The sequence below is a fragment of the Cryptomeria japonica genome, chromosome 6 (genome assembly GCF_030272615.1).
Source record: "Cryptomeria japonica chromosome 6, Sugi_1.0, whole genome shotgun sequence".
In the NCBI taxonomy this organism is placed as follows: domain Eukaryota; kingdom Viridiplantae; phylum Streptophyta; class Pinopsida; order Cupressales; family Cupressaceae; genus Cryptomeria; species Cryptomeria japonica.
In genome coordinates this window covers 474,847,032-475,135,389 of record NC_081410.1, presented here as the reverse complement: position 1 = coordinate 475,135,389, position 288,358 = coordinate 474,847,032, and the positions used below count along the sequence as shown (strand labels likewise).

The following is a 288,358-nucleotide window of genomic DNA, read 5'->3' as shown; positions in this document are numbered from 1 at the left end:
GTCATTCATGATATGATCATTGATAGACGTGTCTTTGCATGGGGACAATGTTTGCTTACCATGCTATATTATCAGATGCATGGGATTGTGTACTTGACATATAGATCTATTAGTTGTGGTGTGACTCTGCTCCAAGTCTAGGCTTGGTAGCACATTGCAATATTCAAGCCAATTGTACATGTGCAACTTCAAGCTGAGAAGCCTTATGCTTACATGCAGTGCCTCTCCCTAGGCCATCTAGCTCTTTTAAATATTAATAGATCTCTTTAATATAGAATAGTCTACTTAATGATGATTTGATAGTATTTTATTATGTACTAACCCTATCTATGATGATGATGACAATGTTAATGCTTGTTGATTGCAAGTGTCTTCTACTATGTTCGTGATAAGGGACGATGTCATATCACTCATTCGTGAGCATGATATGATGTTGCGATTTCCTTTTACTTGTCTATTTATTTCATGATATAGTATTTAATATGCTGTTGTATATATGTTGGTGGTGACAGGTTTGCAGGTACCAGACACCGACTCCACCTGGCTTCACAGGTCTAAGCGTGTCTTATCCCAATGGCAAGTTGATCGGAGTTGACATGAGAACCACCCTATACTCTAGGTTTAAGTTGATTACCCTTGTCAGTTTAGAGTCTTGGAGTGAGTTATTGTTTGGAATCTAGTGATTCCTTAGGTTATCCTATGTTGGATTGCTTATGTAGTGTTGTGTCTATTGATTGGTTTAATTATTAATTAATCATTTCATATAGATTAATAATATTAAATTAAATTAATAGGTTAATATAGTTTATAACAATAAAATAAATAATTAGTTGGTATAAATATTTAAATATTAATGTGAGATTATTATTGTTATTGTTATTTATTCTTGGTTTATCAAGGATTAATTATTATTTATTAATTATTTGTGGTATTTATTTATACCCCTTGATTATTTATTATTGGGCTTTTATAATTATTTGTGCCCATGATTTTATTAATTGTTTATATTATTATTCTCTTGTTACTCTTTTGGGTTAATTAGTAGATTCTTTCTACCTACCCTATTATTCTATTGGTTATTCTTTTGGGTAAGTTAATTAAATAATATTTTATTATTCTAACCTTGGTTTATGTGTAAGGTTGGTAAGAAATTTATTATTTTGCATTATTTTGATTGGCCGATATTTTCTATAGTTTTGGTTTGATTTTCTATTTATTTAGGGCAGCTGTGATTTTTGTTGGGTTACCATCCAGATTTTCTTCTACAAGTTTTGGGTTTGAAGTTTGAAGATTTATTGGCTTGGATTGTGGATTGCACTTCTTCGAATTCCTTCCATTACTTCTATTATCCAGGTTGGAGGAATTTTCTTCCAGTGTATTTTATTTTCAGAGAAGGATTGTATTCTACGCAATTGCTCAAAAAGGTTATTTTCGGGAGCTTGGGGTAGAGAAATATATTTATTTGTGAAGTTATAGATTTGATTTATGTTATATAAATTTTAACCTATAGTTTTACTATAGTTTGGGGGAAATTATATTTTCTGTGTTTTTTGGTTTGTCGTGAATGACCGGCACTATGTATGCTTTGTCTATGTATTTGATTCCTTGGATGTAGATCCTGCTTGAGTTTGTAAGCTTGGTTTTGTTTGTTGGAAGCTAGTCGGTTTCCTAGTTTGTTGGGAGTTTTGTCATTTGTTTTCATGTGAGTTTTTATGGCTGGGTTTTGCTGGGAGTTATTATTTTTGAGTTGAATCTTGTCCTTAAGAGTTCATTTTGGGTTTGGATTTCATATCCCTTAGATTCTCAATGGATTTGCATCTCTTTTGATTATATTTTTTGGGATTTTATTTCATGCCTTTGATTTTATATCACTGTCATAAGTTTATCATTTTTGCCTATTTTGTTTGAGTAAATGCGCTATTTTAACATATGCACTAAAACTATTGGCATATGCGAGATTTTATTTAGCAAATGCGTGAAACTGTTCTGCATATGCGCTATTATTTTATAAAGGCAATGTAACTTGTTCTAAATGCACTTCAGAGTTTTATATATATGCTACAGGGTTCTGTATAAGCATCGTAGGATTGTGTAAATGCATTGTTCTACGGAATAACGCGCTAAACTGTCATTCTGAGTCAGTTTCATAATTTTGACTTTTTTCTGAGTTTTCTGTCTTTGATTTTTTACTTTCAGAGGCTATGATCAGATGCCTGAGTTATGCCAAGAAGGTTGTATGAGCCGATTGATGCATTACTTGGTTTATTTGGCATATTTGTGAGATTCTTGTAAGTCGGTTTCTTGATTGAATTATTTATGTTGGTTCTTGATTGTGCATTGGTTAAGCCCATGGTCTTGTTGAGATATTTTCATGATGTGTATTTTATACTGGGGTCTAGGTGCATGCAAGGGGGAGAGTGGGCTTCTTAGTGAGTGACTGGGATCACATGGAGTGGGCTGCTAGGTGTACGTGGGGTCTAGATCATTGGGTATCTCATGAGAAGTTTTCCTCATAAACAAGTGATAACCTAATTAAAATACCTAGGTTGGGTAGATTAGTTAATCTTAATAAGATAATAAAATAAGTTGGCCCCTTTGCCTTGCCCCATGGTAGAGGAATAGGATAGGACTGCGAAGGCCTTGGCAATCTAGGTAAGCTAATCTTCCTCACTCCACAAAGGGAGATGGCTCCACATGTGCTTTGGGATAACTGGGACCAGTGCCCAGGTACCCACATGTTGCATGTGATGACACTCTTTTTCCCTATATGTAGGTCCTAGTGCCTTGAGCTTATTTGATGTGTCGCTTATGGGGTCTTGTGTTGTGGTTTTCGTATTTAGTTTCTATGTTTGGTTCTCTTGTTGTTGTATCGATATTTCCTCTGGTTGTTAGGTGTCAGCCTAGATCTAGAGTGTGAGTGGGATTTTGTGTCATCTCCTAGCACGGGGGGTGGTTCCTTTGGTTCCACATGGTCGAGTGGTTTGATGTCTTCTTCCATTGGGATGTTCTTCATTGGATGCTCTTGTGTTGATGTGGATACCTTATCTCTTCAATTTGGATGGATTCTTATAGCAGATTGATGTAAATGATTATATGGCAATGAATGTATTAATTCATAATGTAATTATAATGTAAATAAAGCTAAGTTCCTTGTTGTGAAGGACATTGTATCCATGTAATGGCATGTTAGGAGAGTAAATGATGTAACTTGTGATATTGGTTTATTAATGGAAATAGTTTTATGGATATGCATATAGTCTCATATAATATTGGAAATATGACATATTATCTTGTGATTAGTTTACGATGATAGAAATGTGTGAGCGTTTGGAAGTGGGAACATTTGGTATTGGTGTTTTAAAGTGAACTTAAAAGGGGTTGGTTAATGTATGCTTTGTAGATGGATACAACCATGTTATAGAATAGTGATTGATCATGTATGCATGGAAAGAATAAATAAAGCTAGGAAATTAGTATTTATTGGACTATGGTGGTAATTTGTGTTATCATGCTTATGATGTTATGTCGTGTTATTGATCTGGTTAGTTTAAGTAATGGCGTTGAGATGTCCTAGAGGATGCTTAGATATGTTGTGTTTATTTTTGCTTGCGTAATGTTCCTATATGAATATGATCGTGATGGTTAAATGTTATTTAGTTAATGGATGTTCATTGCACATGAGTTGGTATTTGTGTTAGGTGAATTAGTAGATGTTTTAAAAAAAACATCTCTATTTGCTTGTTAGTTAGTGCTTTTCTCTAGGGTATTTTGGCGGGCATTAAATTACAGGTATACTTCGGGTATTAGACACAGGGGTATAGGGAACATCTTGTACTGGAGACAACAAATTGATATACTTCAACATTTCATTTGGAGACCATATCTAGATTGCCCTAGTTGGGAAAATGATGGACAACATTTACCATTTTGTAAGCAATAGAGATACCTAATAGGTAGGAAAGTGGACACACAAAGGATTATTGAGTTGCACCTCCTTGGGAGAGTTCCTAGGCAGTTCAACGAGCTTCAGGGCATGTTGAACGTCATTGCTTATTTTTCTTGGGTTGCACATGAGACCTCTGACTAGGGAGTGTGCATTTAGCCACATGTGGTTTTCACGAAGTTTGATTCACTTAGGGAAGTTCAATGGGGGTTGGGCTACAAAATTAGCAGATCTAGGGACTACATATCAGTATGACGCATTGTGGGCTAGACATAGGCCTATTCCTCTAACAGATCTGATCATTTCGATCACACCGTAATAGATTCGACAGTGAAGACGACAAAGAGGGGATGATGGAGGGGGTGGTGGAGATGGAGAAGATGGAGACAAGGGTGGTGATGAGGAGGAGGGTGATGAGGAGATAGACATTGGTGGAGAGATTTATTCTAGTAGCAGTAGGGATGAGGATGATTCTTCATCAAGATCATCTCGTAGTGATGGCAGTGTCTGTGTGAAAAGTGGATTTGTATATGTATCTATATCTGAATACACAACACTTGAATTAAGTCATTAGATGCATGGTTAGTAAATCAATAATCAGTGAATAATGAAACCATTACAAAGCAAACTATTGCCTTCTAGTATATGTGAGTTTAGTTTTGCTCTTAGATTTCTTTATGCAACACCAATGACTAGACGACACCTAGATGAAGGATTTAATCTATATGAGTATGAAATTGAGGTAAATGGATGCAAGATATGCAATATTTAAACTAACATTATTTAAGCAATTTATCCATCTATATGATTTTAATCAAATTAAAATGATTCAAGCAATATGATTAAGACAATGTAATATTCTCAATAGACCTAGAGCAAAAACAACATAATAACAATAATCTCCAGGGTCTTTTTATGAGAGATGAGGGCCTGAATTTATAGAAAATCCAAAGAGAGACCAACGGTCAAGATTGATCAATGATGAATGGCAGAGATTCTCCAAGAGGAAGCACAATCTAGGTGCATTGATGTGATTGGCTGCTTTTCTCAGCTTTAAATGAAATTGAACTAATTTTAAGATAAAATCAGAAAAACTGATTTATTCCATATTTTTATATTTCTATTCAATTTCGACATTTAATTGATTTAATTCATTTAATTGCTTTTCTAAGATTTTTCAATTTAATTCCATGTTGATTTATTTTTGCAATTTTAATTTTTTTCAAATTAATTCCTTTTTTTTAATGACTTAATGGAAAATTGATTTATTAATTAAATATACTAGGATATTTAATTAGATAAATAGGATAATTGATTAAAATAATTTACTTGGAATGGTTAATTAATTAAATAATTAATTAATTAATATAGAATGATTTATTTGCCATGTGACATTGATGACTGAGAATTAATTAATTAGGTGTTCTGGATTGATTTAATTTGCCTTTGGTTAGGACCTTGGTGATGTAGTTGATATTAGGGGCCCATGGTTTAGATGACCATTTTTAGGGTATTACATTTGTCCCTCTTTGAATTGATGTACGCGCAGCATATTGATTCAAATAAAATTTAATGTCAAATAGATTATCAGTTCTGAACTTGATGGATCACAAACCAATGAAGAGCAAGATGTTCAGCTTGATTTGAAGTGATGAAGTTGAATAGATTGATTAAAGTGACATCGGTCCTGAACTTGATTTAACTAGGACTGATGAAGAGAGAGAGATACCATTCTTGAACTTGATGGATCAAGAAATGCGTATCGATCTAGAACTTGATTGAACTAGATTGAACAAAGAGATGAAACCGATTCTGAACTTGATTGAACTAGAATCGATTGAGCAAAGAGAATGTCTAGCTTGATTTGATGCGATGAAACTAACCACTGACTTGAATTAAGCGTGATTCAGACGAAGACAATATCAACTTGATTTGATGCGATGAAACTGATATGCCCCTAGAGATTGATTCGATTTTGAAGAAAAATGAGGTTTTGTTTGATTAATCTTTGACTAAAAAGATTTTCTGCTCGACTTTCGATGAAGATTTGAAAAAAAATTGACTTTTGATGATGCAATCATTGATAATGATGATGTAATGATCATGCTCCCTCGAGAGTGAAATCGAAAGATGGCGAGGTTACAATGATTTTAGGCAATTGAAAGAATTAAACGATTTAATGATGATAATCTAAGCACGAAGATGTATTGGAGATTTAAGTTGAAATCAGAATTGATTTGAGCGAAAAATGATGAGAAAAAGTGATCTGAAGATGAAAGTATCAAGTGGTCAATGTTGTGAGATTTTGACTAGAAAAATGATCTCAGATTTGGATTTTGATCCCGAAAATGGAGTCAAGATGGTCGATTGAGTCAAGGATATAATTTTCATGTCCATCGGAGCAAGTTGAAAAATTAGGGTTTTCTATATAAGGGTTGAAAAGGGTCATTTCATTTCATTTTCACTTTTCAAAGTTTAAAAATTCAAAAACCTTCTCTAGAGCAAAATGGAAATTCTTGAGCATACCCACCGATTCGAGCTGCAAAGACAACATAATCGACCTAAGAATTATCCCCCTGTGGTAAGTGATCGATCTTGAGCTTCTTAATTTCCAAATTTGTAAACTTTTTATGAATTTCTCATTTTAATTTCATTTTAGCTCGTGCCTTGTCATTTTATCATACTGCCAAGTAGGGTTTGTCGTACGAGTAACTGTTAAATAATGTTTACTCGTATAAAGTCATTTATTTTGTCATTTTGTAGATACCCTTAGGTCGTACGAGACATTTCATCAGTGTCTGTTTATTCGTACTATTTGCGATAGTTACTCATATCATAGAGTTTACTCGTATTGTTCGAAATCTTTACTCGTACGAGTTGCTACCTCTCTGTGTTTACTCATTTAAAAAACAGTGAGCATTTTTTAGCATCAAAACTTGAAATTTTGATTTCCATGATTGATTAGTTGGATTCATGGGCACTTTTGACAGCTTTCTAACTAAATTTGTATTGTGTACTGATGAGTTTATGTTTTAATTTTGCAAGCTAGCTTTTCGGATATACAGTTTCAGTGTACCTATCCGCCTTCCATCAGATTAGTTCGACAACTCTCAGATGCTCAGAGGGCTCATATTGAGGCATGCGGTTTTGGACACTTGTTGCAGATGCCATATATTCATGTGAACCATAGATTACTGAGTGGATTAGTCAAGAGATTTCATTCAGATCATAACATGTTTCACCTGCCTACCAGGGAGATGACGATCACTCCCGAGGACATATACAGGATTCCATTTTCAGGTGGCAGAGTGGATTATGAATCATCTCCTGAGGTGGGGATTACAACATTACGCAGGGTTTTCTAGGATGAGAGTTTGATAGTCTGATCCATTTCATGGGATGACCTGATTTGTAGATATGGAGGGAGATTTCTCGTTGCTTGTGTGTTGGTTGGATTGATAGGATTCTTTGTTATGTCAGACAGAGGTCAGCAGGGATTCTTGTGTGGCTAGGGGAGGATTTTGGAGATGTTAGTTTCTTAGCCAAGGAGATTAGGTTGGGGATCTTTCTTGTTGGAACACATGTACCATGAGATGCACGAGATTGCATACCGAGATGCAGAGAGAATGGCTACTAGGGTTCTTGTTATATAGATATGGGAACGGGAGCATATCCCAGTGTGCAGACCAGTGGTTGATGATTCGAGAGAGGCATATCAACCCATTGTATGTCGATATTCAGGTTACTTGATGCAACCCCACTTGGGGAAGATAGGTTTCTGGAGATGCCAGTTGGATGACCTGATTGTAGTTGTTTGGAGGCCTTATAGGGGTTTAGAGGAGTGGGATGACTAGAGGCGTGAGCGGAGATTGATATTTATGACACACCCACTCATTGGGAGATCGCAGACGGTTATTGAATGGTTTGTTGTTAGCCGGGTGATGAGGCAGTACAGGCGAGTGCAAGCTATTTCACAGGAGTTTACTGCTTATGCTCGGTTTGGGGATGAGGAGAGGAAGAGATGGGGGCCAAAGTTATCTTATGCCATAGTAGTACAGGAGATGATAGCCCTCCACCCACAATGTTGGGATTATTTAGAGGATATTGTTGATGCGGGGCTGACCCTAGAGTACAAGGATGAGTCCTTGAGACATCCATTCCCGTGGTTTACAGATCTAGGAGAGTGAGTGCCTCAGATTGATGAGGGTGGAGAGGACATACCAGCTCAGGCACAGGGATAGGCAAATCTGAAGCAAATATGGAATAACAATTATATGCAGATTTAAATGCAAAAGATAAAGGAATAAAACAAGACACAGATAACACAGAGATTTAACGCGGTTCACCTAGAATGGGTTACCTCCACCATACATAGCCGTCCAATCTTTCTTATTATCCAGCAAAAATAGTACATCAACATCACAATGCCTTAAGCATCCCAACCGCTTATAACATGCATTTTTAGGGCACCAAACAAAGTCGGCCTTTTTAGGGTTTTATTACAATGTCAATTTTCATCAACAAAAACATCCAAATTTTTTTTTCCTCAGGGGGCCTTTTTAGGGTTTTATTACAATGTCAGTTTTTATTACAATGTCGGTTTTTATTACTTTGTTGATCAGTTGCCACATATCAACAGGTGGAGAGGACATACCAGCTCAGGCACAGGGATAGGCTCAGGCACAAGGACAGGCTTAGGTACAGGGACAGAGTAGATCCACCTAGGTGGGTCGGAGGTGATCCTGGTGCGAGCAACAATAGGGAACCAGTGATTGGTCAGCAGTGGAGAAGGGGAGAGGGTGGTTCATTGGGTGCATTCGGATGTGAGGGAGGTGGAGCTCGGGGTGCAGAGGCTAGAGGTAATATTGGTGGTGAGGGGGAGATGGGAGAGAGAGCTGCCCCTCGATAGGTGCGACAACGGAGGGATGAGCCAGCTGAGGGAGGAGAGGAGGAGATACCTCAATGGTAGACGCTAGCAGATATGATCTATATACTGAGAGGGAAGGTGAGGACCCTCCAAACATAGCTAGAAGTCATGCAGACGCGAGTTATAGAGCGTGACCAGGAGATTTACAGATTGAGATCAAAGCATGATCAGGAGGCACAAAGATTGAGAGTAGAGCTAGCTGCCTCCCAACATGAGGTTTTGCATCAGTCTAGTTGAGCAACGTATTATTTGGCAACATACAGTGCAGCAGTGTCGACAGACACACAAGTGGCTCCTTACTCATAGTATATGGCTAGATCAAAGGGAGCACAGGCACCTCTATAATTTGATGTACTGTAGGCACCTCCTCCTCCACTAGGCGACAAGGGAGAGGGTCAGAGCTAGATTGTTATAGGCTCTGTATTATGTTGTATACCCCATTTTTGTAGTTTATGTGATTCTTGCCCCGATAGATATTATTTATGACATTTTATATCATTTGCACCCCTTTGACATTGATATTTTTTATGAGATATATACGACACATGATTCGATCTCAGTGTTCTTGTGTTGAGCATATGAGATGTTTTGTGAGATGTCCATCTATATGCATTTTTTTCGTGATGTTCTAAATGAATGCATTTCTTTTTAGTATGTGTGTAATACAGATGAATGTGGATGTTTTTGTTTCTTTTTTATATGCAATAAATGATAAAAATGCTTTAAATGTATATTTTTTGTTTTTCATGCAATAATATGAATGCTTAATGAATTTATGGATCTATATATGATATACTCATGAATGCAGTGAACATCTCATGTAAGATTTTAGATTTCAGTGCTCAAGAAATCAATCATGTCAATAAAATCAATTGACCACTTGGCGAAGAAATGATGATTGTTTTGAAGTCAGGCTCTCATTCAAAGAACAACGAGAGAGATTGTATAATGCCGAAATCACTTGCTATGCACAAAATCAAGAGTGAATGCAACTTAAAACCGAGTCAATGGATTTTAATTTTCTTTTTATCATCACTGAGCGAAAATGTAGGAATACACATAAGCATCAAAGCACGAAGAGCCAGGATGATATGAATGTGTGTGTGAAAAGTGGATTTGTATCTGTATTTGTATTTGAATACACAACACTTCAATTAAGTCGTTAGATGCATGGTTAGTAAATCAATAATCAGTGAATAATGAAACCATTACAAAGTGACCTATTGTCTTCTAGTAGATGTGAGTTTAGTTTTGCTCTCAGATTTCTTTATGCAACACCAATGACTAGACGACACATAAATGAAGGATTTAATCTATATGAGTATGAAATTGAGCTAAATGGATGCAAGATATGCAATATTTAAACTAACATGATTTAAGCAATTTATCCATCTATATGATTTTAATCAAACTAGCATGATTCAAGCAACATGATTAAGCTAATGCAATATTCTCAATAGACCTAGAGCAAAAACAACATAATAAAAACAATCTCTAGGGTTTTTTTATGAGAGATGAGGGCCTGAATTTATAGAAAATCCAGAGAGAGACCAATGATCAATATCGATCAATGATGAACGACAGAGATTCTCCAAGAGGAAGCACAATCCAAGTGAATTGATGTGATTGGCTTCTTTTCTCAACTTTAAAGGAAATTGAACTAATTTTAAGATAAAATTAGAAAAAACTGATTTATTCCATATTTTTTATATTTTTATTCAATTTTGACATTTAATTGCTTTTCTGAGATTTTTCAATTTAATTCGATTTTTTGATTTATTTTCTCAATTTTAATTCTTTTTCAAATTACTTCCTTTTTTTTAATGATTTAATGGTAAATTGATTTATTAATTAAATATGCTAGGATATTTAATTAAATAAATAGGATAATTGATTAAAATGATTTACTTGGAATGAATAATTAATTAAATGATTATTTAATTAATATAGAATAATTTATTTGCCATGTGACATTGATGACTGAGAATTAATTAATTAGGTGTTCTGGATTGATTTAATTTTCCTTTGGTTAGGACCTTGGTGATGTAGTCAAGATTAGGGGCCCATGGTTTAGATGACCATTTTTAGGGTATTATAGGCGGGCATAGTTCTGGCGATACTGATATGCCAGAGCTAGAGGATGTACCTACTATAGAGGCAGGTGGATAGCATCCAGGAGATGGAAGAGATGATCAAGGTGACGATGAGGATGATGATCCACTGGTTCTAAGAGCCAAGATTCAGAGTCTAGAGGATGCCCTAGCTAGAGAGCACCAAACACAGAGGGATGATCGAGCCTTAGTCTAATAGGAGCAACAAGCATGGGTCTAGGAGAGAGACTCATTGATCGTGAAGAGGGTCTTTCTTTGGAGGGAGAGGGATGATGTTGTGCAGAGAGCACGATTGGCACATGATGCATATGATCAGTATATTGCTCCAAGTATTGGGACACTGACATGAGATGATCACCTTATTCATTTAGCTCAAGAGTCTATGTACTAGAAATGGGAGTATGAGAGGGTTTTGCTCGAGGGACAATGATGTTTGAGCAACAATGCCTACATAGCTTAGAGTAGGTCTAGCAGATCGACTACTCGGAGGACTAGTAGTGTGGGCATCATGGATCCACCTCAGATGCCATTAGGACATCCTCATGAAGGATTGAGCGGGTAGGATCCTCTAGTTGATAGAGGTAGTTTCAATCACAAGCATAACTATCCTTGACATTTTGCATAGGATATTTGCCAAATGAATGTACCAACACAAACACATAGGGCACCATTTCCCCAGAACTTCATTGGTCCACACCACAAACAACAAACAAAAAAAAAGATCATACTCTCCTTTAGTCACTTGGGGGCATCCTTGAGTAACATAGAAACATGACCTAGTTGATAATTAATAAAGATAAATACTAACTAGGACAATTTAATCCAACAACCATAGGGATCTCTGTCTTCATTTTTATTGCTTGATGTAATGGTCGATAATGTTTGATCTCGGATGTTGAGTACCTTGTTTAAGAATGATCTATCTGATTTCATGTGTAACCTTCTCTGTTTAAGATGATACGATGATCACTTGATATGTTTGGTTCATACGATTGATAAGACAACTTGATCGGTTTGATTACAGATGTTGATAATGTTGGCAACAACAATGAAGGAAAACTGAGAGGGGGGGTGAATCAATTTTCACCATTTTAACAAACTTAACCCTAAATACCAATCTGATAAACTGCAGAAACAACAAATATAAGAAAACTAATAGCACAACACACAACACCAAGATTCTAGCGTGGAAAACCCGGTTAAGGGAAAAACCATAGTGGGAACCTATCCACAATAAGATGATACTCTACAATAGTATGTGTAAATAATTACAATGGGGAATGCACCAAAATTCAAGCACACTGCCTAGAGCTCACAACTCAAGATAAAGGAACCTGAAAGGCTACAACCCTAAGGGAAGTCTCACTGACTTACAACAAGATTCAGACTACAATCTGGAAGGAATGAGCTGCAATAAAAGCATCTGCTAATGCTTGATGTGTAGGTCTCAGAGACAACTGAGAGGGGGGGGGGGGGTGAATCAGTTGTCTAATAAATTCAAACCAAAAACTTATTAACCAAATTAATGCTTAATATTGGTAAATCAGTTAAGTATGCCGGTAGACAGTGTTAACAGTAAATTGCTATACCAGTAAGAATTAATGCATGAAACATAAGCACAAAGTCATCCACAACACATGACACCAATATTTGTACGTGGAAACCCTGTAAGGGAAAAACCACAGTGGGAAACCTTACCCACAATCAGATGATACTACTGCAGATAGTAAGTGTACAAGAGGGGTCTGCACATGCAGAAAGGCCAATAGCCTAGAGCTCACTGCTCAGTCACAAATGGGAGTCACACTGACTACAGTTGGATGGTTAAATCCAATAAGAATGTACTGCACAAAATTGCATCTTCATATGCTGATTTCAGTACCGGTGTAATGCTGATATGCTTCCACAAAAACCTAACTTCACCTTCAAATGATGTCTTCATGTATGCCTCTACTTTATCTCGCATATGCTTTCACTTGAACCTTTTTCGCATTCCACACTTGATCTTAAAAATAAGATCTTACATTTATACCATACCCTAAGACCAATTTTAGTAGGTCGGCTCTACAAAATATTACAATAAAAACATTTTACGAACAATACAATATCCGATGCAATAACCGATTGAACATGTCGGCTTAATGCATTTACAACAATAATAAATCATCTCCATAGTGTGCCATGCTGATTTGGAAAAGATAAACCTGCCGGTGTAACCCTAGATAACCTGGACCTATTTGCCGGTAAAAGCAAATATGCAAATAAGAATATACCAATGATTATTATTTCAAAATAAAGTGTCCACATGATGTCTTTGACATTACCAAGTGTCTTCCATGTCATTGCAGGTACCGGTGAACATTATATCCTGTCGGTTAATTATATACCGGTAACTGTTGCACAGTTTACTGTTTGTCGATGAATGTTGCTGGATCTCCAAAGTAGGTGTATTTAGTAGGTGTTGACATCAATGACAAAATCATACCAAAATACCAACAATCTCCCCCTTTGGCATTGATGGCAACACAAGATGGAAAAACCATCAAAGTGCCAAAACAGAAATGCCAAGTGTAAAACCAACAATCTCCTAAAAGTGACAATCTCTCCCCCTAGAAGCAACATGAGTTATTTTATGTTATCCTGTACCAATTTTCACCATGGATATCTCTCCTTAATTCATAATGTGTTTTTCCATATATCTCTCCCCCTTTGACATCAAATGCCAAAGCTACAAAATTTAACCCCATACAAAAATACCAACTACTCCCCCTGAGAAGTATCTTCCTCATCAAATACCGGAATAAAAGATTTGTCCATTTAATTCTGTCGGTTGATGACAATCATCAACTATCTAAGTCTCTACTGGTGGAGGTATGACTCTGAGCTGATCTCTGAGATACTCAAAAGTTTCCTTAGGCAAAGGTTTTGTGAAAATATCTGCAAGCTGTTCTTTAGTATTCACATAAACCAGTTTTATCTCCTTTTCTTCAACTTTTTCCCTTAGAAAATTCAGTTTGATGGAAACACGTTTTGTTTTAGAATGTAATACTGGATTCTTAGATATATCAATTGCTGCAGTGTTATCACAATATATAGTAATAGGTTCCTTGCATTTTATCTTTATGTCTTTCAACATTTGCTTAAGCCAAAGTACCTATGTATAGTTTGTTACTGCTGCAACATATTCTGATTCTGCTGTTGATAAAGATGTACAACTCTGTTTCTTACTTAACCAAGAAACTAATCTCTTTCCAAGAAAGAATGCTCCTCCAGTGGTTCTTTTTCTATCATCAATCCTTGAAGTTCCTTTGAATTGTTCATCAATCTTTACATTTGTACTCTCAACAATTTTCTATAATCTTTTATTAAAACATCTATATGCTTTACTCTTAGATGAATAACCAAGAAATATCCCTTCATCACTTCTAGGATCAAACTTGCCAATATACTCATCTCTTCTAATATAACATTTACTTCCAAAAATTCTGAAATACTTAAGAGTAGGAGTATTACCAAACCATAGTTCATGAGGAGTCTTACTGGTTTCACCTTTGATGTGAACTTTGTTGAATGTATAAACAGCAGTGCTTACCGCCTCTCTCTAGTACACATGTGGTAGATTTGCTTCTGATAACATACTTCTTGTTGCATCCAAAATAGTTCTATTTTTTCTTTCAACAAATCCATTCTGTTGTGGTGTTCGAGGTGTTGATAACTGTCTTTTGATTCCATTTACTTCACAGAATGTATTAAAATCTTTAGATGTGAATTCTCCTCCTTGATCTGATCTTAAACATTTAATTTTCTTACCAGTTTCATTTTCAACCATTGCTTTGAATAGTTTGAACTTCCCAAGTGCTTCTAATTTTTCTCTGAGAAAAGTAACCAAACACATTCTAGAATAATCATCAATAATTAGCATGAAATATCTATCACCTTGTAAGATTTTAGTTCTAGCTGGACCACATAAATCAGTGTGAATTAAATCAAGGGCATTATTGGATTTTTCTGGAATACTTTTGAAACTAGCTCTAACTTGTTTTCCAAATTGACATTCCTTGCAAATTGTATTCTGAGGTTTCACAATTTTAGGTAGATCTCTAACTACCTTAGAAGTACTGATTTTTACCATGCAGTCAAAATTTACATGACATAGTCTCTTATGCCATAGCCAACTTTCATCTATATGTGCAATTAAGCATGCCTTTTCACTATTATTCAAATGAAAGATATTACCTCTAGTCTGATTACCGGTTGCAATTTCCAAACCAGTTCTATTCATGATTTTGCATTTTCCATTTTTAAATTGTAACTAAAAACCTTTTTCAACTAATTGACCAACACTTAAAAGATTATGTTTTAATCCTTCAACATAGTAGACATTTTCAATGTTATGTTTACCATCAAGAGATATTGAACCCTTACCTTTGATTGAACAGGCTTTGTCATCTCCAAATCTTACTAAACCACCATTGTATTCTTGAAAGTTCAAGAATTTACCTTTGTCTCCAGTCATGTGATGTGAGCATCCCAAGTCAATAATCCATTCATCCTTTGATTCAACTTTAGCTGCTAGGGCTTGTTCTATCGGTTGAGCAATAGGTACCGGTTGATCTTTTGTCATAGCAACAAAGACCCATCCATTGTCTGTTGGATCCTCATCAGAATCATCAGTCACACCTTCATCAGCAATGTAACAAGATTTATCTTTGTTTTTCTTAAATCTGTATCTCTGATATTCAGGATTAGGTTTGTATGTTCTTCTAGCTTCTTCTCTTAGTCTAGCATGTCTGTCAGGGCATCTTGAAGCCATATGACCAATCTTATTGCAGTTAAAACATTTAAAGGGTGCTTTACCTTCATACTTACTTCCAATTGGGCCTTTTGGCATTTTTCTTGCAAATAGTGCTTCAAGTTCTTCAAGCTCTTCATTCTCCTTCTTGGTTTCTTCAAGTTCTTTTGCATAAAAGGCTCTCCAGTCTGATTTGTCAAAGGATGGAGCAGATGATGTTGATGCTTTGAAGGCCAAATCATTTTTTATAGTAGTAACAGGACCAAATTCCTCAATTTCAAAAGCTGAAAGTTTTCCAATCAATGTATCCCTAGTTATTGATGTATTAGGCATTGTTCTCAACTCATTTATAGCAGCAACCTTCATTTTATATGCCGGTGGAAAACCTCTTAAGATTTTTGAAACAATCTCATCTTCACTCAAGGTTCCTCCACAACATTTGATACCCAAAACAATTTCATTTACTCTTTCCATAAAAGCAGAAATCCTTTCATCTTCTTCCATTTTCAGATGTTCATACCTGACTCGAAAGCTTTCAAGTTTTGCAATTTTGACTGTGGAATCCCCTTCATTCAGTGTTTCCAAATGATCCCAAATAGCTTTTGCAGTGGACCTATCTGATAATCCCATGATTTGTTGATCTGATAATGCGCTCAAGAGTGCTTCTCTTGCTTTGCAATCATTTTCTTCATCTTTAGCTAAAGTAGTGGGAGCAGTTTGACCAGCTACAGCAGCAGTATAACCATTCTTAGTAACTTCCTAGATGTCTTTACCAATGCAATTCAGATGTGTCTCCATTCTGATTTTCCATATCCCATAGTTGGTTCCATCAAGTTTAGGACTATCCTTTCTGAAATAATTAGTAGACATTGGATCTCCTCAAGTTGTTAAACTTCTGCAAAAAGAGGACTAGGCTCTGATACCAATAGTAGGTCACAGAGACAACTGAGAGGGGGGGGGGGGGGGGTGAATCAGTTGTCTAATAAATTCAAACCAAAAACTTATTAACCAACTTAATGCTTAATACTGATAAATCAGTTAAGTATGCAGGTAGAAGTGTTAACAGTAAATTGCTATACCGGTAAGAATTAATGCATGAAACATAAGCACAAATTCATCCACAACACATGACACCAATATTTGTATGTGGAAACCCTGTAAGGGAAAAACCACGGTGGGAAACCTTACCCACAATCAGATGATACTACTACAGATAGTAAGTGTACAAGAGGGGTCTGCACATGTAGAGAGGCCAATAGCCTAGAGCTCACTGCTCAATCACAAATGGGAGTCACACTGACTACAATTGGATGGTTAAATCCAATAAGAATGTACTGCACAAAATTGCATCTTCATATGCTGATTTCAGTACTGGTGTAATGCTGATATGCTTCCACAAAAACCTAACTTCACCTTCAAATGATGTCTTCGTGTATGCCTCTACTTTATCTCACATATGCTTTCACTTGAACCTTTTTCGCATTCCACACTTGATCTTACAAATAAGATCTTACATTTATACCATACCCTAAGACCAATTTTAGTAGGTCAGCTCTACAAAATATTACAATAAAAACATTTTACAAACAATACAATATCCGATGCAATAACCAATTGAACATGTCGGTTTAATGCATTTACAACAATAATAAATCATCTCCATAGCGTGCCATGCTGATCTGGAAAAGATAAACCTACCGGTGTAACCCTAGATAACCTGGACCTATTTGTCTGTAAAAGCAAATATGCAAATAAGAATATACCAATGATTATTACTTCAAAATAAAGTGTCCACATGATATCTTCGACATTACCAAGTGTCTTCCATGTCATTGCAGGTACCGATGAACATTATATCTTGCCAGTTAATCATATACCAGTAACTGTTGCACAGTTTACTGTTTGCCGGTGAATGTTGTTGGATCTCCAAAGTAGGTGTATTTAGTAGGTGTTGACATCAATGACAAAATCATACCAAAATACCAACATGATGATAGTTTTGGTTAAGCACATTTGTCTAGTCTACACCAATCTCTACTCAATACACCGCACCAAAAGATGAATCCTTTGTTCGCACATACACCACTCTCTGACAATGCAAACACACCCTCGATACCAAAAGTACATGACTATATCACCTATTTATACAATTCATCAACCTTCATAACAAGTTCGGCCAAACCCTCAACTCACAATTACAAAATTATATTACATGATACAAGGATCAACCACCAGACCAATATAATGATATACATGACATAACATGGACTTGAGTAAAATGCTCAAACATGCAACACCACCAGAAATCATGCCAAGATCCACTGCAACATGCTACACCACCAAGAATACCATATAACACAAAGAATATCACCGGTTCAACAAAATCACCAAAAACTTGCACAACGATCAATGTGGATCATCAAAACAAATAGGACAAAATTAGGAAACACTAGCAAGAATGTTAGAATCATCAGCAATAGCTGCACCAACACCACTTATCAAATCTTCATCGATCAACATCTAAAACTCAAATAGTATCAACTACTACGAAGAAAGATAACTTGTGGAGCACCAAATCATGAACCATCTGAAATGAAGATACACCTAAACATCCCAAACAATCTCCTAAAATCTTAGCTCAAGATCTGATCACACTGAAATAAACCAGAGGAAATACCGAACTCTGCAAAGCATTGATAAAAAAAACCAAACTGCAAACTGGATCATATGATAAGTACAATTAAGCTTCCCGGATCACTGAAACCCCTACAAAAATATATAATGATACTACAAATACTCCATAAACCAAACCATGATCCCAATAAACCAATCTACAATCACCAGAGAAATAAATCACAAGACTATGTTGACATCAATGACAACAACATATCCTAGCAGCAAGTAATGTCCAACAATCTCCCCGATTGGCATTGATGGCAACATATTTATGTGAAAAACAATCAATGCAAAGAAAAAAACATCTCCAACAAACTCCCCCTAATATTAAGCAGATAAGATAGTTTTTCACATTCTTCTCTCCTCCTTTGACAACAATGCCAAAGATGCTCAAAACAGAAAACCAAACTCTCCCCTTGGGAAACAAATCATGATTCTCTCCCCCTTAAACATATAACCAATCTAGCCATAAATAGACTACTCCACCAGAGGAGAAGAATAAACTCATCAATCCAGACAAGAAGATAAGACTGTGAAGTCCACCGGATTGATGCAACTCAATGCATCTACTTCTCATCAGGAGGGGTAGATACCCCTAACTTGTCTCTCAAATAGACAAATGTATTTGCAAGAAAAGGCTTGATAAAAATTCAACAATTTGTTCCTTTGTAGACACATACTCTAGCTTCACTTCCTCTTCACTGACTTTTTCTCTCAAGAAATGATATTTGATTGATACATGTTTAGTCTTTGAATGTTACACTGAGTTCTTTAACATACTAATAGCACTGGAATTATCACAATATATGATAGTAGGCTCATCATAGATAACTATGATATCCTTCAACATTTGTTTCATCCAAACTACCTGAGTGCAGTTACTAGCAGCAACAATGTACTCAGCTTCAACAATAGATAGGGACACTCAATCCTGTTTCTTATTTGCCCATGAAACCAATTTATTACCCAAAAAGAATGCACCACCGGAGGTACTCTTTTGGTCATCAACATCACCAACCCAATCAACATAAGTTTAAGCACATAACATGAAATCATCATTCCTCAGATACCACAAACCATAATCCACAGTTCCATTCAAGTATCTAAATATCCTATTTACAATAGTGACATGACTCTCTTTTGGATCAGCTTGATATCTAGCAACCATGCGCACACCATACATAATGTCAGGTCAAGTCTGAGTCAAGTATAGCGGTCCACCAACCATAGATTTGTACAAAGTCTGATTAGCTTTCACAGATTCAAAATTTTTAGATAATTTGCACCCAGTCAACATAAGAGTTCCAACTGGTTTAGAGTCTTCTAATCCAAACTTCTTTAGTAATTCCTTCACATATTTAGTTTGAGATATAAAAATACCTTTTCCACTCTATGAAATCAACAAACCTAAGAAAAATTTCATCTCTCCTATCATAGAAATCTCAAATTCTTTTTGAATATCATCAAAAAACTTCATGCTCAAGTTATCATCTCCTCCAAAGATAATATCATCAACAAAAACTTCAACAATGAAGATGTTATCATTCTGAATCTTAAAATACAGATTACTATCAGCCGTACCTTTATTAAATCTCAATTTCAGTAAGTACTTGTCCAATCTAGCATACCAGGCTCTAGGGGCTTGTTTCAATCCATAAAGAGCTTTCTTCAGTCTGCATACCATGTCTCCATCATCTGATAATAAAAATCCACCAAATTCCTCAATGTAGACTTTTTCCTCAAGATCACCATTCAAAAAGGCTGACTTGACATCCATCTGATATACCTTGAAATCCTTATAAGCAGCATATGCAAGAAATAGTCTAACAACTTCAAGTCTAGCTACTAGAGAAAAAGTCTCCTCATAACCAATCCCTTCCTTTTGTGAATCTCCTTTGCATCCCAATCTTTCTTTATTTCTGACAACTTCAACAACTTCATTCAATTTGTTCTTGAATACCTATTTAGTACCAATCACATTCTTATCTTTAGGTCTAGGTACAAGTTCCCATATGTTATTATTTTCAATCTGAATCAATTCTTCTTCCATAGCTCTTATCCAATTTTCATCTTTGTAAGCCTCAACAACATCTTTAGGTTCAATTTTAGAAATCAAACATACCTCTTCAACAACTAGCCTTCTTCTAGTCATCACACCTTTAGTTTTAACACCAATAATTTGATTTTCCGAATGATTCAAACTTACATACCTCAGAGTCTTCTAGTTATTCTGATTTTTTAGGTTCCTGCACCTCTCCACCAACAACATCAATATCCAAGTTAGCTGTCTCTACCGGATCATTTTGCTTCAATTCTTCAATCCAAATAGGTGTTAGAACAACATGATGACCATCATCATACCCGCATGCTCTGATCTCTTTTCCACAATTCTCATCAACTTTCACATTATCACTTTCCACTATATTTCTCAATCTCTTATTGTATCACTAGTAGGATTTTCTCTTTGTTGAATATCCCAAGAAAATTCCTTCATCACTTCTTGCATCAAAATTTCCTATATCCTCATCTCTCTTGATATAACACTTGCTACCAAAAATTATGAAATATATCATAGTAGGAACATGACCAAACCATAGCTCAAAAGGAGTCTTACTGGCATCACCTCTTATATGCACTCGGTTGAATGTGTAAACAATAGTGCTACCAGATTCCCTCCAATAGATCTTCAAAACATTCCCTTCAATCAACATAGTCCTTGCAGCATCCAAGATGGTCTTGTTCTTCCTTTCAACAAATCCATTCTATTTCGGGGTTCTAGGAGTAGATAATTGTCTTCTAATTCCATGCTTCTCACATAATGAATCAAACTTACCAGAATAGAATTCTCCTCCTCTATTAGATCTCAGACATTTCACCTTCAATCCTATCTTAGTCTTAACCTTTGCTTTGAATATCTTGAATTTGTCTAATGCTTCTGATTTCTCCTTCAAAAAGACAACCCACATCATTCTGGAATAATCATCAACCAGTAACATAAATATATGTCTCCCTACACACTTCTTATATTTTTAGGTCCACATAGCTCATTATGTACAAGATCTAGCTATCCATCAGATATATACTTCTTAATCTTGAAAGAAATCCTTGTTTTCTTACCCATTTGACATTCCTTACATACTGGATTAGCAAGCTTAAAAATTTTAGGCAAATCTCTAACAACTTGTGTAGAACTGATCTTAATCGTTGAATCAAAATTAACATGCCATATTCTCCTATGCAACAAACAACTTTCATCAATCTAAGCAATCAAACAACTTTTCTCACCAGCATTCAAATGAAAGATATTACCTTCAGTCTTAGTTCCTGATGCAATCTCTATACCAGAGGTATTTAGGATCTTGCATTTTCCATTCTTGTAAATCATAACCTTTGTCAACCATTTGTCCAACACTTAAAAGATTATGCTTCAAACCTACAACATACAAGACATCATCAATTTTATCCTTACCGTCAAAGGAAATAGAGCCTCTACCACAGATCACACATGCTTTGTCATCTCCAAATCTTACCATTTCACCATCATACCTCCCCATACTCACAAATTTTCTTTTATCATCGATCATATGATGTGAACAACCACTATCAATCACCCATTCATCTTTCTCTTCAACTTTAGCAGCTAAATCTTTCTCCTCAATAGTGAAGCTTGTGGAATCAACAGGTATCAATCCATCTTCTTTAATAGCAATAAACACAACTTCATCTCCTTCTAATTCTTCATTTGTAACACCTTCATCAGCAACATAATAATAGTTCTTCTTATGCTTATACTTCTGGTTAGGCTTGTATGGATTATCATACTTCTCATGCTTCTCATATCTATTATTCCTATCATGCTTATCAAATTTATCATACCTATCAGATTTAGACATTCTCTTCAAGCGTCTAGAAGCAAAATGTCCTATCTTATTGCAAGAGAAACATTTCAATTGCAATTTTCCATCATACTTACTGGCTCCCTTAGGCAATCTTGGGGCAATCAATGGTTCAAGCTCATCCAACTCTCTTTCTTTCTCTTCCATCTCTCTTCTCTCTCTTTCATATCTAGATATTATGCATTCATCGAGATCATACTTTTGTTTTCTGGATACAAATGCTCTAAATGTTGTCTTAGACTTTCCATGTGATTCCCCAAATTCGCTCAATTCAAATGCAGCAATCTTTCCAACCAGCATATCTCTTGTCACAATAGTCACGCTCCGGATCTCATCAATAGCAGCTACCTTATGTTTGTAAGAAAGAGGCAATGATCTCATCACCTTAGCAACAATTTCATCTTCTTCAAGGGTTTCACCAGCACATCTGATACCTAGGACAAGTTTATTCACCTTAGCCATAAAGAAATTTATGTTCTCATCTTCTCCCATTCTCAGCATCTCATACTTCCCTTTCAAACCCTGCAACTTAGCAACTTTGACTTTTTTATCTCCTTCATATAAGGTCTCAAGCTTCTCCCAGATCTCATGAGAAGTCTAAAATCCCATTAAATTTGTCATTTTTGAATCAGTCAAGGCACTTAGCAATGCTTCCTTAGCTCCAATGTTATATTCAGCTTCCTTGATCTCATCAGCAATAACCGGTCCATTTAGAGGAACATAATAGGATTCTTTGTAATCTTCCAGTAATTTTCTCCAAGACATCTCAAGTGCACCTCCATCCAATTCTTCCATATAGCATAGTTACTTCTATAAAATCTCAAACTCTCCTTAAAGATAACACCTCTAGGTGTCATCCCAAATCTCCTCAATTGGTTAGGCTTCTTCTGGAGGAACTAGCTCTGATACCAATTATTGGCAATAATAATGAAGGAAAACTAAGAGGGAGGGGGGGTGAATCAGTTTTCACTGGATTAACAAACTTAACCACATATACCAATCTGATAAAATGCAACAACAAAAAATATAAGAAAACTAATAGCACAACACCAAGGTTTTAATGTGGAAAACCCGGTTAAGGAAAAAACCATGGTGGGAACTACCCACAATAAGATGATACTCTATAGTAGTATGTGTAAATAATTAAATGGTGAATGCAACATCATTCAGGAACACTGCCTAGATCTCACAGCTCAAGATACAAGAACCCAAAAGGCTACAACCCTCAAGGAAGTCTCGCTGACTTACAACAAGATTAGGACTACAATCTGGAAGGAATGAACTGCAATAATAGCATTTGCTAATGCCTGATGACAGTTTTGGTTAAGCACATTTGTCTACTCTACACTAATCTCTACTTAATACACCACACCGAAAGATAAATCCTTGTGTTCGCACATACACCACTCTCTGATAATGCAGACACATGCTCGATACCAAAATTACATGACTATATCACCTATTTATATAATTCATCAACCTTCATAACAAGGTCGGCCAAATCCTCAACTCACAATTATAAAATTACATTAAATGATACAAGGATCAACCACTGGACCAATGTAATGATATACATGACATAACATGGACCTGAGTCAAATGCTCAAGCATGCAACACCACCAAAAATCACACCAAGATCCACCGCAACACGCTACACCACCAAGTATATCGTATAACATGAAGAACATCACCGGTTCAACAAAATCACCAAAAACTTGCACAACAATCAATGTGGATCATCAAAATAAATAGGATACGATTAGGAAACACTAGCAAGCACATTAGAATCATCATCAATAGCTGCACCAACACCACTTATCAAATCTTCATCGATCAACATCTGAAACTCAAACAACAACAACTACCACGAAGAAAGATAACTTGCAGAGCACCAAATCATGAACCATCTAAAATGAAAAATACATCCGAACATCCCAAACAATCTCCCAAATTCTTAGTTCAAGATCTCATCACATCGGAATATACCAGAGGAAATACCAAACTCTGCAAAGCACTGATAATAAAAACCAAACTGCAAACCAGATCATATGATAAGTTCATCAATTAAGCTTCCCATATCACTGAAACCCATACATAAATATATAATGACATTAGAAATACTCCATACACCAAACCATGATCCCAATAAACCAATCTCCAATCACCAGAGCAATAAATCACAAGAATATGTTGACATCAATGACAACAACATATCCTAGCAGCAACAATGTCCAACAAATAAGGTAGTTTTATCCTTTTGCTAACTTCGTACAAAGTGTTTGTTGGATATTCAACTAGGGTGTTTGATTCTTGCGAGACATTTTATTGCAAGTTTTTTGATGGTTTGATTTTTAATAGTTCTTTTCCAATATCTTTTTCGATGTTTTTGGTTGATTTTTTCCTGGATCATATATGAATGTGTTTGACTGATTTTTTCAGGATCATATTTGAATTTTTTTGGATTGATTTTCTGTTTTTGGATGTTTTTGGAATTTTTTGAGTTTTATTATGTTTTGGGTATTTTGTGTTTTTTCAAATTTTTTAGGAGTTTTTTCAAGACTTTTTCCAATTTTTATGGATTTTTTCACGTCTTTTTCCAATTTTTAGTGATTTTTTCAAGACTTTTTCCAATTTTTAAGGATTTTTTCAGCTATGCCCCCAGCATGCAGACCTGTTATGATATGATGATTTATAGAATGTGCATGGAAACAATGAAATTTTTGACATGAAACTATGCTTATGCAATATGCAAGATGAAATGCATTTCTTATTTGACAAGGGCGACTGCATTCATCTATCACTTTGTAATACACTGATTGTTTTGAAGGTACATAACATTTTAGAGATAGGAGTTCAATCAGTTCTCAAAAAACCTTGAACCATGAAAATTAACACATTGAGTGACCTGGATTTATAAAAGGAGATGTGGAAAACTTCCCCGCTGATTCTCAAAACTTTTGCTCTTCTTTTGCCTATGTGTGTGCAATTGAATTTATTCCAACCCTTATAGACATTGGAGACCTTTAGAATCCTATATGAATAGCTACGTGAGTTATTCAAACCTCAAAAGCATCTTGGATAGATCCTCACTTCTAGTCAGACATCTATAGTCGTGATGAGGTAATCACTATAATCTCTCGAATATTGCTCCATTTCCAATAGACATCCATAGACCTCGTGGAGTTACTCCTATGTTCCCATAGCCAAGCATTTTAATGCACTTTTATGCATGATAGTTATTTTATTCTTTCTTTTCATTTCTCTTTTTCCTTGATATTTTGATATGTAATTTGGCATAACTCTTTTTCTTTTATATCCTTGCACTGACTTTTAAGTAATGAAACCTACATGGGTGTGACAATTACACTAGCGCTGAAGCAAAATTTTGGATTTTTCACTACCCATATGATCAACTAGGTATCTACAATGACTTAGAGAAAATGATTAATGTGTGCAAGATATAGAAATTGATAGAATTTAGGTGACAAAGCTCAACAGTGAATCTTCTACGCAACCATAGATAAAGATCTATCACAATGTGATATTAAAGATGAACGACCTTAAGCTTTCAAAAACTTCATGCACAAGTATCTAAGAAATGAGATGACCCTCACTCCACTTCAATGCAAATAGGTGATCAATTAAGACAATCACCTTGCTTTATTGATGCAGCTACATGTGAATGCAACAACTATATTCTATAAGGATGAAACTATGATGTGACTTTCAAGGAATTAAATGTGATGCAATGCTAAGAAAATGATATACAAATGTAAAAAATAAAACCTAAACTAACCAACCCCTAGATGTAGTATTGTTTAAGGTGCATGTTTTTCATGGGATCAAGGAGTGGATCTCCCTCCATGGTGGTCAAATTATATGCTTTGTTTCCAATTACTCTTGTTATTATGAAAGGACCCATCCAGTTAGGTTCAAATTTTCCTGGCTTTTCTAGCTCTACTAGGTTCTTTTGATTTTCCTTGCGGACTAGATCTCCCACCTCAAAGTTTCTTGGCTTTACTCTTTTGTTGTAACTCCTTCTCAATATGTTTTGATAGACTTGCAAGTGATTTAATCTTTGGTACTAAGTTTTCTATGAAAATATCAACTTGTTCAATTTTTGGAACATGGCTCGGGCATCTACGGTAAAGATATCTTTGTCATTGTATAAATGATGCAAAGGTTTCATTTTCTTTTTGTCGTGTAGCACATAGATCCATCAAAGTGATTGGGGTATCAATGTTGTGTGAGAAATTTACTATAAACTGTTCAACTAACTCACCTCATGATGTGATCTTTGATGGGAGATGTGAGAACCATTCCAAAGAAGAACCTCCAAGACTCTTGGGGAATAATCTCATCAAGTAAGTATCTTCATAAGCAACCTCAATGCAGGGCATGAAAAACTCTTTGATATGATCCCTAGGATCACCTTTTCCTTTGTATCTTTCAAATTTGGGTGTTTCAAAGTGAGGAGGAAAATCTGACATGTATAGCATGTGATCGAACGAATACGGACGTAAGTCTTGCATCATATAATTTTTATTGTCATTTCTTGATTGTATGTTCATCATTTGTTGTTGAAGGTTTTGTACTTGTTGATAAAGGATCTTCATTTGAGTTAATGGTGCATTTTGTTCATACATGTTTCCAACAAATGAATTAGTGTTGTTATACATCGGGGTTTGTTGAAATGTACCATAATTGTAACTTTTGTGTTTTGGGTCCCACTAGGTGGTGTAAAATAAGAAAATTGTGTCCTAGCATTTAGTTGATTTGTCCCAAATGTGTTAGTGGAACCTGGATTCACAATCTAACGACTGTATGTTGATCCCATTGAATGGGAAATCAGAGGTTGAGTTGTACTTGTTGGATTTGAAACTTGGGATGTTTGTGTTTGACTTTGCGTAGGAGAACTTAATATAGTTGATGTAGTTTGGGAAGTGACACTAGCTTGTGTTTGAGTGGTAACATTTACACTTGATGAAGCCATACCAGTTTGTGAGCTTTTAGTCGAAGCCGCGGCCGCTTGGGTTGATGATACTTGTGCACTTTGGGTAGCGTTTTGTGTAGAACTTGAAGCCATAACCTGTGTTTGTAATACACTTGATGTTTGACTAGCATTTTGACTCAAAGTAACCCCTGGTGGTAGAATTATTATAACGTCAAAAGTTTGGGGTAACTTAGCACCATTTTGCAATAATAGGGAAAGATACCTATCCCTGTCATGATTGATAAGTGTGTTGAGTATCATAAGGATATGCGGGTCTTGTTGAGCGGCCTCAAGTTCTTCATGTGTCAATTTTTGTTGAGTTTCTTGTATTGAAGGAATTTTGTTAAATTTTAAATATCTACGAGGTTGACTTTTAGATATGTCCATATTCCAGGTAGGATTAAACAACGGGTCGCTATTTGGGTCCATCTTACTTTTTGCATTCTGTGACCTTGTGATGGGCATAAAAGACACTTATGATGACACTAAGACCTATGAAAGACAATGATAGACCTAGGACGTAAATGCTAGACTCAAAAATAAAAGAATATGAGGTATGCAGACTATGGACACTCTATTGAGGATTCAGATGGGGAACTTGTTGACGACCTTGTTGAGGATGCAGTTGTTGTAGTGTAAGTCTATCAAGTGCTTGTTTGACACTTTCTTGTTCTGCCACTCTTTCAATTCTGCGAGCTCTTCTATATTCTTGGTCTATTTCAAACTCAACTCCTTTGTACTGAGGAGCACTTGTTTTTAATTCCCAAGGCAAGTTATCTAAACCGTCAAGAATTTATGATTGACCATCGTTCGACACTAGATTAGGTTGTTCAAATGGGAACAAACCATCACTTGGTAGACCCATTATGACTCATGCTATGACTCTTAATATGATTATGCAGATGGTGGAATACTATTAAAGACGTAAATGGACACTAGACAAGGACTAATGCGAAGATTATAACAACTATGCAAGGACTTATGCAAAGATTATGATGACTATGAAAGGACTTATGCAAGGATTACGATAACTATGCAAAGACTTATGCAAGAATTATGAGAACTATGTAAGGATTTTATGCAAAAATTATGATGACTATGTAAGGATTTATGCAAAATAGGGATGTAAATTCGGACGTAAATGAGGACTATATAAGGACTATGAAAGGAATATGCGAGGACTTATGCAAAGATAAGGACATAAATGAGGAGTATATAAGGACTATGTGAGGACTTATGTAAAGATTATGATGACTATGTAAGGACTTATGTAAGACCTATGGACTCTAGGAAAACCTATGATCACAAGTGGTAAGATGTTTTTTGTTGTGAAAATTTTGGACCTTGTTTGTAATGTTTGTGTTTTGGATGGACTTGTTGAAGTAACTTTGTTTGAGTGACAGTTTTTTTATATTTTGAGAACATAGTTTGAAGATAGGTATGGCTAGATGAATTATGTTTTGACACACTCTGAGTATCGGAGTTATGCAAGGAAGGGCCTGTAATAGCCCAATATCAAAACTGATTGAATATTGGTTCAACACATGAGCGATACATAGAAAATATAGCAATCAAAGCATAGGATGGATATTTGAAACCATTCAATGAGGCCCTTATGGAATATTGAACTAAAAAATAAAAAATAGAGAATAGAGAATTTGATAGCACTGGCTCCACTCCACGACACACACTTCTTGGGCATGCCAATTTCTCTTACCCCGAAGATCCAAAGATCTTATCGTCGAGGGATTTTTGACTCATTAAGAAAGGTACATGAAAGGTATCTTCAGGGTATGATCTGCACTCCCTACATCATGAATGTAAGGATTTGGGATACTATATTTGGTTCTTTGTAAGGACATCCGCTCGGGTGGCCATACATACGGTGTTTTGCTCAAATTAATGAGGCCTCCTAGCCCAGCAGGTTTTAACGCACCACTATGGGTACTGATGGAGTCTGACATCGATATGACACATCGACACTCGTCACTTGCAATTTAATCACAAGCATATTTATTTAGAGTAGCTTAGAAGAACTTGGCCTTAGCCTGTTACCACTTTAGGCCATTCCCTTCCAGAACCAGCGGGGTTCCAAAAGGAAGGCCCTCTTAAAAAAAGAAAATTGAGTATCATTAACACTTTTCTCTTGCACCTATGTCCTCAAAAGCTAGGAGAGAGGATAGTGTGTGTTAACAATAGGACCACTCCAAACAAAGAGCAAGCGCTCAAAGATTCTTTCCCTTAAGATATTGTAATGTGTGAGATGATTTACTGATAAGCCAGATTCACGTCTATTTTAAAACCCAAATTGAGGTGTGAGATACGCATGCTCATGTCAATTTTAAGCACCAAATCCAAAAGTGAATCCATGCATGTCCATTTTAATTACATCACATGTCAATTTTAAGCACCAAATTTAGAAGTGAATCAAAGATCTAGGAGATCCTGCAATCAAACATGTGAGTAGTTTCATAAAAAATCTTGGACCGATCGAGTCTTCTCTATTTTTTCAACACATGCTACAAATAGAAATTTAGTAATACTAGCAAACCAAAGCAAAACAGAAAACTCAAAAATAGAAAACCACCTATTTTAACCGACGAACACAAAATACTAACTAAACGAATGCGCAAACCTATCTGAGTGAATGCAAATTTCTGCTAAAACTAATGTGAATTACTATCAAAATAAATGCGACACCCTAATCGTACGAAGGTGACACAGAAAACAAAACAAAAAGAAAACAACCTAAAAAATTAAAAATTAAAAAAAAAAGAATCAGAGAGTTCAGAATCTCAGTGTGGTTCATTGTATGGTCTGGTATTTGTGAATATAGCCAAGAACAATCTTGCGATAGCGATAAAAGGCAATTTCATAGTTTTGGTCTCTTTCTGCCAGTTGTGCCTTCAAAGTTCTCTGGAAATCTTTTTGATGTATTCTCTTTTCTGCTCTCTTCCTAGACCCCGAAATCCTAAAAATCACTTTTGAAGCCATAAGATCTTATACATATCAATCATCATATGAAAGTAATAATTCCATAATTAAATAAACTAAACATAGAAATAAATGGAAAACTGAATTACGACCCTGGATGAAGAATCTAAAAGACCTAAGGGTTGTTTTAAATGAATATGGAATTAATAAAGAACAAATGTGATATGGTAACAAAACGAATGCCATTTTTTGACAGCACAATTGTGAAACAATGTCAGGATGAATGTGATACGGGGTATGGATGAATGCGAAATAATTAACTATGCCTACGGAAATCCATACAAAACCCGCAAATTTGTAAAATCCATACAAACCTACAAAAAACATGAAAACCAAAAATATAAGATAATTCATTGTATATTCATGTCGATTTCACCAAATGTTTATAAGTAAAATTCACCATAGCTTAACTAGAATAATAGGAAATCACGAATCCCTATTCTAGCTAACAAATTCTAAATAAAATCAATGAAAGTATGCAATTCTAGACAATAAGGATGTAAAATAAATCAATCAAAACTCCTTATTCCATAATTTCATGTCTCTTCCATTATCCTTCTCTTCCTTGAGTAATGATGTTGGCTCTCTTATATTGTGCTGCTAACCTGCATAAAGATGGCACAAAGATTCAAAGTTCGCAATTGTTGAAAATAGAGAATTAATGCTGAATTTATAGATTTTTGGGTGAGATTGAATGAGAAATAGAACTCAAGTGAGCTCACATGTTGATTGATAGTTGAATTGTTGATTGAGAGGTGGAACTCAATTGATTGAATAGATTGCATAGTTAATCGAGTTAAGTGATTGAGAAAAAGCTGACTAAGAGATAGAAAAAGAATGATTGGAGGAATAATTGAGGAAATGATTTAATTAATCAATTAATTGAACTGATCAATTGGTTATAAATTTAACATGTGCTGTAGAATTTTTAATTGAAATTCAATTCCATTTGCATGTGAATTGAACTTGATTTAGAATTTCAATTTTATTTTGCATGATACTCAATTTAGATTTTCAGAATTCAATTTGATTTGAATTTGGGGAAATTTGAATTTGAACTTGAATTAGAAGAATAAATGAAATTAGAATTTGGGGATTTGGAATTTGAATTAGAAGAATTCGTTAGCTCATTAAACAATTTAAACAAATTATTTAACTATTTAAAAATTGAATTTTAATTAAATAATAAAGATTATTTAATTAAAGGAATTAGATCATAATTAATTAAAATTATAAATATTTAATTAATATTAGGAAAGGGTTAAATGATTAAATGATGATATAATTGGAAATTCAATAATTAGCAAGATTAAAATGATGATTTCATTAATTGTGAAGAATGTTAATTAGCTTAATTAAATGAGTAAAAAATTATTTAATCAATAAGACAAACAATTAGCTTGTTAAATTAATGGGACATTTTTAGGTATCTACATAATGAATTGCAATTAAGTGAAACCATAAGAAAGCGGCACCAAATACTTGTGTTAATTTGTCTGCTATCAAAGCTAGTGCTTAAATTAACTGAGGGCTTGTCGCCACTATGTTATTATCTTGGAATTTGTGAAAAGTCACTATTGTGAGTGAAAGAATCCTTGGCATTCAATTTGAAATTCATTGAAAGGAAAATAGAACTCCTTCAAATGAAACGTAATAACTATAACTATTTTAAGCTAGTGGGGAATAGATAAAATATTGAAGTCTGTATGATATATACAAAAGCAAAGCTTTGTTTAAACACACACACACGAGATAAAAAATATGATTTTGGGTTCTGAAATACTGAAGGGAGCTAAGTGAAAGACACACACTACAAAAGAGAAAAACAATGACATAGCTGAGAAGAAGGTAGGAGAAGTGCACAATCCAATTGTGTTTGAAAGCAATCTTAAGTTGCCAGTATATATATTATGATTTCATCCATTTGCTTTAGAAATTTGGAAAGTAGATAACTGAAATAAATGGTATTAATAGAAGTACTTTTATGAACAGAGGAAAATAACTCCAATAAGCTCACAAATATTTAATTGTGATGTAAGAATAGTTGAGAAAACCCTAGCAACAGATTTCCATACTTTGTTGAGCCTTCTAAAAAATGGTAGAGAGAATTAATAGAGGTAAACTAATATGAACTATTAATTTCTATTTCCTAAATGCTAAATTGAGTATGTTTATGTATTAGAAAATTCCTCAAAAAGAAGGAAGCTTTATAGTAGTAAATATATGATATCATCTCTTTGATGAGTGAATAGCTGAAGGCTTTGTGGCATCCTAAGAAATCAAATAGTCACACGCCTAGAAATGAAAACAAATGTTAGAATCAAGCATAACTTGCCTTAACTAGTTCATATAGAAAGTGTAGCGTCCTAAAATTGCGACACTTGCAATTTTGACTGCATTTCGGTCTTCACGATGGCGACGCAACACGCAACCTGAATGGAGACCCCGAAACCTGATTATGACACTGAAAACTGCATTTTCTTGCACCCTGGCCTGAACCTCCTTTGCACCCTGCTGTCCCGGGAGGTGGGACCAGAGCGCCCAGCGCCCTGGTCCCTGGGTCCTATTTTGGGCCCGGTCTCTTTTGGACTTCGGGTCTTTATGTTTGCAAATTGGAAAATTATCTTTCCTGGTCGGCCTAAGGTCGGGAAAATTAGTCTATCAGCCCTAAATGACAAGTATATAAACTACATATTCCTCTTTCATTCGATATGATGGAAAAGGCGTGGAAACTATACTCAAGCATTCAAGCATTCAAGCATTCCTTCAAGCAATTGATCATTTCAAGTCTCCATTCAAGGCTAAGTGTTGCATTCAAGACAAGGATTCAACCATTGAAGAGGAGATCACTTACTACATACTACTACAACATACAACATACAACATCTATACCTTCGCACATAAGGATACAAACATCCTTACAACAAGGTATTAGTACTTGTTTTACATTACAGACATTTACATTTACAGCATTGCTCATTTCTTGGTTAATTCCAAAACCGGGGTTTGACCTAAAGGCAAACCCCTAATCCCTAACCCCCCAATCGTCTTCGCTTTTCTGTGTGTAGGTTGCAGGTACGCGGCTGAAATCGAAGATCTGGAATCCTTGTGCAGAGACGAACAAATCCCCCTTCGTTTCGCGGATTTTTCGAAGGAGCGTGGCGCTCGGGCGCCATCGTCCCGACAACTTTTGCTCAAATTTGTAGGACAGCGCCGTATTGACATTTTACTGCTAATTCCAGGTCCACAGCTTCATCCTATATCCCTATCTCAGTTTATAAGCGAATCTTTGTCACTTTCTATGCATTCCTAGCTTAATTCTTCTATCAACATTCTTTACAAAAGAGGGTAGCCTTGCTTTCTTAACCCTTGAAACACATTTAGCATCCAATCTTGCATTGTGTGGGATTGGATCTTGTGGGTTTCAACCCCTCTTTTGAATGTAAAGTCTCTTCCCTAAGTGAAAACCATCAACCCTAGTGAATCTCCCTTCTCTCTCCTTGGAGTTGGAAGAGGGGAGAGCAACTAGGGTTCGATCACGATTTTCCGCTTTACATTTTGGTGAACCCGACATGAACATCCTTTCTGATTATTCATAGTTAGATCTGAAAATTGGATTCCTTGATTACATTTCCATGTTTGATCTTTTGCAAAATTTTAGAGGTTAATTGCATAAAAACCCTAAATTTTCTTTTTAAGTAATTAAACTTGTGAAATGTTTAATTGTTGATGCTTGTTTCAGATCTGCCCTTCTATTACAAATTGTCAATTCATATTTGTGCTTTAATTTTGAAAATTAAGTGGTTAAGTGTCAAAACCCTAATTTTTGAAACCTTCTTGATTCAACCTTTGTCCAACAATTTCACTAATCAAAACATCTCCAAATCAGCTGTAACTTTGGATTCCGCAATAAAATCACAGCATCTTTCATCCCTGAAAATTTGGAAAAAAGTTGCGAGGACCGTGTGCACCCCGAGCGCCATCGTCCCCGACATTTTTTCCGAAATTTCGGGAGCTAGATCTTACTGTATTTTCCTGCTAAAATCCAGAATTTTGGCTGATTTTATTAATTTTAACACCTTCAAAATTACAGTCAAAGTTGGTCTTGTGATTGCTTGGATTAAGGCTTCTAAACATTCAAAAATCATCGAAATTGAAATTTTGTGTCAAAATTGTGTTCTTACTGTCCTAAATCTGAAAAGTGTGTTTGCATTCATTCGAAATTTCAGTGCTTTATTCAAATTCTTACAATTTGTGACTTTTGAAATTAAGTGCTTAATTACAACAACTTTAATTTCCGCTTTCAAAATTGAATTTTGCGTGAAATTGAGTCAATTTTTAAATTTCAAAATTTGCATTGCTCTTGACATTCCCTCTAAAATCATAACATTCAAAATTTCAGTTTCCCTCTCTTTTTCAAAATTCAAATTTTTGCATTTTTCGACAATCTTGGTAGGGTTCAATTTGGAGATTGCAACTTTAATTTGGCCTATCTACAGATCGTAAACTCACTCAATTTTTTCAGATTAGCTCTAAAATCATCATAACTTTCATCCCTGCGAATTTTGAAAAAAGTTGCTGGGACCGTGTGCACTCCGAAACGCCACGGTCCCTGACATTTTTTCTGAAATTTTGGGAGATTGTCCTGATTGTATTTAACAGCTTAAATCCAGAAGATTGGCTGATTTTACTGAAAATTGCTACCTCTAAAATCAAAATTTTCTCTCCCTCTCTAGTGCATGAGTTTTACAACAATAAGCCCTACTTACACTATTCCCGTTAGACGAAGCCGTAGAATTAAGTCTTTCCGAGGTTTAAGTACTGAGGAGATGGAACCTAATTTGAATAGCCTTTTTAACGAGGACATGGGTAATTCCTCTAATCCTCCTAATGATGAAGAAGCTCTCCATGAGGTTTCTGAAGAACAACTTTCGAAATTGGATAACCAATTTGACGATTTTCGACAATGGATGTCTCATGAATACCCTGATAGTCAAGCTCTTCCTTTAATTGAGGGTCTAAAATGTATGCTTCAAAGTGATAAGAATGGAATTGATATTTTGCGTGGTATTGCACACATTGTGGATTCGAATGTGATGCCTATGAAGAGTTGTGCTGAAAATTTGGGTTATACACAACCTCCTACTCAAGTCAATCATTCTATTCCTTTGATGACTTCTATTGCTAGCATACCTACCTTTACATCAAACATAATGGCTACTTCTACACAAGACATTCCTCCTGTGATCACCAGTCATGGGGGCAACCCTTCTTCTTCAATTAACCCTCTTCCTTCATTTAATCCGACTTCTTCATTCATTCCTTCAATGAGTGTCCCTATTATATCTCCACAAATGAACATGACGCAAGGGGGCAATTCGTTTAACCATTCCATTCCTCCTTGTAGTGTTCCTCCTGTCCAATCATCTCCTATGACTAATTATCATAGAGTCCCACCACCTTACTCTTTACCTTCTTTCAATAACATAACACCTCCATCTCAATCTAACACATCTAATATGAATTCTTCGACTGAAGCGACCATTAACAATCTTGCACAAACTGTCTCTTCTTTACAGCAACAAATTGCCTCTATGAATCAATCTAAGTTTAGTGTGCCCACATTTGATGTTGCGAGCCCACTTTCTCTTGACATTGTTCGAGCTATCCCTCCTAAACATGTTGAAATCCCGCATTTGGAGCTTTATAATGGTAAAGGAGATCCTCTAACACATGTTAAGACTTTTCAAACAATATGTACTGATTTTGCCTATGACCAAAAGTTGCTTGCAAAACTGTTCACTAGAACACTAAGAGACAAAGCCCTACAATGGTATTGCTCATTGCCTTCTTATTCTATTACTTCTTTCGAACAACTTGCAAATGCTTTCATTCAACAATTTCAAAACAATATAAGTCCTAAAGTTACTTTGATTGATTTAATGCATTGTAAACAAGGTGTTAAAGAAAAAGTGACTGATTTCATTGGTAGATATAAGCATTTGTATGCTCAAATTTATTTTCCAGTGCCTGACAATGATATTCAAAGAATCTTTATTTCTAATTTACAAAAAGACATTCGAGACAAACTTCTGTTTTCTGAGTTTACTTCTTTCCAACAGTTGTGTGCCACTCTTCACAATTATCAACTGACTGTGAGTCAAATGGAACAATCACATCCTATGGCTCCGAGTGATAAGGGTGATAGCAGTCAACAACCATTTGGGAAGTTTAAACCGAACAGAGATTCCATCAAATTCAATGAAAACATCATCAACAACAATGTGAATGCAGCATCAGGTGTGCCTCCTATTTCTAAATTTTTCAAGAAAGAAAGAAAGTATACTCCTTTGAATGAATCATTGCATAGTATTATGAATAAGTTATTGGAACAAAATGTGCTCACTCTTCCTCCTATAAGGCAAATTGATCCTGCAAAGATTACTTCACCTTATTTTGATAACAAATCTTTTTGTCACTTTCATCGTCAGCCTGGGCATGATACTGAAAAATGTTTTTCTTTAAAGGGTAAAATTCAAGATTTGATTGATAATAATACTATTTCTGTTTCTGGAGTGAATGATAAAGGCAATACATCTGTAGCTCCTCCTAATCAAAATCTTCAGATTTTCACTGATCCATTACCTTCTCATACCTCTAATGCAATTGAGGATAATGATTCCTCTCTCTCATCTGATGGTCTTGTGTCTATGACTCCGAATGTGATTAACTTTGTAGAGCAGCAAGAAAACCCTAAAGAACCTTCCATCACATTTGATTCCAGTGAAACCATTAGGGCACCTGATGGTCCTTTATACATAGTTGCAAAAGTCAAGAATACACCTTGCCGTGGAGTGCTTATTGATCCTTCGTGCATGATTAATGTTATTACTGAAGAATTTCTTTTTACTTTGCAATTGAATCAAGTGATCTATGACAAAACAGATGTGATTGTGAAACTATTTGATGCATTTTCTTCTCCTGCAATTGGTTCTATTACATTGCCTATTGAGGTCCATAACACATCCCTTGATGTGAACTTTTCTATTATTCCATCTTCCGAACAATTTCGTGTGAAGCTTGGCTATCCTTGGCTGTCTTCCATGAAGGCTATTGCTTCTCCTATTCACAAGTGTTTGAAATTTCCCCATAATGGTGAAATTGTTACTGTCAATCATAGTCTCTTTAAACCAGCTGAAAGAACCTCTAGTGTTCCTCTTGATTACTTTTGGCCTAAACAATTCCAATCTCTTCCTCCGCGAAGTGATCATCTTTTCAAATCTTATCAAAAGTGGAAAACAGATATGATCTTATCTCTAAGTGAACCTAGAACACCTAAACTTGACATTCCTATCATTCTTGAGAAGGAAGTTCTTCCTTTGAAAGATAAAACTAATGTCTTTCCTCAAGAAGATTCCCAACCCGTTCCCATGGATGTGATTATGTCTATGCCTAATAAACTTCCTAAAAGTAGACCTATCCCTCCTCATCATGATGGACTTGGTCTCCTTCCTAAACCAAAAATTCCTCCTTTATATGGAGCAGTTCCTCCTCCTTCCTTTTATAGAGAGAAGAGACCTTCTTCTTCTCCTATTATCCAGCCTAAGAGACCACAACCTAAACACCCAAGTAATAAGGATGAGAACATTCCTCCTCCTCTATCTTCTTCACTTCCTACTAAGACTAGACGAAATCGTTCTGCATGTGAACGCCGACGAAAGCGTCGTCTTAGAGCTCAAGCAGCTGCTTCTCAAACTTTACAATCTCCAAAGACACCTTCAACAAGCATTATTCCATTTTCTCCTCAGCCGGAAATTGAGCCTAAATCTCCTAAACATAAGATGCATGATGGTCTTGATCCTGTGCGAATTAAAGACCCTATTTTTATAAATCTTGATGATGCTATAGATGAAAATGTTATTCATGATGAAAATGTTACTCCTCTTGCTTCTGATAGTGAATATGAACTTGTTGATATTGATAACCATTTATCTAAAAAAATTTCTAAAGCACTTATCCTAGCTCCTAGACAAGAACAATGTGGCTTGGAACATGAACATAGCCCTTGTTTGGATCTTGTGATAGCTCCATCTGCTGTGTTGGATGTTCCTCCTCTAGCGTGTTCCCTACCTTCCCGAAACATTGATCAGCAAGATCGGGGGGTAGATGACATGCTAGACTAGTTACATTAGCATAGCAGATTCTCTCCTCCTCTCTTGTGTTACTTCTTCTATATGTTATTCTCATTCTTCTATTTGTTGTCCTTAGTGTTGTCTACTTGAGGACGATGCAAAGTATTGAGATCTCTCGATCTCTCTCATGCTGACTCAAAAGACACATGTGTTCCCTTCTTCTAGGTGACCTTCCTTGATTGGGGAATGAAGAACAATTATGCATACATACATATGATATACATGAATTATCATACAGCATACTGACCCCGAGGAAAGCGAAGTCACCTTGTGCTTTGTGTTTTGTGTCTATTATCCTTGGGCTTATCTCACACTTGGGGGCTAAATCCTTGCGATAACGTGCTCCTTTCCTTTCTCATTTCTTATATGTATCACTACCTTAAAGCAATCACCCCCGGTGAGGCGTGTGCGATCGCTTTAACATAGGGGGGCATACATCCCGTTCATATCTTTTCAAGATACTTGAAAATTTCTTGGCAAATTTAACCTTGCCTTGAAAATTTTTGATATCTTTCTTGCATGACTCATAGTGAGGGAACCTTACTACTGACAGTCATGGTTCTCCCTCGTGATCTTCCCTTTTACTTGGTCAATCGAAGTCGTAAGATCCTTAGTCCACTGGGGGCTTGGTGTGTCTTGCCTCCTTGACGTGGTGAAAGTCTTTCAATGTTGTTTCCTTGTACTTTACCAGAAGTATGAGCGTATGCTTATACTCCTGCTAAAGTGGGGGCTAAATGTAGCGTCCTAAAATTGCGACACTTGCAATTTCGACTGCATTTCGGTCTTCACGATGGCGACGCAACACGCAACCTGAATGGAGACCCCGAAACCTGATTATGACACTGAAAACTGCATTTTCTTGCACCCTGGCCTGAACCTCCTTTGCACCCTGTTGTCCCGGGAGGTGGGACCAGAGCGCCCAGCGCCCTGGTCCTTCAGGACCAGGGCGCCCAGCGCCCTGGTCCCCCAGGACCATGGCGCCCAGCGCCTTGGTCCCTGGGTCCTATTTTGGGCCCGGTCTCTTTTGGACTTCGGGTCTTTATGTTTGCAAATTGGAAAATTATCTTTCCTGGTCGGCCTAAGGTCGGGAAAATCAGTCTATCAGCCCTAAATGACAAGTATATAAACTACATATTCCTCTTTCATTTGATATGATGGAAAAGGCGTGGAAACTATACTCAAGCATTCAAGCATTCAAGCATTCCTTCAAGCAATTGATCATTTCAAGTCTCCATTCAAGGCTAAGTGTTGCATTCAAGACAAGGATTCAACCATTGAAGAGGAGATCACTTACTACATACTACTACAACATACAACATACAACATCTATACCTTCGCACATAAGGATACAAACATCCTTACAACAAGGTATTAGTACTTGTTTTACATTACAGACATTTACATTTACAGCATTGCTCATTTCTTGGTTAATTCCAAAACCGGGGTTTGACCTAAAGGCAAACCCCTAATCCCTAACCCCCCAATCGTCTTCGCTTTTCTGTGTGTAGGTTGCAGGTATGCGGCTGAAATCGAAGATCTGGAATCCTTGTGCAGAGACGAACAGATCCCCCTTCGTTTCGCGGATTTTTCGGAGGACCGTGGCGCTCGGGCGCCATCGTCCCGACAACTTTTGCTCAAATTTGCAGGACAGCGCCGTATCGACATTTTACTGCTAATTCCAGGTCCACAGCTTCATCCTATATCCCTATCTCAGTTTATAAGCGAATCTTTGTCACTTTCTATGCATTCCTAGCTTAATTCTTCTATCAACATTCTTTACAAAAGAGGGTAGCCTTGCTTTCTTAACCCTTGAAACACATTTAGCATCCAATCTTGCATTGTGTGGGATTGGATCTTGTGGGTTTCAACCCCTCTTTTGAATGTAAAGTCTCTTCCCTAAGTGAAAACCATCAACCCTAGTGAATCTCCCTTCTCTCTCCTTGGAGTTGGAAGAGGGGAGAGCAACTAGGGTTCGATCGCGATTTTCCGCTTTACAGAAAGAAATATAAATTAACTTAACAAGATAAAAGAGAGATTTAACACATAGATGTCTATAGTAAACAAGTATATGACTCTCTCATATTGTAAGTCATGGTACAATACACAAAAGTAAAGATAATGGTAGTTCAAAGTCTTTGACTAGAGACTCATACTCATAATCATGAGGAGGCAGGTATGCAAAACCATGATCACAAGTATGGAGCCGATAGTACATAATAACAAATAATCAAGTTAGTTAATATGAACTTGTTATGAATATTAGATGACCATAATTCACATCACTACAAGTTTGCACATAGAATGGTATAGAGTGGTATTCAAACTTAGAGCCCAATGAGTCTCTAGTTTATGTCAAAATGCAATTAGCATAAGAGACAACCTTAATGGTCAGTAATACTAAACCCTATATATTTGTTCTAACCGAGTAGGGTGGTGAACACAAACTACACTTTGCAATTATGAAAACCTTTGGCCAAAGTGACACTATGCTAAGCAAGCGTCTATTAGTTCATATGGTCTAGATACACCACCTAGTCAAAGTTCATGCTAGTTAGGAGGTTCTTGTGGTGCATGACCGACTAGAGTTGTGTAGGGTCAAGACACTAGTCTCGAATTATATTAGACCAATTAACTTGCTTATACCCTTGCAAAGGGCAGAGCTTCTTTTAGTAGAAAGTTGTGTAGGAGACCATCAAGTCTATGGCTAGGTGGTAAATCACCTTGAAGATACTGTCCCTTTGGTTAGATAGTTTGGAAGATAAAGGAAACCACGTGGATTACCAAATGATGTAAACTCTAAACTCCTTTTGTACTTTATATTCAATGTACTCTGTTGGGACTCATAAAATTTAAGTCAATTTGAGAGGCCCACTTCAAAGAAGGGTAAAATGAAGCCAACATCCTCCCCTCGTGTGCCTATGAAAAGTGAAGGCAAATGAAAGATTCGAACAAATGCAATTGGCATAAAGCCAATCTTCCCCTGCCCTGCGTGGTATGATTAATGGGAAACGTATTAATTAAAAGCTTTTAAGAAAATGCCCCTTGGTGACATTCTCCCTGCGTGGTGTGGAGCAGGCAATTACACTTCAAGCAAATTTCATTGGCAGGTTTACAGTCTTTTTCCCCTGCCTATGGCGTTGGAAACCTTCAGGCAAAGGCTATCGGTGAAACCAAACTCCAACAACCTCTGCCAGTTCACGGATGCCAAAGAAAGAGTTAAAGACATTAGAAACTTCCAAACAAACTTTCAAGGGAAAGCCTTCATCCCACATTGGTTGTGGGAAGGGAATTTTTTTTATTCAAATTAAAAGCCCCACGCATATCAAATGTCAAAGCTTAAAGGCTTTTGACAAGGCTAGCTCAGCATTGGTGGGCCTCCACATGCGCATGCATCTCAAAGCGCCCAAATTTTGCAGCAAAAGGGCAAATTAACCAGCGAGCAAGTCAGGCAAATCAATGGTGATTGTAGACGATCCGACGGTGGTCGCTATACCATGATAGAAAGAAGCTCACTAGTTATCCCCCACGACATAGCGACTGGCGAGTTGGCAGTTGAGGTGGTCGTCCAGGTGGGATCAAAATGAATTAGGATGTGCCACGTGGCATAATGTAGAAGAAGAACTAAGTCCAGTGGCAGGTCCAAGTGGCGAGTAGGTGGATCCAATGGCAGATCTGAGGAAGATCAATGGTGGAGTGAAATTTCGGGGCTATCCATGACTGTCGTTGCACCGCGGTTGTGAGGTGCCGGGAATGAATACCCTCACGACAAGTGGCTGACACATGGAGACACACGACAAGAGAGAAGCTCAGGAAAATCAAGTTAAAAAAATCGAGCAAGTTCCTATTAGATCAATGGCTATCGCTAGATCGCAACATAAAGTTGCGTGATGGAATATTTGTCGTGACCCAATGACCAAGTGGTGGGGCCTGTGAGAAGAGAACCGCTCAGGCAAGGTAAAAATTGAGCAAGTCCAAGGAAAATCAGACAGTCGAGAGGAAGATCTAACGGTTGTCACTATACCGCGACATAAAGTTGCATGATGGTTATTTGTTGCAACATGGAGACAAACCACTAGTGGTGGACTATGGCCGGCAGTTAATGCAAGCAGTTAAGGCAGACAATTATGAAGAGCTTCATTCTGGCGGTTAGTGAGGTCGTGCTAAGGTGTCAGAGTAGGGACTCCGGAGCCAATCAAGGGGTGCCATGTGGCGGAGCATAGAAGGAGGAAAGGGAATAAATCAAGGTTAAATATATAGTTCCAACCATGCAAAAATTCAAAAATTCAAATGACTGGTTGTGTAGAAAGGCATCCAAGATTAATTCACTGGAGGGGTTATTTTTACCCGAATATACAAGTATTATATATCATTGGAAAGCTCTCAGAATGCAGAATGAGGAATTTAGTTTTTCTATTAGTTTCAATAAATGCCAAATATTTTGAGAGCAGTTTTCACGGGGGAAGGATGCAAAGAATTTTTCAGTTGGGGAAAGAGGACACTTGGCGATTTCTGATGAAATCTGATCTTTTTCTATTTCCTTCATATTCTCAATTCTTCTCATTTTTAAGGGTTCCAATTTTTGAGAAATTCTCAAAGGGAGATTTCCAAGAGAGGTTCCAGTGATGGCATTTTTTCAGTTTTTGCAAATGACACTGCATTTCTTCTGGATTTTCAGTGTTGTCTTTGTTGTAAGTTTTGTTTCAGTTTGCAGGTTTACACATATGCAAGGCATGTGTGAGTTTGCACCAAATTGTCTCCAAAATACCATTTAAATTTATACAATTTCATCTTATCAAGGGTAATTTGGATTTGTCTCTTTCAGTTTTCTCTGAGAGTGTAATGTTTGTCTTTTGGGTATTCTTCAAGGAAGGATTTAAATCTTGAAACCCAACATTAGTGATTTGAATGGATATTGGATATATAAGTATGATTTTGTGATAGAGCAGAGGATTGTATTAATGTAAGGCATTAATACATGAAAATTTAATGTCGAGAGTAGCTTGCATCTGAGATTTCTCTTTCAGTTTTATGCATAACTCTATGGCTAGGATTAGGTACTAGTCTTTTATAATGTTGAAGGATTGTCAGAACAACATTTAAAAGAATAAAATCATAATGTCTTTCTTTTCTGTTTTGTGGAATTGGTTCCACTTATCTCATGTCCAAACCTGTCGAGTTGTCAATGTAGATTTAGCCTATCTACAATACCCTCCTTGTTTTTGAACCTTTAATGAGATCTATCTACTTCTGTTGATGTTGTCTTGTGTGTCATTGGTCTAATTTTATGAATCAAAGGTACACCCACCTAGGTTTTGCAGAGCCTGAAGAGTAGATGGATTTTTATCCTTGTTATGTTGTCCCAAGCCCTGAAGTATTACATAGATTGAAATTGGCTACTTCATAGGTAAATTGCAGGTGAACTTGGGTTTTCTCATTTTTGAGAACAACATACTCAAAGTTCGATTAGTTCTTGAATTAGATATATGTTCTTTACTCATCATTGAATTATAGTTGTTACTACTTTCTTGTAGAAGGGTTAATTATTTTTCATGAACTCGTATAACAAAAAAATGTTACATTCATATGTATTTATATGTTTTGAAATTTTAACTATTATTATTGTTACATTGCATTATTGTTCAACTTAGTAGATGTTGCTTGTTACAAACAACACCCACAACTCACAAAAACAAGATTACAACACAAATAGACCCCCAAATTGTCAAAACTAGTTAGGAGACTTGAAGGAGCAACGCTATCCAATCTCTAACACATTGAAGCCCATACAAAATATATTCTCCCCATAATATGGGAGACCTATATGGGACTCCAAAATGAGCACAAGGACATAGGGATCAAGAGGAAATGTTTCCAAGATACCCTACTAGTCATTCAACCAAGAGAAATAAATGACACCACCCATGGCAAGTTATCATCAACTCAAAACCCAAACTTGGGAGATGAACTATGCAAGATCCAAATCCACAATTGAATATTTTCTAACACAAGAGATTCATTTTAATCCCAAATCCAATATTCTCTAAGTTTATTTTACCAGCATAACCAAAATAATAAAGAACATGTGAAATAACATGAACATTTGAAACCAACATCAAGAAAACATGAAATTAAAGATAACATCATCCCTGCGTATATGAGAGGTTTATAATCCATCCAATAGAAGGTTCAATACTAACATAATAAAATTTAAAAAGAGAACTCAAAGTCCTAAACTACGCATATATGTATCGTATTATTAAATGAGAAAACTATAGCTTAGCATAGCTCCTCCAAACACTATAGCTAACTAAATCTCCTCCAATGAAGCCTCCAAGAACTATGATCCTAAATGGTGGCTTTCATGCCACCTATCCATATGGTACCCTTAGGTACACCACATCATGTTAGGAGATAGTCATTTAACACTCATATAAATAAAGAGCATGACTCACAAACATGCCAATCAATAGTAACATCACATATATCTTAAACATATCATTCAATGAGGTAAACCTTCATAACATACACACCAAAAAAAAGCATGATCAAAATCAAATTCATATAGACCAATAAGAATAATCAAGACCTAATGCATAATTAGCAAACAAAATGATCATCAAATCACTAATACACATTTGATTCATATATTCATTCTTTCTTTCATCTTGTCTATCATTTCTTGTACAACTCTTACAAAAAGATAAGATTTCATATAATTTTGTATATTATTTATCTTTACATTTTAAATTTGGGCACTAAAATTTGTAAAAAGATTACTAAAAGTAAACTTGCATTTCCCTACTATATATGATGAGCTTTGACTACAACTAATTTAAATGTCAAACCATTGTAGTAGTATAATAATATTAAGGCCATGAAGAGTATAATTGTTTATGAGAATCTTGATGATGCGATCAATAATGATATTAATGTTTAGAAAAAGTTAAAGTTGGTTTATGGGATTGTAGAATTGTAATAACAAGGAATAGGGAGTATGATGGAAACTCTAACAAATTTAAAAGAGAATAAACTAAACTTAGGTGTATATTAAATATAAGAATATGGAAATAAATCAATATTTTTATGTTTCAAAGATCTCATTATAATTATAAATGTCTCATGAGGTCTATTCAACTATAAAGGAGAAAGAAAGTGAATGAAAGAAGAAATTATCTAGTTGTAGAGCATTATAGAAGTATAGTCTATAGTTGTATGTTTGAAAAATAAGCATCTCTTATACAAACTCCAAGCATATTTAATCCTCTTAAGTCACAAATATCTCAAGAGATTTTTTATTTTTGAAGAGGCAAAAGAATCATCCTCTAATATCATAGTAACCAGAGCATTTAAAAACAATATGATCCTTTAATTTTGGATCCATAGTATTTTTATTTTTTTTAAAGATGATGCACATGAGGTGTATGGTCATTGGTCTCTATGTAGAGGGGTTGTAAAAAAACTTCTAACTATGCCAAAGGAACCCTCAAACTACTAGGAAATAGAGCTTAGTGTAACCTACAAGGTGAATGATTTCATCCTCAAAGTGAAGATATGTATTGTAGTAGTGGTGAAACTTCATGGAAAGAAAATTTCAAGCTTTAACCATTTGGATTGTAACTAGGCTCTATGGGTCTCATCTATGATACGTTTATTTATCTCTAGATTACTAAAAACTTAGATTGTAATTTGAAAAAACACATGAAGTTTTCTAAAACAGGGAGTAGTGGAGTAGAAGCCTTGGTGTGCCAACCAAAGTAGATCCCCATCATGTTATTTACATAAAGGATATAAATGCTTGATAAGGGTATGTGAATAAATTCACATTGAAGTATTATTTGGCTATTCATATAATCCTATGTATCATCGTTACCAGTTGAATATAACTATAGTAATGATTGGGGTAGTACCAATTTCAATGAGAACAAAGACTTGTAGAAACAATCTTTTAGAATTAAAATGTTTGCATAAAATAGAAGCAAGTGCTATTTCAATTTGGTTCTATTTATCTTTCCTAATATATAACCCTCAAGTTTTAACACCACGTAGAATATTTGGTGTAAGAAGTGAGTGAAAAACGTGAATGTTAGTTTTGATATCCTTAAAAATATAAGGTAAGTATTATTTTTTTAAGAGTGGTGAATGTAATACATCATTTTCTTAGTTTGAATCAATATTTAATGACAAACTTAAGTGTGACCCAAAAAAGAAGTCCCAAAAATAAATATGAAGAAACTATCCCAACCCTCTAACCTTTATATGTAAAAAACATGTTTAGAAGCATACTTTGAAGTTTTAAAAAGCATACCTTTTGTCTTTCCAAGACTTATCTAAAGATCATGGGTGAAAGCACAAAGTTCTATCACTCCTTTATAAAGGAAAAGGGAAACAACTTCCAACATTATGTTTTGAAGCACTTGAAATCACTTTGAAGTTTTAAAAAGCATACCTTTTGTCTTTCCAAGACTTATCTAAAGATCATGGGTGAAAGCACAAAATTCTATCACTCCTTTATAAAGGAAAAGGGAAACAACTTCCAACATTATAGTTTGAAGCACTTGAAATCATTATAAATATTTCAAAAAATAAATAAATATGAATTAATGAAATTAGATTTTCGGTGTAGTTTATGATTATATTCGTAAAAAAATAAAAAATAAAATAGTTTGGTATTTTTTTTAGAAATATCAATATTATTTGGTTCAATACTTCTCTAATGCACCCTATTGATAGAAACCTTTCAACTTGGACGTAGAGAGGACTTCATATACAAAGGGGAGGAGAGATATTTCCTTTGATTCCATCTATTAATGAGAAGAAAAAAATTAGGTTAAATGGTCTAGCTTTTCCCAATGCCCTTCCTTTGGGTTGTAGTTCCCCTTGCCTTTAAAGTGTCTCTCAAGAGTGGATTTTCTAAAGTAATGAGTCCCTTGTATATTATCTATTGGTCTAGGTGTTCTCATGCCTGAATGTCATATGTATTAAGCTAATTAGCAAATAAGAATGAATCACCAATTCTCAACTAATTAACAAACATCAAACATAATTAATGAAAAAAAAAAAATGAGAAATGAATTCAAATAAAGACTCCCTCATCCTGCCTCTTTGCTTCCATTGTGCTTCTCTAAATTGTGCTTGTAGGTGGCTCTTGGGTGTTGCATTGGGATTCCTGCATAGATTAGACAATTATTTGAAGGCTGTGATTCTCTATTCTGGATTCTGAATGCTAGATTCTAGATTCTGGATTCTGGAATCTGGATTGTGAATGCTAGATTGAATTGATGAAAATGGGTTGAATTTATAGATTTTCAACACAAAAGAGGTGAGAATTTGAACTCAAGTTTTGATTGATAGACAACTGAAATTGATTGATCTGTTAACTCATTAGATTGAGGAGTCAACTGAATTGATTGGAGAGTGAACTCAATAGATTGGCTAGTGAACTGAATAGACTAGTCAGTTGACTAAATTGATTGATTAGAAGACTGACTTGATTGAGGAGATGACTGATTAGATGGATTAGAAGATTGAATTGATTGATTAGTCATAAAAAGCTGATTTTGAGTGAAAATGGGAGATTGAGGAGTTAATTGAGTTAATTGATTAGATCAATGAGTTCTGATTTTTAGCATGTGTTGTTGGATTTCGAAATTGAATTTGATTTTCATTTTCAATTTTGATTTGAATTTGGACTTTTGAATGTTGAAATGCACATGAAATTAACTGAAATTCAGATTTGGTGAAATATGAATTTGGAAGAAATGAAATTAATTGGAATTAAGTGAAATTCAAATTTGGGGAAAATGACATGAAATTAGATGGAATTATTTGGAATTTTAATTTTGGGATTTAGAAGAATTTAATTAATTAATTAAATAATTTAAATAAAATTATTTAATCATAGGAAATTGAATTAATTAAATAATAGAGATTATTTAACTAAGGAAAATGCTGCAATAAATTAAATAATTTATATTTAATTAATAATTGAGATAGGGTTAACTAATTAAATGATGAAATGATAGGAATACGATAATTAGAAATGTTAAATGTTCTGATCAGAAGAAATATTTAATTTAATCAAATAATTAAAGAATTACTTAATTAAATAGATGAATAATTAGTGTAGAATTAATGAAACATTTTTAGGTGTCTACACTAGATATAACCAATCTTGCCTACAAAATAAAATGGAAGACAGATAAAGTACTTCTATGTAATCTACAACTAGAAAAGAAGTAAAGAGTGAAGTGGATTGGATGTCAAGAAATTTGGAAGAAATTTCATTTTTTCTCTTATTTTGAACTTGATACTTTCATGCATGTGTTTTTTTTACAAATAATTATGTATAATAATATTTATAGTTGCATGCATTGGAAATGAAGTACTTTGATGGAATAAGAAAAGATATTAGCTTGAATAAGAATCTTTTAGTGTAGTAATTTTTTTTTAAATTACTATTTTTTGTCAATATAATCATCTTCAAATTATATATTGCAACATCCTAAAAGTGCACCCTTGTACAATTTTGACCGCATTGGGTCCCTACCTTAGCGTTTTCACGCATTGGCTTGATTGGCACCTGATTATGCTCATGCCCCTTATGAATTACATCACTTGTTTTTCTGTGCACCTGGCATCTTATCCTAGACCTAAATAGGGGTAGGACCAAGGCACCACACTCTAGTCCCCCTTTAGACCCTTTTCCCTATTTAAAAAATGAGCAGGAATTCTAGCTCTGTGTCGGCTAATGTCGAGAAATTAGCAATTTATCCGACAAGCAAGTATCAAAGGAGATTTTCCCCTCTCATTTAATGATCACATGTATACATTATACACGCATGAGATCAAGAAATCAAGTATTCAAGAGCAATTGAGCATTAATCAGTCTTCCTTCAAGTCTTGGAGCAACAATAATGTCAAGATTCAAGCATTGAAGTAGAGATCTTTCATTCTATTTTTTTGAAGACTTCATCAAGCCTTAATTCCATGTGGAGACAAACAAAACTTCACAAGGATGTATATCATTTGATTTTCAATCATTATTCAACATCTCCCTCAAAAGGAGAACCTTCCATTACAACAATTTCAATTATCTTTATCTTGTTTTCATGGTTAATTCCAAAATAGGGGTTTGACCTTAGACAAGCCCTTATTCCCAACATATTTCCCTTTCTTTTTGTGTGTAGGAAACAGATACGGAGTTGCGATCTTTAGAATAGGCATTATTTGTAGAGAGAATCAACCCTCTTTGTTGTGTGAAAAGTTAGTAGGACCAAAGCGACAGGTGCTTTGGTCCCAACATTTTTGGAGCTTTTTTAGGGATCAGATCTGAGCTCAAATCCAGGTGTGTGTCTTAATCCCACATCTGTAGCTCATTGTTTCTACATATTTACTTCAATTTTTTAGCACTTTATATTAATTCATTTCAACTCACAAAAGAGGGCAAAACAATCTTAAATGCAATTAGTATTTAGTCCTTATCATTTCTAATTTGTGACTGAATCTATTGGATCCCACCCTCTTTTGAATCTAATGACAAATTAGCGATTTTCATACATCTAATGGTGGAAACCCTAATTTTTACCCATTAATTTTTTTGTGAACCTGAATTAATTTTCATTTATGTTCTCAAATCTCAGTATGTATGCAATTTAAAATTTAAGTTTGATTTCCTTACAAATTTTTAAAATTTAGAGGTTAATTTCACTAAAACCCTAATTTTTAAATTTAAAATTGAGCTTGTGAATTTCTTAATTTGGATTAGTTATTTCAAATCTTAGTGTGCTTCAATTTCAAAGTTCAAAATTTTCATCTACGAGTTTAAATTCAAATTTTAAAATAAGTGGTTAATTTTAAAAACCCTAATTTAAAAACAAAAATTGAGCTTGTGGGTAGTTTAAATTTTGAATTTATCATTTTAGAGCTGCCTCAAATTCAAAATTGCAATCTTGGATCAAATTTCAAATTTAAATTTTAAAATTAAGTAGTTAATTAAATAACCTTAATTTTTAAATTTAAATTAATCTTGTGGGTAGCCCAATTTTGGATTAATTATTTCAATTCCCAAATTTCAACCTTGGATCTAATTTAAAATTTTAAAATTAAGAGGCTCTTTTAAGAAGACCCTAATTTTAAATTTCCTTGTATTTAATTTTAAATTTAAATTTTAAAATCAAGAGGTTCTTTTCACAAGGCCCTAATTTTTATTATTAGTGGGTTGCATGTGTTGGCCATTTGGAGGAATTGATTATGTGTTACATTGATGTTTTGTCATTGATGTCAACACTAGCTATTTTGGATGCTTTATCGGCACTCTTATGGTCCCATAAGGTTGTGTGGTTTATGGTTGAATTGGATCCGACATGATCTGGTATGCTCGGCTATGATTTGGCTATGGAATTAGCTTACTTGTGTTCATATTCAGTCAGTTGGTTTTGTTTTGGTGATCGGATGCTATCATGTTTTCTTAGAAGCTTGGTTTGTGGCTTCGGCGAGGGTTTCACTGGCAGAGCTTTTGATGATATGCATAAGTAGTGTTGGTGCAACTTCTAGTATGGATTCGGGATGCTGATGGTGATCATGTTCGACACTTGGTGGACTGGGATAATTGCTTTAGTGTATGGACCTATATTGGGTCCCGATGTTATCTAGGTTGTGGACCGACTTAATGTAACATGTGGATTGAACCTCTCAATGTGTTTTTGAGATGTCTTATGAGTTGGATATTATTTATTTGGTCTAAGGCCAACATGTTTTGTAATTATGTAATTGGTTTATTGTCTAGTGGTCGACCTGCTTGTTTATGGTCGAGAGTTTGTATATATATGATGTACGATCTCATTGTAGATCATCATGGTATGGGATATGGATATGTAATGTGTGAATAATGTAATATCATTCATGCAGAGGATTTGGTCAATCATTGGAGATCAAGTTGGGTTTATGTAAGAGGATTTAGTCCTCTGGTATTGAGCTTAACCAGAACTATACTCAGGCATAGGAGATGTTATCTTTGCGGTTCATTCATTCTTCCAGATTGTAGTCTAGATTTCTATGTAGTCAGTGAGACTCCTTTTGTGATGAGCAGTGAGCTCTAAGTTGTTGGCCTTCCTGCAAGTGCAGGCCCCTCAATTGTAATTCACATACTTAATGCAAAAGTATTATTTGATTGTGGGTGGGCTTCCCACTATGGTTTTTCCCTTTACTAGGTTTTCCACATATAAATCTTGGTGTCATGTGGATGGTATTTATTCTCTGATTGTTGTTTATGCTTAATTAGTTTAACTATTTTTTTTTATTTGGTTTAAGTATTCTGGTATTAATGTTTTGGGTTCCGGTATTAAAGTTTTAATTGCTAAATGTTTTGGTAATCTGTGACAACTGATTCACCCCTCCCCCCCTTCTCAGTTGTCTTCTAATTATTTGAACTGTCTAACAATTGGTATCAGAGCTCTGGTCCACTTTGCAGAAAGTTTAACTGCTTGAGGAAGATCCTATGGCGACTAATAGTTCAATTTCATCTAGTTCATCTAGAGCTATCTTTCGGAGAGATATTCCTAGGCTTGATGGAACAAATTACACAGTATGGAAGATTCGAACGGAGACTCATCTGAAATGTCTCGGTAAGGAGATTTGGGAGATCAAACAGAATGGTGTTACACCTCATAATCCGTCATCTGGCAACCCTCCTCCAGAAAAATTGGATAAGGAGATTGAGAATGATTGTAGAGAAAGAGAAGCCCCCTTGTGTCACTTTGTGATCAGCAAATAATGGGATTAACCGACAAATCATCTGGAAAGGCTATATGGGATAAGTTGGAGACTCTTAATGAAGGTGACCCTACTATGAAGATTGCTAAACTTGATGGTTACCGGGTGAGATATGAAAACCTGAAGATGGAAGAAGATGAAAGGATTGCTGCATTTATGGAAAGGGTAAATCAGATTGTTATGGGAATTCAATGTTGTGGTGGAACTCTAAGTGAAGATGAAATAGTTTCTAAAGTTCTGAGAGCCCTACCACCGGCTTACAATATGAAGGCTGCTAAAATTATGAATTGAGAACAATGGTTAATACTTCTATCAACAAAGATACCTTGGTTGGGAAATTATCTTCTTTTGAGCTTGAAGAATTTGGACCTTCTGGAGTTGTGAAGTCTAAACCTACTTTTCATGCATCTGCATCATCAACTGGTAAGAAAGATTGGAAAGCTTTATATGCAAAGGAATTGGATGATATGAAGAGATAAGATGATGAGTTTGAGCAACTTGAAGCACTATTTGCTAGAAGAGTACCTAAAGGACTGGTAGGAAGTAAGTATGAAGGAAAAGCACTTTTTAAATGTTTTGCATGTAATAATATTGGTCATTTTGCATCTAGATGTCCTGAAAGGAATTCAAGATTTGAAGAAATAGTTAGAAGATCTTTCAATCCTAACCCTGGATATCAAAACAAGTATAAGTATAGGAAAAATAGAGACAAATCATGCTACATAGTGGGTGAGGAAGGTGTTCCTGATTCTGATGATGAACCGGCAAAAGACTCTGCTAGTGGTTCCGACAATGGGAAGGAATGGGTGTTCCTGGCTATCAAGGAAGATGTTCCGTCATTGGAAGAGAATGTACCTGAAGAGAAGGCACTTGCTGCTAAAATTGAAGACAAGGACGAATGGGTAATTGACACTGGTTGTTCACATCATATGACTGGAGATAAAGGGAATCTTCTATCTTTGCAAGAATTTTATGGCGGTCTGGTTAGATTTGGAGATGACAAAGCATGTATGATCAAAGGAAAAGGATCTATATCATTGTATGGTAAGCACAATACTGATAATGTTTATTATGTTGAAGGTTTAAGGAATAATCTTTTGAGTGTAGGACAATTGGTGGATAAGGGATTTCAATTACAGTTCAAGGATGGAAAATGCAAAATCATTAACAGATGTGTTTTGGAGATTGCAAACGGTACACAGACAAAAGGTAATATATTTCATTTGAATTCTGGTGAGAAGACATGTTTGATTGCACAAATTGATGAGAGTTGGCAATGGCATAAAAGGTTGTGTCATGTGAATTTTGATTGCATTGTAAAGATCAGTTCAACTAAGGCATTTAGAGATATACCTAATATTGTGAAGCCCTATAATCTGGTATGTAAAGAATGCCAAATGGGTAAATAGGTCAAAAACTCTTTTAGGAGTATACAAGATAAATCTAATGATGTTCTTGATCTTATTCATATAGATTTGTGTGGACCTGCTAGAGTTAAAAGTTTTCAAGGTGATAGATATTTTATGTTAATCATTGATGATTATTCTAGAATGATGTGGGTTACTTTTCTAGGGGAGAAATTTGAGGCTTTTGAAAAGTTTAAAATATTTAAAGCTAAAGTTGAGACAGAGATAGGACTGAAGATTAAATGTTTGAGGTCAGATCATGGTGGATAATTCACATCCGGTGAGTTTAATAACTTTTGTGAGAAGCATGGTATAAGGAGACAATTTTCTGCTCCCTGAACACCTCAGCAAAATGGAGTTGTGGAAAGGAAGAACATAACTATTTTGGATGTTGCTAGAACAATGATGATGTAAGCTAGTCTACCTCATATCTACTGGAGAGAAGCAATGAGTACAACAGTTTATACATTCAACAGAGTACATATCAAAGGAGAAATAGGTAAGACACCTTATGAATTATGGTTTGGCAATACACCTACAGTTAAGTATTTCAAAATATTTGGTAGTAAATGTTATATCAGGAGAGATGATATCATTGGCAAATTTGATCTTAGATGTGATGAAGGCATATTTCTTGGTTATTCTAATGAAAGCAAAGCATATAGATGTTATAACAAGAGATTGCAGATAATTGTGGAGAGTGCTAATGTCAAGGTGGATGAGCTAAATAGAAGTCAAATCAGAGTTTATGAGTAAGAACCGGTGGTGGAAATTATTATATCTAAACTGGTAGCATCTTTACTAGAACAAAGTGTTGAACCAGTTACTCTGGCAATATCAGAAAATTCAACAATAACTGAAGAACCGAGAAGAAGAACAGAGAGTCAGATTACTCCTAGGTATGTGAGATTGAATCATTCAAAAGATCAGATCATTGGGGATAAGAACAATGGAGTGATGACAAGAAGAAGATTGGCGAGTAATGAGGTATGTTTAATTTCTCAAGTTGAACCAGTACCAGTAATTAAAGCATGTAAAGATAAATGTTGGTTGAAAGCTATGGAAGAAGAATTAGATCAGATTGAAAAGAATAACACATGGACTTTAGTTCCCCGACCTAAAAATAAGAATGTTATTGGAACTAAATGGGGTTTTAGGAATAAATTGAATGAGGATGGTGAAGTTGTAAGGAACAAGGCTAGATTGGTTTGTAAAGATATTCTCGGAAGGAAGGAATTGATTATGGCGAGACTTTTGCACCTGTGGCTAGGATTGAAGCTGTAAGATTATTTCTTGCCTATGCTGCCCATAAAAACTACAAGGTTTATCAGATGGATGTTAAGTGTGCATTTTTGAATGGGGATCTTGATGAGGAAGTTTATATTGAGCAACCTGATGGTTTTTCACTTTCAGATGATACAAATATGGTTTGCAGGTTAAGGAAAACTTTATATGGATTGAAACAAGCACCTAGAGCTTAGTATACAAGGTTGGATAAATATCTTTTGAAGCTTGGTTTTACTAAAGGTAATACTGACAGTAATTTATATTATAAGGTCACTAATGATGATATACTGATTATTGAAGTATTTATTGATGACATCATTTTTTGAGGTGAAGATAAGTTGTGCATGGAATTTTCTAAGAATATGGAGAAAGAATTTGAAATGTATATGATTGGGGAAATGAAATTTTTCTTAGGTTTGCAGATTACTCAAATTGACAAAGGCATTTTTATCTGTCAAACTAAGTATGCTAGGGAATTGTTGAAGAAATTTGGTATGGGAGACTCTAATCCGGTAACTACTCCTATGGTTACAAGTGATAAACTGACAAAGAAAGATGTTTTTGCACCGGTAAATCCTACATGATACAAATCTATGATTGGAGGTCTGTTATATTTGACTCATACTAGGTCTGACATAATGAATGTTGTTTGTATTGCATCTAGATTTTAGAGTGATCCTAGAGAAAATCATGAGAGTGCGGTGAAAAGAATTTTTAGATAATTGCAAGGTACATCTTAATATGGTTTGTGGTACCCTAAGGATGATGACTTTACTTTATGTGCATATACAGATGTTGATTGGGCTGGTGATGTTGATGACCAAAAAAGTACTTCCGATGGAGCTTTCTTTCTTGGAAAGAAGTTGGTTTCATGGATCAACAAGAAACAATCATGTACTTCTTTATCTATTGTTGAAGCTGAGTATGTTGATGCTGCTACTAACTGTACACAGGTTCTATGGATGAAGAAAATGTTGAAGGATATCAAAGTGCACTACACTAGACCGGTAATTATTCACTGTGATAACTCTGCTGCTATTGACATATCAAAGAATCCATTATTTCACTCTAAGACAAAGCACATATATATCAAGTATAATTTTTTGAAGGAGAAGGTGGAAGAAAATGAAGTTAGAATGGTTTATGTGAACACTAAAGAGCAGATTGTAGATATTTTCACTAAACCTTTGCCTAAAGAACCATTTGAGTACCTGACAGAAAGGTTAGGGGTTTTTGCCCCTCCGACAGAGAACTGATTGATGCTTTTTGGAATCAGTCTAGTGTGTATTATCAGAGATATTATTCATTTTGGCACTAATGTGGGGATGGTACTGTTTACGGTGAAAATGGATAAAAACAATATTGAAAGACTAAATGAATTCAACCACAAAACCCTAGCCTAACAACAACAAAGATCCACCATAACATATGAAGATTACCTAAGACAATGTAAATCAAATGAAATCACAAAGATTATACCATCACATGTCCAATAGGGTTTGAATCTCCATTCTTCCTATCTCCATTGATCTTGCTTGATATATTTGCTCTCAGATTTTATATGTGCACAAGAGCTCAACAAAGAACGGAAATGTGGTTGCAAGTAGGATCGCATATGAAAGTTCAAAAGTGTAGGGTAGTCAATTGATCAATCCATTAGTTAGTTGGGGATTGATAATGAAGGAAGCATCTCCTTATATAGAAGACACTATATGAAATGGAGGGATAAGATTGAGAGGTGTAAAAGATAAATGGTTGGCTATGATTAGAGGGTAGGTAAAGGAAATATGAAAATAATGAAAGGGTAGGTAGTGTATGAATTAAGAGATGAATGACATGTGTCATAGGTAGAAAAGGCTAATGAATTAATTAAATAAATAAATATTTATTTAATTAATAGAAGAAGTGGGATAATTAAATAAATAAAAGTATTTATTTAATTTAGGAAAAGGGGAATTTAAATAAATAAATGTATTTATTTAAATGAGAAATAAGGCTAGAAGAGGATAAATGAATTAAATAAATAAATAAAGATTTATTTAATTAATAGAAGAATTAGGCTCAAAATAATTAAATAAATAAAAATATTTATTTAATTAGACTGGACAAATTTAGGTGTCTACATTTTGCACCTCTTTGAGACAATGCAGCTTGTCACGTTGTTTCAAAGAAGATAAGATGAATTGATACAAAGTTGCCCCCGTTGGCATATGGACACTCCAATGAGACATTGTGTGTGATTGAAGGTTTTGTCATTGATGGCAACCTTGCAATCCTATTGGCACCGGCAAGACATTATACCGGTAAAACATTACACAGACAACCTTGCAATCCTATGGCACCGGCAAGACATTATACTAGTAAAACATTACACAGGCAACCTTGCAATCCTATGACACCGGCAAGACATTATACTGGTAAAACATTACACAGGCAACCTTACAATCCTATGGCACCGGCAAGACATTATATCGGCAAAACATTATTCAAGCAAGACAGTGCACTGGCATCAGCAAGATCACTCTACACTGGCACTGGCACAGAAGAGAACATGTATACCGGCACAGAGGCCGACAGGATTTTTGATATGTAATATTTTGTTTATTATTTTAAGCCGACTTGGCAAATTGTAAAATGACTCTTGTATATAAAAGAGATCATTGTAGACATTTGTAATATATGGATAGGAAGTATAAAGAAAATTATAAGGTAGACCTAATGTGCGAATTGTAGGTCAAGGGTATATGTAAAGAACAGAGCAAGAACCGGTACTGAATCTGGCATTGAAGATGCTATTGTAAAGCAGTACAGAATATTGGTTTTGTGTAAATCCTCATTGTAAGTCAGTGTGACTTCTTATTGAGCAGTGTGCTCTAGGCAGTTGGCCTTCCTGCATGTATAGGCCCCTATTGTAAGTAATATTCTCTTATTGGCCAGTAAGTGAATATTGTGGGTCACAAATCCCACCGAGGTTTTTCCCACACCGGGTTTCCTCGTTAAACATCTTGTGTTATGGTGTTCTTTTCATGTGGATGTTTTTAATTCTGTTATTTACATTAATTCTTGCATACCGGTATACTGTTACTTTATGTTCTGCATGTTCTATTTCAAGAAAAATTCATTACCAGTCAGATACTAATTCACCCCCCCTCTTAGTATATGTGGGAACCCTAACAGCCCCAAGATGGGAATGATATGCCCCCTCGAGAGATTGGATGATAATATCTGGAAAGATCGTAGACAATCTCTCGATAAGAAAGAAAGGCTAGAATGGACTGACCGGATAGGTTAGAGTGACAGAGTCACGGGATAATGAAGACTGACTCAAGAAACTAGGGCTAGGGCTAGGGAAGTCTATAAAATAGACCATGAGGGGAATACATCCTCATTGTCATCCACACATCCAAGAGATCAGAGTGTAGAGAGAGAATAAAGCAGCAGCAGTCAACAGCGATGGCATTGGTTCACAGATTCGATCACGTTCGCCGATTTCAGAGGCCAGCAGATGCAGGAGAGCCAGTAAGTATCACAACACCTCTTTATACTTTGTTGCAATAAATGTTGTCATTAATGCATGCTAGGTAGTGCATTTAATGCATTTTAGAATATGTCAGACAAGGTCAAAAAATGCTAAGGTGCATCTATGCTGGTGCCAGGCACGTCTAGGTTAGCTAGGCGCGTCTATGTTTGTGCCAGGCGCGTCTGTGCAGGAAAAAGCGTCAATGTCAAATGTGAGCGGGTCTGCGTTGTGCAGGCGCGTTTTTTCTATGTGGGCACGTCTATGCAAAGCAGGTGCGTCTGTGCAGAGCATAGGCACGTCTATGTATTTCAGGTGCGTCTGTGCAAAGCAGGCGTGTTTGTGCAATATGTAAGTGCGTTTATGTCATGAAGGCATGTTTGTGTCTTTTAGGTCGAATCGGCAGTTTTGTGATGAACATACGTTGTCGATTGGATAAGCTGCTGAGAGGATACACTCAAGCAGGTCCTCTAGGGAAGACTAGAATAGCAGATAGGGCTAGGATTGACAATTTTGTGATAGAACATACGTTGCCAATTAGGAAACTACTCAAGAGGATACACTCAAGAAGAGGCCCTAGGATAGGATAGATCAAGGTACTTTGTGATGAATAGTGAGTACCAAGACATAGTACTTTGTGATGAACAGGGAGTACTAATAAGAGAAGCACTTTGTGATGAACAGTGAGTGCAAATATGAGCAGCACTTTGTGATGAACAGGGAGTGCAAATATGAGCAACACTTTGTGATGAACAGGGAGTGCAAAAACACATAGTACTTTGTGATGAACAGGGAGTACCACTAGGATAAACAACAACACTTTGTGATGAACAATGAGTGTCACTAGGATAGAGTATCATAAGCACTGAGATAAAAAGCAGCATTTTGTGATGAACAGGGAATGCCACTATGACTGACATGATTGATTTTCTTGACTGCAAGAGACCTACCTATGCTAGAGTCACGGGAGATATTCCCATCGACTCAGAGGCTATGACCAAAGCTGACATTTGAGGACAGAGCCGCAATTGAGGTTATGTGTTTGCAATTCATTTTGTATGTGCCTGAGTTTCGGGCAAACATGGGATTATTGATTGCACTTGCTGAGAGATGGCACTCTGAGACATGCACGTTCCATTTGTCGATGGGTGAGATAATAGTCACCCTAGAGGATGTATATAAGATTTTGAGGGTACCAATCGATGGGGAGTTGATTCCTTAAGATCAAGACGGAGACAGGGATGCCCTAAGATGAGTGTTTCAGGATCCAGGAGTAGAGATGGGGGTTGGACACGTGGCATGGGACACGATGACACAGACTGGATTAGCATTACCAACAGTGTTGGGAGGAGTGATTAGTGGGTTCCTATGTCCAGATAGGGTGACACGAGGGTTGGTTGTGGGCTAGGAGAGCACATTGGAGACACTGGTGACACAGCATACCAGATATGCTTGGGGACCATGCGTGCTGGCACACTTGTATTATGAGCTTCATCGATTCGTATACCATGGATCCGTAGGATTGGGCTGTGGAGTGACATTATTACAGGTATGGGCTTATGAGCATATATCGATGACCCAACCGATACATTTCAGAGGCAGGGGCCATGGGCATAGTTTTGTGCATTTATATGATATGATTACCTCACAGCCGCGGATCGGGAGATTGGAGCACTGGCGCAGGGTCATTTATGAGATTGACACTGTGGTATGGAGACCATACTGAGAGTGTGAGGCATGGGAGGATGACGCAGTGGAGCTGCCATACACCTTCAAGAGCAGGTATCTGATTGGGCAGATGCCCTATGTACTGGAGAGGCAGTTGGTTGACAGAGTTTGCAAGTAGTTCGACAGGATTCAGCAGATGGAATGGAGTTCCGGGATGTATACTTGGACAGTCAGGGATTAGGCACACTTCGGGCCATTGTTATCATATGATCAGGCAGTGATGCAGCTGGTAGAGATGGTGCCCATGTTGTGTGATATGTGGCCAGAGATAGAGGATGCAGGGATGGATGCAGAGTATACTGCATATTGGGCTGAGCATCCATTTCCTCGACTGACAGACCCAGGGGAGCAGATAGATGGAGATGGTGAGGGGGATGAGGATGATGATGGAGATGGAGATGGTGGAGGTAGAGGCTGACGGAGGAGGCAGGGGATGATAGGAGAGAGGAGAGTGGCTCCGCGGAGAGAGGGTGGGGAGGAGAGACAGGATCGGGTGGTGAGAGGCTGAGGTGGTTTACCATTACAGGTGCTAGCAGTACAGGGTCCCAGACAGGTATAGGGACAGGAACGAGGATAGGGGAAGGGACAACCATAGGAGCAGCCACAGGTATAGGCACAGGTAGAGCCATAGGTACAAGGGGGAGAGGAGGAGGAGCAGGATGAGCTACTGGAGTTGAGGGAGATCTGTCAAGGATAGGCAGATGAGATCCAGGATCTGGAGAGGGAGACAACTAGGCTCAGGAGACAGTTGAGGGACACTGAGCGGGAGCGGGATCAGACCATTCAACGCTATATAGAGGCTGAGACAACATTGAGGGCAAGGAGGCAGGTAGCAGAGGACATAGGAGCTGGTTATGCTTATTTTCTATGAGCCAGGGAGGAGATAGGCTACTGGAGAGACCTATACTATGGAACTATGTCACCAGAGCAGCGGGCTAGGAGCTTCTGTAGACCATCACAGACAGCGATAACCATTGGAGGGAGGGACAGGAGACAGGCGTCCAGCGGTGGGGTTATGGGTCCTCCACCACCACCAGATAGAGGGGACAGGAGAGATGATCTTGGGGTGGGTCCTTCCAAGGCTTAGACTTCGTCGAGGCCAGGTGGCTCCGAGGGAGGGAGTTCATCATAGCCTAGAGGGCTCCCTATGTATCAGTTTTTGTACCATTTTGTATGATGATGTAGACACCTTTGGGTGATTGTAGCCATATGTATTTTGACATCATTGTATCATGACACTTATGATTTTGATATATATATATGAGATGATTCATCTTTGCGGCAGCTATATGCATGTGTACCTATGTGATGCTTCTATATGTCTTATGATGTATGTTTCTATATGATGTTTATGATATGGATGCAAATATGTACATGATGAAATGCAATATGTTTTTTTCTTTTTTCTTTTTTCTTTTTTCTTTTATGTTTTATATGTGTTATGCATATGTGAATGTGAAATGCAAATGAATATGATAATGCAAATAACTATTTACATGATAAAAATGTAAGATTGCTAACATGTGTTGTGTGCAGGAAGTGATGCAATTGTGATATCTATATGTATGTATGAAATGCTTATATGTGGTAATGCAGGTGCAACTACATGAAATTGAAATTTTTTTGGTGTGTCATTATACTCAGTCATGTGATAGCAAGCTACACAGACTCAAGAAGGATGATGGAAGTCAATCAAGAAAGGGGGATGAAAGATAGAAGATATGAAAGTGAAAGAGCTTCTTGTGAATTATCATCATTGAGCTTTATTACGGCAAAATAGGTTATGACAATCGAGGCATATGTTCGACCCAGAAAGTCATTGTACCTGTTTGCATGGAGATAAGACAGTAACAAACAAGGAATGCCCTAGTTCATACTAGACTCTCAGTGTCCTCATATTCTTGGATAAGTCATAGCATTACTAAGAGACAATCCACAGACAGCAAAGAAAAATAGGTGATGATACCCCATCCTCGCCTTTCTAGTCAAAGACATCCTGGAGATAAAAATCCCTAGTCAGAGACATCCTGGAAAAGCTAAAAGACATGTCACCTAAAGATGAAATCAAAAGAAAACCAAGACTCGACACCAACATCCACTGTAGTCCTCAAGTTTTAGTGTCTCTTGTCACTTGTATAAGTCTTATTTGATTGTGGTCACAATGTTTACTTTCACAAAAAAGGATAGATAGCACTGAACCATAATGTTGTCTGAGTCTGTTGAAAGATTTGATTTGTTGAAGCCCATTGTTGTTGTTGTGTCTCATCTGAAACTGACTAAATCCATGCAACTGATACTTTATTGCAGAGAAGATGGAAATTTATTGTGAACTGGCAATGCAAGTGTTGCTTTATTGTGGATTGTGCACGGATAAACTGAAGAAAAGTGGAAGAAATTGTGCTCCTCAAAATGTGTGATGTGCTCAGTTCCACACCCATCACTAGATGTAGGATTTGCCTTAGCCACAGATAGGAGCTGATTTATTATGAATGGAAAGGGGTGAAAAAGGAAGGTTTATTATAAATGGCTAACCAATCTTGGGTAGATCAATAACAAGCCATGATGGGAATGGGTATGTTTATTATGGATGGATAGGTTGTGAGTGTGTGCAAAGTGAAGGATGAAATGGAATCCTAAAGGAGGGAGGAGCAATTTCTCTATGCATGGTGCCGGTGACCCAGTTTTCACCATGATACTTTCCCAGGGCACTACCGAAGTGGTTTTGACCGTTGGACGAAATGTTGTTCTGTTTTGTTTTTTTTCAAAAAAATTTCAATTTTTTTGTTTTTTATGATTTTTTTTTTTTTTTTTGTATTTTTGAATTTTTTTAATTTTTTTTTGTATTTTTAAATTAGGATACTCTGAAGAGCTATGTGTAAAACCTACGAAGGTGCATGTTGTTGATAGGATCCTCCAAAGGTTCACCATCTGGAGTTGAAAGCTGATATGCACCAGATCCATAGGCTGTTGTAATGATGTAAGGACCAAGCCAATTTGGTTCGAATTTGCCCTTCTTCTCTCTGTCTTATTGATTTTTAGGATTTTCCTTGAGAACTAAGTCACCCACCTCAAACATATGAGGCTTAACCTTATGATTGTAGCTGCATTATTCCTTGACTGAATGATGTGTAGCTCGAGTGACTGTCTTCCTTGATGAAGGAACTAAGATAGAATTACTAGTGTGTGGACTACACAGTCCCATATGCGTGTCACCTAAAGAAGTTTGGGCATCCCTGATAACAAAGTCCTTCGAGGAAGTTCCATTAAAGGTCCATGATGTATCGCCAGAAGGGAAATGATGTGTGGAACAAGTGGATGAGTTATGAAGGCTTATGATTGTGAAAAGAAATGAAAGTAGGATAGCATGATGGAGACTTAGGATCAACAAGTATTCTTTTTTACTTGAAATTGTAGAACTTTTGCCCCTAGTTATTTTGATATTAGGGGAGATCATCTCTTGTTCTTTTTCTTTCATAGGATTTTTATCCTTGACCTTGATTTTTTCAGAGTCCAATAGCTTTTGATTTTGATTTGGACTAAAGGACTTTTCTTCTTTATTTTTGACTTTTAGATCTTTCTTTTCAAAGCTTGATTTTTTATCCCCAATGAGTAAGGGATTTTCTGATTCTTGTTGATCCAAGTCTAGGAGCGGACTGAAAATGGAATGAGTGGATGAAATGGTAAAGCTATGTGAGTTCTCAAGAGGGCTGGTGATGCGCTCAATAGATTCTTCGTTGGAACCACTCTTAGGACTATTGATATCAAGAGATGCTTGCACCACTAAAGGAGATTTGCATTCAGACTTAGTAGCCACAATATTAGGTGGTTCACACCCAGTTCCTCAACATTAAAATTGTTTGTAGGTTGTTCCTGTCGACTGAATGTCTTAGGAGATAGTGGGAGTTGATCAACATGAAAGATATACTCACCACATCCCATGTCTTTAATCTTGAATTTTTCTTTTAGCTCTGATTGTTTGGATGTAGAAGCTTTCAATGATTCTGGATCAACATATGTTGATGAAGGAACAACCTCTCGATGACTAGGATTGTTATTTCTGATCTAGGTTGTAAATTGTTGCAATATATGAATGGGTTTGGGTCCACTTTGACAGTCACTTCAACTCCATTGTGTGGAAACTTGATACATCGATGATAGGTAGATGGGACTATGCTCATTTCATGAATCCATGGGCGTCCCAAGACTATGTTGTATGTGAGATCTAGGTCTAGGACTTGACAAACCACATCCTTTGTAACTGGCCCAACTCTGAGAGGCAAGGTGACTGTGCCTTTGGATGAGCGCTCTTCATCATCATATGCCTTGATGATAATTTTGTTTGTAGAATTCATAGCCTTTTTAGAATATCCCAATTGTTTAATAGTGCTCAATGTACAAATGTTTAGACCTGATCCTCCATCTATCAGAACTCGCTTTATTCGATGTTTGTGTATGAAGGCTTCAATATGTAAAGGTATATTTTGTGGCTGACTTACAGAGGCGTCATCGGCTTCTGTGAATGTAAGGGAGTGTGGAACAGAAAGGTATCCCACCATGGCTTGAAACTGGTCCACATTCAGATCAGTAGGAACAGGAGTGTCTCTCAAGATTTTGTCAAGAATAGCTTTATGTGCGGGGGATATGCGTAAGAGCTCAAGGATGGAGATGAGCATGGGTGTCTTCCCTTACTGTTCTACAAGGTCATACTCAACTTTGGTTGATGAAGAAGCAGTGTTTTTAGCTAGAGCACCTTGCAAAGTGAATTTACCTTGACGGGTTGTGACATTACATTCAGAGGTAGGTTTGGAAGAAGATCCAATGCCTTTTAGGACAATCTTGGGTCTTTGGGTGGAATTCTCAAGCATTTTATCCTTGATGATAATGGTAGAGACATAATTGTCCATAGAAATGTGATTGATAGTTGAATCATAGTTATAAGATGCTCTGGTATAGTTGGTTTGATCATCTGTGACTTTAGCTTTTCCCTTGTCATGTTTTGGGAATGGTTCTTTAAACATCTCATGTTCTTGATTGGATGAGTATCCCTCAATTTCAATGTCACCTCTATCAATAAGATCTTGTATGATGTTCTTCAAATGATGACAATTTCTTGTTTTATGACCCTTTCTCTTATGAAATCCACAATACTCATCATCATTCCACCAATTTGGTTTGATCTTTGGCTCATATGGAGGAAAATCTGGAATTATTATTATTTTGTTTGCCACTAGTTTTTTGAAAACTGACTCTAGTGATTATCCCAATGGGGTGTACTTTCTTCGTGATTTTGAATTTGTTTGAGTATTCACCTGATTGTTTGTAGAGCTTGATCTGGAAAAAACAATTTTGGGTCGTACTGTATTGGCATCAACAACACCATCATTGACTGTGTTCTTGTTTTTATTCCAAAATCTTGGCTTGTCTTTTCCTTTAAAGTCCTCTTTATTTTCTTTAAATATCTTAATGACTCCTTGTTCAATTAGGACCTTCTCTGTTGCTAAGCCTTTTTCAATGTCATCCTTGAAGGTGGACAAACAAGCTTTTCTTAGGTCATAACCAATGTCTTTATTAACATTCTGGGTGAACATCTCTACCATTTGTTTCTGTGGAATTTCACAAGAGCGTCTGTTGGCTAGATTTCTCTATCTTTGTAAAAATGATGAAAAAGATTCTCCATCCTTTTGTTTGGTGTTGCACAAGGTAGTGATTGATATGTCTGTCTCTATGTTTATGGTGAAAATAGATAAAAACAATATTGAAAGACTAAATGAATTCAACCACAAAACCCTAGCCTAACAACAACAAAGATCCACCATAACATATGAAGATTACCTAAGACAATGCAAATCAAATGAAGTCACAAAGATTATACCATCACATGTCCAATAGGGTTTGAATCTCCATTCTTCCTATCTCCATTGATCTTGCTTGATATATTTGCTCTCAAATTTTATATGTGCACAAGAGCTCAACAAAGAACAAGAATGTGGTTGCAAGTAGGATCGCATATGAAAGTTCAAAAGCGTAGTGTAGTCAACTGATCAGTCTATTAGTTAGTTGGGGGTTGATAATGAAGGAAGCATCTCCTTATATAGAAGACACTATATGAAATGGAGGGATAAGATTGAGAGGTGTAAAAGATAAATGGTTGGCTATGATTAGAGGGTAGGTAAAGGAAATATGAAAATAATGAAAGGGTAGGTAGTGTATGAATTAAGAGATGAATGACATGTGTCATAGGTAGAAAAGGCTAATGAATTAATTAAATAAATAAAGATTTATTTAATTAATAAAAGAAGTGGGATAATTAAATAAATAAAAGTATTTATTTAATTTAGGAAAAAGGGAATTTAAATAAATAAATGTATTTATTTAAATGAGAAATAAGGCTAGAAGAGGAAAAATGAATTAATTAAATATATATATATATATATATTTAATTAATAGAAGAATTGGGCTCAAAATAATTAAATAAATAAAAATATTTATTTAATTAGACTGGACAATTTTAGGTGTCTATAGGTACTACTAAGAGGGAGTAGTTAGCTTTTTGATTCAACGGTTTATGTTTTTGCTTTGATATTTATGTCCGATTTTTGGCATTGATGTCAAAGGGGGAGAGATATTGATGTGAAAAACTTAAGGAGTTGTATACATTAGGGGGAGAGATACATGTGTAATTCAGAGCTTTACATAGATATTATTCAAAGGGGGATTTTGGTCTTTGTTTCATAACTTCATTGCTATATCTTTGAGAGGGAGATTGTTGGTTGTCTTCCATTGGGGAGACTTGTTTGGCATTTCTTGGTACTTAGATGTTTTTCACATTTAGTGTTGCCATCAATGCCAAAGGAGGAGATTGTTGGCCATTTGGAAGAATTTATTATGTGTTGCATTGATGTTTTGTCATTGATGTCAACACTAGCTATTTTTGATTCTTTACCGACACTCTTCTAGTCCCGGTAGGTTGTGTGGTTTCTGGTTGGTTTGGATCCAGCATGATCCAGTATGCTCTGGTATGATTTAGTTATGGAATTAGCTTACTCATGTTCATATTCAATCAGTTGGTTTTGGTATGGTGATCGAATGCTATCCTGTTTGCTTAGAAGCTTGGTTTGTGGTTCAGGCAAGGGTTTCACCGGCAAAGCTTTTGATGAAGATCTTTGATGATATACATAAGTGATGTTGGTACAACTTCTGGTATCGATTCAGGATGCTGATGGTGATCATGTTCGAGACTTGGCAGATTGGGATCATTGCTTTAGTGTATAGACCTATATTGGGTCTCGGTGTTATCTAGGTTATGGACCGACTTAATGTAACATGTGGATTGGACCTCTTGATTTGTTTCTAGGATGTCTTATGAGTTGGATATTATTTGTTTGGTCTAAGGCTGACATGTTTTATAATTATGTAATTGGATTGTTATCTAGTGGCCGACCTACATGTTTATGGTCGAGGATTTGTATATATATGAGGTATGATCTCATTGTAGATCATCATGGTATGGGATATGAATATGTATTGTGTAAATAATGTAATATCATTCAAGTAGAGGATTCGATCGATCATTTGAGATCGATTTGGGTTTATGTAAGTGTTAGGATAACTGGTGAACAACTAAGAGGGGGTGGGGGTAAATCAGTTGTTAATAGATTATAACTTTTAATCCACAATACAACCTTAAATCAATCAAGTATTAGTAAAGCATATACAGATGTCGGTAGGAACAGATACCGGTAAATAATACAACTTAATGATTAACCAAATAATCAATGCAAAGCAACCATACCACATAACACCATGATTTGTACGTGGAAAACCCGGAAAGGGAAAAACCACAGTGGGAAGCCTACCCACAAACAGATGATACTTCTGCAGAAAGTATGTGTTACAATGAGGGGTCTGCACTTGTAGGAAGGCACACTGCTTAGAGTGTACTTCTCATTACAAAAGAGTCTCACTGACTACAGAGAGGTTACAACCATCTCAAGATAAATGAACAACATTCCAATAGAGTGAACTGCTCGAAATAACATCTACCATGCCTGATTACAGTCTCAGTTAAGCCTAGTGTTGAAGGACTAAATCCTCTTCTGAATCCAATTCAATCACCAATGATCGACCAACTCCTCTACAATATTTGCACATTACATTCCTTGACCATGACCTTTCCAATAACCATGATACTTTACAAAGAGTTTCTGCCTCTTATTTATACAACCCTAAGGCCTAAACTGATTAGGTTGGCCACCTAAAGATATTACAATAAGATCATTACATAATTCCATATTACAATGATATGCCATGTTGGCTTAAGACCAAAACAATAATAACAAATCCATAAATCATCTTGAAACATCTCGGTAACGTGTAGAGTACACGTTAGCATGATACCGGTCCATAACCTAGATAGGTACCAAACCTATTATGGGTCCACCACACCAAAGCAATGTCTTCAACCATTTGAAGCATGATCAAAGAACATATTCAACATCCTAAAATCCATGAAGAAGCTGCACCAACACCAACTATGCATCTTGTCACGATTCCTTAATGAAAGCTCTGTCGGTAAAGCCTTAAACCAGTGTCGGTAAGTGTTTACCAGAGTGTATGATAGCATCCAATTACCAAGCAAATACCAACTGACCAAAACATGCTCATGGAGCATATAACACATGAAATCAAATATACTTCACTAATCCAAACATGTAGGAAGTGTCCAACAGATAGTCTCTTCGGCCGGTAACACTAGATCTTCTACCGGTACCCAAAACTTGTCTATCGGTAACCAACCATAACAGCTAGTGTTGACATCAATCCAACACATAATTAATTCATCCATAATGCCAACAATCTCCCCCTTTGGCATTGATGGCAACACTAGATGTGAAAAACATCTAAGTACCAAGAAATACCAAACAAGTCTCCCCCTGTGGAAGACAACCAACAATCAATAGCTCTCCCCCTGTGAATGATATCTTTGTAAGGGTCTGAATGATTTTTCACATTACTATCACTCCCCCTTTCACATCAATGCCAAAAATCAGACAAAAATATCAAAGCAATGATATAAACCTCTTAATCTCAAAGCTGACTACTCCCCTTGAGTAGTAGCACCACTCATCAGTGTCAAAATGAATAGTGTCTCTAATAATACATGTCAGACTGATGACAAATTTCATCAATCAAGTCTCTGCTGGAGGGGTAGAAACCCCTAAACTATCTCTCAAATACTCAAATGATTCCTTAGACATCGGTTTAGTGAATATATCTGCAATCTGTTCTTTAGTGTTCACATAAACCAATTTGACTTCCTTTGCTTCAACCTTGTCCTTCAGAAAGTTATACTTTATTGAAATATGCTTAGTCTTGGAGTGAAATACTGGATTCTTAGATATGTCAATAGTTGCAGAGTTATCACAGTAGATAACTACTGGTTCACTATAATTTACCCTGATATCCTTCAACATTTGCTTCATCCACAAGACTTGAGTGCAATTAGTTGTTGTTGCAACATACTCAGCTTCTACAGCAAATAAAGAAATGCATGACTGTTTTTGTTGATCCATGAAACCAGTTTATTTCCAAGAAAGAAAGCTCCACTGGAAGTGCTCTTCCTGTCATCACTATCACCTTGTCAGATTTACCGATGTAGAAGTATCCTTGATAGATAATTTCTCACTTGTAGCCATAGGAGTACTTACCGGTTTGGAATTCTCCATACCAAACTTTTTAAACAATTCCCTCAGATACTTAGTTTGATAGATAAAGATGCCTTTGTTAGTTTGAGTAATCTGCAAACCTAAGAAAAATTTCATCTCACCAATCATGGACATTTCAAATTCATTTTTCATGTTGTTAGCAAATTCCATGCACAGTTTATCTTCTCCTCCAAAAATGATATCATCAACAAAAACTTCAATAATTAGAATATCATTATCAGTGATCTTAAAATATAGATTACTATCAGTACTGTCTTTAGTAAAACCAAGCTTCAAAAGATATTTATCCAACCTTGCATACCAAGCTCTAGGAGCATGCTTCAATCCATATAAAGCTTTCTTCAATCTGCAAACCATATCTTTATCACCTGTCAGTGAAAATCCATCAGGTTTCTCAATGTAAACTTCTTCCTCAAGCTCGCCATTCAAAAATACACATTTAACATCCATTTGATAAACCTTATAGTTCTTATAAGCTGGATAGGCAAGAAATAGTCTAACAGCTTCAATTCTAGCTACAGGTGCAAATGTCTCACCATAATCAATTCCTTCAATTTGAGAATATCCTTTACAAACCAATCTAGCCTTGTTCCTTATAACTTGACCATCCTCATTCAGTTTATTTCTAAAAACCCATTTAGTTCCAATAACATTCTTATTTTTAGGCCAGGAAACTAAAGACCAAGTTTCATTCTTCTCTATTTGATCTAATTCATCTTCCATAGCTTTTAACCAATGTTTATCCTTAAAAGCTTCAATAACAATTATTAGTTCAACTTGAGAAATAAGACATACCTCTTCATTTGTGAGTTTTCTTCTCATCATAACTCCCTTGTTTCTATCTCCAATAATTTGATCTTTAGGATGTTTTAATCTTACATACCTAGGTGTCTTTTGAACTTCAGGTTCACTGCTCTGATCATCAGTCATAGTTGAATTTTCTGATTGTGCCGGTGTAACTATCTCAGCTTCATGTACCGATTGAGGCATTGTTGGTTCAGTTATGATCATTTCCATTGTCGGTTCCCTATCATGTGATATAGAATTATTTATGTACTGTTCATCCACTTTCACATTAGCACTCTCCACAATTTTTTGCAATCTTTTGTTATAACATCTATATGCTTTGCTCTAAATTGAATAACCAGTAAGTATCCCTTCATCACATCTAGGATCAAACTTTCTAATTGAATCATCCCTTTTGATATAGCATTTACTTCCAAAAATTCTGAAATACTTAACAGTAGGTGTATGTCCAAACCATAGTTCATAAGGGGTCTAACCAGTTTCACCTTTGATGTGAACTATGTTGAATGTGTAGACTAATATACTCAGTGCTTCTCTCCAATAGATATGAGGAAATTTGGCTTCCATCATCATAGATCTAGCTGCATCCAAAATGATTTTGTTCTTTCTTTCAACTACTCCATTTTGCTGAGGAATCCTAGGTGCAGATAGTTGTCTCATGATTCCATTTGTCTCACAATAACTGTTAAATTCATGAGAGGTGAAGTCATCACCATGATCTGATCTTAGACATTTGATTTTCAATCCAATTTCAACCTTTTCTTTAAAGATCTTGAATTTCTCAAAAGCTTCAGACTTGTCCCTTAGAAAAGTCACCCACATCATTCTAGACTAGTCATCAATAATCAACATGAAATACCTATCACCTTGAAAGCTTCTAGTCCTTGCTGAACCACATAAGTCAGTGTGAATCGAATCAAGTACATCATTAGATTTATCATGTATGCTTTTAAGAGAACTTATGACTTGCTTACCCAATTGACATTCCCTACATACCATATTATGAGGCTTCATAATCTTAGGTATATCTCTAACTGCCTTAGTTGAACTAATCTTAATAATACAATCAAAATTAACATGACACAACCTCTTATGCCATAGCCAACTCTCATCAATATGAGCAATCAAACATGTCTTATTACCAGTTTTCAAGTGAAAGATATTACTTCCTATCTGAATGCCGGTTGCAATCTCCAAACCAGTCTTGTTAATGATTTTGCATTTTCTATCTTTAAACTAAAGTTGAAAACCCTTATCAACCAATTGACCAACACTCAAAAGATTATGCCTTAAACCTTCTACATAATAGACATTATCAGTGTTATGCTTGCCATCCAAAGAAATAATACCTCTACCTTTGATCATACATCCCCTGTCATCTCCAAATCTGACTTGACCGCCATTGTATTCTTGCAGGGACAAAAATTTCCCTTTGTCTGCAGCCATATGATGTGAGCATCCACTATCAATTACCCATTCATCCTTATCTTCAACTTTTGCTGCCAGGGCTTTTTCTTCATTCTTGATAGCCGGTTCCAGTTCATCTTCCTTCAAAGCATAGAACACCCATTATTTTCCATTTCCAGGTCCACTAGCAGAGTCTTCTATCGGTTCATCTCCAGAGTCATCAACCACTCCTTCCTCATATGTTATGTAGCATTGTTTACTCTTCTTGAATCTATATCTGTTCTGGTTAGGCTTAAAAGATTTCTTAACTCTTTCCTCAAACCTTGCATTCCTTTCAGGTCATCTAGATGCAAAATTACCAATCTTATTACATGCAAAAAAATTAAAAGGTATTTTTCCTTCATACTTACTTCCAGTTGGTCCTTTAGGTATTCTTCTAGCAAATAATGCTTCAAGTTGTTGAAGTTCTTCATCTTCTTTCCTCATGTCTTCCAATTCTTTTGCATATAAGGCTTTCCAATCACTTTTATCGATAGATGTTGATGATGATGCATGAAAAGAAGGTTCAGATTTTACAGCTCCAGAAGATCCAAATTCTTCAAGCTCAAAAGCAGATAATTTCCCAATCAGAATGTCTATGTTAACTGAGGTGTTTTCCATTGTTCTTAACTCTTTAATTGCAGTTTCCTTCATCTTGTAAGCTGGTGGAAGGGCTCTCAAGACTTTGGAAACTATTTCATCTTCACTTAGAAATCCTCCACAACATTGAATTCCCATAACAATATCATTTACTCTTTCCATAAACATAACAATTCTTTCATTATCTTCCATTTTCAAGTTTTCATATCTTACCCGGTAACCATCAAGTTTAGAAATTTTGATAGTAGGATCACCTTCATTCAAAGTTTTCAATTTCTCCCACATAACCTTAGTCGATGACTTGTCAGTCAATCCCATAATCTGTTGATCAGTAAGTGCACACAAGAGGGCTTCTCTAGCTCTACAATCATTTTCAATATTCTTATCTAGGTCTGTAGGAGCAAGATTGCCAAATGTCAGATCATAAGGTGTGTATCTTTTCTCAGTGATCTCCCAAATATCCTTGCCAAGACATCTAAGATGAGTCTCCATTCAAATTTTCCATATCCCATAATTTGATCCATCTATCTTAGGGATTTATCTTTTGGAAATAGTTGCCATAGGATCTACCTCAAGCGGTTAAGCTTCTGCAAAAGAGGACCAATGCTCTAATACCAATTGTTAGGATAACCAGTGAACAACTGAGAAGGGGGTGGTGAATCAGTTGTTAATAGATTATAACTTTTAATCCACAATACAACCTTAAACAAATCAAGTATCGGTAAAGCATATATAGATACCGGTAAACAATACAACTTAACAATTGACCAGATAATCAATGCAAAGCAACCATACCACATAACACCATGATTTGTATGTGGAAAACCCGGAAAGGGAAAAACCACAGTGGGAATCCTACCCACAGTCAGATGATACTTCTGCAGAAAGTATGTGTTACAATGAGGGGCCTGCACTTGTAGGAAGGCACACTGCCTAGAGCAACTACGCATTACAAAAGAGTCTCACTGACTATTGAGAGGCTACAACCATCTCAAGATAAATGGACAACAATCCAATAGAGTGAACTGCTAGAAATAGCATCTACCATGCCTGATTAGAGTCTCGGTTAAGCTCAAAGTTGGAGGAATAAATCCTCTTCTGGATCCAATTCAATCAACAATGATCGACCAACTCCTCTGCCTGAATGATATTACAATATTTGCACATTACATTCCTTGACCATGACCTTTCCAATAACCATGATACTTTACAAAGAGTTTTTACCTCTTATTTATACAAACCCTAAGGTCTAAACCGATTAGGTTGGCCACCTAAAGACATTACAATAAGATCATTACATAATTCCATATTACAATGATATTCCATGTTGGCTTAAGACCAAAAAAATAATAACAAATTCATAAATCATCTCAAAACATCCCGGTAACATGTAGAGTACACGTTAGCATGATACCAATCCATAACCTAGATAGGTATCGGACCTATTCTGGGTCCACCATGCCAAAGCAATGTCTTCAAGCATTTGAAGCACAATCAAAGAACATCTTTAGCATCTTGAAATCCATGAAGAAGCTGCACCAACACCAACTATGCATCCTGTCATGATTCCTTAATGAAAGCTCTGCCAGTAAAGCCTTAAACTAGTGTCGGTAAGGGTTTACTAGAGTGTATGATATCATCTGATTACCAAGCCAATACCAACTGACCAAAACATGATCATGGAGCATATAACACATGAAATCAAATATACTTCACTGATCCAAACATGTCAGAAGTGTCCAATAGATAGTTTCTTCTGCTGGTAACACTAGATCTTCTACCGGTACCCAAAACTTGTCTGTCGGTAACCAACCATAATAGCTAGTGTTGACATCAATGACAAAACATCAATGCAACACATAATCAATTCATCCATAATGCCAACAGTGAGAGGATTTAGTCCTCCAGTATTGAGTTTAACTGGGACTGTACTCAGGCATAGGAGATGTTATCTTTGCAATTCATTCATTCTTCCGGATTGTAGTTTGGATTTGTATGTAGTCAGTGAGACTGCTTTTGTGATGAGCAGTGTGCTCTAGGTTGTTGGCCTTCCTACAAGTGCAGGCCCCTCAATTGTAATTCACATACTTACTACAAAAGTATTATCTGATTGTGGGTAGGCTACAATCTTAATTCATCATTTTTTCCCTTTACTAGGTTTTCCATGTATAAATCTTGGTGTCATGTGGATATTATTTATTCTCTGATTATTGTTTATGCTTAATTGGTTTAACTGCTATTCCGGTATTTGGTTTAAGCATTCTGGTATTAATGTTTTGGGTTCCAGTATTAAATTTTTAATTGCCAAATGTTCTAGTAATCTGTGACAACTGATTCACCCCCCCCCCCCACTCTCAGTTGTCTTCTGGTTATGTGAACTATCTAACAACATGAGTTTTCACAATTATTCTTTATCTTTTCAATCAATTTTCTTATTTAATTGAATAATCATTTTTCCTAAAATTTTACATTATTCAATTATTTTGCAAATTTCAATTTCCCTCCCTTAGTGCATGAATTTTACTACTACTAGTCAAACCTATATTATCCCTGTGAGAAGAAGTTGTAGAATTAAGCCTTCCCAAGGTTTAATTACCAAGGAAATGGGGCCTAATTTCGATAACTTTTTTCATGAGGATGTTGGTGGTTCTTTCAATCCTGCAAATGATGTCATTTATCCTCATTCTTTACATAATTCTTGTGATGTGGATGAATCACTAACTAGGGTATTCATTGAGCAATTGTCGAAGATTGACAATCAATTTAAAAATCTTCAACAATGGATGAATCTATAATACCTAGAAAGTGAAGTTCTACCATTGATTGAAGGATTAAAAAGAATGGTTCAAAGTGATAAACTTGGTGTTGATGTGTTGCATGGTACTTATCATATTGTCGATATTAATATTATGCCTATGAAGAGTTGTGTTGAAGTCCTTGGTTATACACAACCTCCTAGTCAAGTTAATCCATCCATTCCTTTGACTACCCCTATGGCTAGTGTTCCCACCTTTACATCAAACATCATGGCTACCTCTACAAAAAATGTCATACCTAAAATGTTAGGCAAGGGGGAAAATCCTCTAGTCACAATTCCTTCATACCTCCTCCCATGAGTCTTCCATTTGTTACCCAATCATCTCCCATACCTACCTATCATAGTGTCCCACCTCCTTATTCTCAACCCCACCTTCATATAACAATATACCTATTTATTCTCAACCCCTTCCTCCATTCAACAATGTTACCTCTCCTTCTCAATCCAAAATATCCAATTTCAATCCTTCTATCGAAGCTACCATCAATAATCTATCCCAAACAATACCTTCCTTACAAAAACAAATAGATTATATGAATCAATCTAAGTATAATGTGCCCACATTTGATGTAGCAATCCTATTATCCAATGACATTGTTTGTGTTGTTCCTCCTAAACAAGTGGAAGTCCCTCAATTGAAGCATTATAATGGAAAAGGTGTTGACTAGGTTGAAAGGACCAGAATACTGAGAGGGAGGGTGAATCAGTATTCCCACAGATTATAATTTTTTTTAACAAACTTTAGTCTTTAGCTAAAATATCAAACTTCATCAATTATGCTTAATAGATATAAAACAACAAATGCAGAACCAATGTAAAAAACACAGCTACAAGAGAAACACCGAATTTTATACGTGGAAAACCTAAATGGGAAAAACAACAAAGTGTTAACTCTCAAGAGAATATAACTAGTTATATGGTGTTTTACAAAAGGGGTGGCTCATTGCTAGATTACAAAAATAGCTTACTGTTGGACTGCTCACTACAAAGATATGAAAGACGGCTCACTGTTGGAATGCTCACTGCAACATAAAAGGTTGAACTAAAAAGGATTGCATCTCCAAATGTATGAGATTAGTTCCAAGATTAAGCTTAGATCAAAATTCACAAACTCTACAGTAGATCTGGTGAAAATCTCTATACAACTACCTGCAGTAGGTCTGGTGAATGACTCCTGCAACACTAACTACACTTTGACTCTGCACCAACTGCCTTCGCTATCCACAACTCACACCTCACACCCTGCTTCTTTTCTATCTTCACTACTATATCTCTTTCGCATACACACACATCTCATACACTTCCTTGCTTTCCCAAATTTCACATCACATGCTACTACATATATATACCAGAGGACACAAATATGGGATAGTGTGTCAGCCAAGCCCAACACGTTATCCAATAAAACATAAACAAGAAAAGCATGTCGGTCTCCACAAAATCTCTACATGCTTCATTTTCCATACTTTATTTGCCAATGCATATACTAATATTACCAAAATGGGACAAGGTCAATCAGACCCAAAGATAGTGAACCTCATGAAACTTAAGCACAACATCTCCAAACTCCAAAGGTAGAGATTCCACACATACCAAGAATACCACAACATGATTACTTAAAGAGATACCACTAACATGACCAAAATAGTTGATACCAGAACAAGTAACTAATACTGGGACTAGTGAAAGCACAACATAGAATTTTGGAGATAGGGGTCTTCCGGATATCACTCCATTATATATATCGACTCCATCTTACTGCATCACTGCTCATAGCAATACCAATATACACAACACCTACTCATAGAAAAAATTTCACATACCAATTGTATACAACATCTAAACCACGAGAGCTTCACTAGCTAGGCAATATCATATCACGTGCATTCATATTGGGGGGTTTAATATCTAAAAATTGAGGGTACAATATATTACCTATTGATGAAAATAGGGGATTTTTTAATTCAGGCTATGAAAAAATACAATATTTGGCAAAAATAGGGGGCTTTTAATTCAAGTCGTGTATTAGGACAGGGTGACAAAAAATGAGTTTAGGGCAATATTTTTAAAAAATAGGTGGATTCTTTAGTATGCCATAAACACATGTGCTATATCCCAAGTTCACTAAGTGAAGCCTTCATGATCAAAACCAATTTAGAAAATACAGAACTGCATAAATTGTCCAATCAAAACCAGATAACTGGTTTGACATCAATGACAATAATATTAACACAAGTATAACAATCTCCCCCTTTGTCATTGATGGCAAAACATATCTACATATGATTCAACTCCCTCTAACTCATACATCTCCTCTTATCCAAAAACCTCATTCCTTTCTCCCCCTTTCGACATCAAGGACAAAGGATGCCTTTGATGAAAAAAGAAAAGAAACAAAAGACATAATATATACACAACTACAAAAATGTCAAAAAACTGAATACCACTCTAGAAGAAACCTTTAGTTTCTCTTCTTCGGGAGGATAAGCTTGTATTTCTCCTTCAGATTAGGAAGAACTTCCCAATAATTTATGGCCAGTTCAATGCTAACTGAAAGGTTTCTACATTCCACCAACAGATCAACAACATGGGGAAAACTATCTGGAGCAAATGGGTTCTGCTCATACTGAACTACACTATCAAGCAATGCTGAAAAATGCTCCAATTTTGCCTCAACAATCTCCTTCACCTTCCAAAACATATTCACAAAGTCTTCTTTCTGCCTTTGCAAGGATAAGAGTTCAACTTGAAAATAATTAATTATTTTCCTCTGCTCACCATCCTTATCATCCAGAAAATCAAAAGATCTGCCTAAAATGCTCAACTCATCTTCAATAGCATCAATTTTGCCTTTGTGCCTTACTACAGTTGTCGGCCAAGAGATTGTTGATCAAGTTGAAAGCACCAAAATATTGAGAGGGGGGGAGGGGGCGTGAATTAATATTCCCACATATTTAAAACAACAAACATTTTACCAATTATATATGTCTGCAAAAATATCAAACAAACTTAAGTGATGTAAAGCAGTTAAAGTAGAATAAACATGAAGAACACAACCACAAGATAAACATCAGATTATGTAAGTGGAAAACCCAAATGGGAAAAACCACAAAGAGTGTTAACTCCTAGGATAATATAACTAGTTATAGTTGAGTTTACAAAAGGGTGGCTCATTGACGGGTGGCTCGCTACCAAATTACAAAATTGCCTCACTATCGGACTGCTCACTGCAAATATACAAAAGAGATGGCTAACTTTCGGAATGCTCACTACAACTAAAAAGGTTGAACTGAGAAGGTTTGCATCTCCAAATGCATGGGATTAGTTCAAAGTTTAAGCTCAAATTATAAATCTCGGACTTTGCAGAAGATCGATTTAGAGATCTATGTAAAACTGTTATGCAACAAGTCCGGTAAAGGACTATTGCACTATTACAACGCTGATTACCTTCGATGTCCGCAACTCTCACTTCACAAGCACTGCTATCATCATTGCCAACTATCTTTCGCATATCACACACACTCTCTCTTGTTAGATTAATTCATTCATCATTCATGTACATGTATATATATACTAGAGGGTACAAATATAGAATATTGTGTCGGCCAAGCCCAACACATTATCAATAAGCTCATGTTGGCCTCCGCAAGACTTCTACACACTTCCTTTACCTACTTATAATTACCAATTCATATACCGAGATTACCGGAAAGGGACAGGGTCATCTGAACCCAAAAATATAGACCCATTGTCACAAGATCAAGCCCAATATCTCCAAACTGTAGACTCCACGTGTACTAAGGAAACCACAACACAAAACTCGAATAGATACTTCTGATAATTACCAAAAGGCGCTAACACCAGGACACATAACTGATACTGGGATCCACAAGAACTCCTCTAACACCGGAATCAATGAGATCTCAATAAGACCAAAAAATTCATCATCTAGAGTTGTCCATGCTACATAATAACTTCTAACCAAAAAACTACAACACTTGAACTACACATACATACTGACTGCATCATCCATAACATCCAGACTAATATACGAGCCCCATAAACTATCTGAAACTAGATGACTGGTTTGACATCAATGACAACATTATTCACACAAGTCTAACAATCTCCCCCTTTTTCATTGATGGCAAAACATAATTGTGCCAACTCATCCTTACGCATGCAATTCCTCAAAATCGCATTCCTTGAACTCATATCGCCTTCTCCCCCTTTTGACATTTGACTTCAATGACAAAGGATGCCTCTAATGGAAAAAGGAAAGAACACACACACACACACACTCACACACGCACGCACGCACGCACACACACACACACACACATGTATGTATGTATGTATGTATGTATGTATGTATAACCAAAAATTATCAAAAATATATGAATCTTACACAAAGAAACTTTCAGTTGTTCTTCAAAAATATAAGCTTGTACTTTTCCTTTAGTTTCGGAAGAAGAACTTACCAAGGATGTATAGCCAGTTTGATACAGACTGAAAGACTTCTGCACTCAACCAGCAAATCAACCGATTTTGAAAAGTTATCTATAGCAGTTGGATTATGCTCATACTCCACTATGTTCTCAATCAAAACTGAAAAGTGTTCTAGCTTAGCTTCAACAATTTTCTTATCCTTCCAAAACACTCACAAAGTCTTCTTTCTGCCTTTGTAATAGAAGAAGCTTAGCTTGAAGAGAATTAACTTTTTTCCTATGCTCACCATCATTATCATTCAAAAAATAAAAAAATTGCCTAGATTTGTCGATTTGGTTTCAATAGCATCAATCTTACCTCTATGCTTCACAACAACTGTCGGCCAAGAGATACAATATCTGTAGACTCTGCTAGCATTGCGGATGAAATATTTCAATTCCTTTATGCATATTGAAAATTTATTTTGAGCAATAGTACATTCATTCAACAAACTTTGCATATTCAAGTCTTTTTCTTCAACTAACTACTCAGACATTCTCTCTTTCAGGACCTCAGCCAAAGATTCCAAAAGCAGATTACTGATATCTTCTGGACTTATGTTGTTCCAGACCAAGTGCTTCATCAAAATGTTCTCAATTCTATTTGACTTGACCGAACTCAGCCATTTCACACTAATCTTCTGAATTCCATCTGTATTGTCAACCAATTTTAACAAATTGGACTCATCATCTGAGTCTCCATCTTTCTTCTCATCGGCTTCTGAAACTCCTCTACCTGTAGGGGATTCCAGATCTTCAATTATCACAACATTTTCCACCTTGCTTCTCTTTGGTTCTGAAATATCAATAGGAACAAACCATCTCCTTTTCTTCTTTCCGGAGGACGAATCTCTAGAGCCAGAAGAGAAAGACACAGAAATCGGTCCAACTCTCCACATATCCACAAATGATTAAAATAATAATTACAAACTTCCTCTTTGTTAGCCAAACTATTCAAATATCTAAATATTTGTCTTGCAATTGGTACACTAGACTCCCAAATAACATTATCTTTTTTCAGAAGGGGTTCTAAATAGTACATAACCAAACCCACAAGCAATGACCCAAATTGGAAAGCATAATTTTTCTCTTTTGTCATCTTGATGTTTTCTAACAATAATTCTTTTAGTAATTCAGACAGGTCAAATGATCTGTTCTCTATCACAAGCATGTATTCCATATATACCGCAATTTTTGAGGTGGCTCCTTCCCTACTTCGAAAATAGATTTTGTAAGAGATGCCATAATCAACATACCTCACCATGGGGTTGACGATCGTATTGATGATCAAAGCTCGCTGATCACCCTTTACATTGGTTAGGGCTTCCACTTCTCTATTCAAAATTTACTTCTTTACTAAAACTTCTCCTTTGTCGCAAAAGTCAGTGACCATAGAAATGATTTCCTTTGTGATTGGATAGGGTTTATCCAACACGATGTAGTTATCTCACACACAGCTTAGAATTACTCTGATTACCTTTACATTGTCGAACCAAGGGAATTCGTTCCATAGATTCAGACCTTTTATTTCTAATTCTTTGACCCTCTACGATTCATCATCCTTCAAACCTACTTCAACAAATCTGATCTTCTCCAGGCTAAACTCATCCAGGAGCACTTTATCCACAATTTGAAATTCTTAGCTGCTAGATTCCCCGATGATGATTTTTCCTTCCATGATTGCTCTTACTGCTCACTCTATTGCTTCTATACTATTCACAATGATTGCAAGCAAATTAACTGATAAGAAAGAAATGAACTCAAAACCTGATACTTATCTTTCTAAAGATACTTCATTAGGGTTTTGCCGCCAAGAACTATCTTTTCGATGATGTCATCATGATTTCTTTGATTACTGGATACCACTCAAGCACTATCATGCCAGATTTGTGACATGATCCATTCAGACAAGGAGGATATAATATTTTTCTTTCAGATCAAAAATCCCCCTGACCCAAAGCTCTAAGCTTAATTTCTGGAGGAAGAGGTGCCTGCATCAGATTCTAGTACTTTAGGCTCACTTCCTTTGTTCTCATTCTTCTTTCTCCAGACCAAATTTCCTTTCTTCTTTGATTCACCAATCTTCATTGCATTCTTCTCAATAGATTTTTCCTTGTTTCCTTTCCTGCATTGATTAGCATAATATCTGGATTGATTGCACTTGAAACAACTAACAATATTTCTCACAGATCTTACTGAGTGAGATCTGTATCTGCATTAACTAGCATTGTGTCCATAATTATTGCAAGTGTAACTGTATCCTTAAAAATTATAACTCTTCTAGTTTGCAACAACCAAGTTATAATTTTGATTCACAACATGATTCCTGCAAAGACTTGCCTTATGTCCAAACATCCTGCAAGCATAACATTGAATGCTTCTACAGTTTACTGCCTTGTGTCCAAATTTATTGCATTTAAAACAATAGACATTAAAAGATGGGTACCTTTGTGCATTAGGCTGTCAGACCAATGGTCTTCTTGCATTTGATTTTTGATTCTGAGGTTTCTTCTCATCTTCTGTCTTCTTCTCTACATTAACTTTGACTTCTTTGTTTTCTTCTTTATAATAATGATCTAGGCACATACCAGTTTGGAAACTGAGTCCGGTTTTGTCTGACTTAACATGTTGCATGCCGATCAAATCTTCTAGGAGCTTACTGTCGTCAAGGATCGTTTTCTCTGCCTTCAAATTCTTCACTTCTTTTTCAAGCTTTCCACATTCTTCAGACTTCAACTTTAATGTCTATTTTAGTAGCTACTCTATCTTTTCCTTTTCATCTATCTTTTGCATCAGATTTTTGATGGTTTCATTCACCCGTTTCAACTGATTGTTAACCTCCTTATGTCTCAACTTGAATTTCTAGATTTTCTCTCTCAGCTTCTACACACATTCATTTACTATCTTCACATTCTCCTTCAATTCTTCATTTTCCGATTCAACGCTTTCCAAATATTCAAGGGCTATCTTCAAATCTTCATCCATCTAAAAGTCTTCTCCCAAGCATATAGGTGACATGACTCAACTAACACGGATCTTCCTCAAGCAGCTAAGTTTTCCAAACAAAGGACCAAGGCTCTAATACCAATTGTCAATTAAGGTGAAAGCATCAAAATACTGAGAGGGGGGGGTAGTCCCACAGATTTAAAATAATAAATATTTTACCAATTATATTTGTCCACAAAAATATCAAACAAACTTGACTGATGTAAAGCAGTTAATGCAGACTAAACATGAAGAACACAACCACAAGATAAACACCGGATTTTGCACATGGAAAACCCAAATGGGAAAAACCACAGAGTGCTAACTCTCAGGAGAATACAACTAGTTATAGTTGAGTTTACAAAAGTGTGGCTCACTACGAAATTACAAAATCAACTCATTGTTGAACTGCTCACTATAGATATACAAAAGAGATGGCTAACTACTAGAATGCTCACTACAACTGAAAAGGTTGAACTGAGAAGGTTTGCATCTCTAAATGCATGGGATCAGTTCCAAGTTTAAGCTCAAATTACAAATATCTGACTTTACAGAAGATCTGGTTAGAGATCTCTGTATAATTGTTCTGCAACAGCTTCGATAAAGGACTATTGCACTATTACAACGTTGATTACCTTCGTTTTCTGCAACTCACTTCACATACATTGCTACCTTCACTACCAACTATCTTTCACACATCACACACACACTCTCTTGTTGGATTAATTCATTAATCATTCATGTACACATATATATATACCAGAGGGTACAAATATAGAATACTATGTCGGCCAAGCCCTACACGTTATCAGTAAGCTCATGTTGGCCTTCACAAGACTTCTACACACTTCCTTTACATACTTCTGATTACCAATGCATATATCAAGCTTACCAAAAAGAGACAGGGTCATCTAGACCCAAAAATACAAACCCATTATCACAAGATCAAGCCCAATATCTCCAAAATGTAGACTCCACGCGTACCAAGGAAATTGCAACACAAAACTCAAAGAGATACTTCAGATAATTACCAAAAGGCACTAACACTAGGATACATAACTAATACCGGAATCCAAAAGAACTCCTAACACAGGGATCAATGAGAACTCAATAAGACCTCAAAAGTCATCATCCAGAGTTGTCCATGTTGCATAATTACTTCTAACCAAAAAACTACAACACCTAAATTGCACATACATACTGACTGCATCATCCATAACATCCATACTAATATCTGGGCCTCATACACTATCCGGTACAAAACTTAATGACTGGTTTGACATCTATAGATGAGAAAATCTGATCTAAAATCTTATGGCACAAGATTTAGATTATTCAAATCCTTATCAATGGAGTACCTACAATAATCACATAGATGCAAAGCTAAATTAAACAAAACACACACACGCATGCATTTACAAGGATTTTCCTCCATTGTTCTCCTACCAATCAAGATCTCGTGTTTAAATGATAGATTCTCTCATAAGCACATACACAAGAAGCTATGATGGATGGATATAAAGGATATCAAATTCAATGAAATCAATGTGAGAAACAATGAGATGATGAACAAAATGATCAAATAGCAAACTAGAATGCAAAAGAAAAGTTTCAAAGATGCAAGTATGCAAATGATAGAGAGATTTGTCGGGCTTAGACATGAGGAGGAGCAAGGTTTTATAGATGTTCTCAGAGATGGACCCAATATTAGAGTGAATGTGGGATAAAAGATTAGCTTGGAGGTGTTGGTCCCACATGCATAGGTGAGTGTAATAGATAGAGGCGAAATATGATAAATAAGGGATGATGTGGATATGAGAGGGGTTTGAAAAAATGGTTTTATTTAAAATAAATAAAATTGATTATATGGAAACGACGATTGGTGCTCTCAAGCCATACAAGTGCTTCATCGAGGATGCCTTGGCTCACAACATGGAGATGAGGTCCTCCCATGTGATCTCACTAGTTCATAGCTCCAGTCAAAAGTGCTTGCCCTTAAAAAAAATGGATTATATGTTATTAAATGGATGAATAATAAAATATATTTGATTTTAATGAATAATGATGAAATATAATAATATTATGAATATTAGAAAATAATGGATGATATGGATATTATATTAGAAAATATGATTATTAAAGAATGGACTCACCTTGATGATGATTAGAAAATGGATAATTTGATAAGAAGACACTTTTTAATGGAAATTTTTATGTGTCTACAACATCAATGACAACATTATTCGCACAAGTCTAACAAAGATACAATATATGTAGACTCTATTGGCACTGCGGATACAGATCCTCAATTCCTCAATACATGTTAATAAAGCCTTTTGTGCATCAACACATTCATTCGGCAGATTTCGCATATCCAAACCTTTTTCTTCAAATACTCTACCCTCAACGAATTGCTCATAGAACTTTTCCTTAAGAATTTCATTTAAGGATTTTGGGAGCAAATTACTATTATCTTCAATGCTTGTGCTAGTTTGAATCAAATGATTCACTAGAGCACTTTCAATTTTATCTTACTCAATTGAAGTCAGTCATATCATACCAAATTTCTTGATACCATCCACACTATCAACTAATTCCAACAAATTAGATTCATCAACATCTGATTCTTCAACTTCCTGCTCTGCAACCACCAAATCTCCTCCAGTTATAAGAGACTTCGAACCTTCAATCACAACAATATCTTCTTCTTTGAGATGCACCTTGCTTTTCTTTGACTTTGAAACACTAACAAAAACAAACTATCTTTTTTCCTTCTTTTTGAAGGAAGAACCTCTAGAACTGAAAACAAGGGATACCAAGCCAACACTCCATATGCCCAAAATAGATTTCTAGTCATACCTCTATATTCAAAGTCACTCCTACATTTGAATTATTTCATTATCATTCTCCTCATTTCTTCTTCCATATCTCTTTCCTTAAAAACTGAATTGATATAGTACCTTCCAATAGATAGTGAAAATTTCAAACCTGCTTTATGAGAGCCTGATTGTTTCTCATGTACTACCACCATTTGTCGTGCCAACTCCATCTGAATAATATTGTCAAATGGATATCTTGGGAGCATGAAAGGTTGATCATCTTAACATCCTATCCTTAGATAAGTGAAGGTAGGAAATTGCAAGAACATACATCCACATCTCATTGATGACTTCCCAAGCTTCATCAAATACTCTATTCTTTTCAAGAACCTTGTCAAACATGCACACATGATAGCCAAAGAAGGCATCATTAACTCTTCTAAAATGATGTAAAATTTACTTAAGAGTTCTGTTGAAGATGTAGCTTCAATCATAATCCTAAATATTGACTCTGTAGATCAAATGTTTAAGTGGCCTATCGGCCTTACACATTTGACCAATCAATTAATCTTATTAAACTATTAAATTTATTGTATAACTATACTTTATCGTATTTCATTCATGTTGATTCATTTGTCAAGTAATATGATCAGTTTGATTATCAATTTGTGTTACAAGATTGATTCTTGTTTTCACCTAAACTGATTCTTTCGATCATATCACTAAGTTAATATTACCGCTATTAATTATACAGACCAAACTATTGTATATTGGGTCTGATAGATATTTTGATTACCATTGTATATCAGCTTATTTATATATACAGATTAATATTGTCTATCGGTTTAGTCTTACATAACCCGATCACAGTTGTATCGGTTTAGTTATGGTTCTGTTACTATAATGAATTTGTTTATAATCATTGGGTTCTTGGTGAAGAGTCCTGTCTCCCTCGTGGCTCTTATACTTATACTGAATAAATAAAAAGAAAAAAAGTGGATATAAAAAAAGGACAGATAAGAGTCGGCAAATATAAAACCAATATTATAATTGTCTGTAGTCCGTAAGGTAGTCGACTAAGGAATAGTCGACACTGATTCCTACTGTCGGTGAGGGCATAGTTAGAGTTGATTGTCTATCTCTGTTGTCGAACAAGAGATAGCAGTAAATAAAGGCGAATATATAATACACAGACGACGATATATACATGATACGATCAGGCGAAGATATAATCAACAACTAGCAATAAATACACTGTTCGTATAGAGAACTATAAGCAATAAAAGGTGGATACATATACAACAGTCTTTGACATATACACATTTAGTTTGTGATATTCACTTGCAGTGAATTTGATATACATTCTGCAAATTGGATCTCCATCATATATAGTTTGAATTGACATCAAAAGGAGATTAAAGTTCAAATAAAATTTAAAATTACCTACCTAGTATAATCTGATCAAAACTTAACAGTCTAATAGGAATAATGTTTCCAGACTGGAACATGTCTTGGGCGTTGGGCTGGGTCGTAGGGATACCTGTAAAGTAAAATAAAATAAAATAAATCGTCAAAATGAGCCCCAACACCTCTTTATCCATCTTTTTGAGGAAAATAATTAATTTAAAATTATAATAGTTCTCTTTTCTCTCACAAATACATTTATGGAGAATAAATACTTTTAATGAGAAAAACCCACAAAGCTTAGGTGTCTAACTTAAAATATAATTAAACACCTTTCCAACAAGCTATTACACTAATTCTTCATTTTAATATTTTTCAAAATTAGACAATTTAAGTGAATTAATTAAAAAATAACTCAATAGCTTATCGAAGTTGCAAAAAGCATTGGAACTACATCGGAATCAAACTTATATCACATCAAGATGATACTTAAGATGTAGGATGATGATTGTAGTCAACTGAGTGACTTAATAAAAATAATTTGCTTTTGAAAGTATCATATTGATTCACACTATCATATTAAACTCATTTTCATGAACCAATCACTGTTAACCAACCCAAAGCACTCTAGAGTTCTCCCTAACTCACCAAAAATCTTAGGCCCAGAAAACTAAAAGATGGAGCTAAATGCTCACAAATCAATTCTACTCAAAATGGGGATAATGCAATCCCCCGTCCCCAAAATTGCTTTCTCTCAAGCAATTGCATAATCAAATATTGTTCAATCTTGAATCATCAATGTGACTCTAGGATCCCAATTATTCCCTGCGGCCCAGCCCAACACCAAACCCGATATTGTTATGCTACTAGAATGAACCTGCATTCTTCCAAATCTTTCGAGGACAAAAGTCATCTCAAAATTACTAATTCCTGGGATGAAAACCCCTAGTTGGTTGGTTTGATTTCATCATGGAATCACAATCATGCTTCAAATCAATTTTTTTCATTCTTGGTTGTAGCAATGAAAGTTTTTGATGTGTTTTGAGTTGCAAATTTTGGAGTCTTTGTGGACAAGTTTCTAGGGTTTATTAAGGGGTTTGCTTGAGGCAATTCTAGAGACTTCAAATTGGCATTGACTTTAAGATGTTTGCTAACAATTTTTTAAGATTTATTAAAGGATTTTCTTGATGCGATTCTATTAGATGTTTTGTCATTGATGTCTACGTGTTGAACTACTTATTTATGAACTTGAGTTGCTTGCCTATTTGCTTGAGCTCACTACCTACCTAGTCTAGCTACTTGTTTGCCTACTTGAGCTACTTGGATGTCTATTTTAGCTACCTGTATGGTTGGTTGAGCAGCCTGTGTGTCCTTAAACTAGTTGCTTGTCTACTTCACCTGATTGGCTGTCTGTTTGAGCTGGCTATATGTCAGCTTATGTTGCTTGGTTGGCTACTTCACCTTCATCTGTTGCCAAATCAGATTTTGTCTTTTCATAATGAATTTTCCAGGATCTGCGAATTTCTTTTGACTTTTGATTATTCGATGATAATTTGGATTTTGAAAAAGATGTTAGGGTGCGAATATGAAGCATTCGTTTTTGCTGTGTCCAATTAAGAGAGGTTTTTGTCTGGTATGTATTGGTGAAAATGAGGACACTTTTTTAATACGTTTTTGTTTGTATTTGAAGTGCTGGAAGATTCATACATATCGTTCTATCTTTTTAGGGAAATGAAATATGGACAATGTTTTTGTATTATGAATCGTTCCTGTACAAGTAAGTTACTGGGAAGAATACATTACTGAAGTGGTTTTGTAGGATACGATCCTCTTTATCAGAACTAAAAACTGAAAGGGTTCTACGTGTTCTTGGTTTAATGGTTTAAATCACACTAAGAATACATTTTTATATTTAAAAGTATTAAACATTGAAAATTGACGAACATTCTATAGATTTAATATATTGTTTAATGTGTAAAATTTAAACCTGGACCCAGTCTGGTAGAATCAAGTAGCAAAAAAAATGAAAGTATCAGATGAAGATGTGTTGTTAGTATAGTTGGTGTTTGTCTTTTTGATAGATGATGGAACGTAGAAAAGATAAGATTATGGGGCAGTAAAATCCTATGTCTGGAGATTTAAGTGATTGTCATGAATTTCGGTGTGGAGAAAAAACACCAAAGTCGTTTCTTTTGAGATGTGGCCAAAAATGAAAAAAACGCCTACTGCCTTTGTGTTGTGTTTGGTGCTGGTATGAAACGGTTCGGTGTAGAGAAGCTATCTTCTCATGCCAAGTTTTTTTTGGAAGTCATTTGTGCAGGTGTGAGGTTTTTTCTTTGATAAGGAGAGTTTCATTTTCTGTGAAGTATGCTGGCGGAATTTTTTGGATTTCTTTTTGAAGTTGAGCCGGTTCTGTTGTAGAGATATGATATTTATTTACTGATCATTGAAGGTGTCTTTGATGGGCTGAAGAGATATGATGCTTGTTTCTACAGGTCTTAAGTTGTGTGAATGAAATGGGGCTAAAATTTGTATTGAAAATGTAAAGTTGGTTAAGCTGAGTGTTCATCTTGTCTGTCAGAACTGAGTATTATCATAACTAGATATCTTTCCTTGAAGCTTGCCTCCATGTATTAAGAATGTGGTATATGTTTTATTGAAGCCAATTCAAGTATCTTGTTGAAGAAATAAAGGCGATATGCATTTTCTCTTCTCTGTTGAAAAGCATGTGAATATTGTTTCAGATTGCCTAACAAAAGAAGTACTATAAAAAGCAGAGTGATTGATATATATATATATATATATATTTTTAGCATTATTGATCAGCCTGAGTTAAGTATGAGAGTTGACTGAATCAAATAAATTTGATTTTGTGAAGAACGAAGTTGGTGCTTCTTGTTTATGAAGTTGGTGCTTTGAGAGGGTTGATGCTCTCTATGAGTTGGTGCTCACTTTTGTATTTTGGATTGGTGTCTATTTAAACTCAAAGCTATAATTGAATTGTGGTTTTTTACCCAAAAGAATTTTCCACAAAAATTTACCCACCCCTCTTAGTATTGTGTGCTCTTCAGAAATACTACTTTATGTTGGTCATACACCCTAGGCTAGCCATACCATTCCATGCTAAAAGGTTGCGGGTAAATTTTTTGTGTTTGGTTTTTAATATACTATTTGGGAATGCCATTATTATTTACGTCTGTAGGTAATACAATTGATTAGGTTCATATTTAATTTGGAGGTCATACCATGATCTTATTGTTGGTCGTATCTACTAGTTGTGTGTGGGAATATTCAAGTTGAGTCATTGCCCTTTCTAGGGTATTTATTATGCTTTGCATGTGCTTAGACTATGGGAATGCAAGATAAATAATTGAAGTGGACTTTCTATTGCATGCCCTCATTTGAGCAAAAATGATTTGTGGGTATTTAGTTTAATTTTCAAGTTTTCCCATAAGCTTATTCATGAGTTGGGGACAACTCCACACTTCTTGGAGTATTCTAGGTTGGTTAGCAATGAAATTTGTTGACGGAAATAAGTTCAATTGATAGTATGGAAAATCGTGACAATTTTAGAAGTGTTTTTGCAATGTTCTCCAAACTTCTTGGAGAGATTGTATTTTTTTAGAAAGTTATCTAATTCACTTCAATTATCATCATGTATCTCTAGTATCGTCTCAATGTTATCAAAGTTTGATTTTGATGTTGTTTCAATGTTGTTTTGCAATGAATAAAATTAATTAAATGGTCACTTGAGTTTCTAACATTATATTTTATAAGTGACTGCTTAAGTGAATTATTTTTATAAACCCAATTTGTGTAAGTCATGCAGATTTGAAGGCAAAAATTGAATGCCTACATGGGCCATTCCATTCCTAGGGAGTCATACCATTTACTAGAATGTGATGTGAGAACTGGAAAGTGAGTCACTATTGTTTGTAACCTCTTTTCATGTTATTTGGAGACACCTTGGGATCATTTTTCATTTCTACATCATTCTATACTGAACAAGTGGGATATTATTGAGTTACATGCAATTTATAGTTGTTTTAGATGTTACAAAAGTAAAAATCTAATTTTTCAAACCTATTAATGTATGATATCGCCATAGCATGTGTGGTTCTCTTCTTGTCAATTTTGTGATGAGTGTTAATATGTGCTTCTCTTCTTGTCAATTTGGTGTTGAAGCTATACACTGTCATTAGTCAACTTTGTTTCAAACATCTTCATTTTTAGACCTATACAAGTTTGATCTTTGTTATAAGACAGATATACTTATTTTCCCATTAATCTGGGTGGAGTTTGGTATGTGTCTTTCCAGCTTATAGACATTGTGTGGTGATTGAGAATTAAATTATGAAGAGTTTTGGATGCCTACCATGCTGCCTAAACTTGTAACAAGTTCAATACATTTCTAGATCAATAACAATGACAATCTTGTCAATTGGAAAGGTATACTTTTGCTATTTCCAAGCTAGGTGGTTTATTCATGATTTAGTGTTCCTTTGGAAATTCAACAATTTAACTCTCATAATAGCTCTTGTATTAGAATGTTTTATAATAGCTCTTGTATTAGAATGTTTTCTTTATCAATAGGTAATCAATGATGATATTATTTTTTGATTAATTTTGTAAACTTTGAATGGTCATCCACTAAAGAGATTTCCGTTTTCTAAGCACTATTATTGTAACACTAGATAAAAGTACTGCTAGTGAGTTGAATTTGATTATTATTGGAACATACCCCACTAGATAAGTGGATTATTGCAATTGCCTACCACTAGACAATTGGAAGGAGATTGCATTCACTTTTCAATATTGTTAAGCTTTCCCACTAAACAAGTAGAAGTGTCCATAAGCTTCCCACTACAAAGTGAGCGTGCCATTGTAATTCTTATTAAATAAATGGATGTTTACTTTCTTTCAATATTGCAACATATCCCACTAAATAAGTGGCATTGGTCAGCTTACCGCCTGATGCTTTCCTTTCAACGGTTTGTTTTCAATTAATAGTAATCTTAAACGCTATATGCTCTCACCTTGCCCTTCTAGTATTTGGGTGATCAAAAAATGGAAAGGAAGTCATTATGCATCTCTATTTCAATTGAAATTAATTTCACAAAAAAAAATCTAGGATGGTTATTACAAACCTACACATGTAGTTCTCAATTTTCAATCTAATATATCTATTTCCAATGCGTTTAGATGTTGGGAGTGCCTTAAGGTACTTTTCTATCTTATGAGTGTGTTGAGCTGTTGAGAACAAGTTGATGACTTTTTTTTAAGTGATTCCTTCATCACTTTGGGCCTTTAGTTTAATGTTTTGAGGTATATCTCTTGTTGGATTCTTAGTTACATCAATTATCTAAAGTTATCTAGTTCATATTTGTTGGGAGTATATTTTTTTATATTTCCATATTGATAACAATTATGAGTGTGCAGAGGTGTTGAGATCAAGTTGATGACTTTTTTTTAGAGTGATTCCTTTATCACTTGCATCTATTTTAGGTTTATCTCTTGTTGGGTAATTAGTTACATCGGTTATCTAAAGATCCAATTCATATTTGTTGGGAGTACATTATTTTTTTTATATTTCCATATTGGTAACAACAAATTCCTCTTCATCTGCTATATTATAGTTATTTTCAAGTTTGGTGACTTATTCATGATTTGGGGTGCCTTTGGGGTGTTTCAACAATTTAACTCATATCAACTCTTGTATCAACAATGTTTTCTTTATCACCAATTAATCAGTGATGATATTCTTTTGGACTAAACTTGTAAGCTTCGAATAGTCATATTGTCAAAGATCTTTCCACCCAGAGGACAAGGTATTTTACTAAATAAAAAGCACATTTTTGCTTTTTTGAATGACCCCCGTTCAAACATGATAAAATATGGGAATATTCTCGGAGGTTATTCAATTGAAAAAAAAAAGGAATTCTCTTGAAAATCAATTAGACGGAGGGCCCAGATTAAAAATAAAAAAGACTTATGCTTCTCTTATTTCAGTAGGAACAAATGAGATCATTATCAATATGATTCAAATTAGCTTGCTGAAATACCCTTTTTTCAATATCGCAAAAAGGGAAAATATAGCAAGCATTGTTATTGTAACACTAGATGGTAGTACTACCCAATGAGTTGAATTTTATTATTCTTGATACTTACCCCACTAGATAAGAGGTTTATTGTAATCACTCACCACTAGATAAGTGGAAGAAGCTTGTTTTTGGATTTCAATAGTGTATAGGCTTTCCCACTAAAAAGTGGAAGTGTCATTGTAATTACCATTAAAAAGTGAAACTGCCATTGTATTACTACTAAAAAGTGGATGTTTACTTCTTTCAATATTACATATGCATCGCACTAAATAAGTGGTATAAAATAGCTTGCCATCTAATGTTTTCCTTTTAGCTACTTGTTTTCCATTAATTGTAATCTTGACACTGTATGCTCTCACCTTGCTCACTCGGGGATGTGAGTGATGAGGAAGAGGAAGAGAAGTTAATTAGTATCTCTATTTCAATTGATGATATTAAAAGAAATCTAGTATGATTATTACAACACCTCTTAATTTAATTCAAGAAACTACAAATAGTGGATTTAACCACCAATTAATAACTACACAACTTAAAAAACCTTAGCTTAATATTGGTCATCCTTCACTACTCAAAACATAATGGGTTGACTTCCATTTTTGAATGGTAATCTCCTAAGTAAAAGTCTAGTATTACCCCATATGATTCCAATTTATATGTTCTAAATCTTTAATTGTAAGCTCATAGAGATAGCTTTAATGGAAACATTTTTTTTATAGTGTATATAAATAATAACACCAATGAATGCTGATTACTAGCTAAATCAGAGTCCAATATTCCACATCAACAGAAAATGATTAAATAAAATAAACATCGAATGATTTCGAGAAGGAAACTACAATTGAAATGGACAATTTTCCAATACAAAGTTTGACTAAAACTAATCTACTTCCAATTTACTTAAGGAATTACAACATAGATTTAACAATCACTAAATAACAACTAGCCAACTTTCATAGCACAAGCATAATATTGGCTATCCTTCACTCCACAAAAATACAATGACTTGATTTTCATTTTCAAATGGCAATCTCTACAGAAAAAGTTTGGCATCAACTCTCATCATTCCAATCTATATGTTCTTATTTATAAGCTAATAGAGATTGTTTTAAAGGGAACAATTCAAAAATAACACCAATGGATGTCGAGTGCTAGCAAAATCAAAGACCAATATTAAAACAAATGAACAACAAACAATTTCATGAAGTAAACAGTTAAATTGGAGTGAAAGCTACAATTCAAATAGACAATTTATCAATAAAAAGTTTGAACAAAACAATCTACTTTCAATTTACTTTAGGAAATTACAAGAATAGAGACAATTTATCAATAAAAAGTTTGAACAAAACAATCTACTTTCAATTTACTTTAGGAAATTACAAGAATAGTTTTACAAAAACTAACTAGACAACTTCTGCAACGTAAGCTTAACAAATTATCTATTCTTCACTACACAAGAATACAATGGCTTGACTTCCACTTTTGAATGGCAATCTCTGCAGCCAAAGTCTAGCATCAACTCCTATCTATATTTACTAAGCCCTTATTTATTAGCTCATAGAGATAGCTTTAAAGAGATTAATAATATGATGTTTTTTTCAGATGCTTTGAAGCAAATCATTTCCCTACTCATTACAAAAAGGAAATAAAACACTAAAAATAGCCTAAATCAATCCTTCATTTGTTTCAAATCCACCACTTCTCCAAATAGGTCACTTATGTCAAAGAATGGCCATGAGTTGATGCTTTTTTCCTTAAAGAGGCTCATGACGAGTGTTGAAACTAACTTTTTGGTAGCATTGCCAAGCGAAAAAGGTTGACTTTCCTGTGTTTTCTTCCCGCTGGCATGGCATATAAGTGCACTTTTTCACAGACTCAACCACTAGACATGTGCAATTTCCTTACACTTGTTTCATCTTTGAAGTTTGGCACAGTTCCATGAGCAACTTGCCACTTCTACCATGTGCAATTTCCTTACACTTGTTTCATCATTTAAGTTTGGCACAGTTCCATAAGCAACTCGCCACCTCTACCATGTTTTTCAATGGCTTTGCCACTCAAGAATGATGCTAATCACTTGAGTCCTCAATTTATAGCCTGGCTAGGATTTTCACATTCAATTTGATCTTGCCATTACCACCTTGTTTATCATTGATTTGGGTTACTCTTGCCACTTTTGAGCACCATTTTTCTTCACCATGGCCACTATAAAAGTGTGCCTAAATGTTGACTTTTCATGTTTTAAACTTAGGCACAATTTACTGACTACTCTATCATGACAATAGAAAATTTTCTTATGGTTAAAGAAAACCAAAACTATGCCTTTTCTTTAAAGATCTTTCACATATTGGCACTCTTTCAAAACGAATTCACCACATTACATGGAACTTACCGAAGATTTAGGTTCTTTGCAAAGTCAAAAGTATGCAACCTTAACTTGGCATTCATCCTTGAAGTTGGTGCAAATTGCACCAAGTTTAGCCATTCATATTGTGTGCCATCCTTATCCTGAGTCTTTGAGTTAAGCATACATTACTATGTCTACCACCTACCTTGCTTGTTGGGCGGAGATTTGGAGGTTTCTTGCTAAGCAGAGATTTGAAGGTTTCTTGCAAAGTAGAGATTTGAAGTGGTTAAACCTTCAATATAGTGCGCATCTGCCTTTATGAACTGAATTTGTCATCTTTCCCTTATGATGTTGTTCACTGCCTCTTTCCAACCTCTGATTTTTTATTTTGTTCGTATCCTAAATCTGGCATTGTTCTTTTGTTTGTACCCAACTCCTTTATTGTCCTGTTGATAAGCTAAGAACTGAATGTGAAATACAAGTAAATTGACCTTATGTAAATAACATTTTTTCCACTTAAAATCAAATCTAGTCGGCCCTATTAGCATGCAGAGATCAGCATTACCTTGCAAAAAGGTGTATGGAAAATGAGTTTTGTAGAGGTACCAGCAGATCACATCATGATTCATTTCAATTCCAATACAACATATATATGCAAATCTGGTTCACACCAAAGTCATAAAGAATGAATATATTTATACCCCACAATAGGGTACTACTATTAATAAAATAAGAATAGAACCAAGTTATTACATCATTGCCATCACTACGCTATGAAAATTTGTGTTACACACCTAGTGATAACAAGGAAAAGAAAACGAAATAAAATGACATCAATTTAATGACAATAAATCATAAAATACTTTTAACTGCAAGATTACTTCTGATGATAAGGAAAACCTATTCATTAATTTAGATGGGGATGTTAAGCCCCTTCGATTTATAAAACATCATCATAGTTCTTGTGAAGTTCTAAAGGGCACCTCCTCAAGAAAAACTAAAATTCCCTCATCCATAAGTGGAAGGCAACCTAACTTATAAAGACAATTGAATTGGCTTCCCCACTGGTTGGGAATGCCTTACATTAATCTTTCCTAGTTCCTTTTTTTTCACTTTTTCCATTAATTAGCCTTCCTAAATAGGCAGATATTAACATAGAATGAAATCCTCAATAAGGAATATGTCACAATGTTTCATTGAAGCTTGTAATTACTAGAGTATAATTTTACATTGTAGACAATAACTAGGCAAAAATACCCACAAAGCTTACAAGTACTCACTAAGTGATTTACATAGAGGAAATTTTGTCCCATGGCGCTAGAAACATAAATCCATATGAACAAATAAATTGCTAAAGAAATAGCTTCTGTGACTTCCTCTTACTCAAAAGATCACTAGGGCATTCAGTGTAAAATAAAGGGGTGCAGTTGAGGTGAAACTCTTCTAGTCGTTATAAAACAAAGCCCCATAGTATTCTAATTTGTGATGCACTTTAATGCAGCTTCTCTTTGATGTTTCCTCACACATGGTCTAGTGTATCCTCAAGATTATTTTTCATTGCAATATTGTTGATCTGTGCTTTCTATCCACACCAAATGCCTGCAGAGAGACGATGCTGACTTTAGTTTATAACAACATACTCAGCCTACCGTTAAACATACAATAAATTTGTTACCTGGGTCCCAAGTCCATCAGCATATACATGAGTGAACAGTTGAGATTCATCTGGAGTTGGACTTTCCTGACAAACAGAATTTAAAAAGTTAACTTCAAATAGCAATTATAGAGAACATCGTTCTGGCGAAATAGAGCTTAATTAAATCCTAGACCAATGTCAACAAGTGACCAAGTCAATGGGACTCGGGAGTACATTTAGTTGATAGAAAAGTACTCTAGTAAAAGGAATTCTACCTTCTGAAAAATAACAAAACACTAAAACAACACAAGGAGATTCTGTCAATATAGAAAAATCCTCCAATCTAAGACATTGCATGATATCGACAAGAAATATTTAAATCACAAGATGCAATAGCGTAATCTTGTAGGGATATTTTAAACTGAATGTGATGATAAAGGCTTACAAAATTTGGTAACCCACAGAGAATGGGTTTGACAATGAAGCCATATAAATAGAAGGAATAAAAGAACCTGGAATGCAAGAAGCCCAGATATAGAGATGAAAGAAGCATAGACCTATATTAAGCTTTTTGTCCACATGGCTGACTAGTTACCAATGTTCTGGAGAGAGGAAAACAGTCAAAGGCCAGGTAGGCATCCATGTGTTTCTCTAGTAGAGAATCATTTTCTTGATTCTTTGTAGACAAGGTACATGGAGAACTAGCAGATTGATATTTCAATCTATTGAAACATTCAATTGCCTCATTTGAGACTAACAGACTAATCTAAATTGACTAACAAGTGAAAAGATACATGAAGAATAAGCAACCGTAACATTGCAATTATTGTTATTGAAAAATAATAGGAAGAACCACACTCCATCATAATAGCCTTGTGAAAGGGTATGATGAATCTGTTCAAGGAATTGTGTGAGGACATGAGAAGAAAGTAGGGTTCACAAATTGTTGCACTAAGGGTCACACAATGCCAGTTGTCCAGATAATAATAATTTAATAAACAATTTTACAGAATTTTTCATTACAAATAAAAGTCAACATTTAAGTTGACACTAAAACCAACAAGATTGCAATGATATCTCAAAAAATATGCTTTACGAAGCCATTCATGACTCAATCCTATACACATACTCTATAGGAACACATTGAACAAGATTACCTAGGTCAATAAAGCACAAGCCCATCTTTAATGTGTCTTTGGTTGTGCATTAGCTAACTACAACAAAACTTGCCTGCAATATCAAACAGTTAATGATATATTTTTGTACAAATTGATGAGGAGATCAACATGAAGGAAGTGTTGACTTAGCACCTCCTTGGGGACTCGTGACATGGCTTAACCGCCTCTCGTGGGTTGGGTTAAATCTGGCATTTGTATTGGGCGTTGATAATTTGAGCTTTTGGCACAACAAAAAAAAATTCCAACAATTGGTATCAGAACCTTGCATCACAAGTTCGAGTCTCCTTTCAGTGGGTGCTAAAGGCTCAATTAGTGCTGGAGGGAGATTGTTGACTTGGTGGTCAGCACCTCCTTGGGGACTCGTGACATGGCTTAACCGCCTCATTGGGTCAGGTTAAATCTGGCATTTGTATTAGGTGTTTATAGTTCAAGCTTTTGGCACGCAATGACAAACGATTCCAACAGGAAGCATATCCCAAACCATTGTTGAAAAGCTTTAGGCATTGAACACTTCAAAGGAATTTGAAAAGGCAATGGCCAAGGACAAAAGAAGTATGTTCCATTAGCCTATGCATTTACCATAAATGCAATAGAAATAAAAGAAGCCAATTCTTTTGTAATGTCCCCACTATAAGCCTAGTTAGTTTGGTGATCATTAGCCTATTCCTCAGGTTCCCATAGGCTAATGTGGGTGGTTAGTGAGCTCCAATGTTCTTGGAGCCATCGCAGTTCTTTTAGCATTTCTATTTATGGCATTGAACTCTATTGTCAATGAGATTTGTGGTGACGCTTTCGGAAGCATTTTCGATCACTTGGTTTGTGCTTCACACTTCTTGGAGCCCATGGCTATTTTTAATAAGTCACCGTTTCGGCTTCAATCATGATTACCTAGTCATCAGTTACACCTTGGCACATTTAGTTTCAATATTTGATGTTGCATTGATGTTTCCATAAGTCAAACTACATGATTTTAAAAAATTCTTAAGTTATGATATTTTATTATAAAGTTTCACGTAAGTGTTTATTTAATTATTAAAGTGACTTTGGTGATGGGCACCCAAGTGGAAATTAAATTATATTTTTTTAACAAAAGTAATGTTATGCTTGTTTTGGGCATTGGATTTAGAGACATACGAAATTAACAATAAAACAATATTTTATTTCTCCAATGTGGTGCATCAGGTATGGAAAAGGAAATAAAAAGGTTTTTGGAGCTCATTTGGTTGTGCATGAACATTTGTGACAGGGATATGCTGCTGGGGTTTCTCTAGGAACTTTGAAGATGGAAAACTTCATGAAGGATATGATCTACGGTGGTGAAAGATCCTCCCTAGATGATTGCTGATAGATTCTTTCAGTCTCTCTGATGGTGCTTCATTGTTGTGGTTTGCAAGATTGATTGGAAAGGTTAAATTTGAAATTTGGTTCAGGGTTTCAAGGAAAAAATGAAAATCTCCATGGTGTTTTGATTTGCAGATCAATGTCTCTTTTTGGGTATTTATTACAAGGGTTTTGTGGTATCATTTTGGTGTTGTTTTATCTGATTTGCAGACCTTTCATACTAGCCATTCTCCCTCATTTCTGAACGCCCTGGTTGGAAGGCCGAACACATGCTTTTGGGCATTGTTCCAAATGAATTTCCTGAGCTTGGCAACCAGATTGAACTATTGAAAAGGAGGTTATTTGCTGGGCATTACTTTTCCTAAAAAAATCACCCCTATGGCACACCATTCTTCTGCTTGGGCTCATGTGTGTGGTTGCTGGATGCTCAGGCTGAGTTATGGAAGGCCCAAATCCTTCTATCTTACTGTCCAAGTACCATTTTTTGGCTGCAGTACTGATTGGGATTGCTGAAGGCATCTTTTGGAGGAGTTCTAAGGAGATATCTGTCTAATTGCCACTGTTTTTGGCACCCAGTGAAAGCTATGAAAATAAATGGTTGGATGAATGCATAAATATCAAACACTAACATTAATGCTAAACCAATTTACCTTCACATCTCCATGGATAGAACTAAAGAGGTTGTACTCTTGACCACTTGATTTGTTCTTGATGTTATAGGATGTGGATTGCTCTCCTTTGCACAACAAGTGGTTATTCCAGTAGCATAAGGATAGCATGAAATTGTGTTATGGATGTAGGAGGGGAGGCTCCAATTTATATATTTTTTAAACAGAAAATGGACGGTTGAGATTGAAAATTTGATGAAGGGTTGAGATTGAGTGAGAGGATGTGAGTTGGATTGAAGGCTTAGCCTTGTGACAAGTGTCACAAAGTGGAGGCATTGGGAATAACGATTGTCATGGGGAAGAGGGCAAGGTGTGCTCACACATGTGTGAGCACATCTTGGGAAGAACATGAGGATGACAAGTGGAAACAGATGTGGCAAAGTGGAAGAGGTGTAGGATGAGGGATATGACAAATGGATGAAAGGGGAAAGTGTAGGGTGGCTCTATTAGGAAGAGCATTCTCAAGCATGTGAGCACCCATTTTCTATTTGGTCAAAGGATGAGTTGGAAGTGGGAAAGTGACTTGTGCATGCAAGTACATTTAAGAGGGGTGTCACATGTGGACTTGGATATGTGAGGAATTTAAAATTGAAGGAAATGGTAATGAGGGTTAATTAGCCTAAACCAATCAATTAAATATTAATTAATTGATTTAGTGGGAGGATTTGTAGAAATCAAGGATATTAGTTAATTAATTGGGAATTAATTAACTAGTTTGGATTAGAGGAATATTTGGGATATGGGTTAAAGTGGGATTTGATTTATCAAGGAGGATTCATCAAACCAGATTAGGAATCTAGGTCCAAACCACACGGTGAACAACATACAACAAGGAAGGAAAGTGATGGCCGCAATTCCTCAAACCCCTTACAATTCCGCCCTTCAAGTCATGCAATCTCCTTCTCAATCTTGCAATTACAAATTGCCTAAGTCAAAGAGAAAAGGGCACAATTCATTCATTTCTTTGCAACCTCGCCCAAGATTGTTGACAATATTGAAAGAGCCAAGTAAAAGTTTGTTAAGGAAACTAAGGAGGGCATTAATTCACTAGCTTCTTGCAATCCCTTAAGATATGAGAATTTCCTTCTCACCTAAGGGATGCAACCAATAATGTGAAAAGTGAAGAACAAATCCAAGGCAACTCCAAAACATTCAAGACATAGAAGATAAAGGGAGATCAATACACCATGAACAAGGGATTGCTCAGCAAGACACAAGAAGCCTATGCAAGGATCAACATCAAGAAGTCAATTGCAATGAAGAAGATCAAGGAAAATCAATGAAGGAGATGTCAGGACACACATTTGCAACATGTTACACTATTCAAGTACATCAAAGAAAGGCAAATTTGTGACATGAGGATGATAGCAAGATCAAGAACTACATCAAGCTATACATTTCGAGGGGAAATAATTCAAGAACAATGAGGTGCCATCCTACTCATCTTTAAGCCTATCAGGTTGTGCCAACATGTCCAAATACATTGAACTTGACTCATTCAAGGTAGAGCAAGTGACACATGGCAATTTATCAAATATTGTTTTATGTACCTAATTGTTGTGGCCATTTAACGACATCACCCCATCAAAATGGGGACCCCCTCTTTTCTTCAAGTCCTAGTCTCTCTTAGTCTAGTGTCTCCCTTGCAAGTTTGAGTGAGTGGATAAGGAAGGTCGTCAGCTTGAGTGCTCAAGGTCTGCAAAACAAAGAGGAGGTAAGGTCAAATTGAGCAAAAGAGGAAAGAGGTTGATGGAGAAACCCTTAATCAAGCCTAATCAACAATGTCTCCTTTATGTGACTTAAGTGTATTCCAGTGAGAAGTGGGATAAGGAAGTAAAATTTGACTAAGTACCTAAAAATTTCCTTTTCTCCCTAGTTGGAGCGAATTTTACTTCCTTTGCTCTCTTTCAAGAGCGAAATCCCTCTTCAAGCCTTTAAAGTCGCTAAAATCACCTCTAATCATCATGAGATGTCTCAATTTGGGCAATAAATGCAATGAATGATCAGCGATCTTGAATAAAGATAGTTGAAGATGCAACTTCCTTTGCTCCCTAATTGGAGCAGAATCTTCTTCCATTGCCCTTACTTGGGAGCGATGAGCACTTCTTGAGCAAATTTGATGGAGATAAGTGAGTTTTGAAGCCTCTAGCATCATATTGATCATAGAAAGAAGCCAAGAGCATCATCATTTTGGTTAAGTAATGGAGGGAAGAAGGCAAATTGAGGTCACTTCCTTTGCTCCTCTCTAGGAGTGAAAAACACTACCATTGCTCTCCTTTGAGAGCGAAAAACCCTTCCATTGCCATTATTTGAGAGCGAAATTACATTCATACGAAGTAATGGGGTCTTTTGATGCGTGAGAACCAAACCCTAGGGTGTAAGTTAGTAAGACCAAGCTAGAGGTGAGTTTGAGAGCTATTTCCATTGCTCAAAATTGAGGGCGAAAATCACTTCCTTTGCTCCCCTTTGGGAGCAAAATTTACTTCCTTTGCCCTTGGTTGAAAGCGAATTTGCCCCTAGAGCTCTACATGAACATGTTTTGACGCATTTAAGTTGAGAGAATGAATGTAAGTGAGGAAAAGTGAGTTAAACTTCAACTTGAGAGCTATTTCCTTTGCTCCTCTCTAGGAGAGAATTTCGCTCCTCACTTCCTTTGCTCCTCTCTAGGAGCGAAATTCTCTCCAAGACCTTCCCTAAGGCTAATTGACACATTTACACGCTAAGAAGGTAAAATCACAAAGTCTAAGTTGATGCAAAAGCAAAGAATTGATAAAACCTAGCTGATGAGGTGATTTTGAGGTCTACTTCCTTTGACCTCTGATAGGAGCGAAAATCCTTTCCATTGCTCCTTGTTGGGAGCAAATTTGTGTTCCTTTGCCCAAGGTTAGGAGCAAAATTGATCTCAAACCCTTTCTTAAGGTTGATTTGATGCACTTGAAGTGATCAAGAGCAAAATTTGATTAAGTGTGAGAGAACTTCCTTTGCTCCCTAATTGGAGCAAAATTTACTTCCTTTGCTCCTTAGGAGCGAAATTTGCTTCCTTTGCTCTTATTTAAGAGCGAAATTACTCCCAAGGCCTTCTTCGAGGTCAATTTGACATGTTTTCATGCATGGGTGGCTAAAAGACTAAGGTTTGAGTTAGTGGAATGAAGGAAATTGAATGAGATTGAGCTAAGTAGCCAAAGTGCAATGACTTCCTTTGCTCCCTAATTGGAGCGAAAAACACTTCCTTTTCTCCTCATTAGGAGAGAAAATGCCTTCCTTTGCCTAAGTCTAGGAGCAAAATTGCTTAGCAAGCCTTCTCCAAGGTTGAATTGGCTCCTCCACGTGCATAGATAGCAAATTACTCAAATATGAAGTGATGAGCCAATTTTAAGTCATTTCCATTGCCTTCTCCTTGGAGCGAAATTTTGGCTAATGGAATAATTTCCATTGCTCCCATCTAGGAGCGAAATATGTCTCCATTTCTCCTTAGGTGGAGCGAAAAGTACTTCCTTTGCCTCATAATGAGAGCGAAAAACCTTTCCAAAACATTTTGATAATTATTTGAAGCACACCACATAAGAAAGGTGATAAACTTGAGGCCTAAGAAGGTGAAATTGATAAAATTTGGCTAAGTGAGTTGAGTCTTACCATTTCCATTGCCTAGATTTTGAAGCGAAATTGCCTTCCTTTGCTTGTGTTTGAGAGCGGATTTCCATTGCCTTGAGGATGGAGCGAATTTGTGTGCCATTGCTCCCTTCTAGGAGCGAAAATTCCTTCCTTTCCTCCCTTTTAGGAGCAAATTTGCTCAATGGCAACAGCTAAGTAGTTCAAACACATTTGGTGCCAAAAGCATAATTCAAAATTCAAAAGGGAAATGTTTTTTTAATGAGTGGTGAGTCGGCCCTATAAGCAATAAATGTTTTTTTAATTTTCTAAACCAAGTCGGCCTTACCCTAAAGAGACATGTCTCTACCGTAAAGCGCCTATATAAGGAGGTTCAAAACAATCCTTCCTCCTAAAGCGAATTTCAGGAGCAGGCGGCAAATTTCATCAAGATTGGTGAATTCAATCAGCATCAAAGGCAGATTTAAGCATTGAGATTGCAAATTCAGGAGCAAACTTCATCATTGAGCAGCAGAATTCATTAAAGTTTAAGCGAATTCACGAAGAGGATGAATGCGAATCTACTCAGTAAAGAGACATATCATCAGCGAATTTCATCAGTATAACAGCGAATCTGTCCTAAAGTATAGCGGAGATCATCATAAGTAAGGAAAAGTTGTCCATATATCCTCAGCAACAGAAAACTCCTTGGACAATATCAGTCACCCCTTTGATCAAGAAGCATCTATATCAGGTTAAATCATCAGAAATCAGAGGTAAGTGTGGCATTTCGACTGACAGAAGGTCAGATATAGGTCTGATTGTTATCAAATAGTGATCCATTTATTGAATTAGACCTCTCTTATTTCTGCTAACCCATTAGAAAGTGCAGATAGGCATATTAAGATAGAGGAATCAGTCATATTAGACATGCATTTTTAGATTTGTTTAAGCTTAAGATAGATTTGAATCAATATTATAAGCTATTCATTATCATTTCTAAGCTCTAATAGGCTTAAAATTAACATTTTGCACACTCTTCACCATAACTCTAATTTACACAACTCTTTTAGGTGAAGAATGGCAGTGCCTAAACCTAGTGGAACTGGATTCAAAGAGCGATTCATTGGAGACCAAGATCACATCCCATTGGAGCAATATAGGAGACACAAACCTTGGGAAATCTGATCTCAAGAAGTTCAGGAGCTCATTGTACACAAGCAAACCTACTTCGACAGCAAAGAAGATGATAGATGGTGGAATAGTGAAAGCAGTTGGCTTCCCTCCCGCAGTTCAATGCTATGAGTTGATGGTTGAATGTGCTAGACATTACGATTCTCATACAAGGACAATAGTGAAAGATGGAAGAGTGCTTGCATACCTTTCAGAGACTGCCATCAATGAAGCCTTCCACTTACCTGAGCCGAAAGACATGATCTACAAGAGCATAGGAGCTAAATCAGTTTATGATGATGATCTTGAAGCATGTTCGGAGATTATCAACAAATATTGGCTATTGAAGAGTAGACCCGGCAAAACCAAGATGCCTAATAGGCCACATAGAGTTGATTTCAAGGACGAATTTGGGGATTTCATCACTCTACTCAATCGGCTTATAGGTGCACTACAAGCATTTTACTTTGAGAACTGGATATTCTTCTTCATAGAGACAATCACCAATGGTAAAGATGCAATCAATTGGGCGAGACTCATCAGCAATAACTTGGATGTTCAACTGAGAAGACTCATCCACACTAGGACATTCAACATGAGTTCCTATGTCATATACTCTCTTGCAAGGAATTATGAATATAATGGGTTGATGCTTGTGAAGCATATCCACAGCTACACCATCCAACAAAGCATCACTATAGGAGGGTCAATGACGCCTTCACTATGCATATCACAAGGACCCTTCAAGATGGAACCCATCAAAGGTTATCTCCAGGAGTGCAAGCGTTGATTCAACAATATGGTGCATGGTTCATTCAATTTCCGAAGTTCACATACATCAGGATTTAAGGATGTCCTTCCCCATGCATGTTGCCATGCTATCCGACAAACAAAATAGTGCTGCTTGAGGTGGTGAGATAGTTAGCAGCATATGTTAAGGCAAATCGGCACAAACATGGATCTAGTATTTCTTTTCCTATTTCACTTGGTGATTCAATTGAAGTTTGTCCTTCCCTACAAGCAGCTGAGAGCGCCGAAGAGGAGTTATCTCTCTACTCACTCACGCCATTCACTCCTAGAGATAACTTCGATCCCTATGACAATGTAAGGGGAATCGCAAGGAAAAAGTATGGGCACAAATGGCAGTTAGAAGACTATTGGATGAATGTTCAAGATGACTTCGAAGTGAAGAAAAAGATGCATTCCAGGCTACTTCCTGATTTCATCCGGAAGTGCAAGATATTTAGTGTTGCCGATCAAGCACAAGATAGTGGCAAATATCTCCAACCCGCCTATGGGAAGGAAAGCAAGGAGATCAAGATCAATTGGGTTGAAATGGAAGTTGTAGATTTGAAGGAGTTGATGAAACAAGTCTTGGACTACACTCACAGATGGGTTGACGTCCAACATCAGAAGTTGAAGGAACAAAATATGACTATGACATTCAACCTAGAGGCAAGAGTGGATGATGAAGAAGAGGCAAGTGCGAGCGGAAGTGCTTCTCAATCAACTAATTCCAAATGCTCAAAGAGAAAAGATGATCATGGAGAGAAAGGAGCACCAAGAAAGAAACATAAGTCAAATTTTGGTCATCCTTCCAGCACTTCCTCCAGGTGAGAAGAAGAGATGAATCAAAATGAAAGACATGAAGAGAAAAGAATTGATAAAGAATTGATAAAGAATTGAGTCAAGGAGTGGACGAGTCAATGGAGTCTACAAATCACAATGACAAAGGCAAGGAAAAGATATCACAAGATCAAGAAGATTTCGTTCCTCACATTCAAGTGAATGATGAGGACGAAGGAGAAAAGAATGATGAGACAACTTCCCCTCCTAGAGATGAGTTGTTGCGTGAAGAGACACAAGTGGGAGAAGGAAGATCATCTATCCCTGCATGGCTTAAGGAATGGTTTGCTAGAGAAGTGATAGCAGTTGATGAGGAACTAGTAGGTGACTTGGACAACCTTCTAAGTCACACTCAAGAAATCACTAAGAAGAAGAAAGCCACAAAGATGTCAAAGGTGATAAGAGATGATTCAGGTTCCCGGAAGATACAAATAGCTACTCCGATGGTTGACAAATATGAAGATGAAATCACAGCGGAAGAGTATGATATGGAGACTATTAATTTTGGACCACTCACCTCCGAACAAACCATAAATGATGCGAATGTTTCAGTGAAGACAGTCAATGATATGCTTAGAATGGAAGTAAAGAAGAATAAGAGGTTGGAAAAAGAGATAAGTGCATGGAGGAACTACTTCTAACAGTTCAAGGAACTGTTGAGGCAGCATAATCCAACAGTTACACCACCGCCTTTGCTTCTCTCCAAATCAATGGATCATATGGAAAAGATAAGGAATTCCGCACAATTGATGGATACACGGATAGAAAAATCTTTCACAAAGGTTAGTAAGTTTATAAGAGATATGATGAAGACACTTGATACAGTTATAAAAGTTCTTGGGAGAACTCATGCTCTCATAGAAGCTTTTGAGGCATTTGTTCATACTAGGGATGTTACTATCCCAGTATTGCAAGTAATAAGGAAGACATCCAGGGAAGTCTTACCAAGGGAGAAAATAAGAAGAGAGGGATCAACACCTAGTTTCCTACATTGGCATAGCCTACTTCGCACAAAGAAGGTTGTTTTTGAAGACATTAGCAACGGATGCAGTCAAGTTCAAGATGCTATGCACCTCATTCATAATAAGATAGTGGAAATAGCACAAATCATCTTGGAGAGGAAGATTGATCTTGGAATGATTATAGACATCAAGGAGCTAGAGGAGAGAATAAAAGTTGTCTTCCATGGGACTAATGGAATGATCACCAAAAAGAATTGGAAGATATGCATGCACTCGTGGTACTTGCTAGCAAAACAAGAGATCTTGAGCCTGAATGGGAAACTGCCATCGTCTCAGCCTTTGAGGAAGTCATTCACTTGGAAGAACAATTGAAGCATCTACCAAAGGTTCCCATATGAGATAGAAGGCATGATGACTAGATTCATTGAATATGCCAAGAAGGAGGAGAAAGGGAACAAAGTTCTAGATGACTGTTTGTTATGATCCTATGTGGCAGCTCATTTTCCTATTGGAGGATAATTCCTCGATTTTTGTGCCAGCTCATGTCATTTTCTCATTGATTGATATCATGATAATGTTTATCTTGATAGGGTTTTATTTGTATCAAACCCTAATTAAGGTTTAGGTGGCAAAATATTGGCCTTTGATCTTCATTTGATCTCAGCCCTTCATTGTATTTGGGAGTGCTATATAAACCCCCACTCATTTCATTTGTAAACAATAATAATAGATATTAGCTATAAGAGATAGATATTAGAGTTCAAGAGAGATAAGAGGACTTGAAGAATTGTTGCTACTTTGCTATTGGGTTAATAAAAGCATTAAAGTTATAGTGTTTCTATTTAATCCTTGAAGCTTCTTGCATGGTTTTTATCCTCTCAAGTCAATCTTTGATATTAATTTAAGTATTTAGATTGAATGATGGAATGTTGCATGTAATTTATTGTGAAACTCATAACCCATACCACTAACCTCTTGCTGATTGTAAGTGTGTCGTGCATGGTCAACTGGAATTATTGAAAGTGCTTAAGTTCACTAGTTGCTTAATCATGGATATGCATTCAATTGATGGTGTCTATGCTTAGTAGCGTTTTGAAAATCTTTAAATGTCCTTAGAAGATTGCACTAGTTTTGGTGGAGTTGTTCTTGCATGGCAATACTAAGACTAGTAGAGTTTCACTTGAATCGTCTCTCATCCATCCATTCTTAGGAATAGCTTAGCATCTCTCAACCCTTATCTTTTGCTATTTTTTAATAAACATCTAGTAGTAGTAGGAAAGAGCTTCATTGAATATCATTCGAAGAAACCATTCCTTGAAAATCAAATATTCATATTATAAGAAGTTGCGTAAGGCCCCTTGAAGAAACAACAATCACAACGACCAACTATGCTTATCCATACATCGTGACCCGACATATAAGAGCCTTGGAGTTGTCTCAAGTGATCCTTAAGCTAATCTTCAGCATTTGAGCGACTTTGTTCAAGAGAGGATAAGATACTTTTGAGTATTTTATTCTGTGTTCGCATGTGCATGAAAAATACATCAACACTAACCTCAACTCTCATTGGTTAGAAATCAAGATGGCAATGTGTCCAATTCATTGTAATTGTTCCATTGGCCAGAGTAGAATTTTTTTGTTTTTTTTATCAATAAAAGGCTGAAGCCAATTTTTTTATTAATATTAAAAATGAATTTTACATCTCCATTCAGTGTGGGCACCGGTAGGGAAGAATGGAGGGAAGAAAACCTCCGGTCTAGCCTAGATCCATTAATGGATCAGAGAAATTAAAATGATGCTATAGTCTGCTAATTACATTATACAAGATACATACAGTCCTGGATAATCCACAACCAGGAATATCAAGAGAAATTCTTAAGACCCAGCCTAAATATTTCCTCTATGCTGTGATTCAATCCTTTCCCTATTTAGATTTCCTTGTTGGACTATACAAAATGTCATCTGGATCACAAAAACTGGTACTATATCTATACCACCTACAAAGGAGCACTGTTGCTCCTTGTAGCTAATTCTGAAGCAGCCTCATTCCATAATTCTGCAAAACTTTATCACACCTTACAGCGAAGACCATTGTTAGTAGCATTAAAAGTATTGCATATCATAAAAATTTGTCATCAATTTGATTCAACCATCCATTCTTAGCTAATGCAATCAATCCTCACAAAAAAGTTATTTTACCCTTATTCATCTCTTGTTTTGGGGCCAACACTGTTTGTGTTGATAACAATATAAGAGATTACCAAGGCTACCATAACATGAGGGGGGAGATGAAGGTTGCCAAATATTACAGTATAAATATGTAAAGAAACAAATTAAATGCGGTTTAAGTCTGATGCATATGTATACCTTGATTCTTAAAGGAGCAAAGTGAATATTAGAAGACATGAAAGTTAGACAAACAACCCCATGCTCCTTTAAGGCTTGTTTCTAGTATGAATACAAAGCTTTCAAAGTCTTGCTTTAGATGATGAGGCCGAATTGCCATTACCACTTGTTAATAAACATAATAGAGCATTTGTCATAATAAGTCATGTTCATATCAGAATATAAGTCAATTGTCAACCTATTTTAGTTCTATATCTATCAAAGGAGTCTGTATACCCAAAGCTATAAATAACACCAAAGGTCCACCATATTATAATATTCTAGTTCATATTCTTACCAAACCAGAGATCCTTATACAGCAGAAATATGTAAAAATCTTTCTACCCACAATCCCTTTGTTGTATACTAACAATTACCATTATATATATATGTTTATAAATATAAATCTGTCTGAATGTATATATATATATATATATATATATATATATATATAAAAGAGTAAACCATAGTAACAATAACCACTGAACCATAAAAATAAACCACAGCTCATATGAAAAGATATGCTTGCTATGATTCCAAATCCTTTGCATGTCAATTCATCTTGACATAGAAGAAATATTGCCCTTTTCTATCCGCATAAATAACCATGCAAAGGCACCAGGAAAAACAACTATTAACAAGCCCTGCAAATTTAGGAACAAACCATGTATCTATAAATCATAGCATATAATATATTCCTTGAGTGTCATAAAAGTGTAAACAAACCAGCCCAATATTATGTTCCAAGGTCTATTTTAAAAGTATACTATAAGAGTCTGTTACTGCAAAAAGAGATTAAGTTTCTCAGAAGACAACCTTAGTGTTTCAAACCACTACCTATTTCTATGTTAAAAAAGCTATCCTAGCCCTATCTAAAATTCTCAGCTAGTCATTCTAAATCTACTCATATATTCACAACCCATGAAACTAACTATCATCTAGACATAAGACATACTAAAATCAAATACCAACATATACAACTACTAGATTAACATCAAAAATTCACTTCAGATCATATATATATTCGTAGTCATGTTAGTATAAAAAACCATGATTCAGTTCTAACTATGCCAGATATAATATCCACTATCTTAAAATTACGAAAGTCATAAATCCTATACTTAATCCTATGTATCCACAATCACTGTAAAAGCCTATTCCCATTATACACCCATATCAGTGGGGTTGACGCCTGAGGACGATGCCTTGTCTGAAGGCCTTCCCCCAGGTGGATTTCATGAGGCATCATCTTTTGCATTCGCATTCCCTTTGACCCACGAAGCTTTGGTGATCATTGAGGGAATCACCTGGATCCTTTCCATTGGTATATCAAGCAAATTCTTCGGAACCCCAAACCCTTCCTCCTTCAGATACTCTGCCCACCAGTTGTTATGAGGAGGCTCCTTGATATGGTTCCATATCATCAAAAACTCCACATTTCTTCGTATAATGGGAGTTCTTTCTGCAAATTTTGTTTCATCCTTCAATTCAAGGATAGGCCTCTTGCGGATATCCGTCCCCTTGTTGCCATAGTCCTCTGGATATGGTACCCTAAGGGTATCATCCACACTACCCACTGCTATCTCAAAGAGTCTCAAGAATTCTTCCTTGAATAATAACAGTCCCAACAAAATCTCCTCACTTTTCCGAATTCCCACCTTAAGCAAAATGGCCGAAAATATGGCTGGGATGTCGCAGTTCACCCGATACATGAATTCATAACCGAAGTGATCCTCCCCCATAATTTCCCACACTGCTCTAAGCATGAAATCGTCTACCTCATTTAAGATTCTACACCACCTCTCTGGTTTAATTTCTCCTTTGAAAGCCATAAGGCGATTGTCGCTCACAGAAAAAAACTTTAATGTTGGACTCCATGACATAGAATAAATTACTCTATGAACTCAATGCCTAAATAATAGTTAAACTTCTGGATTCTTCCACATGATATGATTTTTTGTCTGCGTCAACACATGTGAATCAGACCTTAAGCCAACTCAAAGGCCAATTTCCCATTCTTCGGCTATCTTTTCTCATAATGATACTTACTATTGCTGCGCCGTCGAGACTCATTACACTTTAATGACAATCTTTAGGTAGGACTGCAATCCAAGTCTATCTATAATCATAATACCCACATTCAATTAATGCTAAATATCACCCTTACCGCGCATCTCTGTAATTATGAACTTACTTGATCATAATTCCTAACCACAATGTTTTCCTTTGTTACTATTCCTCTCTATTTTAAGGGGAATGACACGACATCTTACCATAATACCTCATGTCTTTGAAATTTATATATATATTTATTTATTTACTATTATTATTATTTTATTTTTAAGTCTATGTCAATTGCCATCTCCTATTTTGGCAAGCCAATGACCATCCGCACCTAAATTAGCTAAAGAGTCTGCATCAAAATTGCCTTCTCTATAAATATGATTAATTGTATAATGTTAGAATTTCCCTATAATTGTAAGTTCTCTATTCAAAAGGGGTTTGAGGTGCCAACTAGCTATATTCCCTGTTCTTATTGCATTAATTACAATCTGTGAGTCCCCTTCAATAGCCAATTTCTTAATTCCCAATGCTGAACTAAATAGCAGCCCTTGAATAAGGGCCTCAAACTTTGCAATATTGTTAGATGTCTTTCCAATTGGTTTATCAACTCTAGCACAGGTGGCACCACTCCAATGTCGAATGAGACATCCAATCCTAGCTGAACCCGAATTACCTCGGGCTGCCCCATCGAAGTTCAATTTGAACCATCCATATTTAGGCTTTCCCCATGTGCATTGAGCCTTGAGTTCCTTGGTAGTATTACCCCCCGCTCCGAATTGAATCGGGATAATTAGGCCAAACCAATTCATCCTCATCTTACTGTCCCATGTAGAAAGTACTCTCCCCTTAAGATTATCCTTACGAAGCCTATTGTTCGTGACTTCTATTATACATGCCTCTATCTTATTGCATAATTGTTGTGGATCCATTCTCTTATTTTTAAAAATTCTTCTATTGCGTTCCTTCCATAGTTCCCAAGCCAAGATTGAGGGGGAAATCTTCCACAAATCTTTGAACAAACTTGCCGTATGCATAGTTGGCCATCCCTTAATAAGGGAGAAAAAATTGTCAGGTATGACCGTAGTACATTGTAACTTACCTATTAGGTCTTTCCACCATTCAGCTGCATATGGACAATTAAGGAGTAAGTGATCTACCGTTTCTTCATTTGCTTCACATAAAGAGCATCTAGAGGTACCCCTAAAACCAATCTTCTAAAACCAGTCTGCAGTCAGAATTTTTTTTGTAAAGCTGCCCATAGAAACATCCCTGCTTTGGGCAAGCAAAATTTGTCCCAGCAAAGATGAGTAGGAATATTCGTCTTTTGCCAGTTGAAAGACTTTATAATACTAGCATACTGTCCTTCGCCTTATATGATCCTATGTTGGAGCCTGCCCAGACAAGCCTATCTTCCCCTTCTCTAATCATGATTTTCCTATTGGCTAGTACTTTAGTGAACTCTTTTTGTTCATCTGCAGTTAATGGGGTTCCAGACGTGCTTTTCCATTCCCATCCCCAAACAGGTCCCTCACTAGAAACTTTAATGTAATCTTTAAGCTTAGATCCCCATAGATTTGTCAATACTTCCTTAATTCTGGGGCTTAAATTTATCTTATTTAATGTTGCATAGCCTCCCCATGAATCACCCCAGAATTTCGCCCTACTTCCATTGGCAACATCCCAAGTTATCCTATCTAAGATAAGTTGTCTGCAATTCATCATGAAGTTCCAAATCCTAGAGCCCTGAGGTGGGCAAGGGGTCTTGAAGATGCAACTACGATCCAAATTTGAAAGATAGTTGTGTTGCAAAATCCTAGCCCATTTCATCTCGGGATTTTGATACAAGCTCCATACCAGCTTTGCTCCTAGGGCCTTCCCTTGCCAGTCCAATTTTTTAATTCCAACTCCTCCCATTTCTTTAGGTTTGCATATTTTATCCCAGCTGAGTGTTGCCAGCTTCTTTTGGTCATTTGGACCCTGCCAGTAGAATTTTCTTAAGAGATTTTCTATTTTGTCTTTTGCTCCTTGAGCCAGTGGTAAACATGACAATTGATAAATTGGGATACTGCTCAATACTGCCTTGATCATAGTTACTCTACCTGCATTTGAAAGCCATTTTCCTTTCCACGAGCTCACCCTTTGTTCAATTTTCTCCTTGACCGGTTCCAATACCTTATTTACTCTAACCCCTCTATCCACCGGGAGACCTAAATATTTGCATGGGAACATTCCTTTTTTAAATCTTAATAATCTACATATTTTTTCCTCTTTAGTCTCTCTTGTATTGATGAAATATATCTCTAATTTGTGCTCATTGACTTCTTGACCCGATGCTCTAGTGTAATTTAGCATAATCTCCTTAAGTTGTTTTTCTTCTGCTAAGGAACTTTTCCCAAATAACATTGTGTCATCTGCAAACTGTTGGTGAGTCACATTCTCAATTCCTTCAACAACTATAATACCTTTGATAAGCCCTTCATTAAGTGTAGCCTGAATTGATCTGCCAAATGCTTCTGCCATTATTATAAATAAGAAGGGAGATAGAGGATCCCCTTGCCTTAGGCCTCTAGAAATACCAAAGTACCCTTCAAGAGAACCATTAACTAATATAGACATCCTAGGGATGGAGATGCAACTAAAAATTAGATTAATAATGGACTTCGCAAAACCGAATGACTCCAAACATTTACACAGGAACCTCCAATCCACCTTATCATAAGTCTTTCTTATATCTAACTTAACCAACATACTAGGTTCTTTATTCTTCTGGGCTGAATGTACTACATCCTGTGCTATGATGACTCCATCCAGTATCGATCTTCTAAGAACAAAACCTGTTTGTTCCTCAGAAATGATATTGGGTAAGATTGTTTTAATTCTGTTAGCTATGGCTTTGGACAAAATTTTATATAGGGTATTGCACAAGGAAATTGGTCTAAACTCATCTAGTTCTTCTGCATTTTCTTTTTTAGGAATCAGAGCTATAAAGGTATTATTGATTTCATTTAGTATTTTGCCCAAATTCCTCATACTTTCTACCACCCCCCATATTTCGTTTCCCATGAAGGGCCAACATAATTGAAAGAAGCCTGCTAGAAATCCATCAAGGCGTGGTGCCTTTTCTGGATGTAGCTGAAAAGTTGCATTTTTTATTTCATCTATGGTGAACTAACTTGTGAGCATCTTATTATCCTCTTTTGTTATTAGTTGAGGGATGTGTCTTAAGATTCAAATATGGGCTCCTAAGTTTGAGTAACCCCAATTATTTAGAATATTCCAAAAATGTTCTACAATTCTCTCTTTAATACTCATTGGATCCTCAATGAAGTTCCCATTACCTGATTTAATTTTATAGATCCGGTTAATGTTTCTCCTTATCTTAGTGCTATTGTGAAAAAATTTGGTATTATTATCTCCATCATTCAACCACTGTTCTCTAGATTTTTGCTTCCAAAAAATCTCCTCTTTTGTTAATATATCTGCATATTTATTTCTCAACTCTTTCTCCTTGAGGTATGTCAAATTGTCCATTCCTCTATTGATAATTGTCTCTTGGATTTTCTCTAATTCTTTTTCTAATAGTGTTTTTTCTTGAAAGATGTTCTTAAAGTGTTCTTTATTCCAATTTAATATCTTTTGTTTGATCCTTTTTAGCTTCATTACTAAACAATAAGCTTTGGACCCACTAACCTGTTCCTGTTACCTATTTTTCGCTTCTAGCTGAAAAATAGGTTAAGAGATGCTAGTTTTTACAAAATGAAACAAGTGTGTACTACTTCTCTATTTTTTGTGTTTCCAACTGCACTAAGGAATGAGCTAAAGATGGTATTTTTAAATACTTCTAGTCTGTAACAACAAAAGAAATAGACATCTCATCAAAAGGAGAAGTATTTTATTAATATTCAAATGTGCGTCTCACACAAAGAGCCATGAGACTAGCTACATGCATCAAGTGCAGAAAAGAAATATACAGATATGTATACACAAGTACAAAAAAATGAAGAAGGCATGTTGAGAATGGAACCAGTCATTGCCTGAATGACTGGAACAGTTGAAGTAGACTCGATGTTGCCTTTGTCTTGCTGCTTCACCCTGGTCCGTATCTACTTTTCTTCTGATATCTACAAAAGAGTTGAAATATGCAATGCGTTAGAACATTTTGTTCTAAGCAATGGCTGACTACATTCCTAACATGTGTACTAATGCACGCATATATATATATATGATCCCTACATGCATCAGATGCATATAACTCGCATCACAAAGGGATCTCGAAAGGCAAATATCAGATCAAAGGAAAATCACCATACATATGCATGTTTTTGCTAACATGTTTGTTTCATGTGCAGGATTAGGAAAAAGGACAGCTTGCTGGTCATAAAATTCACAAAAATGAGTGGAGATGAATGAGGCTCTCACAAGGGTTGAGCCCAGCTCATGTGAAACGATAGAAAGGTCTCATACAATGAAATTATATCAGAGCTAGTGATAGAAAAAGAGTAGCAAAATGCGAGTATGCGATCGCATGATCAGCCAATAAGCATGATAAGACTCTCCTTTTAAAGGACGTGGACAAGGTATTTATGCATGCTAATGAGATATGCAGTGCATACAGAAAGCTGTACACTAGTATAGAAAATGCAACATTCAGTTTTTCAAACTCAGTGGGCAACGAATAATAAAGAATACAATGCATTTTCAGAATCATAACAAAGACATTTTCTAACACAATGCAAGATACCATTAAACACAATTATAGAAGGGATGCATATAATCAAAGATACAATCACAGTGATCAATTCACAAAGGCATGCAGTCATATTTCAGAAAATGATACAGACAAGAAATAAAGTCAGTATGGACAGCAATCATTCACGCCACAGGTCACATGTCTTAGAGGATGTAAGCAAGGATAGTGAAATCCTATCAAGCAAATGTTGCTGTTGTTGATACATACAAACCCTTGCAAATACGGTGCAGTCACTTTATAAGGAGTACAGGGGATAGTCAAAGATAGCAACAAATCAAGAAGGACAATCATTTGGAACAGTCATAAAAGGAGTAACAAGTGACAGTTACAAAGGGGTCAAAGCTTGCATCAATAAAGGAAAGACATGAAGAGGATATCAAAACATCTAATGTTAGCCCTCATAAAAGAAAAAGTCGATACAACCTACCCAATGCATTCACTGTAGACAGGGAGCAACCCAAAGAACAGTTGACAAGCACAAATGTGGCAGTGACGGCAACATCTCACAGCCATTTAGAGTTTTTCAAGACTGTTATTTAAAAAGGGCAGCATGCATGAAGATAGTCCACATGAAAGTCTGAAGGACTTAAAGGTCACCCAAGGAACTCAAAGAAGCACAGAAAAGTTCAGTCCTGAAACTTGTAGAGGACAGCAAATGAACACACTGCCAAACATAATTGTTAGAGGGATCAAGGTTGCAATTTTTAAAAATAAAAGTCCATATGACTCATAAGGTCATGACAGAGAGCTCCGTGGTGAAACAAGAAAGAACCTGAAATGATCTATCATTATTGATATCATGAGTGCATAGTTACAAGGTCTTGTAAGGGAAGGAGATATCAGTCTTATTCAAGGCACTAATAAGATGAGATGCCATAGTCACAAGTAACAGTGGCAATGTTAAGGAGAAACGGTCTATTGGCGACATTATGGGAAAGCATTCTACAGGATTAGTTATCTTTGACAAGCTAAGTCTATTGCACTTGATTTGTGCCTTGAACCTTTTGATAATTCAGAAACTTGTTGTGAGAATATATTTATGTCGAATGAAGGTATCCTTCTACCTAGGTCAATGCCAAACATTGACCGCCTAGCCAAAGGTACTGTTGACTATAGAATCAACAACATGCAAAAGTTGGATAATCAAGTACAAGGACCTCTTGCTTTCAGGGAATGTTTCAAGGTTGGGAGAGGATCAGTTTACAGTCTAGAAGCCAATACAAAGATGGAAATTGTTTTTGAAGCGATGCTTGTTTTGGAAATTGCTAAAGATACAAACACATCTTGCTCAACGGAATCAACCATAAAGGCAAAGATGAAAACTTATGCCCCAGATTTGTCTAGATCTATTTCTGGTTTGATCATGTCGTCAAATGACATGAATTTCAAAGAAGAATGTACCCATATTGTTGGAATATCTCTAGAAGATTTGTGTCAAGAAACATTGTTGTCTTGCATCAACAAAAAGATTCTTGATGTTATCAATATTAGTGACAGAAATCCAACCAAAAGAACTGCAAATACAGATGTCCAACCTACATGTGAGGAACCATCCAAAGAAGAGTGTGAAGATGAAGTTGACAATGAAAATAAATTGGATGAATATACAAGCATATGGAACTTCTTGTAGATGATGCTACATTAAATCATTTGAAACGTTAACCTCTTTCATGCCATACAGGAAATTATTCTCAGAAAATCAGAACCAGAACAGAAGATGTCAAAAGGGGGTAAGCAGTGGCAGCCATTAATGGCGAAGATACCTGCAATTCCTTCTAAAACCCATGGAGACCTGAAAGTGTGCAAGAAATCAGACAAAAAAGCACCCAGCTTCCAAAAGTTTGCATCGCAGCAACAGGAGGGAGTCTCAAATACCAAGGAATGAAGAAATTCGCAGATTTGGTGCCCAACACGCACAGAAAGTCATCAAATTGCACTTTGTTTTTGCAATTAATTGTTTCCAGTAGAGCCCAAACCCCAGCTCGTGGCGGCGCCCAGAGGTTTATAGCAGCAGGGATGAATATCGAATGCCCAGGAAATACACAGAAATACAAGAAGATCTCCACGGCGGCTCCCTAAAATATGCCCAGAATCAACAAAAACACAGAAAGGAGATCAGGCTGTAAACGCCCCATAGGCCTAGCACTCACAATTACGCCCAGCAATAGCAAATGACTGATATTTTCCTCCTTCCATGCCCAGTTCAAACCCTAGCGGCGCCCAGCTTCCAAATGAAGTTTCCAGAATATCGAATGAAGTGAGGAATGAAGACTTTAGGTTTTCATTTCCCCTTTGTTCTTTTTCATTCCCTCTCTCTTTCTCCTCGTGAAATACCTAAGAGGAGGGGAGCGATTTGTGTAACCTTTACATTACTTCTTAAGTGATTTAATATCACTTAATTTTTTATTTCCACATATCTTATTAAGTGATTTTAAATCACTTAAGAAGTATGTCCTTCAATAAATGTAAATGAATGCTTTTTAAAGTATTTTTTTAAAAAATCATTGCCTAATTAAACATGTGTTTTTTCCATTTTATTTTATATTTATGGTAAAAATGTAATAAATATAATAAGGAAAATTATTTACTAAAGTGTAAATTAAAACACTTTAATTAAATATATTTTTTTATTACATTTTATTATTTAATAAATAAAAATAATAAAATTATCTTATTAAAGTGATTTATTTTTATTTATCACTTTAAATAAAATAATTTTATTGTTTTTATGTTACTAAAACCTTTACTTTAAATATAAATAAAATAAAATCAAACAAATGTTCAATTAGGTAATAATGATTTTTAAAATCACTTTATCAGATATTTGTTTGGAGGTCAGGGAGAGATATTTTTGCATTTATGAGGGCTTGCAGGCCTGTCAGGGATATTTCAGAGTCATTTATGATGCATTTAAGGGGTTTTATGGTTGCAGAATGGGTGGCTTGACTTTTTGGCTCAAGTACATTCCTTTTCAGACATGTTTTGGGCCCTAAAGGTGGGTTTTTTGAGTTTGCTCGACCTAAAAAGAGGAGGTGGAGCCTTTTTGACTGCCTTGGAAAAAAGCATATATACTAGAAGCCTTCATTTTGGTTAGGGTTGTTCTTCATTCATCTTTTAGCAGACTGTAATTTCTGAGTTCTCTCTGCAGGAAGGAATGTTTTTGTAACACATTTTCAGGAATTACAAAGCTTGGTGATACCTGTTTGGCAAGGATAATAGCTTGGCTTACCTTTCTACTTCTCATCTTTTCTGTTATTGTGTCTTTAGTGTTAGTCAGTTTTTTGTGGTTGGCTTTTTGCCCCCCTTAAAATTGCACTTTCTGTTGATGCCCTATACAGAAACATATATGTTCTTGCAGGTCATAAGCTGTGTTTTTTAGTAATTACCAGTCTTAGGTTGTGAAAGGGGTTTTTTCCTCTTAGGACTGTGATTATCCAGCCTTCTTATGAAGTATTGATGCAAAGATCATGGGTTGTTGGTTAGTGTAAAAGAGGTTCATTATCACTGTTATACTGTGTATCTTTTGCTTAGTTGGATTTCAAAATATCATCTGGTACAAATCACCTTAGATTTAGATTTCAATTTTACATGTCTGCTCCTTACCCTGTCTCCTCCTTACCCTTTTTCTTTGAAGAAGCTTTTAGTTTAGGTGCAGAATTTGAAAAGAACCAGCTTACTCTGGAGGTTCACTCCATTTTTTAGGCAACCCGCAGGCCTAGGAGGGTTCCCATGTGTCACAAGCCTGCTAAGTTGATAGCTTAGCAAATAGGGGTGCAGGTTCAAGTGATAACAGTTCCTCCTCCCACCATTCTTCTAATAGGCCCAGAAAATTGGGATCCTGCAACCATAGTTGAACTACTCGCGACTCGGCTCGACTCGCCAAGCCCCTGGGAAAAAAACTTGGGGAAAACTCACGAAAAACTCAGCGATAAACTCAGCAACTTAAAAACACGCTTAAACTTAGTAAAAAATGCATTTTTTTGCAAAATTTAATGAGAAGATGCATCCAATGAGTCAATAAATGATAACACAAAAGAAACAAGCTGATTCTAGATATATTTAAATGCAAAGTGTTTACAAAATTGCATCCTCATGAGGAATGCTGATGGCTGGAAGCCTGGAAGCAAAATAGTAAATTACTAAATAGTTTTTGTAAAAACAAAAGTAAATACATCATTACAAATTACGATTACAACTTCCTCTTCCCAGCTCTAGCAAAAATTTGGGGAGAGGTAGAGCTAGAGGGTCTAGACTGTCTAGTCGTATAAGTCTGCTATGGGACTAGGCGTGACTGTGCCTCCTCACTCGGTATGGCTGATTGAGACTCATCCTCCATCCTGGATGAAGCTATGTCTCCACCTGCTTCTGGCACTGGCAATGAACCCTCAACCTCATCCTCATCCTCCTCAATGTCATCCAGCCTGAAACCAAATCCACCCCCTCCTCCATAGCCTGCCTCTCCAAATCAGTGATGTCAGTGTCGGAAAACAATGGAGGCTGCTCCTGTGATGTCCAATCACTATAAGGATCTATATCATCCAAGTCAATTGGACCACCTTCTAGTTCCTCTACCTTCCTTACGCGCAATCGAAGATTATATTGCACGTAGACAAGGTCATTGAGCCGTTTCTGCACTAACTTGCTCCTCTTCTTCGTGTGGATTGCTTCAAACAAGCTCCAATTGTGCTCATAATTGGATGAACTGCAAGGCGTCATGACATAAGACTCTGAGGGCAAATTTTTTGAGATGTGGGGTGTTTCCACCCCAATTTTGCCACCAAGCATCTACAAAATAAATAAAATGGAAAAGTTAGAAAGCAAAGAGAAAAGTCAAAACATAATTTATCAATCATTTTAGTCTTTAGATCCCAAAATCCAAATGGCAAATGTTATACCTGGGGTTTGAGTGGTTCTTCCTCTCCTAGCCAGCTTTGAAGAGAATAGCTTACCCCTTCCTCATAATTTTGGAGCTCACTCACAATGAGGTCTCTCTCCTCAACATCAGGTACCATCCTCTCAATGCATGTACTGAGGCCCTCCATGACTTCTCCATTCGAATCTGAGTAAGAACCCCCGAACCTAAAACGAGGGTTGAGGAAGTACCCTACTGCATGAATGGGTTGGTGGAGCTGATTGTTCCACCTCCTATCAACAATTTCCCAAATGGGATCAAATTTGAGCCTATCCCCCTTGTAGTAATTTTTGATAGACTCCTTGGCCCTATCCATGGCCTCATAAAGATATCCCATTGGGGTTTTATCCCCATCCATCAAGCGAAGAACTCGAACCAAGGGCTCTGACACCTACAATTGAAAAATACAAATTACAAAAAGATTAAAATTTAAATAATGAAGTTACAAATTAGTAATGAGAGACTTGAATCAAGAATAACTAAAATTGAAAAATTAAAGTTTTGAAGTAACCTCCTTCACAATCTTTGCAGCCCTTTGTGCAAATTGGCTGTCAAAGACTATGCATGTGACAGCCTCTCCTTCAGGCTTCTTTGAATAAGGTGAGTTAAGCCATTCTCCACTCACAAACATTTGTTTCAAAGAAGTCAATGCAGCAAGAAGGCTTTGCAACGTCAAGAAAATCGTTGCAAACCTTGTGATACTAGCTCTCACCAAATCTTTCCCTTGGGTGTGTTGTCTCATCAAATTTAGGACCCAAGGGTGATTGTAAATATATTTGGTGATCCTCCTTGCATCTTCCACAACTGGAGTCACCCACTCAAGTTTTCCTATGTCCTCCAAAAGAAGGTCAAGGACATGTGCTGCACAAGGTGTCCAAATAAGAGTGGGGTGCCTTTCTTGGAGGATTCTTCCTGCAAAAGAAGAATTTATTCTTAAGAAATATGCAACCAAGTAAAACAAAGCCACAACAAATGAAAATATTGCTAATGCCTAAAGGTGATAATTCAAAAGGATTCTACCTGCTGACACATATGCTGCTACATTATCTGTGATGATTTGCACCACATTCTCTACCCCCACCTCCATAACGACATGCTCCAACATTCCAGCCAATGTTTCTGCATTTTTCACCTTGTTGGAGGCATCAACAGATTTCAAGAACACTATATTGTCAACGGAAACACCTTGAGATTCAGCTATGGCTGATCTCATGGCTGGCTTTTCTCTCTCCCTTTGCAATTTCTTCTCTTCCCCAACTGCAAGTAGGGCATTCATTTGTCTTTTTATTTCTTCATTGGTCCCAGGGCATGCTCTAGCATCATGCCTATCTATTCCTGCAAGGTGGTATTTGAGGCGGTCGATGCCTCCATGAAGTATTTTCTCACACTTTATGCATATAACTGACCCAGGATCGGGTCCCTCATAGGCTACCTCCATGCCCCATCTCTAGCACCTCTAGGACGGGTGCCTATATATCCAGATGGGCATGGTACTAGTGGCCATTACTCCCTTGCCATGATTAATGCTTACTTAACCTACACATACAAAGTGAAAAAAAAAATTAAGATTTTAGTTAAACAATTTAGCACTAAGCAAAATATCTAAATTAGTTTAAATAAATTTAGACATCATTCGAAGTTTTTTTTTTTTAAAAGTAGGGTTTGAATTTTTTTTTGAAAATTAGATTCTTCAAAAAAATTGTGAAAATTCAACAAAACTTGTCAAATCTAGTGTTAAATCTTGTGCAAATAACTTAGAAATGATTTAGACTACCTAGGAATCATTTCTAATCAATCTAAATGCAACAAAAAATAAACAAATTGTTTTAAAAAAGCATAGAAAAAAAAAAAAAAACTTACCTGGGAATTTGATTTTCCCTTCAAATCCCCTTCAAATCCACTTGGAATCACTCAAAAATCACTCCAAATCACCTTGCAAGTCCTTCCAAGTCAACTTCCCCCTTCTCAGCCCAAAACCCAATTGAAAAACAAAAAACGAATGTTGTTTTTGCCGTTTTTGGCTAATGAAGAAACATGAGTGAGTTTTTGTTAAAAACACGGGCGAGTTTTTGTTAAAAACTCGCCAAAAACTTGGTGAGTTTTCTTGGCGAGTAGAAGTCACAACTACTCGCCTGGCCCAAAAAATCGGCGAGTGTGTCATCTATGCCTGCAACGACATTCGTTCAAACTTAAATGGGCATCTTTTGTGTTTCTCCTCTTCTTTAATATGTAATGTGATGGGATAGTGGTCTGATCCTGCTGCATATATTATTGTTGAGTTAAATGTAAAGTTAAAACTTGCCATATCTCCTTTAAAGAGGGACCTATCCAATCTTTTTGCTATATTATTACTTCCCACCCTCATATTACTCCAAGTGTAGTTCCCATTCTTCATATTGACCTCTATTAATCCGCAATTAAATATCCATGAATTAAACTCTCTTTGGGCTAAAGATTCAATTTGGACCCCACCCCTCTTTTCTGAAGCTGCCCTAATCACATTCAAGTCTCCTCCAAGGAAGAAAGTATCCTCATCATTCCCTGCTATAAATTCCTCAATTTCCCTCCATGTATCTCTTTTGCCTGTAGTGCTGATCGGGCCATAGATATTAATCAGAATAAAAATAATGGAGCTATGTATCCCCTTGACTCTCCCTACCTGCCATCTACCTTTTTGTAAATTCAACAAACCTAACCTTCCTAGGTTCCCATAAAATTGCTAAGCTACCAGCTGCTCTCGGGACATATACAGGAGCAGCCTTCCAGACTCCCAATCTTTTTCTAAGCCTATCCCAATCCTCTTCCTTCAATTTAGTTTCCTGTAACATAAGTATTTCAGATTCCAAACTAACTAGATTGCGCTTAAGCAACCTTTGCTTGTCAGGGGCATTAAGACCCTTGACGTTCCATGATGAGATCTTCATTTCTCCAAGGGAAGGCACTTCCCCTTCCCACCATATAGCATATCAGTGATCTTTTTTTGATTTACTGCATCCCCATCTTGAGCTCTCAACTCCTTGAGGGGCTTCCTCCCTCTGCCTCTGCCCACTTTCCCATACCCGGGGGACTCTTTGTTGGGGCAGTCAAATTTCAAACCCAACCGATCATTGATCTCTTCCATATTCAAGGAGTGAGACTCTGCATTCTCCATCCTCACCGATACTTCCTGATTGTCCATTTGCATAATGATATTTATAAGCTTTTGTTTCTCCTCCCTAACCTCCTCATTATCCTTATCCTCATCCTCGGATTCATTCTCCTCTTCGAAACCTATTAAATTCTGATCCATCTCCATTTCTTGCAGGGACTGTATCCCCATATTTCCCACACACTCCCCATCCTCAATTTTGTGATCTTCAGGTTTCATAGGGGAGGAGAAAATAGGGGCACCTCCATATTCTTGTCAATCTTCCTCATTCAGAGTATCGGAAGGTATGTTGTATTCTAAATAGAAACCCCCCTGGTTTAGATTGAATGAAAAATTTGAATCCCTCTACTGTGAGGGGAAGATCGGTTCTAATTCCTTTACAATGTGAGTCATAACTTTCTCAGGCACTTGCCCTTCAAGGAATTTGGCTTCAATGTTATAGGCTTGAAGAGCAGTGATTAATTCTAACGGCTCTGGATTTTTCAAACTAGGGTCCATGTCTATTAGCATTTTTACATTAGTCGAATGTAGGAAGTTTTCCTCGACTCCAATAAATTTTCCTATAGCATTGCCTATTTCTGAGATGATTTCAAAATTTAAAAGCTCAACTGCCAAATAGGAGATATTAATCCATCTAGGGTTTCCCTTTTGTTTGAAGGTATATGGGTCAAAGTTCATTTGCCAATCAAAAAATTCAAAATTATACCCTTTGAAAGTAACAGCATGTCCAAACAGCAATTCTTTTTTCAAATGTTCATCTTTATAGCTAATAAATAGGATGCTATTTAGGAGAAGGCCAATACTTACCTGGTTCGAGAAATTATCTTTCAACCAAGACGCTATGTCAGATGCAATTTGACCGTGCCCTAGCCATTTTGCAAAAAGTCCAAACCTCTAGCATCAGTTGATTTGATCATCCATTTGATTGTTGTAAATGACAAAAGTTGTGGCAGTAGGGTTTCTTTAAGCCATTCTTCCCATCAAGCTATGTTTGATGACATTCTTCTTGTTATTTGTTTCGCCTAGATTTTGTTGAGGCTCTGATTCTGGTGGTGCCCTGTGGTGAATCTCTTGCTTGTTCCATGGCGTAGGCGCTTGACGGAAAGGCCGTAGGCAGTAAGGATTTTCTCCTCTTTGCCATTTTGTATTATATCTAGGGTTATATCAGGGTTTCTCATGGCGAACATTCTGCCTTGGCTCCCGAGTTCTATTCATTCTTCGTTTATTCTTTTTTGAAATTACTTGCTGCCAACCATCTAGGTTTGGGAATACATTTGGTCTTGTCTGGGCCAAATTATGATTGGGTGCCTTGTCCACCCATCTTCCATTCTGGAAAACCCACTGTGGACGGTGAGAATCTCCATTGTTGCCCATGACATGAGATTCGCGATTTGTAACCAGGACTCGATTAGCATTTCGAGAGTGAGTTACAAGCATACAGTTTGCCCCCGCCGCTACTTTCTTGACATTGATCATCCTCTGCGAAATATCATATCTGCTGCCAATCCTATGTATTCAGTTTTCAGAGGGTGCATAGATTTTATTGTGCGAATAAAACCTTTGTCACATTGTCGCATATTTCAGAGCAGAGCTAATATAATTCAGAGTAGAGTTTGTTGTAGCAAACCCTAATTAGGGTTTTATTATGTAATCTTGGCCATTGATTTGAGAATCAATCCAAGTCATTCATTATAATGAGCTCTCTATATAAGGCTCAAACCTCTCATTTGTAAGGGTGGATAGTTAGTAGGGGATCAATAGTTAGTGTAGACACCTAAAATTGTCCAGTCTAATTAAATAAATATTTATTTAATTATCTAAGCTTAATTCTTCTATTAATTAAATAAATCTTTATTTATTTAATTAATTCATTTATCCTCTTCTAGCCTTATTTCTCATTTAAATAAATACATAATTATCCTTTTCCTAAATTAAATAAATATCTTATTTATTTAATTGATCTCACTCCTATTAATTAAATAAATCTTTATTTATTTAATTAATTCATTAACCTTTTCTACCCATGACACATGTCATTCATCTCTTAATTCATACACTACCTACCCCCTTTCATTATTTTATTATTTCTTTTACCTACCCTCTAATCATAGCCGACCTCCTTTTACACCTCTCAATCTTATCCCTCCATTTCACATAGTGTCTTCTATATAAGGAGATGCTTCCTTCATTATCAAAACCCCCCGTTGACTACTTGACTACACTACACTTTTGAACATAGGCGATCCTACTTGCAACCACATTTCCGTTCTTTGTTGAGCTCTTGTGCACATAAAATCTGAGAGCAAATATATCAAGCAAGATCAATGGAGATAGGAAAAATGGAGATCCAAACCCTATTGGACATGTGATGGTATAATCTTTGTGATTTCATTTGATTTGCATTGTCTTAAGTAATCTTCATATGTTATGGTGGATCTTTGTTGTTGTTAGGCTAGGGTTTTGTGGTTGAATTCATTTAGCCTTTCAATATCGTTATTATTGTTAATCCACTTTCACCATATACAGTTAGTAGTTAGAGTAGAGTAGGAGAAGGCAAAAATTATTGCCAAGACATGTAAATAAGCATACTTTTCAATGAATTATGGTGAATGGTGGTGTTTCTTTTACATATCGTATGGTTTCTTGTTAAATCCTCATGTTGAATGAAGTTCATTGATTGTAATGGAGTAATGTGTGGATGTTGATAATTCCTTGGTTCGTACTATTTGTGGTTGGATGATTTTCAATTACAATGAATAGTTATCTTAAACCTTAAAATGTGCTAAGTTCAATTGTAGATATGTTTATTCAAGTTGTGCTAGTGTATTGGGTATTTGGATGAATGTTCATGATATGAAAACCTTTCATTTCCCTTGGAAGATTGCATCGGTTTTGAGAAGTTGTTGGCAACATGGCGAAGCAAAGCTCAGTTTAAGGAATGTTTCCATCCAAGCATGATCCAGTGCTATCATCGATCTTAGGAGTAGATTAGATTTCTCTAAACCCTCAATCCCTTTTGTCTTTTTCTTTTCAAATTAAGTAAATTTCCATGTTCCAGCCAAATTCAAGTTCAAGTAAAACATAAGTCCCCCTTGTGATTCCAACAATATCACATCAAACCATTAAGATATCCACATGTCAAAACCTAACAATAGAAACCTTTGAGTCACCTCGTATGATCACATAGCTTGGCATTCAAGAGGATTTTGTTCAAGAGAGGATAAAATACTTGGTATTTTATTATGTGTATGAAGTGCATAAAAAACACATCAACAAGATCAGGTTATCATCTAGATAAGGGTTCATGAGGACATAGAGAAGACTGCTTTTAGATGCCACTTTGGATATTATGAGTTCTTTATTATGCCTTTTAGTCTAATCTATTCTCCTGCAACATGTCAATCTTAAGGTATTGAGAATACTTAAGGTAAAGTCATTATTTGCAAAGGAATCCAAGTGTGATTTTGGTATGAAAGAACTCCTCTATCTCAATCGTGTAATCAGCTCCAAGGGTGTAATTGTTGACCAAGAAAAGATCAAAGCAATATTAGATTGGCCTCCACCTACAAATCTCTCATAATTGAAGGAATTATTTGGTCTTTGTGGCTTCTACAATAGGTTTGTGAAGGGTTTTCCACAATTGGCTTCCCCACTTACAATGTTACCAAAAGGGGGCCTTTGTATGGTCTAATGCAGCACAAAATCTTTTGATCAAACAAGCAACTTATGAGCACATGCCTTGTTTTGTCCATACCTGATTTCTCCAAGTCATTTGAGCTCAAGTCTAACACATCTAGTGAGGTAATAGGTGTCATTCTAATGCAAAATAAGCACCCAATTTCCTTTGAAAGAAGGAAGTTGAGAGGTGGAGAAAGAAGCTATTCAATCTATAATAAGAAGATGCTTGCTATAATGCATGCTTTGGCTAAGTTCAGACAATACCTAGTTGGTGGTAAGTTCATTGTTAAAACTGATCATAATAGCCTCAAATATTTCCTTAATCAGATTGATCTCAATGATAGGGAGTAGAAGTGGGTTCGTCCGCTACAAGCTGACGATTTTGAGATGGAATATGTCAAAGGAAAGAAGAACATAGTGGCTGATACATTGTCAAGAAGACCACATTTGAGGTCCATGATAGAGATCACTGCTGATTGGAAGGAATGAATTCTTGCATAGTATGCAAAAGACCCCTTGGCCACTAATGTTTTGGTGGTACTTTGGAGGATGAAAGATACAAATTGGTGAAAATTTTGATTTTATATAAGGAGAGGATCTTCCTAGTACTTGAATCAGGACTCAAGGTGAAGATTTTGACAATTTTCCATGATGCTCCTATGGCTGGTCACCAAGGATTTTTCAACACTTATAGGCTGATCCAAGAAAGTATTTTCATGAAAAGGGCTTAAGGATAAAGTCCTTAAGCATATTAAAGAATGTCAAGTATGTCAACATAACAAAAATGAGCACACTTTTCCTACTGATTTGTTGCAGCCCTTGTCCATTCCCAATCAAAAATAAGAAAGTATATCTTTGGGCTTCATTACTAGTATACCCAAGTAGAAGGGAAGGATAGTATCTTTGTTGTTGTTGACAGATTGACTAAATTTGCACACTTCTGTCCTATTTCTGCAATGTTTACAGCAGCTTGGGTGGCTGATTTGTTCTTTAGAAAAGTGTTCAGGTTGCACAAATTGCCAATAATCATTGTAAGTGATAGGGACAAAAAGTTCCGAAGTTTGTTTTGGAAGGAATTATTTAAATTGAGCGAGACTGAGCACACTCCTAGCACTAGTTATCACCCACAAACTGATGGCCAAACAAATATTATTAAGAAGTGGGTGAAGGGTACCTCAGAAATTATGTTTTAGGGCAACAGAAAGCTTGAGTGAGATGGTTGCATTTGGGTGAGTATTATTATAATTCTACTTATCACATGTCTATTAAGATGTCTCTACCCATGGCTTTGCATAGGTATGAAGACATTTGGGTGAGTACAATTATAATTCTACTTATCGCATGTCTATTAAGATGTCTCCATTCATGACATTGTATAGGTATGAAGTTCCTAGCTTCATTGACTTACTGTTTGGTGATAGTAGAGTCCTGTTGGTGTCTATTTTATCATCTACCAAACATTAGGATAGGATACCCGAAGGCAATCTATCCTCTCCTGAAAAATCACTACTGATTCCAACGTCTATATGTGCGAACAAGCGACTTTAGTGGAATAGCTTCTTGGGTAGTGTATGCTGAAATTTCAAGGGGGACTTACGTTTGACAAGTATCTTGAACTGCTAGACTTAGATGGATTTAGCAATTCTAGGCTCCTTTTTTTTTTGGAATTTTCTGGGATTTAGACTTTCAAAAGAAAGGGAAAAAGAGATAGGGTTCAGGAAGGCTAATCTAATCCTACGAATTCTGGAGACAGTATCGACTGGGTGTTCTCGAGAAACCAAACCTTGCTTCACCACACTAGGGACAACTACACAAGGCCGATGCAATCTTCACTGGGTTGTGCTTATGATCGATGTAGTACCCCTGCCCTAATCAATCTCTAACCTTGGTTTAATCTTGATTAGTTTATCTTAATATAATGTTATAGTCAGATGTTTGATTTAACGCATAGCTGTTGATGTGGTTTTCACACTAGTTGTATGCAAGTTGTTTAGTGTACCTATTTCGTGGTATTAATATCGGGCTAACGCTTTCATTAAATTTTATATATACATGCATGTATGACTCTTGGTTGCAGGAGATTTCAGGTACAACGCCGCATGAGTGCGAGGTTCGTCTTCACCTGGATTGCAGGTTTGAGTGTACCTCTTTAATCCTTAGAGTTGGATTAGGTGGTCGTAAGACCCTAGTTGACCATAGTCGTGCTCAAGTGGGCATCATCAGCCGTCGTCGGTGTTCCCTTCTTGTTTGAGTTTGCGAGTCGTCTGTTTGGTTGACCTTCTCGATTTGCGTGCGTGATGTGAATGGTTAAATTGATTAATTAGTCCTTAGTAATTATTTTGATTATATATGTATTTGTGCATTAGAGATTAATGGACTAAATTAATCGGGATTTCGTTATGCGATTTTCGTTGATATTGGATTGCTCGTTTTAGATTGGGAGTAAGTTCGATTAAATGACTGATTTTGAATATTAAATGCATTTTGTATATGCTGTTAAAAAGGAAAGTTTTGTATTTAAATTGCAATAGATTCTATTGTATTCTGTTGGCTTTTGAAATTAGAAAGGTTAAATTTCAATTAAATGAGGAAATCAATTTGGAATTGAAAAGCAAGTCAATTTGTTGTTATAGTTAGAAAAGAATTAATTTTGAGAATTATTTTTAAATAAAAATTTTAATTCCAAAAATGGAATTTTGGTCAACTCTTCCATATAACCTAAAATTTGGGGGAAATTTTGGAGGATGGATATTTTTGGAAAATTTTTGGGTTGGAAAATATTTTTGGAGGAAATTGGGGATTTTGGGGAGGAAGGAAGTTCTTCTGGATCTGGCAAGATTGGGCTCTCCTTCAGCTATTCCAGGAATGCGTATGAAGGTAGGAATTACCTTAACCGTTCTTCCTTGTTGCCATGGAAATATGTTCTGTTGGTAGAAAACAAATGCTGGTTGTTAAAGATCTAATCTGTTAAAATTGAATTTTAGTTTTAGATTTGGACTTATGGGTTTGGATCTATGCTTATTGCTTATGATCTTCAAGAAAACAATTTTGGTTGCATTATTGTGGTAAAAAAATAGTTCCCTGTTTGGCAATTTTGAGTTGGCTGGAAATTTTATTTGAGATTTTGTTATCCCTCAATGTTTCCTTTTGGGTGGTTTGAATCCCATTGTGTTTGGAGGAAATGAATACCATCAAAGAAATTATGATACCCCAAACTTATTTCATTGAAACCGGATCTTATTCAACCGAAATTTTTAAAGCAAATTTTGAGTTGTTGTTTTTGAAAAAAAAAAAAAATAAGAGAAATTTTCGAACTGTGCGAAATAAGCACGGTTTACATTGGTTGGGGTTTGGAGGGCGGGGAGCGGAGCTCCACCCGCTCCTCCTCCCCTCTCCCGCTCGTTCCCCCGCTCTCGCACTAGTTAACAGCAGCTGCGGCTCACTGTGGTGGCCGCAGGGACCGCGGTGGCCGCAGGGCGCCGCGGGACCTGCGGGCACCACAGTGGCGCCGCCCGCGCGGTTCTCGCCTGCGGCTAGGGCTTGGGCGCCCAGCCGTCCCCGTTGGGAGGTGGGCCCCGCCTTCGCCCTTTTTAAAATGTTTTTTTTTTAAATTAGTTTTTTTTAAAAATGTTTTTTTTTTATGTATTTTTTTTTAGTATTCAAAAAAAATGCATATAATATTTTTAAATATTATTTTAATGTTAAGTTTTAATTAGTTTCTTAATTATGATTAAGGTGGCATAATCATGATAAATGTTAATTTGATATTGACTAATTTTATAATGGAGTTTATAGGTTAATCATTATTCAATTTCATTTCATGACTTATGCACTCCTTCTAATTAAGTTCTAAAACTGTTAATTTCGCAATTGAATATTATCGATTATATTCTGATTGATCTTGGATTAATAAATTTATATCTTACCTTCTAGCTGATTAGAGCATTTGGCTAATTGAGGTAGTATTGTTTAAAATAAAATAGAACATTATGTTATTGGAAAATTGTTGAAATGCGATGTAATTACTATTGATGATGTGAAATATTATTCAAGAACATATCATTGGAGTAATCGAGAAGTAAGTGAGATATTTCATCGTTGGATATTTGAATTTAAACGATGTGCTTTTGGGAACTTAATTTAGTATCATTTGGGAAATTGTTTAGTACTGATATTCTCATTTAGTTAAATGAATGGTTAAATTATATTTTCCCTTGTTTGAGAAATAGTCTATGGTACTATTGTAAATTGTGGTATTGTACTCACCTGGTAACGGTGATCTCCCGTCAATGCATCTTGAAAACTTAGATCAATCAGAGAATTGGATCAATTGTTATGCTTAAATCAATTTGAGAAAATATTGTCTTTTCTGTTTATTGCCTTTGCGAGTTTAATTTCTGTATTTGCTTTTAATTATGAAATGGCAAGTCGTGCTTGTTTTGATAGGACCCTGTCGTATGGAATGATTCGGGGTACCTGTTTCAGTCCTCGGTTCCGAGTTGACTGTTGTTTTGTGGTAGTGTCGTATTTGGTCATATCCTCTATGTGTGAGTCGAATGTTGAATTGTGGTTGACCATTGTTGGTCGGGTCTCTAGTTAGAGTACCGTCAGTAAGTGTTCATATTTGAGTCGTGGTTGACCAGATGGTCGTTTCTTCCTTCTTGAACTCCGTTCGTTTGACCATGTCTATTCCTTGGTTTTTGAGTTCGTCTGAGTTAGTCTAGTGTTATATGGGAAAGTGGCTTTCGATTGGGGGCCGCGCCCAAAGTGGCTGTTGGGTAACCCGTCGAAAGTGAGTCTAATAAGTGATAACCTAACAATAGATTAGAATGTAATCTCTAAGTAAGATAATTGTGCCTCACACATGGGACGAGTGCTATCATAGATTCGACATGCTGTGAGAAGGCCTGAAATGGCAAACCACCATCCTTGTCTTCACGAGAGGATGTGTGGGTCCACATGAGGCTTGGATGGGCCGGAAGCTCGGATTAGGTTGCCAGGGTAACCCAGTGTATGGGGCCGGGACCTATGAAGACTTGCCATGGTAACCATACCAGGTTGTGTGATGACACTTGTCCCTACGTTCGCTAGTGTGTTGTCGTTTTGTCCTGTTAGGAGTACCTCTGTGGGTCGTCCTTTTGTCTCTGCCCTTGTGAGTATCGGCTTCATGTTAGACCTTGGGTGGTGATGACTCAGTTTTATGGATGCTCTCCTGGACCTTTGTATTAGTTTGATTATGTTCAGCTGGATCTTGTTCTTTTCAGGGATCGTTTATGCATTATTGACCGGTGCGGTCGCTTGTATATTGTTTATATTTCGCCTTGACGGTCGGATTGTAATGGTGTAACCTCTTGTATTCTTAACTTTATTATTTATCAGAGGGGTCTTGCAGTTGAGCAGACCCGGAGATGTAGCCCTTTAGGGGTGAACTCCGAGATCATTATGGTGTTGTGTGATGTATTCTCTTATGTTTCCCTTATTCAACATTATCATGTATGAATAGCTTATGTTAAAATGGATGAGTGGATGAATGAAATTAACTTTAAATGCTTATTTTCAGTCCTCCTTGAATGCCATGTTGATCGAATGCATAAGTGGTTTAGATGAGATTTATCGTAGATGCTAGTATGCAATCGTCTTGTAAAATGCAATAAATTGGAGTATGAAAGAATGTATCTTAGAGTAATGGAATATATTCAGTTGTTGTTAAGGAAATTTAGTATGCTTGAAAGATCTCATATGTTTATGATGAAATTCTAGTGTGTTAGAATATTAGATGTATGGCTTGTAATTTTAAATGAAAAGCTTGAATGAAGATTATGAATAGATCTTACTGGATGAATCTTTGTTTGTGATTTATATTTCCATCTTTTGAAAGAAGTTATCCTGATTAAGAATTATCTCGTTATTAAGATAATCAGCTTATTGGATTAATTGTGTGAGTTAAGTGAATTGTGATAGTTAAGTAATCTCGTTGGGAAACTCTTTAGGTGTTAATTGATGTCTTCCGCTATGTAATCTGAATCTTTGATATCTTGTTGTATCTTAATGTGGTGTAACTTTTTAAAAAAAAATTATTGCTCTCTATTCTTGAGTTATGGCTTAGACCCTTCAGGGTTTCCTGGCGGGGCATTACAATCGAGATGTTGGGATGCACAGAGGATGGGCTCAGACTAACTTTGCACGGTAGAATGGAAATCATCCACCTACCAAAAGTATGAGCGGAGATACACCATCAATTGACTCTTATCAAATCCTCCATTCAAATTAACAACAAGGAAAGCAAATCTAAATTAGTTCTAACTAAGTGTTGAGGCAATTGAAACCATGCAAATCATTCAAATAATAGTGATTACAAAGCAGCGCACATGCAATATATTATCTGGAAATGACCTTAAGCAACAATACATCAAAAACCTCACACTCTCCAAATGAGAGGAGGTAGCCTTATATAGTTTTCAAGAATAAATGAATGGCCGAGATCAAATAGTGATCAAGGGCCCAGATTGAAAGCTACAAACCCTAATTAGGGTTTCCCAAAACTAACTATCCTTGACCAATTACATTTGGGACACTTGTCCTTCTTGCTAAATATGAACCATCAATGAAAATAGAAGGTTGTTGCATTGTGAAGTGTGCCCTTCTAGAAGCTTCTTGATAGGTCATGTTCATCGAACCTAGACATGCTGACTTGGAGCGATCTGATTGGTCGGAAAATGATGAGGCGCCACCTCAATGTGTTGGATGTCTTCCTTGAATTCTCCAATTTGTGTCAAGAAATCATCTAAGTATGGAAATTTGATTCCTTCTTGTCGCCATTTGATTCTGCTTGGGAGCTTGTTTTTTTAATTCCTTCAGGAGATGAAATCCTTCAAGAAGCTGGAAGTTTATTTAACTTTCCCATATTTTCACCAAGTCTGAGAACTTTTCTTTCTTGATGCATTGAGATTCTTTCAAGTGCCTCAAATTTGGAGAAGAAATCTCTTCGCGAAGTATTTCTCATACTTAGCCAAATTTTGTCCCTCTCTATGCTCGGACGAACCTTGCTCGTGGTCCCGTTTTCAATTTTGAAATTGGCTCGAAACTCCATTTGTGTTTTCTGTGATGATCCTGCCTTCAGCTGCCAATTTATGTTGCGTGGGAGGAGGGTTAAAAAGCTCTGGGTAACCCCTTGCAAATATGAAATGATGGGATCAAGTTGTTCAGGCATTCGCTGTGATCATGTCCTTCTTCTTAATACCCTGACATGCCTTCAACATTTCCCATACTTAGCCAAATTTTGACTATCTTCACGCCCGGATGAACCTTGCCTGTGAACTCCAACTGCAATCTCTATGATGATCCCGCTTCTATATCCTCCCACGACCTGTAAAACCAAAGGAAAATAAGTTAGAAATCTATCTTGGATTAAAGAAAATCGAGGCTACGAACGACTAAGTGTTTGGAAAATTTCACTTCATTTTCATACTTAGCCATGAGAATGGGATTTTCACATGTAAATTCTCCAACTTTCAAGATAACTGTGATCACAATCCAACACCAAGTGTTATAACTCCGAAAATTTCTTATACTTAGCCAAAAAAATGATTTTCCTCCCTTAGAAATTCGAACAAATTTACTAAAAATCATTTCTCAAACTCTGGAAAAACTCAGAAAATACATAAATCTGCATCATGAATTTAATTTCACCTTCAAAAATACTCAAAAATTCAGAAGAGATTCAATAATTCATCCTTATACTGGTTGTCTTTCTCCAAAAATCTGTGAAACTTTTGTCAAAAAAGTTTATCCATCTTCCAGCAATATCTAAAACTTTCTCTAGATGAACTCCAAACTGAAAGTATTTTACTATGCTCTCCTTAATATTTTCGAACTTCTTGGTGTAGAAATGAAGTTTACAATGAAGTATTTGTAAATAAAGTTAAATCCTCAATCAGAAACCCTTAAAATCTTCCAAATCATGTTTCCAATTTTAACTTCATTCTTTTGGAAAGTGTTGTCATGTTTCCAAATTCAAAGAAAATATCTTCCAAAAGTTTCCAATTTGGCTATAAGTTCGAAATATTTATTAATCTTCCAATATTCTCTTCAAAAAAAACTTTCCATTTTGGATTTAAGTTCGAAATCCTTATCAATCTTCCAATATTCTCCTTTGAAAACTTTCTATTTTAGATTTAAGTTCGAAATCTTGAAGGATTTTCATGACATCACTTTGTATTTTTGTTGATTCTATTTGACTTTTATGTGTAGGCGGACTTTTGGAGGCTTACCTTCATCTTCCTCAAACTTGGGCGGACTTTCCTTACCTCTCCAAGGCATGGCGAGGTTTGAGAAGGCTCTTCAACATCATACTTAGCATCTACTTCCTTGGGCGGAGTTTTGAAGGGTCCCTTCAACATGGAGGGCAGACTTTGAGCAAAGCTCAATCAAGGCGAATTTTTAGCTAAGGCATAGGGCAGACTTTTGAACACACCCCCTAGGTGGACTTCTAAGACATCTCCAACATGGGTGGACTTCTAGACCTTTGCATCGTTTTGCTAGGGTAGGGCGGAGTTTTGATGGGTCTCCAACATAGGGCGGACTTTGGACTTCACCCGTTGGGCACCCCACACACATGGCGAACTTTGAAGGGTTGGCCATCATGGCCTCTTCCAAAACATGGCGGACTTTGAAGGGTTGGCCACCAACATGGTAGGATAGGGCAGAGTTTCAAGGCCATTCACTTAGCAGCACCTTGGGCGGAGTTTTGGTGAGTCCCCTTAGGCATGGCGGACTTTGGTGGCACCTCCTACATGGCTCTCGAACCTTTGGCAGACTTTAGACTTGGCTCCATCAAGGCGAAATTTTGGCTAAGGCATGGGGCGGACTTTGAAGGCCTCTCCTCATGGCTCTCTTTACCCTTGGCGGACTTTGGAGGTCTCTCCTACATGGCCTTGAAGACCTTGGGCGGACTTTAGCCTTTGCTCCTTCATGGCGAAATTTTGGCTAAGGCATGGGGCGAACTTTAGACATTGCTCCTTCATGGCCTCCATCAAGGTGTAAATTTAACTAAGGCATGGGGGGGACTTTGAAGGTCCCTCCTCATGACTCTCCTAAGGCATGGCGGACTTTGGCCTTAGCTCCCACATGACCTCTCTAGGGTGTGGCGGACTTTAGGCTTCCCTCCTCTTGCTTGGGCGGACTTTGGAGTGCTAGCCATCATGGCCTCTTCAACACATGGCAGACTTCAGGGTGAGCACCCACATAGCCTCCTAAGGCATGGCGGACTTCAAGCAAGGCTCCTTCATGGCCTCTCTTACATTGTGGTGGGGTTTGAACCTGCAAAAATACTTCAAAACCCTTGTTAGCCAGACTTAGAATAATTTTCAGAGAAATTTCAAAATTTCACAGTTTAGTCTAATTTAATCGGATTAACTTGAAATTTGAAATCCATGCCTAGGTGGATCATCTGAAGCAGCAAAAAAACCTAAAATCTAGGGATTTAGCTTTTTTGATCGAAACTTCGAATTTTCGAGTTCCGGTCGAAGCTGGTCAGTGGTGCAAGTGTAAACCCTAGGTTTGCATCCCGAAAAAGCAAAAAGCCTAAAATCTAGGGATTTAGCTTTTTTAGATCAAAACTTGGAATTTTCGAGTTCCGGTCGAAGCAGGTCAGTGGTGCAAGTGTAAACCCTAGGTTTGCATCCCGAAAAAAGCAAAAAGCCTAAAATCTAGGGATTTAGCTTTTCTAGGTCAAAATTGGAATTTTCGAGTTTCGGTCGAAGCAGGTCAGTGGTGCAAGTGTAAACCCTAGGTTCCCATTCCGAAAAAGCAAAAAGAAGACATCCCTAAAAAATAGGGAAAACTTTCTAAAAATAGCCATACCGGGGATTGGGCTAAAAAGGCCAAAAACGAAACTTCCTAAAAAATAGGAAAAAGCAAAAAAGAAAACTTTCTAAAAATAGAAAGTTGTCCAAATTCGTCCAAATCAATTGCAATCTTCGTCCTTTGGCCTCTCTAAGCACTCTAGTGGTGTTCGCATTTTGGAATCACATAACTTGCAAAAACTAACTTTCAATCGTCAAGCCTGAAATGCTCTGAACTGGACAAGGCTTGGTGAAACTGTAGCAAAAGGTCATAGGACACTAACAAAAACCCAAGAAAGCAAGAAAGGAGAGGGTCCCCATTTGCAATGGGGCGATGTGTGAAAAAGGTCACAACAAGTCCCCAAGCTAAGGATTTGTTGCAGTAGAGTCAATCAGCAGAAGATCTATGCAAATCAGCACCGCATAAAGCGTACATTTGAAGTTGGTGACATGGTTTATTTGAGGTTATAGCCCTATCCACATTCAATCTATAGGTTAGAGAATTTGAATCCACATTTTTATGGCCCATTCAGCATCTTCAAGGGAATTGAAGAAGTGGCTTATGAGTTAGAGCATACCTTAAAGTAGCAAGGTGTATAATGTCTTCCATGTATCATGCCTCAAGAAAGCATTTGGACATAATGTTGTTCCCTCTTCTGAGTTTCCCCCTTTAGATGAGGAAGAGAAACTTGTTTTGATTCAAGAGGCACTAATTGTTTACGGGGGCGTACTTAGAGGAAAAGGACCATCAGAGAATATTAGGTAAAATGGAAGAACTTACCTATGGAGGATATTGCTTGGGAGAGTGAGCAAATATTGTGACATCTAGGTTTTCAATTGCATGGGGACAAGCAATTCTGGGGAGAGAGGATTGTAATGTTGCCTTCTCAGGCCTAGTCAATTTGGTGATAGCCTATTTACTGAGTTCTAGTAGACTAACTAGTTATAATAAGAGGACTCAAAAGATCTTGGAGAGCATAAGTTCAATCTTTCTTGGTTTCTATTTATGAAAATGAGCTTAGTCGGTGACATGGATCATAGTGACACTTTTAGAAGTGTCTTCAAACTATTGGGGTGTTCTCCAAACTTCTTGGAGAGCATGTCTATTAATAGTAAGCCTTCGTGTTGGCACTAATCATCATCCCACTACTTCAGTTTCATTGTGTCATGATCAAAAATGGATTACAAAGTCTTGGCAGTTCCTTCCACAACTTGGATGAAATATAAAAAATATGTACTTAATGTTTAATGATATAATATTTGCTAAGTGTTGTACTTTAATATAGTGGCTAATGTATCCCCTCAGAAGTGGATGCACAGGGAAAAGGTGGGGATTTGCACATGAGAAGTCATTTATATTCAAAAAGGGCTTTTAGTGGGAAAATGAATTATTTTATATTTTCAAATTGGCTTTATTGGCTTTTTTACCTCCAAAGCTATAAAAGGAGATTGAGGGGGCCCACTTTGCATATATTGAAGATTAGATACCATTATGCTATTGGATTGATCCTACAAGTTCTTCCGTAATATCTGAGGACGAAAACCCTCTTTAGAATTCTAGTTTCGGGTTTGAAAGATAATCCCTAGTTAGACCTAGTGTGGTTTCATTTTAGGAATCATCATTGTGCATATTGAAGTTTCTAATTTTTGGGGGTTTCTAGCCACGAAGGTTTTTGATGTGTTTTAGATTGCAGATTTGGAGTGTTGTTTCCAGTTTTTTGTAGAGTTTGTTTGAAGTTTGTACTTGGGTGATTGGGAAGGACCTATTGTTGGTCGTACAATTTCATTTCCAGACTTGGTCATACAACTCCTCGCAGGTATATTCCCTATTGCACAGTGCCATTCCATACAAATCATACTGGGCAGTTTTATTAGTGTTGGAGACTATACCATTGTCATTTCTGGCTGTACAAGCTTTCTAGAAAGCTGGTGTGAGGGTTCTAAGCTGAAACACCTAGTTTATTGGGGCTTTTTCATCTCCTTCAGTGGCACCTTGACCTTGTCTATCATTCGCAGGTCATTTTGCATTGACCAACCAGAGTTATGGGGAGTTTTGAATATTTTAATGCTGGCCACCCTGTTTCCAGTGCCATGTTCAGTAATGTGTATGACTGAAAATTATTACAGACCTGCAAACTGTCCTTTCTTTGCCATCTTGGGGCTATTTGGTGACGTTGAGTGTGTGTAAAGCTGTTTGACAAACCTGGGAGATGTTCTATGCAGTTTTGGAGGATGTTTTGAGGGTATTCCATTGTTGTTATGTCCTACAACTACTGTACAGAAGACCTGCAACAAAATTTTCAGTCATATCAGACCTGCTACGTCACTTACAACAGCTCATACTATTATTTTCAGACTTGTCATGATCATCCCAGCTCTTAATCTCAAGGTATTTCACTAATGTTTCCAGTTGGCTGGTGGCTTTGTGTATTTGGGCTTTGGAGAAGTGACATATTCTGTGTTATTTTGTATCAACACTAATAACAGCACTGCTATTTTAACTAGTACTCATGAGCAGATGTATCATTATTGATGTGTTTATATTGATGTGTTTATATTTGAGGTGGTTATTACACAAGACCACAAAACTAATCTGATTGTAGCAAGGCAAGAGTTTGAATCAACCTTGTGGGAGGCAAACCAGTGCACTCTTTAAAATGAGTGAATGACATCAATTCCTCTATAGTAAGGAGGTGCAAATAAATTTCCAAACATGATTTCTTGGGAATATACAAATTCATAGGAGCTTTCAGTGTTAAATGAGGAGGAATATTGTATTACTACATTGGAATGACTAAGCAAAGTGGATACATCACCTTGCGATAAACAAAGGTGTATGGAAAAAATTGTTTGCAAGAGAAGTACATATATAATTAAATATTCGCATGGCTCTTTCAAAAGTGACTTGGCAATTTCCATTTGTGATAGTAGTTTCAAATATGGCATGACAATTTTAAATGTGGTAGTGGCAGTTTGGCATGCATTCTGGTTATTTTTTCATGTGTCTTTGTAGTTGCTTTTGTGAAGTCACAATTTTGTCCTACTAGTCATAGTGATTTTGGTCGTTTCAAACTGAAAACTCAGTAGGACCAAGACAGATTCTTCCCAATCTGAGCGATAGGATTCCTTGGTCTTCAAAGGGGCATATGTAGTAATGACTATGGGATCCATCACATAAGTAATTGGAAAAGACTATGGAGATGTGGAGAAGTAAGTCAACAAATGCATGTGTGGAAAGTAGTGCGTAGTCAGTTGTTCATAACTGAAGTTTTCTCTAAACTTCGCATAATCTTTCCATGGTAACTTTAAGAAGATATGAGATGGTAGAGAGTGATACATGATGCCCCTTAGATTTCTTCACATTGGCTCTATTGTTGAAGGAAGGAGGGGAAGCTATGCACTTTCCAATTCCCAAAGGTTTTCCACACACTTGAGGTCTCCATGTAATCCCTGTTACGGTAAATCAATGTATTAAACAAAGGAGATGAAGGCTCTTTAAATAGAAAAGTACAAGACGATGTTTCTAAATGAAACAATCGTTAACTGAATGCGAAAATAGAAACTAACTACTAAGACTAAACTCACTAAAGATGACCATTAGAAACATTACATTATTATTTTAATAATCTGTTGTCTTATGCAATGTTTTCAATTCTTTGTAGTTGCTTATGGATTGGAAGTTGAACCAGTAATTACTCATTCTAATGCACGCTCTACTACTATAAAACACTCTTAAACCAATATAATTTGAAGTTAATTCAGTTAGTAGCAGCATGGGTAAAATATTATCTGCGTCATTTTCTCAAAGATAGTAGGGTTACAAATCATTTCCTCTTTTAAACTAGATTATTTTTCTACATTGAAACATATGGTCTTTTCTTATCAAGATTTGCCATTTTTCAGTAAAATGATTTTATCTACGTTCACTCCATGCTAAGATAATTGTCCATACCTGGTGTACTAATATTTGAACCTATAATATTGCCACAATCAACTCTCAATAGAGCTGGGAGGCCAAAAACCTGTTCTAGGCTTGCAATGAATGAGGCTAGATTAGATATTTATTAATATACTATTTTACTAGAAAATTTGATAAAAATCACAAAGCAACAATTTCCAATGACATCGAAGGATTAAAAAGACAAATCTACATATGTTGCTAAAACAAGGAATAATTATAGCAAAACAATGAAACATTATAGAAAAATCTATTTTGTACCTTAGCTTGAGCAACTGCATCATTAACCATTTGTTTCGCCTCCTTATCAATATTCTATGACAGAAAATGCAAAACTAACTTGTGACTATTACTATTTGCTATATTATGCAATAAGAAGAAATTAAAAAGAGCACATGACTAGAAATGATTTGAGATTGCTTGCGTATACAGAAGAAAGGTGTACCTTCAAATCATCTGGTGAGGCTAATTCCTTTTCCAATAACAATTTTCTAACTCGTTCAATAGGATCACGTTCCTGTTTAAAATTAATAATTTTATGTATGCATTCTTCAAGCAGGCACTACATCAATTGATAGCACTACAGACACAAAAAAAAGGATCTATGACAAATTATCTGCCACAGGATCATAGACAGAATTACATAGTTTCACATTGTCACCTGTCTAAAAGTTGTTATTTCATCTCGGGTCCTATATGTACTGCCTGGATCTGACATTGAATGACCATGATACCTGTAAGTGTCCATCTCCAGAATCTGATGGCATAGGAAAACCAATTAATGCAAAGAATCGTGGGATAAACAATATCAAAATATGAAGCACAACATTGTAGGGAAATTGCATGATATATTTCTACATGAAACCAAAAAGTAATAAAATATATAGAATCAGTCTTATATTTTAAAATTAGATGGGGAATATGCCCTGTTTTCTTTCTAGATCATATGCCACAAGTATGCAAGATAATTTATAGGCTTGGCAGTTCCAAATTAACATCATAGTATTTAGAATAAATTCAAATTGGAACACCCAAGATGAAACAATGGTTTCATGTATTAAAAACAACTTGCACAATAGAAGAATATAATAGCAAATATACTACAAATACTCGATAATACTATGCCACTTTGAGGGGGTAACCTCCTAATCCACTTTGAGTTGGATACCTCCAATAGTCTTCAATGAGAACACAATATTCAACATGATAATGATAACTAACCTCTAAATCCTATATATACCATATTTACGCCTTGGATGCCACCCAAGCCAACTTAGATACTTAATTATTATCCCTAGGATGACCTGACAACATATATATCATTATAATAATGATTATGTAACTTATTTAAGAGTTAAGGTAGCCACAAATCAACTACTGATAACCCAATACGCACTATAGGATTAGAGGTGTGGCATTTTATCCCAAAAACAAAAAATATTTACAGTTTGAACCAAGAGCGCTATCACACAAAGTATAGGGCTACATTAAATCATAGGCATAACTAGCAACTCAACTAAAATCTACCAATAATACATCATTGATTATGGGTGACCAATCATGGTTTTCTGAAATTTTAACAAGCCTTCCAAAATTCAGAAAAAAGTAAATTTGTAACAATGGTCTAATAGACCTGCCATACTAATCTGTCTTACCAAAGGGTAGGCACCCAGAAAAATCTGAGACCAACCTAGAAAAAGATCTCGAACAGTGTTCCACGACCGTTTGGGACGGAGAGATGGGGGGGCGTGGGGATGGGCTTTGGGGACGCAGGGACAAAGGGTAAAAGTTTCGGGGATGGGTTTCAGGGACGGGGGGACTTGGCCTGGGAGGGGGAAACGCGTTTCCGTGGAACACTGCGAAAAACCCACCAAGAATCTGAAATCAAAATAAAATTTCGACTTGAATTGAAGGGTCAAAACCCTAGTTGAAAATTTAAAAAACCCTAGGAAAATTTTCAACCTACAAAAAAAAATCCGCCTAGGAAGAGAAAAAGAACCTGCTCTTTTTTTTTTTTTTAAAAAAACAGTTTAAAAAAAAATCTCTTCAATAAAAACTTCGAAAAAATTTTAATAACAAAAACTTTCGAAATTTTTAATTTCCATGCTTGGATACCATGAAAAATAAATTGAATGAATGATTCAATAATCGGATAATCTATTCAACAATATACAAACGTATATAAAGAGATTACAAGGACGACGTTCTAAATTAAGAACAAGTCGTTTAAAGTGAACTACTAAAAAGCTAAACGTTAAATAAATCTTAAAAGCTAATTAACTAAAAAGAAAAAGCTAAATGCTAAATAAAGCTTAAAAGCTTATTAACTAAAAAGCTAAATGACCATTAAACAAGGAACTAAATATAGGTGACTAAAATATAATTAAATATTCTAATACCCTCCCTTAATGGTCATTCTATCTACTAACTACCCTACAGAAGACACTGCAGGTCTTTTGATCACAAATGAAAAGAACACTCTGTTGCGGTGGAGACCCTCCCTAGATCTGAAAAGTGTTAATGACCAAGAATACCAGAATCCATCCAACCTGACGTTGAGTAACCAAACTGAAACCTGAAACCATGATTTTGAGAAAAAATCGGCAAACCCTCCAAAACTGAAGATACAAATCATCATTTTTGTGGAAAAAAAATGGTAAAAACCCTTGAAATGATTTTTGTGGAAAAAATCGAACAAAACCCTGAAACTTCGCATGGCAAGACCCAAAACACCACGTGGTAAGACACCAAACATCACGCGGTAAAACATCAGACATCATGCGGGAAAATACCAGACAACATCACGTGGTAAAATATCATACATCACGTGGTAAAACACTGATTTTTGAGAAAAAAATCAAGCAAAAACCCTCCCATGATTTTTTATCGCGAAAATTTAGAAAACCCACACAAGCTTTGCAGATGACGGATAATAATTTTTAAGGAAAAAATTCTAAACCCTGCGAAAAAATTTTGAGGAAAAAAATGTGAAAACCCTGGGACCTGTAAGACGAGGTCTGGGCTAAATCAATCTGATCAAGGCAACGATATTCAAATATCGTGAACATGCACTGTTTCCAAGTGTTGTGGCAGCCATTGAACTTTTGACTGTGTTCCAACATGATGTTGGTCAAAGATGCCATCATGAAAATGGAGGTTGAACGAGGTCAACCTAGTGAAAGCATGAGACAGAAGAATCTGATTCAAAAATCAGAATAGAAGCAGCTGCACAAAAAATCTAAAACCCTAGAGGAGAATTTTGGCATGAATTCCAAGGTGCAAATTTCAAGGTTTGGAAGAAACCCATAAATTAAAATTTTCTGCAAACTTAAAACCTGAAATTTTTCTTGAAAATAATTAGAAAAAAAAAAAAAAAAATTTGCAGAAAATAATTAGATATTGTTTTTCAAAAATAAGAATGAACCCTCACCTCTATCTCACATTTTTAATCATGTGCAGAATGCATTTCTTCTTTCTGTGTTCTTCTCATATCACATTTAGCTTGCATTTGAAGTACATAGATAGAGGTTGGTATTTCTTCAGATTACATTAAGTTGTGTTAAAAACTCAGAAGCCACTTTTTTCTGGTTGTAATATGCCATTTATTTTTATGATGAATATGGGACACAATAAGACCCAGTTCACAGGACTGTATAGTGTGCCCTTTCTCACTGCATTAATACAAAAGGAGCTCTCCAAACAGCTCCTCGGGAGAATTGAACCCAGATCTTCATTGTGGCAACACTCTATCTGTGCCACTAAGTCATGCCCACTAGAATGATTGTCATATGCATTATCCAATGTCTTTATGAACTTCCATGCACTATGATCTTGCCATAAATGGGTATAAACATCCACAGGTCTATGATTTCTGATCATAAGTGGATATATTTTATTGTCAGCAAAATATGCAATATGTATATTAATTTTTGGAAGCTGGTACATAACAAATAGTGTGACCATGGTATTACTGGTATCACTTGAACCTGCACCCCTATTTGCTAAGCTATCAACTCAACAGGCTTGTGACACATGGGAACCCTCCTAGGCCTGCGGGTTGCGGGTTGCCTAAAACTTGGAGTGAACCTCCAGAGTAAGCTGGTTCTTTTCAAATTCTTCACCTAAACTAACAATTTCTTCAGGGAAAAGAGTAAGGAGGAGAACATGTAAAACTGAAATCTAAATCTAAGGTGATTGCACCAGATGATATGTTGAAATCCAACTAAGCAAAAGATACATAGTATAACAGTGATAATAAAGCTCTTTTACACTAACCAACAACCCATAATCTTTGCATCAATACTTCATAAGAAGGTTGGATAATCACAGTCCTAAGAGAAAAGAAACTCCTTTCACAACCTAAGACTAATAATTACTAAAAAAAACATAGCTTATGACCTGCAAGAACATATGTATTTCTGTATAAGGCATCAACAGAAAGTGCAATTTTAAGGGGGCAAAGGCCAACCACAAAGAACTGACTAACACTAAAGACACAATAACAGAAAAAAGACACAATAACAATAAGTGATAAACCATAAATCACTTAATAAAATATTAATGGAATTTTAAAGAGATGCTAAGTGATAAATAAATTAATCACTTAACAAGCAATCTCATTTACAATGGGTGCCAAAACAAAATATATCGAACTCCCTAAGCATCTTCACGGGGCATAAAGAATGAAGAGAAAAATAAAAAAAGAAGGCAAAAAAGGAATGCCTTAGGCGATAAAGATAAAGAGTAAACAAAACCCTAAAATCCTCATTTCTCCTCATTTGGCATGAAGTGGCCGCCGTGAGCTAGGGTCTGGGAGTTCGATCTGCATATTTTGTTCGATTCTGAGTGGTTTGGGCGCCATTTTCTTTCCTCTCTGCCTTGCTTCTGGGTGCCGTGATGAGGAAAATTCGTAGGGCTTCTTTGATTTTTTGGAAAAGATGATACCAATAGCAGACGTATTTCACATTTTTGGAGTTCAAATGGGCTCCTCTGGAAAATGATGCAGACCTTCAGGCTGCCGTGGGGATTATCGCATTCTTTGCATTCTATTTTCCTTTCACTCTAAATTGGACGCTTGAATGGGTATTTTTTACCATCTGAAAGCTCGAAAGGTGACTTTTCTGGAAAACAAAACCCTTGCTGGCCACCATCAGGTGCATTCCACATTTCCTTTCTATGAACAATTAGATTTTGAGCATTTTTATCCTTTGAAAATGACTGTAAAAATATTGCTTGCTGCTGATTTTATTTTCTGTTGTAGCGTGATCTTCTTGCTGGGCGCCATGTTTGATTGTGGCCTGATTTCTGCATATTCCACATATTCTGAGGGCTTTTTCGAAAATCTAGAAACGATATTCTGATTTCTAGGAGCATACTTCACATATTCCATTAAATGAACAAATATGATAGAAAATCGTTGTGCTATTTGTAATTAACTTCCTTATTCGTAATTTGATTTTCTGCAAATTGCCATGATGATCCTGTCATAACTGACTGTTGATTGAATCCGAATTGCACAACACCTTTTAACCATTTAACTTTATTAGCAAGCTCTTCCCAAACCATAACCGATGATTCTATTTCATCACCATCCCTGCATGAATTCCTTTTTGATTTTTTATTTCTGCTGTTACAAGGCATATCAAACTGATTACTGACAGAGACTAAGTGATTGTTTCCTCCAGCTAGGCTCTTGTGCTTCAGGCGGTCTCTTACATGACAAAATGACTTTGCTCGGTCAACAATGACTTTAGCTTGTTTTTCCTTAAATGTTGACAAAGCAAATGAATTTTTGTTTTTCTAGAAAGTGAATTGCTCATCATAGACTGATTGATGTCAATTCTAGCTATATTGGGAAAAGAGTATCAATACTAATGCCTTTCCTCTTATGCTCTATGGCATCATTGTCCATTAATGCTTCAGTCATATGCAAATCTCGATTGGGAACACCTGGACCATCATATACATAAGAAGTGTCAACTTCTTGCAGCTCATTCCCTCGTACCTGCCAATTCTGGCATGAAATATTGTTTGGAAAACCTTCACTGTTTGCAGTTACTGAGGCACTACTCTCAGCCTTAGCAACTCTTAGGTTTGACTGTTCAGGAGTCCAAATATGCTTCTTATTGTTTGTTTCACAATCCAGTTGAATACATTCGGAGAGATGACTGCATGCTCCTACAGAACAATTGATTCTATATGTCATTTCTTTTCTCATAATTGTATCCATCACCTGCTTTTCATAAGCAAAATTACCATGGAATATCTTAAGATCTTTTTCTTGGTTACTTTTTAATTCTGGAACCATATAAATGAATCTGCACGCCATAATGTGCAGTCATATTCTGGCGATCTTGCTATGAATTTAAAGTTGAAACCCCTGCTTCTTCTTCATTCATCTTTTAGCAGACTGTAATTTTTGAGTTCTCTCTGCAGGAAGGAACGTTTTTGTAACACATTTTCAGGAAATATAAAGCTTGGTGATACCTTTTTGGCAGGGATAATAGCTTGGCTTACCTCTCTACTTCTCATTTTTTCTGTTATTGTGTCTTTAGTATTAATCAGTTCTTTGTGGTTGGCCTTTGCCCCCTTAAAATTGCACTTTCTGTTGATGCCTTATACAGAAATACATATGTTCTTGCAGGTCATAAGCTGTGTTTTTTTAGTAATTATCAGTCTTAGGTTGTGAAAGGAGTTTCTTTTCTCTTTGGACTGTGATTATCCAGCCTTCTTATGAAGTATTGATGCAAAGATTATGGGTTGTTGGTTATTGTAAAAGAGCTTTATTATCACTGTTATACTGTGTATCTTTTGCTTAGTTGGATTTCAACATATCATCTGGTGCAATCACCTTAGATTTAGATTTCAGTTTTACATGTTCTCCTCCTTACTCTTTTCCCTGAAGAAATTGTTAGTTTAGGTGAAGAATTTGAAAAGAACCAGCTTACTCTGGAGGTTCACTCCAAGTTTTAGGCAACCCGCAAGCCTAGGAGGGTTCCCATGTGTCACAAGCCTGTTGAGTTGATAGCTTAGCAAACAGGGGTGCAGGTTCAAGTGATAACAATTACCATAATTAAAACAATGAATATTTAATGAAAAGGATTAGAGCACTTAAAATCTAATTTTCTAACAGTATTTGGATTCTGATTTCCAGGAAACAAGAAATATCTGCAATACTCTTGGAGTTCATTTGCAAGCCAATTGAGCAAGATACCAATTCTGGGCCTGATTGAACATTAGCAAATCCTAAATTTATCATAAAAAGTAAAGAAACTTGAACAGAAGTCCCCGACAATGTATGCTAATCTTCCAAATGATCCACGATGTATACTGAGTTTCAGTATGATTGAACAATTTAGACAAATAATTTCAAATTTGCAATTTGATAGAGATTTCTATGTCACCTATGTTTTCTGTCCAAATATTTTGAGACAACTGATTCTAACACATCCCCATTAAATAATGTTCATCATACCTGCACAGTTACTCACATTCATTGTAACTTCCATTTCCTCTTTTTTAGAACTCAAAATTCTCTGCTTTATATGCTTCATAAAATCAGAGAACAGAAATAAATCTCTAAAATTAATTGAGTTTTACATCAAAATATTTTACCTAATGAATAAAAGAGTATTTAATATTTAAAAAGTTGGGAATGGAAGTGATTCTTTTACCCCTGATGCTCATTGTCTCAGTTGTATTTATATAGGTGTAAAATGACTTGGAGACAGATAAGACTATCAAACTTCAGAAAGGCTTAACTTGGACCAAAATGTTTCTAAACAGATTCTTTAACTTCTTGACCAACTGATTATGGATCAGGAAACTTTGTGAAGATAGCAATGATATATTGAGTGGAATAGAAGGAAGTGCACAAAACAGCTAGTTGGAAATTACACTTGTTCCCATAAATGGTCAAACAATCTGGGTTAAAAAAGACACTGAAATGGAAGAATTGAAATTTTTACTGTAGAAAACAATAAAAGTAGAGCCTATGGAACTTCTTAAAACTTCGCATCATGTTGGATATTGTGCAACAAAGAAACAATTTTGTGTACATATTAAATATATAGTTTACAAAAGGATAGACAAAATATAAATAGGTAATAAAATGGTTTATAGCTCACAGAAAAGAATCATACAATGGGACCATTCTTAAGTGCATGATCCTTTCCAAATTTTACAGCTTGTTTGACAGCAAGGGCATCCATACCATCAACCTGAAAATACCAGATAAGACAAATGCTTACCAATCAGAAGGAAGGTAACTGAAAAAAAGCAGAATTTTTTTGCTATTGAAATTCACATAATTGTATCAAAATCATACTTCTTGAAGCAGTTTAAAACAAATAATTTGCAATATATGAATCATAATCTGAATAGTTTAAGACTGAAAACAACCAAGCTTTTTTCCTTCAAATATGTGCAGGCCATTGCATGTTATATGAAGACTATCGGACTCAACTCTACACTCTGGACAGTAAAACCATTTGCATTTCCGAAGTACTATTCCAAAACCCAGTCAAATACACCTAGGAAGTCAGTTGCATCAAAACTGCAACCCTATAGGTAGATTGGAATACAATCAGGAAAAGAAACAGTGATAAAAAGGCTGTAAAACATGCATTGATGAATGCAATGTTGGAACAATTGTCATTGATGTCAAAGGCACTCGGTGGAGATTTTTGGCAAAGATATCGTCATTGATGTCAAAAGAGTATGGATGAGATTGTTGAACATATTGTCATTGATGTCAAAGAAAAATTCATTGATCAGGAAGGAAATAATTGATGTCGCAGTGGTCTTATTAATGACGAGTAGGGAATATTTTATGAAGAATAGAAATGTATGAAGGAGCAGAAATTAACAGTATATAAGAAGACAACGACTGTAATTTATAAAAGGCAGCAAATTAAAGTTTGAATTAAAGGCGGTTAGTTAAAAAATGGTCATACCTTTATTAAAGGTTGTCTCCATTCGAAGGGATGCCTCCTTTCATGAAAAGGCATAAGGAGGAAATAAAGGTAAAGAGAAGTTGGACAGAGGAAAATGGAAATGTAATAAGAGTTTTGTGTGTAGAAAAATATGATATCATTCAAACAGATCTATTAATGAAGAGGTGTGATTAGCATATGAAATGAAGAGATAATTTTTAAAGGTAAAATGTGATGTCTCTAAACAAAATTGCCTCTCTTGGGGAAATACAATGAGAGCATTGAGTGAGGGATGATGGTGTGAGTTGTGTGTGCAAAAAATAAATATATCAGATATGAAAATCAGATTGATTTGAAGATAAATAAAAGCATTTAAAAAAGGCAATCAAAAGGAATTGTTAAAAAAAGGCGATGTCTTTTCAAAAGATCACCTCTATTCAATGAGATGTCATTTTTCATAAAGAGGCATAAATATATGAAGATATGAAAAGTGATACTTGTTGTGACATTTTCACACATCACCCCATTGCAAATGGGGACCCCCTACTTTTTAGGCCCTCTCGATCTTTTGGTTTTGGTTTGTTGGGTCTTTTGCGGTAGTCTCTTCAGTCTCCCTGGTTTGCAAGTGTTTTGGGGTGAGTTTGATCAAGTCTACAGATCATTTGAGTAAATTTGGCTAAGTTTGGAACTTGTTTGATCCATTTTAGGGTTTTAACCTTCAAACTTGAATTTGAGGCCTTTCCTTTAGGGTTTTGAAAAACTGAATGTTGCATTGGAATCAGGACCCTTTAAAGAACCCGCCAGTGAAATTTGAGCGAATTCCAAGAAACTTTATATTTTTAGAAAGTTCCTATTTTTTAGGGATTTCACTGCCTCCTAGATTGGTATAATTTTGCCAAAAATCAAACTTACTATTTTTTGCAATTTCTATTTTTAGTAAGTTTCTATTTGTAGTAAATGTCACTATATCCCGTTTCGCCCTAATCCTAACATTTTGAAACACTTACTATTTTGGGAAAGTCTATTTTTGGCAAGTCCTTCATAGGCAGACACTGAAGACTGAACAATCATGAATAATTGTCTAAATCCAGAAATCAAAAAATGGCTAGGTATGGAACTCCCATTCAGAAGTGGAAAGCATGGAGAATCCTCTAAGTCTGGCAGAAAATCTCTTCAATTCCAAAATGGCATCCTGATCTGGAAACGATTGAAAAATGACAATGGAAAACCAAGCAAGAATTCCACAAGCAGTGAAATCATGCCAAAACTAGGTGAGCGCTAAAATGAGTTCCTCCATGGCAATTTTTCCTTCACCTAGTGGTTTTAGTGCTCTAGCATGGAGTTGGGCACTGAAATGGGGTGGTGGAGGATTTTTCCTCCACCTCCACCCCTAAAATTCCTTCACCTAAGTGATTTGGCACCCAAATGCAAAGGGGGGGGCACTAGAAAGGGTGTGTGGAGGAATTTTCCTCCATGCCTAATTTCTGCCTATTCCAAAAGTTAGGCACCAAATGGAAGATGTCAGGGAAAGTTATCAAGGGGTCAAATTCCTCCAGGACACCAAGTTCACGCCCAGGACAAGGAAAGAAGATTGAATCCTAAGGCATCAAGGAAATGCATTCAAAAGTGAAATTCCTCCATGTAGTGGAAATAGCGCCCAAAGCTAGTTGAGGGCGCGAAATAGAGGGTGCTATGGAAAAGTCAAGCCCAATAAAAATTCCTCCATGCCAACCATCAAGCGCCCAAGATCAAGAAGGGGCGCCAATTCTAAGGTGTCAAGGAAAGACAACACAAAGGAAGAATTCCTCCATGATGGTGTTTTAGCGCCCAAGCACAGTTGAGAGCGCTAGAGTGGGGGGGGGGGGTCAAACAAAAACAAGAAAGTTGAAAATTCTTCCTCAAGGTGAATTACATGCCCAAGTTAGAAGATCAAACTCCATGGCATGGAAAATGGAAGTCAAGGACAAATCCAAAAGGAAAATTTCCCCCAGAAAAAATTTTGAAAAATCCATTTTCGAGCATCAAAATTCGTCCAAATTTCAAAATTTTCTCAGATTTGACTAAGTGAGAATTTTCTCTCTCCTGGACCTTGGAAGCCTAATTTGAATAAATTCCTAAAAATAGGAGATGTTGAAAATCAATGAAAATTTTTCTCCAAAGCAAGGAAAGTTCAAAACTTCAAGAAAATTCTTCCAAGATGAAAGTTTCTCTCTCCAAAGATTTTTCGCCAAGTGGCAGTCGGGTCAATGCATGTTGAATCAATGGAGCATCTTTTTGCATGCAGCTATCACATTTAAGGCATTATGGCAGATTTTTTTTGCATGCAACCGTCGCGTATGGAGATGATGATTCATTTATGACATAATGGGGCAATTTTTGCATGGAGGAATATTCAGTGCATGTTGAGTGAATTTAGTGAAGAGGGGTGCATCTAATGCATTTTAGATACCAATTGTAATGGAATGGAATTAATTGTATATGGGCATAATGGGCATTTATTGTTGATTCCCACCTTGTTGCATCATGTGTGGGGAATCTTTTAGGGAGAAACCGTAATTAGGGTTTTGCATGTAGCCAAGGCTTGAAGCCTATATTATATAAAAGGGTGACCCCCCTCATTTGTAAAGGAGGAGAGATTGATTTTGAGATTGTTGCGATAAGGTGTTGAAGCAGTAACTTAATACATTGTTCAATTTGATGGTGTATTACTTGTTTTGTTTTCGCAACTTGCATGGTCTTTCTCTCTTCACTTAGAATAGATTTGCTTTCAAGTTGTTAGATGAACGAGATTTGATGAGATTGTTTGTAGTGCAAACCCTTGCTCATACCTTTGGTTAGTAGCTGATTGTTATTAACTTTGCAAGGTTAGTCTGAGCCTTTTATATGTGTGAACCCAACTTCAATCATCGGGTGGATATTTTTCTATGATGGTGTCCATTTGTGGTGTGAAAAATTACTGCACAACCTTTGAAGAATGCACCACCTTTGTGTAGTTGTCTTATACTGGCCAAGCAAAGTGTGGTTTGGTTTCACTTGAGCAATCCATGTCTCCTTGTTCTTAGATTTAGATTAGATTAGAATAGAGTCTCTAAACCCTTCCCATTTACTTTCTGCATATCTTAAACCCAAAAAATACTAAAAACAAGCCATTCAAAGCTAAATCATTCGCGAGTAAATTCCTTGAAAGTTGCGAAATTGTTTAATCCTCTTCGAGTGTATGTAAGGCCCTTTGGATTATCAGTATATCACATCAGCCAACTGAGTCACGTCCATTGCATATAGGAACCTTGGAGATGATTGTCTGATCTTCCTGCAATCTTAGCACACAATCGCACTTTGATCAAGAGAGAGTGAAGTGACCATTAGGCAACTTTATTCTGTGTTCGATGCTGTCATAAAATACACGTCAACAATACTGAAATGTGAAAAGAATGAGTGCAAAATAATAAAGAATAAATTAATACACCAGCAGAGATATAAGTAGATCCAAAAGAGATATTTGAGCAAGATTTATAAAGACATAAAAAAGTTTTTTAGCAGACTTGAAAGAAAGAAAGAATGCATACTTAGACCAGACCTTAAGGCAGAAATATAAAGGAAAGCATTCAGTTATTTGAGATCAGATTTGTGAAGAATATTGGAGCAGATTTAAAGAGTGTTTTGTGCAACTCTATCATACATCCACCAGCCATTTGTGAAGGGAGAAGAGAAAAAACTAAAGATATGGCAGATTCAAGAGAAGAATAATAGCAAATTTGGAGCAGATTTAATAAGGAGTTTCTACAGCAGATTTGAAGTAGATCGATGAAGATTTCACAAGGAAATTTGTAAGGAGGTTGTCAATAAATTTAGGGAAGTCCATTATTCAAGCACAAGGAAATTAATGAGTCAAGGCAGATTTGTTAGTGAAAGACTGTTGATGTGTATTTTGTACATGACCAAACACAGAATAAAATACCGAAGTATCTTATCCTCTCTTGAACAAAGTTCCCAAATGTTGAAGATATCGCAGAAGGATCAATCGAAGAAGCTTCAAGGTTCTTGTTATGTAGGATCTCTACTCGTGGATAAGCTCTTTGTGGTATGATGTGATTTTGCTAGAATCACAAGGGGACTTACACTCAATGACCTAAACGTCTGATTTGCTAGAATCACGGGATTTTACTAGTCTAGATTTTGAAAAAAAAGGAAAAAGGATGAGGGCGAGGAAAGGATTTAATTCTAACACTAAGAATGTAGGAACAATGAATGACCTTTGATGAAATTCTAACTAAGTCTTGTCTTGACATCCCAGGACCATCTCCACAAGGTTAGTGCGATCTTCGGAGGAAAGCTTTATGATGTTCTGATCATCGCTACAGGCATAGACACCATCAGGCTGATGCATATCAATGAAGAAGCGACAATTGAAGTTAAGCTTAAGCTGAATGACTCCAGTTGACTACACAAGGCAAGTCTGCAATCAACAAACTGCTAGTAGTATGGATATACGAATTTCACCATCAATCAAACACATTTCTTCCACTCATCTAATAACATGAAATCAAATCTAAGAAGTATAGAGACCATGCAAATTGTTGAATCGACCCATAGATTTCACCATTTCTTCAATCAATTTTTACAAGTTTTTTGCAACAACATCTTGGCAACAATCTTTGCCTTCTCTTTCTATTCTACTTTAACTGCTATTCTATCAACTGACTATTCACTATTAGCTAACTATTCACTTACTATCAACTATTGACTAACTATTATCCTTACAAATGAGGAGCCAAGGCTTATATAGTTCCCTCAATACAATTCGATGGCTCAGATCAATTTGAGATCAATGGCCAAGATTTTACAATGAAACCCTAATTAGGGTTTGTTACAACAAACTTAATTCTGACCAATGAAATAATTGCATTATTTGGACACATGTCTTCTCTAGAATATTCAACCAATGGATAGCCGGGGCAGGTACATCGAAGTTTGTGCCATCTCCAATGAGTCAGGTACATTGAATCTGGACACGCTGAGGTGGACCAATCCGACAGGAGGAGTGATGACTGGGATGCCACCTTGTCTGACACTTGTAACTTGGTAGATGCTCAATTTGATGATGTTGAGAAGCTAACTTTAATTAACTCTTCTGAAACTGTCTGCTTCTTCAACGAACCCTTGCTTTAACCTCCTTTGTCTTTGATGTGCAGGATGGATGGTGTACCTTTCCTTCAAATGCTGGACTGGAAGAGGTCGTCCTTGATGATGCTGGGCTGGAGAAGGTCGTCTTTTAACTGCAAGACAAACAAAAAGATGATTAAGGACACATGATAAATTCATTTCAACATAGCATTTTCAACTTAAATCATCAATGAAAAGATATCAACATGAAACTTGCCCAAGATTTTCTCCAGGAACAGACCCTATAAGAATTTCGCCCTGGACCCTTTGGAAGGGTCGGGAGCGAAATTCCAACTTTAGCTCAAAATTCATATTTTTGAAGGTCAAACATCTTTCCAAGGCATTCCAAATAGCTTTTCTCACCCTAGTCCAGGCCTGACTTAGCACAAAATTTGGAGAAAATGATGGTTTTAGTGTTTTTCGCTCTGGACCCTTTGGAAGGGTCAGGAGCGAATTTCTTGTTTGTAGCTCATTTTTTTCATCATTTCAACTTCAATCCACCTCACAAGGCAAGGAAACACTTTTCTTCTCTCATCCAACCCAAGTTTATCTTGATTTTGCAAGGCAAAATAGGTGATTGAAGGATTTTCGCCCTGGACCCTTTGGAAGGGTCAGGAGCGAATTTCCTCTTCTGGCCTAAAATCAGCACTTTTGGAGACAACCATCGACTTAAGGGAAATCACAAGGGCATCATTTACCTTGGTCTAGGCATAGCTTAGCATAAATTTGAAAGGAATAGGTAGATTTTAGGATTTTCACTCTGGGCCCTTTGGAAGGGTCAGGAGCGAAAATCTTGTTTTAGGGCTATTTCACCATCCAATCGCCTCCAAGACTTAGAACACCTTGCCACACTCCTCTCCAGGTCATAAAAACCAAAATCTTGACTTGATTTGCAAGGAAAAAGGGTGATCTTAAGAATTTCGCTCTGGACCCTTTGGAAGGGTCAGGAGCGAAATTCTCATTTGGCTTCAAAATTTGCATTCTTGGCGACCAAAATCCACTCTAAGGCAATCCAAATGCCTTCTCACACCCTTGTCCAAGCTTGGCTTTGCTCAAATTTTGGAAAAAAGATGGTTTTAAGGATTTTCGCTTTGGACCCTTTGGAAGGGTCAGGAGCGAAAATCACTTCTAGGCTCAATTCCTTCATCTTTCATGGTTTCTAGCAACTTAAAGTCACTCTCAGGGGCAACTTCTCCTTGAATTTACCTTAGCCCACACTTGATCTAAAAAAAAATTGACAGCAAAGAGAGGTTTTGAGAAAATTCGCTCTGGACCCTTTGGAAGGGTCAGGAGCGAAAATCTCAGTCTTGACCCAAAATCATCATTCTTTCAACTTGAAACTTCTTTGCAAGGTAGAATCTCATCCTTCATTGCCCTACGAACAAGGTTTCATGTCCAAGAAAGGTTAAAAAGTAGGCTTATAAGGAATTTCGCTCTGGACCCTTTGGAAGGGTCAGGAGTAAAATTTCCTTTCCTGGCTAAAATCCTTCATTTTCACAACTTCCAAACACTCTCAAAGGCAAGATCATGTCCATTTCCCCTTTCAACATGCTTTGGACCTCACAATTTGGTCAAATAGGGAAGGAAATGAGGTCTAGGAGGATTTTTCGCTCTGGACCCTTTGGAAGGGTCAAGAGCGAAAATCATGATTTGGGCTTGATTCTTCCTCTTTCCAACTCAAAATCACCTCAAGAGGTAACTAAACATCATCCTTCACCCAAGGGATAAGGTCTTAAGCCAAAACAATGTCAAAAGAATAGGCTTGCAAGGAATTTCGCTCTGGACCCTTTGGAAGGGTCAAGGGCGAAATTCACCTTCTTGGCTAGAATCCTTCATTTTTTCAAAGCTTTCAAACATTTCCAACGTCCAAACATGTCTACTCTTCCCTTCAAAATGCCTTGCAAATCAAAATTTGGTCAAATAAGGCCAGAAATGAGTCTAGGTTGATTTTCGCTCTGGACCCTTTGGAAGGGTCAGGAGCGAAAATCCTGATTTAGGCTTTAATTGCTCATTTTTCAAACTTCAATCTTCTCCTGGAGGCAAATATAGATTGTTTTCTACTTGAGGAACCAGGTTTTAAGCCCATTCAAGGTAGCAAATGAGGATTATAGTGAATTTCGCTCTGGACCCTTTGGAAGGGTCAGGAGCGAAATTCCTAATCTTGGCCAAAATCCTTCACATTTCTACGTTCCATCACCTCAAAAGGCAAAGACATGTTATTTCCTTCCCAGATTTGCCCATGGAACAAGGTTGGTATCCAAAACAAGGGAGCAAATGAGGCTTATGAAGAATTTCGCTCTGGACCCTTTGGAAGGGTCAGGAGCGAAATTCCTATTTTGGACAAGATCCTCACTTTTCAAAACACTTCTCAAGGCAAGAACACATCAAGACTCACACACAATGCCTAATAAACCAACGCCCATCCAAAACAAGGAAGGAAAATGAGGGTTATAAGGATTTTCGCTCTGGACCCTTTGGAAGGGTCAGGAGCGAAATTCCTCTCCCAGGCTAGAATCCATCATCCCAAGGTCTAAAATCTCCTCTCCAAGGCAAAGTTGCATCAAACCTTCTCAATTATGCCTCAAAAGTCTACAAACTTGGTCAAGCTAAGGAGAAAAATAGAGGAAATATGAATTTTGCTCTGGACCCTTTGGAAGGGTCAGGAGCGAAATTCACCTTAGGCCATGATCCTGACTTCATTTTTTCGCATTTCTTCATTCAAAGAAGTGCTTTTGCCTTCATTCAAGCCTAGTAACGCATTAGTTCTAGGTTTTGGTCAAAGTAGAATGTCTTATGGAGAATTTCGCTCTGGACCCTTTGGAAGGGTCAAGAGCGAAATTCGCTTTGGACCCTTTGGAAGGGTCAAGAGTGAAATTTGACATTTTGGACTCTTCGTCAGGATCATTTTATGGAATATAACATTTAAGTATAAGTGACATTTCCTTATATCTTTCTTCTTCTTTCTTATACTTTAAGTTATTTTCCATATATACTTTCAGGATGTTTGAGAGTGGTTTCGGACCTCCAGGAGTTATATTGCAAAATCTAGTTTTTGGAGGATTCTTCAGTTTTCCTGACTTAGTCAAATTTCAGGATCAGGACATTCCAGACTTAGCCAAATTTCAGGATCAGGACATTCCAGACTTAGTCAAATTTCAGGGCATTTGAAGATCAGGATGACATTTCAAACTTCATCACTCACCAACTCGACCTAACTCAAACCTTCAAGGATGATACTCACTCACCAAGCAAGACACAATTAGCAACAAGAGCAAAACTAGACCCTAAGGAAGACTCTCAAAGAAACCCTAAATCTGGGGCCCCAAAGACTCACCTCGCTCAAGAAAAGCCTACCATCCTATTGATCCCCTGGCGACACTCAAAATGCAAAGGCTAACAGACAAACCCTAAACACCTAGAAGGCAAAAAAAAGTAGGGGTCCCCATTTGCAATGGGGCGATGTGTGAATACGTCACAACAAAGACATGAATATTCAAATGGTTGTTTCCATTTCAAAGAGTTGCATCCATTCATAGAATCATTAAAGCTATAAAGGCAGATCATTCAAGTGGAGAAGATGTGTGTGTGGAGAACAAACAATATATCAAACCACCAGCAAGTGAAGAAAATTATAAAGAGTTAATTTGTAGATTGGATGAAGAGATTGTAAGAAATCTTATCGGAGAACTGCAATCAGATTTATGAAGTATTTATGCATATTTGTGAAGAAGGTTTCATGCAAAGACAAAGAAGTTTTTGGAGAAGAATTATTATGCATATTGGAGAGAGTTTTATGAGGAGATTGTGATTAGTTTTGTGGCAGATTTACGATCACCATTATAGCAGATTGGAGAAGAGAATTATAGCAGAATTTTGAGGAGAAATTGAATGCGGGGTTGGTGCCTCTAGCGGGTTGGTGCTTCTAGAAGGTTGCTGCTCAGAAATTGAATGAGGAGTTGGTGCTTCCAATGAGTTGATGCTCACAAATTGAATGAGGGGTTGGTGTCTACAAAATTTGTAAGAAGAAGATTAATAAAAGCAATATTTTGTCGTGGTTTCCACATAAATATTGTATGTTATTGTGTTCTTCCCATGTGCATGATTATTGATGTTAGTGTGATTGATGAAGTTTTAAATTGGTAAAAGTTGCATTATACTAATCAAGGATGAAAAACTCTTACTCGGCAATAAATCTTTTGGTCCAAAATTCTAAAAAAAAAAGGGGCAAAAATCAGCAATAAATCGGCAAATTTATTGAACATTTGAAAATATATAATTTCTTAAAATATTCTTTAAAAAACACACATATACACTAAATTTATAGAACATAATAACATGTAGTATTCGTCTTGAATTATAGAACTCAGATATCAAATTTTGCATTATAGATGTTATAATAAATATATAAAAACATGAAATAATAAATATTATATATTAATATAATATATTTTCTACATTATGACTATCTAATTTTATTTATATATATTTATGTTAATAAAATAATAATATAAATAAAATTAATATATTACATAAATCATAATATTAACAAAATATGAAAACATTATATAAATCAATAATAAATTAATAATATAAAAACATAATAAAAACAAAACATCGGGGGTGAAGGGTTATCAGAGGGCCTAAAGCGTCGGTCAAAGACTTGCAAAGTCTTCGCCCTCGATGCAATGCAAACGAAATGACATTGGTAAGTGGCAAATATTTCAAGAAGCCCTACAAACAGACGAAAATATAAAACGTATGCAGAATGAAACCTTGGAAAATTTTAATGCCAACGATTTAATACCGTTTTTCAACGATTTTAATCGCGATTTTCAACAATTCTTTCAGTCAAAATCGTGTGATTTTTTCCCAAAAATCATGGCCAATTTTTTCTGCGATTAAATCTTTTAGGGTTTTGAATTGGGAGAAATCGCGATTTAAACGATTTTTTCCCGATTTTTTCATCTATGATACTGATTCAACCCCCACCCTCTTAGTATAATATTTTTGAAAGGATTAACTAAACCTTTCAAGGGTTTGGTAAAGCCTTTTGACCCTTCATCTTTGTAGGAAGCCATCAAGAAAGTTTTGAATTTGGGAACTTTGGTATCCAAGAACATATTGTACTTCAAGGCACCACCTTTGGGGCAGCCAAAGAAAATATTTTAGAAGGGAATGCTTTATCAAAGGGTTATGCCATAAAGAGAGACAAAGAAAAAGAATCCAAGAGTGAGCTTAGGAAGAAAAAATTATGCTTCTCTTACAAGGAACTATAGGAGCCTAGGCACAAATGTCTTAGCTGAGAACAAGTACATTACATAGAGATGATACCAGATGAAGAATCAAAAATAGAGTATTTTGCACTTGAGATTGAAAAGAAAGAACTAGAACCTAAAAGAAAGGAAGAAGAAGAAAAGGCCTCAAGAGGCACCCTTGCCACACTTTTTGGTGTTCATAAGTATTACCCTCTTAAAGTTCATATATAAACACAAGGCACGTGATAACTTCTATGTTGTACGTCTAGGAGAGCCCAGCACTGGGTTAGGTGTGCAGTGGTTATGTTCCCTTGGGGAATTTACTGAAAACTACCAAACTATGGAGCTAAAATTCAAATGAGGGAGAAAGGAAGAAGTGCTCTGAGGCATTACAAATAGAGCCACAAGAGTTGTCCCAACAAAGAGGATGGAGAGATCATTTTGTAGTGGATATGTAGCTTGAAAGTGTTGTGACCTAATCACACATCACCCCATTCGCAATGGGGACCCCCTACTTATTAAGCTCTTTCGGTCTTTTGGGGCAGTCTTGTTGGTCCTCTAAGTTTGCAAATGTTTGGGGGTCAGTTTGATCAAGTCTGCAACTCGTTTGAGCAAATTTGGCGAAGTCTGGAGCTTGTTTTTGTAGTTTTAAGGTTTTGTCCTTCAGGACTAGATTTAAGGGTTTTCTTTTAGGGTTTCAGAAAAACTAAACGTTGCATTGGAATTAGGACCCTTTAAGGAACCTACACGTGAAATTGGAGCGAATTCTAAGCAACTTTCTATTTTTAGAAACTCCCTATTTTTTAGGGATTCCACTGTTTCTTGGACCGATCTAATTTTGCCAAAAATCAAACGTACTATTTTTAGTAATTTCTACTTTTAGTAAGTTTCTATTTTTAGTAAGTCTCCCTACGTCTTGTTTTTGCCCTAATGCTGACATTTTGGAACACTTTCTATTTTTGGAAAGTCTATTTTGACAGGTTCCTCACAGGCAAACACTAAAGACTGAGTATTCTTGAACATTTCTAAATCCGAAAAAGTCAAAAAGCAAGCTCAAAAGATCAAAAATGGCTAAGCGTGGGCATCCATTCCAAAAGTGGAAAACATGGAAAATCTTCTAAGTCTAGCAAAAATCACTTCAGTTCCCCAAGGTGGTATCCTGATCTGGAAGATGTGCAATAATGGCTAACTCTGGAAAAGCACTTAAAATGCTAAAATTCCATCACAATAATGATTTCCACACCCAAGCCCAGGTATGGGTGCCAAAATGGAGGAGTCAAAGGAAAAACTTGAAAAAATCAAAATTCCTCCATCAAGTCAAATTGGTGCACAAGGAAGGTCAAGGGCGCCAAAACAAGGTGGGCATGGAAAAACTTGAAAATGATGAAATTCCATGGCATAAAGGATTCAGTGCCCAAGGGGAGTAGTAGGGCGCCAAATTGGATTGCTCGTGGAAAACTTCAAAATTGCAAATTTCCCTCACCAAGATGAATTAGCGTCCATGCATAGAGAAGGGTTCCAAATAGGGGGGTGCTCATGGAAAATGCAAAAAAATCACAAATTCCTTGACAATGTAAATTTAGCGCCCATGTGTGGAGAGGGGCGCCAAAATTGGTTTGCCTTGGAAAAAATAAAAAATGTTAGAATTCCACCACCAAGTAGAAATAGCGCCCAAGTCAAGGAGAAAGCGCTAAAATGCAAGGGTCATGAAAATCACACAAATGCAGAATTCCTTCACAAGGGTGATTTAGCGCCCACGCACAGGGAAGGGCGCCAAAGTGGTCAAGGCGTGGAAAATGGACAAAACACCAAATTCCTTGACCAAGGCAAAACAACGCCCAAGTCCTGATCAGGGCACCAAAGTGAGTTGGTCAAGGAAAGTTGAAAAACATGAAAATTCCTTGGCTTAGGTGAAATGGCACCCAAGAATGGAAAGGAGCGCTAAAATGGTGGTGCAATGGAATAAACATGAAAAGTTGAAATTTCCTCCATAATGAGAATTCCATGCCTAAGTTCAAAAGACGAAAAATTTTCTAAGGCATGGAAATCCAGGGGTCAAGGATGAACCAGAAAAGATAACCCCCTCGGAAAAAAATTTAAAAACCATTTTTAGGCACCAAATCTCATCCAAATTTCAAATTTTTTTCAGATTTGAATACGTGACAAGAATTCTATTTTTGGAAAGTTCCTAAAAAATAGATGTTGGAAAATCATTGAAAATCTTCCCCAGAGCAAGAAAAGTTCAAAAAGCTTCAAGAAAATCCTTCCTAAGTCAAAGATTCTCTTTCTTGAATTTTTTTCTCTCCTAGGGTTTTTCCACCAAATGGATGGATAAAGTGAATCTCAAGTGAATCTTCCAAAATCCCTCCAAAGTTCAAAAATGGAAGGTTGGCCTGTTGGCAAAAGAATATTCCAAATCATGACACACAACTCAAGGCATTAAAGGAAAATTCCATCTTGGAACTCAACTACAGGGGTGGGACACAATTGCATGGCGTGTTGGAAAGGAAACTATGATGCATCATTAAAACAACTGCCCAAATTGACCCTTGCCAACTTAGTAACATGTTGGAAGAATCCTATATAAATGCACAAGTACAATTCATTCTTCACATGCGAATTTGGAGAAAGAAAAGTTGGAGAGAAAGTGCAAAAAGTCAGACTTAGAGAATATTTTATTCTTGTAAATGTAAAATAGACTATTATTGTTTATGTGCAATCAGATTTACTGTAGCTTCAAATTTCTGGTATATTGGAGTCAGATCGAAGAAATGAAGAACCGATTAAGTCTCTTATCGATTTGCCTCTGTAGGTATGAAGGCAAATGCATATATATGTCACCGATCTTTATCTGTTTTGTTATGTACCATGAACACCAAGTAACAATATGGAGGATGGCGTATATATGCGATTGTCTTCATGGAATCGTGCCCCCACAGGGGGTCGTGATCCTATGTGGAACCACGTGGTTCCACATAGGGTCGTGACCCTTGTGTGGAGCCACGATCCTCTACACCGGTGTTCATAACTTTAACCAACTTAAATGTTTGCAAGGTTAATCTGTTAGTTAAACACTAACTAAATTCCAATCTTATTTAAATCGTAAATAACAGAATTAGTATTTTGTGGTTCCACATAGGGTCGTGACCCCTGTGTGGAGCCACAATCCTCTACACCGGTGTTCATAACTTTAACCAACTTAAATGTTTGCAAGGTTAATCTGTTAGTTAAACACTAACTAAATTCCAATCTTATTTAAATCGTAAATAACAGAATTAGTATTTTGTGCTCTTGATACAATTTAGTTACAAGTGAGACTATAATTTAACACTCCCTCTTAGTCTTAGGAGTATAGGCCTAAAACTTTAATTTAGCTCATCACTAATCTCATGAGAATCACATCACCTAGGTGTGAAGTATCAACGAGTGATACTAAGGATATACTCACTTTGATATCCAAGTTTAAGTATCAGCCTGTGATACTAAGGATATACTCACTTTGATATCCCTGTTATAGTATGTGCACTGACATTAATCCGCTTACATAATGTCTACTATAACTTATCATATTACTGATATTCAAATTGTCTGATTTTCAGTTTATATGATCTTCCAAACATTTATAAGATCGTCACCTTACAATGTTAAAATACAAGTGTTCATTATCTAAAGAATCGTCATCCTTTAGGAATGAACACAAGGAAAGGTTACATACTTCATATACTCAAATATATGACCAAGAAGTTTGCATAATTTTAGACATCAATTACATTTTAACCATACCAAGATACCTCCTGAAGTGATCAATTTTCACTCTTGCTAGGGGTTTGGTGAGAATGTCAGCTGTCTGATCTCCTGTATTGACATATTCCAGTCTTATTACCTTTCTCTCTGTCATGTCTCTTACATAGTGATATGGGATCTCAATGTGCTTGGATCTATCATGGAAAACTGGATTCACTGAAAGTTTAATGCAGCTCTAATTGTCACAATGAATGATAGTAGGCTTCAGACTTTCACCAAACAGTCCTACTATCAATTTCCTCAACCATACGGCTTCCTTAGCTGCCATGGATGCAGCTATATATTTAGCTTTTGTGGAGCTCTGAGCTATGGATGATTGTTTTCTGCAGATCCAAGATACCATAGCTGATCCTAAGCTAAAACAGCATCCTGAAGTGCTCTTCCTGTCTATCACGCTTCCAGCCCAATCTGAATCAGAGTATCCATGTAGGTTCAATGCAGTGTGTTCATAATGCAGTCCATAGTCCAAGGTACCTTGTAGATATCTCAATATATGCTTTACTGCAACCAAATGTATTTCTTTGGGTTCAACCATGTGTTGGCTGAGTGCATTTACTGCATAACATATATCAGGTCTGGTATTGACTAGGTACATTAATGATCCAATAATCTGTCTGTATAATGTTGGATCTGCAAATTTGGAATCTGCTATAGCCTCTTTTAGTTTATGTAGGTTTGTTTCCATAGGAGATGACATTGGCTTACAATTCATCATTCCAAATCTCTTTAGAATGTCAATGGTGTATTTACCTTGATTTAGATAAATACCATCTTGTTTTTGCCATACTTCTAATCCAAGGAAATAATGGAGTAGACCTAAATCCTTCATCTCAAACTCTGAAGCTAGTTCCTGTTTGCATTTTGCAATGAGATGATCTTCGCCTGTAATTAATAAGTCATCTACATATAATATGAGTATCAACATTTCACCTTTGATTATTTTGAAATACAGATTTGGATCAGCAATGTTCTTAGAGAAACCTATCTCTAATAAGTAACTATCAATTCTTTCGTACCATGCTCTGGGAGCTTGTTTTAATCCATACAGTGCTTTCTCTAACTTGCATACATTTGTTTTAGCATTATTTACCTCAAATCCCTCAAGTTGCTCTAGATATACTTCTTCAATTGTTCCATTCAAAAATGCAGTTTTTACATCCATTTGATGAACTTTCCATCCTTTAGATGCTCCTATAGCTAGGATTGTTCTGACAGAAGTGTATCATGCAACAGGTGCAAATGTTTCTTCATAGTCAATTCCTTCCTTCTGTGAGAAGCCTCGAGCAAAAAATCTTGCCTTATGTTTTTCTATACTGCCATCAGCAGCATGCTTAATTTTAAAGAGCCATTTAGAAGATACAACTGATTTTCCTTTAGGTCTAGGCACAATTTTCCACACATCATTCTTTAAGATAGATTGATATTCTTCTATCATCGCATCCTTCCATACTTGTTGTTTAAGAGCCTCTCCGGCACTTGAAGGTTCAGCATTTATCAGGTCTGTCATTAGAGTAACATAGCTAGAGAACTTTGAAGGTCTTTTGCTTTCTCTAACTGTTCCTCTAGGTGCTGCAAAGGATTCTGCTTCCTGTACTGTTTTAGTGGCCCATGGTGGTCTCTTCCTGGGATTCTCTGTTGTAGTGTTTTAAAGTTTCGAGGTGATATCCTCAGGATGCTCCCTCTGAGTTTCAGAAAGAGAATCTTCTTCCAGATTAATGGAATTAGTTGGGATTTCAGGTGTGATGGAACTCCTTGTTCTGTTAATAGCTATATCTTCCTCAAATATGACATCTTTGCTTAATTCTATTTGTCTTTGACCAGGGATGAATATTCGGTACACTTTAGATGTTTCACTCAAAGTTCCCAGACTCAAACTCAGCTCTGACTCGACAAGGCTAACTCGACTCGTGACTCAGCTCGGACTCGGCAATGACTCGGCAACAACTTGGCAAAATAAGAAAACCCTTGAAATTTAGAAATTTTTAACGATTTAAAACTTGTTTCATACACCCATTATTGAATTAAGCTTAAAGACATTATAACATCATCAAATAGAAGCTAATTTGATCACATACATAAACATACATCCATCACATGCGTAGAAATGTAAATTGTAGTTGAAGGAATTAGAAAACATAGATATATAGAGTTATAAATGTTGTCCAATATATATAAAATCCATGACTTCAAATGTTCCCAAACATATATGTAACTCTAAAGTGTAAACAAAAACAAGTCTATGGCTCAGGCTTTGGCTCAGCCTCGTCTATCTGCCTCCTAGAAAGGCGTCTAAGGTAGGTCCTGGATGACTGAGTAGCCATAGTCTCTGCCTGTGATGTGCCAATCTGAGTAGCCATAGGTGTTGTGCCTGATCGTGCTCTATCCTCCTCCTCTGCCATAGCCACAGCCTCAGCCTTTCTGTCTGCCTGGTCAACCCACTCAAGGTCCTCATTAGTGAAGACTGGATCGGTGGACTCAGTGAGCCAATCGGACTGTAGTGTTGCCCCAATGTGATTTGTGCAAGCTTTTTACCTCTTCCTCTCAGCTAGTTGCAAAACTATGGCTTCCTATTTTTCCAGTGTTCCACGGGCGTTGGGAACGAGGGGACGTGTTTCCAGGATGGGGGGACCAAGGGCCTAAGTTTGGGGATGACAGGGGGACGGCGACGGGGGGGTGGCGGGGTGGTGGTGCTGATATAGTTATACATATACATATAGTACTTGAAAAACTAGTTTTGAAAAGATGTATGACACTATTACAGTATAAGAATTACATTGTCAAATGAGACTCTAGGAAATTTGAAATACTAAATCTAAATACCAATTACCAAGATTTCTAAGTTGTGTTGTTATATGGAGCGTAATCAGACTCGTAGGTTAGATTTTCCCTACTTCTATAGGCGCGGTTTCCCCCTATATTTTTCAACGGGGGTTTGGGGGCAGCGCCCCTTGCGCATTCCCTGTTGCGAAACAGGGCGGGGTCGAGGGGCAGCGCCCTGCGAGGCCAAAAAATCATTAAAAAATGTTATGTTTTTTTATTTGTTTTTTTTACTGCACTGTTCTAAGTGACTCTGGCCGGGTCATGACCCTCAGACTTAGCGAGTCAGGGAGTGACTCGCTGACTCGGCGAGTCAGGCGAGTCACGCCCCCTGACCCGTCCGAGCCCGGGTCAGGGTCACCGTGACCCGGCAGGGGTCACCAGGCCCGTTGACTCGCGTGACTCGCCGCGAGTCACGGAACTCTGGTTTCACTATATCCTACAAAAATCCCTTTCTGTCCAGTAGGTTCTAATTTAGTTCTTTTCTCCTTAGGTACATGAATATAAACAGGACATCCAAATATTTTGAGATGGCTAATATCAAGTTTAATTCCAGTAAAGACTTCTTCAGGAGTTTTGTCACCAATATGAGAGTGAGGACATCTGTTTTGAATGTATACAGTGGTATTAGTGGCTTCTCCCCAAAGTGTAGTTTCTAGGTTTTCATCTAACAACATAAACCTTGCCACTTCTACTATTGTTCTATTTTTTCTTTCAGCAACCCCGTTTTGTTGAGGATTGTAGGGTACAGTGAACTCCCTCTTAATCCCAGCATCTTTGCAAAACTCTTTAAATACTTCTGATGTGTATTCCCTACCATTGTCAGTCCTAAGAGTTTTGATTTTCCTACCAGAGTGATTTTCTGTAATAGATTTGAACTCTTTAAATTTCCTAAGAATATCTTCAGATTCTTTACTTTTAAGGAAATTAATCCAAGTTTTCCTAGAAAAATCGTCTACAAAGATTACATAGTATAATGCGTTTCCTAGTGATGGTTTAGACATAGGCCCACATAAGTCAGAGTGAACTAGTTCTAGTACTCCTTTAGTTTTTCTAGAACTGCAGGGAAAAGAGCTTTTAGTGTTTTTCCCTAGTGCACATCCTTTACAAACATCTGAATGAATTGGCTTTAGTTTAGGTAGTCCTGTGACTAATTTCTCCATAGAGGGTAGAGCACGAAAATGTAAGTGCCCTAGTCTTCTATGCCAAATTTCCGCTTGATCTATGACTTCATGAAGTAAGGTTTGATTTGTTTCATTACACAATTCATATAGGTGTCCTTGTCTGTAACCAATCACTTGTGCTCTTTTGAAGGTGGATGTTTTTGGCCATGCCATTACCTTTCCTTCTATGAATGAGACTCTATATCCGTCATCCTCAAGTGCAGAGATAGAGACTAAGTTCCTTTTGATGCCTGGTACAAATAGTACCCCAGTGAGTTGGATTGAGATTCCAGACTTCAGTCTGATTGTACATGTTCCGACACCTTTTACAGGATGTGCAGAGTCATCCCCTATTGTTACCTCTTCATTTGATCCCTCTTCTATTGAGTCTAGTAATTCTCTAAATCCAGTGACATGTCTTGACGATCCACTGTCTATCACCCAAGTGTTAGACTTGTTTGAAGCTTGACTTGATAGTGCTGAATATAATACAAACTTCTCAGATTCAAGTTCTGTGTTCCTCTCTACTTTGGCGAATGATGCCTGCTGTTTTACTTTATCAAGACAAATAAATGACATGTGTTCGTACTAATCACATCTATGACATTGGATTTTTGACATGTCTTTCTTATGAAAGCTTTTCCCATGATGGGATTTTCTCTTCTTGAAGTTTCTCTTCTTGCCTTTCTTACGGGAGTCGGTATTCAAAATGTGGAGGTCCTCATCTTTAGTTTTGTGATTTCCCCCTTTCATTTGCCTTGACTCTTCAAGTAGGCAGTCATCCCTTAGTCGATCAAATTCTGTAAATTTATCCCTTGCATTTATGCCTTGTTTGAATGATTCCCAGGATTCAGGGAATCCATTTAGAGTAATCATTGATAGTTCTTGCTTTTCGACATGATAATCAAGTTTTTGCAGTTGATCTCTGAGTGAACTTATCCTCATGAAGTATGAGTTTATTGTTTCACCTTTATTTATACTTATGTGGTTCAACTGTCTTTTTAGAGCTAGGGTTTTGCTCAAATTGTTTATCTCATACGTCCTTTCAAGGGTTTTGAACATTTCATAAGCGTTGTCATATTTTAATATAAGTGGTATTATGTGATCCCTTACTGCATCTATCACGATTTTTACAGCTTTATCATTTCCTTCATTCCACACGGTTTTCTCAAGTTCGTCTGCAGGTTCGGGCTTGTCTTCTTTTATGAATTTGATTATTTTAATACTATCATAATTTTGACTTTCTAGCAAAATATTTGCTGCTCCTTCGAGTCTGTCCTCAAATCTGATTGTGTTTGCCATTTTAGAAATCTTTGATTTGATATGTAAACTTCGCTTTTAGTCTATTCGGATCTTAAGTAGTTAGGCTCTAATACCGTGTAAATGTAAAATAGACTGTTATTGTTTATGTGCAATCAGATTTACTGTAGCTTCAAATTTCTGGTATATTGGAGTCAGATTGAAGAAATGAAGAACCGATTAAGTCTCTTATCAATTTGCCTCTGTAGGAATGAAGGCAAATGCATATATATGTCACCGATCTTTATCTGTTTTGTTATGTACCACAAACACCAAGTAACAATATGGAGGATGGTGTATATATGCGATTGTCTTCATGGAATCGTGCCCCCACAGGGGGTCATGATCCTATGTGGAACCACGTGGTTCCACATAGGGTCGTGACCCCTGTGTGGAGCCACGATCCTCTACACCGGCGTTCATAACTTTAACCAACTTAAATGTTTGCAAGGTTAATCTGTTAGTTAAACACTAACTAAATTCCAATCTTATTTAAATCGTAAATAACAGAATTAGTATTCTATGCGCTTGATACAATTTATTTATGACTGAGACTATAATTTAACAATTCTTTTCAGAAAGCTTTGTTCGCAAAAAGTGTTAATTTATTCCTAGAATGGCAAAGGCAAGCAAGGCGGCAACCATTACCAGGTAGGCATAGATAAAAGCTGAGATGAAGGGCTTCCTTCTGGAGTCCAAGATGGTGTCTAGGTGGAAGGAGATCAGCGACACAAATCTAGGGACATTCAACTTGGCTGCTTTCTGAATTAGGATGTTTGGGACAGCCGGCAATAATCCATCACCTACCACTGCCAGGATTGTCAAAAGCGGAATAGTTGCAGCAACGGGCTTCCTTCCATCTATTCAATGTCCGGAGTTGATCTTGGAATGTGCGAAACACTACAATCCGGAGAGGAGCTATTTTAACAGCAAGTGGCAAGCTTTTGGCCAACTTGACTCTGGAGGCTATTGGTGAAACTTTTGGAATTCCCTCACATCATTCTATGACCTACAGGAGGATGAATGGAGCTAAGGCAATATATGATGCAGGTCCTGACAGATGTGCGAAAATTATCAACAAGAGCTAGTTGTAGAAGCCTAGGCCTCACATCTCCAAAATGCCTAAGACTCTCACCATTTTAGAATTCAAGCAGGAGTATGTGGATTTGATAATGATGTTAAGCAGGATAATGGGGTGTCCACATGCCATTAATTTTGAATCGTGGATTTTTTCTACATTGGCAAAGTCATGAATGTTAATGGAATAGTGGATTGGGCTCGGTTAATCAGCCATTATGTGCATGAATAGCTGAAAGATTTGAAGGAGAAGACCCAATCCTTCTATATGAGCTCTTACGTGATTTATTCACTTGCAAGGATGGGTGGCTTCAATGGTTTGCCAGAAAAAGGAGTCATGGGCTGCAGTCTAGCACAGCTGAAAGTCAACGAATGTTATCCTCAGCTTCAACTATACAACACTCATTCTTTCAAATTGGCAAATGACATTTTTACTATGTAAAAGACTAGATTTATGCAGAACAAACTTCACAAGAGAGTGTCACCTAAAGGCAAGGCTTTGGTACAGAAATTTGGGGCTACATTCCTGCAATTTCCAAAGTTCACTTATATTAGAATGTAGGGATTCTCGTACCAGCCATATAAATTACCACCCATCCAATAAATTGGTGTTGCTAGAGCTCATGAGGTAATTGATGGCCTACGACCAAATTCAGAAGAAGAAAAGAAAGTTGTCTATTGAATTCCCAGTTGTTCTCGGTGATTATGTAGAAGTGTGCCCAAACCTAACAATAACTGAGAAAGCAGCTGAGGAATTGGCATTCTACCGCTTGACATTTTACATCTCTAGATCTCATAATGATCCATATCGTAAAATCAAGAAGGTTGCTAGATTAAAATTTGTCCATAAGTTTCACCTAGAAGATTATTGGGCAGGTGCCAAGGATGACCTTGAGGTCAAGAAGAAAATGTTTTCCAGGCTACCCCTTGACACAATTAGGATAGGTGAAATAATGCAAGTGCCGGATCAAGTCAAAGAGGACTCGGACTTAGTGTAACCAGAATTTGAAAAGGTGAAAGATCAGCCCATTCAACTTCTAGATTGGTCAAAGCCTGAAATTGATGAACTGGACATTTTGGCTAGACCCGTATTGAAATTCACATAACATTGGGTTGAACAGCATCTCAGAAAGTTGAAAGAAGGAAATGTTTGCCTAGACTATAGTTGATGGGAAGTCTAGATTCCCATAGTGAAGCCACTAAAGGATCTTCACAAGCTCAGGCTAAGGAAGAAGTTGACAAAAAGAAGTTGAACCTAGTAAAGAAAGGAATGCTCCAAAAAGGACAAGAACAATAAGGAAGAAAGAAATTCAGCCATAAATCCAACCGAAAATTTAGTAGGAAGCCCAACAGGAAGAACCACCATAGAAAAGGACAAGAATGGAAGGAATTCAATCGTCGGCTAGCTCTTCTAGTGTACGGGAGGTAGAAATGTTTGCACAAGAAAATCCAGCAAATCCCCCACAGGGCAATATTCCTGACAGCGCTCCAACATAGGATGTTCTTAGTATCAGCACTTCACACAGGCCAGATTTACCAAGGGTGCAAAGACGAGAACCTTCCTCTCATCCAGATGAACCACGTCAAGATAGCAATCTTCCTGATAGCACAGGATGTACTCAATATTAGCGCTTCACACAGACCAAATCAGCCAAGGGTGCAAAGACGAGAACCTTCCTCTCATCCAGATGAGCCACGTCAAGATAGTTTCGTAGAGATGATCCTCGCAGAAATGGAGGATACTTCACAAGAACATGTACAGAAGGAGATTCGGGATCAATCAATTTCCACTCTTGATTGGCTGAGAGATAGACTGGGGAAGGAACCGGAAAGGGAAATTGATCCAGCACGGGAATTGGAAGAACTTTTGAAGAGGATGGATCAACCAACAGAGAAGGCTGCCTAGAAGTTTTCCAAGATCACAAAAGATGAGTCTGGATCCAGGACTCTACATTTAGCTGAGCCCACGACAGATAAGGACAAAAATGAAATTGCGCCAGGTGATTATTTGATTAGGGAATTTGACTTGGGGTGCGCTTCCACGACATAGGTTATGGAAGACTTCGAAGGATCTTCCTTGGCTATGAAAGAGAAGATGCAGAAAATGAAAGAAAAATGTAGGAGGCTGAAAAGTGAAAATGGGGCCTTGTGTGAGTATATTAAAAGTTTCAAACATCCGCTTAGGGAGGCAGATCCATCTTTTGTTCCTCCTCCCTCTCTTCCTAAAGAGATCATTGATGACGTTGAAACAATTAGGGAAATAGCCCAGCATTCCAAGGAATGGGTGGAAGACGTCTTTGTTGTAGCTAGAAAATTCGTTTAAGACTTGGCTCATCTTCACTCCAGATTTGTTGCCCTTCTAAACAGGGTAGAAGTTGCGGATGGTCTATGGGAGGATGTTCACATTTACCAGGACCTAACCATTCTGCAACTCAGAGCCCTAAGAAAGTTCCAAAGCAAGCGCTAATTGATGGGAAAGTGATTCAGGAGAATGAGATTTATGATTAGCCACAATGGTTCTACGTTGTTTGCTCCGGAAAGGATATCTTTGAAAGGTTCAGCATGGAGTCTTTAACTTTAAAAGACTCAATTAGAAGGGTACAGGAAGAAATTATCAGCATGATTGAGGCGTTATTCGCAAGAAAGTTGAATGAGGGCGGAGTGACACTGAATTTCTTGAGGTCCCATTTGCATGAATTCTTCTTTGTAGGGTCATTTTCCAAGGAACATTTTGAGAATGTTTCTTCATTTTCCAGAACAATGAAGAAGACGCAAGAAATGATGGTGGAAAGGGAGAACTTCTTCTCTAAGAGAAAAGAGGAAATCACCTTGATGGAGTTCAAGATTGAGAGTGTGCCAAGTGTCTCCGCAGGAGAACTATAAGCTGTCATCGGCAAATTTATCACTTATGCCATTAATGAGCAAGATAACGATCATCCATTCCTGGATGAAAATCTTTTGACCGAATAATGGTGGCACACTTATTGCTGGCATATTTTGACTAAGCGGCGGCTGTCATGCCCCGTCCTTGATCATCATATTTTTTCCTAATCAAGGAATATAGCCTAAATATAGCAATTAAAATTGTTTATTTATTAATTTAATATTTAATCTATTCACTATGTACAAATGAAATAAATGTAACAATTACAATTAATTTATTAGTATTTTACTCAGTTACCGGTTCTTGCCTAAACTGGCTGGGTCCTGGTCCTGGTCCCTGCCCGGTCCTGGTCCCAGCCTGGTTCGCCCTGGGTCCCACCCGGGTCCTACCCAAGCGGTTGGGTTCCCTGTGGGTCCTGTCACGCAGGACCCACAGGGAACCCAGCCGCCTGGGCAGGACCCGAGTGGGACCCAGGGCGAACCCAGGAGGACCCGGGTGAACCCAAGAGGACCCGGGTGAACCCAAGCCCGTGGGTTCCCAAAAACGGGGCCCACGGGTTAGAAAGCAATTAAAAACAATTAAAAAACAATTTTTTTATTTTTTTTTAACATCTAAACCCTAATCTGCCCCTCTATGATGCATTTCATGCATCAAAACATGCATTCAACCTATTCTACTTGCATTTTTGATGATTTATGATATATCAATATCAGAATATTTATTGGCATTGGCAATTATGGATTTATGATTTATGATTTATCTGTTATCATTTATGTATCATTGTATGGGAAAGTTACATTGTATGTTTCATATTTGTATGTTGAACTGTGAACATATATAATTTTGATGTTTGAAGTTTGAACATATATATATATATATATATATTAAAAAAAATTAAAAAATATATATATATGTACGGACGAACCCGTACCCGTACCCAAATTTATTTATTTTTGCCGAATCCGCGAATCCGTACCCGAATCCGAACCTGAATCCAAACCGGAACCGATAACTTAGGTATTTTATTATTAATTAATTAATATTTATTAATGTTTGTTTGGAATCGTTTTGATTAAAAAGATGCAGCGTTAGCTAGGGCGTCAGCCCTTAACATAGTCAGAGACTATCAAAAAGAAAAAACAAACCAAGGGAGCAAGCCCCTTTACAACAAACAGATCAAAAAACAAACTAGACCCAACTCAAGGAGGGGAAGAGACACCCAAACCTTGAGAGGGAGAGGTTAGGACAAGGGGGGAAGACCTCCCCTTTCACCTTCAACGAACCATAGTCCAGGTGATACAATCATTAGGACCAAGAGAGAGATCAAGTGGAAGTGATTCAGCAGAGTTGTGATCAGAAGTAGCTGCAGAGTGTTATTGTAGAACCGCAGCAGGAAGCTGAGAAACAACGGTAGATTGTTGCAGGGTAGGCTGTCGAAGCAGAGCAGCACCAAAAGCAGGCTCAACAGTAGTAGAACAAGGCTGTTGAACAGCAGTGAGAGGATCAGTAGAAGGTTCAGCAATAGTGAGAAGCTCTTCATCATAGGAGGAAACATCATTCTCATGAGAGGAACAAGTAGTATCCAACGCATTGACAGTCAAATGTTCAATGGTGGCATCTTTCCAACAAGTAACAGCACCCTTATGGCAAGGAAGAGAACAGTTTGAAGCAAGATACCCCGTTGAGAAACATTTTCGACAACAGAAGGGCAGGCCCTCATAATCCAACGGCTAAGACCAAGGCCTATCTCCAACCATAAGAACAACATCCTTGGGGAGAGGCGAGGAGATGCCGATGTCAACAAATAGGCGAGCAAAGGTAGAGTACCCCATAGAAGACGTGGTCTCATCCACCTTCAAGAAATGACCAATGGAGTTGCCAATGGCCTCGTAGCAGGAGAGTTCCCAAAAATGGAGAGGGAGATTAGGAAGGCGGACCCATATTGGACGCACAGACAATGATTCAGTAAGGGGATTAAAAGAGGTTGTCCAGGGCTTGACAGAAAGAGGTTTGTTTGGAATAGTTATTAATTAATATTTATTAAAGTTTGTTTGATATTATTATTAATTAATTAATATTTATTATTTATTAAATAATGATATTTATGAAATGTCTCCAAAAAGGCCCCACATAATCCTAAAGAAAAGCCAGCCTCCTTTGAATAGTGGTGACTCTTCCTTGAGTCACCATCCTCCCTTTCTCCTATAAATCATCGAAAGGGAGGATAGGAAAGGGAAGGGGGGAAACGAAGGAATATAAAAAAGAAATTGGGAGAGATTGGGCATTAATAATTCACGTCTAAGGTATGTCTAATGAATGCGTGGTTAATGAATATAGTATACACAACAGATCTGAACATACTATGGTCTGAGGTATGTCTAATGAATATTGCTTTTTCTATCAGTTCATTGCTGATTCACGTTATGTTATGGCTTATGACTATTTAATATATTAAGGGGTACGAATGTGACATAATATAGGATGTTGTATATATACTCTGTCTAACTATTATAACCAGCCTGACTGATGATGCATTGTTATTATGACCACTTAGTATAGCAGAATAAATATTAATTGTATCTGCTTAATACTGATTCATGGTATACTGTTGTTTATGTAATGATGGTGGAATGGGAGAACAACTTCTCTAAGAGCGAAGAGGAAATCACCTTGATGGAGTTCAAGATTGAGAGTGTGCCAAGTGTCTCTGTAGGAGAACTGGAAGTCGTCATTGCCAAATTTATCACTTATGCCGTTAATGAAAAAGATAACGGTCGTCCATTCCTGGACGAGAATCTTTTGACCGAATAATGGTGGCACACTTATTGCTGGCACATTTTGACTAAGCGGCGGCTATCATGCCTTGTCCTTGATCTTCATATTTTTTCCTAATCAAGGAATATAGCCTAAATATAGCAATTAAAATTGTTTATTTATTAATTTAATATTTAATCTATTCACTATGTACAAATGAAATAAATGTAACAATTACAATTAATTTATTAATATTTTATTATTAATTAATTAATATAATTAATATTTATTAATGTATTAATTAATGTTTGTTTGATATTGTTATTAATTAAAATTTATTAAAGTTTGTTTGATATTATTATTAATTAATTAATATTTATTATTTATTAAATAATGATATTTATGAAATGTCTCAAAAAAGGCCCCACGTAATCCTAAAGAAAAGCCATCCTCCTTTGAATAGTGGTGACTCTTCCTTGAGTCACCACCCTCCCTTACTATAAATCATCGAAAGGGAGGATAGGAAAGGGAAGGGGGAAATGGAGAAAAATAAAAAAGAAATCGAGGGAGATTGGTGTAATATCCCCTTTTTTTAGAAGAATTAATTAATTAATTTAATTAATTAAGTTGTCCAATTTATTGTTATATTTTATGGATAGCTTGATTAATTATTTTTATTAATAATATTAAGTTAATTATTATAAAGTCATCAAATAAATTAAAATTAAAAGATGACTTTATATTTAATTAATTTAATAATGTGACTAATTAAATAATATTTCATAAAGTCACTTCTAGAAGCTTCTGGATGTAGGAGTGAAAAAGTATAAAGAGAGATCAAGATGAAGCTTCAAGGCAGATTTGGAGAATTGATATTTGAATTGAATTGGTTTTGTAGAACCGAGTGTTGTCTGCAAACTACGGTCTTTGGGAACGGAAACTCCCATTGGCAAGCATAACTGAGGGAGTGAAAGATCTCTCAAGGGGTTGCGTGAGAAGATGATATTTCAGTCATCTCACTTGGACTTCATTGGTGGCCAAAGGCCAGTTTCATTTGGGCTCATATTGGAGACATTTCCGGCATCAAGTGTCTTCAACAATTCTACTTATTGGAGCTGATCTGCACTTCCATTCACTAAGTTCAACTCAGTAATTTCTCAGGTATATATCAGATTGGGAGTGGTGCCATACTTAGTAATTTTCAGGCTTACAACAGATGGGAAATGAACCACGATTAGGCTCCCTTTGACCTACATCTGCCATCTACATTTTGAGGAAGGAAAGACGTTTTGTTTGAAGATCTCTTGGAAGTGGAATTAAGTGAAGGTTGAATCAATTTGCAGGTTAGTCATCCAAAACCCTCGATTTTGTTCATACATCACCATTGAGGCTTCTTACATAAGCAAGAGGAAAGCATTGACATTGGAAGTTATGGGCGATTCTTTAGAAGCATTTTTTAGGAGTATTTGAGTAAGAATCAGTGGCCAAACAAGTCTGAAGACAAATCGTACCAGTTTCCTTGTTTCCCACAAATTTGTTCACAAGTCCTATTTAGAACATCAAACTTCATCTTGGGTGATAGCACTACAACTTGCAGGAGGAGGCGATCCTTTTTAGAGGTCTTGGCAAGAGTTAGAAGCTGATTACAATTATTATCAGGGTCCATTGTTGCAGCAAGGGACGGTTCTGATAAAAAGTTCGATTTTGGCTCCTAACTTGTGAACTTGCCTCCCAAACTTCATGTTGGGACTGGCGATACATCCCAGCAACTAGGGCGATCTCTTTGGTGGAGAATTGAAGTAATTTCGGCTGTCATATATTGAGATCTCAGTCCACAGGTTACAGCAGCAGGGGCGGCATTAGTAGAGGACCGATTTGGCATGTTGGAGAGTCATAGACATCAAACATTGCTGGCTTCTCAAGGCATCTTGGTCAGGTTCTTACAAATTGCCCTCATTTGTAATTCTTCATAGTGTGAATGCATGAATGTAATCGCAGTCCTTATGTCCTCAGACATTCTGAAAATTGTCCATTAATGACAGCTCTTGTAATTATTCTTTAGCTACCTATATCATGTTCTTAGACTGTCAATGTAATGAAAATTCGTCCATCTTATGAATTAAGGAAAGAGGAGTTGGGATATCATCTAGTTACATTATCTTTCTGAGGATGTGTGACAAGTGTTTGATAAAATGACTGTTTGCTGTTAGCTCTTGGTTTGAAGGATTATAATCATATGAGTCAGTTGTATATGCATCTTTGATCATTATCAGTCTTGAGGAATCATGAGAAGTTGTTTGTTCTTGAGATATTTATGTGTATTGGTCAACATTGCAATCTGAAAACATTATCAGCATAACACATAAACTACAAAACTGCATAGCACTCAACTTGGACAGCAAATATCCCTTGATTTCAATCTTCAAAAGGACAAGGGATATTACAATTGGGCATTAATAATTCACGTCTGAGGTATGTCTAATGAATACATGGTGAATGAATACAGTATACACAACAGATCCAAACATACTATGGTCTGAGGTATGTCTAATGAATATTGCTTTTTCTATCAGTTCATTGCTGGTTCACGTTATGTTATGGCTTATGATTGTTTAATATATTAAGGGGTAGGAATGTGACATAATATAGGATGCTGTATATATACTCTGTCTAACTATTATAACCAGCCTGACTGATGATGCATTGTTATTATGACCACTTAGTATAGCATAATAAATATTAATTGTATCTGCTTAATACTGATTCATGGTATACTGTTGTTTATGTCTGTCATTATATGTAGAGTATATGCATAATACTAGATTCATATGTTCTGACGGTTCTTAGCCTAATTACAAATGTTAATATTATAATATAAAGAAATTAATACAACATTCATTAACAATCACTTTTAAGTTCATATAAGACATAAGAATGTAAAAGTAATCTGGATGTACTACTGATAACTTCATTGGAATATCACAAATGGTTCATTGTATATGAGGGACTCTCTTAAGTATGCCACTCCATAGTGGATGCCTAATCCCTGCCACATGGAGCCAAGAGGGATGAAGCATCTTCTCTTGGGCTTAAGAGAGGAGGTGGTTGTGATGAGGGGGATCGGCAATAGGAAACATCACTAAGTACACCACTCCATGATGGATGCTTAACACCTACCACATGGAGCCAAGAGGGGTGTAGCATCTGCTCTTGGGCCTAGGGTGGAGGGTCTCTTGGGAACCTTATCCAACTAGCGTACCCTAATATACTAAGAATTGGATAATAAAGAACGGCAGCTAACCTACAATCTGATTTTATCTAACAAATATAATACTAATGAATTGTATCACTCAATATAATCCATTAGTATATGTTTATGTTTATAGGTATTACTTCATATGTGTGCTCTAATTTTGTGTTGCAAGAAAACAGTATACAAAGGTATTCCCATAAATTTAATTACCTATCTCAGATTTGGACAAATTTATGTTAATTTAAAGTATAACTAATTAGGGGACATTACAGGGGCCCAGTCAATGCATGTTGAATTTAAGAAGAATCTTTTGCATGCAACCACCACATTTATGATTTTATGACAAATTCCTCTCAGATGCTGCCATCACATGAAGGAATGATGAGCATTTATGGAAGCATGAACGATTTTTGCATGGGATATTCATTGCATGTAGGGCGAACTTGATGTAAGTGGTGCATTTAATGCACAAATGGATGCCATTTTGGGCATGTTTGAATTTATTGTATATGGGTTTCATGGGCATTTATTGTAGATTCCCACCTTGTTGCATCATGTGTGGGGATTCTTTTGGGGGAAAACCCTAATTAGGGTTTGCATGTCCTCTTGGTTTAGGCCTATATAAAGGGGTGACCCCCTCATTTGTAAGGGAGGAGAGATTGATTCTAAGATTGTTGCTATAAGTTTTGAAGCGGACAATACATTGTTCAATTTGTTGGTGTATTCTTGTGCTATTTTATGACTTGCATGGTCTCACTCTCTTCGCTTAGATTAGATTTTCTTCAAAGTTGTTAGACGAATGGAATTTGATGAGATTGTTCATAGTGTAGACCCTCGCTCATACCTTTGCTTGCTAGTTGATTGTTATTCACTATGCAAGGTTAGTCTGAGCTTTTTCTACGTGGAAACTTAACTTCGATCATCGATGGACATTGTTCGTTGATGGTGTTGATTGGTGATCTGAAAATATTTCGCACAGCCTTTGAAGATTGCACTACCCCTGTGTAGTTGTCTCCTAGTGGCGAAGCAGAGTGTGGTTTGGTCTTACTTGAGCAATCCATGTCTCCTTGTTCTTAGCTCTAGATTAAGTTAGGCTAGATTTAATGTAGCTTTCTAAACCCTTTCCATTTACTTTCTACAAATTTTAAATCAAAAATCCTAAAAACGAGCCATTCAAAGCTAAATTATTCATGGGTCTATTCCTTGAAATTGCAAAATTGTCTAATCTTCCTTGAGAGTACGTAAGGCCCCTTGGATTACCAGTTTATCACATCTGCCAACTGAGTCACGTCAGTGCACGAAGGAACCTTGGAGTTAGCCGTTTGAACTTGTCACAATCTTAACATACGGTTAAAACTTTGATCAAGAGATAGTGAAGCGATTGTTGGGAACTTTATTCTGTGTTCGACATTGTCATAAAAAACATGTCAATAGGAAGCAATTTGCTTAGTGACAACCACAGCTTCATCCATAGGAGAGAAATCTTATCATGTTGATATTTAGTCCATTTTGGATAAGCATAGTATGGTGTTCAATGACATACCTCTAGGCTTTCCACCAGATATAATATTTCATCAAAATGGAACTTGAGACACGGTCCAAGCTGGTTCATTACTACTTCTTATAGCGATAAAGGAGCTCTTGGACATGGAGCACATCAAGCCAAGCTCTATCCCCTTTTCTAATTCAATAATTTTGACTGAGGATGGCACGATGAGAATCTGCATTGATCATAGGGATCTGTTGTGACCTTTTCACACATCACCCCATTGCTAACGGGGACCCCCCTCTTTGCTAGCTTCCTGCGTCGTTAGGTTAGGGTTTTGGCTTCTTAGTGGGCAATTTTGCGTTTTCCGTGCCCGAGTCTCAGAGTTTTGATCATGCCTAGTGTCATCTAGGGTTTTTGAAGTGTTAGGATCAAGTTGCAAAAGATGATATTTTTTAATGATCCTAAGTTTTGCTAAGTGTTTGAGCATTTGAACGTTAACGTGTTTTTAAACACACGCATCAATAATTTTAAAGTGCTAAGATATTCACAAACCTTTTGAAGTTGTTTTCTCGCTCCTAAGGTAATATTTAAGTTGGTTTCGCACTTTATTCCAACATTTTCCTGGCGTTTCGCTCGTATTTTTGGAAAATTAGTCTAAGTCCAGTTAAATTTAAAGTCGCTGAGTAATTTTGAGTGGTTAAAATGTTAAAATCCTAAGGGAAATCCATATTCCAAAGGTTAAAAGGTCAAAATCCATGCTAGAGGTGATTTTCCCCTCACATTCCAGACTACCCAACCCATTCCCCCACTCAAAATCCATACTACACATGGGTTTCCCCTGGAATCCATACTGGCCACTAATTTCCCCCACTGTTTATCCACACCTGGAGCGATTTTCCCCTGGGAATGCTAAAATTTGGCTAAGTGTCAAGATTTATCCAGACACCCATCAAATTTCCCCTGGGAGTGCGGATTGGAGTGCAAGGATAATTCCATGCCTGGGTCGTTTTTCCACCAGGATTTTTGTGACAACTAAGTTAGGATTTTTGTCTGGATTTTTATCCAGACAGGGATCGATTTTCCCCTGATCTTTTTTGTAAAGATTTTTGTCCGGATTTTTGTCCAGACAGGGATCGATTTTCCATTGAGAACATTATGAAGAATTTTGAGTGTGGATTTTTGTCCAGACACCCATTGAATTTCCCCTGAGGGGTGATTTTTGCAAATTGAGTGCAATTTTGTCTGGATTTTTGTCCAAACTCCTATCAATTTTCCCCTGGAGGGTGATTTATGTGCATTTTGATGATTTTGAGCATGGATTTTTATCCAAGCATGGGTCGAATTTCCCCTATGGGGCAAATTTTGACACTTAAGCGATTTTTGAAGGGATTTTTTTTTTAATCCCAACCTATAGCGATTTTCCCCTGGAGGCTTTATTTTGGATTTAAATTGCAATATTTTAAATAAAAGCCCCATTTTGATTGCTTTTAAATAATTATTAAATGATTATTTAAAATTTAAAAGCAAATTTAATAACTTGCAATAATTATTAAATGTTTGAATCTTCTAGAAGCAAGTTAGGGTTTCACCAAGCAAGTATTTATACAAGTGTTTTTTATCCCACATTGCTTGTGTGGTGAAAGTTGGAGCTGAAAGCAAGTATATGAGAGGAACTTCAGCATTATTTTATTATTATTTCTGCCAGGTGTCTCCATGAGAGCGATTTTTTTTTTTTCAAGTTGGGCGAATTTTTTTAGCAAGGCATTTTGTGAAGTGTGGGATTGAGGATTTATTTTCCTCCATTTTTTTCCAGCTTGCTGATTTATTCCTCTTGGCTGCCATTAAAGACCAGTTTCAGCTTTTCGATTTTGCTAAGTTTGGCGATTTTTTCCAAATTTAGCAATTTTTGGTGAAAGTTGGCGAATTTGTGTTTGGAGACCTTGGGCGATTTTTCCTCCACCATTGTTGCTTGCTGTTCAGACCTTTATTTCTACAGATTGCTGCCATTGACAACAATTTTCAGAATTTTGAAAATTTCAATTTTTTTGCTAAGGCAAATTTTTGTGTTTGGGGTTTTCAATCCCAACTTGGGCGATTTTTCCAGATTATTGCCATCCTCCATTATTGCAGATCCGAGCTACCATTGGCATCAATTTTCAGATTTCCATTTTAGCGCTAGACTTGGGAAAATTTCGATTTTGCTTGGAGGCCACATTTTGGTGGATTTTTCATGCATGTTTGTTGGCTGTCATCATTTCCAGCCTGCTGATTCGCTTCAGATCTGAGGTTTGCTTCAGATTTTGACCTCCATTAATGGCTGCCATTAATTTTCAGACTTAAGTTTTTATTGCCCAGCCAATTCTAACTTAAATATTTAGCATTTGGAGACATTTTGTGGAGTTTTCTGTGCACTTTTTAGACCATTTTATCGCTGTTGCAGGTCTGAAACTCCATTGTTAGGCGGTTGTCCTCAGAAATTTCATTTCCAGCTACCTAACCAATTTTGGCGAATTTGCTTGGGGCTGTTTCCTAAGCCTTTTTTCACCATTTTCAGGGATTTAAACCACTTTGCAAGGTGCTGGTAAGTCTGAAGTGTTCGATTTTCAGACTTGTCCTCAGAAAACAAATTTTTACCAGCCATACTTACATTCCAGAAAATGATTGTTTTCATCAATAAAACTGATTTCTATTGATTTTATGCACATTTTGAAGATTACAACATATTTTAAAAGTCTGAATTTTTAGGTTGTCTTCAGAATTTTGACCTCCATTGTTGACTGCGGAAGGTATCTTCAGACATTCATTGTGTGAAAACACAACCTTTCACACCTTTCCTAAGTCATCATCAATCCGGTATACTCCTTTGCATTCTTTGCTTGCATATTTTCTAAACGTAAGGAGGTATAAATGAATTTTTATGGAAGGCTTCCATGCCTTAGTGTTGTCACACATTGAACGTAATTGCTAAAATTTACCAAGTGTATGGATTATTTTCTTGACTTCATGCTCTAAACTAGCTAAATCTCTAGAAAGTCTGGAATTTTATTACAAGTATTTATTTTTATCCTAGGACTAACTTCCAGTTTCGTACAGGTGCGATGTCGAAGTCAGGATACAAGGAAAGGAAAGAGCTGCTGAAGACGTGGGAGATTGGATTTTATCCAGAGTTCAAGATTTCATCCAGATGGAGGGAGATCACTGATACCAACATGCATTTCCTGGACTTCGACCAGATGCAGCGTCGGATGTTCGGATCCAGAGATCAGGTTCCTTCTCCAGCATATGCGAATATTATGAAGAGTGGCATTTTCCATGCCGCTGGGTTTCCACAATCCATACAGTGCAGTGAGTTGATCCTGGAGTGTGCACGATGTTACGATCCGCTCACAAGAATGATCGAGAGTCCGAAGGGTGTTGTCATCGCCTACCTTGCTGAGGATGCCATTGCTGAGGTATTCGGAATTCCACGCAGTACGGACATGAAGGATGTGACCAAGGAAGATTATGCAAACAGATACACGAAGAAGATGGGTGTATGCAATAGTTTAATTAATAAAGAATGGATGATTGAACCTAGAAATCATCATTCCAAGGCTCCCAAGACACTTATGTGCGTAGATTTTAAGGAGGAATATAGTGATTTGATATTCCTACTCAACAGAGTGATGGGAATGCCGCAGGGAGCAATATTTCATGGATGGATGTTCTACTTCATCCAGGATTGTCTTACAGGGACACTAGTGAATTGGTCTAAGATCATAAGCGACAATCTAGATTTTCAGTTGAGGAATGTAGAGAGGTCCAAGTCATTCGCCATGACTTCTTACCTGGTGTACCTGCTTGCACGGTTTGTTTCATACAGAGGATTAATATGCAAAGGTGAAGTCAGGAATGGGCAAGGACAGTTTAAGAGTTATGAATGCTACCCCCAGTTGAGTATGCACAGAATTGAAGACTATAAAAGAGTGAATGATGCATTCACTATGTACATCACACGGATGCTGCAGGGCGGAATCCACAGAAGATTGTCCAAGGAGGCAACAGAGTTAATAGAGAAATATGGATCGTGGTATATACAGTTTCCCACTTTCACATACCTCAGGATTCATGGGTTTCAATTTGAACCCTACAAACTTCCTAGGTATCCTACTGACAGAATGATATTGTTGGAAGTGGTAAGACAGCTTCTAGAGTTCGATGTTATCCATAGAGAGAAGCACAGGGCAGGAATGACATTCCCTATTTCAGTTGGGAAGACGTCAGAGGTCTGCCAATCCACCATAGCTGCCAGCACTGCAGGTGAGGAGATTGCATTCTACAGATTCGCTACCTACAAGAAAAGAGAAAGATTTGATCCAGACAAGAAGGTCGGAAGGATCAGAGGAGAGAAGTTCACTCACAAGGTTGACATAGAGGATTATTGGGCTAACTTAATGGATGAACAAGCAGTAAAGAGAAGAATGTGGTCCAGAATGTCAGTGGATTTCATGAGGAAGTGTGGACTTTTCCTCATCCCTGATCAGGTATTAGATGATAGAGATCATACACACCCACATTATGAGAATGAAATGAAGAAGGCAATCCTATTGCCAAATTGGTCAGAGTCAGAGGAGACTGATCTGAATATATTGATGAGAGAAGTCTTGAATTTCTCCCGCACATGGGTAGATATGCAGACATGGGTGTTCCCTTCACTTATGAGAGGATGAAGACGGAAGAGTCTACTTCCGAGGATAATCAGAGGACTGTCAGTGATGTCAAGATTCATGCAGACGAAGAGAGTCAAGCTCCCAAAAGAAGGAAGAACATGCATGGAGAAGTCAAGGCTAGAGAGAAGAAGATTGAGGATGTGAAGAAGAAACAGAAGACTATCATTCCTTCACCCCCTCCCAGTGTCTCATCAATCGAAGTGATTGAAGTAACAGAACAGAATAAGGAGACTCAGCAGTGTTCCAACACAGTGATACTACCAGAGAATACTCAGGAATTTCATGCCACAGCAACATCTGCACCTCCTAATGAGAATGATGACCAGCCGGGATCCCCTACTGTCCTTTTGGAAGTTAGTTTGGGAAATGATGTATATGATTGGACCAGGAATAATCTTGATGATAATGATGAAGTTATCTCGGCACTGAAGGACCTTGATCAAGAAATATGTCTTGATGATGGTATGGAGATGACCGCTATTCCTGAATGGTTGAGGAAGAGTATGGAAAAAAGTAAACAAATGATAGAAGTACAGCCTATTGAGGATATTGATGACTACCTAGCTAGGAGTGCTAAGAAGAAAGAGCCCAAGAGAGCGGAGATTTTGTCGCACATAGCTAGAGATGAGACAGGAATGCGGATTGCGCAGATTGTTGTTCCTAGAGCAGGAGTGATAGTGGACACTGCTACTCCCATGGATTTCCAAATCACTTCAGTTGCCCTTGGTCGTCCATCCGCAGGGCAAGAATTTCAGGAGATTGGTGACAACCTCCAAGCAATCAATGCCAAGTTAGACACAGCGATTGCGGAGAATGAAAGGTACAAAGAAGAAAATATTAGACTCAGAGAGTATATTGCAGGGACAAGGCGTGGGGATCCCACCCTTATTTCCCCTATTGCAGTTGACCATGGAATACATTCACACTGCGAGGTAGCGAGAGGTACACACTCCGAGGTGGAAAAGTGGATTGAAAGCACAAGAAGGCAGGCAGATGATTTCCTTACTTAGTTTGTCCAAGCATATGATAAGACAACAACGCTTGTATTCAGAATCCAGTATTTGGAGGCAGTTTGGGAAGAATTCCGGCCTATCCAAGAGAAGACTATTCCACACCTCCTGGCATTGAAGAAGGTTCCTAATTCCATTTTGGTCAGCGAGAACATTGTGCACAGGGGAGACATATATAATTTCCATGGCTGGTATTGTGCACTAGCTTTGAAGAAATCAGCTTATGAGAACGCCCAATCGAGTTGTATGGAGATGGAAGGATTAATTCAGGACATTCAGATGAAAATCCTTGCCTCGATTGAGGAATTATTGGGTGTTGATATTAGTGATGCTAGTGGTTTACACTTAGCCGAATTAAGAGACAAGATAAAATTTATGTATTTTTGCCAGTTGGACCCTTTGCAGAAGAGTCAGATAGATGACTTGGTTTCTTTATTGATTCATGTTCATAATTCGCAGAAGCTCATACCTGAATGGGAGAACACTTTGAATGCTTGCTCGGATTCATTGGATGTGATTGATTTACAGCAGGATACCTTGCCTAGCGTTTCCATGGAGTTAGATTCAGTTTTGGCTAGATTCTTGGAGTATGCTAAGAGAGAGAGAGATGTAGGGAGGAATCTTCTAGAAGATTCTCTATATGATGACTAGGTATCTTTCTATTGGGCCATATGTTGGTGGCACCATTTTTGATGTAACCCTAATTAGGGCAATTCTAGGGTTTTGTTGGCATGATCTCGGCCGTTGATCTTAGATCAATCTGGGCCATCCATTTTGTAAGAGACTCTATATATGCCCCTTTGTCTCTCATTTGTAAGGGAGAGTTTTTGTAGAATTTAGATTAGAATTTATTTTCATGTATGTTAGATTGAGTGGAAGATTTGTTGAATTTATTTGTGTGGAATCCTTAATCCATACCACTAGCCTCTTTCCGCTGGTAAGTGCGCCTTGTGTGGTCAACTGGAGTTTGAGTAAGCATAACTTCAACTATTACGCGTCCGTTGACAAGCATCAACTTGGATGGTGTCTTCGTTTGATGGTAATAGTTTGAAAATCATTAAGTATACCTTAGATGATTGCACTAAGCTTGTGTCAATACCTGATTGTGAGACCTTGCCTGGTTTGATTCCACTAAATCCATTCACCATTTCCTACATTCCTAGGATTAGAATAGATTTCCTGAACCCTATTCTTTTTCCCCCTTTTTTAGTAAGAAGTAAATCCAGAGCCTTATTGATAAATCTTAAGTTGTCAGCACACCTATTCCACATCATTCATGATAATCCAAACATTTGCGTAAGTCCCCAAAGTGAAACACAACAATTCACATCAACCACTGAACTTACCCACTCGTCAAGACCTGACATGTAGAAACCTTGGAATCACATTAGTTGATCTCATCCTTAGCATCTGAGGTGATTTTGTTCAAGAGAGGGTAAATTACTTTGGTAATTCATTCTGTATTGTTCTGTGCATAAAAAACACATCAACAGGATCTCAACAGAAATACATATAAGAATAAGTTTTCTATTCCCAAGATCGATTAGTTAATAGATGAGCGTTATGGGGTATTTTACTTCTTCAAGATTGATCTCTAATCAAGGTATCACCGAATAAGTGCTAGAGAGAACATACACAAAAGTAGTTTTTAGATGTCATTACAAGAACTATGAGCTTTGGTCATGCCTTTCGATTTTCCATGCACACCTACTACTTTCCAATCTTGTATGAATCTATGTATTCATTAACCAATTGAGAAAAATTGCCCTAGCTTTCTTTGATGACATTCTTATCTACAAAAAGATTTAGGAAGATCACTTGAGGCATCTTGATGAGGTTCTTGGCATTATTGAGTAGTAATCTTTCTTCACCAATGCATCCAAATGTGTGTTTGGGATGATGAAGATTTTGTACTTGAGGCATATAATTACTTCCCAAGGTATTCAAATGAATCAACAAGAGATACAGGCAATCCTAGATCGGCCCTCTCCAAAGACCTTGACATAGTTGAGAGAGGTTTCTTTTAGTCTTCGGAGTTCTTTCTTTTTGATTGGTATTCTTTAGTCTTTGGAGTTACTACGAAAGGTTTGTTGAGGGTTTCTCACTGCTAGTTGTTTTCTTGATAAATTTGACAAAGAAGAAAAAAATCTCATGATAAGATTTAGCATAACAAGCTATTGACAATCTTAAGGAGGTAATGAGTTCATGCCCTACGATATCTCCTAATTTCTCACTTCCCTTTGTATCAAAGTGTTATGCTTCACTAGAAGGGATTGGGGCAGTTTTGATGCAAAATGTGCATCCCATAGCATTTGAGAGACAAAATCTTAGAGAAATAGAAAAGGGATTCTCAATATACGAAAAGGAATTGTTGGTCATCATATATGCCTTGGCCAAATTCAGGCAATATCTAGTTTGTGGCAGATTTGTGGTGAAAACCAAAGAGATCTAAATGATGGTCAACTGAAATGGGTGATTAAGCTTCAGGCTTATGATTTCATATAGAGTATGTTGAATGTAAGAATAATATTGTAGCCAATGCTTTACCTAGAAAACCAAATTTCTGCTCTACCTCTGATATATCTATTGATTGGAAGGTTACTATAATAGTAGGGTATGCAACAGTTCATTTGTTGCTTCTATTATTGAGGGAAGATTATTGAAAAGAATTAGATAAACTAAAACTATTTTCGAACAAATTACAAACATAAAGTATCTGCAGCGAAAAGATGGATAATAATTTAAAGGATAACAAGACAATATAAATGGATCATTAGCAACTCCATAGAACAAAGAAAGAAAGAAACTACATTAATCCCACTAATGAACAAACAAGATCAATTGGACTAAAAAATTCAGGTTACAATAGCTACATAATGATGCTGAAAATGCTTCAACAACCATAAATTCTTACAAAATTCATTAACAATTCTTGTCAGATTTGAGAAAGAACCCAATTGAGTATTCAAACCAAATTATAGAACTATAAAGTTAAGCATTGCTTATTTTCTGTTCAAGTATAAATTGATTTATGGTGGGTGTTACATCCCTCTTTCAAACAATGGTTTTATATTGAATGATGCAATTGTGTGTATGAGAAAACATTGATATTTTAATACTTCCATATGTGGATGAGTTAAGAATCTTAAGTATAAAATTGATAATTAGACACGAATGATTATTTTGGCAATGTCTATCTTTTATTTATATATATATATATGAATGATGAGAAGATAAGGTTGGTCTAACCATTTTCATGTAAACTAATGGATGCGAGATAAGCAACACCCTCAAGGAGGAGGGAGAGTATCATCAAGGAGAGGATTGTAGACTTCGAAAGAGACCAAACTTGCCACCACGCCCTGAGTCTTAAAAGAAGTTGGTTACTGTTGTCATTTTTATGACATCCTTGGTCCATCAGTAAGAACCGATCAGAGAAATGTTCCATGGACCAGTGCTGCCCCAATTGATCAAGGACAAAGCCAATGGAAGCATGAAGTGTCAAGTATTTTCTGCTCGGAACCCCAAGTTCCAAGCCTTTTCCTCACGACCCCGAAATCTTAGAACCCCAAGTTCCAAGCCTTTTCCTCATGACCCCAAAATCCCGAAACCCCCAAGTTCCAAGCCTTTTCCTCATGACCCTAGAATCCCAGAACCCCCAAGTTCCAAGCCTTTTCCTCATGACCCCAGAATCCCGAAACCCCCAAGTTCCAAACCTTTTCCTCATGACCCTAGAATCCCAGAACCCCCAAGTTCCAAGCCTTTTCCTCATGACCCCGTAATCCCGAAACCCCAAGTTCCAAGCCTTTTCCTCATGACCTCAGAATCCCGGAACCCCAAGTTCCAAACCTTTTCCTCATGACTCCAAAATCCCGAAACCCCCAAATTCCAAGCCTTTTTCCTCATGACCCCGGAATCCTGAAACCCCAAGTTCCAAGCCTTTTCCTCATGACCCCAGAATCCCAGAACCTCAAGTTACAAGCCTTTTCTTCATGACCCCGGAACCCCCAAGTTCCAAGCCTTTTCCTCATGACCCCTGAATCCTGAAACCCCCAAGTTCCAAGCCTTTTCCTCATGACCCCGGAATCCCGAAACCCCAAGTTCCAAGCTTTTTCCTCATGACCCCAGAATCCCAAAACCCCCAAGTTCCAAGCCTTTTCCTCATGACTTCGGAATCCTGGAACCGCAAGTTCCAGGCCTTTTCCTCATGACTTCGAAATCCTGGAACCGCAAGTTCCAGGCCTTTTCCTCATGACCTTGGAATCCCAAAACCCCAAGTTCCAAGCCTTTTCCACGTGAGCTCAAAATCTGGGAACCCTAAGTTTAAAGCCTTTTCCTCGTGACCTCGGAATCCCGAGACCTCAAGTTCCAAGCCTTTTCCTCATGACCCGGGAATCCCAGAACCCCAAGTTCCAAGCCTTTTCCTCATGACCACGGAATCTCGGAACCCCCAAATTCCAAGACTCCTCTCCCCTTGCAGCAAGACCCGACATTCAACTTGTGACGACTTGCAACACTTCCAGATGATGTGATCAACACTCAAGGCTCTTAATGCTCTACCAACTCCTGCGACTTGTCTACTTTCATCTGTGGAGCTACAGGGGCGTATTTAATGTTTTTTGCAAGATTGCCATCAAGTGAAATCTAAGGCCATGCTTATTTATGGTTACTTGATGGCCTTCATGTCAGGATTGCATGCTCTGACTTTGGAATGTCAGGCAATCCACCTTCTAGAAGTACTTTTCTTCTTGGGATTTCCTTGTCAGAGTATTGTCAGGTTGCTTGCATGTACACCATTTCAGGTCTATGCACTTCCTTGCCTTCCCTGACTGACATTCCTCGACACACACAAGGGTTAAGGCTTCTCTTCCTTGACCATTGGTCTCTTCTCTACAAGCAATTTGCTATATATAGCCTGTTAAGCCTCATTGTAAAGGGTTCTCTCCCTACTAGCTTGGAGCTATTCTTTGCTCTTTCACTTCACTTAAAGACTTGTACATTTCTGCAACTATAAGTTTGGCCATTGGTCTTAGAATGAATTAAAATTATCATTCTTTCCTCCATTCAACTTATGCATGTTGTGTATGTTTCCTTACCTTCATTATAAGTGTATGTTTTGTGGCTTTTCTCTCATGTAATAACTTGTTTGAGTGTGACTTGTGGGAAACCTTCTCCCCTCTACACATTCAACAAATTCTAACCTCCATACATGTGTTTGGGGTCATTCATGCAACTGAAGTTTGTGCAACTCCTGGGTATTTTGATTGATTCTTTGTGTCACTTCTAGGTGGGGAGAGAAACATCTTGTTGGTTAACAGATTGGCCTTTTCTTTAAATTTTTATATATTTTTTTAAAATGATGACTCATGCATACCCTTCATGAAAAAGCAAATGAACCAACAATTGCGTGAACCGAATTTAGGTTCATCCTCTCCATAAGAGTGCAGCTCCTCGTAAGATGTTCAATATTTTTTTATGCAGATAACTCAGGAACAAACACACTTTTCACCAGAAAGCGAGAAAGGCTTTCACATTCATTTGTCAACACAAAAGAACGCTACAAGATGATTATCAATAAATGTAAAGCTCACAAACTTTACTCCTGCACATATCCATTCAATATAAAAAAAATAATTCCACCCAAAATGCTCAACGTAGCATAAATGTTGATCAATTCTCGCTCATGCCTCACAGGCAAAGAAACGGGACTCGGACTCGGACTCGGACTCGGACTCGGCAAGGCTGACTCGGACTCGGCAAGGGACTCGGCGTCAGACTCGGCTCCAGACTCGGCTGGACTCGGGAAAGTGAAAAACTCAAGAAATTTAGAGATTTTTAAAGATTTAAAACTTGTTTCAGACACCCTTTATTGAATACACCTTAAAGACACAAAAACATCATCAAACTCGGCTCATTTGATTACATACACAAGTATACATCAATCACATAAGCATAAACGCAAATTGTAGCTAAAGAAAATAACAAACATAGATATATAAATATTATCAAATGTATACAATATTACAAAACTCGTGGAATAAAAAATCCATGTCATCATATGATCATCATCAAATGTTTCATACAAATACCAAAGGTAAATAGTAAATACTAAATACAACTACAAGTGTACAAGCCTATGGCTCAAAGGGCCGTGCAACTGCACCCTCTCGCCCTGGCCCCCTGCGAAGGCGTTTAAAGTAGGTCCTGGATGATTCAGCAGCCATAGTCACTCCCTGTGACACTATGCCATGCTCACCAACATCAGGAACAGCTGTGTCATGCTCGCCAACATCAGGAACAACTGTGTCACTCTGAGTCTCAGTATTTCCTGTCTCTGTTCGTGCTCTCTGCTCCTCCTCTGCCATGGCTACAGCCTGAGCCTCTATATCTACCTGGTCAATCCAATCAATGTCATCATCACTAAATACAGCTGTAGGAGTCCCAGGAGCTGTCTGATTCTCATTGGCCCACTTTGCTTCAAGATCAACCTCATCTAGAATGATAGGAGACATGTCAACTATTGCATTCTTTCTCATTCTCAAGCGGAGGTTGTAGTGAACAAAGACGAGATCATTCATCTTCTCCACAGATAATCTATTGTGCCTCTTGGAGTGTATGTGCTCAAACATACTCCAATTGCGCTCACAACCTGATGCGCTGCATGGTTGGCTCAAGATGAGAATGGCCAACTTCTGAATATTTGGTGTCTCTGGGCCAAAAAAGTTCCACCAATGATCTGAGTTTGAAATGAGAAAAATAAATAAAATCAGTCTCACTCATGAACTCATTTAACAAGTTACAATATAGTATTGAATAAAACTAAAATTAAGCCTAACAATTTATTTTTACCTGGCATCATAGTTGTCCTACCATCTTTGGCGACAGGACGAGAGAAGGTCTCCCCTTGTGCATCTGAAAACATCTATAGCTCTCGAAAAAGGTCTATCTAAGAAGTACCAGTAGGTCCCATCTTCTCCATGATTGCATATATCCCATTAAGGACCTCCACATCAGCCTTGAAAGAAGGGATAAAACGAAATGTCGGATTCAGATAATAGGCTACCGCATGGATGGGCCTATGAAGCTAATGATGCCATCTCCTATCAATGATCTCCCAAATGGGACCATACTTGCTCTCATCTGCTCGATAGATAAATATAATGGCCTCCTTCGCCCTATCCATGCCCTCATATATATAGCCCATTGCGGGCTTATCTCCATCCGTAACTCGCAACAAAACCACCAAGGGCTTAACAAACTGCAAAATTGAAAATATTGTGTAATTTAGAAAAATGAGCAAATAAGAGAATACATATAATAAGTTATAAAACATGAAGTTAAATTGTAGAATTTATAAAAAAATTACCTTCATTATCTCATCACAAGGGACCCAAAAGCCTTGCTCATCAAAAATGCAGTCTGCCATCTCTATCCCTGCAGGGGTGGTAGCATAGGATGAGGAAGACCACTCCTCACCAACAATCATACGTCTCAAGACAGACTTAGACCTAAGCATGGACTGCAATGTGAGGAAGTTTGTGGCAAATCTTGTGATTCCTGGACGAGCTAACTCCTTCTGCTCTGTGTATTGTCTCATAAGAGCCAACACCCATGAATGATTATATACAAATTTGCAGACATTTCTTGCCCTTTCTACACATCTCTTGACCCATGGGATTTTTCCAATATCCTCCAACATGAGGTCAATGCAATGAGTAGCACATGGAGTCCAAACTATAGATGGGTGCCTCTCCATCAATAGTCTACCTGCAGCAACATAATTTGTTGCATTGTAAATTGTAATTAATGGAGGTACAAACTACAAGATAGTAATTAATTTGCAAACAAAATTAGTTTGTAATCAAAAGTTTACCCGCAGCAACATAATTTGCTGCATTGTCGGTCACCACCTGTACCACGTTCTCCTCACCCACATCTTCAATCACCTCCTCTATCTGCTCACATAGGTAGGTGGCATTCTTGCAATGGGCGGAGGCATCAATGGACTTGATGAAAACGTTGCCCCCTGAAATAAAAAAATAAAGCTAGGTCAATGATCATTCAATAAACCATTAGATAAAAAATAAAAAATTAAAGACTATATGAAACTAAAATTAATCAATCACCTGCGGAAGAAACAAGAAAATTAAGGAGAGTTCTATTTCTCCTATCCGTCCAACCATCAGTCATGATGGTTGTAATGTCCCCGTCTCATTGATGCTCTTTCAGTGGTCCATTAGCCTATTCTTGAGACCCGTAGGCTAGGTGGAATGAGGAATGAGGGTCTAGCCTTGATGAAATGAGGACTTACTATTTTTAGTAAGTCAGGGAATGACCATTCTGGTGTTACTGTCCTATTGAGTTCTCCTTGTTTTGCCTCTAGTCGCGATGATCATGTTTTTCTGAGCATTAATTCTTGACTTACTATTTTTAGTAAATGGCTGTGTGGCACAATTCTATTTTTGGTAGTAGACAGGGTTTTGATTCTGCAGTAGCTCTGTGGTCGTCCGGGCTCAGTTTCATCCTGGTTGTGATAATAATCAGTACGGGAGACATTTGCGACATAATTAAATATTATTTCCTTATCCTAAGGTTAATATTTAATTAATCTATTTATTGGCTACTGGTTTATTAAATTTGGGATTAATGGCTATTTTATCCTAAGTTTGGCGAAATTCAGGTGTACTATGGGATGAGAAATATTTTAGAAAAATATTATTTCACTTTTGCATCGCCATTATTTGCCTAAGTGTTTAACGTGGGTCCTCCCCCTTCTTGGGCGTGAGTTTTGACTTAGGAGAATGTGGCGCTACACTTGGGTCCACATGTAGTGGAATGAAATTCAAATGCAAGGCGTGGAATTTGGAGGAATGTCATTTGAATTTGAAGAGTGAAGTTATAAATATGAGGCTTGGGCTCCCATTTGCATTATCTTGAAAATTTATAATGTTATGCTGCCGAATTGGCGACAGAACTTGAGGCTTCGGAGTGCGTCTCCCTAGTGCTACCCGGTTTCGTACTTGAAATACAAAACCTAGTTGTGCATTTTATTCTTCTACATTCTCAGAGTTTGCCATAGACATTTTGGTGTTGAAGTGATTCTGGAAACTTGCTGGTTTCGCCTGTGGCTAAAGCACATTTTTGCTCACACCTCTCTGCTGGAGCGACTGACAGTTATGGGTATCATTCCTATCTTCCTTCCCAACACTGGCGATAAACTTTGTAAGTTTATAGCATGTTTGTTTAAGTTTTGAATTTATTATGCAAAATCGAAATTCCTAGTCTAGGCGTGGGTTTTCTGTGTTGCATTGGGATGCGTGCAAAATAAAAATGGGCTTGTTTGGGTTGTGGCTTTGATTAGTTGTCATTGCATTGGATGTACGGTGGGATTGGGATTGGTTTGAATCAATTCGGGTAAAAATTGAGTGAGTTATGAGTGTTTTGATATTTCCATGGGCTGCTGAAACTGTACTTTCAGCTTGCAGATCAGTGTAACAGAAAATTACAGTATTGTTGTTGAAATCTGCATTTAATCTTCTCATCTCATCTCTATATTGTAAGGTTGTTTCAGTAGTACTGATCATCCCATTCTATTTGCTTTCATTTGTAATCCCCACTGCATAAGTGGAAGAGGCTGGCTTGCCGCCTTCTAAGTTTTGTAATTCAGTTTTTGTAATCAGTCCTCCCGCTGAATAAGTGGTCGAGTGATAAGTTCAATACTATGGTCCTCCCGCTGAAATATGTGGTAGAGTGATTGTTTAATGTAATGTCCTCCCGCTGAAATACACGGTAGAGCGATTGAACTTTAATTTCTTGTAATTTTCCTTGGTCGGTTCACCGCCAAGAGTTTAGTTTCTATCCTGCTGGATAAGCAGAAGGGGCTGGCTTGCCGCCCATGCATTGTAATTTTTCAGTTTGATTATTGATGCTGACGATCCCCGGAACACCGTATGCTCTCACCCTCCCAGTCTGGGCTCTCGGTGAACAAAAGGTGGAAGGGTTCCCTTTCAATTGTTTGTTTATTCCTCTAACCTTAACGGCTCATTTGTTGTGGATGAATTGTTATTGGCCTGAAAAATCAAAAAAAAACTAGTGGGATATTACAATGGTGCAACCTTTAGTGCTCCATATGTGGCGTTGTTCATCTATATCCTTTTTCACATCATCCACCATTTGAGACAAAATGGGTCCCCTCAAATCACTCTCACTAGGGGCTTTGAACCCCGCCCTGCATATGGTAATGGCATCAACCATTTGTTGCAAATAAGGAGACCTGTCACAAAGAAACTCAATGAGATAAGTTAAGTATAAAAATTCAATGAGATAAGTTAAGTATAAAAATTAAAACAATCAAAGTTATCAAACATAAAAGTTAGTAAAACATTCACCTGGCTACAAAGAATGGAATACAGTTGTAGCTCCAAAACCTACCAACTGCCATTTTAGCAGCATCATGGACCTCCTTGTTCCAACCCATGCCCTCAAGCGACGGTTGGGACCCAGGAGTAGTGCAAGGCACAAAGAAGGAATCCAACCTAGATTTACGAATCCTAGGTCCAATGGTAATATTCCCACTACAACTACTAGTGGTAGGAGCATGAGAAGTGGCGGTGGCACTGCCACTTATAGAAGCAGAAGCAGAAACGGAAGCACTAGCAGTAGCAAACTGAGTGGGACGATATGGAGGTAAGGAAGAAGGGCCTCCAACACAACCTAACTGTGTCCCTCTTCCTAAAACTGTCTCTCTCCCAAAGGCCGCTCAATCCTCCTTTTGTTTCTTTTTTCTTTCAATCTCCTCAACCATTACATAACAATCACGTATGGCCTCAGGGACTGCTTTTAGGCATGGTTTGGCATCATGTCCACGCACACCGGCAATATGGTATTTCAGCCTATATATACCTCCATGGAATATTGTTTTGCAAAACATACATTTAGTTTGCCCCTTCCCTTGCCTTGGAAAATCCTCATGATATTTCCAAGCAAGGTCCTTTCTAATGGGGGGTCTAGAAGCTGAAGTAGACATTTTAGGATAGTTTTGTGAAACTTGAAGTTGAGGCAAATTGAAATAATAAAGTGAAGTTTGCTGCAATAAAACATTACAAATACAAAATAAAAATAATAAATATTACATACATTCAAAAAAACTAAAGTAGGGTTTGTCAAACCCTACTTTAAAAAAAAAGAAATTTACAAACCCTACATAGTACGACACTACAACTACATACTACATGCTACATACACACATACAAAAGATTTTGAAAGAAGATGTAAAACTTTCAAAATAAATGGATACAAAATGGAATTTGTGCATACAAGAAACAAACTAATCTTCAAAAAAACAACCGTACCTCTTACAACAAGCTTGAAACGAGCTGCAAAGTCTTCCTATCCAACTCTTGATGCACCAAATCGAAACACAATGTAGCTCCAATGTGACAAATTGAAGAAAACTTGAGCTTCCTCCTTGCTGGTTTTTCTTATATGCACCCTTGTTTTTCTTCCCAACTCACTTTACTCTTCCTTTTTTTGCAAGTGAATGAAATGAAAGTCACTTTTAGGGCTAGAAGACAATTAACATAAAAAAACGGACTTCAAAAAACTTTGCATTATATTCTTTTTTGTGTTTTTCCTTTGCCTTACGCCGATCGAGTCCGAGGCTCGGGACTCGCCAAGTTTGGCGAGTTTGGGCCAAACTCGCCAACTCGGCAAGTTTGGCGATTTTACTCGCCAAACTCGGACGAGTCCGAGTCCGAGCCCCTGGGACTCGCCGAGCATGACTCGGACTCGGACTCACCGAGTCTGGGCGAGTCTCGTTTCTCTGCTCACAGGACAAGGGGGATCAGAATTATTTAAACCACAATATAGCACCTTTTTTAAAAACAAAAGAAAATCAATGAATTCACAAACTAAGAATTATTCTAACCTCCATACATGTGTTTGGGGTCATTCATGCAACTGAAGTTTGTGCAACTCCTGGGTATTTCGATTGATTCTTTGTGTCACTTCTAGGTGGGGAGAGAAACTTCTTGTTGGTTAACAGATTGGCCTTTTCTTTAAATTTTTATATATTTTTTTAAAATGATGACTCGTGCATACCCTTCATGAAAAAGCAAATGAACCAACAATTGGGTGAACCGAGTTTAGGTTCATCCTCTGCATAAGAGTGCAGCTCCTCGTAAGATGTTCAATAATTTTTTATGCAGATAACTCAGGAACAAACACACTTTTCACCAGAAAGCGAGAAAGGCTTTCACATTCATTTGTCAACACAAAAGAACGCTACAAGATGATTATCAATAAATGTAAATCTCACAGACTTTACTCCTGCACATATCCATTCAATATAAAAAAAAAATTATTCCACCCAAAATGCTCAACGTAGCATAAATGTTGATCGATTCTCGCTCATGCCTCACAGGACAAGGGGGATCAGAATTATTTAAACCACAATATAGCACCTTTTTTAAAAACAAAAGAAAATCAATGAATTCACAAACTAAGAAAACACTGGTAATGAAATAAAGTATTCCGCACATAAGCATGCATCCCAACAGAGATTGCTATATCTTTCAAACACAGATTTGAAGATCGCATCAAAATATCATTTCATTCATGTACCAGAAATGTCTACACTGAAATCCAACGAAAATTAAGTCTGTTCCTCTAAAATCAAAGTTTTTTGGACCATAATCAAAGATTGCTTAATTACATTTATAGCCCCCAGGCTAGTAGTTTGTTTGAAAATAACCAAGGTTACCCCAAGTTTCCGAGACGGGGATGGCAGGGGACGGCGGGACGCGTTTCCAGGACGGCAAATTTTTTTGCCAAATTTGGGGACGACAGGGGATAGCAAAGGGGGCGGCTATATAAAATATAGGAAAAATTTAAAATATATAGGAAAATTTCAAAATTCTAAATGTTCATATGAAAACATGGATAAAGCATGCATATATACATTATATATTCATATGAAAACATGGATATAGCATGTGTATGATACTACGAAAAGTTGAAAACATTTTAGAATGTAAATTCTAAACATACAACATTGTTAATACTCAATAGACAATATCGATATGGAATTATGCATTCATAAATCAGAATTTCAGTTCATTCACATTGTCAATATGCATATCATAATAGATATTAAACTTTAAAGAAATAACATACAAAATGTCAAAATGCCCAAAGGCTACACTGCTGCCATATAGTTGCATTGTCAATTACAATATGAAAATCAAAATAGTACTCAATAAAACAGAAACTAAATACAAAAAAGAAAAGTATAATGCTGCCCCTAAACTGCTTCTCCTAACATTGCATCAAAATCAGAGTCCTCTGAGTCGCTCCCACTGTCATGGTCTATGTCCATCTCATCCAATGGAATCCCAACCAATCCCTGTGTTGTCTCCTCCTCATCAACCTGGGCCACATCTTCGGGATCAACATCCCATCGCAAAGATAGAGTCTGTCGATACTCTGGCGTCTGACGATCCTGAAGTCGAAGAGCACTATGCATAGCTACTAGCTTCTCCGCTCGTCTAGAGGTAAGTCTATTCCTCTTGATAGAGTGGATAAAGCCATATGTGGACCAATTCCTCTCTGCAGCAGAGGAACTAGCAACCTGTGAAAGTAGGCGAGTGGCAAGCGATTTCAATTGTGGTGTATCCCTCCCATGCCATGTCCACCATCCAATAGGGTCTTTTTGGGCTAATATGGCTATGTCCAACCTCGCCTGTGGTTTACTCAATGTAGGACCACGAAGATTTGTGAAGTCAAAGAATTGTGCACGAAGTATGGAAGCCTGCTCCTCTGTATATATCTTATCAATTGCCCATGTGAACCCATCTAAAACCTCATCATCATCACATGGAAGCACCCTTCCATCCCTTGGTGCATACCATTTCGGATTCAATGCATAGGCTGCCATATGAAGCGGGGTGTTCATTATGTTCCACCTTCATGTCACAATGGGCCTGATATGCTACTCATAGAACTCCAAAGTAGGATCCTTATCCGAAATTGTTTGCTTAATCTTCCCAAGCATATAGTCAAATGTCTCATATATCTCTCCAAGACTAGGAGAGTCTGTATCAACATATCTGATGACATCTACAATAGGAGAAATGATAGAGCAAAGGTATCTGCAAGTGCAAAGTTCAAAATATTAAAACTAGAATATGAAAATCAGCAATCTAATTTTTATTTTTTAAAACAATCAACAATTTAATAATAAAATCAGCAATGTCTTACCTCACAGTGGACCACCAATTGTCATCAAGAATCTTTTGTTTGGTAGATTTTCCTTCAGTAGAGTTTGATTCCCGCCATCTAGTCCATTCAGGATTCACCACCATCAACTGTAGAGGATCATGCACCTCAAGCATCCTCTCCAACAAGATGAAGTAACTAGCATACCTATATTCATTAAAATTAAAATAATAAAAAAATAAGTGGCATATCTATATTTTATTCAAAGAGAATTAAAATACAAAATTCGAAGTTTGATACAATATTAAGAGGCATTAGCACACCTTGTTTCAATGGGTTTGAGGAACTCCTTCTTTGAAAATGATCTAAAGAGAGCAAGTGAGGTGTGGTGGTTGCAAATGAACATTTGAATGTCTCTAGCTTCTACCACCGCATGCTTCACCCAATCTATTTTTCCTATGTCTTTCAATGCATTGTTTAATGCATGAACACAACATGGGGTCCAAAAGATGTGCTTGTAAGCACCCTCCACCATCAAACCTGCTGATTTGCACACACGTGCTGAATCAGTGATCACCTATACAACATTAGTTGCCCCAACCTCCTCAATGGCATCTCTCAAAATACTAAACTGGAACTCTGCATCCTTACGCTTCCCTGAACAATCCACAGCTTTCAGAAAATAAGAACCAGCAGGGCATGTGACAATGATATTGATGAGTGGACGATGTCTAACATCAGTCCACCCATCACTCACAATAGAGCAACCAGTCCTCATCCAAGTTCGTTTTATATCCTCCATTAACACATTAATCTTGGAATATTCTTTGTCTAAGATAGTAGTCCGTAGCTTATGATCTCCGGGGGGGTGGTTGTGGGACCGAAATTGGCTATATCCATGAACATTTCTTTGAAGTAAGAGGAGCGTGCCACATTAAATGGGATGGCATTAGAAAAAAAGAATCTACCTACAAATGACTCTAAAGCTTCACATCCTTTTACATTAAACAAAGCTTCTACTGACCCTCCCTTCCCACTACCCATCTTCCTCTTTCCTCTTGTCCCAATTTGACTACTACCAATAGTGGATGTCGTAGGCCTAGATATTAGTGAAGATGCAAAAGAAGGTGTTAGGACTGCACCACCTTGTTTTCCCATTTCTACCTCCATATGCAATCTATGACACTCTACCCTCTCCTCATCGTTTAAATTTGGACAAGATGTGACCCCATGGCATGGAAGACCCAAAAAGTGAGATTTTACCCTTGTGTAGCTGCCCCTAAAATCTTTCAAACAAACATGGCAATCCCACACCCTACTCCCTCCAGAAGATTTTTTCCCTTCACCCCTAGGCCTAGGTGTAACATATTGGAGAAGAGATTTGTTTTTATTTAAAGGGCCCTTTGCATAAGTTTCCATAATTTTTTAAGGGCATTTAAATATGCTAGGTTGCTGCCCACTACTTCTAGATTTCTCAATACTTTCACTTGTATTTCCACCAACCACTTCCACTTCATTGTCACTACTACTGTCACTCCCATGGCTGCTCATTGTTTTGTATTTTGAATCTTTGAATGAACTGATAAAATACCAAAAAAAAAGAAAAAATCAGACATTTCTCTCATAATATTAATATATCATATGCTAATTGCTAAAAGAATCAAATATTATTAATTTTAATATATGCCCTAAAGACTAGAATCTGGTTTTTAAATTTTAATTTGTTAATGGTAAATGGACACAAAAGCCTTCAAAAAAAATTAAAAATCACATACCTATGGCTGTCAAAACCCTGCAAATGCCCCCCCAAAAAAGTATTTCAATCTGCTCTGTGGCTGTCAAAACCCTGCAAATGCCAACAAAGGTCTCCACCCAAGCGCCAAAACCAGAAACCTGTCCTATTTCCGTCGGCTGCACTGCACAAACACGACGTTTTTAACTTTTATTTGTTTGTCGTTGAAAACTTTAGCAAAGTTTAATATCGTTATTTAATATTTTCAATTTTGATATTTGCATATCATATATGTGCTATATGTGCTGCGATATATATCATATAGATAAAATCATATATGATATATACCATATAAAATCATATATGATATATACCATATACGATATATATCATATATGATTATATCGTATATGATATAAATTATACAATTAAATTTTAAGTTTTTAGTTTTACTTTTTAGTTTTTAGTTTTTTATTTTATTTATATCGTATTCATATCGTTATTTAATATTTATATCATATATTAATTTTTAAACAAAGACATAAGTTAAAAACTTACGTTTTTATATTTAATTTTATATTTATAATATGAAGTAATATTTAATATTTATATTTATAATATGAATTAATCAAAATTTTAAATGTTTGATATATATTATAAATTTATAAAATTAATAATTATTAATTATGAATTAATCAATTAAAATTTAAATTAATAAATTTAAAATTTATTTTTAATTAATGTTTATTGTTTTCTTTTAATTTTTTTATTTATAATAACAATTTGAATAAATAAAAGGCCAATATTAGAAAATTTACAAAAAAAAATTGAAAATTCCAATTTTTTAATATTTTTTATATTTTTTAAAGACCTTAAATATGGGGGACATCTGGGCGTCCCCGGGACGGATTGGGGACGTCCCAGCCGTCCCCAAGACATACGAACGTCCCCCAGAACTAGGGCAGGCGTCCCCCCGTTTCGGGGACGTCCCCTCAAAAAACAGGCCATTTTGGGGACAGGGGGAAACGTCCCCTGGCCGTCCCCAAGTCCCCGAAATGTCCCCAGGACGGGGACGGGGGTTTTCAGGTCGGGGACGCGTCCCCGGGTAACTCTGAAAATAACCCTAAACTTTTAAACTCTACCCTAGAGTTAAAAGAAACTGTTTGTTTTGAACTCTATAAAACTTAAATGAACAAAGGCCGTAAATAGGATGACAACTCATCCATAAGCCGATCAGGACTCCATCGTGGAAGAAGTGGCTGCTGATTTGTCCTGCATTGTCGCGGCACCACGCACATTTCGCCACTCCAGATGCGCTGCTGAGAAATTCAAGATAACCCGATAGTGCGGGAGTCCGATGCGTAGGATGCGCTACTTCCAAACTTCCTTGTCCGTGTTCACCTGCATAACTTTTTCTTTATGCGCTTCCAAGTGATCAAAGCAGACTATCAGCATCGATTCTATCCTTGCCACTTTAGAAAAGTCATCTGTGGTTAGAGACTTTGTCTCTTTAACAAGTTGTACTCTTTCTTTGAAGATCTTGGCCATATCTGCTACAGGTTCAATTGTTTGTCCATCCTCCTTCAAGAGTTGTATATCAATGCATTTTAGATCCTTCTGCATTGTATCAATCAGTTCCTTTAATCCTTTTAGTAATTTGGCAGATTCTTCATGACCTTGCTTAATGATAGAATTACTCCATTCGACATTATTCCTTGACACATACAGCACGTTGTCATCCAGGTTTTCTACTGGCTTCTCAGTTAGAAATTTCATAACGCCAAATTTTTGCACATCATTCATTTGTGCCAAGACCACTACCCATTTGGTTCTTTCCTTTTCCCATGCAATAGCTTCCAATTCTAACTCTTTGCTCACAGTTATGGTGTTGTCATATACCTTGACCAAGTTAGCAATGTAGTCTGTACCCTGCTGTACTATGAAATCAAGCCAATCATCGAATACTTCAGCTATCATGCGGCTCCTCTGGACTTGATCTAACAGTTTCTGATTTACCAGTGATTTGGGGTCAAAGGACAATGTCATCTGTGTCAGGGGCAGAGGACTCGGATGATGTATGGCGTTGATATACTCTGCCATCTGAGTGACAACTTGTTTCAGCTCCTTTTTGTCCTTCTCATCTTTCTAAAACCTAGATATCATCCTCTTTGTGGAGGATTCCATATGTTTAGCATCTACAACCCTTGAAGCAACTCCCAGGTCAATCTTCTCCACAGTAAAATCATCCTCAGTGGCCTTTTCTGGATCTCTATCTGAGATGGGCTTAGCTACTTCAGCTATCCAATGACCTGTTTCATCATCAACTTCCATCATTGCCTACGTTTTGAGCTTCTTGGGTTTAGATATTTTCCCAAGGCACTTGCTTACCATATCCTCCATGGGAATTGTAATAAGAACAATGTTACGTTTCTTCCCAATCGAAGTTCCAAGCCATCGAGAAGTGCTGGAGGTTTCTTTAGGCGGCGGAGGTGTCTGAGCATCAGGTGGGTTGACAACAATCATAGTGCTCATTGGATTTGGCTCTTCTTCAAATTCTTTGTCTGCATCTATATCCTCCACTGGAGGGTTACTCAACACTTGTTGATCCATCGTCACCTGAGTTTCTTCACCTAGATCCAAGTCCACAACAATTTGATTCGCCACTGATTCTCTGTTATTCTTTTTGCTCCTTGAGCGAGTAACTCGAACTGCTGAAGAACTCAATGGAGACCTCTTTGATCTTCTGGATTGAACTTCTCCAATAATTGGCCTTGTGTCACCTGCAACATCAACAATCTTGTTAGAGGACGAAGTAGGAATCTAAGTTGTAGCAAGTGGACCAGCTGTCAATTCATGAGGAGTCATGATTGACTCCTTTCTAAATTTTTGATCCCTTAGCCATTTTTCTATTCTTCTTATGACATTGAAGGACTTGGCTTGAATGCTTTCCTCTTCTCTTCTATCCCAGTCAATTTCAGGAATTGGCTATCCTTGAACCCTTTCATTGAATTCGGGATCCAAAACATCTTCCCCTTCTTCTTCTTGTACACCAGACACATTAATGGGAAGCTTCATGGTAATAACCTGTTGTAAAGTGAACCTTGACCATAATCTCCTCCTCACTTCAAACTCATTGCCACAGTTTTCCCAGTAATCTTCTAACTGGGGTTCATAGAAGAAATGGTCATCAACATTCAGATTTTCTACAGCATATCCCCTACTATCAAACTTTCGCCTGGCAATGTAAGGCTGCAAATTCATTTCCTTGAACTCTAATTCTAGGTTCAAGGCATCAGATACAGATTTACAACTGTAGTAACCAAGTTCAATCGGGAAAACAACTCCGGATTTACCCTTTGTCCCTAACCTTTTGTCAATGTGGGCCAACTATCTTCTTACTTCAATAAGCACATAACTGTCAAAGGCATATCTGGGCAATTTGAATGGTTCACCTTCAAAACAGCCCACTCGGATATAAGTAAATCTGGGAAACTGAATGAAATAGCTTCCATCTATGCTAATCAGCTCCATGACCTCGGCTGACATTCTTTTATTAATGTCTCCTTGCAACTCAAAGGCAAGCCTTCCTGCGAAAACATCATTCCATCTAGTGAAATGCTCTGCATATTTCTGTTGTTGCAGGTAAGGGTAACAGTCATAAACCTTCATGTCGTCTACCCAAGGCTCATTATGCAATCCTTGCCATTCTCTGGTACAGGCCAATATATAGAATAAGTATGAGGACATGTAGAAGTTGGACATTCCAACAAAGTTGCTCAAACCCTCATGGAGCCTTTTAGCGACAACCTGCGCCCAGTCAAGGTATTTCTCACCATCTAACAACACCTAAATATAGAAGTACATCCAATCCTCCCAATAGAAAGAGTGTGAATTCCCTTTAAGCCTATTTAATAATATGACAATATCTCGCACCTCTGTGATGAAATGCTCTCTAGTAAGAGGCTTAGGTAACCGGGACCCCCCTTTCTGAACTTTCAGAAGCCAATTCCTTGCAATAATGCTTCTATATGTGCTTTTCTTCGCAAAGAAAATTGCATATGAGGTCCCAATTGGCCAGTCTTCGTACGGCTCCTTATGAGGGATTCCCATTGCAGCCATCATCGTCTCTCAGTTCATTTCCACTAACAGTTCACCAATGCTTGTTCTAATGCACCTGCTATCAGCATCATATCTGTTCATACATGCTATTACTAAATCTGGACAAGGAGCGGCAGTTGGGAAAGCAGCAGCTTCAATCAGGCCACTTCTAACTATCCTCTCCATCATTGAATCTGCCCCAGGGTTTTTACCTCTCTCTAAGAAATCTCCCAAGTCATCTTGGGCCAAAGAGGTGTCACTCAACTCTAGAAGTATACTAACCAGGCATGATGTGCGACCAAGTTTTGGAAGAGTTGGGCTCATTGTGGCTGCTTTTACATTTATCAAACAATTCCTAAATAGGACAGAATTCTATTCCAAAACAAAAAAAATTCCTACACTGACTAACCTTCTAAGCTAGTAACACAGCGGAAGGAAATTATCAAAACTCACCTGTTACCACCATGAAATTTGTGAAACCCTCGGAAGAATGGAGCTGAAATTACCTTCGACGTCTTTGGCTCCTTCAACAATAGCAGCTACTACTTTTACAATTTTAAGAATTCGCATGTTAAGAAATGGAAAACAGCTAAGTAACATCTCTTAATGATTCATTCGAACGTGTGAGATAACCAATGATTTGATAGGAACCTGACAACTTTCTTAATTACACATCAACTCCGCACAAACGGTTTATGTTTTCATGATTTCTTTCCAAATTTAGAATTTTAAATTATAAGATGTCGAGAATATTTCTTTTGCCGTGCCACCTTTAGTGTTATTAATGTCCTCGGGGCCAAACTTGGAATGAACTTTTGAACTTTGAACCAACTCGCAAGGAGTTCAATGGTTCAAGTTCAATTCAAGGAAAAAAACAAAAGAACTCTCAACTTGCGGCTCAACACAACATCGGGAACAAGTGAAGACCCTTAACAAACGTAAAGGAAGACTTTGAACCTTGAACCTTGAACCGATTTGCAAATGGTTCAAAGTTCAAGTTCAAGACCGACTTAACACATTGACACTTGCCCGTTTAATAACATTACAAAGCCACGACCCACACAAGAGGACCGGTTGAACCTTGAACTTTGAACCAATTCGCAAGTTCAAGCAGTAAGTTCAATGGGACAGAAAAGGCGAAACATAAGGAACAAAAGGTGCATGATTAAGACGGATTAAACCGAAAGAGGGAAACAAAATTAAATGCACATTATTTGGTTCAAAACAAATAATGAGGTAACACATCTCTTATCTTGGTGCATCACCTCCTTTCATTTTAGCATTTCCTTCTTCCTTTCTCCTCTGCAAGCTATTAGGATAGGTTCAAAATTAGAATTTGGAGTGTTGAGTTGGTTCAACACCTGCATTTGGATTGAGAAGGAAGCAAGCTTTCTCCGAGGATTCAACCCCCTTACGTAAGGTCCCACACTTCAGGGTTGTTTCCATGTTTCACAAGGTTGCTGAGTTGATATTACAGCAAGGGTGCAAACATTTGTGACAACAATTTTTAGCACACCCGATGGGACTTACTTTCAACTTACATGCTAAGGATTCAGTGTTGTTCTTAGTATCTCAGCCTTTGGAGGCAGTCATCATTCAAGCACTTGGTGACTCTGCTCACGGGTCCAATCTCTTGTTCATGACCTTTTGCTGATTTCATGCCAAAAATTCATACAAGGGCATCTTCTAGAAGTAATTTCCAATTTTCAGAACTCTCATCTAGAAGACGGAGGGGTAGACCTTCATTGTCACCAATTAGGGGTGTCAAGGTTGTAAGCACTCCATCAACCAAGCCTCGTTCTACCCCTCCATTTACAAGACCATTACAATCTAGGGCTCCCATTCCCCATATCAATAGACCATTATTCCATATGGCTCTCCCTAGAAATCAAGCTTTTGTTACCTTTAATGGAGGCAGTCCTCTAATTTTAGCCCAAAAATATGGCATACCAATAGCTACCTATTGTGACCTATTTCACACATCGCCCCATTACAAATGGGGACCCCCAATTGTTTGCTTTTTTAGGTTTTGGTCTTAGCTCTGCAATTTCATAAGTCTCTATTTTCGAGAGTTTAGAGTTAAAATTTTCAAGAGTCACTCCGAGCCAAATAGAAAAAACATGCCCCAATCAATGCTTGGACACCACCAAAGCACTCAGAAGGCACGAAGGACGAAGATCGCAATTGCTTTGAGTCAATTCTGACACCTTTCTATTTTTTAGGAATTCTGTTTTTTTTTATTTTTGGCGCTTTGGGACCAATTCGGGAAGCATCTTTTTTTGGCTTGCTTTTTGCTTTTTTGTTTTTTGCTTTTTTGAAAGTAGACCTAGGGTTTGGTCCCTCGGGTCATGTCATCAGTGCCCATGTCTTCAAAATCAGAAAATTATGTCTCTAAGTGTAAAGAGTAGGGAAAAAGCTCCAGGCTAGGGTTTTGTTCCAGAAGATCAAGACTTCAGTATGGCAGATCAGATCAAGAACATGGCAAATAGCTCTTAAGATTCGACCAGCATATGAAAGGTTCACTGTCCAGCCAAGGTAGAAGCCAAAGGGACATGGCTAACCCATAGCCAAAGTCCACCCCAAGCAATGGTTAAACATTGGTAAAGTTTGCCATGTCTAACATAAGGAGAAGTCAGCATTAAAGAAAGCATGGTCTAGACACATAGCAGATCAAGCATGAACATGAAGGTCAAAAGGAAAGCATGGCTTATGAGTCTTCAAGTCCGCCATGTCCAATAGGAAGATTGTCCAATAGAGTTGGAAGTCCGCCCTCCTAAAGAATGTCCAAACCAAGTCAAAGTCCACCTAGCCTAGATTTGGATATGTCTAAATAAGAGTGAAGTTCGATCTGCATATGGAGAGGACTGTCCAAACAAGTTAAAGTCTGCCTTGCCTAGGATACATTAAAATCCGCCTTGGCAGAAGAGAAGCAAAGTCCCCCCTGCCTAGGAGATACCAAGGAAGCATTGAAGTCCACCCAAGAGGGTTGGCAGATGAAAGGACAAGTCCAACCAAGACAAAGAGGAAGATGGCCAAACAATGGCAAAGTTTGCCTATGTTAAGGGGGCTAAAATCAAATTGTTTAAAGAACATCAAAGTCAGCCCTCCTTAGGAAGTTCCAAACAACCTTGAAGTCCGCCTTGCCTTTTCCAAAGGCACTTAAAGTCCATGGCCAATAGAGGGGTGAAGTCTGCCCAAGGTAGAAATATGTTATGACAAAACAAGTTGGAAAGCATGAAGCAAGCATGGCATGAAGAGGTATGAAATCCGCCAAGCATGAAGGGAGATGTCCAATGGAGTTCAAAGTCTGCCCTATGAAGAAGTTCCAAAACAAGACAAAGTCCGTCTAGGGAAGAGTAAGCACATACAAACATAATGACAAGTTCGCTCTGCCTAAAGTGATGTCCAAACAGCCATCAAGTCCACCCAAGACATGAAGACTATGGCAAATACTATATAAAAGTCCACCTAAGGCATAGACGATGTGGCCAATGGAAGGGTAAAGTCTGCCTTGGTTAGATACGTTCAAAATTCCCTTAACATGTTGAAGCATATGGCAAAGGTTATCCAAAGTCCGCCTAGGCCAAGATAGCAAGAGAAAAGCATAATGAAGCCTGCCTAAAACATGGCATGAAGAGTATGAAGTCCGCCCAAGGAGATAAATGCATGTCCAAACATGAGTTCAAGTCCACCCCCATTATGAAAATATGTCTAATCAACTATGAACTCTGTCCTAGAGAGAAGATGGTTAAATAAGATGAAAGTTCGCCCATGGCTTAGGGATTGCACATGAAGATGACCAACTTGCCATGACAAAGAAAAGAAAATGGCTAGAGAAACATACAATTTTGACAAAGAAGCACATGAAATCAACCATTGAAGGGTCAATCGATTGAATGGGTTGGAAAATAAAAATTGACACTTAGAATATTTTTATTATTTTCAACATTTAGAATTATTTTCAAAGGGAGAATAAGATCAACACTTTAGAAAATTTTGGGAGAATCATCTAGAAGGTTCTATGCCAAATCGCCTTGGATGAAGAATAAAACTTTCCATTTTGGAAGAAATTAAACAAGGCTAAGTTCGATGAACCTAGAGAAAAAAGAAAAAAAAAAAACAAACAAACATGGAGCTTCTAAAATTAAAATTCCTAAGTCTATATCTATTCAACCAGTCACTTTCAAATTCATTATTCAAGTTTGGAGATTGAAGTTTGATTTTGGAAGAAGTTTTCTCTCTTGAAATTTTGGAAGATTGAATTTTGAAGAATTTTTGAAGAAGTAAAATTTTGTAAGTGTTGGAAAACAAGAGCAAGGTGCTTTTTCTGAATTTATGACAGAATTTTCAGAATTTAAGACAAATTTTCATTAAAATCAGTTAGAGAAAAGCCCAGAGGATCAAGAAATTCATATTGTTGACTGATTTCTTCTGTCTTAAACATGTATTTCTCGAAATCTGCTAAATACTTAGCCAAATTCATCCATTTTCAATCTGATTTTTCACAGAATTTTAACCTTTTGACAGGCTGAAATGAAATTTCTGAGTTAAAATACCCGAAATCAGAATTAAAATTTTTAATTTTCTCAAGAAATAATGTCAAATTTTTCATGTGTTTTGCAGGTTAATGACTACCAAGGGAGCACCTTCGAGAAAAGCCCAAATGAAGTTCGCTAGTAAAAGATTGCAGACGGTATCAAAGATCAATTCCAAGTGGAAGAATGTCACAGACACCAATCTCGGACATGTAGATTTTAAAGACTTCAAGAAGAGAATGTATGGGTTGGATGGATTTTTGCCAACACCCATTGCTCGCCGAATGATGAGAAATGGTATCATCCAAGCGGCTGTATTTCCATCAGCCATGGAATGTGCAGAACTTATGGTTGAATGTGCCATGCACTACAACTCCCAAGAAAGAGAAATTGTTGCGCCGCCAGATGGAAGAGTCTTGCCTCATCTCGGAGAATTGGCCATTCAAGAAGCCTTCGGGATTCTGAATTATAACAGAACCTCATATAAAACTAATAACAGAACCTCATATAAAACTAAGGAGGAAACTAAGAAACTCTATGAGAATCAGCTTGAACTTTGTGTAGCAAACATTAATAAGTCATGGCTGGAAAAAAAAAGACCTGGTCCCAAGAAAGTACCAAAGAATTTATTCCACACTGACTTCAAGGAAGACTATGGCGATCTCATCTTAGTACTCAACAGAGTAATGGGCAGTCCTCATGGTGCGCCATTTGAGACATGGATGTATTAATTCATTGATGAAAACGCTTCCAGAGTCAAGATGTTCAATTGGTCCAAAATAATCAATGACAATCTGGATGAGCAGCAAAAGAATTTGGAAAGTACAAAGTCTTTTTACATGAGCTCCAAAATTGTCTACTTGTTGGAAAGAGACTAGATATTCAAGACTGGTTTGCAAAAGCACAGTTGGCAATGGTGAGAATGAGTTCAAGTCCTATGACTGTTATCTAGAGCTGCAACTGACCGAAAAGGCCCACTTCAAGTGGGCAAATGTAATATCCCAGTTGTTATTTTTTTGTTTTTTAGGCCAACAATAGTCATCCACAAACAGATAACCCGTTAAGGTTAAAAAGCATAAACTGAAAACATGCTAGAAAAGCAACCCTTCCACTTTCTAATCACCAAGTGCCCAATGTGGGAAGGTGAGAGCATACGGTGTTGAGGGGATCGTTAGCTTCAAATAAATGGAAATACAATGATTGGGCGGCAAGCCAGCCTCTTCCACTTTTCAGCGGAGTGAGAATTACAAATCAAAATTGGTTAGTAGTACTACTACTTAACCTTACAATAATCAAGATGATGTGAGAAGAGAGTAATGCTGAATATCCAAATAAGAACATGAAATTTTTGCTAACATCAAATCTGCAGGTTGGAATTGCAAAACCAGCAGCCTAAGAAATCACTAAAATGCTCACAACTCTCTCAATACTTATCCAAAACACCCAAAATCAGTCCCAAACCCACACTAGGCTAGCTACGATGAAAACCGACCAAAGACAAGCTATCATAACTCCCTTATTAATTTGGCACGCATCCCAATGCACTTCAAAACCCCACGCCTAGCTAAGGAATTTTGATTTTATCTAATAAATTCGATGCTCAACCAAAGGTGCCACAAACTTACAGTGTAAATCGCCAGTAATAGGAAGGATGAATGAGCCAATACCCATAACGGTCAGTCACTCTAGCAGAGAGGTATGATAAAAAATGTACTTCAGCCACAAGCAAACGAGCAAATTCCAAAATCGCTCCAAACACCAAAAAGGACTAAGATACGCACTGAGAGTATGGTAGATTACAACACACAGCTAGGTACTATATTTCAAGTACGAAACCGGGAAGCACTAGGGAGCCGCACTCCGAAGCCTCAAAGTTCTGACGCCAATCCGACAGCATAACAATGCAAATTTTCAAGATGGTAAGAATGGGAGCCCAAGGCTCTTATTTATAACCTCAACATCACCAAATTCAAATGCAAATGCTTCAAATTCAACTTTCCCATTTGCATTTCATTACTTCTCACGTGGACCCCAAGGATGGCGTCATTCCTCAAGTCAAACCTCATGCCAAACAGCAAGGACCACGAGTTTTACTTAGCAAACACTTGAGATGAAATAAAATAATATCTCCATTAACAATTTGACGTCCCCTTCTAACATAAAATTCGCCTAGCACTTAGGAAATATTATGCACTATTTCCAAAGCCAATAAATCAGTAGTAAAACTAATCAAATTAATTAAATATTAAACCTTAGGATAAGGAAATAGTATTTAATTATGTAACTTATGACTCCAATACTGATTATTGTCAAAACCAGGATGAAGCTGAGCCAAGAAGACCACTGAACTGCTGCAGGATCAGGACCCTATCTACTGCCAAAAATAGAAATATGCCATACTACCACTTACTAAAAATAGTAAGTCATGAACTACTGCTCCAAAAAGCATTATCTTCGCACCCAGTGACAGAGCATGGAGAGCTCAGTAGGACAGTATCACCAAAATGGCCAACCCCTGACTTACTAAAAATAGTAAGTTCTCGCCTCATCAATGCTTGACCCTCATTCTTCATTCCACCTAGCCTATGGGTCTCAGGAATAGGCTAATGGACCACTGGAAGGACATCAATGAGAAGGGGACATTACAACAAATGATAAGCAAATATGGATCCTGGTTTATCCAGTTTCCTAGATTCACATACATAAGAGTTCAGGGGTTTACCGGATGTCCATATTGGCTTCCGATTTATCCCACCAACAAGATGCTTTTGCTTGAAGTCCTCAGGCAATTAGAGACATAGCAGGGCTTCCAAAGAGAAAAAGCGAAGGGGGCTATTCCCTTTCCATTTTCCATAGGGGATATGTTGTAGTCTTGTCCAACAACACAGGCAGCTGAAAGTGCCAGGTTGGAAATGCAGTGGTACCCGTTCACACTCTACCAATCCCTGGCTAATTTTGATCCTTATAACCACATTGGATCAATGAACGAAGAAAGATACAAACATAGAGTAGACCTGGAAGATTTTTGGGCAAATGTTGTTGATGAATTTGACATCAGGAAAAGACGATGGTCTAGATTGCCAGTAAGCTTGGTCGGGACAATTGAACTTTTCCATGTCCCTAATCAGTTAGAAGATGATGGAGAATACACTCAGCCCCGCTTTGACAAAAATGACAATTGAACTTTTCCATGTAATGATATTTGTTGAGCATAAGTCCCCCTACACCCCTAGCCCTATAAACATGAATTGCACTTTGCGCGAAAAGGGGGAGGAGTGTGTTGTCCATGTGAGCTTGCTACCCTTTTAGAGGAGGTTCCCGATTTCTTACTAGATGAATGGGCCAATGCTTTTCAGTTTGATCCATTAACCGAGACTGAAGAGACTGGGCTTGGTACCTATTGTATTCATGAGGAGGATGCTCCTATTCCTAACCTCATCAAGACACAAGAGGATTTGGAAGGATTATGGAGTACGTTTTTTGATGGTTCAAGAAACAAGAATGGTGCAGGTGCTGGTGTGATACTTGTTTCTCTTGAGCAGGAGAAATATTTATTCTCTTTTAGACTTCATTTTGGCTACACCAATAACGTGGTTGAGTATGAAGCCCTGGTCCAAGGTCTCCAACTTGCACAAAAAAGAAAGATCAAATCTTTGCAAGTATTTGGGGACAGTGAGTTGGTTGTTAATCATATCAGAGTTCATAACGTAACAAAGAACGGCCTACTCAAATCATACAAACACAACGTTTGGGATTTGATTGAAGGATTTGAGGCCTTCAACATCCAAAGCGTTCCTAGGAATTAAAACAAGCATGTTGATAGGCTTGCAGCAGTTGGTGCTCAGTTTGACACACCAGTGCATGTTGCAAGCAAGAAGGAACAACACATCAAGCTTGTTGTGAGGCCTGTTGTCCCAAACAATAAAACAAATTGGCAAGTATTCGAAAGTGATCAGCAAATTGTCAATTTCTTGCAAAATGAAGCAGAATTTTCTACTAAAAATCAGTCTATGTTGCAAGACCAATATGGAGATCAGATCATGCAGCTCAGCTCTAGCAAGTTGCCTAAAGGTCTAGTTACCTTGGAAGGCATTTTCAATTCGGATGATCAACTGAAGAAGAAGATGAACCTAGTTGCAAAGAGGGGTGATTATAAGCCAGTTGTTGTTGTCGAGGGTAGGTCACTAAATTTGGGAAAGGTATGTTTCTGACCAAACAAGAGGCCTTTGTTGAGCTTTGTCAAAGATATGATGACATAGTTGCTTGGACTTATAAAGATTTGAAGAGTTTTGACCCTAGCCTAGCCTAGTATACTATAGAACTAAACCCAAATGCAAAACCAGTTAGACAAAAGAAAAGGCCAATAAACCCCAAAATTGCGCTGCTAATAAGGAGTTAACCAAACTCATAGAAGCCAATATCATCTTCCCTATCAAACACTCCTCTTGGGTGGCTAATCTTGTCCCCGTAAGGAAGAAGAATGGGGAAATCAGACTATGTGTAGACTTTAGGGACCTGTTGATGTGTGTTTTAGGCACATAACATTACAGAATAAATTACCAAGATAATTTACCCTCTCTTGAACAAAATCACCTCAGATGCTAAGAATGAGATCAACTAAAATGATTCCAAGGTTTCTACATGTCAGGTCTTGACGAGTGGGTAACTCAATGGTCGATGTGAATTGTTGTGTTTCACTTGGGGACTTACGCAAATGTTTGGATTATCATGAATGATGCGGAATAGGTGTGCTGACAACTTAAGATTTATCAATATGGCTCTGGATTTACTTCTTACTAAAAAAAGGGCAAAAGGAATAGGGTTCAGGAAGTCTATTCTAATCCTAGGAATGTAGGAAATGATGAATGGATTTAGTGGAATCAAACCAGGCAAGGTCTCACAATCAGGTATTGACACAAGCTTAGTGCAATCGTCTACGGTATACTTAAAGATTTTCAGGCTATCACCATCAAACATTGACACCATCCAAGTTGATGCTTGTCAAAGGATGCGTAATAGCTGAAGTTATGCTTACTTAAATTCCAGTTGACCACACAAGGCGCACTTACCAGCGGCAAGAGGCTAGTGGTATGGACTAAGGATTCCACACAAATAAATTCAACAAATCTTCCACTCAATCTAGCATACATGAAAATGAATTCTAACTAATTTCTAATCTAACTTGGAGGAATTGAGAACCATGAATGCAAAGACAACATTTGAAGAGCAAAATCACCAACAATTGAACAATGATTAAGATTCAAATAGCTGCAGCATGTACCAACAATTCTACAAAAACTCTCTCTTAAAAATGAGAGACAAGGAGGCATATATAGAGTCTCTTACAAAATAGATGGCCCAGATTGATCTAAGATCAACGGCCGAGATCATGCCAACAAAACCCTAGAATTGCCCTAATTAGGGTTACATCAAAAATGGTGCCACCAACATGTGGCCCAATGAAAAGATACCTAGTCATCAAATAGGGAATCTTCTAGAAGATTCCTCCCTGCATCTCTCTCTCTCCTAGCATACTCCAAGAATCTAGCCAATACTGAATCTAACTCCTCCATGGAAATGCTAGGCAAGGTATCCTGTTGTAAATCAATCACGTCCAGTGAATCCGAGCAAGCATCCAAAGTGTTCTCCCATTTTGGCATGAGCTTCTGCGAACTATGAACATGAATCAACAAAGAGACCAAGTCATCTATCTGACTCTTCTTCAAAGAGTCCATCTGGCAAAAATACATAAATTTCATCTTGTCTCTTAATTCGGCTAAATGTAAACCACTAGCATCACTAACATCAACACCCAATAATTCCTCAATCGAGGCAAGGATCTTCATCTGAATGTCCTGAATTAATCCTTCCATCTCCATACAACTCGACTGGGCATTCTCATAAGTTGATTTCTTCACGGCTAATGAACAATACCAGCCATGGAAATCATATATGTCTCCACTGTGCACAATGCTCTCGTTGACCAAGGTGGAATTAGGAATCTTCTTCAAAGCTTGGAGGTGTGGAATAGTCTTGTCTTGAATAGGCCGGAATTCTTCCCAAACTCCCTCCAAATACTGGATTTTGAATACGAGCCCTGTTGTCTATCATATGCATGGACAAACTGAGTAAGGAAATCATTTGCCTGCTTTCTTGCACTCTCAATCCACTTTTCCACCTCCGAGAGTGTACCTCTCTCTACCTCACAGTGTGAATGCATTCCATGGTCAACTGCAATAGGGGAAATAAGGGTGGGATCTTCATGCCTTGTCCCTGCAATATACTCTCTAAGTCTAATATTCTCTTCTCTGTACCTTTCTTTCTCCGCAATCTCTCTATCTAACCTTGCATCGATTGCCTTGAGTTTTTCACCAACCTCTTGAAATTCTTGCTTTCTGGATGTATGACCAAGGGCAACTGAAGTGATCTAGAAATCCATAGGAGTAGCAATGTGCGCTGTCACACCTGCAATAGGAATAACAATCTGCGCAATCCGCATTCCTGTCTCATCTCTAGCTATGTGTGACAAAATCTCTGCTCTCTTGGGCTCCTTCTCCTTAGCACTCCTAGCTAGGTAGTCATCAATATCATTAATAGGTTGTACCTCTATCATTTGTTTACTTTTCTCCATACTTCTCATCAGCCATTCAGGGATAGCAGCCATCTCCATACCATCATCGAGACATATTTCTCGATCAAGTCCTCTCAATGTCGAGATAACATCATCATTATCATCAAGATTATTCTTGGTCCAATCATATACCTCATTTCCCAAACTAACTTCCAAAAGGACAATAGGGGATCCCGGCTGATCATCATTCTCATTAGGAGGTGCAGATGTCGCTATGGCATGAAATTCCTGAGTATTCCTTGGTAGTATCACTATGTTGGAACACTGCTGGGTCTACTTGTTCTGTTTTGTAACGTCAATCACTTCGATTGATGAGACACTCGGAGGGGGTGAAGGAATGATAAGTGGAGGAATGATAGTCTTTTGTTTCTTCTTCACCTCCTCAATCTTCTTCCCTCTGGCCTTGACTTCTCTTGGCGTGTTCTTCCTTCTCTTGGGAGCTTGACTCTCTTCGCCTGCATGAATCCTGACATCACTGATAGTCCTCTGATCATCCTCGGAAGTAGACTCTTTCGGCTTCATCCTTTCATAAGTGAAGGGAACACCCATGTCAACTAACTTATTCATTTGTATATCTACCCATATGCAGGAGAAACTCAAGACCTCTATCATCAATACATTCAGGTCAATCTCTTCTGACTCTGACCAATTTGGCAATAGGATTGCCTTCTTCATTTCACTCTCATACTGTGGATGTGTATGATCTCCGTCATCTAATACCTGATCAGGAATGAGGAAAAGTCCACACTTCCTCATGAAATCCATTGACATTCTGGACCACATTCTTCTCTTCACTGCTTGCTCGTCCATCAAGTTAGCCCAATAATCTTCTATGTCAATTTTGTGAGTGAACTTCTCTCCCCTGATCCTTCCGACCTTCTTGTCTGGATCGAATCTTTCTCTTTTCTTGTTTGTAGCAAATCGATAGAATGCAAGCTCCTCACTTGCAGTGCTGGCGGCTATGGCGGACTAGCAAACCTTTGACGTCTTCCCAACTGAAATAGGGAATCGCATGCCTATCCTATGCTTCTCTCTGAATAATATCGAACTCTAGAAGCTGTCTCACCACTTCCAACAATATCATTATGTCGGTTGGATACCTAGGAAGTCTGTAGGGTTCAAATTGAAACCCATGAATCCTGAGGTATGTGAAAGTGGGAAACAGTATATACCACGATACATATTTTTCTATTAACTCTGTTGCCTCCTTGAACAATCTTCTGTGGATTCCGCCTTGCAGCATCTGTGTGATGTACATAGTGAATGCATCATTCACTCTCTTATAGTCTTCAATTCTATACATGCTCAGCTGGGGGTAGCACTCATGACTTCGGACGTGTCCTTGCCCATTCCCAATTTCACCTTTGTATATTAATCCTCTGTATGAAACAAACTATGTAAGCAGGTATACTAGGTAAGAAGTCATGACGAATGACTTGGACCGCTCTACATTCCTCAGCTGAAAATCCAGGTTGTCACTTATAATCTTGGACCAATTTACTAGTGTTCCTCTAAGACAATCCTGGATGAAGTAGAACATCCATCCATCAAATATTGCTCCCTGCGGCATCCCCATCACTCTGTTGAGTAGGAATATCAAATCACTATATTCCTCCTTAAAATCTATGCACATGAGTGTCTTGGGAGCCTTGGAATGATGAGACCTAGGCTTAATCATCCACTCTTTGTTAATCAAATTCTTGCATACACCCATCTTCTTCGTGTATCTTTCTGCATATTCATCCTTGGTCACATCCTTCATGTCCGTTCTGCATGGAATTCCGAACACCTCTGCAATAGCATCCTCAGTAAGGTAGGCGATGACAACGCCCTTAGGAGTCTTGATCATTCTTGCGAGCGGATCGTAACATCACGCACACTCCAAGATAAGCTCACTGCACTGTATGGACTGTGGGAATCCAGCGGCATGGAAAATGCCACTCTTCATAATGTTCGCATAGGCTGGGGAAGGAACTTGATCTCCGACTCCGAACATCTGATGCTGCATCTAGTCGAAGTCTAAGAAATGCATGTTTGTATCAGTGATCTCCTTCCATCTGGATGAAATCTTAAGCTCTGGATAAAATCCAGTCTCCAACATCTTCAATAGTTCTTTCCTTTCCTTATATCCAGACTTTGACATCGCACCTGTACGAAGCTCGAAGTTAGACTTAGGAAAATAAATAATGCTCTTAATAAAATTCCTGACTTTCTAAAGATTTAGCTAATTTAGAGCATGGAGTCAAGAAAATAATCCATGCACTTGGTAAATTTTAACAATTAAGTTCAAAGTGTGACAACACTGAGGCATGGAAACCTTTCATAAAATTCATTGATACCTCCTTATGCTTAGAAAATATGCAAGATAAAATGCAAAGGAGTATACCGGATTAATGATGACTAAGGAAAGGTGTGAAAGGTTGTGTTTTCACACAATGTATGTCTGAAGACACCTTCCGCAGGCAACAATGGAGGTCAACAATTCTGAAGTCAACCTGAAAATCAGACTTTTAAAACATGTTGTAATGTTCAAAAATGTGCATAAACTCGATAAAAATCAGTTTCAATGATGAACACAATCATATTCAGGAATGTAAGTGTGGTTGGTAAAAGATTAATTTCTGAGGACAAGTCTGAAAATTGGTTACTTCAGACTTATCAGCACCTTGCAAAGTAGTTAAAAATCCCTAAAAAATGATGAAAAATGGCTAAGGAATCAGCTCCAAGCAAAATCGCCAAAATGGTTAGGTGGTTGGAAATGAAAATTTCTAAAGACAACCGCCTAACAATGGAGTTTTCAGACCTGCAACAGCGATAAGATGATCTGAAAATGCACAGAAAACTCCACAAAATACCTCCAAGTGCAAATCGCCTAAGTTGGAATTGGTTGGGCAATAAAATTTGAAATCTGAAAATTAATGACAGCCATTAATGGAGGTCAAATCTGAAGCAAACCTCGGATCTAAAACAAATCAGCAAGCTGGAAATGATGGCAACCACCAAGCATGCATGAAAATCATCAAAATGTGGTACCAAACCACTCTTCAAACAAAATCGAAATTTTTCCAGCTATGGCACCATACTAAATTTCTGAAAATATCATCAATGGCAGCCCGGATCTGCAACAAGGATGGCAGCAATCTGGAAAATCGCCCAAGTTGGGATTGGATACCCCAAACACAAAAAATTGTCTTCCCTAGCAAAATCGAACTTCACCAAAAAATCGCCATTTTTGCAAAAATCATGGCATTTAATCAACAATGGCAGCAAGGAGATATGGCGCCCAGCTGGAAAAAGAATGGAATGGTAATGGCAGCCAACAAAGTCTTCAATCACCCTACTTCAATCACTTAGCCAAAATTCGCCAACTATGGAAAAATCGCCTTTGTATGGAGACACCTGGCAGATTTAATAATAAAATAATGTTAAGGCTCCTCTCTTATACTTGCTTTTACCTCTCACTTTCACCATACAAGCAATGTGGGATAAAACACTTGCTTGGTGAAAACCTAACTTGCTTCTAGAAGGTTAAAATATTAAATGTTTATTGCAAGTTATTTAATTTTGCTTTTAAAATTTTAAATAATCATTAATCATTATTTAAAAGCAATTAAAAATGGGGCTTATTTATTAAAATATTTCAATTTAAATCAAAATTAAGCCTCCGGGGGAAAATCGACCTTGGTTGGGATTGAAAAATCCTTTTGAAAATCATTAAAGTGTCAAAAATTCCCCATAAGGGAAAATCAATCCTAGCTTGGATAAAAATCCATGCATAAATTCATCAAAAATGCACACAAAACTCCCCAGGGGAAAATCGATGGCAATCTGGATTGAAAAATCCACACTCCAAACTCACTTAACGTGGAAAAATACTCCCTAGTGGAAAATCAACCTCTGTCTAGATGAAAATCTAGACAAAAATCCGCACTAAGTTGTCACAAAACTTCCTGGTGGAAAATCGACCCAGGCATGGAATCATCCTCAATGTTGTCTGCACTATAGTCCGCACTCCTGGTGGAAAATCGATGGCAGTCTGGATGAAAATCGTGACACTTAGCCAAATTTTAGCACTTCCAGGGGAAAATCGATTAGGTATGGATAAACAGTGGGGGAAAATAATAGCCAGTATGGATTTCAGGGGAAACCCATGTGTAGTATGGATTTTGAGTGGGGGAATGGGTTGGGTAGTCTGGAATGTAAGGGGAAAAGCACCTCTAGCATGGAATTTGACCCTCTAACCCTTGGAATATGGATTTCCCTTAGGATTTTATCATTTTAACCACTCAAAATCACTTAGAAACTTCAAAATTAAACTGGACTTAGGCAAATTTTCCAAAAATATGAACAAAACGCTAGGAAAATATTGGAATAAAGTGCGAAACCAACATAAATAATACCTTAGGAGCGAGAAAACAACTCCAAAAGGTCTTGGAATACCTTGGCACTTTAAAATCACTAATGTGCGTGTTTAAAAACATGTTAACACTCAAAAGGTCAAACACTTAGACAAAACTTAGGATCATTAAAATATCAATGTTTGCAACTTGATCCTATAACTTCAAAAACCATAGACGACACTAGGCATGATCAAAACTCTGAGACTCGGGCACGAGAAACGCAAAATTGCCCACTAAGCAGCCAAAACCCTAACCTAACAACGCAAAAAGAAAGAAAAGAGGGGGTCCCCGTTAGCAATGGGGCAATGTGTGAAAAGGTCACAACAGGACCTCAATAGATCCTCCCTTAAGGATCATTATCCCCTTCCATCCATGGAGAAAATTCTACAAAAAGTCAGTGGCCCAGAAAGATTTTCATTCTTGGATGGGTATTCAAGCTACAATCAGATTTTAGTACAAGAGTCAAATCAATACAAGATTGCATTTACTACTAAGTGGGGTACTGTTGACGTGTATTTTGTACACCATCATACACAGAATAAAATACCTAAAGGCATCTTATCCTCTCTTGAAAAAAGTCTCTAACTGCTGAAGATTCGCATGAAGGATCAGTTAGGATGACTCCAATGTTCTGGTTAGTAGGGTCTCTACGTGTGGATAAGCACTAGTTGGTATGATGTGATTTGCTGTGTCCTCGAGGGGATCTTACACTCCGAAATTCCGAAATCTTACTAAACTAAGAAGCTTTCAAAAAATAACAAAAGGATAGGGTTTTGCAAGGAGTTTAATCTAGTCTAACCCTAAGAATGACTTCGTGTGAACAAGACTTGGTAAGATTCAACCAACTTCAATTTTGCCATAAGATAACAACTTAATTGAAATTGATGCGATCTTCTAAGGTAACGAAATGATTTTCAATGCATCAAAGATCAAAGACACTACCACGAAGGTACATATCCAAGATACAATGATGATTGAAGGTTAAGTGATTCAGGTATTCTCCAGTCGACCACGCAAGGCGTTCCTACAATCAGCAAGAAGCTAGTGGTTTGGATTACGAATCCTACCAAAGATCAAGTCTCACACTAGGTCCTTCAAATTAACACACTACTTTGATTGAGCATGATTCAAGTAAATTTAACAACCATGAAGATAACCAAGAAAATTGCAACAAAACACCATAACTTCAATATTTCATTGATTTCCAAGTCATCATGTACAACAATTGCTTGAATTCCTTTCCTCAAAACTCAATCTTGCTACAAAAATAAAATTACTTCTAACTTTAATCTCTCTAATCTCCCAACTATCTCTATTCTCTATTACTCTAGTTACAAATGGCCTGAAAAATGAGGGTATAAATAGCATCCTCAATTACAATGAAAGGTCCAGATTGAAAGTAGATCAACGATCAAGATTATGACACCTAAACCCTAATTAGGGTTTGTTACAAATGGCCTCCTTTTTACTGAACAATATTAAATGCATAGCCAAATATTAAATTTGGCACAAAAACCTAGGAGACATAAACCAATGACAAATAAGATGCCATGTCATCTATAACAACCTCTCATCTAGAATCTTATTCCCTTTCCAATTCTCTTTTTTAGCATATGCAATGAATCTTGATACGATTCCTTCGATCTCTGCAATTGGAATCTCGGGAAGATTCTTCATACTTTCTTCCAAGTGGATGACCTGATCGAATGCATCTAGAAGAGCTGCGTCCCATGAAGATTCAAGTTCCTTTGTTCTTTCAATCAGGAGCATGGTGGCAAACATCTGATCATATTGCTCGTCTGTAACATTAGCGTCCTTGCAAAAGATGACCTTGATTCTATCCTCTAATTCCTGCATATCCACATCTGTCTCGACCTCGATCCTTCTGCCAAGAATGGTACGTAGTACCTCAAATACTCTGTCCTAGATAGGATTGATCACCTCCTCAACTTGGCTACATTTAGTACTGATGTCCTCGAAGAGAACACTCTTCATATGGAGTAAGGTTGACCACTGAAGCAAACTGTGAGGTCCTCCATCCATGATCTTTTCTTGTGCTAAGACCTTCCTTGATGTGTGTCTAATTACTTTCAAGACAGGAATGATAACATCTTTGGTATGGGCAAATGCGGCTACTGTTATCATCAAATTGTGGATTATCTCAAGAACCTGGATAGCCTGATGAATAATCTTCATCATCCTTGTTACAAACTCAATGGCAACTGTATGTGATTTATCCATCCAAGTACTTGTACGCTGGACCATATTCCTGAATCTTTCTGCCTCATTGATTGATTGAAGTGGAAGTGCCTGCACTGGTGATCTAGCTGGATCCTGACGTCCCAAAGGTTCATTGATGTGACTGAAATATGTCCTCCATGCACCGACCTCCCTCTCAAGCTTTCTATTCTTCTCCATTTCTTCTCTAAGCTTGTCTTTCAATGCTTCAAATGAATCGGTGGCATCATCCAATGTCTGCTCTGCTGTGGATGGTCCAAGCTCAAATGTCTGTATATCATATTCTTCTGCTAGGATCTCACCTTCATATTTGTCTACTGCCGGTGTAGCTATCTGCAGTTTTCTGGATCCAGTCTCATCTCGAATCATCTTGGACATCTTGGTAGCCTTCCTCTTCTCTGTTACTTCGTGTGAGCGTCCAACAAGGCTTTCCAAATCAATTGCATTATCCTCGTCCTCTACTACGATCACCTTGGTTAATCTTTCCTTCAACCAATCTGGGATAGCTGATCTTGTCTCTTGAACTTGAATTTCCTTATGTACTATTTCTTCTTGTCTGGGAGGAGATGTTATTTCATTGTCTTCTTTATCTTCATCTAACTCATAATCTTGGAGAGATCCATCTGGTGACCCTTGCTGTGTCTGTCCTTCTTCCTGCCTGTCGTTCTGTACCATCGACTCCATGGATTCTTCCACTTGAAGTGTCCTCTTCTCTGGTCTAGAAGATGTACCGGATGAACGATCTCGGTTGGCCTCTTGTTTCTTCTTGGAAGATTCTCTCTTTCCAGGTCTCTCTTTCCTCTTCGAACCTCTTGGATGGAGATTGCCCTCACTGGCACATCGAAGGTTACCTTCACCTGAATTTCTAGGATTAGGATTGCCTTCACTCACACTAGCTCCACCTTCGGCTGGTTTCTCTTCCAAAGTGAAAGTCATAGCTATGCCTTGCTCTCTCAACCTCTGATGCTGTACGTCAACCCATCTGCGAGTACAAGACAAGACTGGAGCCATCAAAGTATCGAGATCCACGACCTCGGGCTCATTCCAATCTAACCTTATTGATTTGCTTTCTCGATCATAGGATGACTGGATATGTCTGCCACTGTCCTGTGCTTGGTCGGCCACTCTGTAAATCCTGCATTTCCTGATGAAATCCAAAGGCAATCTAGAATGCATTTTTCGTTTCACTTCAAGATCATCTAAGAGATTCATCATAAAATCTTCTATTTGGTACTCATGCTTAAACTTCCTGCCGACTGTCTCCTCTAAATGTCCATGTGGATCAAAGCTTTCTCTCAAAGCAAAAGATGAAAAAGAATACAAGGCTAACTCCTCTGCGTCATCCATAGCTAAAGCATTAGGACATACCTCAACTGAATTGCCCAAAATGATAGGTACCGGAACTCCATTCCCATGTCTGTGTCTGAATGCCTTCGCATATGCTGCCAACTGTCTTGTTACTTCAAGTAACACAATTCTGTTTGTCGGATATCTCGGCAACATGTATGGAGGTAAAGGACATCCATGCACTCTAATATAAGTGAACTTCGGAAACTGAATAAACCAAGCACCGTACCTCTTGATTAATTCCTGTGCATCTTGAGATAATCTGTTGTGAATCCCACCTTGCAACGTCCTTGTGATGTTCATCGTGAAGGTATCATTAACTAGCTTGTAGTTGCTCCCTGGCGGATGATGCAAGTAGGCATAGGAATCACAAGCTCTGACCTCGCCGGGTCCTCTTCCAATCACTCCTCTGTGAGGTAGTCCTGCGTACTCAAAACTCCTGATCAAGGCATAGATGACGTATGAACTCATGTGGAAGGACTTGGTAGCCTTGAGTCTCCTCAACTGTACGTCCAAGCAATGGCTAATCATCCTAGCCCAATGTATCGTACCCTTTCCCTGAACTATCACCTGGATGAAGTAGAACATCCACTTCTCAAAGTAGAAGGCCTGAGGGGCTCCTGTAACTCGGTTGAGCATCGTGATCAAATCTCTGTACTCCTCCTCGAAATCAATCCTGTGCGGTGTGTTCGGGATCTTGCTTAGACGGGGACGGCTCTTGAGTAACCAGTTCTTATTAATGATGCTTAGGCAAGCATCTGGATCATCTTCGTACATTGACCTGGCTCCCTCTATGCTCTTGTATATCATGTCCCTGTGTTCTGGAAGATGGAAAGCTTCACTTATAGCTTCCTCTGAAAGGTACGCCAAAGTGTTTCCTTCCTTGGACACGATCGTTCTGGACTGAGGGTCATAATGACGAGCACACTCGATCATCAACTCATGGCACTGAACAGCTGGAGGAAAGCCGGCCGCCTTTATGATGCCACTCTTGATTATTCTCCGGGCGACAGGCGATGGCTTGCCAATGTAGGGGACCTCTCGAAACTTCTTCGTGCTAAAGTTACCCAAGTTGGTATCTCCAATGTTGCTCCACTTCGACACGATCTTCGTCTCCACTTCTTCAGTCTTTTGATCTTCTTTCATAAGAGCTGAACGATTGGTGGATGCTCCCGCCTTCGAGGTCGCCATACCTACACAACATTTCACAATGAGAAACTAGATCTTGCAATAAATAACATAGATTAGAGAATAATTTTTTTAGGAAACCTCATGATAAGTCTTTGAGTTATCATTTCCTAAAAACGAATTGAGCTAGGAATTCAAAATTCAAAATTTCAAAATTTAGGCTATGACGATCTACGTACAAAATTAAAAACAATAAAACCAAATCGTCATACCTTATTTGAGAGCTAACTCTAGAATGCAAAATGAATAAAATCGCTTAGGCAAAATTGAAGTTATATAGTCTTCAACGTGATCTCTCCTTCAAAATAGCAACTTCGCCACCTTTGATATGTTCTTGATGTGATCTCCAATGCCTTTGACAAATTCGAACCTCCTTGGATAATATTTGCGCCACCTTTGGATATAAATTCGCACTTCTAACTACAACTCGCACTTCTCCTTCAAGATCGCATGCAAGAGATGATAAATGATGATGTGAAAATGACAATTCTCACCTCCCTTTATAGCGCTCACCTCATATTCACCTTAAGGCCGACTTGGTAATTAATAAGGCAATTTAAAACAATTTTGAAATAAAATAGAAGGCCGACTTCTATAAAACAAATAAATACCAAGCGCTATATTTAATTTTTAAATTAATTAATAACTAATTATTAAATGCCATCGTTTATAAATTAATAAATTCGATTTTTTTTTGACAAGGCAAAATAATAATTAATTAATGATTAAGCGCAATATTTAAATGCCATTTTTAATTAAACTTTCAAATTATCAAATTTTCTAGCATTTAAATAAATTCAAAATGTTTGTTTAGCGCCAAAATTGGAAAAGTGGGAAGATTCAAACCTCATCGCCCTGGTCCCTGGCTGAGGGACAGGAGCGATCTAGATGTTTTCACTTAGATCTTGCATCTTCAATCTCCAATTTCCACCATAAGGTGAATAATAACATTGTTTCTTTACTCCACGCTTGTTTTTCTTGACTTCTATGAGGCATTTAGACGTTTGGAAGGATCATCGCCCTTGTCCCTTGGAGAGGGACAGGAGCGATCTTGAAGCTCTAGCCAAAATGCGTCATTTTTCGACCTTGGTTCCTCGTTCATTGCCTTTCAAAAGACGTTTCAATCCTTTTGCAACTTGGTTTTGACATAATCTTCGAATGACAACAAGTGCTTTAGCAAATATCGCCCTGGTCCCTTGGAGAGGGACAGGAGCGATCCTGGTGTCCTGGCTCAAATTTGCAAACTTTCAATCTTTGTTTCTTGTTCAAAGTCTCTTAAAGGACGCCCTTGATCTTGCGTGAACTTGCCTTGACATGCATTTGAAGGAAAATGAAGGATCCTATGCAAATCGCCCTGGTCCCTTGGAGAGGGACAGGAGCGATATAGCCTCTTTGTTCGATTTGATGATCTTTTAACGTTTGAAGCCTTTGTATATCATTTCCTAATCATGCCTTGGACCTTTTACGACCTTGTAAAACCTTGACCTAACGTGATTTTTGAGAGATTTGGCCAATATGATAAACATCGCTCTGGTCCCTTGGAGAGGGACAGGAGCGAACTTCAAGATCTTGAGCTTGTCCTTGTCTCAACCATCTTGCAATTACTTTCAACGCGTAAAATGAAGTCCCTTGATCCTCCTTGGCCGCTTGATACTTGATAAACTTTTAAAATTTAGAGTCTCATGAAGATTTCGCCCTAGTCCCTTCCTGAGGGACAGGAGCGAACTAGGGTGTTTGGTACAAATCTTTCAATGTTAGCGACTGTTGATGCTTTGTGCTTGATGGAGATGCTTTGAAACATCCTTGCCACCTTATGTTCGAACTTGGAGTGGCTTAAACTTGAAGAAAAGGCAACATTATCATCATATCGCCCTGGTCCCTTGGAGAGGGACAGGAGCGATCTTAGTCCTGTAGGCTTCATTTCACTTTATCACCTTCAAAAATTATCTTCAACGGATTCATGATGTACCTTTTCACCTATCCATGCCTTGGAATTCATTGTAACTTGGCAAGAAATTTATCTAAGACAAAAATCGCTCTGGTCCCTGCCTGAGGGACAGGAGCGAACTTGGGCATTTGGGTCCCTTGTTGACGTTTCATAATATTCAATTTATCTTCAATGGGTTCGATTGACCTCCTTTCTTGCCTTTGAACGTAAAACTTGCTTGATCTTCGTCCAGAACATGCCCTATGAAGGATTTCGCTCTGGTCCCTGGGAGAGGGACGGGAGCTACAAAGAACTTCGCCCTGGTCCCTGGCTGAGGGACAGGAGCGATCTTTACATCTTGGGTCATTCTCCTTCACGACGGTACTTCAAGTTATATTCATTTGATAAAATGCATCTCCTTAGACCTCTTCAAATTGTCAAGTCGTTAAAATCCTGCAAGGACAAAGCAATATTTGATTTTAAGCTCCGGTCCTTCACTGAGGGATAGGAGCGATTTTGCTTCTGGAGGCATTTCCGTGTTCGTGAAATTCTTCAATTTATATTCAACGGAAAGATCATGCCTCTCTCTACCACTTCCAATTCGAAATTCATCTTGACCAAAATATCAAGATTTCACGGAAAACGAGCTCCGGTCCTTCACTGAGGGACAGGAGCGATTTTGCTCCTACAGGCCAAAATATCAAGATTTCACAAATTTAATCACTTCACAAGGCAAAAACAAATCATTTCCAATGCCCGGGATCAAAAATCAAAAAGGTCAAAATTTGGTCAAAATTACTCAATTGGACAAAATTCACATTTCATCATCAACACTTAGACAAATTTAGACTTTGCACTTCAAAATTCCAATTGAAAATAGACCATTTTGGCGAAATCATTTCATTCAAAATTTGCATCCTACAAAAGAAGCTCAAAAAGCTCTCAAAACTGACTGGATTCTGGCCTGAAAAGACGGTAACGGAAACCCTAAGGCTTGACCCTAAATCCAGACAATCGACAAATTAACAAAACCCTAAAAACGAAGCGAAAAGCGAGCGAAAAACGAGCAAAAAGAGGGGGTCCCCATTTCAAATGGGGCGATGTGTGAAATGGTCACAAAAGGTACCTATGCTTATTGTAAGATGCCTTTTGGGATAACCAAAGCAAGTGCCACATTTCAAAGAGCAATGGACATGGCTTTCAAGGGTGTATTAGAAAAGTTTGTGCTTATATACCTCAATGATATAACTGTTTATTCAAAGCATGCGGCTGATCATTTTGGTCATCTTAAGAAGGTGTTCATGAAATGTAGGGAATATGGTGTGTCCTTGAGCCCAAGCAAATGTGTATTTGCTACTAACCAAAGAAGATTGCTAGCACACATTGTATCTAAGGATGGCTTAGCCATTGCTCCAAAGTGAGTGGAGGCTATTCTTTCTCTTCCACTCCCAGTCACAAAAAAGGATTACAAAGTTTCCTTGGTAGGATCAACTCTGTGAGGAGGTTCATTCCCAACCCTGCCACCATGGTAAAACCCCTCACCTCCATGTTGAAGAAAAAATTGGCTTTCAGTTCGACCAAGGAAGGGAGGGCCAATTATGAAGAAATTAAACAAGCAATTGTTAAGGTCCCTACCCTTGTCAATCCTAACTATGAAAGGGATTTTATCCTCTATACCTTCGGAGGAGAATCCAGCATCTCAGTTATCCTATCATAGCTGAACAATGATAATTTGGAGCAACCTATTGGCTTCTTCGGTGAGGGGTTAAAGGACTATGAGCTCAAGTATAGCTATGTAGAGAAGCAGGTCCTCACTGTTGTAAGAGCATTGAAAAAATTTAGACATATGTTGTCTAACAACAAGATCTAGCTCTTAGTTCCACATGCAAGTGTCAAGGATTTCCTTCTAAAAAAGGACATCAGTGAGAGGAGGGTTGGGTGGATAACCAAGGTCATGGAATACGACATCAACATAAACATCACCAAGCTTGTAAGAGGCAAGGGCCTATGTGAACAACTTGTCTCATCTTTTGAGACACCTTCAGAGGTCGCCCTTGTGTTACAAGAGAGTCAACCAACTAGCAACGACACTCTGGTCAGTTGGGTGAGTGACATGACCACCTTCTTAATGGAAGGTAGATACCCTCAAGGTCTAGATAGAACCAAAAGAAGAAACTTTAGGTTGCAATCCATTCCCTATGTCTTAGTGGATGGCACCCTTTTCCGAAGAGACTCCAATGGAGTCTTGTTAAGATGTATTGAGCAAAATCAAGTTAGTAGATTATTAGAAGAAGAATTTCATGATGGCTCTTGAGGGGGCCACTTCTCTGCAAGGACTACAGCTATGAAAATAATCAGGGTTGGTTATTACTAGCCAACCTTATTCAATGACTCACATAGATGGGTGAAGAATTGTAAGAAATGTGCTTTCTTCTTTGGAAAGCAAAGGCTCGCTGCCCTTCCTCGCCACCCTATTCAAGCAAATCAGTCGTTTGCACAATGGGGTTTAAACTTCATTGGAATAGTGCTGGTCACAGATGGATCTTGGCCGCCACAAACTACTTCGCCAAGTGGACAGAGGCAGTTGCATTGAAAGACGCCATTGAGGCCTCAATGTTGGAATTCCTTGATGGAATTATGACAAGATTCGGTATCCCTTCCACCATCATATCAGATAATGCCAAGGCATTTGTTGGAACCCAAATCAGTTCTTGGGCAGTTAAGTATGGTATATACTTAACGACATCATCACATTATTACCCTCAGGGTAATGGCTTAGCTGAATCTTCCAACAAAAACCTCATCAAGATAATCAAAAGGACAATTGAAGACAACCAGAGGTCTTGGCATACTAGGTTGAAGACAGCCTTATGGACTACCGAGATCACACCCAAGAGGGCAATTGGTAACTCCCCTTTCATGCTGGTGTATGGGAAGAAAGCAAGACTCCCATCTTCACTGGAGTTACCCTCCCCCTTGAACTAGCACATCAGCTGGAATTGACGAAGAATGATGCCATGACAGTAAGACTAGCTGAGCTAATGGACTAGGTTCCAAGCCTTTTCCTCGTGACTTTGAAATCCCGAAACCCCCAAGTTCCAAACCTTTTCCTCATGACCCCGGAATCCCGGAACCCCAAGTTCCAAGCCTTTTCCTCATGACCCCAGAATCCCAGAACCTCAAGTTCCAATCCTTTTCTTCATGACCCCGCAATCACGGAACCCACAAGTTCCAAGCCTTTTCCTCATGACCCCAGAATCCTGGAACCCCAAGCTCCAAGCCTTTTCCTCATGACCTCGGAATCATGGAACCCCAAGTTCCAAGCCTTTTCCTCATGACCCGGAATCCTGAAACCCCAAGTTCCAAGCCTTTTCCTCATGACCCTGAAATCCCAAAACCCCAAGTTCCAATCCCTTTACTCGTGACATCGGAATCCTGAAACCCCACATTCCAAGCCTTTTCCTCATGACCCCAGGATCTCGGAACCCCAAGTTCCAATCCTTTTCCTCATGACCCTGGAATCCCAGAACCCCCAAGTTCCAAAACTCCTCTCCCCTTGCGACAGGACCCGACATCCGACTTGTGACGACTTGCAAGACTTCCAGATGACATGATCAACACTCAAGACTCTTAATGCTCTACCAACTCCTGAGACTTGGCTACTTTCATCAGTAGAACTATAGGGGCGTATTTAATGTTTTTTGCAAGATTGCCATCAAGTGAAGTCCAAGGCCATGCTTATTTATGGTTACTTGATGGCCTTCATGTTAGGACTGCATGCTCACTTTGGAATGTCAGGCAATCCACCTTCTAGAAGTACTTTTCTTCTTGGGATTGCCTTGTCAGAGCATTGCCAGGTTGCTTGCATGTACACCATGTCAAGTCTATGCACTTCCCTGCCTTCTCTAATTGACATTCCTCTACACACACAACGGTCAAGGCTTCTCTTCCTTGACCATTGGTATCTTCTCTGCAACCAATTTGCTATATATAGCCTATTAAGCCTCATTGTAAAGGGTTCTCTCCCTACTGGCTTGGAGCTATTCTTTGCTCTTTCTCTTCTCTTAAAGACTTGTATATTTCTTGCATTTATGCAATTGTAAGTTTGGCCATTGGCATTAGAATGAATTAAAATTATCATTCTTGCCTCCATTCAACTTATGCATGTTGTGTATGTTTCCTTACCTTAATTATAAGTGTATGTTTTGTGGCTTTTGTCTCATGTGTATTTTGTGTTAACTTGTTTCCGAGTGTGACTTGTGGGAAACCTTCTCCCCTCTAGACATTCAACAAATTCTAACCTCCATACATGTGTTTGCGATCATTCATGCAACTAAAGTTTGTGCATCTCTTGGGTATTTTGATTGATTCTCTATGTCACTACTAGGTGGGAAGAGAAACATCTCTTATCTTGGTGTATCACCTCCTTTCATTTTAGCATTTCCATCTTCCTTTTTCCTTCGCAAGCTGTTAGGATAGGTTTAGAAGTAAAATTTGGAGCATTGAGTTGGTTTAACACCTGCACTTGGATTGAGAAGGAAGGGGGCATTCTCCAGAGATTCAACCCCCTTGCACAAGGTCCCACACTTCAAGGTTGTTTCCATGTTTCACAAGGTTCCTGAGTTGATATTTCAGCAAGGGTACAAACTTTTGTGGCAACAGTTACGTTCTTTTAGGTGGTCGTCTCGCCTTGTCAATCTATAGGAGGTCAGATTTACCCTTTTATCGTCTTTGAGAGTATGTGTGTGTTGTCCTCTTGAGCTAAATAATTTAATATGCATATTTATTTGAATTGTTGTTGATTATCTAATGGATAGCCATATTAATTATATGTTTATTACTAATATATAAATATAAATGTATATCCAGATATGAGTATATAGAGCATACTTGTGTACTTATACATATATTTGTATATGTATATGTACATTCAAGTCATTATGAACTGATGTACGTATATACATACGGATGAAATTATGAAATATATACTCATACATGAATGTATATTTAAATATATAATTTCTTAATGATTAAAGCATTTAAAGGAATTATGATATCGGCTAATAAGCCAAAGCTTGATTATTTAATGATATATAGAAGTGGGTAGAGACGTTACTCTTGCCGCCTTTGGAGGTTGGCATCCATGAATCACCGACAAGGTTACGTTTTTAATCTGGTGGTTTTCTCTGTCTTGTGATCTGGAGAGAATTGATTATGGGGAAGGAAAGACTCTCGCCCCTCATTATTCACCCAGCATACCTTGCATCGAGGGAGGAAGGGAACTAGTTATTTCTATTGGTAATGTCTACGAGGAGAATGTTAATATCTCTGCTATGCATTCATAATCGCAACTACTAATATCATCGGTTTATTCCTACTTGCAACCATAACACCTCATAGTTATTATTCATCAGATTTCCCTACTATACATTTTTATCATCAGCATTCTTTCTCAATAACATCAATGCCTGTTTGTCGCCATTGTTCATATCACAACACCGTTTAGGAGAAACATGGTTTGTCTTGAGGGGATACGCAAGGAGTAAACAGGACTGTTCATTAAGAAAGGCAAAACATTATCAGCGTCACCGAACTCCAAGCATGTTAATTTCCTTTCAGTCTATGATGAATTCAAGACCATCAATTATGTCCAACGTTTGTTAATTATGATTTGAATAGTTGCACCTGCTTATTCATGAATGGTGTGTTGTTTAGTGATTATTCCATCATCTTAAAGAGAGGTCTACGAGCAGAACAAGGTTCTAACTATATACCTATTAATGTTATGACAAAGCAGATAGTTCGTAGTCTCTATATTAATTGAAAAATTAATCAAGAGATTATATATATAGATAACTACTGTGCAGATCATCCTTGTTGCATTAATATCTTTATGTATTGCTCAGTTGAATGTTGAGTGTATCTTTAGTTAGACATTGAACCGAGTTTCTAAACAATCCTCTGCATCAGGTCATAAGACCGATGAGGGAGCCTCTCATCAAGTAGGTGCAGGTCTAAAGGTATAAGATAAAGATGCCTAATTTGATTAACATTGAACTATTCTTACCTTAAAAATGACATAGTGATTTAATTCTCTGTTCCAAATGAGATGATTCTTAGCAGAACCTTTGTTGACCATAGGTCAATAGGAGTCGGAATTACAACAGAAGTTGTACTGTATGTGTCATTTACCTTAAGGGTCATCTAGACTGTTATTGATTGTTGCCAAGAAACTAAGGGTTTATTAATGGTAACCTTGTGGGTCAATTGCACCTATTGTTGAGATGCCAGTATGTGGAATAAACTCCAGAATGATCAAGTCGAGTAAAGGTGGTGAAATCTGACAGCATTTGTGTGCATGATTAATGAAACCTTGGCCAAGGTGGCACTACTTAAGCATGTGACCATCGGTTCACAAGAACCAAACACACCTACTAGTCAAATGGTCATACTAGTTAGGGGGTACCTATAGTGTGTCACCGACTAGGTTCATGTAGGTTCTAAACACGAAACTTAGATGGCAAGATGGCAACTAGGTCTAATCCATTGTCTACTACCTTCGCGAAGGGTAGAGCCACTTCCAGTTGGAAAATGTGCAAGAGACTGCCAAGTCTATAGTTGGGTGGAAAAGCCCTTGATGATGCTCTGCCTCTTCTAGACTATACTGACACTTGATACAAAGTTTTCAGAAGGAAGGTTAATGATTGTATTCAATGAACTTTTATCTTTTCTTTCGAAAAAGAAAATTATTAATTGAATTCTCTTTCTCGTTAATAGACAATGAAGTATATTCTTTAACTGCTCTATTATAGTTAACTACTTTTCAGTTGAAATAGTTAGTTTCATATATTGATGAATAGTACTTAGTTAATTTTCATTTTCAGCTGAAGTTGAAGATTGTTGCAAACTCATTTTTTGAATTATTAAGTTAGTTCACTGTTTCTTTATTATTAGCTTAGCGATTGTTACATATGGTATCAGAGCTGCCAGGTCAACGATGAACTTCGGGTTCGCAACCTGAAAAGATAGAAAAGTGAAGCTAGTCTGTCAGTGTTTCACATGATGTGGATCCGACGAATGCCACGAAAGGTTCGTGACCCAACGTACGTCCATTTATGGAAACTCAAACTTTAACACGATTACCCATGTTGTACCTTACTATATGATACTGAAACTCTAGCTAAAGCCATTAAGCGATTTCGGAGAGAGAGGCGAGAATAGACAACCTCTAGTGAGGAGGCAGTTAAAGCTTCCATCCTAAAAGAAATTGAAATGGAAAAAAAACTAGTGACTAAGAATCCTTCAATGAAAGCAGTTGAGCTTGAAAAACCCAAAGACTATCATATAGTAGCTCTAGGATATAGACTTGTCGCCTATTCTAAATTTAGTGATCAAGAAGAACCTATCACGGGAAGTGATAGCAACTCTTAATTTGAGAACCACTTTTTGAAATATTCTTTGCCAGTCATAAACAATCAAGATCCTACTCTAAAACATGCAAAGATATTTTTTAGTTTATTTGCAAACCTTGAAATTGAATCGAACAAGAGTAAATAGAGCCATTAAAGAGCTTATTGTTTGAAAAGGCTATTTCCCTTATTTCATACATCAAGGGTTTCCAACACTAGTTGAGCAAAGTAGAGTACCCGTGATAGGATAACTGAAATTAAAGTGCTTTCTTGAAATACTAGAACCTGACAACTTCCCATATATCACAATCTGAGTCACAATCCATGCAGTTCTGAGTTTAAATCTGGAATACCATGAGAAATGATGCTGTTTGGTTCACTTGTCTGAGACTCCGTGTTGTTACTGTGCAGATCCGTTTGACGATCAGACCTTGGATGGTCGTCCAAGCTGGTTATCATGGGGTTTTCGTCCCAATGCAAGCAAAGAGATATAATAAAAATCAGAATCATAAAACATAATTCGCCTTAACTCTTTCTCCAACCTTAAGAAGGCAACCAAACCTAAAATCCACACCCACCCTAATTCCTATAAATCAAGCGACTCTCAATTAATTCCAGCGATAATACTTTTCCTTAAAAGTATTAATCAATTATGTATTTAGCGCCCCTTCCATAAAGCATAAGGAATTTAAAGAAAATGTTTGGATATTGAAATGCAATGGCCCCATCCTCATGACTAAAAATCAAGAGTCACTTAAGTGAACATGGACCCCGCCACCTTATTGAACACAACCTCCTCTTAATTCACTAAAATCGACTTAAGTGTTGGAGGAAAACTTACAATTAGAGAGTTGTTTGCTGAGCTACAGTAGCACTAGAGAGGGGACATGACCCTTCCCAAGATTGCTAGTCCACAAGCAATCATAAGTTTGGATGTTGTAGTATCTCCTCAGCTTCCCAAGAAGCATCATCCAATGGTAACCCTTTCCACTTAATTAGATATTCACAAACAGTCTTATTCCTTAACTTCTTTTCCCTCCAATTTGCAACACCTTCAGGTTCCAAAACCAATTTCCCCTCTTCGTCCAATGGTGGCAATTCAAGAGAGACAACCCTTTGTTGTCCTAATGCTTTCTTTAGGCAAGATACATGAAAAATATTATGGATCCTACTACCTGTCGATAGTTCAATTTCATATGCAACTTCTCCAATTTTCCTGAGTACCTTGTAAGGCCCATAAAACCTTGGTTTCAACTTCTCCGCTCCGCTGTTTTTTAATGATGATTGCCTGTAAGGTTGTAAGCGTAGGAAAACCAAGTCCCCTACTTGAAACGTCCTCTCAACTCTATGTCTATCTACATACATTTTCTGTTGGTTCTATGCCTGTGAAATATTGTCTTTCAAAGCTTTGAGAATGTCTTGATAACTCTGTATGGTCTCTTTTGCTCACGGCACTTTGCTATCATCAAAAGCTAAATCTATAAATGACAAAGATTCATATACATACAATGCCTTAAACGGAGACATCCCATTAGTCATGTCATAGGTAGTATTGTAACAATACTCACCTAAATGCAACCATTTGACCCCAAGCACACTGCTGTCCTGAAACATAGTTTCTGAGATAACTCTCAACCCACTTGTTCACAATTTCGGTCTGCCCATCCGTCTGAGGATGATAACTGGTACTGGGTGTCAGTTTTGTCCCTGCCAAACGAAATAATTCCTGCCAAAATATACTGATAAACCTGTTGTCCCTATCACTAACAATGGTCTTAGGGAAATCGTGCAACCTGGACACTTCTCGGAAAAACAAATCAGCAACCTATGAAACTGAGTAATTTGTGGCAATGGCAAAGAAATGAGAATATTTAGTCAGCCTGCCCACCACTACAAATATGCAATCCTTTCCCTGCACTCGTGGAAGTTCTGTGATGAAATCCATAGATATACCTTCCCACTTCTGTTCAAGAATGGGTAATGGTTGTCAAAGGCCAGCCGGAAAGGTATGCTCTGCCTTATTCTGCTAGCATGTCAAACATTCACGAACGTGTTGTAACACATCATCCTTAAGTCCCTTCCAGGAGAATCTCTCCCTTACTTGCCTGTAAGTTTTGAAGAACCCCTGATGACCAGCTAAAGGTGTGTCATGTAACGCTTTCATAATACACTGCTTTAGTTTAGACACAGGTACAAGGTAGATTCTATTTTTATAATATATCACCTCTCCTATTACTGTATATCTATCATCCTGTACCTTTCCAGATATGAACGCAGGAAGTTGCGAGAGGTCGCACAATGCAAAAATTGCATCACGTCATGTGGGATAGAAAAACCACAGGAAACACAAAGAAAATCGCAACGAAATGCAAAAATTACTGTCGCAATTTGTATCCGCCGAGAGAAAATAAACGACCATACAAAAAAATTCACGCCCAAGAAAAATTCAACAAACAGAAGAGAGAGAAACTTCTAGAAAAATTTCTTCAAAAATTTTGACGAATTATTTTCTTTTTGTGTTCTACTCTAATACCATATTAGAGCAAGTAATTGGTAAATGATTGAATGAATTAAATGAATGATTGAAAGATCATTTAAAGAATTACGAAACAAATGTTTCTAAAAAGAAACAATCGTAAAATAGAAACAACCTAATATTTACATTAGTTTACAATATTGACCGTTAATAATAAATAATAAGATATTATTCTAATAGAAGTATGTTCTTTAACTTCTCTATTATAGTTTAACTACTTTTCAGTTGAAATAGTTAGTTTCAGATTTTGATGAATAGCAGTTAGTTAGTTAGTTAGTTAATTTTCATTTTCCGCTGAAGATGAAGATTGTTGCAAACGCATTTTTTAAATTATTTAGTTAGTTCACTGTTTCTTTATTATTAGCTTAGGGGTTGTTACAGTGGGCATGTTGCAAAAATGAAACTTAAAATAACAACTCATTTGTTAAAATAAAGTATAGTGATACTGTTTAAGCCAAAGACTGGCCATTCTCAAATGCAAAACTTTCCAAAAAACATGGAAGGATACCATTCAAACATATACAAAAGCAATTGATATAGATATAATCTCACAACAATCATGTGATTTCCATTACTTTCTTTGCTACTTGATAAATAAAGAAATTAAGAATGTCAAATCTGTTGCGAACCTTGAGACCTGGAACATAGTGTCCTCGCTTGTAATATGCAGAGCATTTTGCTGCTCGCCATTCTGCTGTACCCATGCCATCTGTAATTTGGCATTAAGATTCAAAGCATCAAAAATGACCCCAGCTATCGCACATAATATACAGTAAGATGACACAATGGCATACATATAGATTTTTACAAAATTGAGCAGGCAATAGTTTTTCCTATGCAAAAAAAAGCTTTGCAACAACTACCTTCCAGGATATAATGTTAGAATGGTGGGGCAAGACAAGTAGACAATATAGAAATTTGGATGCAGGTTATGATACACAAATGCAGAACAAATAAAATAAATTCTTACATACAAATAGTACATAAATCAAAGTTTACAGGATATAAAGAAAGGCTTCCTAGCAATTACAATGATTATTCTCGCACACAAGAACCACAGGCAAGTTCCACAAAGCAGCCATATTAAGAGCTTCATAAAGTTGCCCCTGATTTGCAGCACCATCACCATAAAGAGTAATTGATACTGCATCTACTTTTCCATATTTAAGGGCAAAGGCCAGACCACATCCAAGCGGAATGTGTGCTCCAACAATTCCATGTCCACCATAAAACCTGTTATCCTTCTTATACAAATGCATCGAACCTCCCTTTCCTAATGAGCAACCATCTTTCCTCCCCAAAAGTTCTGCAAACACCTCCAGTAATGACCCACCTCTACCTAGAAAAATGCAGTGGTCTCTGTATGCTGTGATGACACAATCTGTTTGGGATGTTACCTCCTTGATGCCAACAGCAATTGCCTCTTGTCCATCATACAAATGACAAAATCCTCTGACTAAACCTGACTTGTAAAGTGAATCTGCAGTTATTTCCATGCGTCTCATTATAGACATATCCTTATAGAAAGACATCAATTCTTTTGGACTTGTTTCGACACTTCGAGGAGGAGGTTCACATCTATACCCTATGAAGGGAAGAGTGGTTTCAACAGTAAAAGGAGTGGTGTCATTTGCTGAATTAGATGAAAATGTTCTCCTTAAAGAATAAAGACATCTGTATGTACTCTTGGAATAAGCCAACTTTGCCAGGTACAATGCCATCATGTTCCTCTTATTAAGTTCAATGAATATGCCAAACATCAAGAAACCGCATTCAGCATGATCAGTGGAAGATATGCCTTCCCTGCAACCCTATATCCTGTGCAGCATTCAAAAGAAATAATCATGTTTATCTTCTAAATACAGTAATAACCATAATGACACACTTATTACACATAAAATATAATATAAGAAAAACTCTAATCATCTCAAAAGAACTATAAAATTTTAATCACTCTAATGTTAGCCAAGTCAATAACATATCCACAAACAGATAATATGTTTCATGTGTATCCTTGCCCATGCACCATACGTACATCAGCAAAAAATAACTTTACACAAAAAAATATTACCAATGAGATGCCTTATTTATAAAATTCATATATAGGGCATTCTCCTTTGGATAGCATTGTCTCCATTACATAAGTAACAACACACGATAACATATTAAAATGAAACTATCCAAGTAGGTTTTCTGCCACTGTTCACAATATTGGAATTAAAGATATTCTTGATAATTCCAGAATCCAAATGTAAAATCTTACATTTGGGAGCATTTAGAATCATTATCAATCAGATTCAATGCCAATGTTTATGTTTCCTTATTAGATAACCACCATAATAAAATTACTAATGCTAAAATTCCCTTCTTTGCATGCACACTTGGTGAAGATCCTCAATTTACTGATATGTCCAAAATTCCCTATGGGGAAAATGATCACAAACTTCCAAAATCTTGGAGGATATTACTTGTGTTGAAAGGACCTGACATGAAACTACATTCGATTTTTACCTCAATTACAACTCGTGGTATTTTAAGGCTGACCAATACCATGAATCCATCAGTCACACGTCCATCAAAATAAGATGTATCTACAGGAAAGCATGTTATTGGTGTCCAAAAAGCACTTTTGAATCAGTTAGACATACCACTATTTTGGTCTGTAAACCATGAAGAAATTGCTGGCCTCAAACATGTTGAAAATCTTTGCTTGGTAGAAATTGAGAAAGGTGAAAAATTAATGACCAAAGGTCAAAACTACTCCTATGAGACTGTCTTCCAATTTAGGATCTTCACAACATAGAAAAAGGTTCTCTGTCTCAATTTGATTCAACCTGAAGAAAAATAGGAAGCAAATGCAAAATTAGCCAAGATAAGGCAAAATGTTCCTGGAAATCTGATGATGAAGACTCTAGCAAAAGCCAGAAAAAAAGCTTATAAAGAACATAACAATGAAGCCAAGATTTATACTCCAATTGCCATCAAGAGACATTCAAATGTTTACTGAAAATAAAAGGTCAGGAGAAAGAAAAGCTGGTGAAAGATGGTCAGTTAATCAAAGATTTAGCAAAGTTACTGCAGCTGATCAATAGAGAATGGATTATTATCTATACTTGTTAGCATAGAAAATGCAATTCTTAACAAGATGATCAAAGCAAAGTATATAAATGGCAGTCCATATAGATGATTAATATGATCAACATGGTTTTGTTTTGTTTTTTTGTATTGTAGAAGATTTGCACTCGACACCATCTAGGCGTTTACAACATGGACTTTACCATTAAACCAAGTGCCCTTTGGCTGAGAGGCATTTTGATGAATTATTCTAGTAAGTCCAAGAAATAAAGACAAAAAAGAAACTGATGCAAACAGATGAAATCAACATGTCTCAACTGAATAAGCAAGTACCAGCCAGCAAACAAACAAAATTCAAAGAATTCCAAGAAAGATCATTCAGAAAGCTCAAATTTGGGAATTTGGAAAATCTACAGCAAATTTAAAATAGCAAGACTACAAGAAACAAAAGATGATACTCCTTTTAAAAAAAGAAGAATCGCAGGGAATACCAAATACAAGTTGCACTCTCAATTTCAACAGGAATAATTAGCCATATGACCCTATAAAAGTTTGGGTTGACAAAACACAAAAATTCAAGCCTTAATTGAATGTGACCATGTCGGTGCAGTATTATATGCTACTAAACAATTTGCAAGTGTAGTCAGAATAGTGAGAATCAACTATAATATAAGTCATACAAAATTTGTAAACTACATAGAATCCGAACTTATAGATGTATATGTTCCAAAGGAAAAATCTAAATAAAACCATTCCCAGCCAACTGTAATGAAAATGATACTAGAAAAACTATGCCAATACACTGAGTGATATAAAGATTGAAGACAAGCCATCAAAACGGAAGGCAGCCTTTAAAGCATCTAGGAAGAAAAAGAATAAAGCATATAAACCAAGTGATAGCTCAAGCAATGAAATGGATGAAGAAGAAGATCACTTCATGAGAAAGCTAAAGAAAGGATCTAGGAAGTATCGAGGTAAATCACCATTCAAATGTTTCAATTGAGGTAAAATTGGTCATTTTGCTTCTAAGTGTCTGCAAGGTAAGAGTGAAAGCAGTGAGGATGAACAAGATCACTACATAAAGAAAGGAAGATATCAACAAAAGAAGGGCTACACACAAGGTCAATATGAAAAGAAAAAGAAAGATTTTTGTAAGTACAAAAAGAATATTTATTCACAGAAAGATAATAGCTCATCCTAGGAAAGCAGCAAATAAAATTCAAGCAGCGATGGAGAAGAAATCCTTTTCTTGGCAATGGAAGACAAAGATGAAAAAGAGGCGTGAAACGAAGATGAAGAGGAAGTAGACCTTGAGAAAGAACTCCATTATGCCTACAGAGAGATCGAGAAACTTAAGAAAAGAAGTTCAGGAGAAGGATTACAAATTCAAGAGGATAGTGAAGCCAAAGAAAAATTAACACAAAGTCTTGAATGTTATGAAAATGGTGTCTCAACCTTGCAATAATAAAAGCTTATTGTTGATAAATGAGCACGAGGGATTGTGAGGGGGGTTACCCCCCTTGCAAGGTCTAGGGGGGATGGCCCCTTTAGTACGGGATCGAGGGGCCACACACCCCAACAAGGATCTAGGAGCAACGTCCCTCAAAAGCCACATTTTATGTATAATTTAGCACTATAAATCTTGACCATTTATTATTAGGTCATAGATCTAGCAGTGGATATTTCGTGTACTTTGCTAGACCTAGAAGGAAACCCTATTTTATAAGGGCATTGTATTATGGCTATGTATTGTGATGTATTTTGAGAGTCTAATAGTTGTTGAGTTGCCTTTGGATCTCCATTGGTGATACTCATGTGAGACTAAAAGGTTACTATTGATAAATGAGTGCGAGGGGTTGCAAAAGGGTTTACCCCCCTTGCGAGGTCTGGGGGGGTGGCCCCCTCAACGGGGGGTTTGGGAGTCATATGCCCCAACTAGGGTCTAGGGGCAGCACCCCCAAAAGCCACATTTTATGTATACTTTAGCACTGTAACTCTTGACCATTTATTATTAGGTCATAGATCTAGTAGTGGATATTTAGTGTGTTTTGCTTGCCCTAGAAAGAAACCCTATTTTATGAGGGCATTGTCTTATGACTATGTATTGTGATGTATTCTAAGAGTCTAATAGTTGTTGAGTTGCCTCTAGATCTTCGTTGCTGATACTCCTATGAGAAGCTTTCTCTACAAGTATATTGTAATCTATTGTTGATTTTTGAATAATATATTGGGCAATTTGGAGTATGGGGTTTTTCTCCCGGAAGGGATTTCCCCATTTACATCACTATGTTGTGGTATGCATGCTATTTATGTTTACATTTGTTAATTTTTTGTAATAGTTGTAAAGATTTGTAAAGTTTTGCATAACCCTCCTCTCAAGGTTAGTGTAAGAAGTTGTTCTACTACCTTAAATTCCTTACATTGAAGAATCACAAAAGTTGATTGTAGATCAGAAAGTTCAAGTAGAAGAAGCAAAAGGAGTTGAAGAAGAGATGAGAAACCAACTGAAGACAAAAGAGGAAAATTGTGAAAAGTTGGAATTCGAGATTGTCTCCCTAAGAAAGGAATTGGAAAAGACAATGGCTCAGCTAGACAGAAACTTGAAGAATGAGAAGAGTTTGGAAACTTTGAACAACATCATCAAATCTCAAAAGCCCGCATTCGATAAGAGTGATATTCGCTATGAAGAAGGACACAGTTCTAAATCATCGAAGAAATCAAATGAAAAGAAGTGTGTTGATGTCCTTAAAATCCAATCAAAGATAAAACCAACAAAAAGAAGGAGAACTGGAAGTCAAGCATACCTTCAAAAGCTAAAGATAACATGGTGAGGAAGCACTTCTCATCAAGGCAAACTCATATGCCTATCTATAATTGCTTCTTTGATTATTGTTTTTCATGCAAACAGTTTGGTCACGAGGCAAGAGATTGTAGAGCACATGTGAGATATAACTATGGGTTTTCAAGAAGGAACTATAATTCCTTTGCCCCCTTAGTGGATCATAATGTGGTATGTTATAAATGCAACAATTATAGACATATAGCTTGATTTTGTAGAAATGGTTTTTTGAAACCATCTAGAGGGAACATGAAAGAGAATAACATGGCCAAACAAAAGGGGGAATCTACAAGAGCTTGGAAAAGAAAGGAATAGCAAGATAATCAAAAGAAGGATAAATCTATACTTGTGGAAACTGCACTTATGCACAAAATTGAGGAGAAGCACAAATTCAGGGGAAGCCATTCATTGTATTATCTTTTAGCTCTGGAGAAGACAACTCAAAGATAGATCAGCTAGTTCATTTCTATTGATTCCAGGATAAGGGAGAGTTATTGGAAAAGGTAAAATGATGCCATCAATGTCAAGAGGAAGAATTACAATAGGGGGAGTCTTCTTTGTAAAAATATTGGAGATCCCTTTTCCATTGATGTGAAAGGGAGAGATATAGAAAGGGGGAGCAATAGAGATAGGTAGAGCATTACGTTCATGCTTCATTCACAAATGGTTTGATTGCAAGGTCGACATCAATGACAAAGGGGTAGATTGTTGGAAATATTGTCATTGATGTTGAAGAGGCTTGAACAAAATTGCCATTGATGTCATGTTACTACTTAAGGAGGGACAATTCAAAAGTTTTATTAAGTTTTGTGCTCAGCAACATTAAATATAAATGTAAATATTAGTTTCTTTCAAGACAGAAATTTATCAGTTGTGTGGGCTGACCTTACATCATGTAGTAAATCAAATAAATTTATTTAATTTAACATAGGCCAACCCTTGGCTTTTGGTGCCCTTCCTTGATGGATTTTATTGAGGAAAATAAATATTATCTTATTGGGCCGACCTCCTTGAAGCTAGAGCCCACCTTGGCAAAGAAATAAAAGCAATAAAAAATATATACATGCATGCTTGGCTGACCTGTTTAGAGGGGTGTATCCTTTGATAAAGGGGTGCATATTGAAGGGTATATATAGAAGATCTTTGAGGGTTATTTGATCAAACAATTCAATGAATATCTTCCCATTCACAGCAGATCTGCAGCAAACCTTAGAAGCAGATCTAAGGTGAATATAAGAGCAGAATTGAAGGAGAATTATTGCAGACCTAAGAGCAGACTTTGAAGGTGAATTATTGCAGACCTCAAGGGTGAATTATTGTAGACCTTAAGGGCGAAATATTGCAGACCTAAGAGCAGACATTGAAGGTGAATTATTGCAGGCTCTGATTATTGCAGACCTTAAAGGTGAATTATTGCAGGCTCTGATTATTGCAGACATTAAAGGTGAATTATTGCAGGCTCTGATTATTGCAGACCTTAAGGGTGAATTATTGCAGACCTGAAAGCAGACTTTGAAGTTGAATTATTGCTAATTTTAAGGGTGAATTATTGCAGACCTATGAGGAGATATTTTTGAAGATAATAAGCAGATTCATGAAAGCAATTTTTGAGCAGATTTGTGGAGGAGGATCATATCTGATTCAAGAAGAAGATCAAGCACTTTTCACTTTATTCTTTTGGAGGTTGGTGCCTCGTTTTTAAAGAGATTGGTGTCTCTTGCTGAGTTGGTACTCAATTGTGGGGATCGATGTCTCTAGTGGGTTGGTGCCTACAAATCATCAAAAGGGGATTGGTGTCTCATGTGGTTTGGTTCCTACAAAGATTGTAAGAAGTTTCCAATATAAAAGCAATATTTTGCCGTGGTATTCTCCTACAAGGGTTTCCACGTAAATCGAGTGTTCTTCGTGTGTTTCTACTTGCTTGCTCTTGCATTTGTGGTTGATAAGCTTCGAAGTATTGCTACTGTGAATAATTAAGTGTTAAAAAGAAAAAGTTTGTTATTATCTCCTCTCCTTCAAAAAAAACTGTGATCTTATTCTCCTCTGCCTATCTTTTGTTCTCCTCCTTCCCAGTGCTCTAATACCAATTGAAGGTATCAAATAATTACAAACAAATTTCTAATGATGACACAACTGATGACCAATTGAAGTATCAGCAGATCATCAACACGCAAAGATGCAGAGATAATTGAAGGACACGCAAAAAATTCCTTGATAATATTCATTGATCAAACTACACATTTATGCTATAGGGTTCACAACTGAATCCAACTAATCGAGTAACTAATCAACTTAACAACAACTAATCTCAATACTGTCTTCTAATAAACTAACAACAATGTTTATTACCTTGAATTGTTAACGTTTGTGTGTTTCACACATGCCTTTCACAATGAGATATTCATAGTTCTTACCACATCCATATATGAAGTGAAAACTAACATTGAAAATCTTACGGAGATAAAAAGAAAACACATTGGACTCTACATGGTTTGCATATCTGTTTGAAAGGTGTGAAATCCTTGTTATGATAAACTAGGATATAGATATAGATACTTAGTGACAGTCAAAAGGTAGTTTCTTCTGCATTGGATATGGTTTTCCGCAAGATCTATCCTATCACCCTTTGTCTCTAGTTATATCAAGAGATACGCCTCAGGGAACACCCCCCCTAGGCCTAACAGAACTTGAAGGAGTTATCCATCGTTGTCAAGTGGTCCATTGTGTCCCAATCTGATCATAAGTTCTAAGCTGTTCGCCCACAGTTTGACACCCTGGCACTTAGGCATAGTCTATCTTTAGGGATTTGCACCAACAAATTTAAACCTGAATTTTAAAACTAATAAAAATACTGGAATACTTAAAGACTCAATTGTAAAAATAATAAAAATTATGGATTAATAGAAAACACAATATCAAAACTAATCTGGATTACTTGTTTACCCAATTTCAAAACCAGTAGTGAAAAATCTGGCTTATTTGGGTAGCCAGTTTCAGAACCAGAAATGAGAAGAAATCTGCATTATTTGGAGTCCTGGGTTCAAAATATAAATTTTCTAGCCTATGAAATGAGAGAGCTTCCTTGCAGCCTTGAGGTTGGATCAATGTAATAATTTGTTCTCCCTGAACTTTGAAGTAATAAATTTCTAAAATACAATAGTAAACATAAATCTATCGATTATTTGAAACCTGACTTATAAAGTTAGTAAAAATACTGGATTACTTGCAGACTCAATTTCAAAACTAATAAAAACTATGGATTAATCGAAGACACAATAGCAAAACTAATCTGGATTCCTTACATGCTCAATTTCAGAAGTAGTAACGACAAATCCGGAGTAATCGGGCATCCAATTTCAGAACTATAAATGAAACGAAATAAGTATTACTTGGAGACCTAAATTCAAAACTAATGAAGATTTTCAACTACATGCATACCCTGCTTTGAAGAATCATAGAATCGGTATTCCATACTGACTCAATTTCAAAACGGACAAACAATCTAACTTTTTGCAAACACAATTTCAGAAATTTAAAAAAAATGGATCACTTGTCGACCCAATTCCAAAATAATATAAAAATCAGCCAACCTACTAAGTAGCTTTCCAATGTTTCAGAAAACTTGCTTTCTTTGACACCAGCTTTGCGTTTCTCTTGAATTGCAGCAACAGGGCTATATGAAAATATCATTGTGCTGAATGATAGAAGTCGTGATTGGTGTAGGCTACAGGTGTTTGTTTTATGGCAGGTCCACGCGTCCAAACAAACTGGTTTGAAGCATAAGACTGCATGGAGATGATGGCCAAGTGTAAAGCCTTTCCCTCCCTCATTGCAAAGTTTGTTTTGAAAAGGTTAAATGGTGCAATCTGTCGCGGGAGGTTGTTCAATACCACCAGATTCCTGCGTATTCCTATCAAATTCATAAATTTTAGGCCCAATCCAATTCAAATATATTCTCAAACTGGCACTAGAAATTACGAAGCAGAAGTTGCCGAATGATATTAAATTTGCATTTGGAGAGTTGATATATAAATATATTGACATTAGTGTAAAATTAAACTTCGTGACTCATTAACAACCATTACATATAATTTATATATGACACACTATCCACTTATTTATTCGTCACTTATTCATATGAATATACTATACATTATAATCTAGCTTATTTTCTATTTCAAAACTAGTTTGTGGTGTAAGATCGTCTTAGCAATTATGGATTCATCCAATCCAAATTCGATATTTTTTATTTCTACTTTTCTTACTATGCATGATATATTGTCACGGTCTTGTATTTAAAAGCATTCAGTACATTCATTCTAGTAATCAAATCTCTAGAAGGAAGTAATAAAATTCACATCTATATGCTTCAATGGTGCTTTAAAAGAAATCTAGTGTTTCACAATCATTATAAGATCGTTTATCTGATTGAAGATTGTTGTTTTAAATATTGTGTTGATTTCAAGGGATTGATCTAGACAATAGTTTATTATTATCTAATGATAATTCTACAAGTTGTTTTTAAATACTACCAAGTCCATTGCTATTGAGAAGCACAAAGAAATCAAGGTGATCAAGTAAATTGAAGAAAAATGGTTGTAGATCATGTAGGATAAGTTTCCAATTACAAATTTATACCTAATAGTTAGACTTGTCATTACATAGTGTCAAAAAAAATTCTAATCCAAAGCAATTGACAAACTTTTATACATTGTTCCCAATCTTGAGGTGCATCAAATTCAAATCTATATCAATCTTGAAGTTATCTTCAAACGTTGATCTTAGAATCATCTTTGATTGTTAAGCTAAGTACATTTATTTTCTACTTACATTTCGACATTTACTTGTTATAGATTACCAAATATCAAATTATCATTTATTTACCAAGGTTGATTTGTGCTTATTTGTATGCATTTTATTAGGTTAACCTAAGTCACACTTAAGGAAATTTTATTGTCCCTTTACATTTTTGTGAACTTGTCATATCTTATACTACCATCCTACTTCTATGATTTATAATTCACATTTTCAAATCTAATAGGACTTGGGTTTCCCTCATATTTATAGCCTTATCTAGGGTTTTATCATTACTTACATATTTTTTTATCAAGGCACGTGGAGTTTTATTGTTATTTACTTACATATTTTTGGACCAAGGTTTGGTATACATAGTAATTTATCTATTATCTCACCCTCCCATCTTAGTATATCCTATCATTATGATGTATATTAGGGTTTTCTCCATGAATGATTTACATTCATTTATTTGAGTATGGCATGTTTATATTGTTTACATCATATGATACATCGATTTGTGAAACATTTTTGGATTTTTAATAGATGGATATATGTGTCATATATATAAATGATGAAATCATTTATTCATTCATAATAATAATATAATTATAATCTATCTCAATGGGATTCAAACATGCTAGGCCTCACTAATCTAATTACAAATGAAAAATTTATAGAATTTGAAAGATATTACAATATAATGCCATGCCAAGATGTCTTCATTTACTTTCAATTTTCAACATGAATGTTTTTATATTAACTTTTAGTATTTGGAATGACCCCAACTAGCCTAAAGGTGGTGCAAACTTAATGTCTTATAAAGCTTGTAGTTAATAAAATGTATGATAGAAAGTCCTAGAATTAATTTAATATGGATGGATCAATGAATATCAATTTGGTTCACACCATAATATCGTTTTGGTCTATTATACCTTGTAATGTAAAAAAAATTCAAAATTTAGAACTTTATCACATGCTTTGACAATGAAATTAAGTTTTGGCATTTTATGCACCTAATAGTAGGTTAGAGATTGAATTAGAACTTTACAATCATAATAAAATGGAAATGGGTGCAACATTATAGGATCCGTGTAGAGTGTATGTTCCCAAATATGAGGTAAAATGTGCAAGTGTTGTGAAATGTGGTAGTATTTGCGATGATTGACCAATGACTAGAATGTTACTAGAAACTTACAAATAAACAAAGCAAAAGAAAATATTTTGGGTGATGTAAGATTTTATAAATGTAGAAGATTCTTATTGCTTATTAATTAATTATGCATGTAATTATTATACACTTGGCATTAATCCACCTTAGGTGATTAAGTGGCAAGTTGGAGAGTTGGTCAAATATTTCCAAATTATGTGGAACATCCTCTTGCTATTTTGAATGAACAAACTCGTCACCACTATAAGTGTGTATGAATAAACTTCATATGCAACCCAACCAATTATCTAACCAAGATATTCTTATCTCCTACATGATAAAAGAGAAAGTTTTGGTTCAAGGCATTGGTTCGTTCTTTGCTTTTTTTTCTAGATTATGGATTTTATTTTGGGTATGGAGAGGTCGCGTTTCATCTCTATGGAATCTAATCTCATAACAAAATCCGACAATTTATCTTTTGCAAGTCATTTTTCACCTTTCTCAAGGTTGATTTTGTGTAGAAGGGTATGTTTTAGTTACAAGAAGTCATGATCTAGAGATTTGTCTTGCAGTGTCTTCATTTTTTGTTGGGCCTTTTTTACGGCCTTCAAGGTGTTAAGTTTAAATCAGCAACAAGGCACAATATTCGTCAACCAAAAAGTGAAATTGTTAAGGTTAACAATTACCCTAGGGCTTGTGGCATATGGTGTGGTTATGACCAACCGAGGGGCCTTAACTCCTTTCTATCTTTTCTCCCAAAATTTTGTGAAGGCATTTAAAAATTAAAAGCATTGTAAATTTTTTATTTGTAGTTCGAAATTGAGTATATTTTTTTGCAAAAGTGCATTTTTTTCAAGCCTAATCCATTGGAAATGGCTTCACACTATTTTTTTAAGTTCCATTTTCATCCAAAATTGGTTAAAATTTATGCACTAAAAAATGAAGTGTCACAATTCAAGGCGTTTGAATTTTAAATCAAGGGGGTTCTTTTGTGTTGTGTCTTTGTGCACTTTTTTCTTCCCTTCTGCACTTCATTTCTATTTTTTTATTTTTTGTTCAAGTGATCACGTCTCTCACACTAAGTACCTTTAATTTGAGTATTGTTCATAATCCTCATAGTAAATGAAAAATAAATTATGGATAATGTGGGAACAAAAGGCATGTAGTAGAAGATTATCTTTGTCATCAAATTGATGAAATAATGCAACTTCTTTTAGGTCATGCTATTACCTTATTTGATCATCTAGTTCCAAAACATGTAGAAACATCATATGGTCTAGCTCAAACATATTGGGAGACATCCACCTCATTTAGGGATGAGCAATGTAATCCCATGGATTGCACAAGATCTCGTCACTTTTTTCTACTTTAGATTTTCATATTTCTTCCTCAAGAACTTTCAATGATTTATTGCAATAGGATATTAATACAATTTTCCAAATCATCAAGACACGTTCATGATTGACATCTCTTTCTTGTTTGTAGAATCCCGCATTTTAACACTTGATTACATACATCTCTTCAATGATGGTTCTTGCACTATTATAGAATTAAGAGAGGTTTCACTAAGAGCTTCCAAAGATTCTTTACAATAGGACTTCACATGGGATTTGGATTATAGTTGCATGGCATGTATTGACATTCCACACATCACTTCTTTGAATCCCTCTCTTCATCAATTTTCACATTACTTTGAAAGGTCATTTATTTTAGTTAGGTATGGCTTACTTGATTTGATTGTGACTCATTTCAACATCAGCATTGGGTAACATGAGCAACTTGAAGATCCATACATCTTGATTCCTTCATATATTACACTTCAATGAGAATTCAAAAATTTAATAGCTTGGGGTTTCTATCTTCCAAAAGGAAAAGAAATCATTTATTGTAAATGAATCTGCTACAATATTACAATAAATCTACTGCAACATTTGTCATGTGATATTACATGTTGACTTTCTTTCTCTTCTTTATGGAGGCACGCATGGGCCCTATATTATAGGATTTCAAGACTATCATCTTTGGGTGTTATTTGTGTTGTGTCTATTACACTTGCACATGTTTTTCTCTTTTAGAGGAAAGTATTTTTCATAAAATTTTCTTCCTTTATGGGAGTTTGCATTGTACATGGGCGCCTTATAAACCGTAGTTGTTAGGACCCATCTTTCTTTGTTCCCACCTAAGTTATGCTTAAGAGGTGTTAATGTAGAAGACTATCATTACTAGTTAAGTAATTAAGCATGCAATTCTACACTTGACATTAAGACATCTTAGGTGGCTATGTGGTGACTTGGTCAAATTGTTGCAAGGAATGTCACACATCCTATTATTATTTTGGAGGAACAAACTCACCACCACACAATGTGTATGATTCAACTTCTTATGCAACCCAACCACTTCTATCTATATTTACTAACATTTTTCATAATATTTAGTGGTTCATATTATCCATTCTTGTGATCTTGTTTGGATATCTCATCTCCCTTGTACGCATGAGGTTTCTCATCCTTCTTGTCCTATAAATTGCCAATATTATTTCTGATAGATCCTTATCTCCTATAGATTTCTTTTATACCCTAGGATGTTCCTATATCAACAATCCTAATAGAAACCTAGTTGTAGCATTTGAAACTACACACAAGAAGAATCTACTTGATCATGTCCTTGATTTGCATCACACACTCCCACCACATGCCCTAGCTACTTATAGACTCAATTCACCTCTATTTCTAGCTAGAATTCAAATGAAAATAAAGTAACCTATTTTCATATGGTAGGACCCTACATCAAATAATATATTCTAGAGAAAATTTTGGTAACACAAAAATACTAGGAATCCTATATAGCACATAAGTATTTTGTAAAAATGCAAAAATAACATGTGTATATACAATCAAAAATAGTATGGAAGATTCCAAAATTAAAGACAAATAACACATTCATGTAGGTCAAAGAAATGAGGAAGACATCCTATTCAACTTTCCCATGGCCTCCATTTCTAGGCCCAGAATCACAACTAGTGTAAAGATTAATTAGCTTGAAACCGTTGGACACTTGTAATCCCACTAGAGGTAGGACATAGCAATACATTGAATGATAGAGAAACCAAGATTGCACTAAGCACATAATACAACGTAGTAAATACAACTTGAAGGATCTTTCAATATTATGGACCAATTGAATAAATACATTATCAATATGTCATTGTGGGATGTGCTCTTAATTATATAATAGATGAAGATGCTAGAAGTAGCCCTCAAAAAGTAAAAAATAGAATGTAAACAAAAGACACTAGATTGCTAGTATGCTTGAAGAAATCAAGCCTTCACCCATTATTATTTAGGTTGTAGTAATCAAGATAAGCAATATAAATCCCAAGCCATTATATTTCACACTAATTTATTAGGGTAGGCTAATATATAATTATGTGGTAGACTTCGAATCAAGAAAAATTATTGTGCCAAGAAAAATTATTGATTCCTTAAGCATATCATATAAACTCACAACCTAGGGAGTTGTATTATTATATGCCACCCCAATAAATATTATTGCAATGGAAAAAAATATGTATCTTTCCCTCTAAGCTTGCGCCAATATTGAAGTGTGACAAGACATATCCATGATTAAGACCTTTTCTACACTTGGCATATGCCTTTCTAAGGATTTTTTTCTTATACTTATTTTACTTAGTTATAGGGTACCTCTCACTTGATTATAGTCATATGCTCTTAAGTACCAAATATGTACCGCATTAAGAACAAGCGAAGAATTCATATAGAGTCATCTCATTCCTTCATCATATAAAAATATCTATACTCTACAAAGTCAAAAAATTATAGTGATGGGGTTGATTTCCAATCAAATTCCAAACAAAGAACATCACACATGGTGGCAACCAATAGAAGATGAGAAGGATAGTATCCTTTAGTTATTTAAGGATTTTAATCCAAGAACATTCATGATTCACAAGGGGGAAACACGAATCCTAGAAAACATAAAAGATAAGGAGAAAAATGCCAAAATATGGAATATATACTTTGATAGCATAAATTACAAAATAGTTGTTAGCTGTAGCAAGAACCTAGTGGCACCACAAGGAAAAATATACTAGTAGTCCTATCAAATACAATTTTGTTGTGCCAACAATATAGATCAGTATAAAGCTCTAGTATAACATTTGATCTTTGAAGATAAGAACTGTATAAAGTTGTGAATCTATGGAGACTAAAGAGCTAATTATAAAACAAGTCAAATCAAATGCATGGCCAAGAACACTCTAATGAAGGCATACAAACACCACGTATGTGATTTTATTGAATTATTTATGCAATAAACTTATAGGATATTGCCAAAGAAAAAATAATGAACCAAATAAACTGGCCTTTGATCAAATCACACTTATATTCAGTTACAAATTTGCTGAAGAATAAGGAAGGTGTTAAATTGGTGATTATAACCTTTTCATCTAACAATCAATTCCATTAGATGATATCTTAAAATAATGAATAAATGGCTAATTTCCTCCAACATGTACATGAATTCATAGAAGAATTAACTCATGAGATTGAAGAATCCTATGAAGATTAGATAATGAAACTAAAGAGAAGAAAGCTACCTAGGGAAATGATTACTTTAGAAGAAAAAATAACCCACATGACTCATATAAATCTTAAAAAACATGATGGTATATAAAATATATTACAAGGATATGGAAATATCCTCACAAAGAATTATGAAACTAGTCAAAATCTACTCAATTGATGAAAAGAAACACCTACTTGATCCCTACACTACATATTACCACATTATGGCCTAGGATTATAAGGGACTGGAAGAATATAATAAAGAAGTTATGCGACACATAAATGATTTGAGACTTATTATCATGCTTTTAGATTTGGCCTTCAAATCTAAAAGAATATGATAACCCCCCACAATTTTTTTCCAATTGTGGCCTATATACTCCAAGTATATTAATAGAGGTGATTTGTGTCCAAAATTTCCCTATTATCTTGGTCTTTTAGTCATTTTTTCTATTCAAGTCTTTTCTTTCAAAGGTCTTTTGTTTCAACTCTTTTAATTTAGTTTTATTTTCATTTTTAGTCTCAAGTGTCAAATTGGGTTTTAAACCCGACCCTACACTTGCCGAGCCAACTTAGGTGTGAATCGGGCCCATAGATCCAAAATGCACCTAAGGATACAAATCGGGTGTATGGACCTAATTTACATCATTTATTACCCATGCCTTTGAATTTAATGAAGTTTGTACTTGTTTTAGAAACAAACTCTTTAATCATTTATTCATCCTTCATCGATTGTTATTAATGTTATTGTGCCCTACCTCCTTTGTGATTTTCGGCCCTAATTTGCATTTGAGAGCTTCTCAAGAGCATCTCCCCCGCCATTACTATTCCAGGTATGCTTTTTTCTTTTCTTTTCTCTTTTCTTTTCTCTTTTCTTTTTGTGTTTTAGGGTTTGTTTTTGTGTCTTTCTTTGGGTATTAACCCACACAACATTTTTCCATATCTTGGTGTTGCCCAAATCTGAAGACCCAAGCGACATCATGTCCACGGTCACTTGGCATTAAAAACTTTGAGATACCACCATAGTGGTGTCATTTGGGTCTATAGACCCTAAATTCACCAAGTTTGGTGTCGTTCGGGCCTACAAATCCAAACGACACTGAGTCCTTGCATTTCAATGTTGATCGATATGAACGATGCTCTCGGTGTCATCCAAATCTATAGATTTGAACTACACCAAAAGAATGGTGTCGTTCGATATTGTGAACACAAACGACACTACCTTTGGTTTTTCCCAAGTGTATGTCGTGTTCATGAATCCGACCTACATCATTGTCACTTGCAACCTTTTTGTGGTGTATGTCGAGCCCATAGACCAGACTTACACTTATACTTGATTTACCTTTTTCTAAGTGTCAATCAAGTCTATAGACCCAATTTGCACCATGCATTCCATGAGTTCTACCCTACGTGCAAATCGAGCCTACAGACCCGATCGACACCAACACAGTTTTTTTTCTAAGTGTAAAAATATTGAGAGGTGTAAATGTTTACTTAGAATTTTTCTAAGTAATAAGAAAATTCATATTCTTAGAGGACCTTTGAAGATAGTATTTGTAGTCTTCTTGTTCCAGTGAAGATATTTTTCTCATGAACGTGTTTTTAGCTAACTCGAGATTTTTCTCAAACATGTTGCATCACAACTACCAGATGACTTCACCTTCTCTAACTCAGAAAAAGATGAAGTTTAAAAAGCAAGATCCACATCCTACATTTCCATAGTCTTTGGTGGCCTCTAATATTGATCATATCAAGGATACAAAAATTGGTCATGTAGACCTTGAAGAGTTTCTTAAAAGGGTTGAGAATCCTCCAAAATATTATTTGATGGAAACCACTATCAATAGTGGTATGCATCAAGTTGCAACCATTCCCATGTCAGTTCAGAATCCTGAATTCATACTTGCAGTGGCAAATCATTTTGATCCAGTTAGTAGAATTGTCAAAGATGCTAATGGGAATAAGATGTTGGTTTTGAATGAAGATTTCTTTGATACATTAGTCAAATGTCCAGATACAGATTCTTTTGCCAACCTAGATATGGAATCAACTGAATTTTATTATGAGAATAATTTTGATAGCCATGGGAAGAATATTAATGATAATTGGTTGAAAACTCCTAGGCCAACCATTTCCAAATGGACCAAGACTATTCACTGAAGTGATTTCATAGAAGAAGTGAATGACCTAATCACTCTTCTTAGCAGGGTCAAAGGTTTTCCAACTTCAGATGCATACTATGAATGGATGTATCAATAATTCATGTCATAAGGAAAAATTTAAAAAAAGAATATTTTAGGGAAGTGAAATAAGTGATGCACTTTGTGGTCATCTTGCCAAGGTTCCTACTACCATACAGTTCTACATGACTTCATACTTGGTATATGCTGCAATAGCCATGAGAAATTTTCCAAGTGTCTATAAAAGGTCTATTCCTATTTGGAAGTACTACCCACAATTGACTTTGAAGAAAATTCAATTTCATTTAAGAAGAATCCATGATGATTTCTTTGGTCACTTCTTCTGTTTGTTTGACAAAATTCTAGAAGACAAAAGAGTTTCAGATCAAGCCTGGGAAATGGTTAATAAGTATGGATGCATGTTTCTCCAATTTCCCACCTTCACTTATCTGAGAGTTGGTTGTTTTGATGACCAACCATTCATGCTTTCCAAGTATCCATTTGACAAGATTTCTCTAATAGAGTTAGCATAACAAATGATATATGTTCATGAGAGACAGTCCAGTTCACATAGCCCAGGATTCAAATTCTCTTTGTCCATTAGCAGATATTTAATAAATTCAATTTTTAAAGCTAGAGCCATGGATTAAGAGATGAGAAGAGTCACAATAAGATTTTGTCAGGGTTCGAAAGGATTTTGATTATAGAAGTATGAAAAACAAGTTGAAAATAGCCTATACTCATGTCCATAGGATTGAGGATATTTGGATAGATTGTAGAATAGAGAGAGATTAGAAACTTGACTATTGGCATCTTACCAAGGAGCAAATAGTTAATCTCAATTTGGTCGATGTACCTAAAGATCTTCATCATGATGGAAATATCCTTGATCCTGTATATGAGACTAAGAAAATTGAAAGAGCCCCCTTCATTTGATCCAATGGTCAGAAAAAGAGGTCGTTTCTATAAAAATCCAGTTTCAAAATATTCTTACAAATACTAATGTGTGGCTCACCTCAAAAGGCATTCAACTTAAAGAGTTCACTACAAGTTTAGAAGAAGACATTGCAGAGCCTATTGGGAAGAAATTGGAGTTGAGGACAAAGAACAAACAAGACCCCAATGCCTCAACTATTGCTCCAAGATTCAAATTCACAGTGGGAAAACATAAAGAAAAGGAGCAAGTTGAACCATCTGCTCTAAGTTCTCAAGAAGAGAAAGAGTTGGAGGTTTTAGGTGAACACTTAGATTATGAGCCACTTGATTTAGACAATGAAGTAGTGGATGATGAAAATCAAAATGAAGATCAACCTATAGAGGAAGAGCATGGTGAAGAGAAAGAGGAAGAATTTGATGAAGAAAGATTCTCAGAAACTTCAAAGGATGGAAAACTAGAGAAGATTGAGAAAAATGTTTCTAAGCACCAGATCTAGTAACAATTACTTCATATTTGTAGGTTTATATTCCTACCTCTGTGCTATTTGGGTCTATAGTTTCATATGTATCAACAATTTCTATTGTTGAATCAATACCAGTTGGAACTACTCCTAGTAATGTCATCCATGTGTCTGCAAATGAGTGTACACTAGAAACTCCTCAAGATAACATTATTAATGTTTTCTCCTCCCTACCAAAAGTAACCTCCAACATGTTCGATTATTTTGATAAATTATTGGTAGAAACTGGTACCAAGCCCAATGAGTCGTCTATTGAAAATTCCCCCACTATTGTTGTTACCACCTCTAATTCACCTATAGTTGCAACTATTGCTCAAGGTCAAGGGATTGCTTCTCAAACATTGGTTTCTTCTCAAACATTGGTTTCTAGTTTTGAGAATGTTTTTGCCCTTCTACCATGGTTAGTCTCAAATACTTCCAAAGGAAAGAAACAAGAAATTTCTCATGATGAATTTGATTTTGGTCAATTAGTTTTTGTTAAGCCAAAGACTACTAAGAAGGCCAAAACTATCTCAAGAGTAAAAATTAACCGGGCTACAAATAAATATGTTGAAGTTGCAAAACCCCCTTTGGATAAGAATGCGGATGAAGTTCAAGCAGAGGATTACATGTAATAAAAATAGATACTGGCAAACAGACTCATGATGGTGCCAAGAAGGATGCTCAAGAGGCCTTCCAATCCCTCATTGTTGGATATGATGAGGAGAAAGTTAAGAAAGATAAGTTCAAGGCTCATGTATAATTACTTACAAATATTTTAATCAAAATCACTAAGTCTACTGAGATAGTTGAGCTAGTAACTTTATCTATTAATAGAGAAACTATAAAGCAAGTTGAGAGACACACCTCAAGGGGAACTGCAATAGGTGAGTGGATGGACAAAATACAAAGTCAAGGAACACATCTTCTAACTTCAGTAATCAGGTTGATTGACAACATTCAAAGGGTTGAATCTGAATTTGGTACAGTACTTGATGCTTTAACAAAAGGGACTAAAACACATGAGAAGAACTTTGAAGCTTGCCTCAAGTTGATAGATTTTCCTTTGGATGTTCTAGTTGAAAATGATATTTTTCCTTCTACAAAATTCTATGTGCAGCATAAGGAACTTATTAAACATAGAATGGAAGTTTTGGAGGAGTTAGTCGAAGATATCAAAAAGGCTAGAAAGACAAGTGAAAATACTATGAAAGAAATCATATCCAAGATCACATAATTTCCTTGTAAAATGTTCAATGAAGAAAACAATCTATTGATCCTAGATTCAGTTAATCAAATTTTTAGTTTGTTCATCCAAGATGAAGTAGAGTGAAGTGATTTCTCACTTTCCTCAATTGATAAGTTGATAGAAATTTCTTCCAATATTCTAGATAATCTGGAATCTCTTTCGAAGAAATCTAAGAAGCAATGCATGTTGGATATTGTTGGTTATTGTTGCTGCTAGGATATGTTGTTGTCATTGATGTCAACATATTCCTATGTATTGCTCCGGTGATTGTAAATAGGGAAGATCTTATGATCCGGTTTGCAGTGTTGTTTTGTTGATCACTATTTTGCATAGTTCGGTACATTCCAGTGTGATCATATCTTGTGCTGAGATTTTGGGATATTGCTTGGGATGGTCTTGTGTATCTTCATTTCAGATTGTTTGTGATTGGGTGCTCTGCAAGTTATCTTTCTTCGTGACAGTTGTTGATTGGTTATGTTCTTGAGCTTTCAAATGTTGATTGATGAAGATTTGATAAGTGGTGTTGGTGCAATTGTTTCTGATGATTCTATCATTCTTGCTAGTATTTCCTAGTCATGTCATTTTTTTTTAGTGATATGCATTGAATGTTGTGCAAGTTTTTGGTGGTTTCTATCAACCGGTGATGAATTTCGTGTTATGTGGTTTTCCTGGTGGTGTAGCATGTTGCGGTTGATCTTGTCGTGATTTACGATGGAGTTGTGCATTTGGGAATTTGATTTAGGTTCATGCTATGCTATGTAAATCATTATATTGGTCCATTGGTCCATCTTTGTATCATGTGATGTAATTTTGTAATTGGGGGTTGAGGGTTTAGCTGACCTTGTTATCAAGGTTGATGAATTGTATATATAGGTGATATATTCATGTAATTTAGGTATCGATGTTGTGTCTACATTATCAGAGAGTGGTATATGTGTGAACAAGTGATTCATCCTTTGGTATTGTGATTGTGGAGAGATTTGGTGTTGCAGAGAAGACAATTGTGCTTAATCGGAACTGTGATCAAGCATTTGGAGATGTTATTCTTTTAGTTTATTTCTTCCAAATTGTAGTCCAAATATTATTGTAAGTCAATGAGACTTCCTTGAGGGTTGTAGCCTTCTGGGCCATTATATTTGAGCAGCGAGCTCTAGGCAGTGTGCCTGAAGGCATGTGCATTACCCATTGTAATATTTTCATATACTACTGCAGAGTATCATCTTATCATGGGTAGGTTCCCGCCGTGGTTTTTCCCTTTACCAAGTTTTCCACGTCAAAATATTGGTGTTGTGTGTTGTGCTTTCAATTTTCTTATTTATCTTATTACTGCAGTTTATCAGATCTATTTTTATAGTTAAATTTATTGATCTGGTGAAGACTAATTCGCCCCCCTTCTCAATCTTCCTTCTTGGTTGCTGCTAACAATTGGTATCAGAGCAGGATCCTCTAGTAGAAGCTTGACCACTTGAGGAGATCCAGGATGATAGCTAAAGGTGTTATCTTTAAGAAGGACAATTTGAGGTTTGATGGAAGTAACTATGCTATATGGAAGAACCGGATGGAAGTGCACTTGAAATGTCTTGGAGAATATTACTAGAAGATTACAAAGAATGCCTATTCTATTCCTCTTAATGGACCTTCTACTCCAGATGAGATAAAGGAAGTTGAACATAATATTAGAGTGAAGGAAGCATTGCTTAGTGCCTTGACTAATTCTGAGATGACAAATGTAATGGGACTTCATATGCACATGAGATCTGGGAGAAGCTTGAGATCCTGTATGAAGGTGATAAACAAGTGAAAGTTATTAAGTTGTAGAGTTTGAAAGGAAAATATGTGACATCTAAGATGGGAGATGATGAGAACATACACTCTTTCATGGCTAAGGTGAATGACCTTTTCCTAGGTATCAGATGTGTCGGTGGAACCATTGAGGAAGATGAAATTGTTGCTAAGGTGTTGAGATCTTTTCCTCCTTCTTATAAATAAAAGGTTGTTTCTACTGATGAGATCCGAAGTGTGACTACAGTGACAAGAGATATGCTGGTTGGAAAGATTACTGCATTTGAGCTGAGTGAGTTTGGAGAATCACATGGAAATTTTGAGACTGCATTCAGATCATCAACATTTGTATCCGGTAAATAGAAGTATGATCCTGATGAGTGCAGAATATCTAGATATGAAAGAGAGAGAAGAGAGATGGAAGAGAAAGAAAGAGAGCAATATGAGATTGAAGCATTGATTGCCTGAAGATTGGCTAAAGGGGCCGGTAAGTATGATGGAAAGTTGCCTTTGAAATGTTTCTCTTGTAATAAGATATGACATTTTGCTTCTAGATGTCTGGAGAGAATGGCTAAGTATGACAGGCATGACAAGTTTGATAAGCATGATAGGAATGATAGATATGAAAAGTATGAGAAGTATGATAAAACCTACAAGCCTAACCAGAAGTATAGGAATCAGAAGAACTGTTATTATGCTGCTGATGAAGGTGTTACAAAAGAAGAATCAGGAGGAGATGAAGTTGTGTTTATTGCCATTAAGGAAGATAGACCTGAACCTGTTAATTCCACTAGCTGCACTATTGAGGAGAAAGCTTTAGCTGCCAAAGTTGAAGAGAAGGATGAATGGGTAATTGACAATGGTTGTTGGCATCATATGACCGGTGATAAAAGAAAATTTGTGAGTATGGAAAGGTATGATGGTGGAATAGTTAGATTTGGAGATGACAAAGCCTGTGTGATCCGTGGGAGAGGTTCTATTTCTTTTGATGGTAAGCATAACACTAATGATGTCTTGTATGTTGAAGGTTTGAAGCATAATCTTTTGAGTGTTGTATAGATGGTGGATAAAGGTTATGATCTACAATTCAAGGATGGAAAATGCAAGATCCTAAATGTCTCTATTTTAGAATTGCATCTGGAACTAAGACTGAAGGTAACATTTTTCACTTGAATGCCAGTGAGAAAAGTTGTTTGATTGCTCAGATTGATGAGAGTTGTTTGTGGCATAGGAGAATGTGTCATGTAAACTTTGATTCAATGATTAAGATCAGTTCTACACATGTTGTTAGAGATCTTCCTAAGATTGTTAAGCTTGCTAATCCGGTATATAAGGAATGGCAGTTGGGTAAGCAAACAAGGATTTCTTTCAAGAGCGAATAATATACATCAGATGGACTGCTAGATCTTGTGCATACTGAGTCCTGACATATGTGGACCTATAAATGTTAGAAGTGTGCAGGGTGACAGATATTTTATGTTGATAATTGATTGTTATTCTAAGATGATGTGGGTTGTCTTTTTGAAGGAGAAATCAGAAGCATTGGAAAAATTCAAGATATTCAAAGCAAAGCTTGAGACTGAGTCTAGTTTGAAGGTAAAGTATTTGAGATCTGATAGAGGTGGAGAATTTTGTTCCGGTGAGTTCAATTCATTCTATGATAAGAATGGGATTAGAAGACAATTATCTGCTCCTAGAACCCCTCAGCAGAATGGAGTTGTTGAAAGGAAGAACATAATTGTTTTGGATGCTACAAGGACTATGCTGATTGAAGGGAATGTTCTGAAGATCTACTTGAGAGAAGCTATTAGCAATGTTGTTACACATTAAATAGATTTCATATTAAAAGTGATACCGGTAAGACCCCTTATGAGCTTTGGTTTGGTCATATTCCTACTATGAGATATTTCAGAGTATTTGGTAGTAAATGTTATATCAATAGGGATGGGGATATAGGAAAGTTTGATGCTAGAAGTGATGAAGTAATTTTCTTGGGATATTATACAAAGAGAAAAGTCTATCGGTGCTACAATAAGAGACCTAGAAAGATAGTGGAAAGTTCAAATGTGAAGGTGGATGAGAACCTTGGGAAAGAAATCAGAGCATATGGTTATGATGATGGTCATCATGTTATTTTAGCTCCTATTCAGACTGAAGTGCCTAAGAAGAATGATTTGATAGAGACAGTTAACCCGGATGTTGCTGCTGCCAGTGAAGAAGTGTAGGAACCTGATAATCAAAAAAATCAGAAGACTATGAGGTATGTAAGATTGAAACATTTTGAAAATTAGATTATTGGTGATAAGAATAAAGGTGTAATGACTAGAAAAAGGTTAGTTGTTGAAGAAGTATGTTTGATTTGTAAAGTTGAACCTAAAGATGTTGTCGAAGCTTGTAAAGATGAAAGTTCGATGAGAGCAATGGAAGAAGAACTAGATCAGATTGAAAATAATAATACATGGGAGCTTGTGCCTAGACCTAAGGATAAGAATTTCATTGGTACTAAATGGATATTCATAAACAAATTGATTGAAGCTAGTGAAGTTGTCAGAAATAAAGCTAGACTGGTTTGCAAAGGATATTCTCAGAAAGAAGGAATTGATTATGAGGAGACTTTTGCTCCAGTGGCCAAACTAGAAGCTGTTAGATTGTTACTTACATATGTTGCTTATAAATCTTTCAAGGTATATTAGATGGATGTCAAATATGCCTATTTGAATGGTGATCTGGAGGAAGAAGTCTACATTGAGCAACTTGATGCATTTTCATTATTAGATGATGGGGACATGGTATGTAAGTTGAGGAAAGATCTTTATGGATTGAAGCAAGCACCTAGAGCCTGGTATGCTAGACTAGATAAATATTTGTTGAAATTGGGATTTACTAAAGGTGTTGCTGACAGTAATTTGTATTTTAAGATAGAAAATGATAACATCCTGATTGTTGAAGTTTTTTTTGATGATATTATCTTTGGAGGTGATGATGACTTGAGCATGAAGTTTGTCGGTGATATGCAGAAAGAATTTGAGATGTCTATGATTGGTGAGATGAAATTTTTCTTAGGTTTGCAGATTTCACAGATTGGAAAAGGTAAATTCATATCTCAAACTAAGTATGTGAAGGAATTGCTAAAGAAGTTTGGTAAAGATGACTCCAAACCAGTTAGAACTCCTATGGTGACTAGTTGTAAATTGTCTAAGAATGATGAATCTCCTAAAGCTAATCAGATTTTGTACAAATCTATGGTTGGTGGACTCCTATATCTTACTCAAACTAGGCCAGACATTATGCATGTTGTGTGCATGGCTGCTAGATATCAAGTTGATCCGAAAGAGAGTCGTGTCACTGTTGTTAAGAGGATATTTAGATACCTAAAGGGAATTGTAGATTATGGTTTGTGGTATCTGAGGAATGATGATTTCATGTTGTGCGCCTACATTGATGTAGATTGGGCTGGTGATATTGATGACCAGAAGAGAACTACCGATGGAGAATTCTTTTTGGGAAAGAAGCTGGTTTCATTGGCTAGTAAGAAACAAGATTTTGTGTCCTTGTCTATTGCTAAAGTTGAGTACATTGCTATTGCTAGTAATTGCACTCAGGTAGTTTGGATGAAATGAATGCTGAAAGATATCAAAGTTATTTATGATGAGCCTACTATTATATACTGTGATAATTCCAGTGCTATTAACATGTCAAAGAATACAATGCAACATTCAAAGACTAAGCATGTGTCAATCAAACATCATTACTTGAGAGAGAAAGTCAGTGAAGAGAAGGTAAAGTTGGAGTATGTATCTATAAAGGAATAAATAGCTGATATTTTCATTAAGCCTTTACCGACAGATATATCTATCTATTTGAGAAACAAGTTAGGGGTATCCACCCCTCCTGTTGAGAACTAGATGCATTGAGTTGCATCAATCCAGTGGACTTCACAGTCTTATCCTTTTATCCAGATTGATGAGTTGGTGTTGTTCCTCTATTGGAGTGGTCTGTGTTTTGGGGAGAGAGATTCATGTTTCATATTCTCAAAGGGAGAGTAAGTTTGGTTTTCTATTTTGAGATCTTTGGCATTGTTGTCAAAGGGGGAGAGAGATCATGTGAAAAACTACTTTATCTATCCTGACCTTAGGGGGAGTTTGCTGGTGATATCTTCTTGCTTTGCATTGATTATTTTTCACATTCATATGTTGTCATCAGTGCCAAAGGGGGAGATTGTTGTATATTGTTGGTTATTATTGTTGCTAGGATATGTTGTTGTCATTTATGTCAACATATTCTTATGTATTGCTCTGGTGATTCCAAATTGGGAAGATCTTATGATCTGGTTTGTAGTGTTGTTTTGTTGATCACTATTTTGTGCAGTTCGGTATATTCTGGTGTGATCAAATCTTGTGCTGAGATTTTGGGATATTGCTTGAGATGGTCTTGTGTATCTTCATTTCAGAAGGTTTGTTATTTGGTGCTCCACAATTTATCTTTCTTCATCACAGTTGTTGATTGGTTATGTTCTTGAGCTTTCAAATGTTGATCAATGAAGATTTGATAAGTTTTATTGGTGTAGTTGTTCCTAATGATTCTACCATTCTTGTTGGTGGTTTCTATCAACTAGTGATGAATTTCGTGTTATGCAGTTTTCCAGGTGGTCTAGCGTGTTGCGGTTGATCTTGGCGTGATTTTTTGGTGGAGTTGTATAGTTGCGAATTTAATTTAGGTCCATGTTATTTAATTTAAATCATTATATTGGTCTGGTGGTCGATCTTTGTATCGTGTGATGTAATTTTGTAATTGAGGGTTGAGGGTTTAGCTGACCTTGTTATCAAGGTTCATGAATTGTATATATAGGTGATATATTCATGTAATTTAGGTATCGATGTTGTGTATGAATTGTCAGAGAGTTGTATATGTGTTAAGAAGTGATTCATCCTTTAGTATTGTGATTGTGGAGAGATTTGGTGTTGCAGAGAAAACAATTGTGCTTAACAGGAACTGTGATCAGGCATTTGAAGATGCTATTCTTTCAGTTCATTTCTTCCAGGTTGCAGTCTGAATCTTATTATAAGTTAGTGAGACTTCCCTAAGGGTTGTAGCCTTCCGAGCCATTATATTTGAGTAGTGAGCTCTAGGCAGTGTGTCTGAATGCATGTGCATTCCCCATTGTAATATTTGATGGTATGATGAAAGAATAAGTATCCGGTAGATTACTAAGAGGAGGGGGGGTGAATCAGTAAATAGAAAAACTGATACAAACTTCCCAAACTCAATCTCAATCACACAAAGTAAACTTATCAAATGAAATACCACTGTAAATACTCATAACAAAATCCGATTGACTGTTACAACAACTTAACAGTAAACAACATTAAACTTGTAAACATCCAAATGATTTATCATATGTCAACATATTCCATTTCTCAAAGCTTCCTGTTATCATGCCTTATCAGAATAGTTAACTAGTTAATCAAATAAGCCACAAGATCATAACCACAAAAACATTCACCACATGAAACAAGTATTTTTGATGTGGAAACCCAAATAGGTAAAAACCACAGTGAGATGGGACTCACAAGATAATATCTGAACTCTTTTGAAGTTCACCCTGTTAGGAGCTAAGCCTCTTAAAGCTTTTACAAAAGTCCTGTTAAGAACTGGTCTTGTTAGGAATCAACCGGTTAAGGGATTGACTACAAATGCCTTGTTAAAAGAAAATACCCTGTAAGGAGTAACCTTAGTAGAGTATTTAAAAATTCAATCTAATGGATCACCTTGTTAGAGGATTTAATAAGTAACCAATCTTGTTATAGATTACCTAGTTAGGGGATTTCAATTCAGTTGTAATTGTTAGAGAACAACAAGAGTTTTCTTGATCTGTTTGAACAACACTACACTTCCTTGATCATATCCTTTTAAGCTCCTATCTGCCTTTACTCAAACTACAAACTCATTATCCGGTTTAGCAACCACACACTCAACTGATTTCTGCCAATTATTACCAAAACTAAACAAAACAACTTCATCGACCTTAAATACAAATCAATTAGGTTGGTAACACAACAAAAACCTAATTCTCTCATCAAGATTACAAACAAGTCGGTACAAGTATGACCGTTGGATTTCATAGAAATATCTACACATCAATTAAGAAAACCTCAACCGCTCCTTGATTACCGCTTCATCAAGCTCAATAACTCATCACGCACTTTGCATTAGATGCAATACATTTTTCTCATTCCCTAGACAAACAAACACGCCAAAACATTTTGAACTTGTCTTCATACAATGACCATATGTGTCACCATCATTACCGCTCAACATCAGAACATAAACCAACATAACTAAATCAACAACCTTAATCGGTTAGGGTTTAACAATAACAACTAGTAGGGTTTACTGGTTACATTACATAGATAGGGTTTAACCTTGTACACCAGTTACCGGTTCAACTCACAAACTTACATATCAGTTTACAATGTCCCTTACAAAGCTCTTCCTACCGATTACAAGACAATATCAACAATATCAACAATATCATTACTAGATAATTGACATCAATGACAACATAACATATCATTAATGCAGTCTTCATGCAAATGCCAACAATCCCCCCCTTTGGCATTGATGGCAATACAAATATCAACAACATGGATTGTTGTTGAGATTGTGAATAGGAATCCTGGTTTACATTACCAAGTATTCACATGTTCTCTCGGTCTTCAATCTGTCACTGGTTTTCCTTCCCATAATCACATAATTCTTCTCCCCCTTTGACAAGATGCCAAATTGAAAGTAAAACATGTAATGTCAAATTTCAGTGTGCATCAACAACATACTACAACTTGATGCTCCCCCTGTGGAATACATCCACTACTACACCAATCCTTGTAAAATTCTGCAAGTAGTTCAGGGACTGATGCAATCAAAATCATTCTCAACTAACCTCATGAAGGGGTACAACCCCTAGTTGACTTCTAAGATACTCAAATGTAGTCTTAGGTAGAGGTTTGGTAAAAATATCTACAAGCTACTCCTTGGTAGAAACATGCTCTAAGATAACATCTTTGCTCTGCACTTTTTCCCTCAAAAAATGATACTTCAATTCAATGTGTTTGGTTCATGTGTGCAAAACAAGATTCTTGGAAATATTTATCGCACTTGTATTATCACATAAAATATTTATAGGTTCTAAAATATTCATCTTAAAACCTTCCAAAATGTGCCTCATCCAAATAGCATGTGTGCAATTCATATAAGCTGCAACATACTCAGCTTGAGCAGTAGATAGTGAAGTACAACTCTGCTTTTTACTACTCCATGAAACAAGCCTTCCTCCAATAAAAAAATGCTCCACTGGTTGTGCTTTTCTGGTCATCAACATTTCTTACCCAATCAGCATTTGTGTATACCTTCAAATCAAAGTTTCCTCCATATGGATACCATAATCCATAGTCAACAGTACCTTTCAGGTATCTAAAAATTCTCTTGGTTGCTATCAAATGTGTTTCCTTAGGATTCTTCGGGAATCTAGCAACTATGCCAACCACATGGGCTATGTCTGGTCTGCTGTGAACAACATAATACAATTTTCCAATCATTGACCTATATTCCTTCTCATCAACATACTTAGATTCATCTTCCTTAAACAACTTGCAACCTGTAACCATTGGTGTCCCAACCGGTTTACAGTCACTCATGCCAAATGTCTTCAAAACCTCTTTCACATACTTAGACTGTGTAATGAAAATACCATTCTTTATTTGTTGTATCTCCAAGCCTATGAATTTTTTTATTTCCCATACTAAAGACATTTCAAACTCATTTTTCATTTCATCTGCAAAATCATTTCTCATGACATCATTACCTCCAAATATGATATCATCAACAAATGCTTCACTGACCAATATTTCATCTCCTTCAGACTTGAGATATATGTTACTATCATCACTGGTTCTCAGAAAGCCTATCTTCATCAGATGTGTATGAAGCCTTTCATACCATGTTGTGGGTGCCTTCTTTAATCCGTATAAAGCCTTATACAATCTGCATACCATGTCTTTCTCATCAGTCAAAGCATAACCATCTGGCTACTCTATGTATACTTCTTCTTCCAATATCCCATTAAAAAATGCAGACTTAACATCCATCTGATATACCTTGAACTTCTTATGGGCTGCAAATGCAAGTAAAGTTCTAACACCTTCCAGTCTTGTTACTGGTGCAAAAGTTTCGCCATAATCTTCTCCTTCTTGTGCATAACCCTAGCAAACCAATCTTGCCTTGTTGTGAACTGCAACACCTTCATTCAACTTGTTTCTTTATACCCATTTAGTACCTATGACATTCTTATTTACCGGTCGAGGTACTAGGGTCCAAGTGTTGTTCTTCTCAATTTGATCCAATTCCTCCTCCATAGCTTTAACCCAATAATCATCACCAAATACCTCCTTAGCAGTTCTTGGTTCAATGGTGGAGATCATGCAAGAATTCTCTCCGATTCTTCTTCTGGTTGGTTCTCCAGCATCTTTATCTCCAATAATATGTTTAGGATTGTGATTCAGTCTCACATATCTAGGAATAACATGATCATTATCTTCAGGTTCAGCTTCTTCGTTATCATCATCTTCTTCTGAATTTATTTGTTCTGGTTGAACAAGTGCATCAGAATTTGCTTTGCCGATTTCAGATTTCACAATTTCTGGTTCCAAAAATAAAATGCAAGGATCTTCATCCTTTTTCTCTAAACTGGTTCCTTTTGAGACTTCAGGAAATTCATCTACTCAAACATTAGCACTCTCAACAATTCTCTGTGTCCAGTTGTTAAAACATTTGTAGGCCTTACTCTTGGTGGAATAGCCAATAAATATACCTTCATCACTTTTAGCCTCAAATTTTCTAATGTAATCACCTCTCTTAATAAAACATTTGCTTCCAAATATCTTAAAATAGCTAACATCAGGTGATCTTCCATACCAGTATTCATAAGGAGTCTTTTCCTTACATCTCTTTATCAAAACCCGGTTCATTGTGTAGACAGTTGTGCTGACAACTTCTATCCAAAAGGTTTTCGCTACACCTCCTTGTATCAACATTGTCCTAGTAGCTTCAACAACTGTCCAGTTGTTTCTTTTTGCGATACCATTCTGATGTAGTGTCATTGGTGCATAAAGTTGTTGTTTGATACCATTCTCTTCACAATACCTAGTGAATTCCTCAGAAGTAAATTCACTGCCTTGATATGTCCTCAGACATTTTATCTTCTTACCGCTCTCTTTCTCAGCTAAGGCCCTAAATGCCTTGAACTTACCAAAAGCTTCAGTCTTATCTTTCAAGAATGTGACCCACATCATCCTTGAGCAATCATCAGTGAGAATCATGAAATATCTATCACCTTGAATGCTTTTTGTTCTTATTGGTCCACAAAGATATGTATGAACCAAATTTAAAAAGTGCTCCGCTGAAAAGGATTTGCTTTTGAAAGTTGAAGAAGTCATCTTTCCTAACTGACATTCTTTGCAAAGAACATTAACCGATTTGTCTAATTGAGGCAAACCTCTCATTGTCTTGGACTTACTCACTTTAATAATGTTATCAACGTTTATATGAAAAAATCTCCTATGCCAAAGCCATCTATCATCTATTTTTACAATGAACAGTTGCTAACTTTAAAATTAAGGTGAAACATGTTACCTTTAGTTTGTTTCTCAGTTGCAATCAATTCACCTTTGTTGTCCAAGATTTTTCACATACCATTTTTAAACTCTAGTGGATATCCTTTGTCATTGAGTTGTGCCACACTCAAAAGATTGTGCTTTAGTCCTTCAACCCAGTAGAAATCATCTGCACTTCTCTTCCCATTAAGAGAAATAACTCCTTTACCTTTAACCATGCAGGGTGAGTCATTGCCAAATCTAACATCACCACCATCAAATTCCTTCAAGGAAAAAAAATTTCTCCGATCACCGGTCATATGATGTGAACAACCACTACCAATGATCCAATCATCAGAGTTATCCATCCTAGATACTAATGCCTTCTGGTCTGATATCTCTTCCTTAATAGCTACAAACACAATATCTTCACTAGCATCACCATTAGATTCTTCATCAATGATACCATTATCAATAGTAATAAGATAATCTCTCTTACCTTTTCCCTTATACTTTTTGAATTTATCTCTCTTGTGTTCATTTTCACTCTTATGAAAATTACTGCTATGTGACCAATCTTGTTGCATGCAAAACATTTTAAAGGTAATTTACCTCTATATTTACCAGTACCTATAGGAAACCATTTTGCCAACAATGCTTGAAGCTCCACTAAATTGTCTTCATCATCAGCATCTCTGTTGGATCTGGATTCATAACCATGACTAGTATCTTTACTTTTTCTCACAGATGGGTTAGAAATATAAGCTCTAAATGCAAACTTAGATTTTTGTACACTACCATCATAATCATTTAATTCAAAAGAAGTAAGCTTTCCAATGATGGAGTCAAGAGTTACCTTATTTTTGTCAATGGACTTCAGCTCCTGAATAGCTGCAAGTCGGATAGCATAGACCGGTAGTAGGGTTCTCAGTACCTTACTGATCACTATGGAATCTTCCACTTTCCCTCCTGCACTCTTAATTTCACCGACTATCTCTTTTATCCTTTGACCATACTGTTGGATATTCTCACCTTCAGTCATCCTCATGTCATCAAACTTTCCTCTTAGACTCTTCTTTTTAGCAATCTTAGCATGTTCATCACTGCTAAAAATCTCTTCAAGTTTTTTCCATAGCTCATATGTAGTTTCAAGACCATGAACATCTACATATTCAGCATCAGACAAGGAACTGATAATAGCCTCCAATGCTTGATGATTTTCTTGTTGTTCTTTCTTCTGATCATTAGTCAGAATCCCAGTAGGTGCAATATACTTAGTATCTACATGATCCCAATACTGACTTCCTAGGCTCTTGATATAAATTTTCATTTTGTCACTCCATATCCTATAGTTTTCTCTATTGAACTTCAGACCTTGCTTCTTCATCATGATCTAGCAGATCTTTTCCTCAAGTTGTTAGGCTTAGACCTTAGAGGACCTGAGATGCTCTGATACCAATTGATGGTATGACAAAAGAATAAGTATCTGGTAGATTACTGAGAGGGGGGGGTCAATCAGTAAATAGAAAAATTGATACAAACTTCCCAAACTCAATCTCAATCACACAAAGTAAACTTATCAAATGAAATACCACTGTAAATACTCATAAGAAAAACCGGTTGATTGTTACAACAACTTAACAGTAAACAACATTAAACTTGTAAACATCCAAATGCTTTATCATATGTCAACATATTCCATTTCTCAAAGATTCCAGCTATCATGCCTTATCAGAATAGTTAAGTAGTTAATCAAATCAACTAGAAGATCATAACCACAAAAACATTCACCACATGACACAAGTATTTTTGACGTGGAAACCCAAATAGGTAAAAACCATGGTGAGATGGGACTCACAAAATAATATCTGAAGTTCGCCCTATTAGGAGCCAAGCCTGTTAAAGCTTTTACAAAAGTCCTATTAAGAACTGATCTTGTTGGAAATCACCTGGTTAAGAGATTGACTACAAATGCCTTGTTAGAAGAAAATACCCTGTAAGGAGTAACCTCAGTACAGGATTTGAAAATCCAATCTAATGGATCACCTTGTTAGAGGATTTAATAAGTAACCAAGCTTGTTAGAGCTTACTTGGTTAGGGGATTTCAATTTTGTTGTAATTTGTTAGAGAACAACAGGAGTTTGCTTGATCTGTCTGAATAGCACTACACTTGCTTGATCTGATCCTTTTAAGCTCCTATTTGCCTTTACTCAAACTGCAGACTCGTTATCCGGTTTGGCAACCACACACTCAACTGGTTTCTGCCAACACTAAGCAAAACAACTTCATCAACCTTAAATACAAATCAATTAGGTCGGTAACACAAAAAAAAACCTAATTCTCTCATCGAGATTACAAACAAGTCGGTACAAGTATGACTGTTGGATTTCATAGCAATCTCTACACATCAATTTAGAAAACCTCAACCACTCCTTGATTACTGCTTCATCAAGCTTAGTAACTTATCACGCACTTTGCATTAGATGCAATACATTTTTCTCATTCCCTACACAAACAAACGCCCAAAAACATTTTGAACTTGTCTTCATACAATGATCATACGTGTCACCATCATTACCACTCAACATCAGATTATAAACCAACATAACCAATTCAACAACCTTAATCGGTTAGAGTTTAACAAAAACAACTAGCAGGGTTTACCGGTAACATTACATAGATAGGGTTTAACCTTTTACACTGGTTACCAGTTCAACTCACAAACTTACATACCAGTTTACAATGTCCCTCACAAAGCTCTTCCTACCGCTTATAAGACAATATCAACAATATAAACAATATCATTACCAGATGATTGACACCAATGACAACATAACATATCATTAATGCAATCTTCATGCAAATGCCAACAATATTTTCACATACTAGTGCAGAGTATCATCTTACTGTGGGTAGGTTTCCATTGTGTTTTTTCCCTTAACTGGGTTTTCCACATCAAAATATCGGTGTTGTGTGTTGTGCTTTTAATTTGCTTATCTATCTTATTATTGTAGTTTATCATATCTATTTTCATAGTTAAATTTGTTGATCATGTGAAGACTGATTCATGCCCCCTCTTAGTCTTCCTTCTTGGTTGTTGCTAACAATGTACTCTATTGGAAATTTTTGTTACCAAAATACAATTTATTTCCAGCAATGAGGATGAACTTGATGATTCAAATATCTAAGCTTATCTATGGAAGTATGAATTTTTTTTAAAGAAAGATGGAGATGACGAGACACAAAAAGAAGCTCAAACAACTTAGTCATTTTTATGCATTCTTATACTAGTGTCATTTTGAAGTTTCAATTGACATTTCAAGTGTGTTTTTACATAATAATTTTACATTTAGGAGTGCATAAGTCCTAAGTCATATCGAACTCTTTCTTTGACTTAGTCTTATTTAGTTGTAACTTTCCTATTTTTTCTTATTGCACCTCATCTATATATATGAGGGTGCTCTTTGTAATTAGTATCTTTCATTTTATGCTATAAAACTCTACCAAAGTGAAAAGCAAAGTGAAACTTTGTGTTCAAATTGTGATTTTGCAAGCTCAATCAAAATAAGAAGACAAATTTTGGCCATCAAACTTTGTGTTGAAATCATCTTTGTTTATGATTTAGATGTTCTTATGTCATTTTTGTCATATTATTGGTGAGATTAAGTTGTGTAGTGTGAATTGTGTGATATTTAAGAGTAGTTTGAATTTGCTAAGTAGACTTTGTATTACTTTGTGAATTTGAAAATAGGACTTGTGTGTGGATAACCATTCAAAGACTTTGTGCTTTTCTTTGTTGTTCTTGGAGAAAGTTATAAATTGTATGCAAGTGGCAATATAAAGACTTTGTGATTTATTTGTTATTTGGAAAAATACTGGTTAAAAGAGCTATTTGTAAAGAGGTTGATAGGAAAGTAGTAAGAAGAAGAATTTGAGTTTCTTTGCTATTTTCTCATCCCATAAATCAATTTCAAAAAAGGAAGCAATGAGAGGCTTTGTATTCTTATGGCTACTTTGCTTCCACTTAGTTTAGATTTTAGAATTATTGCGAGTGAGAATTGTTTTTAGTCTTAAGAAATAAATCCATTCTAGATAGAGAACTGAGAAAATACTTACTCTGAAAAAAAGAGAGTGAAGTAATTGTATCATCCTGGATTAGTGTAAAGTTAGCAGGTAGAATAAAATTAGATATAGATTGTAGTAGACAGGGATAGCCTTCCATTATAAATAGGAGAGACTGTATCTTGCCTTCTGAGAGATATTGTCTTGCATACTATGGTGAAGATCACATTTTGTAAACCTCCTCGAGTTTACAAATTTTTCACCCAACAAGACTAAAGGTCAATCCAATGAGATAAAATAAATGGCCAATCAATCCAAATATTAATCCAATCATGAAATAGGATCTGACAAATTTGGTAAAATTTAAGATCATTTGTCCAATCAGGAGCTCAAATTTGGTATCCAACTTGCTACCTCTTAAAAAGAAGATTAAAGAGATTCAACTTTGTGTAGAATTCAATGTTGTACATATTTTGTTATTGATGTCAAGGAAGCTTGAGGAACTTGTCAAAGAATGAGTAATGCCAAGAAAGCATGAGGAATTTGATCAAATTTTATTGGATAGACATTGTCATCAATGTCATGATGGAATTCTCTCTTGCAAAATGTTAATGTTATCACTATACAAACAACATTGGGAGTATGTTCTAGAACCAACCATTTATGAATGTCTAGTACATTTGTGGAATTCTGGAGGTGTCTATGTTAAGTTACTAAGGTATTTTTCTTTGAGAAAATATATGTAACAAGTTGCATTGGCATTATTATTAATATTGGATTCTACCACAGTTGAGATATCTAGCTTGCATTTTGGATGTTAAGTAAGGCTACACATGAAGTACAATATATTTGAATTTTAGAGGTTTTTCTCAAGTGGAGAAAAATATGGAAGTAACAAAATGTTCTTTTCTCAATTATTCATTGTGCAAGAGAATCTATTAGATGCGTTAGAGAAAGGAAACATGTGCTAGCTGTAGGAAGCATGTGAACGTAATATGGGACTAGTTGAGTTCATTATAGGAAACGTACATCATGTTCTTAATCATGTGTTCAAGCATTTAATTTTGGACCAAGATGACTAAATGTTGCAAGATGTTAGGATTAAAGTGTCTTTCTTCACCAATATGGTGAGTTGCAGATAATGTAAATTGGTTCTAATTTGACTTCAAGATGCTAATATGATGAAATCTATATATATTGTTTATTAATTTATTCCAATAGATATGTATGATGATGTGAAGAAGGTGGTGAATGAATATATGTTGTAAAGTGTGTGAGAAAATATTCAATATTATATATCCACATTGTGGATATCTTATGAAGTTTATCAAAGGTGTTATATGATGTAGTTTGAGTTTGAAAGGTTTGTGTGTCAATTTATTTTATTAATCCTATATCTTCTTTATAGTTGAGGTTTGAGCCTCATAATTTAAGTTGGTGCTCAGTAGCTAGTTTGGTGCTTGCAAATCATATTGAGGATTGGTGTCCTCTTTGGGTTGAAGATACTATAGTTTGGTGCCTACAAAATAGTTATAATACAATATTCTATTGTCAGGCTAGATTTGGGCAGTAGATCCAAGTAGCTATTCTCACTGAGTTTTTCCTTTTGGGTTTCCATGTAAATCTGGTGTTCTCTTTTTTGAATGGGTAGATTTTCTTATATCTTGCATAAATTTAATTTGATATTATTGTTGATTAAATAATATTATGATGTGGTAGTAGTTTTTGAAAAAAAATTTGGTATATATTGATTCACCCCTCATCTTAGTATATATATGTGTGTAACAATTGGTATCAAAGAAAACTTCCTTGGTAAATCTTAATAGCTTGAGGTATATTTGGTATGACACACATGGTAGCACAAGAGAGTCAATATTCAAACAAGACACCACTATTTGATAGATCCAACTATTATTTTTGGAGCATGACGATGGATGCTTATTTGATGATATTAGGGTTTGATGTTTGGTAGTTTGTAGAAGATGGTTACAAAATTCCAAACAATCTTCCAAGAGATGAGGTCAAAAAGAAATCTTATGAGAGTAATGAAAAAGTAAAGAATTCTATTTTATGTAGTTTATCTAATTCTAATTTTTTCATGGACAAGCTTCATAATATCTATGCAAGCAATGACAAGGTCAAACAAGCAAAACTTAAGACCTATTGAGAATAATTTAAAAGTTTAAAGACAAAAGAAGAAGATAATATTGTCGCATACATTCTTCAAGTTGATTAAATTGTTAATAATACTAGAGGACCTTGTGAAGAAGTGAAAGAATCAATCATTGTTAAAAATGTACTTAGATCCATATCCCCAAGATTTAATTCCAAACTATCTACAATAGAAGAAGATAAATATCTAAATAGTTTGACAATGGATGAGTTTGTTAAGAAATAATGCTATACAACAAGAATTATTTAATTCATTTCCTAAATAACCCTTGAGAGAAAAGAATGCATACAAGCTTACAAAATCACCGTAATGCAAAGATCAAATATGCAAGCTAGAAGATAACACAATATATACCCTAGGAAAACTCTCATGAGGGGAAAAACCAACCTCTAAAAGCATCAATACTCCATCATATTAATCAGCCATAAAACAATACAAAATATTTACAGAGATAATAAATACTATTGAACCATCAAGCCATCTTATGCATTCTCACGTGTTTAAGCATGAATCCACACATCCCATGCCATGCTTCACAAATACAATCCTCCAAAGGAATCAACACAATGGAAGCCCAAATTGTTTCTTAGGGGTAAATTAGTCATAAATAACATAATCAGATATCAAAGAGCGAATCACAACTCTAATCTAATTAAGATTACTCCTAAATGATAATAGAATAATGAAAAATCAATTGAATTAAATAAATAATCTAATTAAGACTTCCTCAATTGATGTAGCAAGGATTCCATTGCTCTTCTCCAATTTTTGTGGTAGGTGGCTCTCAGGTGTTGCATTAGGATTTACTGCATAAGATTGACACAAATATTTTGAAGACTATGATTCTTGACTCTAGGAAAATTGATGTGAATGAGGTTGAATTTATAGATTTTTTAGACAAATTGGGTGAGAAATTGAACCGAAGTGTTGATTGATAGTTCATTGGTTTTGATTGATCAGTTAAGTGGATTGATTGAAAAGATAACTCAATTGATTGACTACATGACTCAATTGATTAGCCAGTTGACTAGTTAATTGAATTGATTGAGGAGAAGACTGAATTGATTGAAGAGAAGACTGAATAGATTGCTCAGTTGACTGAATTGATTGGTGAGAGGACTGAAATAGACTGAATAGTTAGAAAAGGTGATTTGGAGTGAAAAGAGGAGATTGAAGATTTAACTGATTAGTTAACCGATTTGATCAATCAATCATGATTTTCAACATGTGCTTTAGGAGATTAAATTGAAATTCATTTTTCATTTTGATTTTGGAATGCTGAAATGCACATGAGATTAACTGAAATTTATGAAATTCAAATTTGGTGAAATGTGAATTTGGGAGAAATGAAATTAATTGGAATTAATTTGAAATTCGAATTTGGGGAATTGGAAGAGTTAAGTTAATTAATTAAATAATTTAAATGAAATTATTTAATCATTGGAAATGAGATTAATTAAATAATAAAGATTATTTAACTAAGGAATAAATCGTAATTAATTAAATAAATAATATTTAACGACGTTGTTTCAAAGAAAATGAAAAAAATTGCTCCCGTATGCCCCAATGATATTAGGGTATAATACCCCCTCGAGAGATTGTTTGTGCATTAAAGACATAAATGATCTCTTGAAAGAAGAAGAATATTATATTGAAGAATAGTTAGTTGATGACATAAATGGGTTTGATTGGATAGAAGAAATGGTTAGAATGATTTGTAGATTGGTTGGTTCAAAGAAAATGAAAAAAATTGCTCCAGTATGCCCCAATGATATTAGGGTATAATGCCCCCTCGAGAGATTGTTTGTGCATTGAAGGCATGAATGATCTCTTGAAAGAAGAAGAATATTATATTGAAGAATAGTTAGTTGATGACATAAATGGGTTTGATTGGATAGAAGAAATGGTTAGAATGATTTGTAGATTGGTTGATTTATAGGATTGATAAGATTGATCTGATAAAGATAAAGTCCGGTTTCAGGAAGGACACATCTTGTATAAGACAAAGATTATCAAAATGCCTGGTTTCAGGAAGGATACATCCTATATAAGACGAAGATAGATGATCATGTCTGGTTTCAAGAATGGCTAATCATGTATAAGACAACTGATAGATCAAAATTGGATGAATAATGAAATATGATGAAGGTGAGGAATAATGAAATATGATGAAGGTGAGGAATAATTGATTGATAGATAGAATAGTTGATATGAGGAAATGATAGAATTATATAAGAAAATATTGGAATTAAGTGATGAGAGAGATCATGTTAGATGAAATAATGATTGGAAAGAATTGAAAAGGTTGATCCAAGAAAAGATGCTTGATGAGAGAATGATTTTAAGAGACAATCAACATGATGAGATTGATGATAGAATCACGAACTTTTGTGCCTTTATTTTTTAGTGCAACATTTTCATCATTGAGCTTTATTATGTATCAATAAAACTTTTTACATCAGGGTATAAGGAAGCAAGATGTAAAGATATCTCATTGCAAAGAAAAAACCAAACATGTAGCAGACAAGGAGTGAACCCTCCATTATGGGATCAATGCTAGAGGAGTCGAGGTATGTGCAGTAGTCACAGGCATAGATATTCCTGACTTCAATTTTTTTGCATAGGATACTTGCCAAATGAATGTACCTATCACAGACACCCACTAGAACTATTGCCCCATAACTTCATTGGTTCAAACCACAAACAAAAAACAAAGAAAAAGATCATGCCCATCATGGCTCCTCTAGTCACTTGTGGATATCCTTTAGTAACATAGTAACATGATCTAACATAAATCGATAAAAGATAAATCAATGAAAGATAAGACAAACTTGACCATACAAGCCAACATCCATACTAATCTTCTTACCAAGGATAAGTGTTGCTAGGATGATTGTTTGATAGGATGCCCATTGTAGGAAAGATGTATCTATTAGGTCGTGATATCTAATAGGTGCCTATTTTAGGAATGATGTATCCGTAAAGGCACGCTGTTTGATAAGGATGTTGACAACTGATAGGCATTGATCGGTTAGGTTGTAGACTAGCTTGGTAGTTTGTCTGTTGATGCATGATTTGTTAAGCTCAATGTTTTGATTTATTTTGTGTTTTGTGTCTGTTGAAATGCTTGTCGTTTGCAAAGGATAATTTATTTTGAATTGTGATTGATGTATTGTTTTTGGATTTTTTATTGTTTTTCTGATTTTTAGTTCTTTTCCAAAGAGCTATTCCGATATTTTTGGATTTTGGTATTTTTTGATGTTTTTGGGTTTTGATGTTTTCTAATGTTTTTAGATTTTCTCATGATCATATTTGAATATTTTTTTGGTTGATTTTTGTGTTTTTTGGCTTTTTTGGTTGATTTTTTCAAGATCGTTTTTAGAATGTTTTTGTGTGATTTGTGTGTTTTTGAATGTTTTTGGTATTTGTTCAAGATCATATTTGAATGTTTTTGGTACTTTTTTCAGGATCTTTTCTGATTTTAAAGATTTTTTCAAGACTTTTTCTGATTTTTAGGATTTTTTCAGCTATGCCCTCAGTATGCAAACCTATATGACATGATGATCTAGGTGATGAATATGGAGACAATGAATTTTGATGAGTTATGTTAATGCAAGATGCATGATGAAGATGTAGTTCCTGTTCGAACAAGGATGATTGTGTGTGCCTTGCATTCTGAAATGCACTAATTGAATTAATGGTTGAAACGTTTCAGAGAGAAATTCAATTCATTCTTAGAAGAGTTTAGACCATCCAACTTAACATGTTATGTAACCAAGATTTATGAATGGAGGTGCGAAAAAATTCTCCATCAATTCTTGAAAATTTGATCTTCATTTGCCCATGTGTGTGCAATTGAATTTATTCCCACCCTTATAACCATTATAGACCCTTGGAATCCTATGTGACTAGCTACATGAGTTATTCTGACTTCAAAAGCAACTTGGATAGAGCCTCAATGCCAACAAGCTTTAAGGGCTCCGACAAGGTTATACACCGTAATCTCTCAAACATTACTCCATTGCCAGGAGGTGTCCATAGCCCTGATAGAGTTATTCACATGTTTCCATAGTCAAGATTTTTGTCGTACTTGTATGCATGACATTTCAGTTATATATCATTTCTCATTTTTCTGTGAGGTGGATATTGGCATAACAATTTTTCTTTTTTATTTTCTTTCCTTGACTTGTAAGTAATGAAACCTACTTGCGTATGACGATTAGAGCAACGCTGAAGTAGGATTTTGGATTTTTCACTAGCCACATGACCAACTAGGTATCGTAATGACTTAGAGCATGTGATTAATGTGTGAGATATATAGAAATTGATAAATGTTGGGTAACAAGACTTAATAGTGAAACTTCTACCCAACATTGGATAAAGCTCAATCATAAGGTGACGTTGAAGATAAATGGCTAAAGACCTCCTAAAGACTTCATGAACAAGTATCTAGGAAATGAGACAACCTTCACTCCTTTCAGTGCAGACAGGTAAATAACTTAGACAATCACCTTGTTTTATTGATGCAACTATATGAAAAAGAAGTAATGATATGCAGCTATATGTTATGCAATGGTGATATGCAAGCAACTATGAAGCACTCTGAAATGGAGATATGTGATGCAATGCAGTAAAGAAATATGCAAATGCAGAACTGAAAATTTAAATGAACCCATCCCATAGATGTAATATCTTTTTAGGTGCCTGTTGTTCATAGGGTAGATATGAATTTTATGTAGATAGTTCATTGGTATTTGTTTGAAGAGCCAGATAAATCTATCTTTTTCAATAGGATATAAGGACTCACTTGGGTGTATTTCATGTACAGTTTATGCTATAGCCTCATTATTTTCAAACCAATTTAGTTGTGGTAGATCTTCTTGCTCCCAGTCTATCAAGTGCGGGTATATAAGGAAAATAGATTGTGGTTCTAAAGTTGTGACATGAGCAGGTGTTATGCATGTTTCTATTGATGCACTTGAAGAGGATGATGAAACCAACCAGGTGTTGATCTCATTATTTGGTGTTATGTGTGTGCTTGCAGAAGATGATGGAACAATTTCGGTGTTGATTTCATTAGCTGGTGCCATGCTTGTTTCTGTCACCACATTGGTATGTGAAAATGGCACACATACAATCATTGATAAATTGTTCTTTGTAGTATTATCTGGATTGGTGATTTCATTGATAAGGGGTTCATGAACAACTTGTGTAGAGGGATTGGGATCCTGAGGGGGACTAGGAGAAATGGTAAGTTCATTTCGTGAGAAGAAGTCTTGTGAGGGACATGGAGGATTATGACATTGAGATGAAGGGATGAAGGGGTCTTTTTAAGGATCTGGAGAAATAATGGGATCTTTTTTAGGACATGAAGGTGAAGGGATACTTTGATATTGACTTGGAAAAGGATTATTAGGAAGGATGGAAGGGTTATCCTGATATTCTTTAGGAGGTTGATGTTGGATGGGACTTGAAAGATCATCTTTCTCTTGAGAAAAAAAGGGTGTTATTATGAATGGAATAGAAAAGAATGAGGGGGTCATCATAAAATTATTGATCGGTGGGATCTTGACCAAAATTTGGGTAGGATGGAAGGATTTGTTCTTGATCTTGATCTATTTCAGGACTCAATTCTTCTGATTTTAGATGATCCTCTTGACATGGGGAAGGAGTTTGGATATGCATGGGAGATTTTTGGAAGGTTTTGACACTTTGGTCTGATGAGATATGATTTTGAATGAGACTCTCTAAAGTGGGTTTTCTTGGAAATGGAACATATGGCGGCATTGGATCTTGAATTTTTGAAGCATGGAAAGGACTAGCATCATGACTTAGATTAGATTGGATTTGTATTATGGATAAGCGTTGGGAGACTGTATCCCTGGATAGAGATGGTGTGGACTGCTCTTGTGTGGCTTCGGGGATAATGAAATGGTGGATAGATATGGTTGATTTGGACTTTGGTTGAAAGGGGTTTGATTTTGGTAGAAAGGGGTTTGAATGTTGGGTTGATGTGATTGATATGATTGATATGTTGGGTTGAAAGAAAAATAAGGTTGATATGACTCTAATGTTGGTTGAATTGAAGTAGGAGCAATTTTATTGAAGAATGAAGGTTGGCATGTTTGAATGGTCTCACAAGAAAAAGAAGGTTGGCCTGATAATGATTCCCTTATGCTTATCACTTTCCTCATCATTTTTTCTAACCAATCTCTACGGTTCTTAGGACTAGTCATATCTCTCATTAATTGTTGTAAAGTCTTGATTTTTTAAGCTAAAATCTCTATGGATGACGATAGAATAGGAATGGAAGGGATGAACTCTTCACCTTCCCTATGAAATGCAAAACGCTATTCCATGATGTTCACTTGATTGGTTTGGACCTAAGATCACAACATGTAAGATGTTTTCTTCATTTCTCTGAAAGTGGCGATTTTGTTTGATTTGTTAGTCTTGACAAACTTGTTTGAGTTGATGTTGAATTTGATTGATTTCTTTGATTGTGTTTCAAATGTTTGAGGTAGGACTTTTTGAAAATGATTACAACACATCAACAAGTAAGAAGACACACATTAAACTGTAAAAAAGAAAGCATGTTTGATAAGATCTATTCAAATCCTCTTTTTTTTTTGGTAGGATCTTTTCAAATCCCAATGTTTTCGATAGATTTTGGCCAAATGATAACACATCAAGCAGACTCTCCTAAGGTCAAAAGGTCATGAATAATATCACAGCCCACATCTTGATACTCCGTCAGCTCAAACATCCCTGTCACACCCTAGGGTGCACCCATTTTATTGCCTTTGGCCAGAAGTTGAACCAAAGAGAATTGCTTCTCAATTGGCTCATTTTCCTGGGAAATATATGGTGTCTTAGGGGCAGATTCTTCTCCACCCTTGCACTCTGATATTACAAATGTCTTGTTACTAACTTAGCTTGGCTACTATTCCTAAAGTTTTTTATGAGGGTTCCATATAAGTGGTCATGATCAACAGCGTTTTCTGCTCAGTTGAGGAGGTCTCCTAGTCTGAAGAGGTTACACTCTACAGATTTTATCATACCATATAGGCACTGAGGGAGGCATGACACTGTTATGATAACATGTAATACTCATTGCTTACATTTTTCATTGCAAACACATTTATTTATAGTGGCTTTGATTACTTGGTATTAGTCATTGCCACTTAGGTCATTCCCTCTCACTTGGCCTTATGGGCTACTTGGGAGGCAAGCCTGCTAAGGGTTTTATCCTAATGCAAAAAATGAAAGAAAGCATAAATGGGGAGCCTAGCTTTTTTATCACCTAATTAAGGGAAGAGCATATGCCTATCACCTTCGAGACACAAAATACAAGATGGTTCTTTTTAACCTTTCATTGCAATTGTTTTCTATAGACTATTTGGAGATTTTGCTCCAACAAACATGATGTTCATTTTAACCCATATAGTAATGATGAATGAATTGCAATAAAACAGATTTGTTTTTGTTCTTTTTAAATAGCACCGAAGGAAATGTGAACTTAACTATGTCCAATTGTACTTGCAAAACCCATTAAAATGTTAGAGTATATTGTGGCCTCACAAGCCTAAGTTTTGTCCTTCGGTTACAAAAATCAGCTTCACTATCTGTCAATGATTTGTTATAAAACAAAACACTAAAAGATCATAATTTAAGAAAATGACAGAATGGAGGTTTTTCTTTCTCTTTTTTGTTTCCTAGAGGAACTTGCTAAAAATAGAAACCTGCTAAAAATGGCAACTTGCTAAAAATAGTAACCTACTAAAAATGGTAACTTTTTAGAAACGAAAAATCCGCCAAAAATGGAAACCTGCCAAAAATGAAAACTTTATAGAAATGGAAACCTGGCAAAAATGAAAACTTTCCAGAAATGGAAACCTACCAAAAATAGAAACTTTTCAGAAATGGAAACCTAGCAAAATGGAAACTTTCCAGAAACGGAAACCTGCCAAAAATGGAAACTTACTAGAAACGAAAACCGGCCAAAAAATGGAAAATTTTTAGAAAAGGAAACCTGCAAAAAATGAAAACTTTCTAGAAATGGAAGCCTTCCAAAAATGGAAACTTTCCAAAAACAGAAACTTGCCAAAATAGAAACCTGTAGGGCATACATAAAATTTCAAATTATTGTTAGTTTACGTCGGGTTCACCATTGTTTCTTAAGGGGTAAATTAGTCATTAATAACATAATCAACTATCAAAGAGCCAATCACAACTCTAATCTAATTAAGATTACTCCTAAATGACAATAGAATAATGCAAAATCAATTGAATTGAACAAATCATCTAATTAAGACTCCCTCAATTGATGTAGCAAGGATTACATTGCTCTTCTCTAATTTGTGTGGTAGGTGGCTCTTAGGTGTTTCACTAGGATTTCCTGCATAAGATTGACACAAATATTTTGAAGACTGTGATTCTTGATTCTAAAATTGATGTGGAATGAGGCTGAATTTATAGATTTTTGAGACAGATTGGGTGAGAAATTGAACTGAAGGGTCTATTGATAGTTCACTAATTTTGATTGATCAGTTAAGTGGATTGATTGAAAAGATAACTCAATTGATTGACTAGATGACTCAATTGATTAGCCAGTTGACTGGTTAACTAAATTGATTGAGGAGAAGATTGAATTGATTGAAGAGAAGACTGAATAGATTGCTCAGTTGACTGAATTGATTGGTGAGAGGACTAAAATAGATTGATTAGTCAGAAAACGTGATTTGGAGTGAAAAGGAGAGATTGAAGAGTTAACTATTTAGTTAACCGATTTGATTAATCAATCATGATTTTCAACATGTGCTTTAGGAGATTAAATTGAAATTCA

The 288,358-nt window shown here is 36.7% G+C and overlaps 2 protein-coding genes across 10 annotated transcripts; both read right to left on the bottom strand.

The window, feature by feature from the left end:
* Positions 1-96,950: 96,950 nt before the first annotated feature.
* Positions 96,951-250,375, bottom strand: LOC131051057 (pyruvate dehydrogenase E1 component subunit alpha, mitochondrial). Of its 8 annotated transcripts, XM_057985410.2 has the most exons (12): positions 250,048-250,375; positions 243,192-243,377; positions 241,574-242,361; positions 241,173-241,252; positions 150,820-150,897; positions 143,340-143,435; positions 143,124-143,195; positions 142,940-142,993; positions 142,673-142,742; positions 116,425-116,511; positions 97,445-97,510; positions 96,951-97,368 (listed from the first exon to the last, which is right to left on the bottom strand). In XM_057985410.2, exons 3-11 carry the CDS (start codon positions 242,301-242,303, stop codon positions 97,491-97,493), a joined length of 1,287 nt encoding a protein of 428 aa, XP_057841393.2. In that variant the 5' UTR covers positions 242,304-242,361; positions 243,192-243,377; positions 250,048-250,375; the 3' UTR covers positions 96,951-97,368; positions 97,445-97,490. The 8 variants fall into 8 exon arrangements, 6 of the variants coding, with proteins under 6 accessions (XP_057841393.2, XP_057841391.2, XP_057841392.2 ...); XM_057985408.2 differs by lacking the exon at positions 243,192-243,377; XM_057985409.2 differs by lacking the exon at positions 243,192-243,377 and having other exon boundaries at positions 250,052-250,375.
* Positions 194,327-196,310, bottom strand: LOC131051059 (uncharacterized). 2 transcript variants are annotated; one of them, XM_057985415.2, is made up of 4 exons: positions 196,162-196,310; positions 195,655-196,055; positions 195,138-195,546; positions 194,327-195,024 (listed from the first exon to the last, which is right to left on the bottom strand). In XM_057985415.2, exons 3-4 carry the CDS (start codon positions 195,208-195,210, stop codon positions 194,423-194,425), a joined length of 675 nt encoding a protein of 224 aa, XP_057841398.2. In that variant the 5' UTR covers positions 195,211-195,546; positions 195,655-196,055; positions 196,162-196,310; the 3' UTR covers positions 194,327-194,422. The 2 variants fall into 2 exon arrangements, with proteins under 2 accessions (XP_057841398.2, XP_057841399.2); XM_057985416.2 differs by having other exon boundaries at positions 195,655-196,310.
* Positions 250,376-288,358: the final 37,983 nt, after the last annotated feature.

Excerpts from the sequence above, each read along its gene's own strand:
- LOC131051059 (XM_057985416.2), bottom strand. The coding sequence starts at position 195,210 with ATGTTTTCAGATGCACAAGGGGAGACCTTCTCTCGTCCTGTCGCCAAA. Across the intron at positions 195,025-195,137 it reads TAGGACAACTATGATGCCAG|ATCATTGGTGGAACTTTTTT; the intron begins GTAAAAATAAAT and ends TTTCAAACTCAG.
- LOC131051057 (XM_057985410.2), bottom strand. The coding sequence starts at position 242,303 with ATGTTTGGCATATTCATTGAACTTAATAAGAGGAACATGATGGCATTG. Across the intron at positions 241,253-241,573 it reads TGTGTGCGAGAATAATCATT|ATGGCATGGGTACAGCAGAA; the intron begins GTAATTGCTAGG and ends GCCAAATTACAG. Across the intron at positions 143,196-143,339 it reads AAATAACAACTTTTAGACAG|GAACGTGATCCTATTGAACG; the intron begins GTGACAATGTGA and ends AATTTTAAACAG.